This window comes from Myotis daubentonii, chromosome 1 (genome assembly GCF_963259705.1).
Source record: "Myotis daubentonii chromosome 1, mMyoDau2.1, whole genome shotgun sequence".
NCBI classification, from domain to species: domain Eukaryota; kingdom Metazoa; phylum Chordata; class Mammalia; order Chiroptera; family Vespertilionidae; genus Myotis; species Myotis daubentonii.
The window spans coordinates 199,996,573-200,284,930 of record NC_081840.1 but is presented as its reverse complement, the minus strand read 5'-3'; the positions used below and the strand labels follow the sequence as shown (position 1 = coordinate 200,284,930).

The 288,358-nt window shown below is 40.1% G+C and overlaps 6 protein-coding genes across 16 annotated transcripts in view; 2 read left to right on the top strand and 4 right to left on the bottom strand.

The window, feature by feature from the left end:
* Positions 1 to 437: 437 nt before the first annotated feature.
* Positions 438 to 1,134, bottom strand: LOC132218975 (rRNA-processing protein FCF1 homolog). The gene has a single exon (XM_059670943.1). It carries the CDS (start codon positions 1,110 to 1,112, stop codon positions 516 to 518), a length of 597 nt encoding a protein of 198 aa, XP_059526926.1. The 5' UTR covers positions 1,113 to 1,134; the 3' UTR covers positions 438 to 515.
* A 22,962-nt stretch (positions 1,135 to 24,096) lies between these two features.
* Positions 24,097 to 41,647, top strand: SRD5A3 (steroid 5 alpha-reductase 3). 2 transcript variants are annotated; one of them, XR_009449335.1, is made up of 6 exons: positions 24,097 to 24,405; positions 30,864 to 31,006; positions 32,616 to 32,813; positions 36,218 to 36,352; positions 38,610 to 39,253; positions 40,214 to 41,647. XR_009449335.1 is itself a non-coding variant. In XM_059670915.1 (5 exons), exons 1-5 carry the CDS (start codon positions 24,185 to 24,187, stop codon positions 38,867 to 38,869), a joined length of 957 nt encoding a protein of 318 aa, XP_059526898.1. In that variant the 5' UTR covers positions 24,097 to 24,184; the 3' UTR covers positions 38,870 to 39,568. The 2 variants fall into 2 exon arrangements, 1 of the variants encoding a protein (XP_059526898.1); XM_059670915.1 differs by lacking the exon at positions 40,214 to 41,647 and having other exon boundaries at positions 38,610 to 39,568.
* On the bottom strand, positions 37,783 to 38,119 carry LOC132218969 (10 kDa heat shock protein, mitochondrial-like). The gene has a single exon (XM_059670931.1). It carries the CDS (start codon positions 38,117 to 38,119, stop codon positions 37,814 to 37,816), a length of 306 nt encoding a protein of 101 aa, XP_059526914.1. The 3' UTR covers positions 37,783 to 37,813.
* Positions 41,648 to 61,918: 20,271 nt separating the features above from the next.
* TMEM165 (transmembrane protein 165) lies at positions 61,919 to 88,624 on the top strand. 2 transcript variants are annotated; one of them, XM_059670896.1, is made up of 6 exons: positions 61,921 to 62,356; positions 69,967 to 70,192; positions 80,185 to 80,360; positions 80,852 to 81,031; positions 86,229 to 86,334; positions 87,516 to 88,624. In XM_059670896.1, the coding sequence occupies exons 1-6, from the start codon at positions 62,156 to 62,158 to the stop codon at positions 87,590 to 87,592; spliced, it is 966 nt and encodes a 321-aa protein (XP_059526879.1). In that variant the 5' UTR covers positions 61,921 to 62,155; the 3' UTR covers positions 87,593 to 88,624. The 2 variants fall into 2 exon arrangements, with proteins under 2 accessions (XP_059526887.1, XP_059526879.1); XM_059670904.1 differs by lacking the exon at positions 86,229 to 86,334 and having other exon boundaries at positions 61,919 to 62,356.
* A 1,874-nt stretch (positions 88,625 to 90,498) lies between these two features.
* On the bottom strand, positions 90,499 to 259,014 carry CLOCK (clock circadian regulator). 9 transcript variants are annotated; one of them, XM_059670836.1, is made up of 25 exons: positions 258,572 to 258,727; positions 257,363 to 257,450; positions 214,562 to 214,692; positions 209,994 to 210,033; positions 190,139 to 190,231; positions 164,984 to 165,073; positions 162,468 to 162,527; positions 158,239 to 158,387; positions 155,120 to 155,211; positions 148,264 to 148,353; positions 140,039 to 140,159; positions 135,664 to 135,777; positions 135,407 to 135,525; positions 133,610 to 133,692; positions 133,297 to 133,403; positions 126,530 to 126,677; positions 124,352 to 124,427; positions 119,729 to 119,870; positions 117,838 to 117,938; positions 117,390 to 117,479; positions 113,930 to 114,082; positions 102,701 to 102,910; positions 101,800 to 102,002; positions 99,897 to 100,155; positions 90,499 to 97,822 (listed from the first exon to the last, which is right to left on the bottom strand). In XM_059670836.1, the coding sequence occupies exons 6-25, from the start codon at positions 165,028 to 165,030 to the stop codon at positions 97,643 to 97,645; spliced, it is 2,544 nt and encodes an 847-aa protein (XP_059526819.1). In that variant the 5' UTR covers positions 165,031 to 165,073; positions 190,139 to 190,231; positions 209,994 to 210,033; positions 214,562 to 214,692; positions 257,363 to 257,450; positions 258,572 to 258,727; the 3' UTR covers positions 90,499 to 97,642. The 9 variants fall into 9 exon arrangements, with proteins under 9 accessions (XP_059526819.1, XP_059526828.1, XP_059526810.1 ...); XM_059670845.1 differs by having other exon boundaries at positions 214,606 to 214,692; XM_059670827.1 differs by lacking the exons at positions 209,994 to 210,033; positions 258,572 to 258,727 and adding an exon at positions 258,877 to 259,014.
* A 10,398-nt stretch (positions 259,015 to 269,412) lies between these two features.
* The window catches only part of PDCL2 (phosducin like 2), a 20,261-nt gene continuing 1,315 nt past the window's right edge, over positions 269,413 to 288,358 (bottom strand). The window contains exons 3-6 of the mRNA XM_059708374.1: positions 287,732 to 287,822; positions 282,899 to 283,042; positions 273,155 to 273,363; positions 269,413 to 269,570 (exon numbers count right to left, since the gene is read on the bottom strand). Coding sequence (XP_059564357.1) covers positions 269,413 to 269,570; positions 273,155 to 273,363; positions 282,899 to 283,042; positions 287,732 to 287,822 — 602 coding nt within the window. The remainder of the gene's footprint in view (positions 269,571 to 273,154; positions 273,364 to 282,898; positions 283,043 to 287,731; positions 287,823 to 288,358) is intronic.

The window sequence follows — 288,358 nt, the reverse complement described above, 5'->3', positions numbered from 1 at the left end:
AAAACACTATCATGAATGGATTGATTCATGATATCATGTATTAAGCACTCTTGCATGCTAGGTACTGGTATGTGTTTTCTCATTTAATCCCCAAGAACCCTATGATGTAAGTATAATTATATTTCAATTTTATAAATGAGAAGATAGACTTAAGGAAATTAACCAACCTTTCAAAAATTTCACAGAACACAAACTCAGGTATATCTGACACCAAAGGCCATGCTAGTTATGCTATGCCACCAACAAACTTATTCACCAAGTTTTTGAATGATTTTTAAAATATCTTTCTGCTTTTCTTAAGTTTCTAAATTTTCTAAAGGTAATATTATCTTTCTTTTTTTTTTTTTTTTTTTTTCATTTTCAAAACACCACCAGAAAGTGATTGTATTTAACTGTTCTCAGCTCATAACAGCAAATGTGTGAGTGGCACAATAATGCATGTTGTAGCATGTTTAATAAACCTGCAAAGGAGAAATTTGGTTGAAGGAAAGCAGAGAAACTTTGTCTTTTAAGTATTAGAATCGAGGGGCTCCATAATCATCTGGCATCCGCTCAATGTTGTACCTATGGTTAGAAATGTACATGATGGGAACTCCAGGGATCTTCCTGATTCTTCGTTTAAGGTCCCGGTCAACTGTGGCCACAATATAACACTTGTGCTGAGTTACTCTCTGTACTAAGCAGTCATCTGCATAGGTTCCTTTGTGTGTGCATGGTAATCGTTCAAATCTTGGATCCTTGGCGATCCTTAGAGCCACTCGATACTTCTGCCCCAATTTCTCAATTTCAGCCATTACACAGTCAGTTATACAAGGGATACACTTGGCATAGAGACAATCCATCATTGACTGCACTAAGTCCAGTTTGGCCTTAATGGAAAAGTTGATAAAGTTGGTATCAACCAGGATGTGGTAAGGTGGGCCTAGCTGTGTGTTATATTGGAAGAATAAGCAGGAGGGGTGTTGGGGGACTTCTCTTTCTTTGAGTGCACTGGGATCTTTCTTTTCTTTCTTTTTAGGTTTTAATCTATCCTTTTCTTTAAGCCTCTGATCTCTGAGACTAAGCATTCGCTTCATGGTCGCATACTTCCTTGTTTTCTTTTGCTTCCCCATGTTCACGCCGCACTCTTGTTTCTTCCGGCGGTAATATTATCTTTCTAATTAAAAACATACACATAAAATGCTTTAAGTTTTTTAAAAGAAGGAACAAGTATCCAGACACAAACATAATGTTTTGCTTTCTCTCATAATAGAGTGTTAGAGTAACAGCAGAGTCTCAAAGAAGAGCCGGTGGAAGAGAGCTGACAACTGAGTGGGGTTAGAATTCTCAAGTTTCCTCATTCACCTTTCAACAAAGTCCCATCGCCAGAAACTTTGTGAGTCTGGAGTACTTAACCTTTGAAGGTTTGTGACTCCTTCAGAGAATCTGTTGAAAGCCACCATGGACCCTCTTCCCAAGCCAATGCAAGAAGCACGTGCATGTACACACACACACACACACACACACACACACACACACACACACACACACACACACTGCACACAGTTTCAGAAGACTGATAGATGCAACCACACCTATGGCTGTGTCCCAGGTAAATGGCCCTTGATATAAGGTAATAGCATAAGAAGTCAACTTTTGTCTGATTTGTTGAAGCTCAGCTCCACCTCTGGCATTATGGTCTACACAATAAACTATAGATTAAAGTTTTTGCCAAGACGCCTCACAATCAGTAGGAATGTGCTCCAAGGTCTTTGTTGGTGGGAAGACGGATTTCAGGAGATTTTATCAAACATTCTTGACTGATTCCCTGACAAGTGTCTGAGGATGACTCAGAGGAAAACTAACAGGCCTAAATGGATATGAACTTATGAGGAAAGTCATGAAAACAACACAAGGGGAACTCCCAGGAGTGTATTACTTTACAGTTAGAAAATATTTCATACCCTTAATCTCAGTTGATGCTCCCACCCCCACAGCTCTACGCAGAAAGGGTCATAGCCCTACTTTACATATAACTCAGGTCTCTACTCTCAACTGCATCTACAAGAGCTGATTATATTTTGGTCAAACCTCAAGCTTGATGCAAGGTCAACCCCTTTGTCATTCCAGTGAGAAATCCAATTGCTTTAGTTAAGCAGTTCATTTTTTTTAATTATTAAAGATTCATGGAGCCCTGGAAGAGTCATCTCATATAATACATAGCTCTACAACATCCCAATTAGGCCTCTCCTGAGTCTCTCCTCATACTCCACTCCCAGACCCACTCCACACCCCTATAATCCTCCTTCTTCTCTTTGTAACATAGCATGGCTTCCTTCTTTTATATAAATCAAGGGCTTTTTAAACTGTCTTAACAACAAAGCTGATGCTTCAGACATTTGTGGTGACTTTTAAAATTTGTTTTATTTTGTTTATTTTGCCACCCAATATCCACTTCCCTTTCTCTAATAGCCCTGATTTTCTTTGAGGAGCTATTCCTCCCCAATTCCCAGTTCATGTGGTCCCAGAAGAGTTGATACCATGATCATATGACTCATGCCAAGCCAATCAGAGCCTCACAATGATTGGTTTGGGGGCAGATGAGTGACTCCTCAGATGCAAGGAAGCCCATTCGACTTCCAGCTGAGGCCTCTAAGAGAGATGAAGCTGAGAGAACGTACAATCAAGAACTGCTGTCACCATCTTGCAATAAATGAAGCCTGAGACAAAGCTACACATGGAAGATAGCTGAAAGCTGGTATGGAACAAGTCCTGATGGCATAATTTGGGCCAGATGTCAGCAATTCTGAAGCCAACGGTATGAATGGTGGCCACAAAGATATAGCTTACCATCCTATTCCTCAGAGCATGTAAATGTTACCATATATGGCAAAAGAGAATATTATCTTACTTGGGGGCGGGGTGGGGGGGGATGTGATTAAGTTAAGAATCTTGCAAGGCAAAGCTTATCCTGGATTATCCAGCTCTAAATGCAACCACATGCATCCCTACCAGAGAGAGGGAGATTAGATGTAGACAGAAGAGAAAACACAGACATACAGAGGAGAAGCTGATCTGAAGATGCAGGCAGAGATTGGCGTGACATGGCCATAAGCATTCCAATTGTGGTTCCAATGATAGTTCCAAGGAACACCAAGGAATGCCAGGTAGCCACCAGAGCTAGAAGAAGCAGGTGCTCCCACAGCCTCTGGAGGGGTGTGGCCCTGCCAGCACCTTGACTTCAGACTTCAGGCCTCCAGAACTGAGACAAAAAATTCACCAAGGTTGTAGCAATTAGAAAGCTAGCCCACTAACCCTATCCCTGACTTTTCATTTACTGAGCCAATAAACTCCCGTTTTCTTAGGCTATTTTAAGTTGATCTTTTTGTCACTCGCAAAAGAAAGACTTTTAAATGACACAGCTGTCCCATTCTTAAAAGTGAATTCTCATACAGCCATTTAGACGATAAAAATTTTCCCATCTCATTACATACAAATGAGAAAACTTTTCAAAGAGATCAAATTATTTTCTCAAGGTAATATCACAAGTTCATCCAACACAAAATGCACAAGTATAAAATCCAAGATTTTGTAACTTGCCTGAAACCTAGTTCTTCTGACTCCATGTGTCACGTTCTGCAGGGTGTATTCTCTTCATACATAGGGAGCATAGTGATGACTACACATGTAGGTCCATGTGACACAGACAACAGCATTATCACCAGTGTTTTTACCTTAAACTGTTAGTGCGCCAACTCTTATCAAAATACCAGCCAAAAAGTGAAATACAGATCATTTGAAGAGTTCTAGGCCACCGTTCTGCTATGGCCTCTAAACTCCAGGCTTGGAATAAAGCCAAACCCATAGAACATTTCTCATTTGAAACACATTACCTTACACCTTTTCCCAATGACCTTCACTGTACCGTGTTTTCAGGTCATGTCCTTGACATTTATGAATAAATATCTATTACTGCTTTTACCACAAAAAATATTGATAGGGTCATTATGTACTACCCATTTGAGTATTCGCTATGTAAATCTCACTTGACGAATTTATTATATTAAGCACTAGAAAAACCTTTTATTCCTCCCTTGAAGAATTGGTATGCTCCCACCATTCTGATGATGAAGTGTATGTCCCTGATGGTATTTTCTTTTTTGCTTTGGCTTCCAGAAAGCTCACAAAGTTCAAGTCTCCTTCCCCTCTCCCCGCCCACCCCCCCCCCCGCCCCCCAGCACCTGTTAATCCTTATAGTAAGTATGCATATTTATATTCTTTTCCTGAAATATGTTTAGAGTGGAATCGTAAATGGATTATGTGATGGTTAATATTATGTGTCAACTAGACTGGGCTGTGGGGTGCCCAGATATTTGGTTAAATGCTATTTCTGGGTGAGTCTGGGAGGGTGTTTCTGGATGAGATTAGCACTTGAATTGGTAAACTGAGTAAAGCAGATTGCTCTCCCCAGTGTGGGTGGGCCTCATTCAACCCCTTCCAGGCCTGAATAGAAGGAAAGGCTGAGTGAGAAAGAATTCTGTCTGCCTCACTGGCTTCAGAGCTAGGACATCAGTTTTCTCCTGCCTTCAGTCCTCCTGGGTCTAGAGTGCTCACCCTCCATAACCACATGAGCCAATTCCTTAAAACAAATCATATACATATAAATACACACACACACACACACATACAGGGTGGGGCAAAAGTAGCTTTACAGTTGTTCATATGGAAAATAATACAATAATTAATAAATAATAATACAAAAATAAACTCTGTTTTGCATACTCACAACTATAAACCTACTTTAGTCCCACCCTGTGTAGGTATGTATATGTCATATATATATATTTTTTTTATTTTATTTTATATATATATCCTATTTATATACACATCTATTTTATTTATATGTCCTTTTTACATATATACATCTTCTATTATATGTCAGGGTATAAAGGATAAATCAAATAAGGTAAAAATTACCTGAAGAAATACCTTGCATTGCCTTAATGTATAGTATATAAAAGTACATATGCAAAATATAATTTTAAAATATAGTTACTATTTCATTCATATCCTTAAATTTCTGTATATATATTTATATTCACTTCCATATATCATATATATGTATACATACATATATATGTGTGTGTGTATATATATATATATGTACACATATATCTATATACATTTGCATGTGTGTGTATACATCCATACAGTTTTTAATACAGGGCAGTCTGCTGCTAGCAACATCTCTACAGTTTTCATTTTCTGGCAATGAGAATGAGGCTGAGAAAGTTTAAGGAACTCACCCAGCCCCCACTACTAGAAAACATTAGCTCTGGCGTCTGAACCAAAACATTCTGCAGCCAGAAGATCCTTGGACAGGTTGAAGGGAAGTGCTGATCCAAGGAAACAGAACATGATACTTCCCTCTTAAAGGGTTCTCTTGATGTCACCTCAAGTAGAACAACCATCAATGTGCGTTTCACACATACTTGTGTGACACTCTCCGGTTCCACAGAGGAGCTCAGCAATGAAGCCAAGTATAGTCTGGCTTCAAGGGCCTTCACTGCTCATTCCTCCAGGGTTGCACTGGTCTAAATGACACCTTACTGAGAATTAGAAAAGCTCTTGGGGACTTGCGGTGTTCCTGTGTCTTAGTGAGTTGGTGAGTGAAAACAGGGTGACCTCGGGGCCCACTTGCCACAAACCAGAGGCCTTTGCTAGTGCTAGGCAGACATTGACATTAAACTCACCACCCTTACCCATTTCTTTCTCTTCCTCCTCCCTTTCAGATTATCTCCCCCTTTCTCTTCTCTCATTGCTTCTCCTCCTACACCCCCATCAGCTTTAGAGTGGCCCTTCCAAGACCACAGTCAGCCATGACATCTAGTTGGCTGGCTGACCATCATCCTGCCATGCTCACCCCTAGAATTTAGAGCTCCCTTCTGAGGCTTTAATCCAGCAAAGCATCTTAGCCTCATACAGTGAGTCCTCCCAGGAGAACTCTGCAAAATTATAAGCAAAATAAGAATTTTTACCAGCTCTTCTGAAAGCTAGCCCCTGGACTGTGCAACCAACCTCTATTCTTGATGCAATGCTTGGGTCCAGCTGAGCCAAGGAAACATTGCTTTCAGCCAATCAATCCAGAGATATAATGACATTTGTAAACAAAACCAATATTGGGAAATGAGTCTTTATTGTTAAAATAATTTCTGCCAGAAATCACAGGCCCAGCTCATCAAGCAGAGGGTTTAAGAAAGCACTTTCTATATAATAGTGTGAAGCCATCTGTTCCGAAGCAAATCATTTCAATCACCACTTAATGTTCAGAGTCAATTAAATAAACTGTGGATTAAGATAGGAAAAAAGTAGCAGCCAACAAATAATTTTCACAATAGAACTGAGATGAATCAGAGCATTTAATTCGACATTTATCCTAATCAACTGTGAAAAATGATGCAGCCTCATACATTTATCTTAGCCATAATAAAGAATATTCTCTTGTCTTCCTGGAAAAAACAGCCAACTAACTCTCCCTTTGGCTGCACTGGGTAGTCGGAAGCAAGACGGTATCTTTGTCTCCCCAGCTGGCACCAATTAGGAGGTCTATAAAAGAGCTAGGACCCTGGGCAGGCACAGGCTCATATTAAACTTGGAGACCCTGTTCTCCAGCATTCAATCTCCCCACCTGGCTAGACTTCTTCCCAGGTTTCCTGGGCCTCTCCTTAGGCCTGTGCTTTCTGACACCAGTTGTGAAGAGGGTGTGTGCTTCTACCAGTTGAGATTCTTGGGCCTTGTATAAATTAGGGGGTGTTCCTGAGCATGCTGGGAGACAATTATGCAAGTATGTGTAACACTCAATTGTGATACCCTATCACAATCTCCAGGGTAACCTTGTTTATTTTTTTGTTTTTGGGTGTGAGTTTTTAAAAAATGAAAAATGGAACTTCCATTTGACCCAGTGATCCCACTTCTAGGAATATATCCCCCCAAAAACAGAAACACCAATCAGAAAGGATATATGCACCCCTATGTTCATAGCAGCACAATTTACCATAGCTAAGATTTGGAAACAGCCTAAGTGCCCATTAGCAGATGAGTGGATTAGAAAACTGTGGTACATCTACACAATAGAATACTACACTGCTGTAAAAAAAAAAAAAAAAAAAAAAAAAAAAAGAAGGAATTCTTGCCATTTGCAACAGCATGGATGGAACTGGAGAGCATTATGCTAAGTGAAATAAGCCAGTCAGAGAAAGACAAATATCACTCATGTGTGGAATATAATGAACATCATAAAGTGATGAACAAAAATAGATACATAGACAAAGAAGCATAGATCAGACTGTCAAACTTTGGTGGGAAGGCGGGGGAGGGTGGGGGGAAGGGGGAGAGATCAACCGAAGGACTTGTATGCATGCCAATGGACACAGACACTAGTGGGGTGAGGGCATGTGCCGGGGAGTGGGGGAGGCCAGGGGGAGGTCAAAGGGGGGAAAAGGAGACATCTGTACTACTATCTGTAATACTTTAAACAGTAATAAAATAAATAAATAATGATTAAATTCAAATAATTCTAGACGTAGCAATTATATGAAGTATTTTAATACAAATATGAAAGCATTAGGCTATGCTTCCCCTAATGATGAGGTGCGTGTTCCACTCTAGCTGAGTTTAAGAACCTTCCTACCCTGAGGACACACAGCACTCATAGTCTGAAGTCCCACTCAGCCAAGAGAGCCTCATGTGAAAGAAGTGACCATCTCAGGCTAGGTTTAAACAATAGGACAAGTATAAAGATATCTTATATTCGAAATGAGCAACACAAGAACACAGTCATAAACAAAATAATAGAGGAAATAAAGAGAAAATTATCTCTCAGAGTGGCTAACAGACATTTGTAAAATCTGCATAAAAGACAAATATGTTTGTATCTGAAAACTTATTTTCTTTGAAACATATATTTTCACCTTACTAATAATTGCCTCTGACTAGAAGAGAGTTTTCTATATCTTTAAAACTTTTTCAAGTTTTAAATAATGCACCTCTAGTGTTTTCCTAATCAAAAACACATATAGACTATTAAAATTCCACAGTGAAGATCCTTATATTTAAAAACAACTGACATATTAGGGATAAAATACAACATCTGCAACAGGAAAATAAACAAGGGGAAAGCGAATGTGTGATCATTTTCCAGCATCTCTGAAGAGCTTCTAAACAGAGCGTAATATTACAGAGGTGCGACATGGGTTGAGACACTATAAGAATGTCCAATGTAGGATCCATAGCACTGGGAGAGTGAGTCTGCGTGTGGAACTCGGGACCTCACCGCTGTTCCAGGCCTTTCCTCCAGCCTGTGTCTAGGGGTGCTGGGATGGAACAGATCAGGGGAAGGGACTCCCCATTGTTTAACAAGAACATAAGAACTTCCTAAGGAGGCTGCTTCTGACATAAGAAGAAAGTTAGGGTAGAAAGACAAATTAGAACAATGAAATGCCATTTTTCCCCACCCCATCAGATTGGCAAAATGTTTAATGTTTGAAAATAATGAATAAAAAAGAAAATAATGGGTGTTGGTGAGGATGTAAGAAAATAGGTTTTCTTGTATAGTGCTTGCAGGAGTGTAAGTTGGTGTAGCCATTTCAGAGGGTAATTTGGATTACTGTACTTTTAATCCATTAACTATACACATATACGCACACAACTCAACCATGTCAAGTACAGGGTCGATTATTGCAAGAGTCATATAAACAATATTTTTTACTCAATTTTGTGGTATAACAAAATCACAAAGATAAAGATCATGAAAATTATATTCTACACAACTGATAATCTGCCGGAATGAGGGAAGCCCAAGTAATTACCTAAGAGATCTTTAGCTAGCTGCCTTTTGAGAACAGGAGTTGGGTGGAGGAGGGAAGCCAACCAACCAATTTTATTATATTCAAGGTCATAATATTATAGTATCTACTCTAGAGAAACACTCACATCTAAGTACAAGATTGCCCATTGGAGCACCATTTGCAATAGGATGGACACCACGTGAAAGTCCACCAGTAGAAGAGTGTTTAAATTATAATGGCTTCATACCATGAAGCAGTAAAAGAATGAGGCTGATGTATGCATCCAGACATGGGAATACCTCCAAGGTATGTTATTAAATACAAATTTTAAAAACAAGCCATAGAATGATAAATATAACTGATACCACTCATATAAAAATTAAATATATGGCCCTAGCTCCATGGTTGGCAAACTGCGGCTCGCGAGCCACATGCTGCTCTTTGACCCCTTGAGTGTGGCTCTTCCTAAGCCTTAGGAGTACCCCAATTAAGTTAATAACAATGTACCTACCTATATAGTTTAAGTTTAAAAAATGTGGTTCTCAAAAGAAATTTCAATCGTTGTACTGTTGATATTTGGCTCTGTTGACTAATCACTTTGCCGACCACTGGGCTAGCCAGTTGCTCATTGGTTAGAGTATTGGCCCTCGGACCGAAGGGTCTCAGGTTCGATTTCCAGTCAAGGGCATGTACGTCGGTTACAGGTTTGATCTCCAGCCCCTTTTGGGGCTTTTTCCAGAGGTAACCAATCAATGACTATTTCTCTTTCTCCCTCCCTTCCTCCCTCCCTTGCACTCTCTAAAAATCAATGAAAAAAATATCTCAATAAATGTACATAAATTAATTTTTAAAGTTATTTTTAAAAGTGTCAGGTGCCACTTAACAAAGGGGATACAGTCTGAGAAATGCATTACTAAGCAAATTTTTTTATTGTGCAATCATGGAGTGTACTGATACAAACCTAGGTGGTAAAAAGTCCACTATGCACCTAGGCTATATAGTATCGCCTGCTGCTCTTAGACTACAAGCCTGTACAGCACATTACTGTACAAAACAACACGAGATTACATCAAGTGCAAGAGAAAATGATGCAATCAAGAAACACGTTAGACACAAGATGTAGCATACTTATAAGTAGGGAGAGTTCAGTCTAAAATAACTATGAAACGTATAGTCAATACATAAACCAGTCATTTATTATCATTACCAAGTATCCTGTAGTGTGCATAGTTGTATGTGTATATCTTCATATGCCTGGCAACACAGAATGTTATCCCAGCATCACCTCAAACACATGAGTAATGCATGGCTTTTTGACATTACGACTTCACAGCATGACTACAATGTCACTAGGTGATAGGGATTTTTCAGCTCCATTATAATGTTACTGGACCACCCTCATGTGAAAGAAGTGACCATCTCAGGCTAGGTTTAAACAATAGGACAAGTATAAAGATATCTTATATTCGAAATGAGCAACACAAGAACACAGTCATAAACAAAATAATAGAGGAAATAAAGAGAAAATTATCTCTCAGAGTGGCTAAAAAATTGTATAGCAGACATTTGTAAAATCTGCATAAAAGACAAATATGTTTGTATCTGCAGTCTATCATTGACCAACACCTCATTATGCCGTGCATGTCTGTGTACACTACAATAACAGCAGTTACATCTGAGGTAGGGAATGGGATAAAGGGGGTCAAATGAGCCTTTAACTTAATCTGTAATGTTCGGTTTTTAGAATTTACAATGAAAATGTGTTTGTGTATAGCAGGTCCTCGCGGGATGTCATTTCATTCAATGTGGTTTCATTATAACGTTTCTTGAGAAAAAAAGAATCGATTTTGCTCAGTGGATAGAGCATCGGCCTGCGTACTGAAGGATCCTGGGTTCGATTCTGGTCCAGGGCATATGCCTGGGGTGCAGGCTCAATCCCCAGTAAGGATGTGCAGGAGGCAGCCAATCAATGATTCTCATAATTGATGTTTTTATCTTTCTCCCTCTCCCTTCCTCTCTGAAATCAATAAAAATATTTAAAAAGAAATAAAAAATGAAATCAAAAGCTTAAACAAATACAAAAATAAAAAGAATCGATTCCCAGCCAAGCCACTGTGTGTGTGGAACATGCATATTCTCCCATGTCTGCATGGGCTTTCTCCCTGGGGACTCGGGTTTCTAAGCCCTTTCCCAAAGCTGCTCACGTGAGGTGAGCTGGCGTGTCTACACTATCCCAGTCTGTGTGTGGGTGTGGGTGGCCCTGCGATGGAAGGGCACCCTGTCCAGGGTTGGTTTTCACCTTGTGCCCTGAGCTTCAGGGATAGGCTCCAGCCACCTGCCACCCTAAACTGGAATAAATGGGTGGGGAAATAATAATTTTACTTGCTTTTATTAATATTTTTGAAATATATGTATAGATCACATTTATTTCAATGTTTAATATTAGAAGTGTTGGAGATCTTTATTAAGAAGTTTGATGATGTCAAAAAGCTACTAGACTTAATACATGAATTTGGCAATGTAGCAGGATACAAAATTAACCCCAAGAAATCTGAGGCATTTCTATACCCCAATAGTGAACTTTCAGAAAGAGAGATTATAAAAACAATCCCGTTCACCATCGCACCAAAAAAATTAAGCTACCTAGGAATAAACTTAACTAAAGAGGTAAAAGACCTCTACTCAGAAAACTACAGGACGTTGAAAAAAGATATAGAGGAAGACATAAACAGATGGAAGAGCATACCGTGTTCATGGATTGGTAGAATCAACATCATTAAAATGTCCATACTACCCAAAGCAATCTATAAATTCAACGCACTTCCCATTAAAATACCAGCAGCATACTTCAGAGATCTAGAACGAACTCTCCAAAAATTCATCTGGAATAAAAAAAAGACCCCGAATAGCTGCAGCAATCCTGAAAAAGAACAAAGTAGGTGGGATCTCAATACCAGATATCAAGATGTATTACAAAGCCACTGTTCTCAAAACTGCCTGGTATTGGCACAAGAATAGGCATATAGATCAATGGAATAGAATAGAGAGCCCAGAAATTGGCCCGAACCAATATGCTCAATTAATATTTGACAAAGGAGGCAAGAACATACAATGGAGCCAAGATAGTCTCTTCAATAAATGGTGTTGGGAAAATTGGACAGATATATGCAAGAAAATGAAACTAGACCACCAACTTACACCATACACAAAAATAAACTCAAAATGGATAAAGGACTTAAATGTACGACAGGAAACCATAAAAACTCTAGAAGAATCCAAAGGCAACAAAATCTCAGACATATGCCGAAGCAATTTCTTCACTGATACAGCTCCTAGGGCACTTGAAACGAAAGAGAAAATGAACAAATGGGACTACATCAAAATAAAAAGCTTCTGCACAGCAAAAGAAACCATCAACAAAACAATGAGAAAACCCACTGTGTGGGAAAACATATTTGCCAATGACATATCTGATAAGGGCCTAATCTCCAAAATTTATAGGGAACTCATACAACTTAACAAAAGGAAGATAAACAATCCAATCAAAAAATGGGCAAAGGACCTAAATAGACACCTTTCAAAAGAGGACATTCAGAAAGCCAAGAGACATATGAAAACATGCTCAAAGTCACTAATCATCAGAGAGATGCAAATCAAAACAACAATGAGGTACCATCTCACACCTGTCAGACTGGCTATCATCAACAAATCAACAAACGACAAGTGCTGGAGAGGATGTGGAGAAAAAGGAACACTTGTGCACTGCTGGTGGGAATGCAGACTGGTGCAGCCACTATGGAAGACAGTATGGAGTTTCCTCAAAAAACTGAAAATGGAACTCCCATTTGACCCTGTGATCCCACTTCTAGGAATATATCCCAAGAAACCAGAAACACCAATCAGAAAGGATATATGCACCCCTATGTTCATAGCAGCACAATTCACCATAGCTAAGATCTGGAAACAGCCTAAGTGCCCATCAGTAGATGAATGGATTAGAAAACTGTGGTACATCTACACGATGGAATACTATGCTGACCTAAAAAGGAAGGAACTCTTACCATTTGCAACGGCATGGATGGAACTGGAGAGCATTATGCTAAGTGAAATAAGCCAGTCAATGAAGGAAAAATACCACATGATCTCACTCATTCATGGATAATAGAGACCATTATAAACTTTTGAACAATAATAGATACAGAGGCAGAGCTGCCTCAAACAGATTGTCAAATTGCAGCGGGAAGGCCGGGGACGGTGGGTGCAGGAGGTAGGGGGGTAAGAGATCAACCAAAGGACTTGTATGCATGCATATAAGCATAACCAATGGACATAAGACACCGGGGGATAGGGAAGGCTAGGGGACTGTCTAGGGCGGGGGGAAAAAATGGACACATATGTAATACCCTTTGTAATACTTTAAGCAATAAAAAAAAATGAAAAAAAAAAGAGTGATAGAGTGTTCTACCCTATTAAAAAAAAAAAAAGAAGTTTGATGATGTTTTTGTGACCAGAAATCTACCATAAGAACTTTACTCTTATTTATGTCCATTAGTCTGTGGTAAAATTGGTTTTGTTATATGTCATTTCACTTAAAGCTGTACTTTCCAAGAACCTATTGATGATGTTAAGTGAGGACTTACTGTATTTCTTATGCTATTAACATACACAGTATTTTTAAGAGAAAGAAGCTCTTAAGGAGGCAGGTACAAACCCACGTGGGCTGTGCTCACCAAGGCAACTCCACGATGTAATCATGGGTTTACTTCTTTGGTACTTTCCCTCTGAAAGAAGCCACATTTAGCAAAGAGTTCCAACTCTTGCTCACCTGTGTTTAATTTCCTTATAAATTTCTCCTGGTTGTTTAGTAAAGAAGCCTTCATATCTCAAGAAAGAAAAGAAGGGGGGAGAGGAGGAGAGGGAGCAGGAGAGGAGGGGGAAGAGGAGGAGCATGAGGAAAGTAAGATGGGGAAAACTAGAGCGAACCATACTCACCCCTGTACCCTGTGAGAATAAAGGGCTCCTGCCTTGGAATCCTGCCCTGCCGTTGACCAGCTGAGTGAACTTGAGCACATGTTTTCATTTTCCGACTCACGGTTTTCTCTTCTGCAGATGAGAGCATCGGTAAGAAAGCCTAGGTAAGCGGTCTAGCCTGGCGTCTGGTGCATAGTAGGGAGTAAGGAAATAGTGCTTCCGAAGGGCTACTGGGAGCTGAGGCCCTGTGGGCAGGTGCTGGCCCTTCTACGTTGGAATATGATTAATCCATCTGATGGAGGCCGGCCAAGTCCTCCCATCTGTTATTTGACAAACAGAAGGAGGGAAGGAGATTTCATCAGCGAACCTGAACCTGAGATCTGCAGAAATCCAGGCATAAGACTCCTCCGTCCCTTAGGTTATCGTCATCCCTGGACTTTCCATTTGCAGCACTCGATAATTTACGAAGCACTTTCCTTTCCATTCCCTCATGCGATTCTCACAACAACTTGGTTAGGTTATCAGGGCAGAGAGTATCTGCATTTCCAGAGGAGGAGGAAATGAAGATTCGGAGAAGCTAAGTGACTTGCCATGGTCTCTTAGGAGGAGGGCAGGGATTTAAACTCAGTTTTGTGTGCTTATAAAGCGGGTACAGTGGGGCCTTGACTTACGAGTTTAATTCGTTCCGTGACGGAGCTCGTAACTAAAATTACTCGTATGTCAAATCAAAAAGTGAACGAGTGAGACACGTGATGCTGGGCTGATGTTGTGGCGTCCACCATACGTTCGCTGCGTCAACTAGCGTTGGGGTATCTGAAGCTGGCTTGTAACCCGAATTTTAGCTCGCAACTCAAAGCAAAAAATCGACTGAGAGACGGCTCATATCTCGAAAAACTCATTAGTCGGGACATTCGTAAGTCAAGGCCCCACTGTACTATTTTCACTGCACCTCTGTACATCACTATTGACCACTCAATAACATGAGCAATGAGTGCAGAAATGCCGGGAGCCGGTCCATCCTTGCTGTTTCAAGGGACCTGGCATATATGGCATACGGTTCTTAATATGTTTGCTCACCTTCTTGGCGCTGTGTTTTAACCAAAGTCACCTCTCCGAGAAAGGTTGAATCCCCAGGTAGGGATTTTCCCCTGAAGTTAGGGAGGGAATAAAACCCCTCAACTAAGTGCCAGGCGGGTAATTAATCCCTTTAACTACGAACAATCATGCTTAAACTACATAATCTTTTCTCCCTGGAATGGAGATAAGAAACGCCCTAACCTTTGTAATAGAGATTGATAGGATTGAATCAACTGGTATAAATACAGTTGTAACAAGACAGAAACACTCAGAACTCAGAACACAGAACTAAGGACACAGAACTCAGAAGACAGGACCAAGAGAGACAGAGCCTAGGCACAGAACCTACACAGAACGTTCTCTAGGGACAGAAGAACTTCGCTGGCGAGAGCATGCCGGAGGATCCTGGACAGGGACTGGCCTCGGAGCCTGGAGGCAAAGCCTAGTGAGAGAGCATGGCAGGGGATCCTGGACTGAACCTGACTGCGGAGATTGGCAGGAGAGCCTGACTAGAACCTTGTGACTGAACCTGGCTGGAGATCTGAAGCAGAGCCTCTCTGGAGATCGAGACCAGAACTTGGCTGGAGATCCTGGCTAGGCTACTGATCAACTGAACGCTGTCTCCGTGTCATTCCTTCTTCGCCGACTCCGTCTACACCTTTGGGGACCCCTGGACCTGCTGGGGCTGGACCCCGGCACAGAAAGAGTGGGCAAGGGAGAGTGTAGGGGGGTGGGGGGGGGCCCTAAAGGACAATCATTTCTTCATTGTTTCCCACTACCAGTTTACCGCACATCACTATCTACTTTGAGCGACTTCGTAGAAAGGACAGCAGACACCAGCTTTCTTTGTGGGAAAACTCCCTGTCAGTTCAACCTTGCATATAATCCAAAACCATCATGCTTAGATCTCCCATTCATGCCAGGCCATTGTCTGTCTTTCTCCTTGATAAAGTTTTTCCCTCTTTCTGCAAGTCTCCACTCTTTATCCAAACATATGACACAGGAAAGACGTTATACTCCATATTTGTTTGGGCACCTCTGTGTCCTTGGAGGATATTCTGAGATCATGTTCCATCATGAATGGTTTATTTTCCCCCCAGATCCCCTTTTAGTGTCAGAAGCAGACTGTCCCTTAATCTTTGGGGGATTAAAATAGATTTTCCTTCTCCTTATGTGTGAAGTGAACTGTGACCACTTGGCCTAGATGGCTTTGTTCCCAGCCAACAAGAAAAGAGGAATTTGATGAGGTAAAGGCATTTGGGCTGGTTTTCAAGAATCCAGTGAAAAGTTTTAAGATTTGTGTGTTCTCAGATGCAGTCACATACCATCAAAGATAAAAAAAATAAAAAATAATAAAAAAAAAAGAAAGAAAAGGACGACAAGGAAGGTGAGAAAAGAGAAAGAGAAGAAAGGAAGGGGAAGGGAAGGGAAGGGAAGGGAAGGGAAGGGAAGGGAAGGGAAGGGAAGGGAAGGGAAGGGAAGGGAAGGGAAGGGAAGGGAAGGGAAGGGAAGGGAAGGGGAAAAGAACTCCTTTTATATCAGAAAATGTTGACATTTTAAAAACAATGTATTTTGCCCTAGCTGGTTTGGCTCAGTGGATAGAGCATCTGCCTGTGAACTGAAGGGTCCCAGGTCCCAGTATGATTCTGGTCAAGGGCACATGACTGGGTTGCAGGCTTGATCCCTATAGTAGGGGGCATGCAGGAAGCAGTCAATCAATTATTCTCTCTCATCATTGATGTGTCTATCTCTCTCTTCCTCTCCCTTAATCTCTGAAATCAATAAAAATATATTTATAAATAAATTAATTAAATAATTAAATTTAAAAAAAAACAATGTATTTTTTCCGCCGGTGCTGACCATCCAAATCAGGACCTATAAAAGTCAGCCTGGAGTCACGTTTCCGCAATGTCTCTGCTTCAATAATATGCTAAAGTAGTTATAAATCCTTTGTCTGAAACAGGGGAAGGAAAGACAAATTTTTCATCCAGGCGACTTGGATAAGATAGGGAGCCAAATACCATAATGTCTTCATAACCCCTTCAACAAGATTACTTAAGAGACTGGTTTTCACTGCCAAAGCAAAGTAGAGAGCTAAAGCAGTTTGCTGCATAAATTAGATGAAGTTGGCCCAATGTCATTTTAAAAAATTGAGAATTTGGGGAGTTGGGGAAGTAGACTGTCTTTGCCTGGGGAGTAGCCTCAGTCTTCTGCTCCATTTATCACTGGATATCAAGTTCCTTTAAAAACTAAAATAAGCAGGTAGGGATAGCCTCTTGATATTTCTATTTTATTGTTCTACAAAATTAACCTTGAGTATTAACTATGTGCTAGAGACTTTATATATCATCTCATTTAATTCTCATGACACATCCTCAGAGAAAAAAATAACCCTTATTTTTATTTGAGGAAACAATCCAGGAAAGATTTACGAAACTACTCCAGATAATAGTGGTTAGCAAGAGGAAAAAAAAAAAAAGGATTTGAACTCAATTCTATCTCTCTCTCTCATACACACGCACCATTTTGTATTGTATGCATCAAAAAGGAAGCACATAAAAACTGCTGGGGCCTTGGCCGGTTTGGCTCAGTGGATAGAGCGTTGGCCTGCGGACTCAAGGGTCCCAGGTTCGATTCCAGTCAAGGGCATGTACCTTGGTTGCAGGCACATCCCCAGTAGGGGGGGTGTGCAGCAGGCAGCTGATCGATGTTTCTCTCTCATCGATGTTTCTAACTCTCTATCCCTTTCTTTCCTCTCTGTAAAAAATCAATAAAATATATTTTTTTAAAAAACAGCTGGGAAATCCATGTGTGACACAATATAATGAATGTACTTTTACAATGGTTATGGGCAAGGAATCTGTTATGCAAGTTGTCATGAAATCATGTCATTTATTCAGCCTATACTTCCATGAAAAATATTCCCATTTCACTCTGTTTCATAGATGTACAAAATGCAATGTAGGTGACTTGGCTTAGGATGTCACTAGTCAAATGAGAGCTCAGACCAAAAGTACCTACGCTTTCGGCTCTCTGGCCTTGTTTAAAATATGTTATGGCTTATCATTATAAAAGACAACCCTGCCCTAGCAGTTCGGCTCAGTGGATAGAGCGTGGGCCTTTGGACCAAAGGGTCCCAGGATCACTTCCAGTCAAGGGCAGGCTCCTCCACACCCAGGCCCTGGCCGAGCTCCTGCAGGAGGCAACCAATCGGTGTGTTCTCTCACATCGATGCTTCTCTCTGTCTTTCCCTCTCTCTTTCACTCTCTCTAAAAATCAGTGGAAAAATATCCTCGGGTGAGGGTTAACAAAAAAATAAAAATAAAAATATAAGCCAACCCCCCCTCCATCGTGGATATTCTACATAGATATCATAGATCATAGTTTTTGTTGACTATTTTGTTGACTGACCAGCAAATTTTGCTTAAAGCCAAGGAAGGGAGCTTCATCAGTGTATTGTAATAGTTACGGGAGTGAACTTAAGGGTCCAACAGACTGGATGTGAATTCCCACTCTACCTCTTAATGGTCATGCGCCCAGGACAAGTTCTTTAATATCTCAAGCATCCCTTTCCTCACTTGAAAAGTGGGGATAATAAAAGTATCTACCTCGCCCGTTTACTGTGACGATAAGTGAACACATGCAAACGCCTTGTTCGTGATTCCTGACCTATTTTAGTTATCAGTAGAGGCACACTCTGACAAAAGAAATCATATCAAGCTTTTTAAAATTTGGCCAGTGCTCACACCTTAAAGCTACGCAGAGTATTAAAATTATTCCTCCAGAAACCATAATCTCTAAGGAATGGTATGCCTGGGGGAGAGACAAAATTACAGAGTTGAAAGTGAGGTTTATTTTTATATTCATTTCTTTCAGAAAATTCAACACATAAACCACCAATACAAAGTGCTAGTCGTAAAACAATGTCTCACAAAGTTATTATTTGAATCTGATATATACTGGTCAGCAATTTTTCTGTTTCCACTTTTGCTCTGTTGAATAACTAGTCACTATCCTGTGTCTAAAATTATTATATAATCAGAGATCAATATGTATAGCTTCTCCCTCCAAAAGTGGATAACAATGACTGTGTTCCTTCTATAATTTAATAATAATAATTTTGTTGGGCTTTAGTTATTGAACAAACTTACAGAGAATATAATATACTTAACATTATTACATCCTGTAAGCATAAATTATGGGAGGAATGAATTGAGAAGAGGAACTAAATGAATAAAAAATAATGTTAAGTGGCCTTTTGTACTGCTTTCACCCAAGCAAAAAAATAAATAAATAAATTTTCAAGGATGAAACAAAGAACATTAGCGCCACCTGGAGGCAGGAGTCTATTTGAAATGTAAGCTATGAATTGGAGAATGTTATTAGGACTGAAATGAGCTGCAGAGATGGTCTAGCCCTGTATAAGTGGTAGGTAGCACACATGTGGCTACTGAGTATTTGAAATGTGGTTAGTCCAAATGGAAATGTGTGGCAAGTGTAAAACATACCAGATTTCAAAGGCCTAATATGAAAAAAAATAATGTAAAACATCTTATTCATAATTTTTACATTGACGACGTATTCAAATAATATTTTTATTATGAGGTTACATAAAATATATTATCACAATTATTCTTAACTTTTTATCTTGATCTTTTCAATGTGGCTTTTGGAAATTTAAAATTACATATGCAGCTCATATTATCTTCCTATTGGGCAATGCTGATCTCGCCCTTGTCCGTCACAATGAGGGCCATGGACCAGCAGCATGGGTTGCATTCACCACCTGAGAGCCTGTTAGAAATGCAGAATCTCAGGCCCATCTCCAACCTGCTGGATAGGAATCTGCATTTTAACAAAATCCCCAGGTGACTGACATGTATATTGAGTTTGAGATTTGCTGTGTAATCCAACCGCCTCATTTAACAAACGAATTAACTGAGGCGCAGGGTGGTAACCCGGCTTGTTCATGGTCATCTGGTTGGTTGCCCTAAAGCCTGATTCCCCAGTGGTCTTGAGACTTCCACATACCCCGCCCTCTACTGCAGACCCTTCCATCTCGCAGAGTACAAATAAAACAGACTGCTGCTTCACTAGCAAGGAAATAAAACATATTACTGTAAACAGGTAAGAAAGTCGTGTCCTCAGGGGTACTTATCACAGAATTCTAGGGTATTCCTTAGCACTTGTGCCACCAAGTTACTCCACAAGAATGGAGAAAACCCGTGCTTTCTAAACTATTCCTACAAATAACCTCCTTGGGTGGCAGGGTTTGATTCCTGGAATCAATAATGTGTCAGTTGCTGAGTCAGTAAAAACAATTTAGAGACTGATTCCTTTAGGATAAGTAAGAAGGTGACAGAAGGAATTTCAGTTTTGTAACTCAGCTCCTTGTGGGTGGGTCTGAGTCATTCTTTGAATGTCCAGCTCCTCACGATCCGTTTAGCACATGGAAGGCTTTGAATAAGTGTGTTGAATGCACAGATTAGTTTCCATAGATTAGGTCCTGAACCTCAGGAAATGTTCCCTCCTTTACATTGTGTGGTAACAATGTAAAGAAATTCAGGAAAACACTTAAGTATTTAACGCTAGCTAAAATTAGCACTGCTTTTAGGTTAAAATTTCTTTGGAATTCAGCACATTATTAAGAAAAATTTCAAATAGATACTAATTTTGCTCATGAAAATAAAATCCATCACATAGAAAGAGGAGGTTCCAGGTAAATTAATATCGACAAGTAATTCCAAGGAGTAGAGGTTGTTAAAATAGTTTCACTCATTTTTGTAAAGATTTTTACTAAGACAGATTAATCAAGTCTAATCAATTTCCAGTACACTGTACATATGGCCCAAATGTTTTCTCTCATAAAAGATCTCTTTTTTGTGTGCCAACTGAAAAATGTAGATTTAACGTAGGAAATGAATTTCTGTGTTATATGAATTGAATATACTAAGTAGACTAGGAAGCGCATTATTGGAATTATTTTTTCAAATGATGTAAGTCATATAGGAAGGAAAGTTTAACTCCCACTCTCTTCCTTTCAATTGTCCTATTTCCTCATGTTTTATCCATTACTCATTTCAGGTTTTGTTATTAACCTAAATAAAATAATAGGACATCAATCCTGCTTGTCATATGTAATAATGAACAATGACTGTTGCACATAATTATTAGAATGGTAAATAATAAAAATAATAGGCCAGAATATTAACTTATATATCATTAATTTGGCAATGACATTATGGACTGCCTTACAACATTTCTTCTACTGATATCTTAAGTAGATATGGAATGACTCATTCATTCATTCAACATTTGTTGAGCACCTATATGCCAGGCACTGACAAAGCTACTAGAAAAACGATAACCAATAAACCAATTCCTGCCCTCCTGGCGCATTTATTCTCATGGAAGAAGCAAACAATAAACACATAAATGATGAAATATATGGTACATCCGGTTCTTTTTTTAAAAATATATTTTATTGATTTTTTACAGAGAGGAGGGGAGAGGGATAGAGAGTTAGAAACATCGATGAGAGAGAAACATCGATCAGCTGCCTCCAGCACACTCCCCACTGGGGATGTGCCCACAACCAAGGTACATGCCCTTGATCAGAATCGAACCTGGGACCCTTCAGTACGTAGGCCGATGCTCTATCCACTAAGCCAAACCAGTTAGGGCGGTACATCCGGTACTGATGAGGGATGTGGAGAATATTAAGGAAGGAAATGCAAAGGAAGGCAAGACGATTTTATATAGGGTGGTCTCTCTTCATTTTGAGTGGGAACCTGGACAAAAGCAAGGGAGGAGGCCATGCAGATATCTGGGAGAGGGCTGCCTGGTTGAATGGAACCAAAGTACACAGGCCCTAAGGCAGGGGCATGCTTAGCAGCTTGAAGAACAACACAAGAGGCCAGTGTGCATGTGGGAAGAGGAGTGAACACAGGCAAGAGCAGGAGATGAAGTCAGAGAGGTAGAGGGGCCAGACCAGACAGGACCATGTACAACTTCGAATGTGCCTTTCAGTACAAGGAAAAGCCACTAGAGGGTCTAGCAGAGACGTGACATGATCTGACTTCTCCTTTAGAAGGAATCACTCTACAAGGTAGCTGCTGTGTTGGAAACAGACCATAGGGACCAAGGCAGAAGCAGGAGTTAGAAAGTTATTATAATAATCAAGGCAGGAAATGGTGACTTGGACCAGGATGATAGGTTGGAGATAATGAAATGCTATCAAATTTAGATTTATTTTGAAGGTAAAAGTAGCAGGATTTGCAGGTGGATTAGAAGTAGTGTCTGGGAAGACTTCGAGTTTTTTGAGCAATGGAGATATCAGTTCCTGGTGAAACTGAGACATGAGTTGATTTGGTTGAAGGGGGGAGCAAGAGAGGAAAGACCTGAGATTTCTTTTAGAGATGAATTTAAGATGGTTTTAAAATATTCATTCTTGAAAAAGTAGACAGAATAGGACAGAGTTCAAGGGAAAGGTTGAGGTTGGCATCCTTATCTCAGTCCTTGAGACAAGAGACCACATGAGTGGAAATGGAGCCAGAAGGAGTTCAGGACAAGACTTGGAGTACACAACACTGAAAGCAGCTGATTGTGGTTTAACTGTTCAGATGCTTAGCATTGTCATCCCCCAACCAAAAAGTTAGTTCCCTGAGGCCATCCAGCCCAGTCTATGTAGTCCTCATTATACACTTTGCCTATAGTGGGTGTTCAGTAAATATTTGGTAAATTAGTGAGTAGAGACATTACTTAGTGCCAAGCAATGTTTGGAGGGATTACCAAGGTAAAGAAAAAGTATGGAATGGCCATATCTGGCATCTTTTCCAGGCCCCATCACTCCTCCCTGTGAGAGAGAGAATGACTCACGTGCTTGTTGAATTTGGGAAACAAAACTGAGCCTGGGAGGCTCAGCAGATTCTGGGCTCTAGCTTTTTCCAGAGGATAGGTCTGACGTTCTAACTAAGATTGCCATTTGGGCACTAGGAGAGGAAGAGAGGAGTATAAATTATCCCCCTTCAAATCTCAATGTGTTGTTATATGGTCTTTTATGACTGCTTTCTTTTACTTGTACTGTTTTCAAGGTTCATCCATATTGCAGCATGCATTAGTCCTTCATTCCCTCTTATGGCCAAATATTTTCCATTTTGAGGATATACCACATTTTGGTTTTAGACATTTGAATTGTATCCACTTTTAGCTATTATGAATAACTAGAGTCCCGGTGCATGAAATTTGTGCATGGGGGTGGGGGGCGGCGTGAGGGGGTGTCCCTCAGCCCAGTCTGCTCCCTCTCCAATCTGGGACCCTCTCACAATCTGGGACTGCTGGCTCCCAACCACGCCTGCCTGCCAGCCTGATTGCCCCTAACCGCTTTGACCTGCCAGCCTGATCACCCCCTAACCACTTCCCTGCCAGCCTGATTGACACCTAACTGCTCCCCTGCCAGCCCGATCACTCCCAACTGCCCTCCCCTGACTGCCCGCCCATTAACCCCTAACAACCCTCCCCTGCTGGCCTGATCCCCCACAACTACCCTTCCCTGCAAGCCATCTTCTGGCTGTGGGCATGGCCATCTTTGAGGGTGGGGCAGTCAATTAGCATATACCCTCTTTATTAGATAGGATGCTGCTATGAACATCCATGGTCAAGCTTGTCTATAGACATATGTGGTTCTATACCTGAGAGTGAAATTATTAAATGGTACCAGTAGGTTTAGCTTTTTGAGAAAATTCCTGTTCTTCAAGATGGATGCTCCGTTTTATATTCCAACCAGAGATATGTGAAGGTTCTGATTTTCCCACATTTGTCATTGCCTATATCCACCCTACTGGCTGTGAAGTTGTAACTCATTGAAATATAGATTTTCACTTTTCAGATGGATAATGTTTAAGACTTTCTCACGTGCCTATTGACCATTTGTATAGTTTTCTTTATTCCTTCCACACAGACTGGCTTGGCTCCTATTTTAATTGTACTGGATCGTTTCTATTTCTTCCATTGAAAATAAAGCCGCGATGAAGACTTGCAGGCACGTGGTCTAGTTAGTTTCGCTTATTTGAATCATCTTCTGGCGCTGCATTTGGGCATCCCTGAGTCAGATGAGACAAATCCCAGGATCCCGCGCGGCGCAGGGCCCTTTTGCCTGTCAGGCAAGTCCCGGGAGGGTCAAAGCGCGTCCCCGCCTCGCACCGCGTCACCGAAGTCCCGCCCGCCCGCCCGAGACCTGCGCGCGGCGCGCCAGGGGCCGGTCCGCGCCCGCGGGAGGCGGGGGGCCCTGGGAGCGCGGAAGCGGCCAGGCCATGGCTCCCTGGGCTGGGGCGGCGCTCTGGATGCTGAACCCCCTACGCGTTGTGTGGCTCGCACTGGCCGCCGCTTTCCTGCTGACCCTGCTGCTGCAGCTCGTGCCGCCTCGCTGGCTCCCCAGCTGCGCGCTCTTCCAGGACCTGATCCGCTATGGGAAAACCAAATGTGGCGCGCCACCGCGCCCGGCCATCTGCCGGAGCTTTGATGTCCCCAAGAGGTAACGGCGCCCCGGGCCTGAGTGCGGGTGGCCGCGGCGGGATCCCGGGGCGCCCACACAGGCAGGGGGCAGCAGAGGCGGGCGCGGCGCAGCCGGCAGGGGGCAGCAGAGGCGGGCGCGGGGCGGCGCGGCCCAGGCACGGCGGCCCGGGCTGGTTCTCCCAGGCGGCACGGTCGGCGGGTCTCCCAGCTCGCGCGCGTCCGCTTCGGGGCCCAGGGGGCGAAAGGTCCCGAGTGTCCGCCGACACCGGAGAGCCGAGCCGCGTACACTATCAGGGGCGCAGGAACGTGAACCGGTGACGCACCACACGGAGTCCCTCCCTTGGGAGAAGTGGCAACGCTTCTGAATTTAGGCCTGGTCACCAGGAGGCAAATAAAGTCTCCTTTTTCTCCAAAATTCCGCCTTTCCTCTCCCCTGCACTCACTCGCAGCGGTTCTCAACCTGTGGGTCGCGACCCCTTTGGCGGTCGAAAGACCCTTTCACAGGGGTCGCCTAAGACCATCCTGCATATCAGATATTTGCATTACGATTCATAACAGTAGCAACATTATAGTTATGAAGTAGCAACGAAAATAATTTTATGGTTGGGTCATAACATGAGGAACTGTATTTAAAGGGCCAGAAGGTTGAGAACCACTGCTAGGGGCTTGCAGTCCACTTGAGGTGCCCAGAACTCACCAGAAATGAAGGCAGGCCCGCCCTTTGCGCCTCTGTTTCCATTTTTTCCCCTGCCCTCGACCCCAGTAGCCTGGAGGAAGGGCGAGATGCTGGTCCCCACGCTTGGCGCCACCTCCTTCGGCTGCACTGACCCTCCTGACCCGCACCTGGGCAGGTGCCCCTGGAGACAACTGTCTATGATGGTACCTGTTAGGCAAACCTGATCCCGAAGCTCCATTTGAATTTTAATAGATTTCCTAACCAAAATCAATGAAAGATTACAGTGTTGGGACTTAAATAGAATTCTTTCAGAAATTGTAAAAGTTATAGTTTGATTTCTTTGGTTTGGGGTTTGTTTTTCTTTTTACTTTGAATTCAGAACATAGCTGGTAAGAGTCAGCCAAACATTTCTAGGTGGTAGAGATATAGGAGTTTTTTATATTCCATTAGAAATATTGGAGACCTCAAAACATTATTTTCATCACTGCAAGGATACTGTAGTTATTTCCCACCAGATCTTGTTATTTGTTACATTAGTTAAGAAACACAATTATTAATATATCAAAGACTTGTTTTTTAGTAGTGGTGGTACCTATATTTCCGTACATTTGGTTTCCTTTGTAATCCCCACATATTTTATGCTTGTCATAACATTTTGAAAGGGGGCCTATAGCCTTCATCATACTGCCAAAGGAGTCAGTTCGTGGAAGAAAAATGTTGAGAACCCCTGCTCTAGACTCTACACTTTCCATGCGTTTAAATTTGTCTTGTTTGTAACCATATCCCTGATTCAATGCCTGACAAATAATAAGGTCCTTGATCAATATCTTGTGAAAGATTTTTTTTAAAAAGGTTTTAGGTTGAGTCAGATTATTAGTTAACTTGGGTGCTTGCTCTGAGAGAGACTCTAGATGAGAGAGGTATCTTCTCTTTCATTCATTTTTAACTAGTATTTATAGAGAACTACTGTATGCCAGGAGCTATTTTAGGCTCCTTGGAGCTTTTGTTCTTGTAAGACATACAGTAAATATATAAACAAATCTTGTAAAACAAGCAAAATAATTTCAGGAGTTAATAAGTGCTGCAGAGGAACCCAGCAGGGTTACTTGATCCAGAGCTGGACTGGTGGGGTGGCAGCGACAAAGCTGAAAGAATGATCCGAGGGGTGGGGCAGGAGATGAGTTCACTGCTCAACAGAGCCTTACTGGCCTCCGTGGCGATTAGCCTTTATTCCGAGTGTATGTACGGAAAGCCATTTATGGCTTTAGGGTGAGGAAGGGAGCATGGCATTATGTGATTTATGTTTGTTTTTTTCTTAATCCCTTCACCTTGCTCACCCAGTCCCCTAAACACCCTCCCCTCTCACAGCTGTCAGTCTGTTCTATGTCTCTATGAGTCTGTTTCTATTTTGTTAGTTTATTTTGTTCATTAGATTCCACATATGAGTGGAATCATATGGTACTGTGCTTGTCTTTCTCCGACTGGCTTATTTCACTAGCATAATGCTCTCCAAGTCCATCCATGCTGTCGCAAAAGGTTAAAATTTCCTCCTTTTTTACTGCCGGGTAGTAAATATCCCGTCGTGTAAATGTGCCACAGTTGTTTTTTTTTATCCAGTCATCTACTGATGGAAACTTGGGCTGCTTCCATATCTTGTTTATTGTAAATAACACTGCTATGTACATCGGGGTACATTTATTCTTTTGAATTAGTGTTTCCAGTTTCTTCAGACATATTCCCAGAAGTGATTTATGTTTTGAAAGGATGACTAGCTGTTGTGTGGAAAAGACTGCGTAAGAGGTTATTATGGGGTCCAGTCAAGAGGTGATATATGGATTGGAGTGTTAGCATAATAGCACCTGCTTATCCTGTAGGTGGAGATGACATTAAAGCACTTAGCCCAGGGCCAGGGCCTTAGTCAGAGGAACATTCGTTTCCTTTCTTAGTCAATCCCTTAACCCCACTCTGGGCCTGGCATCAGTGCTGGCAGTCAGCAAATATGTATTAAATCAGATCATGTCTTCTTGTCCAAAACCACTCAGTGGCTTCCAGCTCACAGGAAGAGCCCAAGACCCTTGTCCCCACCACCTCACTGACCTTGTTTCTTGTAGTTTATTCTCTCCTCACCCCGCCCCACCCACCCACCATGTGGCTCCAGTCCTGTTTTATGGGCCTCTTTGCTAGTCCTCTCTCTACCTCAGGGCCTTTGCACTGCCTGTTTGCTCTAACTGGGAAGCATTGCCCCCAACTAGCGACATGGTTTATGCTCTCACTTCCTATAATCCTGCTCAAATACCTTTTCAATGAGGTGTGCCCTGCCCATCGTGTTTAAAAGTATATTCTATCATCCTAGCATCCCAGCATCCCTTCTTCTCTTCTCGGCTTTACTCTGTTCAGTAATCATTACCGCCTACTGACATGCTGTAAAACTTACTTTGTGTGGGAGTATAAGCTCCATAGAGGAAGGAATTGTTGTCTCCTGTGTTCATTGTTGTATCCCCAGAGCCTAGAGCAGTCCCTGGCTTATAATAAGCACGAAAATATGTGCTAAATCAAAGGAGTGCTTGCTCAGTGTTAAGCCCTGGGTTACCATAAGGATCATCTTATCCATGTTCCCAAGGGCTAGGAAAACAGTGCTTCAGTTAAGCAAAGTGCCAAGGGAGGAAAAAGAGGCTAGAGCTGGGTCATTTACTAGTAAAAAAAAAAAAAAAAAAAAAAAAGCAAGAGATATAACCTTATCAAAAGTAGAACATGTTTTCTCTAGAGGGAAATCAGGCAAGCAAAACAAGCACTAGAATGTACAAAATGCAGGAGTAGGAAAAACAGGCTGCCTGTGCATCAGGAACACCATGGCATAAGTAGGGCACAGCAAGATGTGGCTTAGCAGCTTATACCAACATGCTCGAGTGATTTGGTTGGCGTTAGACGAGGTATAGGTGGGTATGTGTAATGCAGGGCCAGGAAAGCAGGCTCAGGCTGGTCTGAACTGCACGAATAGGAGTACTGCAGTGTGACTACCTTCAGGCCTCAGGGCTGGGTCTGAGCAAACCCTGCCACTCACTGTGTGACTGTGGGTAAGGACCTTAACCTTCCCGAGCCGGAGTTTTCTCATCGGCCACATCAACTGTATAGGATTGCTGTGAAGATGAAGTGAAATCATCTTAACTGGTCTCCCCCAGACTAGACTATTCTCTGCCTGGTTTCCAGAGGGATGTTCTTTTGTTTTGTTTTCTAAACGTAAAGAACCGTGAAATGAATGAATAGTGCTCTTTCTTATTGTGGTAAAATGTACATGACATAGTATTTACCGTTTTAATCCTTTTTGAGTGTATGCCTTAGTGGCTTTAAGTACATTCACATGTTTGTGCAACCATCACCACTATCAGCTTCCAGAACTTTCCTGTCAGCCAGAGGGATTTTTAAAAACATAAGTTATTACTTCAGGTCACTCTACTTCAGGTCACCCCTCCCCCCACCACACACACTTAATAAAAGTCAAGGTCCTTACAAGACCCTGTAGCATGTGTGCTCTCCCCCGCACCATCTAGCCCTCTCCACACAGCTGTCCTTCACTGCTCCTCCGGGCCTTGGTGGTTGTCATTTCCTCTGCCTGGAAAGTTCTTCCCCCTCAAATGCACAAGGGTTACTCATTCTAGCCAAATGCCACCTTGAGAGAGGCCATCCCTGACCATCTGTCCAGGGTGACCTCCCCTCTGTGCCATCACCCAGCATTACCTGGATGTCCACAGGCTCTTTTGTGGACTGACCACTGCAAGGTAAACTTCATCAAGGCAGGGACCTGGTCTGATCACTCCCTGCTGAGTGCCCAGCTCCAGCAACGGTACCTGGCATGCTTTAAGTGCTCAGTAAATATTTGTGAAAAAATGAAATAGGTAAAGCTGCTCCTCGAGAGCAGACCCCTCCCCTTCTGTGGGAGCCTGCAGAGCAAGTTGCTGCTGCCATCTGCTCTGCTCCTGCCTCAGACCAGACCTGGGCTCACTTCTAGGAAGTGTGTCTTTTGTTTTGTTTTAATTTTTAGAGAGAAAGAGGAAGAGAGATAAAGAGAGGGAAATATGGATGTACTGTTCCACTCATTTATGCATTCATTGGTTGCTTCTTTTATGTGCCCTGATTAGAGATTGAACCTGCAACCTTGATGTATTAGGACGACGACTAGGAAGTGCATCTTAAGGAAAACGCTGGAAGGCAACCAAAGGCCAGTGGCCTGCAGGGTGGAGGGGGTTGTGAAATTAACACTGATGCATGAGCATTTGAAGAAACTAAGCTCGTGAGCCTGGAGAAGATCAGAATGAGGAACTGGACGGCTCAGAGAGGGCAGGTCCAGTGATAGAGCGTCTGTGACAGTAGTTGGGAGAATTAAGAGGGTTACTGTGGAATGATCGGATTAGGTCATTGTTAGGCAGACGGGGTTGTGGGCATGGTCTGGGTGCACTGAGTTCTGGTGCACAGAATCTTCTGGATCATCTGTGGAAGAGGAGTCCCTGGGTTTATATTTAATCCTCCTGACTCCAGGTCATCTTACTTTGTCACAGTCTAATGAGACAAGAGGGAAGGGGGCTTACTATATACATGATCACTGAAGACCAGGGAAGGCCAAATGACCTCCAGGCACCTTGCAAAGTCAGAATGATTCTGAATTGGTTTGGATGGAGAAAAATAGTAAGTGGACCAACAAAGAAACCGTTAGGCCCTTGTGCCGTATTAGGTGATTTCATTTCAGCAAACCAACATCATCTTTCACATCAAATTAACATTGGTAATTGTAATTTTTATTGGTTTTGTGGTTTTATTTGTATTTCATTTGTAACTGTTGATTGCAAAATAAGCATTGTAATTAGATGAGAGCTGTAACCCTCAGGAGTTGATACCGAGTTGTATGAGTTAATATTTGTCATCTAAGTAATTTAGGTCAACACAGTCTAGAAAACTGAATCGGAAGACCTCTAAGGTTTCTTAACAGCCCTGAGCGCGTAATTGTGTAAATCTTGTGTAACAGTCGTATGGCTATTGCAGTAACACTGCTCCAGATTTAGAAATCTCACAGATTTGGCTTGCATTTAGCACAATCCAGGAACTAGTTTGGAACTTGAGCCCAATCCAGTTACCCAGAGGAAAGAGAGCTTACTAACTGAACCTCAGTCTAAGTTTAACAGCGTCAATCATATTCTTGTTAACCTCAGGAGGCCTCTTTTTCTTCTGAGTTCACCGGTCCCATCATTTGAAAGGAAGTTTTGAAATCTGAACACCTGTAGGGTTCAGGTTCTGTTAAAAAGAGTAACTAGACCAGTGATGGAGAACCTATGACACCCGTGTCAGAGGTGACACGCGAACTCATTTTTTTGGTTGATTTTTCTTTGTTAAATGGCATTTAAATATATAAAATAAATATCAAAAATATAAATCTTTGTTTTACTATGGTTGCAAATATCAAAAAATTTCTATATGTGACACGGCACCAGAGTTAAGTTAGGGTTTTTCAAAATGCTGACACACCGAGCTCAAAAGGTTCGCCATCACTGAACTAGACTCTGAGGATGGGGGGAGAGAAGAGAAGGACACTAAAAAATAGCCTTGCCAATGGACAAAGACACTGGGGCGGTGGGGGCTTGCCTGGGGTGGGAATGGCTGCGGGGGGGGGGGGGTCAATTGGGGAAAAAGGAGACATGTAAAACTTTAGACAATAAAATAATAATAATAATAATAATAATAATAATAATAGTCTTTCTGTGTAATAAAGGGGCTCTATCCCGACAATTGCCTAACTTGTTTTCCCTTTGCAGGTACTTTTCTCACTTCTATGTCATCTCAGTGCTGTGGAATGGCTTCCTGCTTTGGTGCCTTACTCAATGCCTGTTCCTGGGAGCGCCTTTTCCAGACTGGCTGTACACTCTACTCAGAATTCTTGGGGCTGTGCAATTCCGTGGTAATCACAACCATTGCATCCTGTTCCTACCTTTCCTGCCTGCAGGAAGCTGTTCTTGGTATTTCGTAGCCACTGTGAGCAAAAAGAGTTCTGCCTCGTCATACCCATCCCCGTGGGGATGCCCCCAAGTCTTTCACTGAGATCTTGGCAGAGCTGAGAGTTAGCTCTTCATCCCCGACTCCACAGCAGTTGCTGGGTGGTGTACGGACTGGCTGCTCTCCCTCTGATACTGTTTGTACTGTTGGTAAATTTACATAGACGTCTTTAGACTTAGGAGAAAAGCTTTTAGGATTCCCTTGTGTTTGCCTTGAAACATTTATACCGTCCAACCAAAACCGTGTCTCAGAACTCCAGAAACGTGCTGGAAAATTACTTTTTGATCACTGGTTACAACTGTTATAGCATAAGGCTTTGGTTTCCTGATAAAATTGACTGTAAAGACATTGACCAAATGATTACAAAACAGACATTACATTTGCCTCAGATAAAGAACAATTTTAAAAGAAAGAGCTGAAGGTGAAAACAAAGTGGACTCAGTGCATGTCAGGCGGGGAGAGGGGCAGAAGTAGAAACATTGTTCTGGTGCTGGCTCTGCTCAGCAGCCAAGCCACTGGCTCCCCAGGAACAATCCCTTTCTGTGTGACCAGAGGAACCTGTTGCAAAAGATGACGGTCAGAAGGAAAAGCACATGCAGTTCCTGTTTGGGAGGGGAGGGCACCTCACTGACTCCCACTTCACACATTCAAACTCATCTCTTTATTTTGTTTTTGTTTTTCTGAAGATATTTTTAAAATATATTTTTATTGATTTTAGAGAGGAAGGGAGAGGGAGAGAGAGATAGAAACATCAATGATGAGAGAGAATCATTGATTGGCTGCCTCCTACAAGCCCCCAACTGGGGATCAAGCCCTCAACCTGGACATGTGCTCTGACCTGGAATCAAACTGTGACCTCTTGGTTCTTAGGTTGACACTCAACCACTGAGCCCCGCCGGCTGGGTTTATGTCATTTTTAAAACCGGCATTTCTTCTGACTTCTTATGGGGTAGAGGAGTGAAAGGCAGGTAGGAAGGTAGATCTCGGGAATTACAGTCTCCTAAAAGTATAATTTCTTTTCTCTTTTTTAACATGGAAAGGAATGCAGAATTCTTCCTGTCTCAGTTCCTGTCCTCCTTTCTGCCTCTGTGGCTGCCTGTCTCTTGTCTCCCCGAACCCCAAGGATCCCCCCAGGTGGGGCTGCTCAGAGGTCTCCCCGGAACTCTTCCTGTCTTCATTATTATTAGTGCCCGGGACCCGAGACCCTGTTGGTGAGCACAGGCCCCTTCACAGTGAGGGCCACGCCATCTCAAAGCTTTCACAGGGTGAAGCTGAGCCAGGAGACCTGAGTTTGTCCAGCTCTGTCACTAGCTCACTGTAACCTTGAGCCAAATATGTTGACTTCACATGGCCCACTCCCCACTGCTAAGAAAAGGAGGGGGCGTTAGACTGGATGATTTCTAGGCCCTTTCCTAGCTCTACTTTTGTTTACTACTATGTGCAACCGTAGGAATGTACAGTACTGGCCTAACTCCGAAGAGAGACATCTGAATGTGTTGCTTTCTGAATCGCAGGGGGTGAGTTGGCGCTGTCTGCATTCTTAGTACTGGTGTTTCTGTGGCTGCACAGCTTGCGGAGACTCTTCGAGTGCCTCTATGTCAGTGTCTTTTCCAACGCTGTGATTCACATCGCGCAGTACTGCTTTGGACTCGTCTACTACGTCCTGGTCGGCCTAACTGTGCTGAGCCAAGTGCCGATGGACGGCAGGAATGGTGAGTGGTCCCTGGGCACTGTTACCTGAGTCACCGGGGACCGTGGAAGTTGGAGAGCAGGAGGCCAGGAGGCCAGGAGGCCTGCCCAATCCTTAACGTCTTCAGTAAAGACGGTAAAGGGCGAAGTATTCAGGAGGGTCAGAAGAAATGGGACGTGAGGCTTCCCTCAGTGGGGGTGAGGCAGTGATCTCACGTGGAGTAAGTCTGGAGACAGAGGAGGAGTGTGGTCCAGAGATGAACAGGGAGCAGGATCACCCACAAACAGGAGAAAGGGTCAGCAAAGACAGTGGCTTCCCAGAGCCGCAGCCTTCCTGTTTGTGTGGGAAGGTGAGGGGTGAGGCGGGGGAAGGGGAAGTTGTGGCAGGATTTGACCATAGAAAACCAGAGGAGGAGCGGGCGGCCCGACTCGGGGTGGATGCTTGTGATGTGAAGAGGGAGCAGGGAGCCATTTCTTTGCCGTTTAGGTCTTGGGACTGTGCCACTGCACACAGCTTTCTGTCAGCGAGGCGGCCGTGGGGCGAGGACAGCGGAGTACTGTGGTAAATCAGAACTGCGTCTTAACAAGTCTGACCTCTCACTAACCAGGAAGAGGGAACCAGAATCATGACTTTTGTTTGTGAGGAGGAAATGAAGTGGGTTTTATTTTGTGGGGAGGAGGTGAATGTCTAGCATATATGACTGTCGTTTTTGTGAAAACAATACGTGCTTACTGTAAGGAATCAAGTTGTTTGTGGTGACTGAAATGAATCTTTAGGACTGAGGTTAACTTCACCTTGCAGCCCAGGCACTGTCGGGTAGATCGCTCACGACTGTTGTCTCTCAGTCCAAGGCTTCATACATTCATCCTGCTAAACTGAGACCAAGTCAGCCGTGGGCAAACTACGGCCCGCGGGCCGGATCCAGCCCGTTTGAAATGAATAAAACTAAAAAAAAAAAGACCGTACCCTTTTATGTAATGATGTTTACTTTGAATTTATATTAGTTCACACAAACACTCCATCCATGCTTTTGTTCCGGCCCTCCGGTCCAGTTTAAGAACCCATTGTGGCCCTCGAGTCAAAAAGTTTGCCCACCCCTGAGACATTTCCAACCCTCAGCGAGGGAGTTTTCTCCTCAGGTTTGATTTCGGTATCAGCGTGCCCCTCTCTCTTGCTGTACAACTCAGGCCTCCATGGCATGAGGAATGGTTTTCAAGTACATGTTATTGATGCTGTTTCTCAATTCATGAATTATTTATCTGCTTCAGCTACTCAGCTAGCATCTCTCCACCTAAGTGTTCTGAACCGAAGTATGTTCTTCCTCCCTGAGCTTTCTGCTGTGATATTCTTGTGCAGTGCAGTCCAGTATCAAGGCTTGCGCTGTCATTCCTGGGTGTACAGTATGGGTTTTCCACCCCAAGGAACTTGCCTAAGGACTTTGGTAACGTGCCAGCTTTCAGTTGCTTCGTTCCCATTGGCAGCACCTGTCTCTTCTGGAGTTTTCTCTGGTGGCCGGGCCCCACCTTCTGCCCTCACTCCTGTGTAACTAATGAAGAGAAGGCAGCCGTGGCACCCACAACAAGCTTTCCTGATACTCCCTTCTGCAGCTGTCTTTTGTTTCATCTATTTGTCCTTCATATGGGACAATATGGGGAGAACTGATTTCAGGAATTCATTGAGAGAGAATACACTGGGGCATTTCTCAGCTGTGGGGTCCAATAGAAATGGGCTTGGGGTTAGATGGACCTGAATCTGAGCCTGGCTTATTTAACTTCTCTTAGCCCCGAACCTTCATCTGAAATCAGGGATATTTACAGATTTCAGAGGATTGGTGTGAAAGTGAAAAGAAAGAATATCTCTCAACTACCCAGATCTCCATACCTCCTTGTCTTCAAGTCTAGAGACTCTCCCCCATCACTGATCACACAGTTCTATTTTCTTTTCTTCAGAGTACTATCTCTACCTGAAATTACCTGGGCTATTGATTTGTTTACTCGATTCTAGTGGCAGCTGCCACTTGACTGTGAATGTATGAGGACTGGGATCTTGCCTGATGTGTTCACTATTTTATGCCTCACATCCACAACAGTTCCAAGCTCAGTCAACACCATTAAGTAACAAATAAATGAATGATTAAATGCTACACAGATAAGATGCACAGTAAATATGAGCCTTCCACCTGCTTCCCCTTTCCTGCATGATAATTCCAGCTTACTCTTACAAATCTTTTTTCCCTCCCAGGTAGTTTCTCAGCATTTAGAGTAGGTGACTGGGTAGTGATGTGAATTCCCAGACATTTGCTTCAACATTTAATTCTATAGTGACTTGTTCTGAAAGCCCTTTTGATTAAAAACTGAATTTTTCATATTTTGCTTACTTTTTACTTATAAAAAATAACTTTTTAGTTATATGGCTAAGCCTAGTGAATATTAAGAGACTCTAAGTAGATTGTTTATATAGAACCAGGTTTAAAAGAAATCAACACAGGTAGACTTTGGTGGACTTTCCTTAGTCATTAGCTGTCATCTTGAAGTCCTACTTCTAGGTACCCACATGGAATAGCATGATCCTTGCTTCTCTTACCTGAATCAGCTTTGTAGCGGGCTCCCTCTTGGCTCCAGAGCCTCAGGCTGGTTGGTCCCTGTTATCAATGGACAACTTTGTTTCTTGAGCCAAGTCCCCGACCACCCCGACTGCTTCCTGCTAATCATAGGGAAGTCCTTAATTTGTTTTTCTGATGCCAGTACTTAAGAGCTCTACATTCTTCTCTTCTTCCACATAGCTGGAGAAGAGAGGAGATAATACTCTGAGTACCTCTTTTCCTAAAACGAAATCTCTCTGACTAGGTTCTGTCTAATCAGAAAGGGATACTGTTTTGTTTTCCATCTTGGAGTTGACTTTTCTCCTCTTTGTGGGAAGCCCCCACCCTTGGCCTTCACTTGCAGTAGTTTTCTTGATTGACGGGAGCCCATCAAGTCAGCATTCTGCCTTCAGGGTCTCCCTAACAATGGCTTAGGATAGTAGCTCAGGGAGAGGTTTCAGAAAGTGTTTTTCTGACAGTAGAATATAAGAAAGAAGGCATAAATCCAGGCTTGGAAATTAGCAAGGTTGTCGCACCACACGAGAATACATCACAAGAGTAGGAGATAGAGCTGAACTCTGTGCTTAAAGCATTTGAAGAAGGAACAAGAGAATGTATCGTTGTGGAATTTTCTGCCAGGTGCCGTTGAAGCTGCCCCTGGCTGAGGAACAAGTCTGCTTTGGTGTTCTTCCTCCTCTACTTGGGAAATTCTATCAGCATAGTTTTATAGCCATGAGGAACAGAATAAGTGGATGAGTGTGTTCTGCTGACTGTGTGATTTTTCAGTTCCCCGAGCCTCTGAAATTTTGCAGCATTGGCTAATAACACAATTCTTATTTCTGCAGTCTATGTGGTAGGGAAAAATCTCTTGATGCAAACTCGGTGGTTCCATATCCTCGGTATGATGATGTTCATCTGGTCGTCGGTCCATCAGTATAAGTGCCACGTCATTCTCGGCAATCTCAGGAAAAATAAAGCAGGTAAGACATCTTTCCGAGCCGCTGCATGTGGATTTTAATACTCAGAAGTTAATTGTCCATGTACTTTCATCCTTTTCCTTCCTGCCCTAATTAGGTGACTAATGGATCAAATATTCATTTTTGGTAAGATGTCTCTCTGGGTCTTGATCTTCCCGTCTGTGAAATGAGAGCATTAGACTGAGAGTTCTCTCTGGCCCCACTAGTCCTGGTATTTATGATTCTACTAGAGGCCTGGTGCATGAAATTCGTGCACAGGGGTGGGGGGGGGGGGTGTCCCTCAGCCCGGCCAGCACCCTCTCGCAATCTGGGACCACTGGCTCCTAACTGCTTGCCTGCCCGCCTCATCGCCCCTAACTGCTCTCCTGCCTGATCACCCTTAACCACTCTGCCTGCCTGCCTGATGCCCCTTACTGCTCACCTGCCTGCCTGATCACTCCTAACTGCTTGCCTGCCTGCCTGATCATCGCTAACTGCTCACCTGCCTGCCTGATTGCCCTTAACCACTCGCCTGCCTGCCTGATCGCCCCTAACCACTTGCCTGCCTCATTTCCCCTAACCACTCACCTGCCTGCCTCATCACCCCTAACTGCTTGCCTGCCTCATCACCCCTAACTGCTTGCCTGCCTCATCACCCTTAACCACTCTGCCTGCCTGCCTCATGCCCCTAACCACTCACCTGCCTGCCTGATCACCCCTAACCGCTTCTGCCTCGGCCCCTGCCGTGGCCCATGGCTTTGTCCAGAAGGACGTCCAGAATGATGTCTGGATGGTTGTTCGGCTGTCCGGTCTAATTAGCATATTATGATTTTATTATTATAGATTCTGTACCCACCATTTAGGGCCTGCACTGCATATATGTGTCTGACCAGTATGTGAGCACTAGTATGACCATGCTGAGTTAGTATCATCCCAGCCAAAACTCTTGACTTTTTTACTAGTTTTAAAACTTGTGTTAACTTATCACAGGTAGAGTTTTTATTAGGCTTTTTGAAATATTAAAAATGGAAGAGTATTATTCAGCGTTTATTGAGTGCTTATTTTGTGCCAGGCCCTACTTGGTTTTACATATAGCTTCACAAATGCTCACTTGAGGTGGGTACAGTCTTATCTCCATTTTACAGATGAGGAAACTGAGGCACAGAGAGGTTAAGCAACTTATCTAAAGTCCCCATGGCCATCACCTTGGGACTCCATAACATAACTTGGTGGCTAGTGGTAACAGCCAGTAGGTGTAAAGCCTGGGTTTGGACTTGTGCAGTCTCACTCTGGAGTCTGAGCCCTTTTTTTTTTTTAATGTTTATGTCATTACAGTGAAACTAAATTTTAAGAGACACCGCATGCCAGTTTTTATATATCATTAGTTTGTTATAAAAGAGACACAGAAGTTATTTACGTGATGAAATATTTCAGAACGTCAGTGAAATGGGCAGCTTCACACGATACCATTTCAAGTGATTTATTTCAGTCTGTGTACCTTCCAAGAATGTCACCACCTCTAAATAAAAAATAATCCTTGTTGTTTAGAACTACCTTGGTGCCTCCCCATTCTGGAAGAACTTTGTCTCCAACTTTGACACAAACTGGTCGAGTCTCTCCATCCTTTCTTTTGGAGCCTGATCCAACAGCCACTACTGCTGTTTGCATTGTTTTTCCTTGAGATTTTTCTGGAAGCATAATGCCTCCTTTGGTTACAGTTTCTGCAGCACTCCTTTCAGCTAATACTGGGTCAGAGCGGGGAAGAAACTTTCTGAATGCCTGTCCTGCCATGACTCCTGCTGCAGCAGTTCATACTCTGTGCAGGGCCCCAAGGAGACACCTACAGTCCGGCCTGCTGGACACTGAACTTGGGTAAAGGCTGCCCAGGGTGCATGCCCTCCTCCCCGTGAGAGAAAGAAGGCGGCCACAGCTTCGGAGGGCTCTGAACAGGCTACTGACGTGACGACAGGCAGGCAGAAGAGAAGAGGACCTTTCTCTAGGCTGTGTGGAGTCTGAGCTCTTCATTTCCAGCTGGGAGGACTGTTGGCGTAACAGGTCCTCCTGGGCTTATTTATAGTTGATCGTGCGACCTGAGCATGTAGCTCTAATACACAGTAGACTGGCAATGGAAGTGTGGCAGGAGGGTGTTTTGCACGTATGTCTGTCATACTCTTTTCTAATAGGAGTTTTTGTAAATGATTTGGGGTGGCGGGAGGGTGATACGGTAGAACCTTCTTTTCACAGCTTCAGACGTTCAGGAAGTTTTCTTTTTTCATTTCAGGAGTGATCATTCACTGTAACCACCGCATCCCCTTTGGAGACTGGTTTGACTATGTTTCCTCCCCTAACTACTTCGCAGAGCTGATGATCTACGTCTCCATGGCCGTCACCTTGGGATTCCATAACATAACTTGGTGGCTGGTGGTAACATACGTCTTCTTCAGCCAGGCTCTGGCAGCTTTCCTCAGCCACAAGTTTTACAAAAGCAAATTTGCCTCCTACCCGAAGCATAGGAAAGCCTTCCTGCCGTTTCTGTTTTGAGATAACCTCAGTCATGAAGAATGCAGGCCAGGTGGCTGGCTCAATTCCTCAGGACAAGGACGTCTAGAGACCAAAGCGCAGTTTCGGCAGAGCTGTTGGAAACTCTGTGTTTATACCCAGAGTCTTCACTGGATGAGCAAAGCAGTATCCATCAAGAAAATGAAACTTCAAAGCACTGCTTCTGGCAGACCCGGGAGTGCTGAGTTGCTTTACGAAACCAGCCAACTGCTAAAAACTGGATGAGACTCCTCGGGGCTGCTTCAAAGCAAACTAACCCAGAGCGTGCACACAGCTCCAAACATGCACCTACAGCCACAGAGGAAGAGGAGATCATCTGTGGCTTTGTTCGGGACAAATTAACTGGACATCATAATAAGTGATACAGTAAGTGCGCAGCGACTGCTTGTCGCATTTTAATAAAAGCAGAATAGCTTTTGAAAATAACAACAATATACCCTTTCGCACCAAAAGATTCAGGGAATAATGAGTCCATCGTAGTTAATTTATACTTTCACATATTACCACAGATTTCCAGTATGGAATCATCACTAGTCATTTCCACTCCTCTCCCCCTCAAATCATAGCCCAACAGAAAGTCTGAAACCTCCTTTATTGAATACTTTTTGACATCCCTTTCAGGGGAGTACCTTAAAATGAAAGCATCTGAAAATAAAGTATTTTTGTATTCATGCATGAGAAGCCTTGAATGAAATTGAGTTACACTTCGGATTAGATAGTACTGTAGCCTCATTCATATGTAGTTATTCAAATTGGATTAATGTCTGCCTGAGTTCATTTTAACTAATAGAATGAATTGAAGCTATTGAGGATTAAAGTTGACACTTAAAATAGCTTATGTTAAAATACCCACGGTTAAATCAAAGGGAAATAAATGCATTATGTGAAAGAAAAACAAACTTGAAAAATAATTTTTGCTGAGTGATGCAGCAAAAATTTCACATTCATGCAACATAAGATTTACTGGTTTATTGACTGGTTTATTAACTTCATTCTTATTATGTAGATGTAGTATTTTGGTCTACTCAGTACTAAAATTTTGCACTAATATATACCTTGCTAAGGAGGAAAGAACCTAATTAGGAATCAGGCACATATCAAACATAGTCTATGTATTTCCTCCCCTTACTCACCCCTCAAGTAGTAGACCAAAGCTGTTAAACTGAGATTCTTTTTACTAAATTTTAATATATGCATGTCAGAGCATATTCTAAAGTTCTTACAATAATTCGGCTGTAGTATTTTTCCTCCCATCATTCAAATACCACTTCAATGAGTTGCTCAGTCTATTCGAATAAATGACATATTTATTTATTTATCATTTAGATTTGCCATCTTCAGGACCAGGACTCAGGAACCAAACTTTCTACATTGGAAATGTAAAGCATATTGTAGTTTGGCCTTAATGTCCACATCAATGGCATGAATAACTTTTAACAGCAAATTACTTGGGAGGAAATGTATTTTGCTTCAGCATGCCATTTTACACTAGGTCAGACTAGAATTTGGCCAATGTTCTGGAATTTCACTGTACTCTTAACTAAGTAATGAGCATCCCTGTGAAGAACCATTCTCGGGGCCTTGACTAAGCGTCCCCAGTCCTTGCTATCCTTGCTGTCCCTTGCACGCTCTTTCATGCTCCTTACTTTACTTTTCCCTTTCTTGCCCAAACATTGCACTTCTGTGTGAAGATAAAAGAGGAAGTCATGATGTCCTCAGAGGGGCTCAGGACAAAGTAGCATGGTCTTTGACAAAAGCTTAGCCACGGAGAATAATTGAGAATGGTGCGGCACTTGCAAGATCACCGTCAGCACTGCATTTCGTGTCAATGAAAATTGTCCCTGTGCCTAAAGGGAGAGCACCAAAGAGAGTCAGCAAATTCATCACACGGGGAATCCAGAAATCACTTAGGGGTGGGGGCTCTTGATTTTCCTGCAAGCTTAGTTGAACAACCTCATTTCATTCTCTACTACTATTAAATTAGGGGGAAATGATACTGAACTACCTCATAACAGCATTCCCTGGGTTACCTACCGCCTAGAAAAAGTGTGCAGAAAATAGCCTTTGTTAAGTCTCCAAGTTGTAGCTCATCCCCTATGCTAACACTTGATTTCAGCAAGCAGGGATGATTTTATATCCACAAGACTGTTCTGTATTATGTGGGGTTTTTAAAAATTTATCTTTAATTATTGAAAGTATTACAGACGTCCCCTTTTTTCCCATTGACCACCCTCCGCCAGGCCTTCACCACACTATTGTCAGAGTTCATGGATTATGCATATATGCTTATAAATTATTTGGTTAATCTCTCACCCCCGTATTATGTTTATAATTCAATGAGTGGTTGTTGCTAGAATTCATACCAAAGATAAAAGAGCCTTTGCAGAGCCTTGGACGGTTTTCTCAATGGTTAAAGCGTCAGCCTGTGGACCGAGGGGTCTCGAGTTCTTCCTGGTCAAGGGCATATTTCCTGGGTGCATGCAGGAGACAACCAATCAATGTGTCTCTGTCACATCCATGTTTCTCTCTCTCTTCCCCTCCATCCTCCCTTCCACTCTCTCTAGAAATCATTGGAGGAATATCCTCAGGTGAGGATTAAAAATAAAAAAAGAGCCTTTGCAGATATTTTATATGAAGCTTAATAGATAGTCTAAGGATACTATAAACATTTGCATAAAGTACCTGAAAACTCAAGAACCACTGATGTGTAATATAGCTCTAAATGAACTAATATATTAAAGAATACCTTCAAATAGTAAAGGAGCAAGTAGACATTTTTTATACCTCTGTAAGCAATTTCTGCCCAGTCTTTCACATTACTGTTTGTACATTTCATGTCTCAGCTCTGGATTTAGTTTTGCGGTTACCATTACATATGTGTAAATGTCTCAGACATACAAATAGTCCTTTCTCTTCTGATTGTCTTTTATCTTCATTCAACTGTACCTGTCCAGTCTTTTACTGCCTCCCCTTTTATGATTTTAACCTAAATTCTCTTTCTATATTGTGCATTCGTAACCAAATGGCAGTTATTTTTTAAAATATTTTTTTTATTTTTTTATTTTTTAAATATTTTTGTTGATTCTTTTTGAGAGAGAGAGAGGAAGGGAGAGTGAGAGAGAGAAACGTTGATATCAGAGCAAAACATCCATTGGCTGCCTCCTACATACCTACTACCTGCATACCTCCTACCTGCATAACTCCTACCTGCATACCTCCTCCCAGGGATCCAGCCCCCAACTGCGTCATGTGCCCTGATAAAGAATTGAACAGATGACACCCAACCAACTGAGCAACACTGACCAGGGCTATAATTATAGTTATTTTTAATGCATTTCCCCACCTTTAACCTTTATAATTATTTAAAACCTATTCTGAAGTAGAGTTGCAATTTCCTGCTTCTGTCTGTCAGTCATGGTACTCAAAGTTTTATATACTTTTGTCTTTTTGTTTCTGGTAGATCAGCTCCTTCCAATATTTCTTATAGTGCAGGTCTTAGAGTGGTAAGTTTTCTCAGCTTTTGTTTGTCTGGGAAAGCCTTTATTTCTCTTCCATATGTAAAGGGTAACTTTGCTGGATATATTACCCATGGCTGATGGCTCCTCTCCTTTAATATTTTGAATATTTTCTTCCACTTTCTCCTGGCTTGTGATGTTTATAGTAAAAAATCTGATGAGAATCTAATAGGGCTTCCTTTGTAGGTTACAATTTTTCCCACCAGCTGCCTTGAGAATTCTTTCTTTGTCATTCATTTTTGACAGTTTGAATAAAATGTGTCTTGGGGAAAGTCTTTTTGTGTTGAAATCAGGTGTTCAGTTAGCTTGCTCTAAAGTCCAGTCTTTCCATGGGTGTGGGAAGTTCTCACAGGTTCCCCGTTCCCTTCCTCTCTCTCTCCTTCTGATATACCCTCATCCTTATGTTGCTGATTTTAATAGATTCAGAGAGCTCTCGGTAGAGGTCTTTTTTCTTAACTCACTTCTTATTTTTTCTTAACTCTTTTTCCTCTAGGTTTCATTCTTGGAACTCGCTAATTCCCTCTCATATCTAGTCTGCTCTATTTCCAGTGCTCTCTAATGCATTTCTCATCTCATTTCATTTAATGAGTTCTTCCACTCTAGAATTTAATTATTTCTTACATTTTCACTCTCTTGGTAAAGTAATCCTTTTGTTCCTTTACTGAATTTCTGAGCTATTTGAGCTGCCCATCTGAGTTCTCTTATGATCTCATTGAGCCTCTTCATAATTGCAATTTTGAATTCTCTGTCATCTAAATCACAATATTCCAGGACTTTGGTTGCTAGAGACTTTTCGTTTTCTTCCTGTGCTTCCAAATGACCTTGGTTGTTCCTGGTATCTGATGGATTGCACATTTGAGGTAATGATTTTTTTTTTTCTTGTTTAGATACTTGTTTTGCTCTCAACAGTGCAGCAACTTGATAGGTAGGGCACTTTCTTTTGTTTTCCAGTAGATGGTGTTATAGTGCAATTTTTTTGTTTTGTTTTGTTTTTTTAAATATATTTTATTGATTTTTTTACAGAGAGGAAGGGAGAAGGATAGAGAGTTAGAAACATCAATGAGAGAGAAACATCGATCAGCTGCCTCCTGCACAATCCCCACTGGGGGTGTGCCCGCAACCAAGGTACATGCCCTTGACCAGAATCGAACCTGGGACCCTTGAGTCCACAGGCCGACGCTCTATCCGCTAAGCCAAACCGGTCAGGGCTTTTGTTCTTTTCTTGCTTGTACTATTTGTGCCTGGAATCACAATGGATCTCTCCGTGGAGTAGCTCATATCATGGTCCTCAAGTTCCATCCTAGCAAGCAAGCAAGGCTGTGCAAGACACATGACACAGTCTCTCCATAATCTAATCTTGGAAGTGACATCTCATCCTTTGGCCATATTCTGTTTGTCATAAGGGAGTCAGTATGTTCAACCCACTAAAGCACACTTCAGAGTTCAGGATTTTCATGCAATTCAGGATTACAGCAATTTGTGTGGGACACAAAATAGGAATGGATACCTTTCTTCTCTCCCATAACTCCAGAGTCTACAATGCTGAAAGTAAAATTTGTTAGAAGATGAGTGCGCTCCATGAAACCAAACTCAAAAACTTAGAGATGGGAGAGATATCTTTTATCTTTTATAAAACTCCCTATTTCATTGTTCAATAGTTTTGTTTTTCCACTCCAGAATTCCAGAATGTATAGAATAAGTCCTATCCATAATGATGGTTTTATATGCTTTACTATTTCCCCTTCTCAGAGCAACTTTCCAGGTTGTCTTTGTTAAATTGTGTTGTTCTTGTTGTTTTATATAAGAAGGACATAGGCTCTTTTTTTAAAATTTCTTAATTGGTTAAGGTATTACAAATGTGTCCTCATCCCCCCATTAACCCCCAACCTCCTCCCCCTTTCCCCCCCCCCCCCCCCCGCACACTCATGCTCCCATCCCCCTGTTGTCTATGTCCATTGGTTTGGCTTATATGCATGCGTACAAGTCCTTTGGTTGATCTCTTCCCCTTACCCCCACCCTCCCCTACGTTCCCTCTGGGGATTGATAGTCTGATCACTGTTTCTCTGTCTTTGGATCTGTCTCTGTTCATCAGGCTATGTAGTTCTCTATATCCCACAAATGAGTGAGATCATGTGGTATTTATCTTTCTCTGACTGGTTAATTTCACTTAGCATAATGCTCTCCAGTTCCATCCATGCTGTTGCAAATGGCAAGAGTTATGAAGGACATAGGCTCTTAACTCAGATGAATTTTATTTGCATTTCCTGGATTGCATTCTCTGGGATTGCATTCTCAGGGTGTGGCAATTTAGTTGCAGAAGAGTGTGATACTATGAGGGTGTGTTGGAATGAATAAGTAAGGTCTGAGAATGCCGTTTTTTGGCATGCCTACTAATAATTTTCACTTATTCATAGGGTGTAGACTTCTCATCAGGATCAAAAGGCATTTTGGATACAGGTAGACCCTAAAACTGACTAGTAGAGTTCACAAAGGGCATGGCTACCTACAGACTGAGCACTCACTTCAACTTGCCTTGCAATATCCAGGCCTACCTTTCATTTTCCTGACTTGACAAGGTCTGTGTCCTTTACCATAAAATTCAAACTTGTATATAGTAAGAATCAAGAAAGACCCCCAAGGAAAGTACTTAATGGCATCATAGCACCCTGATTTGCCTACTAAAGGAAACAGCTTTTAAGAAAGTGTTATAGGCTCTGTTATAAAGACCCTCCCCTCATCATCTCCCACTTGCATACTGTGTATTCTGATTAGATTTCCTAGTCATCAGCCTTTCATAGTTTCGTCTTAGACAATATTTATAAAATTATCTTTGCACACTCTTGGTGAATAATGCCATCTTAATCTTAGATCTAGGAAAGAATTAAGTCCTCTTGGGAAACAAAGTGGGGAGATGGAAATCAATCATGAGATTCTCTGTACGTACAGGCAAAGGCAGAAAGACTCCTACCGAACTCAGGAAGTTTACACACATGCGCTCTTGCGGAGTGTACAGGAAATACAATGGTTATGATATTCCTCCCCCTGGATCAGATGCTCAGATCAGATTCTTTTTCACTGACTGAATCAGTTCAGTGCCTTATATTAAAAGAGCGCCTACCTATTTCCAGCTGTTTACACATTACTCCTCTGAAAACAGAAGAATAACAATTTATCTATTCAGCCAAATTTACTTAACATCTACTATTTGCAAGCTCTGTGGTAAATGCAAGGTAATGGAAGACAAGATTTTTTGTTCTCAAGGAGCACACACTTAAGTATGAAGATAAGATAGATTTCTCAAAAACCTATTGCCTCAATTTAAGATCATGGAAGGAATATATCAGTGCCATCATTTCCCCACCACCTCATGTTATTTATATACAGCTCAAATCCTGATGCTTGATAGATTGTAGGACCACCCACAGGGCCAGTTTCATGAGCATGCAACCTCTGCTGTTGCACAGGGCCCCACTCAGAAGGGCTCCATGCTTGAATTAATCCTATGCTGTTGCTGCCTTGGAAAATCTCAATAATTATTTTTGAATCTGTGTTTGGTAAGTGAAGTCCTGTGGGACCATGGAGCATGCATGTGAGCAGCGGGACACAACGGGAGGCACTGCCTGCATGTGTGCAGAGGGCTCGGGCAGTGCAGGTACCCCAGCATGCCCGCACATGCTCAGAGCAGTTCAGGGCGCTGCTGGGCGGGCGCCTGGGCCACATTGCAGTGGTGATGATGATGGCAGCAGTAGAAGCAGAGGCAGCAGCCATGGCAGTTCTGGCTCCAGAGAAGGGAAGGGGCTCTGCATGGGGACTGCCCAGCCCCTCAGTGGTGGGCCAGCTTGCCAATCCCTGTGTCATCTACACAAATATCAGCTCTCCAATCTGTTGGGGACAGTAACTGCTGCCACTCAGGCAGCAAACTTTACAGGTAAATTAGAACAAAGTAAGAATGTAAATATGAGCATTGCAATAAAACATTTCAAGGAATTACGAGAATTTTCTTAAAAGGTTTAGGATCTCTAGTTTTGAAAACTGCTGCAACCTTGCAACACAAATAACCACAGTTGTAGGAATATAAATCAAATGTAAAGATCATCACACTCTATAGAAAATAACACTATCTTCATATGAAGGTTTGAATTAACCAATTTTTTTGTTGTTGTTGTTAATGAGGAAGGTAATTAAAATTGTTTTCCCACTCTGGCTGCTGTGGCTCAGTTGGTTGAGTATCATCCCGTGCACCAGAAGGTTGCCAGTTCGATTCCCAGTCAGGACACCTACATAGGTTGAGTGTTTAATCCCTGGTTGGGGTGTGTACGGAAGACAATAGATGGAAGTTTCTCCCTCACTCTGATTTCTCTCTCTCTCTCCCTCTCTCTCTCCACCCCCCCCCCTCCGCCCTGTCTCCTTTCTCTCTCTCTAAAAATCAATTAAAAACTTAAAAAAATTGTTTTCCTTTGTAATTGAAGATACAATGACAGAAAGCATAAATAGGACTTTTGAATTACACCCAAATCATGAAGCCACTTTCTGTTGACTGAGGAAACTAAAACACTATTGTATAAATTTATACTTAAAAATAAATTCAGATTTACATAAAACTAATTCATATGAAGAATTAAATCTGTTTAGAAAAATTAAAGTACTAACGTTTGTATTTCAAAATAATGTATTAGAAATGTATCTTGGTGTTGTCACAGACTATAAAGATTCCTAACAATTGCATCAGCAGATTCTTTTCAAAGTGAAAATGATCTAAATTTATTTGTGCTTGTACATTTGCCATGAGCGCCTGGTGTAGCTTTCAGTCGTATCTCTTGAAAAAGAAACTGCATGAAATGAATTTCTGATCTATTGAAAATGAAAACAAAATGAAATAAAATAATAAATCTTGATGAACTCTCAGACCAGTAAGCTAGAAGATTTTCATAATCAATCAAGATATCACATTAATAAACTATTATTGTTTATTGTATCATGTAGAAGTAACAGCAAAGATATCATTTTTGTAACTTTTAAGTTCATTGAGTTACTCATGTATTACTATTATCCTTATTACATTGGTACCTCTCACTGCACTTTTTTTCCTGCTTTATAAACATTTTCATTTTGTACTGGGCCCAGCAAATTATGTAGCCAGCCGGACCCACAGGTAAGAGTATTGACAAATTTCTATCATAAGCTATTATGGAAGACAACAGTTCATGGTTATGAATCCTTAAGAAGTGTAGAAAGAGCCCTAGCTGGTTTGTCTCAGTGGATAGAGCATTGGCCTATAGACTAAAGAGTCCTGTGTTCGATTCCAGGCAAGGGTACATGCCCGGACTGTGGGCTTGATCCCCAGTAGAGAGGGTGCAGAAGGCAGCCGATCAATGATTCTCTCTCATCATTGATGTTTCTACCTCTCTCTCCCTCTCCCTTCCTCTCTGAAATCAATACAAATATATATTTTTAAAAAGTGTAAAAAAAGAGCAAAAAATGCATGTTCTTGGCATGTTTCATACAAAATCTATCAACTTGTAGGCATTTAATCTATGTGAAAACAGTGTAATAATATGGCTAGAGTGTGGAATTTGGCATAAGGAAAAATCTGTATGTGATCCAAAATGGATGTTACCAAAAAAGCACTTTGAGACAATACCTCCACTGGGTTGGCATCTCATTAAAATTATGGTTTTTGCCATCCAAAGAACGAGTTTAACAGGAATCAACAGCAATTCAAATGAGGGTCAAACTCAGGTACATTATAAGCAGTAAGCCTGTCAGACTGCCCTTCTATCAGCATTCTGTGATTTTCAGTTATGGAAAGCTATTTTTCCAAAGAAACCACCAGAATACAGACACTGTTCTATTCTTAGTTCCTTCAGAACTGACAACTCCCAATAAACTTTGTGCAGAAACAAAATCACAATAGAGATGACTGACATTTGAAAATAAAACATCAAGCACTTAAACCCAATTTGCTTCCCATAAGGCTAAAAAAGATTCACCTAATTATAATTGTTTTTATTTTTTTATGATTATAAAAAAATCATGTAAAACAAATGTATTGCAGGGATTGAGACACATAAAGAAGATGCACATTTATGCAAAAATAATTTTAGTTCTATCTTCTTGACTTAATGAAAGTATGGATTTCTAAGTGATATAATTTTGTGTCAGTGCTTTTAATGAGCCCACTTGAGCCACACTTCTAGTACTAATATTATGACAGTAGATGGAGAAAAGCTACAAGCATGTACAGAATTATAGTGAAAGACATCCTAAACAATGTTTTTAAAATTAGGAAAAACAACTGCAATACATGAAAGAATAGAATGAGAAAATAAATGTCCATAATATATAAAGCCCCCTTACAAATTAGTGACATTTTTGGCAACATGCCTCCGTTTTCTAGGCCGCCTGTACAATGTAATTTAACATTGAAAGAGAAAAACAAGTGAAGAGGAACTGAATGAGGAGAGTAGAAAGGCTTTTCTCTGTCTGGGTGGTACTGGGTGAATGAATGGAATGACTGGGGACTACAGGCTGGCAGAGCCATGAGCATTTATTAGCCCCTGCTCCCTCCCTTCCCACCCAGTCCTCCCGCCTGGGCCTCTCTGTATCACTACCTAGCACCAGAAGTTCTGGTTTTAAAGTGAAAATAATTTAAAGAGTTAGAACAGGATCAAAGAGAAAAGTGTCTTGTTTATCAGATAGTATCTCATCAACACAGTGGTTAAATTTAAAAAATAAAAAAATGAGACTATTTATCCAGGTGCAGTATCCCAGGAAGGGTGGGATGTGGCATGTTTGCTGCAAGCCTCCTGTTCCCATCAGGTGTGATTCCAGTTGTATGGAGGGTATATGGTAGGGCATTCTTATATTGTAGATCTGTAAATAACCATGTACGTATGTGAAAGTTGGACAGCAAAGAAGGCTGATAGGAAACAAATTGGTTCATTTGAAGTATGTTGTGGAGGAGAGCTTTATGGGTACCCAGACCACAAGAAAGATGAAGTCAAGCATGGACAATTTAGCTCAGTGGATAGAGCATCAGCCTACAGACTGAAGGGTCTAGGGTTTGATTCTGGTCAAGGGCACATACCCAGGTTGCAGGCTGCATTCCCAGTAGGAGGCGTGCAGGAGGCAGCTGATGAATGATTCCCTCTCATCATTGATGTTCTATCTCTCTCTCCCTCTCCCTTCCTCTCTGAAATCAATCCTATATAATAAAGAGGTAATATGCAAGTTGACCCTCACGCAGTAATGTTGTCACAAAATGGCGGTGCGCACAGTGGGGGTGGGGCAGCAGGGGTGGGACTGGTGGCCACTCGGTGCAGCTTCCACCGGGGTTCCTATGGCCCTGCAGGGGTGTGGGGGTCCCAGTGGCCGCTTTGCGCGACTTCTGCAGCCCTGTGTGTGCTCCATGGGGGCAGGGCCTGGTGGCCACTATGCATGGCCCGGAGGCGGGGCATCGGGGTGGCACTCCAGGACTCTGTCCCAAAGCATGCTGGCCATGTGGGGCGGGACTCCAGGACTCGGAGCAGACCCATGGTGCAGGGGAGGGGGGAGGGCAGGCTAGGGGGGGAAGGGTCCCAGGTCTCACACAATTTCACATGATGGGTCACTAGTAAAAATGTATTTTTAAAAAAGATGAAGTTAAGCCTAAAATATCACTGGAGGCAAAAATGACAAAAGTGAAACTATCCTACTTTGGGCACATGAAGCGAAGGCAGGGTTCTTTGAAAAAGACAATAATGCTGGGAAAATAGAAGGCAGCAGGGAAAGAGGAACACAGAATATGAGAAGGATTGGCCATAGGCATGATTTTGCAGGATCTGGGTAAGATTGTAAGGACAGGACACTGTGGACATCATTCATTCACATGGTTGCTAGGAGTCAGAGCTGACTCAATGGCATGTCACACACACACATACACACACACACACACACACATCTGGAAGGAGTAAGCTTCTTGCTCCAGCACATAGAGAAAGAATAGCAAACTGGCAGATGGCAGGCCAGACCCAACTTGGGTAGATGTTGTTTTATCAGCACAGTTTTATAAAATTTTGAAATGTGATTGTGATGGTTAACTTGATATGTCAATTTTGCTAAGCTATGATGCTTGTTTGTTCAAATATTAATCTAGATGTTGCTGTGAAGATATGTATAGATGTGATTAACATCTGTGATCAGTTTACTTTAAAGGAGATTACCCTCAATAATTTTGGTGGGCTTTACCCAATAAGCTGAAGGCCTTGAGAGCAAAATCTGAGGTCTCCTGAGGAAGAAGGAATTCTATCCCAGGACGTAATATAAAAATATTGCCTGAGTTTCTAGTCTGCTGGCCTGCCTTGAAATAGACTTATCAGCCCCAACAATCACCTGAGCCAATTCCTTAAAATAACTCTATATATGTATACAAACATATATCCTACATAATAAAAGGCTAATATGCAAATCAACCGAACGGCGGAATGACCAGTCACTATGATGCGCAATGACCACCAGGGGGCAGACGCTGAACGCAGGAGCTGTCCCCTAGTGGTCAGTGCGCTACCACAGGGGGAGCACCGCTCAGCCAGAAGCCGGGCTCACAGCTGGCAGTGGTGGGGGCCTCTCCCGCCTCCATGGCAGCACAGGGAGCGGGTCTAAGCCGTCAATCAGACATCCCCCGAGGGCTCCCAGGCTGTGAGAGGGCACAGGTGGGGCTGAGGATCCCATTCCCCTGGCCCCCCAAGTGCATGAACTTCGTGCACCAGGCCTCTGGTATACTTACATATGCACATATGTATATATGCATATATGCATATGTATATATATATATATATCCGGTAAGGGAATTTGGGACATGTCACAGCAGTTAGCTGTGGCCATACAGCTAGGTTCTAGCCAATCTATATATATAAAAGCCCAGCGACTGGAACAGCAGAACGACCATAACAACCAGAACAACCGGTGGCACTGCAGCAGCCAACCAGCCTGAATCGGCCCCCAACACCCCAAATGGGGGTGGGGCTGGCCGGCCAACAGCCCACGGCCCTTCCCCTCCACTAGTCTGGCCCAATGGGCCCTCATTGGGGTGGGCCAGCTGGACCCCACCCATGCACAAATTCGTGCACCAGGCCTCTCGTATGAAATAAACAGATGTGTTTTGTGGACATTTCCTTAAAAGACATGTACCCATTTCCCTGTTCTTTTTTCAGCCAGTCCTGCCTGGAACTGGCTGTTAGAGCTCTCACAGCCTTACTGCATCATGAAGATAAAGGCCACACCCTAAGAATAATAGAACAGAGAGCTGGAAGGAACCTGGATGCTTGGTCACTGTGGAGCTGCAGAATTTGTTCTGAAATGCCTCTCTTGAAAGAAAAACATCTTGCCCTGACCAGTTTGGCTCAGTGGATAGAGGATTGGCCTGCGGACTGAAGGGTCCCAGGTTCGATTCCGGTCAAGGGCATGTACCTTGGTTGCGGGCACATCCCCAGTAGGGACTGTGCAGGAAGCAGTTGAATTGATGTTTCTCTCTCATCGATGTTTCTAACTCTCTATTCCTCTTCTTCTCCCTTCCTCTCTGTAAAAAAATCAATAAAACATATTTTTAAAAAAAGAAAAAGAAAAAAAAAAGAAAAACATCTTATCAAATTTATGCTAGATGCTGTTTTGGATTTTCTGTTACATTTAGTGAAATGCAGTCTTAATTTAAAATTAGAAAATTTCACATAAAACTTTAGATCTCTTGTTTCTTCCTTGACAATTTAGAATGTCTGATAAACTTGGGGAGCGCCCTGCAGCTGGGGCTGGGGTACCAGGGAAGAGCAGAAGGAGCGCAGGTGCTGGGGGTGGGGTGGGAGACCCAGTGACCTGCCTAATTCATGGCAGGGGAAGGGTAATGGGCAGCTTTTCTTCCTTTTCCTGAAACCCCTGGTGGGCCACCCTGAGGAAAGGCCTCCACAGCTCCAGTCTCAAGTTTGGGTCTGTAAAGACTGCCCCCACGGGGCTGCATGGTGGCTTCCCTCTCCTGACCCTCCCCCAGGTGCCTGGATTGAGTTCCCATTCAGAAAAATCCCCTCCCACTGCCTGGAGCCCCTCTCCTGCTACCCCTTCCTTCCTCTCTCCAGCCCCTCCGCCGAAGTTCCCCAGAAGATATTTGAAGGGAGCTCCCCAGGGACCTGCCTGGTGTTGGCCAGGCCGGTGGGGGAGCAGTGGGGAGCACACTGGTCTCCCCCTACCCCCACCAGAACTCACTCTGGGCCCTAGTAACTGGCCTCATGTATCAGCCTCATTTTCTCCTGCCTGCCCAGACTAGCTATGGCCCCCTTCCCACTGACCCCTTCTCCCTTCATAAAGTCACCACCACATCATCATGATGGCCACTCCTTCATAAAGGACCCTTTGTTTGGGAGCAGGCCTAGGGACTTCCACAGCAGTCTTCACCCCACCCCTTGCCAAAATGGGAGCGATTCCTCGGGGTGAGCACCGTGAGCCCGGTCAGCTGGGAGTGATACGTGTACTTCCCAGGGCTCTGCCAGCTGCAGGAGGCCCCTGGGGTAGCCCTGCCAAGAATCGGCCCACTCATACGCCCCGCCTGTCCAGCGCCCAGCCCTCTCTGCCCCTTTTTGGAAGAATGGGGCCCCAGCTGCCCGGTTCCATTCTCCAGCTCCTCAGAGGCTCCTGACTTCTCTGGGATGGCAGCGGCCCCGCCCGGCTCAGGATGGACCACTTTTCTGCGTAACATGGGAAACTCCCCACCCCACCTGCCGTTCAGAGCCCTGCAGAGCTGCACCCCGCTTCCCATCTAACCTCGCCCTGGGCAGAGGCGGTCAGCATGGCCCCAGTGGGGAGCAACCCCTCCTCTGCCCTTTTGCCCTCAAGGACCCTCAAGGGTTGCTTGCTTTAGACTGGGCTAGAGACCCTAACCAGGTTATTTTCTTATTGAAATTCCTAGAGGCATTTGCGCTTCCATCCCTGACATGGATGCTGGGTTGTTACGTCTACAAACAGTGCGATGGGCCCTTGTACGAATTTATTTTGTCCTCCTTAGGCTGTTTCTCCAGCTACCTTTTGGGGGAGTGGGACAGAATGGAGAAATCTCTGCATCATTTTCAGCAAGCGTGTTCCCAAATTGGTGTTGTCCACTAAGAAAGATGTTTCTGGTGCTGGTGGGAGCAGGGCTGTTCCTCTACGCTTTGGGAGGCATGTCAGTCACAGTCCTGCCGGCCTGCCTGTGGGGAGAGGGAGGGCAGATCTCAGTGCCCACAGACTTTTCATGGCGGGGAAGCTCTGCTCCCAAAGCGTGGGGAGAGGAAACAGAGGGCCTCCCACACCAGAGCTGCAACTTTCCTCGTTTTGTTACACGGAGTTTGGGGCGAGCAGACTCTCCTTGTTGTGGGTTCTTGTCCTGCGAAGTTTGAAGAATAAAATTTGAGGACTAAAATATTTTTTTTTTAAATATATTTTTATTGATTTTTTACAGAGAGGAAGGGAGAGAGATAGAGAGTTAGAAACATCGATGGGAGAGAAACATCGATCAGCCGCCTCCTGCACATCTCCTACTGGGGATGTGCCCACAACCCAGGTACATGCCCCTGACCGGAATCGAACCTGGGACCTTTCAGTCCGCAGGCCGATGCTCTATCCACTGAGCCAAACCGGTTTTGGTGAGGACTAAAATATTTTAAATAAAAATGTGGGAGTTTATTACAAGCTTATACAAACTCCCCCTGGGGGCAAGCGGGGGGGGGGCAAATGGGAAAAATCTGCTCTCTCTCTCTCCCTCTCTTTCTCTTTCTCCCTCTAATGGGAAAAAATCAGTTCAGTTCCTGAGTTTCTTTGTCTTTGGGTTTATAGAGGCTGGCTGCTCTTTGTCTCTTCATGACCCTTTCTAATGGGACCCTTTATGTCCCCTGTCCTCTCCTAATTGGTCCCTCTCCCGCAGGATATCCATTTCCAAGTTCGAAGCCCACCCAGTGCCCCCCTCTTCCCCTTACCTTGTAACATTCCTCTATCCTCTGTGAAGGCACGTCTTCATCCCTCATGGGCCCCCTTTCCCTGATATTGCCTTTCCTATCTCTAAACTCTTTTCAATTTTAAAGACCTTCATCTATTTTAATGAATTTGTATTCCTCTAGTCCGCATGATTTTGACCCAATTTCTCACTAATACTCAAGCCTTGCTTTAGTGAAAGAGCATCACTCCCTCCCAATTTCCAACCAGCTCTCTGCCCTGAATCACATCACCAAACTTCTTGCACTGATTTGGTAATGGAGAGAATAGCCTAAGAGGGTTTCCTTTCATCTGGGGGAAGGGCTTAGGGGATGGAGGTTGGGGCCTCAGTGGCTGTCACACCTAAATGAACCTGGCAATCCTTTGAGGAGGAGGGATATTCTGAGTTGAAGGATTCTTGGTGAGTTAAAGACCAATTCTTGTCTTTGGCTACGAATGGACTCACTAGGATGTGAGCAAAAAGTAAAATGAACTCTATCTCTCAGAATTAGTTAAATGACAAAGAAGGTATAGGAAACCCTTCCAGCCCTGGCCGGCATGGCTCAGTGGTTGAGCATTGTTTGTGCGTGAAAGGTCATCCATTCGATTCCCAGTCAAGATACATGCCCAGGTTGTGAGTTCGATCCGATCAATATTTCTCTCTCTCATGGATTTTCTTTTCTCTCTCTCCCTCTTCTTTCCTCTTCCTCTCTAAAATCAATAAAAGCATATTTTAAAAAATAAAAGAAAACCCTTCCAAACTGCTCAGGTCTTTTGGGAGGAAGGTATGTGTGTGGAAAGAGGCTGACCCTAAAGGGGAAGGTATGACAAGATCTGAAACCTGTGTGTTTGAGCCAGATTATCTCTATATCTAGATTCATCTTTGTCTTTTAATTCAATTTATTGGAGTGACATTGGTTAATAAAATATATAGGCTTCAGGTATAAAAGTCTATAATACAGCATCTGTACACTGTATTGCATGTTCACCACCCCAAGTCTAGTTTCCTGCCATCACCATTTATCGCCCCTTTACTCTCTTCTAACCCTCCAATCCCCTCTCACTCTTGTAATCACCATACTGTTGTCTGTGTCTATGAAACTTCTCTAAAGAGGACATACAGATGGCCAAGCCTATATAATAAAAGGGTAATATGCAAATCGACCGAACAGCAGAACGACAGGTCATTATGATGCGCACTGACCACCAAGGGGCAGATGCTGAATGCAGGAGCTGCCCCCGGGTGGTCAGTGTGCTCCCATGGGGGAGCGCCGCTAGCCAGAGGCCCAGAAGCTGGGCTCATGGCTGGTGATCACAGTGGCGGTAGCAGGAGCCTCTCCTGCCTCTGCAGCAGCGCTAAGGATGTCAGAGTGATGGCTTAGGCCCACTCCCTAAGCCTGTGGTCGGCAAACTGCCGCTCACGAGCCACATGCGGCTCTTTGGCCCCTTGAGTGTGGCTCTTCCTACGCCTTAGGAGTACCCTAATTAAGTTAATAACAATGTACCTACCTATATAGTTTAAGTTTAAAAAATTTGACTCTCAAAAGAAATTTCAATAGTTGTACTGTTGATATTTGGCTCTGTTGACTAGTGAGTTTGCCGACCACTGCCCTAAGCCATCAGTTGGACATACCCCAAGGGCTCTTGGACTATGAGATGGCGCAGACTGGGCTGAGAGACACCCCCTCTCCCTAAGTGCATGAATCTCATGCACCGGGCCTCTAGTAGATATATGAAAAAATGCTCAACATCATTAATCACTAGAGAAATGCAAATTAAAACCACAATGAGATATCACCTCAGACCTGTTAGAATGGTTACAATCAATATATCGACCAACAACAAATGTTGGCAAGGACGCAGAGAAAAGAGAACCTTCATGCACTATTGGTGAGAATACAGATTGGTGCAGCACTTTGGAAAGCAGTATGGTACTACCTGAAAAAATTAAAAATGGAACTGCCTTATGAGCCAGCGTTTCTACTTCTGGGAATATATCCAAAAAAACCCAAAACTCTAATTCAAAAGAATATATTCACCCCTATGTTCATTGAAGCATTATTTACAATAGTCCAAGTGTCCATCAATAGATGAGTGGATAAAAAAGCTATGGTAGATTTACACAATGGAATACTACTCCGCTGTAAGAAGCAAGGAAATCTTACATTTTGTGACAGTGTGGATGGACCTGTGGAGTATTATGTTAAGTGAAATAAGCCAGTCAGAGAAAGACAAGTACCGTATGATTTCACTTACATGTGGTATCTAATAAACAAAATAAACTAACAAACAAAACAGAAGCAGACTCATAGATACAGAGAACAGTCTGACAACTGTCAGAGGGTTAGAGGGTTGGGGGCTGGGTGAAAAAGGTGAAGGGATTAAGCAAAGGGATTAAGCAAATTTTATTCTCAAAATTTCATCAAACTAATGATTAGTATTTTCCATGGCCAGATGCTGTTTTAGGCCGTGGGAATACAGTGGGCAGAACAGGTAATGTTTCTGCCCTGAAGGAACTTACATTTCAGTTGCTGGATGCAGATAATAAACATAACAAGTAAACAATTACATAATCAAGGTAATTTCAGATAGTGATAAGTGCTATTTAAAAAAAGCTTTAAAATGTTTTGTTTAAAAAGGTGAGCTAGAGAGTGACAGGGCGAGGGGAGGGGTCTACTTTAGATGGACGGGCAGGAAGATCTCTCTTGAGGAGGTGAGATTTACTCCAATGATCAGAAGACCTGGAAAGGGAGTATTCTAAGAAGAGAAACAGAAAGGACAAAGGTTCTGAGGTAACCAGCTTGCTTGGACCTGGCACGGTGAGGTAGAGAAAACCAAGAGATGAAGTCACACATAAGGTGAAGGTTAGCTCATACAGACCTTTAATTCAGAGATAGGGACTTTGGACTTTATTCTAAGGGCTTTAAGATAAAGTTAAGGAGGGGAATAAAATGATTTACTTTAATATTGAAAGCTCACACTGGCTGTTTGGTAGATTATAGACTGGGACGAGTGGAAGCAGGGAGAACATTTAGGAGTCTATTTTAATAGTCCAGGTGAGAGATGACACCTAGCTTGGATAAGGTGGTAACAGCAGAGATAGAGAAAGGTGAGCAGATTCAGGGTCTATCTTCAAGGTTGAGCCAACAGAACCTGCTGGTGGGTTGGATGTGGGGTAGGCGAAAATAAGAGGGATCTAGTAGGGTTGCTAGTTCCATTCACTGAGATGGGAAGCCTGAGGAAGGAACCAGTGTTTGGAGGGGAATCAGAGACCTATTTTGCCCAGGCTTTGTTTGAAATGCCTGTGAGACATCCTTATGGAAATGGCAAGCAAATAGTTGGACAAATGAGAATTCTTGGAGCACAGATTTAGCATTCCTTTTTGAATTTTCTTCCCACTGTAGAAGCCCAGAAAAGTCTAAGAATGGGCCTGAAAGGTCAGATTCCCCCTTTCACTTGGACCAGCAGAGGTGCCCTCCAAGGGGCCAGGTGCCACCATCTAAGGGTTTCAGTGTGCCTATGGGTAGCAGTATGCTACAGTGCACACAGAAGTGCTTTAGAGTTGAGAAGGTCAAGCAGGTTGTAAGTTGCTATTTGTCATTAACTTACATTTCAATTTGCCAAGTGCCTTCTCTTTCATTATGAATGACCTTCAGTTGACTCTTAGTATATAAAGTTTCTCGTTTCTGCTTTCCCCTCTCCATTCTCATCATCCCTGTCCTGGCTTCTCTAACCAGCCTTTACTCTGTGGGCTGTGTAAAGTAAAAAGCTTTAGTCCGCCTTTTGATGATGGCGGGGAGGGGGGTGGTGTGGGGAGGGGTCTCTAAGAAAGCTCGGGAAATAGCTTGCCTCTTTTCTCCTTCTGAAAAGTTTGGGAAGAAAATAGTGAGAGAGATGGGAAGCCAGGTTGGAAGGAATAACTTCAATTGTATTTTAATAAAAATCAAACAGCAAGCTGCCCTGGGCTGGGAGCAGGCAGCCCTGAGGGAGCGCAGAGGAGACTGTTTTTCCCCGTGGGCTGCCCCTCCCGAGAGGAAAAAGGCGGCACAGCCGAGCCGAGAACGCTCAGTCACTCTACCCAGCTTTCCTTTCATCGTCAGAGGTGAACTGGTTAAGGCTCCGAGAGGGGACAGAAAGTGGTCCTCCTCATGGACCCAGCAGGCGGAGACAGGGCCTTCTCCTCTACTAGAAAATGAAAACGTTCACCATTAATTGGCTGGATTTAAAATAATTGGATTTTCAGTAAGTAGGGCACAGTTAAGTTCAACAAACAGATATCAAGCACAATCCGGCCACTTCCTAGCTCTGTAATTTTGGGAAACTCACCTGACCTGCCTCAAATTTCTCATTTGTAAAGATGAGGATCATAGTACCTACCTTGTGAGGTCATTCAAGCAACGCATCCGGTGCACTGCCTGGATCAGCACAGGCACTCAGTAAAGAGTGCCTGCTGCTGTTACTACCGTAATGATGGCTATCACTATTACCATGTTAGGAAATCTGGGTGCTAGGGCTATAAAGATAAAAGACATAATCTTACCACCTAAAAGCTTAAGATTCAGTCAAGAGGTAGGAATAATAAGCATTAAAATACAACGTAATGCACATGTAGTAGGGTTTCTTACCAGAAGGGTGCCTGCAAGTGGTTACATTTTAGTGAGATTAGATATCCATGTAGGCCCGGACAAAAACCAATCATCTTGGAATTGGAGACCCTTCCATAATCTTATTGGGTGGGGGTCAAGTAAGCAGCTCAAATTGTTCACCAAGAAAGGTATCAGGACATGCCTATGGTTTTGTTTGTTGGGTTTTGGGGTTTTGTTGGTGGTGGGGTTTTGTGTTTTTTGTTAATCCTCACCCAAGGACATTTTTCCATTGATTTTTAGAGAGAGTAGAAGGGAGGGGGAGAGACAGAGAGAGAGACACATCAATTCTGTTGCCTTCCGCATGCAGCCTGCAACCAAGGCCCCTGACAAGAATCGAACCCCGGGCTGAACCTCAGTCCTCGGGACGATGCTCCATCCACTGAGCCAAACCAGCTAGGGCTGTTGTTTAGTTTTTTTTTGTTTTGTTTTTAAATATATTTTATTGATTTTTTACAGAGAGGAAGGGAGAGAGATAGAGAGTCAGAAACATCAATGAGAGAGAAACATCGACCAGCCGCCTCCAGCACATCCCCCACTGGGGATGTGCCCGCAACCCAGGTACATGCCCTTGACCAGAATCGAACCTGGGACCTTTCAGTCCGCAGGCCGACGCTCTATCCACTGAGCCAAACCGGTTTCGGCTGTTGTTTTGTTTTTTAAAAGGAGTTAGTCACCAGGGAGGAATAGAATAATGATGGCTTTAAATCCTCAAAATAGTGAAAGCTAGAACCAGCCCTGGTTTAGCACTACTGAGCACAGAAAGAGCTGATCACTTTGGAATCTGACACCTGGAGCCTAGACTGACAGCACCTGAGGGCCCGTGGATCAGGGTGACATGGGGACAGACTGGCAAGACTCCACTCTGGCCCAGACTCTTGACCTTGCACTGACCGCACTGGGCGGGTTCCCCATGGGCACAATGCTTTATCTCCGTTTACATCTTCTGCCTTGCTGCCTTTTCCCTGAGCCACCTCACCCAGCTGGCCAGTGCATAGGCAGCCTATTATTGTGGAAGTAGCCAGGATGCCTCTTGCACAGTTTGGGGTACAGCTGTTGTGCCTCCCAGTTCATCTGTAGAGTACAAATGTTTGAGCCCTCACAGACCAGTAATAAACCCTAAGGTCCACACTGTCCTCCCTCCAACTCCTTCTCTGTAACCCTAAGTCCTTGCTGCCTCATCTGCTGTTACTAGGAATTTGGCCAGGAGCACTTCCTACTGGAGAGCTCTGGGATGGGGGTGGGCCATCCCCAGAAAAATATGCCAAGCACCTTCCAGGAATCAGGGACACGTGGCCAATGTTGCCGCATTTACCCTTCTGCCTGAGCCATGAGACTGACCTACTAGGTTCTCTTTCAGGTACCTCTTAAGCACAGTGAATCCTGTATGCACAGGGATAGAGTTAGAGGGAGGATAGTCTGAACTTCTGGGTTTCCTATTACGGGTCTGTGAGGGCTCAAACATTTGCACTCTAGAGATGAGCCTGGGGGGCACGACAGTTGTCCCTGAAACTGTGTAAGAGGAATCCTGGTTACTTCCACAGTAACAGACGCATGCATAAGCTACAGTGGCAGGAAGCAAGGAGTGATGAATTCTGCAAGAAGAGGTATTGGGCCCTGACTGGGCCCTGCGGACTAAAGGGTCCCAGGTTCAATTCTGGTCAGGGGCATGTACCTTGGTTGCGGGCACATCCCCAGTGGGGAATGTGCAGGAGGCAGCTGATTGATGTTTCTCTCTTATCAATCAATGTTTCTGACTCTCTATCCCTCTTCCTTCCTCTCTGAAAAAAATCAATAAAATATATTAAAAAAAAAAAAAGAGGTATTGGCCTGAACAGGTTTTGGAAGAATGAGTAGTTTACAGTGATAGAATGGAAGAAGTTCATTACAGATGGAAGAACAGCATGGCCAAAGTTTTACTGACCCGAGACATAAGATGGCTCTTCAGTGAACGCAAAGTACCTTTGTCCACTTTGCCACAGTTTTGGTGGATTCATTTCTTGTTCCAGTATTTACTGATAAGCTTCCTCCGTTCCTGACAAAGTACAAGTTTACTATATGTCAAGTATTTGGAAGAGTGCCTGGCACATGGTTAGCACTATCTCAGTGAAACTCTGGATAACTACATTGCTCAACTTTTTAAAAAGTATAAAATGTAAAAAAAATTCTCTAGCCCAACCAACCACCCTTTCCTGTTTTCTACTCTTGCCCTCCTTAATCTCCATCCTTCAAAAATTCCAAACATTTCCTTTCAAAAGCCAAACATTTTAAGAGGCCAGTCTGAAATAGATGCAACACAAAACATCCCAAAACGGAAAGGCTTGCAGGACAAGGGCAATGTGCGATGTTTTGGGTCTGGGTGTGATGACTGGCAAACAGATAGTATCTAAAACAAGGCTTGACATTTTTCGTCTGTTCCAGCCGAAGTCCTATTCCAGAGGTTTGTTTAAATAATCGCCTCCAGGCCCTCTAAGAACCTTGTCCTCCGTAGATCGCCAAGACGGAGGGGGGCGGCGTCGAGAACCCGTGAGGGAGCGCGGAACCGGGCCAGGTGTGGTGGTTCTCGCCGCCAAGTGCCACGTAACCGGGGCGCGGGGGCTGGTGTGACATCTAGGAAAGGTAAAGAGAAAGACAAGCCGGCCTGGCTGTCAGGGCAGGAGCCTCGGGAGGGGGCAGAAGTAACGAGCCGCGCAGTCCCGGGTGGGTGGGCACAGGGCGAGGAAGAGGGCCCAGGGTGGGGCGCGAGGAGGATGCAGGAGAGGAAAGGAACGTGGCGAAGGTACCTGCCCGGAGCGCCGGGTCCAATGGGAAGAGCGCGCGAGCCGCACCTCAACCTGCCCGACGACGTCACGACGCCGAGGCGGACGCCAGGCCAATGGGAGGCCGGCACGGGCAGGGGCGGGGCCCGGAGGAATCGGGGCCGGGGCGCCCGGAGACAGTCGGCGGAGTCGTGTGGCCACCGCGGGAGACGGGAGCGCGAGCGGGCGGCCGAGGGCGCCACCGCCACCTCCCGCATGGTGCCGAGCCATCCCTAGGCGGCGGCGGCGAGGCCTGCGGGGCGGCGCCGCGGAGGGGGTCGCGGTCGCGGTCGCGGCTTCCCGTCGCCCACACTTCCTCCTGCGGCGGCCGTCTCGGTGGGCGGGATGGCGGCGGCCCGGGGGAGCGGCCGCGCTTCTGCGTCCCGGCTGCTTCTGCTCCTGCTGCTTCCGCTGCTGTGGGCCCCGGCCGGGGTCCGGGCTGTCCCCGACGAAGACGGCCTCCGGAACAAGGAGCCGCCGGCGCCCGCTCAGCAGCTGCAGCCCCAGCCCGTGGCCGCGCAGGGCCCCGAGCCGCCGCGGGCCGAGGTGAGCCGGGCGGGCCGGGGCGGGCGAGGCTGCGGGTACCCGGCTCGCGGCCGCCGGGAGCGCCGCCCTCGGCCCGGGGCTGCGGGCGGGGGAGGGGAGGGGAGCCCGGCCCGGCTCCCGGTGGGTGGGAGACGGCGGGGCGCTTTTCCGGGGTCAGGCCCGGCCGCGCCCGGCTCCGCGCGCGGCGGGGGAGGGACGGAGCCCGCGGAGATCCCGCGGCTCGGGGGCGGGGATGCTGCTGAGGAACGGGGTCTGGTCGGCCAGATGCGCGGGGAACACTCGTCCCGAGCGGGAAGTTGAGTCCCGAGGGCGGCCGGGAGGCTTTTCGTCATTCCCAGGGCAAAAGAACGCCGGGCTTTGCATTGTCGGAGCAGCTTATCCCGAGCTGTTGGCCCCAATTCAGCTTTGCCGGACTTGTGTTTTTTGTCTTGTCTTTTGACAAATGTACGTACCTGGGTTTTGGGAGCGTGACTCTCACTTTTTTTTTTTAATAAAATTTCTGGCTCCAAAGAGGCTCTCACTTTTTAAGAACGTGCTCCTGCCTGCGGGAAGCGGCCCTTAGGCTCGCAGGGGGATGGTCGGTGTTGGGCGGTAGCCCGAGGGCTGCGGCGGCAAGGGGGCCGCCGCTCGACGTGTCCGTGCGCCGGAGCGCCCGGTGGCCTCTCCCCTAAGGAGGGATCCGTGAGTGTCTGAGTGGATGTTACTAGAACCACCTGGTCGCTTGTATTCAAATTCAGCATTTCCTGCCTAGACCAGTCCCGGGCTGTCTCCTCACTTTCCATTTGAATGCCTGAATTCAGGTCTTCTGTCCCGCGTCTGGCACTGCAGCCCCCCCACCCCCACCCCTTCCACCCGAGGCGACACCGGGCCGGTCGCCACCCGGCGAATCTTCCTAAACTTTGAGCTCAGGTTTACTTCTCGGAAATGTTCCCCGAGTGGCCCCTGCCTGCTGATGGCAGGCCGGCCTCTCCAGCAGGATGTTCAGGTTTCTGCAGGATCGGGCTCCAGGCTCTCCAGTCACCGCTCCCGTGCCCACGTGCTCCACTCGAACCGGAGACCGTGCCATGTGCTCGGTGGCAAGGCTCTCCAACAAAGGGTCTCCCGAAAAAGGCTGGCCTGGGCTGGAAGCCCACTGGTCGGAACCTGCCCACCTCCCAAGAACCAGCGGACACCACCCCTCTGGGGGGCTTCCCTACCTCCTTCGAAGGGGTTTCTCTCTGGCTCCTCGCTCTTGGGCGTAGTTGACCCTGTTTGCCATTTCCAGCTCCGAAATGCTGATTCATGACATTTTTTCATAGAGTTTATCATTTAGCCTCCTGTCATTTAACTCATTGGAAGTTTCTCTTTTTTTCTCAAACAGTAATTATTTTGGGCTAAGTAATAACTTTGTGAGTGAGAGAGGTATTTTGAATGTAATTTTCTAGGCCTTTCATTACAGTTTTAGTCATACAACAACTTTTGAGATACAAAAATAATACCCTTTAGGCAACTTGGGTGAAAAATCTAGTCTTATAAAGTCATCAGTATCTAGTGAGCATATTTAAGTGGCCTTAAGGATCCTTGTCTTTGAAATTGGATGTGGAGGCAAGGGGCAGGCACAGTATATGATTTTTGTCTTTAATATTTTGATATATTTTTGATAGGAATATATTCTGATTTCTATTTCATAGTAGAATCCAATTGTTTTAATTATATTTTCATGTAATTTTTTTGATAGGCTCAACTGTTTTCTCTACTTAGAGTACTACAGCATGTTCGAAGACATTTTTTAAAGGTTGGCTATTTAACCTTACCCTTTTCATGCCACTGTGACAGTGGATTTCTGAAAATGAAGGGGGAGAAATCTCTCCTTTACTGGTCATCATTCAAGTGAAAGATGTATTATTAAAATGTAGTTATATCTTACAGGGTGCTTTGAAGCAAGATAACTGAATTTCTAACAGCTTTCTACTTTGGGTATTTTTTTTTCTCTATGATCAGATAAAAGTTGGGGGAGTTCACTTTGAACTTGAGAATTAAACCCCAGTATACAAACTCATGAAAAGAAGTACTGTTGATCATTCGTATTCATTTATGCAGTTAATGCTTCTAGTGACTTACTCAGGTTTTTTTTATTCCTTCCCTAAGCGAAGTGTGTAATATAAGAAGCATTAAGTCCTTTTAGTTGAGGGAGGTTAGATAGATTTAATAAAGGTAATTTGTAATTTGCTGCATATTCTAGAAATCCCAAGAACTGTTCTGGTTAAGTAGCACTGTTGATAAAGCCTATTATCTGACCCAGTACAAATTCTTGATATTTACTGTTTCTTGGCATTTCTTTTATTTATTATCTTTTAACTGTGAGAAGGCCTTCCACACAATATTTGAACTTCTTTTCATTTTCATTAAGTTAACAGTTCTGCTTCCTGCAGTCCAGTCTCCCAGTTCTAGCCTCTTTATAGCTAAGATTGAGGCCAGGAGATGTGGGAACGCTTTTCTTGCTCAGGATTGCTGTGTCAGAATGAAGTGAACATTATGTTGCCAAATTCGTTGCCTGGTGTTCTACCATCAAAGCAATTCATTAAAATCAGTGAAACACTTAATACATTCAAATGTCCAAATTTATTAATCCATTAAAAACAACATTCAGCCGAAACCGGTTTGGCTCAGTGGATAGAGCGTCGGCCTGCGGACTGAAGGGTCCCAGGTTCGATTCCGGTCAAGGGCATGTACCTGGGTTGCGGGCACATCCCCAGTGGGAGATGTGCAGGAGGCGGCTGATCGGTGTTTCTCTCCCATTGATGTTTCTAACTCTCTATCTCTCTCCCTTCCTCTCGGTAAAAAATCAATAAAATATATATATAAAAAAAGCAACATTCATAAAAATAAAGTTGTTAAAACATTCATTAAAATAAAAATGTATTTGTTAAATATGTATTATTCTAGTATGAATTAACAAGTAACAATAAAAAATAAAATATTTAAAAAAACAGACTACACCATTCATGAAAAGAAACGATAGTGAAAATTTATTTTTTTGAAATATATTTTTATTGATTTCAGAGAGGAGGAAGGGAGAGAGAGAGAAAGATAGAAACATCAATATGAGAGAGATTCATTGACTGGCTACCTCCTCCCTGCCCCCTCCTGGGGATTGAGCCTGTAACCCTCATGCGCCCTGACTGGAAATTGAACCTGACCTCCTGGTTCATAGATCTACACTCAACCACTGAGCCATGCCAGCCCGACTGATAGTGAAAATTTATAATAAAATATAATCTTTTATTGTAGTGCAATTTTTAAAAACCAGGTTTATGCGTGGTGTCATAGTTGAAGTTGAATGTATATTTTTGTGCACACTTTCCAACTTCTGAAAAAGGTTTTCTGGCTTCTTATAATAAAGTAATGGCTAGGAGACAGTTTTAAGGCAATTCTAAGTATTTCCTTCTGACTCTTTTATCTTTAAATAATCTAACCTCTTGTGTGGTAACTTTTGTTCAGTACTTTTTGGTTTTTTTTGCAGGCATATCAGTCTTTTTTCCAAGAAAGTATCTTCATCTTCCCTAGTATTTTGTGTAGCTGAAGATTCTGATGTAGGTATCTTGTTATGTTTCAGTAGCCAAACATATGTGTTCATTTGAACTCTAGAACTAGAAGGAATTATTTTTTCATTATTGACTTATTTTTTTTCCTTGAAGATCATGAAAGTAGAAAAGAATACTTTCTAAATGAGCATACTTTTTTCTTTTTACAGTTCTCCAATTTGGAACTAACTTTAACTTTGAGTAAAGCAAGTTAATTTCTAATTATAATTTGTTGACCCTGCTTTCAAGATGTAAATGTTTTGGATTTCAGACCCAAAATAAAATGAAACAGTGGTATTTGTACCAAGGAAAACACTATTTCGTTACTATTTCATTACAGTATAATTGAAGAGTGGAGTATCAGAATTGAAATGATAGTCACCGCATCTGAATCTCTTGTACACATCTAAGTATTTGCTTCTCTGCCCATATCTTCTGCCTTTAGACTGGACAGAACTATCATCCTTCCCATACCTTTTCTCTGACCTCCAGTATTTTTTTTCCTCAATATCTTTATTCTTTCTATTGGTTCCTGTCTGCATACACATGCCCATAGGTTCTTTCCTACTTGGGGAAAGAAAGAAGGCCATTGATTTAACTCATTTTGACTGCATTATAAGCATACCTCGGTTCATTGCGCTTCACTTTGTTGCGCTTCACAGGTGTTGCATTCTTTACAAATTCGAGGCAAGACCCTCCACCAGCAGAAAGATTACGACTTGCTTTATTGCGAGGCTCGCTTTATTGTGGTAGTCTGGAACTGAACCCACAGTACCTCTGAGGTATGCCTGTAGTTTCTATTCAGTTTTATCAACCAAATTTCTATCTAGGAAATTAGTTGCTTTTTTATTTTGCTTTAGTCTTCCATTGTCTGGCTTGAGCCCCTGTCTTTTTATTATTCCTTTTTTTAGTCCTCACCTGAGGATATGTTTTTACTGATTTTAGATGGGGAGGGGGCAGGGACAGAGAGAGAAAAAAATTCATGTGAGAGAGAAACATGGATCGGTTGCCTCCCATACGTGCCCCAACTGGGGATCAAACCTGCAACCTGGGTATGTGCCCTGACCAGGAATCGAACCTGCAACCTTTTGTTGTATGGGACAGTGCTCCACAACTGAGCCACCCAGCTAGGGCTGGGCCCCTGACTTTTTATTGAAATTTCATTTTTGAAGTATAACTTTACCTTACCTAATTGCTAAACGCAGGGTTCTTTTTCAGTTCTCATTTTGACACTTACCTCTACTTTTTGAAGAGTTGGACCCCATCTTTGCTGTATGAACGTGGGAAAAATTATTTAACATTATTGGTCCTCTGTTACTCCTCTTGTGTTAAGTTGGGATGACAGTTCTTAAGGTTTTGAGTATTTGAACAATGTATATGAAAATACCTGGCATCTAATTAGTAAGTAGCTCAGTGAATGGTGTTTGTTTCTATCTTGATCATCTGTGATGTTCCCTTGCCTGGCTTTCTAAATATCTAAGACAGTTTTTGTTTTCTTCCTCTTCTCCCAACCCCTTTTCCCTAAATATAGACATTCCCTAAGGCTTTTCAACTTAATCTCTAGGCCTTTTCCTATGGGAATTTCGTCTACTTGCAAAGCTCTAACTGATAAATTTAGGCTCCCAGTTACATGCTCTGAGGCTAAAATCGGGTCCCATTTGTATGACTTCTTGGAAACCTTCATTTAAAATGCTTTTTTATCACCTCAAATTGAATGTGTCTGAAACCAAATCCCTTATTTTTATTCCTCTTTCCCACATATCTTGTAGGAATACTAGTATTTCTCTTAGTCAACCAGATAGAAAACCTTAACCATCATCTTTGATTCTCCCCTCTTTTTAAAGTTCTGTTGATTTTCTTTCCACAATGTACAGAATTTTTTTCCTTCCCTATTATTAACATTGGTTTTGAGCAGCTGACTTCCTAATTAATTGGTCTGGTGGCTGGTATTCTTTTTTAGCCCTGATGTACAGTAGTATAAGTCACAGTGCTTTAATCATGTTTGTGTCTTCTACTCAAAAACTTCTAAAGGCTTCTTGCTTGCCTCTAAGCTGGGCCATAACCATACAGGATTTTCAGTCTGGGCCCTATTTTATCTTGCTACCCCAATCATTCATCTGATGGTTTGCTTCCTGTTCTCAGAACATGCCAGTATTCTTTCACATTGTCAGTCCAGGGAAGGAGGTAAATGCATGTACCCCACTGCATTTTCAAGTTAGCCTTTGCATGAGTGACTAGTACTGAATTCTGCTGAGACTGTGAAGGAGCCTTATAGAATGAACCTCAGAACCAACTTCCCTCATCGGTCAGAGATTGCCCCACAGTTGTTAACTCTATACTTCTGGGTAGTGAATGCATAATTGCAGAGCGCTTTCTGGTTGTATCTATCTGAAGACTTAGAGCCTACAAGGAATTGGTTTCTTTCTATAGATAGATAGATGGTAGGTAGATAGATAGATAGATAGATAGATAGATAGATAGATAGATAATATATAGATATAGATATAATCTTATTCTCTTCTCCCTTTGTAACCATCAGCTTGTTCTCAATCTATAGGTCTATTTTCTGTTTTGTTTTAGATTCCATAAGTAAGTGAAACCATATAGTATTTGTCTGACATTTCATTTAGCATAATATCCTCAAGGCCCATCCATGTTGTCACAAATGACAAGATTTCACAATACGCCTATGTCTGTGCATGTGCATGCATGAATCATATCTTTGATTAATTTTTTTGCTTGTATCTGTGCAGTTTTCCCCGCACCACCTATTAAAGAGACTGTCTTTATCCCATTGTATATTATTTCCTCCCTTGTTATAGGATGACTATAAGTGAGGATTTATTTCTAGTTGATGCCATTGATTGTGTATGTGTGATTATGCCAGTACTATACTGTTTTGATTGTGGCTTTATTATATAGTTTGATATCAAGGAGCATGATCCCTACTTTGTTCTTTCTCAAGATTCCTTTGGCTATTCGGGGACTTTTGTGGTTCCATATAAGTTTTAGGATTAGTTTTTTTTAAAATGTGGTGCTTCAGAACCGGTCCTAGTATGAATTAACAAATAACATTAATAAAAAATAAAATATTAAAAATGTGGTGCCTCAGAACCAGTGCGCAACTTTGGGTAAAGCAGCGGTTCTCAACCTGTGGGTCGCGGAAAACAAATATAGCATATCAGATATTTACATTATGATTCCTAACAGTAGCAAAATTACAGTTATGAAGTAGCAACGAAAATAATTTTGTGGTTGGGGGTCACCACAACATGAGGAACTGTATTAAAGGGTCGCGGCATTAGGAAGGTTGAGAACCACTGGTAAAGAATGAGCATTGTAGAATGATGGACATGTCACTAACTCTTTAAAGCAGCGGTCGCCAATCTTTCAGACCTCACGGATCACCAGTTGGCGACCGCTGCTTTAAAGTGCTTAAAGTGCTTGTTGCCCTTTTGGAGCTTTGTCACATTTTCAACTTGAATATCAACCAAAGCACTGGTTTGTCTTTTTATCAGGCCATATTATCTCTTAGGATATTTTTAGCTGTTAGTGTAGGACCATCGATATATCCAGCTATATTAGACCTCATTTTAGCCACAGTCAACTTTTGCTCCAGCCTATTGAGAGCTTTCTGAATCTTACCCTGTCCTCTAAAGTGTTAATGAAATTTATCTCAGCTTCTTGTTATTTGGATATTTGATAAGCATACCCTGGTCTTTCACACCAGTTACAAATAAAAAGCTAAGAACTTAATCTCAGCTCACAAATTCTTAGAAAATGAGGTAATTTTTATGTGTGGATATAGTTGGTCTACAATTATTTAAAAATAGTTTTGTAGAATTGTACTTGGATCTGCATTGTAGCAATCATCAATTAGAGGGTTCTGTGATTACTGATGGCTTTCAAAGTGATTACACAGTAAATAAGTCTAATGACCGTGACAGTAAAAAACATCTTAATTCACATACAAAATAAAAGAATTGTAAATAATGACTTCTTTAAAAAAATAGCTGATATATATATATATATATTTTTTTATTTCAGAAAGGACTCACACCAGCTGTCCCAGTTCATACCAATAAAGAAGATACAGATACCCAAACTAATTTGGGGTTTATCCATGCATTTGTCGCTGCCATATCAGTTATCATTGTATCTGAACTGGGTGATAAGACATTTTTTATAGCAGCCATTATGGCAATGCGCTATAACCGTTTGACAGTGTTGGCTGGTGCTATGCTTGCCTTGGGCTTGATGACGTGCTTATCAGGTAAGTGTCCTTTTCCTCCTAATAAGTTTATTGGTTTTAAGCAACAGAATGGTGTTTGATATTGAGTCACTGAATCATTCAATTAATCATGGAATTTGGTTCATGTTCCAGAGTTTTGTAAAAAGAAAATGGTTTTAGTACCTAAATTCCTGAAAACTATACTGCATTTAAAATTAAATGTTCAGCTGTTCAATAAAGATACATACTCCTCATTTATTCACTGGATTAGAATCCTTACTTTTGCTGTGTATTCTTGCTTTTTTTTTTCCTTTTCATTCCAGATAAGCTTATTTATGTCTAATATCTTACAAGTAGAACTCAAGCAGCCACAGAGAATTGCATATTCTTCTGTTGAAGGACATTTGATATCAATAACTGTGGAAAAACTCTTGGGTTATTGTGTTCTATTAAGCTGTTGTTACCCATTATAGTAAAAGAGTGAAACGTTCTTAGATTCTTAGTTTGTGCTGCTAATATACAGGCTTGCTTTTCAAAGAATTAGACCATGAGAAAGTAAACTTACCATTCAGTAATTAAACATAATTTAGTCTCTCATTCAGAAGCAGCCTTGAGCCACGTAGTTGGGTAGAAAATAGTAAGCTTCCTCCTTAGAGTCAGGCTTGGGCCAGACTCTGACGGTGCCCTGTGTTATTGGAATGATAAGTTACTTCACCTCTTTGAGTTTCAGGTTCCCCATTTGTAAAATGGAAATAGTATCTACCTGCCTTATAGGGTCACAGTGCTCAGTCATTCACCCCTGTTCTTCCCTCAGCAGTTTTTATTTCTGGCTGCTTAGATGCTTGTAGTAGTTTACGTCTTTCAAAACATACAAGTATTTTAATGATTAAATTAATTTGACTATTCATATTTTAGAAATTAGCATTAGTGTTATTCATATTTCACAATAAAAACAGTTTTCTCTTCAAAAGTAAATTTTGATAGGAAATGGGAAAAGTGGGGAGAGTTGTAAATGGTAAAGTTACTTTTTTGGAATGAGTTTCAGTAAATTAGAGAATTTTATTTTTGAAACTTTGAGCTTCTAGATAACTAGAAGGCTGTCCTCTCTGCCCATTCCCTCACCAGAAGCTGGCTCCATCAATCCCCTGATGTCTTTGTGTTCATACCCATTTTCTCAGCTGTAAGTGGGGTTACTCTCTCCTGTCCTGACCCTCAGCCCACCTCCCTTTAGCTCAGTGGTTCTCAACCTTCTGGCCCTTTAAATACAATTCCTCATGTTGTGACCCAACCATAAAATTATTTTTGTTGCTATTTCATAATTGTAATGTTGCTACTGTTACGAATCGTAATGTAAATATCTGATATGCAGGACGGTCTTAGAGCCTAAGACTTAGGCGACCCCTGTGAAAGGGTTGTTCAACTGAGAACTGCTGCTCTACCTGCTGGTGGTGTCTGACAGCTCTTCTCACCTGTTGTATAGAAAGGATAGGTTTTATTTGTGGTCTTCAAATCTTTTCCTCATGTATCTAAAATAATTTTGAAAAAGTATGTACCTCCTGTCACATTGAAGTGATCTAAGACTTGTCATATTAAGCTTAAGGAGTTGCAGAGATCTAATTTCTGGTATAGTATACAAAAACTGTATGGCATTCTTTTAAAACGGGTGGGGAACCTCTTTTCTGCCAAGGGCCATTGGATATTTATAACATCATTTGTGGGCCATACAAAATTATCAACTTAAAAATTAGCCTGCTAGGGACATATGTAATACTTTCAAAAATAAATATTTAAACAGAATTAGCCTGCTATATTTGGTCAAACATTTAACTCACCCTAATGCCTTGGAAGGGCCAGACCAAATGATTTTGAGGGCCTTTTATGGCCAGTGGGCTGGATATTCCCCACCCCTGTTTTAAAACATACCCAGTGGACTCTAAATACCATTATCAATCTGATAGCCACTATCACCATCATTTCTTTAAAAAAGCATGAATTAACTCTTTAACATTTAGAAATTTACATTGATCTTTTCTATTATTTTCATTTACTTTTGTCATAGAACTTTAACAATTACTACAAGTTTTTACTTGAAAATCTTTTTTGGATCACACTGTTGTATTTATTTTGGAGCAAATATATATAAAATGTGTTTTAAAAGATGCTGAAAATTTTCTTTAGGTCTCTAAATGTTAACAGTTTATATGACTGGAGTTATAGTTACTATTATTTTTTTCTAATTATCACCTGAGGACACATTTTTATTAATTTTAGAGAGAGAAGGAGGAGGAGGAGAGAGAGAAACATTTATCTGTTGCCTCCTGCATGTTCTGACTGGGGATTGAATCCACAATCCAGGTATGTGCCGTGACTGAGAATTGAGCCTGCAGCAACTTTTTGTTGACGGGACAATGCTCAAACTAACTGAGCCACCTGGCCAGGGCGATAGAACTATTATTTTAAAAATTAGTTTATATATACTGACCTGGCAGGGGAGGTACTATGATTACGAAGGTGGTTTTCCCAGGGTGAGATTTATCCATTGCACTCCAGATGTGCTGACTGACTCCTGTGATCCCCTTCCCACAAAAAAATTAATAATAAAATTAGATTAGATGTCCATGACAACTTATTGCTAGTATGGAGCAAGGTTTAGAATCAATTCTGATATAAGTTAGTGATTCCCAAATCTGTATCTTCACTTCAAATACATTGCCAAGATGTAGAAGGGCCATACATTTGTAGCTCTCTTCTGACTTGATGAAGAGAGTAACCTAACCTCTCATTGTTCCCAGAGAAAAAGTGCTTGAGCATCAGAGGAAAGGTTCCCAAAGAAAGAGAAAATAGAGGGACAGTAACTAGGGAAGAACATCACAGCTAGAATACCAGGTGTTTTTTGCTGTCTGTGGAGATGTCAAGGCATCCCAAAGATAGGATTTTTAAGGGTAAGTAGTAACGCAGGTTGTTGTTGTTTCTTAAATATTACCTGAAGATAAAAGGAAAACTAAGTTTTCAACACATTTAAAAAGGTTTGCTACATTTCATTAAAAAATACTAAAACCTCTTTATGGAAAATCTTTTAAGTTTATCAAGTTACAAAAAATACTTATATGCCTTTTATCCAGATTCACCTGTTAACATTTTACCCCGTTTGTTTTAGCATTTGTGACCTATCTATCCATTTATCTAAATCTAAATAAAATTATGTACACACACAATGTATATATAGATATATGTGTACATGTACATACAACTTATATATCTTACAGATGTATAATGTATATATACATTTAAAAAATTATTTATTGACTTTTAGAGGGGGAAGGAGAAAAAGAGGAAGGGGATAGAAGCATCAATTAATTGTTCCACTTATTTAGCATTCATTGGTTGATTCTTGTATGTGTCCTGACGGAGTCAAACCCTCAACCTTGGGGTACTGGGACAGTGCTCTAACCAACTGAGCTACTCAGCCAGGGCTTTATACACAATTTAATATGTATCGTTATACACAGATTGATACATTACTTTAATCTATCACCCATATTTTGTTAATTGACCTAATATTCTCTATAGCAGGATCTTTTAGTATTTTAATCTGAAATGTTTACATAGCCTTTTCTTGTGTTTTAGACTATTTACATTTTTAAAAGAATAGAGCCCCTCTAGTGGACTGTTACTCATTTTGTGTTTGATATTTCCTCATGATTAGATTGAGATTTATTTTTTTCTTTGAGTTTATCTTTATTGTTGAAAGTATCATGTCCCTCCCCCCCTTTTTTCCCCATTAACCCCCTTCACCCCACCCCAGGCCTTCATCACATTATTGTCTGAGTCCTTGGGCTAAGCATATATGCATATAAGTTCCCCAGTTAATCTCTTCCCACCTACCCCCCCCCCCTTCCCTCTGAGATTTATCGGTCTGTTTCATGCTTCTATGTCTCTGGATCTATTTTATCAGTATATTTTGTTAATTAGATTCCACATATGAGTGAGATCATGTGATACTTGTCTTTGTCTGACTGGCTTATTTCACTTAACACAATACTTTCCAGGCTCTTCCATGCTATCTCAAAGGATAAGAGATTCCTGTTTACAGCTGCATAGTATACCATGGTGTAAATGTACCACATACAGCTTTTATATACTAGTTTATACCGAGTGTGTGTGTGTGTGTGTGTGTGTGTACACACTAGAGGCCCGGTGCACAAAATTTGTACCCTGGGAGGGGGTCCCTCAGCCTGGTCTGTGCCCTCTCGCAGTCTGGGACCCCTCAAGGGATGTCCACCTGTTGGCTTAGGCCTGCTCCCCAGGCGATCAGGCCTAAGCTGGCAGTCAGACATCCCTCTGGTAGCCTGGGAGCCCTCAGGGGATGTCCACTTGCCAGCAGGGAGCAGGCCTAAGCTGCAGTTGGACATCCTTAGTGCTGCTGAGGAGGCGGGAGAGGCTCCAGCCACCACTGCTGTGCTGGCTGCCGTCAGCCTGGTTTGTGGCTGAGCAGAGCTCCTCCCATGTGAGAGCGCACTGACCACCAGAGGGCAGCTCCTGCATCGAGCATCTTCCCCGTGGTGGTCAGTGTATGTCATAGTGACCAGTCATTCCCAGTCGTTCTGCTCTTAGGGTCAATTTGCATATTACCCTTTTATTATATAGGATAAAGGCTTGGTGCACAGGTGGGGGCTGGCTGGTTTGCCCTGAAGGGTGTCCCAGATCAGGGTGGGGTCCTGCTGGGATGCCTGGCCAGCTGGGGTGAGGGGCTGATGGCTGTTTGCAGGCTGGTCAAGCCCCCAAGTGGGAACCCTTACCCCATGGGGGTGTGGCCAGCCTGGGTGAGGGGCTGATGGCCGTTTTAAGGCTGGCCACACCCCCTGGCGACCCAAGCTCCCAGCCTCTCCTTTTTTTTCTGGGATTTATTTATCTTCTATAATTGAAACTTTGTAGCCTTGAGTGGAGCTGAGGGCCAGCCAGGGAAGGCAGGAAGCTTAGCTTCCTCCATCGCCATGGGCTGCCCAAGCCTCCTGCTCACTGCAGCTCTGTGACCGCCACCGTCTTAGTTGGGTTAATTTGCATACTTGCTCCTGACTGGCTGGTGGGCGTGGCTTGAGTGTAGCAGAGGGATGGTTAATTTGCATGTTTCTCTATTATATAGGATACTAGAGGCCCGATGCATAAAAATTTGTGCACTCCGGGGGGGGGAGGGGGGGTCTCTCAGCCCGGCCTGTGCCCTCTCGCAGTCTGGGACCCCTCGGGAGATAACGCCCTGCTGGCTTAGGCCTGCTCCCGGGTGGCAGAGGGCAGGCCCAATCCCTAGGTGCAGCCCCTGGTCGGGCTCAGAGCAGGGCCGATTGGGGAGTTGGGGCGCTGCCCCCTGTCATGCACAGAGCAGGGCGGATTGGGGAGGTTGCCATGCCACCCTCAGTCACGCTCAGGGTAGGGCCGATTGGGGGGTTGGGGCACCACCCCCTGTCACACTCAAGGCAGGGTCGATAGGGAGATTGCGGCGCCACCCCCTGTCACGCACAGAGCAGGGCCGATCAGGGTGGTTGGGGCTCCCTACCCTGTCACGCACAGAGCAGGGTTGATCAGGGGGTTGGGGAGCTCCCCCCGTCACGCACAGAACAGGGCCCATCAGGGGGTTGAGGAGCTCCCCCCTGTCACTCACAGAGTAGGGCCGATAGGGGAGTTGGGACACCCCCCCCCCCCCCCCGTCACACACAGAGCAGGGCGGATCGGGGGTTGGGGCGCCACCCTCTATCACCCACAGAGCAGGGCTGATCATGGGGTTGGGGCGCCGCCACTGTCACACTCAGGGCAGGGCCGATGGGGAGGTTATGGCTCTACCCTGTCACACAGAGCAGGGCCCGTGGGGGTGGGGGGGCGCCGCCCTCTATCACCCACAGAGCAGGGCCGATCAGGGGGTTGGGGCCCCGCAGCCTGTCACACACAGAGCCGCAGGGCAATCAGGGGGTTGGGGACCTCCCCCATATCAGGCACAGAGCAGGGCTGATCAGGGGGTTGGGGCGCCTTCCCCTGTCATGAACAGAGCAAGGCATATAGGGAGGTTGTGGCCCCGCCCCCTGTCACACACAGAGCCACAGGGCGATCAGGGGGTTTGGGCGCTGCCCCCTGTCACGCTGATCCCGGTGCTGGGAGGCATATTACCCATTTACTATATAGGATAGAGGCCTGGTGCATGGGTGAGGGCTGGCTGGTTTGCCCTGAAGGGTGTCCTGGATCAGGGTGGGGGTCCCGCTTGGGTGTCTGGCCAGCCTGAGTAAGGGGATGATGGCTGTTTGCATCTAGTCACACCCCCTTCAGGGTGGGGGTCCCGCTTGGGTGCCTGGCCAGTCTGGGTGAGGGGATGATGGCTGTTTGCAGCTGGTCACACACCCTTTAGGGTAAGCGTACCCACTGGAGTGCCTGGCCAGCCTGGGTGAGGGGATGATGGCTGTTTGCAGGTGGTCACACACCCTTTAGGGTGGGGGTCCCCACTGGGGTGCCTGGCCAGTCTGGGTGAGGGGCTGAGGGCTGTTTTCAGGCTGGCAGGCAACTGAAGCTCCCAACTGCTCCTTTTTTTCTTTTTCTTTTTTTATTCTGGGCCAGCTTTAGCTCTGGCTCCAGCTCTGAGGCCTCTGCTGCTGAAAGCAGGCATCTGGTTTGTTTAGGTTCTATAATCGAAACAATGTATAACTCCAGCTCTGAGATCGCGGCTCGGCTTGCAGAAAGCAGGTTTCTGGGGTTTTGTTTAGCTTCTATATTTGTTACAGTGCTTCAAACTGCAGGCTCAGAGGCCAGCAAGGCAGGCGGGAACGTTGGTTTCCTCTGTCACTGAAGCAGGCAAGCATCATGTTAGTTTCAAGCTGCCTGGCTGCCGGCCGCCATCTTGGCTGGCAGTTAATTTGCATATCACCCTGATTAGCCAATGGGAAGGGTAGCGGTTGTACACTAATTACCATGTTTCTCTTTTATTAGATAGGATGGATGGATGGATGGATAGATAGATAGATAGATAGATAGATAGATAGATAGATAGATAGATAGATAGATTGATTTCAGAAAGGAAGGGAGATGGAGAGAGATAAAAACATCAATGATGAGAGACTGGGGACAGCCCATAACCTCGGTATGTGCCCTGACCATAAATCTAACCAGGACCTCCTGGTTCATAGGTTGACACTCAACCACTGAGCCATGCTGGCCGGCACCACAGCTTTTTTATCCACTCATCTACTCTTGGGCACTTCGGCTCTTTCCAGATCTTGGCTATTATAAATTGTGCTGCTATGAACATAGGGGTGCATATATTCTTTCTGATGGCCAAGAGTCATATGAAAAAAGTGCTCAAAGTCATTAATCATCAGAGAGATGCAAATTAAATTGACAATGAGGTATCACCTCAAACCTGTCAGAATGGCTACCATCAACAAATCAACAAATGACATGTGCTGTTGAGTATGTAAAGAAAAGGGAACCCTAGTACACTGCTGATGGGAATGCAGACTGGTCCAGCCACTATGGAAAACAGTATGGAGTTTCCTCAAAAAATTAAAAATAGAACTGCCATTTGACACAGTGATCCAATTTCTAGGAATATATCCTAAGAAACCCATAACACCAATAAGAGATTATGCATTCTTGACTAGAACTGTACATAGCTGAGGTTTGACCCTGTAAGAGCATCTTATTTGGCCCTCGTTATGATGTTAGTTTTATTCACTCAGTTAAGGTTTCTTTTTTTCTTCCTTTGCAACTAATATGCAATCTTTAGGGAGACATTTTAAGACAGTGCAAATACCCTATTACCCTCAGTTTAGTATCAGTTGATGACTCCTTACGATTTAAATATTCCCTTGATGCTTGCAAAGTGGGCTACTCCAGTACCCCACCGCACTCCCAGTGAGTCCTGCATACTACTTTACAAAGAGCTCTTCCTCCTGTCCCATTGGTTTGTCTTTCTAGTATAAACTCACGAATTTCTTTTTCCAGTGGTTTATAATTACTTCACTATATTGTTGCTTAAGTTGTCCCAGATTTGGCGGCTGGGGCCCTCCAGGTTGGCTCCTGTGTCCTTCTGACATGCTCCCATTGTTTGTTTTTGCTCTTCTTACTTTCTTTATAACGCAATAGTGCAGACTCATCTTGTATCTTCTCTGCCCAGTGTTGGAATTAGCCACTTCTCTGAGGAGCCTTTTAGTGGGGAATGGTATTAGAAACCAAGATCTGGGGGTAGCAGGCCCTGACAGCAGGGCTAGGACCTAGCCCATGTCTGCTGACTCCAGCTCTAGTGAGATCTTAAGGTATCTCCAGCAGTGAGGACAGGCCTGCCCCAAGAGAGAGGAGCTTGTCACTGACATTGTCCAAATTTGCCTGTGTATGATGGTGATAAAAAGCAGGTTGACCTTTGTTTATTTTATCATTGGTTTTGATTCTCAAAAGACAAGGCATCCCCATGGCCCGCATCAAGCAAACCGCTCCTACTGCTCCCCACCAGCCATGGGAAGCCACAGCAGCCAGACGTGTTCTGGCACCCCCAGGTGCTGGCTGCCACAGGTGTTTTGTAAGGTCTGTGACTAGAGTGGGCCTAACTCATTCCCTTTCTCAGACAACTCCAATATGTTTATGACTTTAGTTACTTCCCCAAAGTCAGCGTTTATCAAGGTGGAGATGAAGCAGAGCTACACGGAATGCAAACCCAGGGATGAGATGCCACATAAGAGGAGAGGTTAAAAACCCCCCCACAAGATTTGGGTGAAAAATGGCTGTTACTAAGATGTCTTTGCTTCTTGGCCTTTTATTGGACAGAGCTAGAAAATATATGTCCATTTGTGTGTGTGTACTTACACAAATATAGTACAAATATAGATGTGCATATCAGCGTAGGTTTGGCACACTTCTAAACATGATTTAAAATTTTTTTTCAATTTTGTAATACAATGAAATAGGGACTAGTTCACCTATGTAGTTGTATACTTGATGTTCAGGCAGATTTATAAGTGTTGCACCCATTTTATAAAGGAAGAGTAATTATATTTAGAGAGGAAGAGAAGGGGGGAGGCATCAACTTGCTGTTCCACCCATGTATGCATTCATTGGTTGACTCCTGCATGTGCCACGATTGGGAATCAAACCTGCAATCCTGGCACATTGGAACAACTCTCCAACCAACTGAGCTACCCAGCCAGGGCAGTATTTGGGTTGTTGATATAGGTCTAAGTATAGTTTTTTGTATAACTTACATAATTGTCCTCTTAACAATGGAAAAGAATGTTACTGAATACGTTTGAGTTTATTGTAAATGTTATTTTAATATAATGTATAAGGAATTCATTTTCTTTCATAAGATTTATTTTAAATAGTTACAAAGGAGCAGAGTTTAAATCACACCATATGAGAATCTTGTTATAGTTTTTCACTATAGAAGTTTATAATTTAAAGATTTGAGATGAAGAAATACCACTTCCATAGGAACTTGGTGTAGCTTCCAGATTATAAGATTTCAGGATCCTTAGAAGACAACAAAGTTTACCTTCTACCTAAAGTACTAAAAATGTCTAGAGAGGAGTTCTGTGGAACACGTGCCATCTTCAGTTGGAACACTGATTCTTTTTTTCTTTTTTTTAAAATATATTTTATTGATTTCAGAGAGGAAAGGGGAGGGAGAGATAGAAACATCAATGATGAGAGAATCATTGATCATCCGCCTCCTGTGTGCCGCCTACTGGGGATTGAGCTCACAACCCCCAGGCATGTGCCCTGACTGGGAATTGAACCCTGACCTCCCGATTCATAGGTTGATACTTTAACCACTGAGCCACGCTGGCTGGGCAAGGAACACTGATTTCTTGATAAGCTATCTTAGGTCATTGGCTGGACCTCAGGGTTCAATATTGGTGAAGGGAAAGAATTGGAATTATTTAAGGTTATTACGCATTAGATTAGCTTCTAATGCAAACCACTGTTCTTTTAAAACAGTAAATTACGGTTTCTGAAGGTTGTGATACTTGCTAATTAATGAGATATACCGTGGCATTTTCTTCCAGTTTTGTTTGGCTATGCCACCACAGTCATCCCCAGGGTGTATACCTACTATGTTTCAACCGCATTATTTGCCATTTTTGGCATTCGAATGCTCCGGGAAGGCTTAAAGATGAGTCCAGATGAAGGTCAAGAGGAACTGGAAGAAGTTCAAGCAGAATTAAAGAAAAAAGATGAAGAAGTAAGTCATAGCACTGTTAAATATCTTGACCAAAAAGGCACTCAACTAAGAATAAACACTGTCCAGAGGTTTTCTGGTGGTTATCCATAGCTGTGTGATGTGTACTAGTAGGATACACAAAAATAGCTTATTTTGCTTAGTTTTCATTCTTGCACCTGGGTGGGATGAGACTCTGGGTTAGTGTGAATGTGGTAAAGAGAGGAGGTGGGGCTGAATACTAAACATGTGAAATCAGGTCCCTTAGATTAATGACACACTTCTGGTCAGCAAAGGACCAGAAGTACTGCTCGATTAGTTTTGTTGGGGAGGAATGCACGCATTGAGAACATGGTATTGTCGCTGTGTGAGACAGTTATTCAAAAATTAAGTTTGGGGTCACATAACTTCAGTTTCTTGGAGAATAATCCATAGAATTTAAACACTTTTTAAAGAAAGATTAAGTTATTTTGTTCAGTTCAATGGTTTTTGTGTTTTGTTTTGTTTTAATTTAGTTTCAACGAACCAAACTCTTAAATGGACCAGGAGATGTTGAAACTGGTACAAGCACGATACCTCAGAAGAAGTGGCTGCATTTTATTTCACCCATCTTTGTACAAGCTCTTACATTAACATTCTTAGCAGAGTGGGGCGATCGCTCTCAACTGACGACCATTGTTTTGGCAGCTAGAGAGGTGAGTGAGCATAACTAATGTACTTTGCTCCAGAGGCCCCTGGACGGAGTCAGGTTTTTTCATATGCTAGAGCCGTGTTCGGCAAACCGCGGCTCGCGAGCCACATGCGGCCTCCCGGCCCCCCAAGTGCAGCTCCTCCACAAAACACCCCGTGCGGGTGCACATGTACAGTGCGATTGAAACTTCGTGCCCATGCGCAGAAGAGCCGGTATTTTGTGGAAGGGCCACACCCAGGGGTCCAAAGAGCCCCATGTGGCTCGGGAGCTGCAGCTTGCCGACCACTGTGCTAGAGAGTATTATTGTAGCTAGTAATTCGCCTGCTCTTTAACCCTTTGCGGTCCATTGTTATTTTTGGAATTCAAACAGTCTGGTCCAAATTAATTGACGGGATTGAATGTTGAACTTTTTAATGTTCTTATTGCTCGACGTTGGACCTGCTCCTAGCGCCTGGTCTGTTGAGTCAGCCTCGAGGTTGGACTGTAAAGGGTTAAAACTGATCTTCTCCCAGTTTCTACAGTCAGTGAGATGGTATTCTTGTGTGTAAACTTAATTGCTCTCTTGATTCATCTTGCTGAGTACTCCTCAGTTTTGCCAGAATGATGCTGTGACAATTGTCTTGGCTTGGCTTTCTTCTCTCAGAACTTTCCTTTGTATAGTAGCTGAGAACATAAATTGATATAATTTTTGAAGGTCAGTTTGGCATTAAATACCTAAAATCATAAAGGTGGGTATCTTTGAGTTCTTCCGTTCCTTGTGCTAAATAAGCAGAGTGTTGGAGAGATGACATAGAAAGTTTAAGTTGTAGCCCTACGATGATAAGCCCTCAAAGACCTCGGGTCATGTCCTAGCCTTTGCTCTGTTGGGGCACCACCTCAAGCCCAGCGGTGGGCGAGTTGTCAGAGAGCCGCGCTCCGGGCAGCAGGGGCAGGGACCAGGGCCGGGGCAGGTCTGTCCGCTCGCCTTTTCCGTGTCTTGTTCACACTAGTAGTTATCAAAAGCTACTTACTTAAAAGATACCTGTTCTTTAAAAATGTTTAATCTTTCTTTTGAGGATAATAGTAAAGTTTTACATGAAGTCTATTAATATTCAGATTTATTGATATTAGCTGAGAAGGTTGCGGAACTTTCAGAATGTGCTGCTACTTTTCAGGCTTTTCTTGATCTTCACTAATATTATCCTATCTAATAAAAGAGAAAAATGGTAATTGGCGTACGACGATACCCTTTTCATTGGCTAATCAGGGCTATATGCAAATTAACTGCCAACTAAGATTGGCAGTTAACTGCCAACAAGATGGCGGCTAATTTGCATATGTAGGCACAATGCAGGGAGGCGAAAGGGAAAGCAGGAAGAAGCCCCCTGCCATTGACAGTGATCAGCAACCCAGTGGGGAGCTAAGAGCTGGGGGGCAGGGCCCCCCAGCCATGATCGGAGAATCAGGCGCCTTTGCCGCCCTGGCCAGTGATAGCAGGAAGTAGGGGTGGAGCCAGCGATGGGAGCTGGGCACGGTCGAAGCTGGCAGTCCCGGGAGCTAGGGGTCCCTTGCCTGGGCCTAAAGCAGAGCCCATGATCACAGGGCCGCTGCAGCTGCGGGTCCCCGCTGCCCGAGCCAGACGCCTCGGCCAGAGGCGTTAGGCCTGGGCAGGGGCGGAGCCTGCAACCGTGGGGAGCTGGGGGTCCCCTGCCCAGGCCTGACACCTCTGCCGGAGGCCTCAGGCCTGGTCAAGGGACCGATCCGGTGATTGGTGATCGGAGGGTGATGAGGGTCAACTCCTCTGGCCGAGGCATCAGGCCTGGGCGGGGGGCGGAGCCGGGGATTGGGGGGATATGATGGTCCCCTTGCCCAGGCCTGAAGCCTGGGTCAGAGGCTTCAGGCTTGGGCGGGGGGTGGAGCAAGCGATCAGAGGGAGATGGGGGTCCCCTGCCCAGGCATGATTCCTGGGCCAGAGGCCTCAGGCCTGGGCGGGGGCCAGAGCCAGTGATCAGGGGGAGATGGGGGTCCCCTGTCCAAGCCTGACACCTCTGGCGGAGGCGTCAGGCCTGGGCAAGGGGCCGATCAGGCGATCGGAGGGTGATGGGGGTCTACGCCTCTGGCCTAGGCATCAGGCCTGGGCAAGGGGCCGATCCTGCGATTGGAGGGTGATGGGGGTCAACGCCTGAGGGCTCCCAGTATGTGAGAGGGGGCAGGCTGGGCTGAGGGACACTCCCCCCCCCTCCCCACACACACCCAGTGCACGAATTTCGTGCACCAGGCCCCTAGTTTATCTGATAAATTGCATTGTCTTCTGGGATTTTTGTGTTTTTAAAAAATGTTTTTATTGATTTTAGGGAAAGATGAAGGGAGAGGGAGAGAGAGAGAGAAACATCAATGAGAGAAAAACATGAATCAGCTGCCTCCTGCATGGCTCCCACTGGGGAATCAAGCCCGCAACCCAGGCATGTGCTGTGATGGAATCAAATGGGCGACCTCTTGGTTACATGGGTCGGCGCTCAGACACTAAGTCACGCCGGCAGAGCTAAATTACATTATTTTTATCTGATGGTAGAATTTAGATAACTAGCTTGATTTCAATGTTTTTCACTCCTAGGAAATATTATAAAAGAACAACTTCCTTAACAAAGACTTCAGTTAAGATACAGGAGTTGAAGGCCCAGACTGAGGTAGTTGGAGCAGGGCCCTTTTGTCAGAGGAGCTTCAAAAATGCTGTATTTTGGAAGAAAAAAAATAGAATTTGGCTTTTCATTTAATTCCTATATTTTAAAACAAACTTTCTTTTAAAATGTCATTTTATTGGCTTTGCCCTATCATTTTCTTGATATCCAGCCTCTTTTATTGGCTTTCAGATCACAGAACTGGGACTTGAAAGTAAGTGACCACTTTGCTGTGGAGGTGGCAGTCTTGTGGGTGGGCTATCAGGAGGACAGAGTCATTGCCTTTTTCTTAACACTGCCATCTGAGGGGCACAGTGGCTTGTGAAAGGCTCAGGATTCCGTCTGTATGAGTTACCTTGGTCTAGGCACATGCTGACTGGGTTTGTCTCTTGCTGGGTGATCCCGTTTCCACAGCACCTCCTGCGACCTATTTTGTGGGTTCTGTGAAACAATATAATGCATGTAGGGTCCCCAACACAATGAGTGCTCAGTATTAGCCATCTTCCACACTACCAGCAACATGGGGATAGATGTTTTTGTTCCCTTAACATTTTTTTTTTTTGGTAATTTTTTGTATAAACCATGCATTCTAGTTCAGTCCATTTTAGTCTGAACATCATTTCTGCTTCCAACATAATTTAGTGTTCCCACATTGGATTCCACAGAATCCTAGTGTCCTTTGCCATGTTAATGGGTACTAAGCAAAAAAGAAAAAAAAAAATGAGAAGGTTCCAGGGTCAACTGAATTTGGCAGTAATACATCCTGGTTTTTTGTTTTGAAGATTGAGTATAGAAAGTAACAAATACCGCAAAATCCTTTGTTAAAAGGAACTATTTAATTTAATCCAGTGATTTTTCAAATATAATTTAAAAAATATATATTTATTGATTTCAGAGAGTATGGGAGAGGGAGAGACATCAATGATGAGTATCATTGATCAGCTGCCTCCTGCACGCCCCACACGGGATTGAGCCCACAACCTGAGCATGTGCCCTAACTGGGAATTGAACTGGGACCTTCTGGTTCATAGGTTGACGCTCAACCACTGAGCCACACCAGTTGGGCCAAATATCACTTTCAAATAGAATGAAAGCATCTTCTGGCTTACCAGTTATAGAAGTTGCACTACACACTTTGGGAAATGCAGTCCCACTCTCCTGGTCTCAGTAGGTGTTTCAAACCATCTCCATTTCATTAGTTTCTGCACATACACTGTCTACTCCTCAGCAGCCTCACCTGCCACTTAGAAGCAGAAGTCATTCTACTTCATTCCCACCCATTCCCTGGCAGTCCCTTACCTCCTGGGATTCTAGCCCTCATGTCCCCACTTAAAGTTTAAATCTTTGCATTTCTCCCACCTGAATTTTTGAACATTTTAGCCTACAGATGTTTCTCATCTAAAATTGTTTTCCCCCTTCCTCAGTTCTACTTCTCTTCCAGATACCACCTTCTTCCTCTCTTCCCCTCAGTCTCAAAGCACTTGACTGATGGAAACAGGATTTGGTACTACTTCCTTACTTACAAAACCCAATGAACTCTAGTTTCTGGCCTCACCGGTAATGTTGATATAGTGCTTGGAGTTCATTGTAGCACTCAAAACAGGTCCCACTTTGCTCATCTTGGGAGACTATTTACCTGGCCATCTTTTTCACTCTCCTTTGAGTGCCTCTTCCTCTGTCATCCCTTCGGTCTTGCTTTCCTCGTCACTGTGTTGCCAACATTCTCTCCCAGCGTTTTTATATTCAATCCCATAGCTTATTCACCACTGAACTTAACTGACCCTTGACACTCTCCACTTTATTTATTTTTATTTTTTAAATATATTGTATTGATTTTTCACAGAGAGGAAGGGAGAGGGATAGAGAGTCAGAAACATCGATGAGAGAAACATCGACCAGCTGCCTCCTGCACACCCCCTACTGGGGATGTGCCTGCAACCAAGGTACATGCCCTTGACCTGAATCGAACCTGGGACCCTTGAGTCCGCAGGCCGACGCTCTATCCACTGACCCAAACCAGCTAGGGCAACACTCTCTACTTTAAATCCTGTTGTCATCCATAAACCCCTTCTCCATTGCTTCCCCTTTTTTAATCACATTGGTATTATTTATCCATAGAACTGTCACTGAGACACTTGGGTGCCGTGCCTGAGGACACAGTGGAGAATAGGGTGCAGGGTCTGTGTTCTGAGGAAGCATAGTCAGACTATACTGTAAAGGTTACCAAGTTTCCTCACAAACAGATGTTGCCTTCGGGAAGAGAAGTTGCCCTAACACTGAGCTAACTAATGTCTGTGAATTAAGTTTAACAACAGCTGAAAGATTGAGTTAGGGTTTTGATTTTACACTTTTTCTTTTATCTCTAGTCCTAGTATAACTGAAACATATTCCTTCAAGCAGCTATTATTACGTTTCATAAATCTACATCGTAATTTTTAGAATGGTTTTGTGCTTTTTTGAGTTGTTTTGACCTCCATTTCAGTGCTTACTTTCTCAGATAGCAGTTTCAACCCTGGTTTTAAATTAATGTTGCTTTGTTTCCAGGACCCCTATGGTGTAGCTGTGGGAGGGACAGTGGGACACTGCTTATGCACTGGATTGGCTGTAATTGGAGGAAGAATGATAGCACAAAAAATCTCTGTCAGAACTGGTACGTTTTGTTTTTCTTTTAATTACAAAGACAATGCCATGCCTTAATTCTTGGAATCACTGAGAGAGCTCAGAAAAGAAAGGGGCAGATTATTTTAATTATTTAAATGTTTTTACTTCTGGAGTAGACTTGGTCTTTGTAATAAAAATCTCTCAAGAGGTCCATTGTGTTGCCCCTACTTTTGCAAACATGGACTGTTTTTCACATGTGTAGATGTAAAATACAAATTCATCCATAAGCATTACTGGATTCATGGTAGCTTTTTGTTAAGATTAATTTGCAGTAAAACAGTCATCATGTGGAAATATGAGAACTTTTGGTCCTAAAAATATGTCTTACAAGATTGGGAACCATAGGTAAAGACTGTATTTTCTGATTATGTTGAAATTCTCATACGTACCTGGTAGGCCCGAAAGATGGCTCTTTGCTAGTCAGAAGTTGTTGGATATGCTCTTTTATAACTGGGTTTTAAGATGAATTCTACTTTGCTTGTCAGTACAGTTCTATCATTTCTCAAAGCAGTGCTGGAGGAAACACTCATTCTTACTGTTCAAAGTCAGGCATGTTAAGTGTTTCTTTGCTGTGGAAATGGGGTCTAAGCCAGTGGTTCCCAATGTGGTGCACACAGCCCACAGGGGGGCAATTTGACTTTTAAGGAGGGCAATTCAAGAATGAGCTATTAACTGAATTTTTTGCATTTCTTACGGTCCTAGGGGCCTCATATACAGTATATACAATATAGTGACATATTTATGCTTCTCAGTTCTCTATTTTTTGAAATTTCATTTGCTATTTTTTCCTATCACTTCAATTTTTTTTTTTTTTTTAACAATTTCTTAGCGATTTCTTCCTCAGTACTTCAGATGTCCTTTCATTATTTTATTTTTCTTTCATGGATGCCATATTCTTTGGAAGCTTGTTTAGACTAAGTTAGTGGCCTTTTAGGCTTCCTCCATGTGAATAGGAGTTCACTTTTTGAATAATAAGAATTATATGTCACAGGGGGCATCAGGATTTGAGAGATGCTTAGGTGGGGTATGGCCAAAAATAGGTTGGGAACCACTGGTCTAAGCTTTCTAATTTGTTTTTAAGGTTAATATACTTGACTGGAAAAATAATGGGCACCATCTTGGCTTCCTCAGGAATTTTGCATTATTTAACTTTTTTCTCTTCTCTTGCAGTGACAATCATAGGAGGCATCGTATTTTTGGCATTCGCATTTTCTGCACTATTTATAAGTCCTGATTCTGGTTTTTAAGAAGCTCTTTATTATTCATGTAACTCTTGTGTTTATGTACATAGTGTACATTGAAGCAAAAAGTGATGGAAAATACTGTATTTTGTAGCAATGAGTTATGTCCAAAAGAAATAATCATTGATTCTATTTGCAACATGGATTTTTAAAAGAAACCTGACGTCTAAGTGTGGATTTTTCTCTTCTCCAGGATAATCATGTTAATATGGTCTTTGTTTTAAGGACCTTTTTTGCTTTTGGTAGCGGGGCAGTATATACAGAACCATTGTGCAGTGGGGTCTACCATTTGAGTTTCTTTTTCAGCACTGACTAGTTTATAAGGAATACACACCTTTTTTTTTCCCTGAATCACTGAGGTGCTTTAAGATGTTTATCTTAGAATTTTTCCTCCATGCCAGTAAGCAGCCATTTAATCCTAAGTCTTTCCAAAATTAGGTTGTTTAAAGAAATAATAAAGAGCAAGAAAAGTGTACTAATTAGTCAGCTCTTCCACAAGTTCCATATCCAGTAATTCAACCAACCACTGATCAAAAATACTTGAAAAAAATGTTACATTGTTGCTGATGTATATTGTTGTTAGGCCTACAATGAATGGTTGTGTCTGTACTGAATATGCACAGACTTTTCCTGTCATTATTCCTTAAATATAGTATATCATTTACATAGCCTTTATATTGTATGAGGTATTATAATCTAGAAATGATTATAAGTAAATGTGAGTAGGTTACATGAAAATACTCCACCATTTTGTATAAAAGACTTGAGTGTCCTTGGGCTGAGGGAAGGGGTCCTGGGATCAACTCCCTCAATACCAAAGGACAGCTGTATTGTTATATCAATAATATGACAAGAATTGTTTGCCAGGCCATTCTTACTTTTTAAAAAATTGGGTGGGAAACCCAATATAAAAGAGTCAATATTTGACAATGTGGAATTACCAAATTAAAGGAGAATACAATGAGTGTATTCGTATTTTTTCTATATTGAATAAGCAGTGTAACAGATACAATGTAAATAAAAGTGGTATGACCAGTGCTTGTTTTCCCTTTTGTTATACAAGTTTATAACTTTTTAGTTTATCAAAGTAGTATTAGGAATTATAGATTAGTTTCTAAAGTTGATATAAAATAACAGGCCACGCATGGTTCTAAAGCACTTACTTAGCCCTAACCAGTTTGGCTCACTGGATAGAGCGTCGGCCTGCGGACTCAAGGGTCCCAGGTTCAATTCCGGTCAAGGGCATCCAGTGGGCAGTGTGCAGGAGGCAGCTGATCGATGTTTCTAATTCTCTATCCCTCTCCCTTTCTCTCTGTAAAAAATCAATAAAATATATTAAAAAAAAATAAATAAAGTACTTACTTAACCCTCACATAGTTCTATGAGATGGTAGGTACTAATTTAAGGTTAAAAAAAGGAGTTCACCCAAGGTTACATAATAGACTAGAAAGTCAAATCAGTTTAACTCTAGAGCCCTTAATCATGGCTCCCTCACTGTCATATAAGTATTTTTTAACTTGACTACTAACTCTTCCATCCAAGCAGCATTACTGCTTTCTCCCAGCCTGACGTTATATTACGACTAGAGGCCTGGTGCACAAAATTCGTGCACTGGAGTTGGGGGAGGGGGGGGATCGAGGGTCCCCTCAGCCTGGCCTGCACCCTCTCCAATCTGGGACACCTCAGGGGCTGTCTGTTAGGCCCAATCCTGAGATGGACATCCCTCTCACAATCCGGGACTTCTGGCTCCTAACCGCTTGCCTGCCTGCTGGTCTGATCGCACCTAACCGCCTCTGCCTCGGCCCCCAGCCTAAGCCACAGTCTGTTCTCCTTTTGCAGGAGGCAACCTGGCAGATCGGGGGAAGGCGCCGCCCCCATCACCCACTGCTGCTGCTACTGCCATTGGCAGCCACCATGGCTGCCTGAGCCTAGGGTCTTGCAGCCACACATGCGGGGGCCTGAGCCTCGGGCCGGCCCTGGGCAGTGGCAGCCGCCATCCACGGGTTGCCTGAGTCTCAGGCAGCCGCTGTAGCTTTGTCTGGATGGTGGTCCGAAGACATCCATCCTAATTAGCATATTGCCCTTTCATTAGTATAGATACGCAGTAACATTGCCATTAAACGCCTCTTTAAACCGGAAGGACAGTTCTAAAGAAACTCCCACATGTTCCTTGTGTGACAGCTACTACAAAAGTCCACAGTTGATAGTACATTTGTAACTTGAAGAGATTTAGAGAGAATCTAATCTTACATATAATGTAATCGCCCATTAGTCGCAGTGTCAATGCAGCCACCATTCTGCACTAGTAACTTTGTGGGAAAGAGAGCTAACCCCTACTGGGAAGAGAGCTAAAAGTAGCTGTCAGCCAAAAAGTAGCAGTAGCACACACTGACAAAAAAGTTACGTTTTGAAACTTTGTGGTAACTCTTTACAAAGGTAGAAAATAATGTCTGCTAATTAGACTAAAGTACTATAAAGGAATTTCAGGTTAAGTCCCCAGACTGCACCATCATTCTCTGCAGTAGATACAAACAGAACAAGTGAGGAATTATGATCTCTTCCAAGAACAGGAAGATAATCCCTTGTTAGAAAGCAGCTTGTACCATCATGGCTCAAACTTGGCAATGCAGGCAGCCTAGTTTTAGGATTAGCTTAATGTGTGAATAACAGCATGGCTTTCTGAGGCACCACAATCTTGTAACAGGACATTACTGAATTTGGTAGCTCAGATCTAAGCTGCAAGGTAGAAATCATTAATGTGGGTAGACTCCATTGCTGAATAAAAGAAAAATTTCATTGATAGTGATTTTAAAATATTTAATACTCTTTAAAATCCAAAATAATGTAATTTTTACAAGTTAAGTGCCACATAAAGCAGGTGTTATTTTTTGAGAAATGCAGGTGATACTGAAAACAGTACTGAGGTATTTTTTTATTTTTAAATTTGAATACGGAAACAAAGTCTGGACCTATTTTTTTACATTAAAAAAAAAACCAACAACAATGCTACTGCTTGGCTCTTTTGCTGTAATTTTAGGTTCTGAATACATTACAAGAGTATGAGAAAGAGCATTATAATAGTACATGTAGTTTTAAAAAACTGCACATCATAACCTGGAAAAATGATCATATAGCGAGAGGCCTGAGTGAAGGTAGACTAGTAACACATTTTTACCTCTGAAAGGATAGCTTTGAAAAACAAGTGTAAACAATTGTAACACCAAATTAAAATGGCAATGTTTAAATGGGTGACAGAATGATCCACATTTTATACAATATTGTATTTCCACAGATAGCTCATGAAAATCAGCAGAGAACTAAGAGCACCGTTGAAACCATTCATTGTCCCTTCCTGCTTCTGTGCAATTTAGGATTTGAGCTAAAGACAATACTTGGAAAATGTCAGTCTTGTTTTTTTATAAATCAACTTGGATTTCAGTTCAATGTTTGCTTTAGGAAAAAGAGGTATTCTATGTCAATTATCAGCCATTTATAGCTCCACCATTTCAGAAGTAAGAATGTTAGGCTACATCTAAATTGTATTTAAAACCAAGAACCAAGCAGTAAGGACAGCAATGTAGCACACAGAACATTAGAAATAATTCGGTGTATGTTTTTACAGCTACCAACTGGTGTTAACAATTAAAAATTTACAAAGATAAAACTTTTTCTTTTTTGCACTAACTGGTTTCAATACAGCACTGAATTTAACTCATCTTTGGGCTTCAATCTTTATACAGAGTAAATATGCAAGTGCCGTACAGAGATCCTTCCCCAACTTACGCCACAGTAAGATAGTTCTCAAAATTATTCTAGAACGGTCTAAGTTGCTGCTGTTCATAGCTATTGAGAAAAGGACATTCCCTGGCCAATTTCTTTTTTTGCTTAATGATGATTGTCTAGCTATATAATACATCAACTTGAAGATAATACAGCTTTTCCTACATTTTAACACCAGTTCTGGCACAACCATTGCCAGCAGTGAATTTGTACCAGTACAGGCCAACTCAAAAACATATATTATGAAACATTTGAATGTTGTTCTTAAAGCGATGTCACAGTTTGTTTCCTCAGAAATTTAAAAGCATACATTTGAAAACATCACATCTTCAATTCAACTCTCAGAGTTAAGGAACATATTTTACATCATTAAATCCAACTTGTTTTAATGACCATTCTCTAAGGGATCCCAAAAGCTAGACAGCGTCCCCTGTACCTGACCTGTGGGAACCTAGAGAATTCTGTTCCAATGCATTCCAGCCAGAAGTATCCTCAAATGTCTAAACACTGCTTTACTGAGCAGTGCTGTGCATGGAGGTTTTGTTACTGTTTTTAAAGAACCAAGCAACATTACACTATACTAGTAGACAGCAAACATTTTTTTTGTAGAAGAGTTTGCAGTGTGGATACATTTTCCCATCTCTATTAAAGACTTTAAATGGATTTTCATATAGATATGATAGTAGGGGCCATTTGAAGATGCTGACCGTTTTACTAACATTTCCCAAGTGGGCAAAACAGGCAATGTGTGCCATTGGTTCTGTCATACTGGCCTTTGGCTGTAATCATAGAAAAAGTGTCCCCCAAATGGAAAAGGCAGGACATCAAACTAGAAAAAGGTTGGAGCTATATGAAGCAAGTGTGAAAGGAGTTACCTTTACTTTTCTCTTAAGTTGAGCACAGGAGGGCAGTGCAGAGGCACCTGGATGTGGGCCCTCCCACTGCTGCCCTGCAGTAGAACAGATTTGGATGCCCATGTAGAGTCCTCTGAGGGCTAGAGACTGTGCCCACATTAGAAGAGCCAGTTCTCTAGTAAAAGAGTACAAGGCAAAACAAAACAAACCACAAATTAAATACATGACACTGAAATCACTGATAGAAAACAGAACACAAAGATATTTAAAAATATAAATAAATACATTTAGCCATTTTTATTCAAGAAACCCAGAGAACTGCTTACAAAGCAATTTCTTCTTTAAAACCACTTTCTAAATTCTTCCGAAAATACCCACTATTTTGATTGTCACTTAACACAGCACCTCAGTGTTTGCTGGTGGTGGTGATGGAATTTCACTTAATCTCTTCATAAACTATATTCTATTTCTTAAAGGTCGTTTCCTTAGGAAAACCCAGGCAGCTTACAAAATATGTTAAATACTCAAAACAACCTGCAAAGTATTTTATTTAAGAAAAACAAGGAATGTAGTGTTAAATTATGACATGTGGGGGAAATATGCAAAACAGTCACATGGGAAGAAAGTGTTTTAATCTTTAAATACCCACTTTTGTTTAATTTTTTGTGAGCTGTTCAATACTGTTAAATATCCTGAATTATAACTAAACCAACAAAATTCATCCCCAGTGTTTCCACAGAAGTCATTAAAATAAGACCAAATTACACATTTTTCTTTTCTTCAACCAAAGTAATCCTTTTCTCAGTCCTTTTTGTGCAAAAAATATTACAAGAGCAATTCAAATGGGAACGCTGAAATGACATGCCAACATTTCAGAGCACATTGAAAACACCCAGAATAATTCTTGAAATGACTGTATTCTAAAATATTACTAATAATCACTTTTAGGTTAGTTCTATACATTTATTCACACTGATACAATTTTCCTAGACTTCTGAAAATAAACAGGCTCTTTTGGTGTTCACACAATAGGCAAGATAGGTTTACAATAGTGTCTAAATGGAACTAGCATCAACAATCTCAACTCCACCACATTCAAAACAAAAGTCAAGTTCATTTGGCTACCTTGAAATCACTCCCATAAACCTACTACGGTTCACTGGATCTAAACATTTCTCAGAAATGGGTCATTTTAAAATTTCACCTAAGTGATGATTTGGGGATCCTTTAGAAATGGTAATGCCTAAGATAAACTTTATCAAAATGAATAATTGCAATAAAGTGCTTGTTATATTTAAAAATGATGCTTTTAGACTGTGGTATGTTGTTTTAAGTGTGTGCTATTCCTACATAAAGGATCCCCAGGCATGAGAGTTGGGTCTTCTCACCTGTCTCAGAAAGCAGCAGCACTATCTTTTGGTAGGCTGACAATAGGCACATTACCCATGCGGACGAGGCTATACTAGTGCTATGGCAAAGGGGGAGGACATTAGAAAAGGTGGGAGGCATGTGGAGGGTGGTTCCTACTATATTCATAGTTATATACAAATATATTAAATATGCTATAAAAATAGTCGACTCTTTTCCTTAGCAATTGCTTCAGAAGCTCCTTTCAGAAGAATGCTCACCCAACCCAAACAAACTGAACAGGTTCTCTTTGTCGAATCACTACTACAATGGCAAGAGCCGTTGTGCTGTTTCTTTTCCAATCAGTTTACTCCTGGCTAGACTCACTCAGCAATAGTAATATCCAGTGTTTACACCTTCCAACATTGACTCCCAAGGGGCTATGAACAGGGACACAGATATTGGGAAGGTTAGAGATTTGAATGAGTTTAACACAAATGTTCATCAACAAACTTTCAGTCATCAAAGAAACATAGAAAAAGAAAAAATGAATACTACCAGAGTAAAATGCTACTTGCATTCCACTTTTTAAAAAGTTTGCCGCAATGTAGTGGGAACATTTTAAAATACGTTGAGTAATATCCAGTTAAGAAGTACTTTCACCTATCTGTAGGACCCCTATCTAAGGCTTCTTGAACAAGGATTCATCTCTTCTTTACAGAGCTGCACTGCTTCAGTGTGCTTAACTAATGGCAAGCAGACTGCTGTAAGGCAATGACCAGCAGCTACAGCACTTCTGAAGAAACCAAATTACCATTTCACTATTCCACACAGTATACTATAACCATTCAAAGACACTGGCACTCTCCTATTACTAGTACATTACTAAGCCAGATTTAAGTGACAAAGCAGAGCACATGACTCAAACTACCCCCTAAGTCGAAGTTTGGAGACTGAACTGTAGAACTTACTACCCCCATCTGCTATATCTGCTTTTCTGCACATATTTTCCACTAAAAAAATAGGGTACTTTTGAGTGTATACACGCATGGTTGCTATACACCAGCAGCAATTCTATTAGTCCTTGTAGTCTTCACTTGTAGTTGTTAAAACTAGACTGACTTACGCAGTGCCACAGCAAGCCAAAGCAAGATAACAACTGCAGAACAGCTAACAATTTGCCTGATCTTTAATAGTTTCTTATCTAAAAAGTGCCACCCAGAATAAAATGTGTTTTTAAAAAGAAAAAAATGACAGAGTAAAGCAGAGGAAAGATGATTTTTAAGTAGTTAGAAGGTGTTCCTATTTTCTGTTTTTTCATGACTTAGATTTAGTATTTTAATTAACAACTTTGGCTACAGAAATGAAGCACAGGCAACTGCTTAATCTTCATTAGAATGCTCAAGTCTCCATTCATGGGGGAGGGGCAGGGACAGCTTTGCAATCCAAGTTCAAGAGAAGCAGGAGGAACAGTAAGGAGCTAAGAGGCAGCTGGTGCTTACTAGCTCTTCCAACACAACAAAGCCTACTGGCAGCAGAGGAAAAGCAGCTAGCTGCTTCTTTAAACTTAGTAATCAATTCTAAGCAGAAAAAAGTGAGCTGTCAGAAACAACAGTGATTATAAATGCAAAATTGTGCCTAGGTTTTGCTTTTGTTCATCTAAGTACACAGTACTCATGGTCCACCATCTTTCTTTTAAGTGTGATATTTGGAGGATAAACCTTAATAGTTTTTCATATATTTTATTAGCTAAATCCATATCACTAGATATCACCAATGAATGAAAGAGGCACAACTCACTATGGAATGGCATGATAAGGTTAACATAGGCAATTTGAAAGGGGAGATAATTAATACTGTTGCCATATTTACAACATCAATTTTGGTGTTGTATATATGCTCAAGTACACACATATTCTGACAACTATCCTTGACATTCATGAGTCAGAAATCTCTTCTGGATGATCATTTAGCTAGGAGAGGAGCTCCTTGATATGTTAATTATTGATTGGTATCTAATGACACTTCTTTTATAGAAGGGTAGGTACCAACTTTCTTTGGTTGTTTTAATTTTCAACGTTTTCTAATTTAAGTGTGGCCAGGTATAGTTTTCTACAGCAAAACAATATATCCCTAAGGATAATAGCAAAGCTGAGGACAGAAAAGTCTGAAGAACTAACTTGGAGTTCCTCAACTCCTTTATCTAGCAATTCTGTATTAGGTTATTTTCATTGCTCAAAACCTTTTCTGTTGAACTTCAGTTGTGTTATACATTTTCTTTTCAGGTCAATTTTGAATTATTACAGCTTGCTGTCTTCCCTTTCCACAGTAATAATTTTTGATATTCTAATAAGATATTTTCCTTTGCTCTACAGTTGTAAATTTAATTATCAGTACCATAGAATATATAAAATGTTTTTATGAATATAATTTTTGTTGGAATTTATTACCTTTGGAATATGATATTGCCAAATGAAATCTTAGTTCATGTTTAGAAAGCATGTGAGTTCCAGTATTCTAGTGTTATAGTGAAGGCAAAGCAAATTCCTACACCTCTTTCTTTGTAAGAATCATATTGAGCAAATATTTACTGGTAATTCTTCAATGACTACTTATTTCAGCTTTAAAGAAAGATGCTGATTTAGGAAAAACAATTTGCAATCACACTGATGACTCTGATAGTGTTAATATGTCATCTTTTATTTCTAAATTATTTATATCTCCAGCCAAGAGATTCAAAGCAGTCTTCATAGGAACTTAGGAGAATAATGGCACGGACCCTCACATGCTATTAAAAATGTACTAAGGTTTCAAAACTGCTACTGAAACCAGACAATGAGTTCAAGATGGTGAGTTATCACCTGAATCAAAATCAAGGCACTATGGGTTTTTTCCCCCTCAAATAACCCTGAATCATTTCTGACTAAAAGAAACATTGAAATTGTGAAGGATAATAAAAAGATTCCAACAAATCCTATAAGTTAAAATTCCCACCAGTGAGAATGTTAAAAAGTGCCTAAAATGTTTTGTGTGCAAATTTTTCTCCTGTAACTGAAACATTCATGAAATTTCTTTCAGGCTTGTTACAAACCATTTACTCAACTATTTCCAACTATGAACTATATCAAAATATATGATCAAAACTCCCAACCTTCTAAAATAAAGCAGTGCAAATCCTATTTTCAAACATTATTGAAAATAATGAAATGAAGGATACTTCTGAGTAACTTGAAAATCCTGTTATTTCAATCATTTAACCTGAAAAAAATCCATTCCCAGCAGCACATGATACCTCACTGAACAAACTGTGACATCACAGCCAAGTATGAACAAAAGACTTGTGCCCCGGAAAAGTGAAGAGAACACTATCGTGTTGTAAACAAAAGGGAAAACAAAGGATGTATTAGTTTGCACATGGCATCAGAATCTAAGGAAATGTATTCATACCTTTAAGGAGGAGATAATGCTTTCATGCAGCATACAAAATGTTTTGCTTTCTTTCCTTTTATCCAGACATATACATAATATTTTTACAGCATCTTTACAGAGAGAATTTGAACCCACACAACATTCTGAAATTGCGATTCCATCATTATCTGAGAAGGGAGAGGGGCTTGGGAAGAGGGCCTAGTGGGTCGACTGCACTGTCTTCATGGCATCATTGTAAGCAAACCCCTGATGTGGCAGTGGTGTGTCCTCTGTAACACTTGAAAACAGGCACTGAACCACTAAAAGTTACTAACATTGTTAGTGCCTTTCTGATTCACTGGAGGTCATATTTCTTTAGCTGAGCTTCTACATTTGGCAATATACTCTTTTTCCATCAAAAAATATCTGAGCAATTAAAACACTGTCAGAATTGGCTATGGCCCTATGGTCATTTCCTGCTGGCGGGTATTTAATGTACATCTGCAGCACTAGGCAGCATTTTCCCTGCTAACTAATTCGAGGAATTAGAATACTCAATACTGCATCTCATGAATCTACTAGAACTTTTCCTCCTAATCCTCAGATCATCTGAGCAACTCTTTATGGGCCAACCCTTCCTCCCTTGAGGTCAGAGAGGAGACGTGTGCTACTGCGGTTGAACCTTGGAAGGATCCGTCAAAGTGTCAGTCCTGTGCCGACTCAGTTGCTGTTGCTGCTGAGACTGGTGTTGCTGGTGATGTGATTGAGGGAAAGTGCTCTGTTGTAGTGGAAACGCAGCAGAGAGGATAAGCTGAGTTGAAGGGTTCCCATGAAGCAACCTAGAAGTCTAAAAACAAATGGATTATGCAACATTGCTTTACTCCCACTATTTTGTGTACATTAAGATTTACTTAAGTTTTGGGACAATGAAAAGGCAGTCACCACTACAAATGAAGGACACTTGCAAGCACACGGATAGATCCTGAACCTTAAGAACCATTAAGCTTTGCCAAGGATCTGGGCAATTTGCTTTCTGTCTTTGTCATTAAGAAAAACTTTTCTTTTTAAAGAGAGAAAAGAAATATCAACTGTTGTTTTACTTATTTATGCATTCATTGGCTGATTCTTATATGTGCTCTGACTGGGAATCGAACCCACAACCTTGGCATATTGGGACGATGCTCTAACCCAGCCGTGGGCAAACTACGGCCCACGGGCCGGATCGGGCCCGTTTGAAATGAATAAAACTAAAAAAAAAAAAAAGACCGTACCCTTTTATGTAATGATGTTTACTTTGAATTTATATTAGTTCACACAAACACTCCATCCATGCTTTTGTTCCGGCCCTCCGGTCCAGTTTAAGAACCCATTGTGGCCCTCGAGTCAAAAAGTTTGCCCACCCCTGCTCTAACCAATTGAGCTACCTGGCCAGGGCACATTATCAAAAGCTTTTGTAAGATAAAGAACCCAGGACATGCATGAGCCCTACAGGATTACAATAGAGGTACATTTTAGAACTAGGTAATAGACAAATTGTATAGTCCTTCCTATCTACATATGAGTGTCTCTCTGAAGAGTATCGCTGATCTTACTTTTTTAGGTATCCCATGTGTTTGGAATGCTTTTTCCCAAAGTGTGGGGGGGGGGGGTGTAAGAGAATGTTCATTCTTTTAAGGGACCTCGTTCTGATAGACTTAGAAGACTGAGGTCTTAAGGCAAGTCCTCTCCTTTTTTAAGCTTTTACTTAATTCTCATTGGTTATCTATCCGATAATAATACTTTATAACTTGCTATAAATTCTGATTAATAATTCATTAACAGTAAGTGAGGCAATCATTAATAGCTGCAGTATAGGTATATGACTTGAGAGAGACTTAGGTAACTATCTGTTTAGTTTTCCACATCACAAGGTTAGGAATTATAATTGAACTCCTAGGGTGATAAATTAACACTGTATTTATGCGTGAGTATACAATATAATATTAAATCTTCTAATTATACCATATGTTGTATAACTCTAAAATTGATTTGTGCCTGGCCTACATGGATTGGTCTCTAGCACAATCCTAGACTACCCTCTATTCAAAATGGCTCCCCCTCAGCCAGAAGAGAAAAGGCTGGACTTCCCTGCTGTGCACCCGCCGTGAGAGTGCTAGAAACGTGTCCCGATGTCCTTGCTGAGGACACTGTATCCTTTGGAGAAGTAGTTCCTGTCCAATACACCCCTATGAGATGTGTGTCTGCATTCTGGCCAGTGTGTTTATCACTGGTGGTCATACACAACAGCTAATTAATATGCCTTATGCTATGTTCAGTGATTTACATGCATCATCCATAGCACCTCCATATTCCAGATGAGGAAACTGAAGTTTAGCAAGTTAAGTAACCTGCCAAAGGTCACGCAGTACGTGGTGCAGAAGTGACTGAATTCCAAGGCAGCAGGACTTAAGAGCCCAAGTTCTTAACTATGACATATACTGTTTCCACAATATTTCTAATACTAATGTTAACCAAAAAATCATTATAAAACTTAATCTTAAAAAATAATTTAAGATAATGCCTAATTTTTAAAAAATCTGACTTGATACCTCTGCCCAGTAGAGAGTCGTTTGATGGGCTGCTAAAGATAAGAGATGAAAGAAAGGCGCCTTTCCTTGAATTCCAGAAACTCTAGCCAGAGAGGGCTCTATATAAAGTGTCTTGATATGGGCAGGTAGTAGTTTAAATAATTGGTTATGTCCATGGCAGGGCTAAGTCTTTGAAGGACTGAACAGGGAAATACATATAGCTAACCAGACAAACTTTGTCTTACAGAAATTTAACTTGTACAATTAGCTTCTATGCATTTTTCAGATCACTTACAAGTGTTCACTTAATGCCTAATTTTATTATATAAAAGTAAATAGGTTTGGGAGAATTACCTGTAAAAATTGCTGTGGTGGCTGGTTCAGCTGAGCCTGAGATGGTTGCTGAACTGATGTGAGCTGCTGCTCCTGGGAACTCTGCTGCTGCTGCTGCTGCTGTGTGACTGACAACGTCTGTGACTGCTGCTGTTGTGCAGCAAAAGTAGGGTAGGCAGTCACCACCTGACCCATAAGCATAGTGCTAGGTACCATGACCGCCCCACAAGCTACAGGAGCAGTTACTAATTTGGTCACAAGTTGCTGACCTTGAGAAAATCTGTAAGAGGAAGAAAAGAGGAATCAGAAATACAAAAAATAATAAGCATTACAAAAGGCAGTGGCTGAATACTTCTCTAAGATAATACCCAATGATATTGCCAATTTAGTTTTTTAAAGCTGTATGTTTCAATTTTGTTTCCTGTTTTTAACCCTCTTAGTGCCAGGGAACGTGATTGCGCTCCTCCTGTCTTTCACCAAAAGTGCCGGGAGCACCGTCGGCAATTTTTTTTTTCTACTAGTATTTTATAATACAATCAGCAAACAATATATGTCAAAGATGAAAACAAATGTAGTAAAGGTTTCCTTAAGTTTTTGAATATGTAACTTCATTTACTTGCGATTCATAATTGTTTTCCTAAACTGCTGTAAAAACAGCAAAAATGCCTTGGCAATTTTAGCATAGTTCCCAGGATATTGGTTGGCACTCACGGGGTTAAAGATCCAATTTGAGATACCAGTAAAACAAAATGTGTATATAGCCTGGCTGGTGTGCTTAGTGGCTGAGTTTTGACCTATGAACCAGGAGGTCACAGTCGATTCCCCGGCAGGGCACATGCCAGGGTTTCAGGCTTGACCCCCATTGGGGGCATTCAGGTGACAGCCGACCAATGATTCTCTCTCATCATTGATGTTTCTATCTCTCCCTCACCCTTGCTCTCTCTGAAATCAATAAAAACATCTTTAAAAAAAAGTTTTAAGACTATAGAGATTCTAAAATTAGAAGCTTCCAAATATAAGAAAATGGCATTTCTTCAAAAACTTTGTTTCTAAGTCAGCTATTCCCACTAAAAGATACCATAGATTACTTTCTTGAATTGCCCATAAACGTTTTGTATAGAATGTGTTTAAGCACTTGAGGTTTGAAATCAAACACTGAGGCTTGAATTCAGAAAGCCTTCTTCACCCCCTTAACTAGCTACAGGCTCTTGACCATAGTATTATAAACTCACTTTTTTCTTACCTACAAATTAAAAGACCCTAACACATTTTTAAAAAATAAGAATTAAATGAAATAATGTTTTGAGCGCTTAGTATAGTACTAAACAAACTCAAGAAAGGCAAGCTACTTTTATTTCAAAACAAACTATGGTAGTGTACACCCTAATCATTGTTACTACATGAAAACTCACCAGTATCTGTATTAAAATAATAAAAATTTCAGTGACACAAAGCCTGTAATAAAAGTCACATAAAAGTGTGCTGCAGAATTTGGCTTCTACAATATTTGGAAGCACATTTCTGGACAGGTTGCTACCTTTTTATTACAAAGACCTTAAACAATGAATACATTATGCATTTTTATTTCAAATTCAAGAATATGGGCTGGCCCTGGCCAGTGTGGCTTGTTTGACTGGAGCGCCATCCTGTACACCAAAAGGTGGTGGGTTCAATTTCCAGTCAGGGAACATACTCATGTTGTGGTTCAATGCCCAGTGGGGGCATGTGAGGAAGGCAGCCAATCAATGTTTCTCTTTTTTTTTCTTCTCTCTCCTCCTTCCCCCTTCCTCTCTCTGGAATCAACTTTTTTTTAAAAAAAGAATACTATCTGGAGTAACAAACTAAAATCATGTTTTTAAAAATAAACTTACTTTTAATCAATTAAGATACAACTTACAGATGACTAATGAACTCTGATAACTACCTTATCTGTCTGTCCTGAGTGAATGTAGTTACTGCAGCACTCTGGGTACTGTTTTGTGGCATACTAGACGGGATCTGGACCATGCTTCCGGCTGCCGGCTGAGAAATCACCATCGTGTTATACAGGGGGGCTGTAAGAGTGCTCTGGGTCTGACTAGGAAGAGATGTTTGTTGGCTATGCCCGCTTAAGACATTTTGTTGACTCTGTTGGAAAAGAAGAGATTATAATGACAGATTAACTGAAAAATTTACATCAGGAAGTATGCTTCTAGAGATCATCCTAGTAATGGTTGACATTACAGAAAAAAAGTGGCAAGACATATTACTCTGAGAGAAATCTGACCACAAAGTAATGACTTACAGTAACTGAGAACGGATTAGTCTTCAATATCTTGCTGGAAGGTAAGCTATGATCTTAGAAAAGGAGCATGATCTTAACAGGGATAATATAAAGTAAACATAAAGACTTTCTATTAAATCCCCCAAATGAGTGATCAACATTAGACATTTTTCTATACTTTATTTGTAGCCCTGGGATTTATAGTCACAGATGTACATCAATTACCAAAATTTCCTGGAATACTGATTAAAGCATTACTGCCCAAACAATTTATTCTTCATGTATGGTAACGTGTTTCCTGGTCAGTCTTCTTTGCAAGTCAAACCTTTTAACCTACAAATTTTTAAATGTCAAAATAGTGAAAGTATTTAACAACCAACAGCTTCACAACTAACACTTTTGAACAAAATATTTTAATAATGACTTCTCACTATTATATTTTCTAATTATTATTAAAATTTAAATATAGTATTGTTCAAGATAGAGCTTTTTTTCAGTTGCAGCAATAATACACACTTTAATTGTTGAACACTCCATAGCCTGTATTACTAGATAACATTACCTGACTTGATGAACTTTGTAAAGTCTGCTGTTGTATCATGTGCTGAGTTGTGCCAACATGTCCGGTATTCATTCCACTTTGAATTTGGTTAGTTTGAACAACCTGGCTTTGCATATTTACAGGTGCGAGTTGCTGGATGTTAGATGAATTTCCAGAAGAAAGTTGAACAGAACCAAAATTCAAACCAGGGGTTGACTGTTGTAAAAACATCTTTAAAAATAATGATTACATTAAAATGAGCTTTGTAGATTAAAAACAAAGATGGATAAACACATTTTAAAAAAAGGAAAAACAAGCTACGAATTAAAGTTTCAAAAGCAAGTAAGAACACTAAAACATTCTGAATGAACAATTAGCAATAAATAATTACCAAATAAAACATACCTCATAATCATTCCTCCAGTCATCCTAACCGTATCATGTTTTCAATGGTTAGACTGCAGCTCTGTATCACTTATTTATAATTTATGGCATTAAATGAACTTAAAGTTTCCCTTTACTAAAGTCCTAGTCTCTGACAGAAATAACTTGAGAGTGGCTAACCAAATCAGACTATGAATTATTCCTACTGGTATTTTATTAAAACAATCATTGATGATTATAAACTCTGTACCAAGTACCTAAAAGTCTGTAAAACAATTTTTATATTACAAGTTAAAGCTTATTAAAAATTGAACTGCTAAAGAGGACTCCAATCTGGAGAAACAAGGATGCTGATGGAAATACTCCTAGGAATGAATTTTTAATGACTATAAGTGCAATCACACTGAATAGGTAACCAATGAGTATTTACTGAACTATACTGATGAAATGTATCTCTTGAATTGTCATTTTAAAGATAATCTTCAGTTACAGCTGTCATACTATATTAGTTTCAGCTGTACAACATAGTGATTAGACATTCATATCACTTACAAAGTGATCACCCCAATAAATCTAGTTCTCATCTGACACCATGCATAGTTATCACAATATTCTTATTATTTTTAATCCTCACCCAGGGATATGCTTGTTTGTTTTAATGAATTGATTTGAGAGAGAGGAAGGGAGAGGAAGAGAGAGAGAAACATTGATCGGTTACCTTCTGTACTCACCCGACCAGGTATTAAATCCGCCACATGGGTATGTGTTCTGACCAGAAATCAAACCCGTGACGCTTTGGTACATAGGACAATGCTCCAACCAACCACACTGTCCCAGGCTACAACATTATGACTACTCTATAACAACAAATCTGTACTTCTCAACTCCTCCACTTTTTTCACCCATACTCTCAAACTCCCTTCCATCTGGCAACCATCAAAATGTTCTCTATAAGTTTGTTTCTGTTTTGTTTGTGAATCTATTTAGGTTTATAGTTTCTACACATAAGTGAAATCATATTGATCTTTCTCTGTCTGGCTTATTTCACTGGGCAAAATACTCTCTAGGTATTGCAGATTATAAGATTTTATTCTTTTCTTATGGCTGAGTCATGTTCCATTGTATATATGTCCCACTTCTTTATCTATTCACCTATGGATGGATACTTAGGTTGCATCCATATCTTGGCTATTTTAAACAATGCTGCAGTGCACATATGGATGCAGATCTTTTCGATTTAGTGTTTTGGGTTTCCTTCGATAAATACCCAGAAGCGGAGCTGCTGGGTCCTTCTTTGTCCCTTGTTATAGCCTTTGTATCCAAGTCTGTTTTGTCTGGTATAAGTATTGCTATTCCAACTTTTTTCCATTTCCATTTTCATGAAATATCTTTTCCCATCCCTTTACTTTCTGTCTGTTTGTCTTTTGATCTGAAGTGAGTCTCTTGTAGACAGCATATGTAAGAGACTTGTTTTCTTATCCATCCAGCCACACTATGTCTTTTAATTGGAGCATTTAATCCATTTACAATTAAATTAATTATCTGTATATATAAAACCCCAATATGCAAATAGACTTAACGGTGGTACAACTGAAAAACCAGTCACTATGACGTGTGCTGACCACCAAGGAGCACACGCGCAACATGGCAGGCATTGGCAGTAGGCAGTAGAGCATGGAACATGGCGGGCGTCGGCTGTGGTGGGGTGGTGGAGCAGGTGCACCAGACCAAGGCAGGCACCGGTTGCTGCCACTGGGGTGAGCCTCTGATGGTTACTGAAAATTCTTTGCTCCTGCGCACCACGAGCCCACCTGGTGCTCACACCTGTTGCTGGCACTGGCCTGACTGGTCAGCACCATCAGCTTCTCCACCTCCCTCTGCTCCTGGGGGGCGATTGGGGCAGCAGCACTGCTTGCACCTGCTGCTGGCGCTGGCCCCACTTGTACCTGCTGCTGGCGCTGGCCCCAATTGCTCCATGCTATCAGTGGGTGCAAGTGGGGCAGCGCCGTCAGTGCGTGGGAATGGCAGCAGTGAGAGCAGGGCTGCTGGCAGACAGGGGCCCAGGGGCTGCAGTGGGAGGGGCCATGTGGGGGAACAGAGGATGGGCTGAGACCCACCCCTGTGACCAGCATAGCCTCACGGCCCACAGTTCCTTTCAAAGTGCACGAATTCATGCACTGGGCCCCTAGTTGATAGATATATGTAGTTATTGCCATTTTATTCTTCATACTTTTGGTCTTTTTTCTTCTTTTTAAATAAGTCTCAAACATTTCTTATAATACTGTTTTGTTTTTTTAATTCTTTATCATTGAAAGTATTACTTATGTCACCTTTTCCCCCCATTGTCTTCTCCCAGCCTGCCCCTGACCCCCAGCCCTGGCCTTCACCACCCCCTTACTATTGTCTGTATCTATTGCCTATGCTTATATGCATACAAGTTTTTTTTGATTAATCTTTTATCCCTTCTCCACCCCTTCCCCACCATCCCTCTGAGATGTGATGGTCTATTGGATGATTCTGTGTCTCTGGATCTATTTATGTTGTTCATTATATTCCACAAATGAGTGAGATTATTTGATACTTATCTTTCTCTGACTGACTTATTTTGCTTAGCATAATGCTGTTGCAAATGGTAAGAGTTCTTTATTTTTTACCTCAGCATAGTATTCCATTGTGTAGATGTACCACAGCTTTTTAATCCACTCATCTGCTGATGGGCACTTAAACTGTTTCCAAATCTTAGCTACTGTAAATTGTGCTGCTATGAAGATTCAGGTACATATATCCTTTCTGATTGGTGTTTCTAGTTTCTTGGGATATTCCTAGAAGTGGGATCACTGGGTCAAATGGGAGTTCGATTTTTAGTGTTTTGAGGAAACTCCATACTGTTCTCCCCAGTGGCTGCACTAGTCTGCATTCCCACCAGAGTGCATGAGGGGTCCTTTTTCTCTGCATCCTCTCCAGCACTTGTCATTTGATGATTTGTTGATGACAGCCATTCTGACAGGTGTGAGATGGTACCACATTGTCATTTTGATTTGCATCTCTCGGATGATTAGTGACTTTGAGCATGTTTTCATATGTCTCTTGGCCTCCTGTATATCCTCTTTCAAAAAGTATTTAGGTCAGTTGCCCATTTTTTGATTGGGTTGTTTATCTTCCTTTTGTTGAGTTGTATGAGTTCTCTGTAAATGTTGGAGAGTAAACCCTTATCATAGATAACATTGGCAAATATGTGCTCCCATGCAGTGGGCTTTCTTGTTGTTTTGTTGATGGTTTCTTTTGCTGTGTACAAGCTTTTTATTTTGATGTAGTCCCATTTGTTTATTTTCTCTTTAGTTTCCATTGCCCTAGGTGCTGTATCGTAAGATCTTAAGAGGAATCCACAGGCAGCAAAATCTAATTTTAATTTTGTGATTATATTCTTAGTGCAATCCTATATAATAAAAGCCCAGTGACCAAATGGTGGAATGACCAGAACGACCAGTCGACCAGTCACTATGAGCTGCCCCCTGGTGGTCAGTGCGCTTCCACAGTGGGAGTGCTGCTCTGCTGACTGGGATGAGCGGCACTCCCACAGCAGGCCGATCCCCACAGTCCATGCCCCCCACCAGTGCACGAATTTGTGAACTGGGCCTCTAGTTTTTAATAAAATATGTGGTAATCATTAACTATTTACCTTGCTTCATTGGTATGAAAAATTTCTTAAAATTAATAAAGTTAATTTTAAGCCCTAGCCTGTTGGGCTCAGTCGATAGAGCACCTAACCTGTGGAACAAAGAGTCCTGGGTTTGATTCTAGTCAAGGGCACATACTTTAGTTGCAGGCTCCTCACCTGGCCTGGCCCTGGTCAGGTCACTTACAGGAGGCAACCAATCGATGTGTTTCTCTCACATCAATGTTTCTCTTGGTTTTTCCCTCTCTCTTCCTCTCTCCCTAAAAATCAATGGAAAAATATCCTCGGGCAAGGCTTAACAACAACACCAAAAAAGCTGTGTAATATCTACATTCATGTATCAATAATCTTAATGAAGATAAACTATCTGTTCACTAATAAGCTAAACACAAAAGCTTTGTCTTCAAATTTTTCACAATGGACAGATCTTTATTAATGTCAAGACACAGTAGTATTAAAAAAAATCAAAGATTTAAGAGATTATGACGTTATATACAGCAGAAAACTTAATCATATATAAATTAGTTGTCTCATGATGATCCTCACAGCTTTCAGGATTACATTCCTGAAAAATGTTATATTTACTTATTTTTAATATGTCAAACATTTTTTATTTTAGTATTTACAACTGTCAAGTAAATATGTATTCTAACATTAATGTACTATAAATATGTGTTTGTATTGCTACCTGGGTCTAACTAACCTGGATGTGTTCCTACTGGCTAGTCACTTTGATCAGATTACAGGAAGGCAGTGCAGATACCATTTTCTGCAGAATTTCAGATGTAGGTTATATCTGGGAATGTTAGAGCTGCTAGTGGAAGGGATTCGATCATTCACCTCAACTTCTTCATTTTGTGGATGAGATCCAGAGAAGTTGCAGCTTGTCCAAGGTCAGATAGCTAATTAATGGAAGAACTAGGACTGAGATATTAAAATTCACTTATAACCTGTATGTTAGCCTTTTCTCTCTCCATTCCTCCATTGCCATTCGTCTCTACTCTGTTGCGGAATATTCCTTGCAACCTTGAGGTAGAGAGTAGTCAAGGAAATCAGGGCAATTTAGCCTGACCTCTATGCAAAGTCATCTTTAGGTGAAGTTCTCTCTTAGTGTGTTGTTCTTTCCCCTGGAAGCCGACGGCTCTCTCTGGTAGTCTACAAAGCAAGAGCTAGTGAGTGCCCTGTCAACTTCACTTTAGATACAAATCCGCAAGGAAGTTCTGTCCTTTGCCCTAGAACTTCCATTCCAGTCTTCCCCCGATTAAACACTCACTAACAAAGAAGGTTTACATAGTCCTTTTAATGTAGCTCAATTAGGTAACAAATAGGAAGACAAGGAGTTTTAAATAATGAGCCTTCCCGTTATATCGTACAGTATGGAAGAGAGGTAAGTTTCAGTCTTTACTTTTGGGAGGGGGACGTCTATATCTGAAGAGTTCTGATTTCAGTTCATTTCCCTTTACACAATAGAACTGCACCCCGATTCGTAACAAATATCCTAATAGCAAATACGGATCATCATCAGTAAATATTAATTTGCTTTCAAAGATGATATAATCTAGCTTCATATGAGAAAAGCTAGTTCTTAATAACATCATTTTGACCTTTTCCTTATGAAATAATAATACTGGCATTATACTAAGGAATTTTTGTAAAAATAATTCATGAATCTGCATAAATTATAAGGTTTTTTATTCCTTCTACATTAGCCGAGAATGGGTTTCTTTTAGCTATTTTAGAAGGTAGTCATCTACTCAAAATAAGTTGTTTCTAACATCCAAATCCCCGGCCCAATAGAAGTGGTGGTGGGATGCCTTTTTTCATAGGTGTGCATATGTCCTTTATGATTGGTATTTCTGTCTTCTTGGGATATATTCCTAGAAGTGGGATTACTGGGTCAAATGGGAGTTCCATTTTAAATTTTTTTAGGAAAACTCCATACTGTTTTCCACAGTGGCTGAACCAGTCTGCATTCCCACCAGCAGTGTACAACAGTACTCTTTTCTCCACATCCTCGCCAGGACTTGTCATTTGTTTATTTGTTAATGATAGCCATCCTGACAAGTGTGAGATGGTATCTCATCGTTGTTTTGATTTGCATCTCTCGGCTGATTTGTGACTTTGAACATTTCTTCATATGTCTCTTGGCCTTTGGGATGTCCTCTTTCGAAAAGTGTCTATATAGGCCCTTTACACATTTTTTAATTGGATTATTTGTCTTCCTTTTGTTAAGTTGTATGAGTTCCCTATAAACTTTGGAGATTAAACCCTTATCGGTGATAACATTTGCAAATATGTTCTCCCATGCAGTGGGCTTTCTTGTTGTTTTGTTGATGGGTTCTTTTGCTGTGCAGAAGCTTTTATTTTGATGTAGTTTCATTTGTTTATTTTCTCCTTCGTTTCTATTGTTCTAGGAGATGTCAGTGAACAGCTAAATCTGGTATTTTGCTGTCTACGTAATCTAAGATTTTTGTGGTAGATTTTTATGGTTTCCCATTTTATGTTTAAATCCTTCATCCATTTTAAGTTTGTTTTTGTGTATTGTATAAGTATGTGCTCTAGTTTCATTTTTTTGCATGTATCTGTCCAATTTTCCCAACATTTATTGAAGAGACTGTCTTGACTCCATTGTATGCTCTTGCCTCTTTGTCAACTATATATATATATTTTTTTTAATTAAAAAAATATTTTTATGGATTTCAGAGAGGGAGGGAGAGGGAGAGAGAGCAACATCAATGATAAGAATCATTGATTGGCTGCCTCCTGCACATTCCCTACTGGGGATCAAGCCTGCAACCCAGGCAGGTGCCCTGACCTGGAATCGAACCCAGGACCCTTCAGTCCACAGGCTCACACTCTATCCACTGAGCCAAACCGGCTAGGGCTTGTCAAATATTAATTGAGCATAATGGTTTGGGTCGATTTCTGGATTCTCTGTTCTGCTCTACTGGTCTATATGTCTGTTCTTGTGCCAGTACCATGCAGTTTTGAGAACAGTGGCTTTGTAATATAACTTGATATTGTAATGTGATCACTCCAACTTTGTTCTTTTTTTTCTCAGGATTGCTGTGGCTATTCAGGGTCTTTTTTTTTTAAAATTCCATATCAATTTTTGGAGAGTTTGTTCTAGGTTTGTGAAATATACCGTCGGTATGTTTAGGATATTAGGCTTTTATTATATAGAATGGCCATTTTTTACAACAGTCACAACACAGAAACAGGTTTCATCCTCCTAACTCATATGTTTATCTGTTCATCTCTAAAGATTCTGAGGAGAGGACAAGTTCTCATGAGTCCTGGAATGGCTGAAGAAAATATACCTACATCATTAATATATAAAGAGAGGATGCTAATGGGTGGGCATGTGATATTTAAAACAGTCACAACCAAAATATAGAACCAGAGATGATGTTCAGATGAACATTTATTCATGAAAACAGGTGGAGGAAATAAGATAAAAAAAACAAACTAGGTATCAACCAACAGTTTTGCTTATTTTGTCAGTCTTAAACATTTCAGCAAAAGTGTGAAATATCATCTGCTGGAATGCCATTGGTATTTTAACGGGGATTGCATTGACGCTATAGATTGCTTTGGGTAGTATGGACATTTTAATGATATTGATTCTACCAATCCATGAACACGGTATATTCTTCCACTTGTTTATATCTTCTTCTATCTCTTTTTTCAACGTCCTGTAGTTTTCCGAGTACAAGACTTTTACCTCCTTAGTTAAGTTTACTCTTAGGTATCTTAATTTTTTTGATGCAATGGTAAATGGGATTTTTTTTTTTTTTTTTTTTTTTAGTTTCTATTTTTGTGAATACATTATTGGTGTATAAGAATACCATAGATTTCTGGGTGATAATTTTGTATCCTGCTACATTGCCAAATTCATTTATTAAGTCTAATAATTTTTTGATGGAGTCTTTAGGGTTTTCTATGTACAATATGATGTCATCTGTGAATAATGACAGTTTTACTTCTTTTCCAATTTGGATGCCTTTTATTTCTTCTTTTTGTCTGATCGCTATGGCTAGCACTTCCACTACTATGTCGAACAGGAGTGGTGAAAGTGGAGATCCCTGTCTTGTTCCTGTTCTTAGGTGAAATGGTTTTAGTTTTTGCCCATCGAGTATGATGTTGGCTGTAGGTTTGTCATATAAGGCTTTTATTATGTTGTGGTGTGATCCCTCTGTTCCCACTTTGCTTAGAGTATTTATCAAGAAAGAGTGTTGGATTTTGTCGAATGCTTTTTCTGCATCCATTGATATGATTATGTGGTTTTTGTCTCTCAATTTGTTTATATGATGCATCACTTTTATTGATTTGTGGATACTTTACCAGTTTTGCTTCCCCGGTAAAAATCCCACTTGGTCATGGTGTATGTGTAGTACGGGTTTTATGTTTTAACATAGACTCCTTTAGTTTTCTCTCTTGTCTGAGAAGCTATTTATGCTTTAATTCTAAATGATAAATTTGCTGGGTAGAGTAATTGTAGTTGTAGGTCCTTGTTTTTTTTCATCACTTTGTGTATTTTGTGCCAACCCCTTCTCACTTGCAAAGATTCTGTTAAGAAATCATTTGAGCCCTAGCCGGTTTGGCTCAGTGGACAGAGCATTGGCCTGGGGACTCAAGGGTCCCAGGTTTGATTCCGGTCAAGGGCATGTACCTTGGTTGCGGGCACATCCCCAGTAGGGTGTGTGTAGGAGGCAGCTGATCGATGTTTCTCTCTCATCGATGTTTCTAACTCTCTATCCCTCTCCCTTCCTCTCTGTAAAAACTCAATAAAATATATTAAAAAAAAGAAAAGAGAATAAAAAGCTTTAAAATAAAAAAATCATTTGGTAATCTTATGGGAGCTCCTTTCTAGATAAATGCTTATCTCTTGCTACTTTTAAGATTCTCTCTTCAGCTTTAACCTTTGGCATTTTAATTATATGTCTTGGTGTAGGTATCTTTGAGATCATCTTTTTGAAAACTCTGCACTTCCTGGACTTGTATGTCTATTTCCTTCATCAGGTTAGGGAAATTTTCTTCATTAATTTTCAATTCCTCTCTTTCTTCTCCTTCAGATACACCTATGATGCAAATGTTAGAACACTTGATATTGTCCCAGAAGCCCCTTAAACTATCCTCATATTTTTGGGTTCTTTTTTCTTTTTGTTCTGTTGCATGTCTTCTGCTACCTTATCTTTCAAATCACTGACTCGATCCTTTGATTCATATACTAGTAATTTGTTGATTCTCTCTAATGTATTCTTCATTTCAGTCTTGTTTTTTATCTCCATTTTAAAAAAAAAAACCCTCACTGGAGGATATGTTTATTAATTTGAGAGAGGGAGAAATATTGATGTAAGAGAAAAGCACTGATCGGTTGCCTCCCATACACGCCCCTACTAGGGTCCGAATTCCAACCTAGGTAAGTGCCCTGATCAAGAATCAAACTGGCAACCTTTTGGTATACGGGACAACACTCCAACTAAGCCACCCATCCAGGGCTCTATCTCCATTTTTATATTTCCTGTCTCTATGTCGAAGTTCTCTCTGTGATCTTTGAGCATTTTTATAACCATTGTTTCAAACTCTGCACCTAGTAGACTGCTTGTCTCCATTTTGTTTAGTTCTTTTCCTGGAGCTTTGTTCTGTTCTTTCATTTGAGTCATTTCTTTTGTCTCCTCATTTCTGCTGCCTCCTTGTGTTTGCTTCTAGGTATCAGGTAGAGCTGCTACATATCCTGGTCTGGTAGAGGGGCCTTATGTAGTAGGTGTTTGTGGGGCCCAATGGTGCACTCCCTGATCACCTGAGCTAAGTGCTCCAGATGCGTGGGTTGTGTGTGCCCTTCTGTTATAGTTGAGCCTTGATTGCTGGTGGACAGGACTAACCCTCAAGCTAATAGACTGTGAGGACTGGCCATGACTACAGTGGAGGAACTGTTATGCAGGAGCTGACCCTATGGTGCAGGACCTGCTTTAGGAGGGCTCCAGTACCTGGTGAGTCTGCCCTTTGACTTATTTGTGGAGGTGGTTGGGTGGTGCTCAGGTGTAGACTGAAGTGGCCACCAGTTATGTTGGTTCTGGGGCCTCTTTGTAGGTGTAGGCCAAGGTTAACTGCTGTCTATCTCCTGCCCAGGGCCGCTTGGTATCAGCTACAAAGTGATCTGCAGATGACTACCACTTGTGCTGGGTTTGGAAGTGCTTGGCTTGAGAGGCTACGCTGCTAACTGAGGCCAGCTTCCACTAGTGCTCGGCTTGTGGTTACTTAGCAAGAAGAAGTATGGGGCATGCCGAGACCAGATGCTGCTTGTTTGGGGTTGTGAACCTTTGAGAGATTTTAGGAAAGTCTGCAGCATGAGCCAAGACAGGCCGTCTATATTGAAAAGCCACTGGAAAAAGCTTGGGTGGAAGGGGTCTCAGGGAATCACCAGGGCAGGGGCAACAGTGATAGCCAGGTTGATGGAGGCTCAAGATATGGTTCGTACCTGCACCTGCAGGGGGAGAGCTTAGCAAACAACGGTTTCTGCCAGCCCTTCTATGTGGGAGAAAGCTGCCCCTCCGGTCCTCACCCTAACCTAAAGCCAGACATTTCAGTTTCTCCCTGTATGTCCCTGGCATTTTTTTGAGCTGCTGCCTCAGTGCTGAAGTTCAGAGGGAAAAACACCCTGTGAGCAGACACTGTAAAAGGGAGGACTGGGACTCCAGCAGCTCTCTCTCTTACTCACCCACAACTTGTTCTGGTTTTCACAGTCAGAAGTTATGGGGACTTCTCTCCTAACAGTGAAACCCTGTGTTGGGGGAGCCTGGCATGAGGCTGGGACCCCTTGCTCCTCAGGGGCATCTCTGCAACTGAGATATCCCTGCACATTCTCAATCACCAAACATGGATGTAGGACCAGCCCCTTTCGCATACCTGCCCCTCCTACCAATCTCAACATGGCTTCTTCTGTATAGTCTTAGTTATAGGACTTTGGTTCAGCTAGACTTCAGGTAGTTTTCAATGATGGCTGTTCTGGAATTTAGTTGTAATTTTGATGTGATCATGGGAGGAGATGAATACAGCATTTACCTATTCTGCCATCTTGACCAGAAGCTTCTCTTGCATGTCATTTTTTATTAAAAATAGTCTATTTCCCTAAAAAATTAAAATGTGATTGGCATGCTTTGTTAAAATCAAATATAGTAATATCTTACCTGTAGCCCTTGACCATGGACCATTTGAAGTTGTTCTTGAATTTTTCTTAGTTCTTCTTGTTGCCGATGAATATTCGCCTCTATCATTCGTGTCCGTTGTTCCAATTGGTCTTTCAGATGCTGCATGGCTCCTAATTGTGCTGAAAACTGAAACTGAAGTATCATGAATGAAGAAAGTGTAAAGTATTTTAGAATTACTTATTCCTTATAATTGTGCAATGAGAAAAGCAAGCAGTATATCATGAGCTAAGCATGTCTTGCCAGTTATCAATGGATGCCTATCAGCTAATTTACCCATCTTTGCTTGCCTTTGTCATACTGTAGCTGGACTCTACAAAAAGTTGTCCTTTGCCAGCAGGCACAAACTGAGTGACACCAGTTTATGGTGCTGGAGGATACTACAAAGGGAGCTGCTTATCTTTCTGGTTCTGGTGTTTTTCCTTCTTGCTCTCCTGCCAGTGGATAGCTTCCTACTAGGTCTCATCCACCCTAGCAGGTGGTTCTCCAGTAAAGTCTCACTAAGATCCAAGTGGTTAGCTTCCCAGCAAATTTTATTGGTACCCCAGCAGGTGGCTTCCTTTTCTCTCTCCAGCCCTAGTCTGTGGCACCTCAGTGAACTTCTCTACCATCCATTGGCTACAGCCACACCTCCCCCAGTGGGATCTGAGTCTCAGCCTGGCCTAGAAGAGAAGTTTAGGGGAGGGGTTGAAGAAGTCTTCCAAGTTGTTCTTTCCTTGGGTATTCTCCTTTTCACTATGGTTAGAGTTGCTCTCTATATCTGTTATCTCTGTAGTCTTAAAAATTTAGTAGTTAATCCCTGTTACTAGTTAACAACCTATATATATAAAAGCCTAAGCAACCAAATGACTTGTCACTATGATGCACACTGACTACCAGGGGGCAGATGCTCAATACATGAGCTGCCCCTTGGTGGTCAGTGTGCTCCCACAGTGGGAGCACTGCTCAGCTGACAGATGGGCGCCAGACACAGGACTCATGGCTGGCCACTGCAGCTCAGAGACCACAACAGAGTAGCAGCGAGTCTACCTAGCGGCGGTGGCGGCAGGCACAGTGGGGCAGGGATGAGCAGAAGTGGCAGGCAGGAGCAGCGGGCAGCTTTGGACTGCCAGTTTCTGCCCCATCCCCGCAGGCTATGCCGAATCCATGCACCGGGCCTCTAGTGTTTTATAATAACCCTGTTCATATTTTTGACTCCTGAATGCATCTTGACTGATTAAAAGTACACAGTGATGTTAAAAAACCTGAGATCATATTGTAGATCCATCACTTGTTAGAACAAATTACTTAATTTGATTTCTACCCTTTAAGAATGGTAAAGTAGCCTGCACCTAGAGTTATTCATAACAAATTCTGACATCCCTAGAATATCCTCTTTGTTATTATTATTCCTAATAATAATTCATTAGGAACTTACAAAAATCTGACAGATAACCAACCATAATATTTTCCTCATATTTTCAACTGAAACTGTTCTTGGGTTAAGTACAAAACATAAGCTTTGAAAGACTAAGCAATTATGAATTAATGAATACATACATGAACGAAAAAAAGTTATTCTATTAACAGGGCTTTCAGTCTTACTTATTTCTCTATGGTTTATCTGAGTGATAAGCAGATATTTTATTTTTATTTACCACTGCTTGAAATTGAGCCATATTTGGGGATTCACTACTTAAATCTACATTTAATTATTTTAATTACACTCATTTATTTTTTCCATGAATATTCAGCACAGGATACAGTATAAGAGCAGGAAGAATTTTATTTTATTGGAAATCTGTTTGAGTCTTAAAATAGTCTTCCAAGAGTGAACTGCATCTAAAAGTGAGAAATGCCCCCCAAAAGCTTTTAGTCAACTTTAAAAGTTTGCATTGAGGATACAGAATATTACTTTTCAAAGAATACAACCCTTAACTACTGAAGTTGATAATAGCCAGACCATATCATATGTTAGATTACAAATGGTGTTAGAAAATACTACGAATGTAGTACCTCAACTCTCTCATTCTTTTATTTTTTTAAATATTATTCAAGATGTTATATACAAATATATTTTATCCTAAGTAAATTTATTTATACCTTTGGATAATTACATTGCATCACTTACAGAACTTCTATTAAGTACAAATAAGAAAACAGAAACAAACAAAATAAATAAAATTATAGAGCTAAGAGGCAAAGTATCTTTATGAACAAAACATATGAGATTTGAACACTTATTAACATTTTTGGCACAGCAGATATTCTTTACTTCATGAACATATGCCTTTAAAATGTTAAATGCTTATTTAGTATCTTGAGATTAATGAACTAATGGAAGTATGTCTAAATTTTTACATAAAAATTATTAACTTTCAGAATAAAAAGCATTTGAGGACTCAATGATATTAAAAACTGTGACAACTGCATATAATATTTAATAACACAATGCTAGTATAAACACCTTACATGATCATACACTGCTAAAAGTCAAAATTATGATGTTTAGGAAATTTAATGCATTGTCAATATATGTATATCAGTATTAATTAATAAATAAATAAATGCCATATAAAGCAAAGGTTTTTAAAAAAATACTGTTTTTATCTATCATTATTTGAAATTAATACACTGTTAAGTCAAGGTATATTTAATGGTAAACAAACCAGTAAGAAAATATTGGATTATTTTTACTACTAGTCAGTAATTTTTTTAATGTCTGAGGCACTGAATGAATACGGAATCATAAATTACACACTGGGAATTTATAATAAAAAGCAATTTCTTGTCACTTTTGTAATACTTCTCCTTTGTTTTGTTAACTTCTGTATTTAGGCCTCCTTCAGGACTCAGATTAAGCAAAAATTCTTCCAGAATGTTTTCCTTCACTTTCTCAGGCTGCACTGTATCCATCTAACGTGCACACCTATCGGGCTATATGTCCTGAATATAGACTATGTATTGAACTGCAGTTCTCATCATTGTAAAAAAATATTTTAGTATAGATATTACATATTTTGTATTATCACCACCTGCAATATCTGATACATACAAGAAATTCAATAAATGTTCTATTTGTGAACAAATGAATGAATGCATGAAAATTACTTGATTCTTCCAATATCCATAGGAAGAACAAAATGAACAGCTATATTTCATCTGTAACACATTTCTGTCTGTAGTGTTTCTCAATTGAGGTGTTATAGCATATTAAGCAGGTAATTCTTTGTTGTACAAAACTGTCATGAATCTTGAAAGATAATTAGCATCCCTGGTCCTTGCTTACTAAACTAAGGACCAGTGGTACCCCCAAAACAACGACAATCAAAAATATCCCCAGATATTCTAAATGCCCACAGTTGAGATTACTGCATCTGTAAGAATATTTTTAAAATCTGTACTAACTTAAAAACAATTTATTATTTCAAAACACTCAACTGAAACAAACAAACAAAAATACCTGGGACATGCCTTGTGGAACTGGTAAATTTGTGGCTTGAGACATCACTGGCTGTGTTAATGATTGACCAATAGACTGGGAATTTATCGACTAGAAGCAAAATAGAAAACAACACTGGAGTAATGATCATTCCCATACATGAATATTTCCACCAGAAATACCACCATGGTATCTTTATAACTGAATTACAATTTGCCTCACACTTACATTGAAAATGCCTATTCCCTACTCATGTTTCTATCTTCCAAGGCATCTGCCACATTACCCTGCATGGGCTCTCAATAAGAGCTGACTAGATTTAATTGAAAGTCACTAGTATTTAAACTCAGATGAACTATTTTAATCTTCATAGAATGGGAAAATGAACCAATGAGTTTCTAAAGACTTGGATGATTGTTTTCCCCTTTTAATAAACCTTTATTCAGAAGAATATTAACAAAAGAGTTACCTGAATACTAAATGATGACCTCCTTTGTGCCATCTTTTCATGAGCTGGTAAATGCTGTCTGGGAGGAGTGCTAGTATCCGTTGGGATCTTTGTTGGTGTTGCTGAGATTAGTCAACAAAAACAGAAGAGAATTAGTACTTTATAAAATACAGTTTTCAAAAATGAATCTTAAAACATACTTCAGTGAATAAAAATAAGGTTTTTGAGTTCCTTTTCTAAATTATTCAATAAAAGTGAAATCTATAACAATAAGATGATTCTTTTTAATTACTCCTTTTTAAGGACAAAGAAAGGTTTGAAATAGAAAAACTTCAAATATAATAATGATTATGACTCCTACAACTCAATAGTAAAAAAATGAATTCAACTGAAAAATGGCCCAAGAAATTGAATGGACATTTCTCTAAAGAAGACATACAGAAGACCAACCAGTATATGAAAAAATGCTCAACATCACAATCATGAGAGAAATGCAAATCAAAACCATATTAAGATATTACCTCACATCAGTCAGGACGGCTATTCATTAAAAAAACAAAACACAAAATAGACAAGTGTTTGCAAGAATGTGAAGTAACTAGAATTCTTGCACACTGTTAGTAGGGACACAAAACAGTACAGCAATTAAAAAACAGGGTGGAGGTTTCGCAAAAAAATTAAAAACAGAACTACCATATACGATCCACCAATCCCATTTGTGAGTATTTATAAAAAATAATTGAAATTAGGATCTTGAAAAATATTAGCACTCCTATGTTCACTGCAACATTATTCATAATAGCCAAGAATTTGAAACAAGCTATATGTCTATTTACAGATGAATGGATAAACAAAATGTGGTATATACAGCAGTGGGCAAAAGTAGGTTTACAGTTGTTCATATGGAAAATAATTAATAAATAATACAAAAATAAACCTGTGTTTCACATATTCATAACTGTAAACCTACTTTTGCCCACTGCTGTATTGTAAACAATGGAATACTATTCAATCTTAAAAAAGAAGGAAATTAAATAATATGCAACAACTGGATGAACCTTGAGGACATTAGGCTAAGCGAAATAAGCAATGACAGAAAGATGAGGAGTGCATGACTCCATTATCTGAGATATCTAAAATAGTCAAATTTGTTGAATTAAAGAGAATGGTGGTTGCCAAGGGCTCGGCAGAGGGAAAGTGGGGAGTTACTAATCACTGAGCATAAAATTACAGTTAAGCATGATGAATAAGCTCTAGAGATTTATACTACAGACTGTACCTATAGTCAACAATAACACTGTACACTTAAAAAAATTTAACAGGGTAGGTCTCATTTTAAGTGTTCTTACCACAATAAAATAACATTTTTTTTTTGAAAAGAAACAGCTATAGTAGGGGAAAATTTTTCCTCTAAGATTTCAGAAATCCTGTTTAACCTCTGATGTTCTACCGACAATGTTGAGTAGTTCACCACAACCTCTTTTCTCCTTACTATTATATATATAGTTTTAATACCATGAGATATTAAAAATTACTTTTAAAAAAAGGTTACTAATAACAATTATGCAAGTCTTCATAAAGACTCTTTAAAAACTTTCAAAAAAGCAAATTTGAAGAATACTTACTGGCTTTACAAGTAAAATAAATAAAAGGAATAAACAGTTTTGCTTTCTTTTTGAGGGAATTAAAAACAACAATATCAACATTACTACACATATATTTTATAGGTTACTTCATAAACTTAATTCTTTGTTAAATGTGAGCAATATGCCTCTTACTCACTGGAAAGTTTAATGTATTTTGAAATGTAAAAACTATTTTAAAGTACCATTTGATTGACAATGCTGATACTAGTAACACAATTTAGAAACAATCTCTTTAAAGAAGTCTGTTTTCAAGCTAGAGTACTCACAGGATGGGTCTGAGACTGCAGTGTGAGATGATTTTCTTGAACTACGGGAGGAAGCAGAAGGGGTTGGGCTGTGATCAAACCTTTCCAATGCTTCCTTGAGACTGACTGTGTTTATACGGTTATCAGACCCAGAATCTTGGCTCTAAGGAGAAAGAGTAAAATAAATGTTTTCTTGTGGTTCAGTTCAGAGACCCCAAATTATCAATACTGCTTACTAAGCCTTCTCCCCCCAAATCAGTTTTCACTCATAACAAAGCAATGATATTTGAGTATTAAATAAAAAAATAAAAATTTATTTTTTATAGCCAGATGGTTTTGGCTTCGTTGTCGATTTAAAGAAACAACAGGTGCAAAAGAATGAAGGTGTACTCTTACCATATACCATACGCAAAAACTCAAAATGGATCAAAGACCTACCTAATCATAAGAGCTAAAAACTATGAAACTTCCAGAAGGAGCAAAGCTTTATGACCTTGGATTGGCCAATAACTTCTTATATTTGACATTAAATGCACAAGCAACAAAAGTGCACCAGAGAAAAGTATACCAGAGTGGAAAGGCAACCCATGGAATGAGACAAAACATTTGCAAGTCATTTACCTGATAAGAAATTAATATCCAGAACATATAAAAAACTATATAATTCAACAGCAAAAACCCCCAAATAATCCAGTTAAAAAACTAGTAACGATCTTGCAGACATTTCTCCAAAGAAGATATAGAGATGATCAATAAAGAAAAGATGCTCAACATCAACAATCATTAGGGAAACACAAATCAAAACCACAATAATATATTACTTCATATCCATCAGAATGGCTATTATGGGGGGGGGCACAGAAAATAACCAGTGTTGGTGAGAATATGAAGAAATTGGAATTCTTGTGCACTGCTGATGGAAATGTAAACTAATGCAGCTACTATGAAAAACAGTAAGATGGTTACTTAAAAATTAAACATAGAGCCCAGCGGAGTGGCTCAATTGGTTGGAGCATCATCTGTGCATTGAAGTTTGCCAGTTCGATTCCCAGTCAGAGCACATACCAGGGTTTTGGGCTTGATCCTGGGTGCATACAGAAGGCAACTGATCAATGTTTCTCTCTTGCATCAATGTCTCTGTCTGTCTGTTTCTCTCTCCTCCCCCCTTCCACCCTCTAAGCATATCCTTGGGTGAGAATGAATGAATGAATGAATGAATGAATGAATGAATAAACAAACAAATAAAAAGATAATTTGCCCAGCTGGTATAGCTCAGTGGCTGAGTGTCGACCCATGAACCAGGAGGTCACAGTTGAATTCCCAGTCAGGGCACCTGAGGGGTTGTGAGCTCAATCCCCAGTAGGGGGAGGTGCAGGAGGCAGCCAATATATGATTCTCTCCCATCATTGATGTTTCTCTCTCTCTCTCTCTCTCTCTCTCTCTCTCTCTCTCTCTCTCTCGCTCTCTCTCCCTCCCTCCTCTCTCTGAAATCAATAAAAACATACCTTTAATAAACAAACAAACAAAAAATTACCATATGATCCAACAATTCCATTTATGAGTATATGCTCAAAAAATTGAAAGCAGAGGCTCAAATATTTGTACACCCATGTTCATAGGTGCATATACACACAATTAAATATTATTCAGGAAATTCTGTCACATGTTACAACATGGATAAACCTTGAGGACATTATGCCAAGTCAAATAAGCCAGTCACATGAGGACAATTACTGTATGATCCCACCTATATGTGGTGCCTAAGGGGAGTCAAATTAATAGAAAGTTGATTGGTGGTGGCCAGAGGCTTGAGAAGGAGGGAATGGGGAGTCATGGTTTAATCAATGAGTATGGATATGGAGTTTCAGCTTCGGAAGATGAAAAAGTTTGGTGGCTAGTGGTGATGACTGCACACCAGTGTGAATGTATTTAATGCCACTGAACTGTACACTTAATACTGGATAAAATGGTAAATTTTGTTATGTGTATTTATCACATTAAAGCAATAAAGTGTAAAAAATAAACATCAGAATAAAGATGGCACTTTATAGACAAGGTACTATAAGCATCTTTGTAAATTCAGCATTTGATTGCTCAAAATCTTCCTCTTCACTCCAACACTGACTTTTCTACAGAATTTCAATATCCATGTGGATGATTCATCCAAAAGTCTGTACTGGCCTCTCAGCTTTCTAGGAACTCCTCATCTCCAACGACGTTTTCCTCTACTCCACGTTAGGTGTAATCCCTACACTTCCTAGGACAACTTAGCTTTCTGGTTTTACTCCTACCTCATGGTTATTTCATGCCCAAACATTAATGTTCAGCATTTGGTTATCTCTACATCCATTCCTTTGGTTATCAAATTTAGACTTGTGACTTTAAAACCACCCTGAAGTTTCTCAAAAATATATCTCAAATGGACCTAACTCCCAGTAGAACATGGTGGTAACAATAATCATGGTGAGAAAGCAGACGGAATATGTTTTGGAAGTAGGGCTAGTTGAATTTACTAGGATTGGACACTGGCATGAGGGAAAATGAAGAAGCAAAGGGGAACAATCTATATTACTTTAGTTTCTATAATGGTCCTCATTTCCAGGAACCCTAGATTTAAAGCACTTTTCTCAGAAAATTTATTTTATTAGAACATACTGGATATTCTTCCTCTACATATACAAAGCTTCTTTAAAACATTCTTTCATGTAGGATCCATCAGAGCAGAGAACTTGTCTGTGTTATTCACTGCTGCATTCTTACCATCTAGTCGCAGCGGTTCTCAACCTGTGGGTTGCGACCATCGGCAAACACATATAACATATCAGATATTTACATTACGATTCATAACAGTAGCAAAATTACAGTTATGAAGTAGCAACGAAGATAATTTTATGGTTGGGGGTCACCACAACATGAGGAACTGTATTAAAGGGTCGCGGCATTAGGAAGGTTGAGAACCACTGATTAGAGCCATGTCTGGTACTTCCTGGCACACGGAAGGTACTTAATAAGGTTTACTGAATGACTGAAAAATATCACCCATACTATCCCTGGCACACTGCCTGTTTAACACACTTTTTATTTAGATTCTTGCCTCTTCTCATTCCACTTATTTCTACAAGTCGAAAATACCTGTGGCAGGCAATTTCTGACATGCCTCATGATGATTCCTACCTTGTGGTATTCACTCCCTTATATAATCCCTCCCCTTGAGTGTGGGCTGGACCTGGTGATTTGCTTCTCATGTACAGAACAGCAAGAGAGACGTGATATCACTTCTGTGATTAAGTTACCAAAGATTCTGACTTTCATCTTGCTGATTTTCTCTCCCTGGATCTTCTTGCATACTTGCTCTGATGGAAAGGACCACCTGGAATGGAACTGAGGGTGACCTCTGGCCATCAGTCAGCAAGGAATCAAGAACTCAGTCCAAATGCCCATGAGGAATCAGATCCTTCCAACAATCAAAGCGAGCCTGGGGCAGGTTCTGCCCCAGGTGAACGTTGGATAACTATGGCCTCCACACACCTGATTACACCTTGTAAGAGACCCGGGCTGACACCTTGACTGTAGCCTCCTGACCAATTCTGAACCAGAGGCCCCAACTAAACTGTGCCTGAACTCTTAACCACAGAAACTAGGAGTTAATAACTATTATTTTACATCATTAAGTTTTGTTACACAGCCATAGGTAACTAATACACTATACTTCTACATGATATAATGAAAGAAACCAGAGTTCAAATTCTGACCATAACTTCCCAGCCATCTGTCCTTTTATTTATATTTTTTTAAATATATATTTTTAATTGATTTCAGAGAGGAAGGGAGAGGAGAGATAGAAACATCAATGATGAGAGAGAATCATCTATCAGCTGCCTCCTGCACGCTCCCCATTGGGATAGAGCCCACAATCTGGGCACGTGCCCTGACTGGGAATCGAACCATGACCTCCTGGTTCATTAAGCTGATGCTCAACCACTGAGCCATGCTAGCCGGGTGCCATGTGTGTTTTTAAAAAATATACTTTTTAATTGATTTCAGAAAGGAAGGAAGAGGAAGAGATGGATAGAAACATCAATGATGAGAATCACTGATTGGCTGCCTTCTGCATACCTCCTACTGGGGATCAAGCACACTACCCAAACATGTGCCCTGACTAGGAATCTAACTGTGACCTTCTGGTTCATAGGTCGATGCTCAATCACTGAGCCACACCAGCCAGGAGCCAGCCATGTGTCTTAAGGGGAGGTTTCGCCCACCCTTAAAGCCTTAGTTTCAATATTTTGAAAGTGGGGATATTGCCTACCATGTAAGGATGTTTGAGGAGTAAAAGGTATTTTGTAATTCATATAAAGAACCTACCCAGACCCTAAACATATTATAGATAATTAATAAATGGTAGTTTAAATGTGAGATCTTACATGTCACTCATCCAATTATCACTAAACAGCAGGCCCTTCAAATCTTTTTTAGAAGCAGATGATGTTTTAAAATATTAAAGTAAAAATTTATAACCCTGTCACAAGTGAGAAAATAAAATATTTGAAAAAGAATTTTCCTATAAATTAGTGAATCTTGTCTTTCATTGCAAAGAAATAATTAAAAAAAAACAAAACACAAAAAAACCTGCAAGATACATACTTTGTCAGCAGCCATCTCAGGAAGAGACTCTTCAATGCCAAGTTCTCGTCGTCTTTCAGCCCTAACTTCTGCATAACTACAAATGAAAAAATATATAATTTTAGTGTTTCATCATTCGTTTAAAATAACGCACAGGTGTACTCATTCACTGTTTGCTATGTGTCTTACTTGCTCATTACTAATTCCAAACTATTTTTCACGCACTACACAAACCTACAACATATGTACAATTAAAAGACAATGTACAATATCTTAATTAAAATTGTATTTTTCTAGGTATCTAAATTGAATTTTTCTAGGTATCTAATGTAAATGATTTGTAAATGCAAAGTTCTTAAATTCAAATATATTAAATTTAAAAAGGGTATGCTTGTCTACTCAGTTTTTTTAAAATATATTTTTATTGACTTCAGAGAGGAAGGGAGAAGGGAGAGAGAGATAGAAACATCAATGATGAGAGAGAATTATTGACTGGCTGCCTCCTGTATGCCCCTACTGGGAATCGAGCCCGCAACCCTTGCATGTGCCCTTGACCAGAATTGAACCCGGGACCCTTCAGTCTGCAGACTGACCAACACTCTATCCTCTGAGCCAAACAAGCTAGGGCTCAGTTTTCCTTTTATACAACTGACTCTGGTAAAAAAAAAAAAAAAAAATAGTTACAACTTCTGCTCTAAACCATAAAATTTATGTCAAGAATTATATATATACTAGAGGCCCGGTGCACAAAAATTTGTGCACTCGGAGTAGGGGTCCACTCAGCCTGGCCTATGCCCCCTTGCAGTCTGGGACCCCTCAGAGGATGTCCACCTGCTGGCGTAGGCCCGCTCCCTGGGGGGATCGGGCCCAAGCTGGCAGTCAGACATCCCTCTGGCAGCCCGGCAGCCCTGGGGGATGTCCACTTACCAGCAGGGAGCAGGCCTAAGCTGCAGTCGGACATCCTTAGCGCTGAGGAGGCAGGAGAGGCTCCCGCCACCACTGCTGTGCTGGCAGCCATCAGCCTGGCTTGTGGCTGAGCAGAGCGCCCCCTGTGGGAGCGCACTGACAACCAGGGGACAGCTCCTGCATTGAGCATCTGCCCCCTGGTGGTCAGTGTGTGTCATAGTGACCAGTCATTCCCAGTCGTTCTGCTGTTAGGGTCAATTTGCATATTACCCTTTTCTTATATAGGATAGAGGCCTGGTGCATGGGTGGGGGCCGGCTGGTTTGCCCTGAATGGTGTCCCAGATCAGGGTGGGAGTCCCGCTGGGGTGCCTGGCCAGCCTGGGTGGGGGGCTGATGGGTGTTTGCAGGCTGGTCACACCCCCTTCAGGGTTGGGGTCCCCACTGGGGTGCCTTGCCAGCCTGAGTGAGGGGCTGATGGTTGTTTGCAGGCTGGCCACACCCTCTTTAGGGTGGGGGGTCCCCACTGGGGTGCCTGGCCAGTCTGGGTGAGGGGCTGAGGGCCGTTTTCAGGCTGACCAAGCCCCCCGGCAATGGAAGCTCCCAGCCTCTCCTTTTTTTCTTTTCTTTTTTATTCTGGGATTTATTTACCTTCTATAATTGAAACTTTGTAGCCTTGAGAGGAGCTCAGAGCCGGCCAGGGCGGGTGGGAGGTAAGCTTGGCTTCCTCCATCACCAGGGGCAACCCAAGCCTCCTGCTCGCTCCAGCTCTGTGGCTGCCAGCTGCCATCTTGGTGGGGTTAATTTGCATATAGTCACTCTGATTAGCTGGTGGGCATGGCTTAAGGCATAGCAAAGGTATGGTCAATTTGCATGTTTGTCTTTTATTAGTGTAGATATGTACATATATACATGCATATATATGTGCATGTGTATATATGTGTGTGTGTGTGTGTGTGTGTGTATGTCTGCATTCTCTTTCGATATAATATCTGTAAGTAAATTTAATAATATATTGAAACTGTGTATCAAAAATAAAGAAAATCACTCAGTAGTTCATTAAAAAGTCATGCATTTGCATACAAGCCAAACCAATGGACATGGACAACAGGGGGTTGAGAGCTTGAGTGGGGGGGGGAGGATAGGGGTTAATGGGGGGGGGGGATGAGGACACATTTGTAATACCTTAACTAATAAAGAATTTAAAGATTAAAAAAAAAAGTCATGCATACACACTGCACTGTCAATATCATTATGGATGTTACTATAGTTGAGAAATTTTGTAAAATAATTTACCTTACTACAGTGTGAGTACAAACAATAAACTCTGGCCTTGAATTCCACTGGTGATAAGTGATATAGTAATGAGTTTGAAGCCAAATCCACTGTTGTCCTTTGGTCAGGAACCTGTAATAACATGATTTGCCTTTCCCATATTGCATCACTAAGAAGAGAAAAAATTTTTTGATTCATATAAGTTATGAATCTGTTTTTTAGCAAAAGCTATCATTTATATTTATACCTATACAGTATGTACAATTCTTCTGGCTTTTTATTAACATATATATCAATTATAAAATGCTATTCTAAAGAGACAGCTTAAAGTCAAGCAATTAATCTTCCACAATGTCCAACTTAGAGCCAATTACTGCTGATCTTAAATACTTTTCATACACAATAAACTTCCAAATACTCAAAAATAAAGTATTCACATACTGACTTCCTCCTGACCAGATATACTAAGGATAACAATAAGTAATCACACCTGTACTCTGGCAGGTGCAGCATCTTTGAAACATTTAATTCTAAACCCTAACAGACCAAAATCAGATTAACCTAATTATTTGAACTGGTAAGTACAGTATTCCCCAAAAATAGTCTTCATAGATTGTAAGTTCTGCAGCTTTTTAATAGACATTAAGCCAAAAAGGGGGAGAGGTTGTGGTTAAATTAATTTGGGAAACTATGTTAAATAGGTTTATTTAATTTTTTAAATAATTTACTTTTTATTTTTATTGAATTTATTGGGGTGCTATTGGTTAATAAAATTATATATTTCAGGTGTCCAATTCTATAATACATCATCTGTATATTGTACTGTGTGTTTGCCACCCCAAGTCAAATCTCCTTTCATCGCCATTTATTATCCCTCTGCCTCTTCTACCTTCTCCTATCCCCCTTTACCTCCGGTAATCACGATACTGATGTCTGTGTCTATGAGGGGGTTTTATTTGCGTGTTTTTTTTGTTTTTGTTTTTTTTGCTTAATCCCTTCACCTTTTTCACTCAGTCCCCCAACACCCTCCCTCTTTGACAGCTGTCAGTCTGTTCTCTGTAACATGAGCCTGTCTCTATTTTGTTTGTTTATTTTGTTCATTAGAGTCCACATATAAATGAAATCATACGGTTCTTGTCTCTCTCTGACTGATTTATTTCACTAGTATAATATTCTTCAGGACCATCCATGCTCTAGCAGAAGGTAAGATTTTCTTGTTGTTGTTTTTTCTGCAGCCAAGTAGTATTCCATTGTGTAAATGTACCACAGCTTTTTTTTTTTTTAACTCCTACTATTATGGAATGTTTATGATTTCAGATGTAATGAAAACCTATTACTTTAAATGGGACTTGCAAGGTGTTCCACCCAGTTTGTCAATCAACAGAACTTACACAACATTCACAGAGTAAGTTGTATTCATGAACTGTTATCATATTTTTAAGAAAATATTAGCATTCTAGCTTCCTGCGTTCAATGCTACTTTCTGGTGTTGTTATTTTTAATGTTTTTCTTTTTTATGAATGTATTACGGTAATATGGCTAATAAAGTTATATAGTTCTCAGGTGTATTACCATTTATCCTCCCTATACCCTCTTCTACATCTCCCCTCCCCCCCCCCCGCCCCCCCCCCCCCCCGCCACCTCCCACCCTCCTTTCCCTCTGACAATTACCACTCTGCTATCTGTGTCTATTAGTCTTCTTTTTTAAGAAATTAATCCCTTCAACCTGCCCCTCCAACCTAGCTCCCTCTGACAGCTGTCAGTCTGGTCTCTGTGAGTCTGTTTCTATTTTGTTAATTTATTTTGTTCGTTAGATTCTACATTTGAGTGAAATCATATGGTACTTGTCTTTCTCTGATTGGTTTATTTCATTTAGCATAATGCTCTCAAGTCCATCCATGCTGTTGCAAAGAGTAACCTTTCCTCTTTTTTTACAGCCAGGTAGTATTCCATTGTGTAAATGTACCATGGTGTTTTTATCCACTCTATTGATGGGAACTTGGGCTGCTTCCAAATCTTAGATATTGTAAATAACACTGAAATGAACATAGGGGTGCATATATTCTTTCCAATTAGTGTTTTGTGTTTCTGCGGATATATTCCCAGAAGTGAAATCACTGGGTCACAAGGCAGTTTCATTTTTAATTTTTTGAGGAAACTCGATATTGTTTTCCACAGTGACTATACCAATCTGCATTCCCACCAACAGTGCACAAGGGTTCCCTTTTCTCCACATTCTCGCCAAAACTTGTTTGCTGATTGATTTATTGATGATAGCCATTCTGACAGTGTGAGGTAATATCTCATTGTGGTTTTAATTTACATTTTTCTGATGATCTTTTCATATGTCTATTGGCCATCTTTATGTTCTCTTTTGAGAAGTGTCCATTCCTGTCCTTTGCCCACTTTTCAAACTGGATTGTCTTTTTGGTGTTGAGTTTTGTAAGTTCTTTATAAATTTTGGATATTTACCCCTTATCACATGAGTCATTGGCAAATATGTTCTCAGTGGGTTATCTTTTCATTTAGTAGATGGTTCCCTTTGTGCAAAAACATTTTAGTTTTATGTATTCCCATTTGTTTATTTTTTCTTTGCCCAAGGAGATATATGTCTAAAAAAAATACTGCTATGAGAAATGTCCAAAATTTTACTGCTTATGTTTTTTTCTATGATTTTTATGGTTTTGAGCCTAACATTTATAAGTCTTTAACCCATTTTGAGTTTATGCTTGTGCACAGTGTAAGAAAATGGTCTAGTTTCATCTTTTTGCATGTACCTGTCCAATTTTCCCAACAATTATGGAATAGACTATCTTTAGTTCCTTGTATGTTTTTGCGTCTTTGGTCAAATATTGAGTGTGAAAGTGTGGGTTTATTTCTGGGTCCTCTATTCTGTTCCATTAATTTATGCTAGTACCATGCTGTTTTGATTGCTATGGCCTTATAGTATATTAGTTTGGTACTAGGTACCATGATTCTTTCAACTTTGTTGTTCTTTCTCAAGATTACTGTGGCTATCCTGGGTCTTTTGTTGCTCCACATACATTTTTGGAATATTTGTTCTAATTCTGTGAAATACACCATTAGTATATTGATAGGAATTGCATTGAATCTATAGATTGCTTTCGGTTGTATGGACATTTTAATGATCTTAATTCTTTCTATCTTTGAAAAGGATGACATATGCTTCCACTTATTTGTGTCTTCTTCAATTTCTTTCTTCAATGTCATAATTTTCCTAGTACAGGTCTCTTACTTCCATTAAATTTATTCCTAGGCATTTTATTTTTAAAGCAACTGTGAATGGGATCATTTTCTTAGTTTCTCTTTCTAATAGTTCAGTATTGGTGTATAGAAATGCAATTGATTTCTGGATATTTATTTTATATCATGCTTCTTTACTAAATTCATTTATTGGTTCTAGTTATTTTTTGTGTGTGAAATCATACTTTAGGGTTCTGTATATGACAGTATCATGTCATCTGGTGACAGTTTTATTTCTTCCTTTCCAATTTAGATGCCTTTTTTCTTCTTCTTGTCTGATTGCTGTGGCTAAGATTTCCACTACTATGTTAAATAAGAGTAATGAAAGTAGACATAGCTTATTCCTGCTCTTAAAGGAAATACTTGTAGTTTTTCCCAGTGGGCATGTTGGCAGCTGTGGATTTGTGGATATGTGACTTTTATTATGTTGAGATATGTTTCCTCTACTCCCACTTTGCTGAATTTTTAAATAAAAAATGGGCTCTAGCCTTTTCTGCTCAGTGGATAGAGCGTCAGCCTGTGGACTAAAGGTCCTGGGTTTGATTCCAGTCAAGGGCACATGCCCAGTAAGGGACATGCAGGAGGCAGCCAATCAATGATTCTCTCTCATCATTGATGTTTCTATCTCTGTCTCCCTCTCCCTTCCTCTCTGAAACCAATAAAAAGATATTTTAAATAATTATAAATGGGTGCTGGATTTCATAAAATGACTTTTTTCCATCTATTGATATGATCATGTGGTTTTCATCCTTCGGCTTTTTATGTGGTGTATCACATTTATTGATTTGGAGATACTTGTACCAACCTGCATCCCCAGAATAAATCCCACTTAACGGTGTATGATCTTTTCAGTGTATTGCTGAATCCAGTTTGCTAATGTTTTGTTGAGGATTTTAGCATCTATGTTCATCAGGGAATTGACCTATAATTTTTCTTCTTTGTAGTGTCTTTATCTGGTTTTGAAATTAGGATAATGTTGGCCTCTTAAAATGAGGTTGGGAGTCTTTCCTCATCTAGAATTCTCTGGAATGGTTTGAGAAGGATAGAATTTAGTTCTTTGAATGTTTGGTAAAAATAATCTATAGACCCACGCAGTCCAGGACTTTTGAGAATTTTTTTTATTATTGCTTCAATTTCACTAGTTGTAATCTGTCTATTCAGATTTTCTGATTCTTCCTGATTCCATTTTGGAAGACTATGTTTCTAGGAATTTATCCATTTCATCCAGGTTGTTGAGTTTGTTGGCATACAATTATTCATAATATTTTCTTTCACTCCTTTGCATTTTTTTGGTATTAGTAGTTACTTCTCCTCTTTCATTTCTGATCTTGAGACCGCTCTCTTTTTAACTTCATGAGCCTGGCTGAAGTTTGTCAATCTTGTTTATCTTTTCAAAGAACCAGCTCTTGATTTCATTGATCTTTTATATTGTTTTTTAGACTCTATTTTATTTATTTGTGCTCTAATTATTTTCTTCCTTCTACTCAATTTGGGCTTTGTTAGTTGTTCTTTTTCTAGTTTCTTTTGTTTGAGATTTTTCTTGTTTCTTGAGATAGGCCTGTAATGCTATGGAATTCCCTTTTAGGGCTGCTTTTGCTGTGTCCCATAGATTTTAGGTTGTTGTGTTCTCATTTTTGTTTTTTTCAAGATATCTTTTAATTCTTTTCTTGACCCTGTTGTTAACCCATTCATTGTTTAGTAACATGTTATTTAGCTTCCAAGTCTTTTTTGTGTTTCTCAATTCTTTTCTTGTGACTGATTTCTAATTTCATACCATTACAATCAGAGAAGATGCCTGATATGATTTCTATCTTCTTAAATTTATGGAAACTTGTTTTGTGTCCTAACATGTGGTCTACCCTATGAAATGTTCCATGGGCACTTGAAAAGAATGTATACTCTGTGGCTTTGGGGTTAAATGCTCTGAAGATATCAATTAAAATCTATCTGATCTATGGTGACAGAAAAAAAAAAAGAAATCTACCTACTGTTTGCTTGTTGGTTTTCTGTCTGGAAGATCTATCCATCAATGTCAATGGGGGTCCCCTACTATGACTGTATTGTTGTTGATCTCTCCCTTTATGTCCATCAAGATTAGCTTTACATATTTAGGTGCTCCTATATTGGGTGCATAAATGTTCATAAGGATTCCACCCTCTTGTTGGATTGCTCCCTTTATCATACATAGTGTCCTTCTTAAGTCTCTTACTATAGACTTTGCTTTAAATTCTATTTTGTCAGATGTAAGTATTGCTACTAACTTTATTTCATTTCCATTTGCATGAAATATCTTTTCATCCCTTTATTTGTAGTCTGTGTGTATCTTTTGTTCTGAGAGCATTTCCCTAAATTTTAAATTCTACAGCCTTTTAACAGATATTAAACAAAAAAAGAGGGGGTTTTATGGTTAAATTAATTTGAGAAACTTTGTTAAATAGGTTTAATCTTCTCAAAACCTTAAGTATGTTAATGTATGTTAAGATTTGGGGAAGGGGGAGGATTGATTATGAAGGGTTTCCTAGTCTTCCTTGACCGTAAAATCCATTTTGAAAGGGCTGGCATTCAATAGACCAAACCTTAGGAAGTGCTGGTCAAGCATCAATATCTATTTCTCTCAGTGTACGTTATCATGAGCTTACTGCCCATATCGCTTGAAGTGAATAATGCTTTCTTTTGTGATAAAATGACTTTACTCTAAAAATCTTCCATGTAATTATTATCATAAAACATGCTTAATTTTCATATAGAGAGGCTTATTAGACCAGCCTAAGAATCTTGAAAGAATCTTAAATATCTAATTTAAGTTTTAGAGGATATCCAAGATAATAGGATTTAGGGAGGAGGATAAGGACAGCAAATAAAACCTATCATTGAAACAAACCTCTGAAACAAATTATAAACAGCATGTGGTCCAGGGATAGGTCTAGATTCTAATCCTTTTGCTACCACCAATGAGGTTCCAGATTGTGGGCAAACTACTTGGCCTTGCTGTGCCTGTTTATTCATAGAGATAACAGAAGCTACTTTCTAGAACTGTGGTGATGAATAAATTGTTTGCATAGTGCAGGGCAGTGAGATAATGCTTTTGCTGTTAATAACAATAATGATAAGTAACATTAAGCATTCACTACGAACTTTCTGAAAGAATCTTTAGATGTATACCTACCTCCTGGGTAGATTTATATGTCTGTAAGTCAAAATTTATGATATAGTGTCCTAATATTTTGACATACTATTTCAATTTTCAAAGGAATCTATTTCTTACTCCAGATATAGCACTTATATACTTCAGAACAAGGTTTATTAGACATCATTTTATAAAACTGTACTTACTATTACAGACTGAAATATGTAAATAAGAACAAATTTAATTTAAACTTGACCTATTATTCCTATTGGATTGGTTATATTTCAAAAATACAAAAATGTTTATATGTCTGTATTTTACCACCTTCTATTATTACAATAGCTACTTATATGATTAAAAACACTTATCACCACCAGAAAGATTAAAGTCTACTTACAGTGTTCATGACATTTTGCCAAATTTTCTAGGTCATCCACATGATAGTAATCATAGCCTGATGTTCCCAGAACTTCAAATGGCAAATATCCTATTATGGGTGGTGCCCTAAATTACATATAAAGCAATATTATAACTTTTTCCATAATGAGGAATATTCAAACTAAAAATCAATTTTAAGGGAACCTTTATATATTTGAAAAAGTGGATAACGAACTTGATCATCCAAATTAGAAAAAGTTTGTTTTGGAAATCCATTAATTTAAACAATTATATGACTGTTCCCTTTTTATAAAATTTAAAAATGGAGTTACCTGTGATCTAGAAATAGAAATTTCCATTCTAAACTATGTCTAGATGTAAACTCTTCATTGGGTTCTTCAACAGTGCACATTTCCTACAAATAAATTAATAATTAAAATTCAGAAATACTTTTCTGCCTTTTGAAGAATCCTAAATATTGTTAGCCACAAAAGTCCTTATTAGACAACTTTTCTAGCAATTTTTTAACACATTTTAATTTTCTAATACTAAAGAATATGGCAATAAATAAATGCAGGCTTCTAGCAGAGTACTTCTTACTCTACACGTTTGTCCATTCACTCACATGCCTATAAATCCTAATTCTGAATTCAGATCTCTCTCCTGAACTTCAGTGCCATATTTCTGTGTAGATGTCCCCACACATCACAAACTCAGTATTTCCTAAAACGAACAAACTGCCTTATTCCTCATATCCAGTTAAAACAATTTTCTATATCACCTTTTACCATCTAAATGCTTACTACTAAATCCTTTCAAATTCACCTTCTATCTTAAAAAAAAAAAATCTATTTAACCCCATCCATCTTCAGTGTCTTTGTTTAGACTAGACCCTCATCATCATTGGTTCATATTATTGCCACAGCATCTCCCCAAACAACTCTACGTGTTCTTCAACCCATCTTCTATTCTGGCTGTAATTACCTTACTAATGCTCAAATATAACTATATAACTTCCCTGCTTAATGATTCCTCATTCTGTTAGGATAAAGTTTAAACTCTTCAGCATGGAGAAATAAAAAAAAAAAGAAAGAACGAACGAAACATATTTCAGTTCTGGCCTTTTTCTATTTTTTATCATCTCCCAACATCCCTACCCCCCCCACACACAGTAACTCTACTCATATTCAACAATGTATTCCAACCTGCCTCTGTGTCCTTGAATGACCTTCTATAGCACAATGCAGTGATTAAAGAGTATGGGCTTTGAGAGAAAAAGAATTAGAATCAGTCTCATTTCTACCACTTAATAACTTTGACTTTGGGCAAATAACTTAACTTCCCTAAGCCTGTTTCCTTATACATAAAATGGGGATCACACTAGCATCTACCTTAAAGGATTGTTATAAGAATTAAATTAGATAATGCACATAAAATATACAGTATGTAATAAGCACTAAATATTTGCCACTGCTATAATTTCCTAAGATCAAAACAAGAAGAGCAAAACTGTTTAAGATCTTCTAACTACTAATTCAGTACTTGTCCTACAATATGGTATCTTCCTAATTTTAAAATCTTAGCCTGGTTTACTTCCAGCCACGTTCTTTAAGTGGATGAATTACCTCACCTTCCACTTCCCTACTAATCATCTGCTTGTGAGGTCCAAAAAATGAAAATACATTCTTTAATTAAATTTTAAAACTAAAAAGATAAATTGCATGCAAGTAAAAAGCCACTTGTATATTTCTAAAGAAAATGTCAAAAATAATCTTTAAAATTACACACGTTTGGCCTTTCTCCTTTAATGTAGGTTATGAACTACACAAAAAAAAGCATCTTAAAATTTTGCACAAACGCACGACAACAGTGATATGTAACCACTGGTTAATTGCAAAGGATATATTTTTCAAAATGAATTTTAAATTTAATGAGTACCTTGATAACTCATTATGTGCTTAAAAAATACAGCATTATGATGATGTATATTTCAAGATTAATGGCCATCACTATCTTTAATGTTTGTAGGAAGTTTCAGTTATTCTAGAAACAGCAAAAAAAATTACATAAAGACTATTTGGCAAAATATGAATTTAAATCCCCTTTAGGAAATAAAATTCAAAACATACCTTGATGAACTGAGGTGTAGCTAATCTGACAGTAGCTACAAAACAAACTCTATCTTCATAAGATGGTCTGTGTGTGCGTTGTATAGTTCCTTCAAAACCATTATGTGCTGAAGTGGATACTAAAACAATAAGGAAATATGTATCATCACTTAATCCAGTAAAATCTAGTTATTATTGATGTTCAAATATCTATGTTTTCGAGAGCTTGAAGCAATACCAGATTAAAAATACATTGTAAGAAAAGCATTTTAACTCACCACTGTTTAAAGATTTGAAATTTCCTATAAATTTCACATATTCATAGGTAGATGGCTCTTTTGGGTCTATTGTTCCTCGAAGCATATGACAACAGAATTCTAACTGATTTTTTGCTGAAGTGGGAGAAAAAATATATAATATATTTGTGATTTATCATGAGTGATATATTACATGAAAAGATTATAAAAGTTGTACAAGTTTACAATATTTTCTCTAACAGTCCTCAATTACATTTTTATTTAGTCCATAAAAGTAGATTAACTATAGGAGATGATCTTCTTAATACAGAAAATAGATGATCTATCCTTAATAGAGAAAACTGATCTTCTGATATAAGCAACTCCATATTTCCCCATTTTTATCTGTCCTTCCTTCTCATTCTTCACTCTAATTTCAAAGAACAGTTTTGCTTCCCATTTTAAAGTTAATGCTTCTATGTCTACTGTGAACAGTCTTTCCTATGTTCTTTAGGATCAGGGCTACACCTTTATTCATTCCTTTAGCATCCACACCTTCTCTTCTTTGAGTCATTTGTGTCTATTTGTAAATCTGCTTAGGTCTTCCCATCTCAGATAAACAAAATTTTTTCATACTCCTCTTTTTTTAAAATATATTTTTATTTATTTCAGAGAGGTAGGGAGAGGGAGAGAGAAATAGAAACATCAATGATGAGAGAGAACCATTGATCAGTCAGCTGCCTCCAGCATGCCCCCCATTGGGGAACAAGCCAGCAACTTGGGCATGTGCCCTTGACCAGAATCGAACCTGGGACCCTTCAGTCCACAGGCCAACACTCTATCCACTGAGCCAAACCAGCTAGGGCCATGCTACTCTTTATAGTATCATAGAAACTGCCTTCCTTTTCATTATGTGCTTTAAGTTCCATACACATATTCATTTACTTTAACTTCACGCATGGTGGCTTTCTTCCTTATAACCTGTATAGCAGGGATGAGAAACCTTTTTTCTGCCAAGAACCATCTGAATATTTATAACACCATTCGCAGGCCATACAAAATTGCCAACCTAAAATTAGCCTGCTATATTTGGTCAAACGTTTAAGTAACTCACCCCAAATGCCCTGGCTGGGCCAGACCAAATGATTTTGTGGGCCTTACTTAAATGGCCCACAGGCTGGATGTTCTCCACCCTGCTCTATAGGAATTGCTTGCATAAAGATCACCAATACTTGTACAGTAATCCCCCCTTATTCCAGGGAGATATGTTCCAAAACCCCCAGTGGATGTCTGAAACCACAGATAGTATCAAACCCTATAAGTACTAATATTTTGGCAAACGTACATACCTATGATAAAGTTTAATTTACAAATTAGGCACAGTAAGAGAGTAATAATTACTAATCATGAAAGAACAGTTACAGGTATACCTCATTTTATTGCACTTTGTGTTACTGCACTTCACAGATACTGAATTTTTTACATATTGAAGCAAGACACACCACTAGCAGAAAGATTATGACTTGCTTTATTGTGGTGGTCTGGGAACTTAACTGGTAATATCTTCAAGGTATACCTGTCATCACAATATACTTTTTATTATAGTTGTGTGACGTGGTCTCTCTCAAAATATTTTATTGTACTGTATGTACAGAAAGGATATGCTGGACAGAGAGATAATTCACATCCTATGTGGTACAGAGCAGGATGACATGAGATTTCATCACACTATTCAGAATGACATGCAATTTAAAATTTATGAATTATTTATTTTTGACATTTTCCATTTTTATATTTTCAGATGGAGATTGATTGCAAGTAACTGAAACCATGGAAAGTGAAACACAAATAAGGGAATACTACTGTACTATTAACTTCAATGGGCTTTCCTCATTATTACTACCTCTTCTTAAAACTCGCACTTCATTCAATAGCCTGAAACTTACCTTCCTACCTTATTGAAAATTTCTATATTTCTACTAATCAGTCTTCAAATTGTGAGCATTTATAAACATTGTTTTGATCTTGATCTATCATTGCCCTTTATAAATTTATCAGCATTTAGTCAACTTATTTATTCCTAAATCTCTCTCCCCAACTCTAACATTCTGTATAAGACTAAGTCTCAGGTCACTATGCGCTTTCAGGACATTGCTACTTGATTGTCCCATCAATAACTCAAACTAAAAATATTTCAAAGTGAATTTATCCCTCTCTCTTCCTAAGCCAGCTATTTTTCCCCTCTGACCTATGTGTTCCTATTTCTCAAGATAGAAACCATATTAATTTGGTCTCTTCTCTTCCACAAGCCTCCAGTCTGTCACCAGGACCTGCTTTTTATTTCACCCAAAAAGCTCTCATAACTTATTTTTCCAAATGAGCATCCAATACCACCAATTTAGTATAGATGCAAACCATCCAGGTAACTACAAAAATGTATCCTATATATGCCTCCATACTCCTGCCACTAGAATTTAACTTTCCCTACAATTGTTAACTGATGTTACTTTCAGTTATTATTTCAGCACTCAAGGACTAGTGATGCCTTCTTCGTTCACAGCATCACACTCACATTCTTCTGTCATTATCATGTATGACTTCATTACCTACCACAACAGGTTCAAAATCTAACCACCTTCATCCTAAAACCTCCACAGATGAACCTTAGCCACTTGGTCTCCTGCCTAACACTAAGTCCTATTGAATTTATCTACTCAACACGCACATACAGGCTTTCTTCTCCATCCTTACTTCTATTGCTAGTATTCTGTAGTTTTTTTACTTCCAGGCTAATCCTTTTCAAAATTTTCCACCTGAGATTTTATCCAAACCAAAAAGCCACCTTTTTGCCAGGTCCTCACTACATAATAAAAATCGAACAAGTTTGAATGAAAGATTAGGCCCCATTTCCTTTTCTAGACACAAATAACACCACTGGTACCACCTCATTTTCATTAAGGCTCAAATGACCTATTTGCAGAAACCTAAATTTACCCCCGTTTTAAATCATGTTTAATCTTCTGGCATAAAACACTTTTTTTCTGGGAAAATAACTTTTTGTATATCGGTGTTTAACTAGGGGGTCTTTTAATTAAGGTTTTTCTCTATCAAAACGTATTGTTGCCATCCACCCTCCAATCTTAGAAGCAGAAGCCTAACGTTTGTCTTTCTGCCAGAGGCTTTCATTCAGTTCTCCCACCAACTCTGCCCTATGAAGGCCTCTATAGTGGACCCTTTCTTTGTCATCTTTTAGGTCTCAGTGTTCTACCTTTCTAATTCTTCTCTCCTTGCTCTATATATTCATCTCAAATAATACAATTCAATCCATGACTTCAAATACTATTTATAGGCATATAACTGATCTACATCATTATATCCAGCACAAATCTTTCTCCTAGTTGAAAAACTAGAGTGGTCTATTGGTAATGTCATAAGAACTTAATTTTTTAAACAATTATAAATAGGCTTCAAATGGACTCTCCTGGTCTCTAGTTCATCTCATCTTCTGACAGGCCACTCAGTCACATCAAAGATATACATTCATGCATACTTACACATATATGTGTGTGTGTGTGTGTGTGTGTGTGTGTATTCTTGGACAGTTAGTTTTCTATAGAACTTGAGAGTTCAAAATACCAAGAACTTTTCAAATGATTAATAATATCAGAATTACCAGAAATGTCAAAATTAATATCAGTATGACCAGAAAAGTCAAAATTAAAAAATGAAAAAAGTGATTGAAAAAATATCTAATAACTAATGACCAAATATAAATATAGTCTTGTGATCATCTCAGATTTTACATAGAGAAAAATTTAGTGAAGAAAATGAGGTATTCTGGTCAAATTAATTTGCCAATGAACCTAGAAGAGATGTCTGATTATACCATAGTATTTTTAGTTTTCAAAAACAGGAACTATTTTTCACTGTTCTTGGCACTTCTTTAATATTGCACAATTGCCTGGCATGTAACATATACCCAATAAATGATTTTTTTAATTAGTAAAGCAAACAAATTTCTTTAGTTACTATTTCTTAAAAATACAGAAGTTATTATTGTCCAACTGGTTGATTATAGTGAAAATAATAATGTTTAATTTTCTCATTACATAAGATTTTACTTAAAAATTAATAAAAACATATTATAAAGTTCCACTTTTGTGTAAAATACAGTTTTATGGCATAACTATTATAACAAAAAAGATGGGATTTCAATATATTTTAGAATAGAGTTCAAACTTTAAAATACAGTCTTAATTCCATATTATATATATTTTTTAAAATTTAAAAGTGATCTAATAAGGTATATGAAACGATGCTATGTGTTAATTTAGTCAAACATGTCTGTGTTTGTTACAAAAGCAAAGTATAACATGACCAAATACATTTAGCTTTTTCCTTAACAGCTACTACTTACATTTTAAATATTCCGGGGTTAATGAGTCACTTTCCAGCAGATGGGTAGAGAGTATTTTATAAACCTCTGAATGTTCCCCCTCTGGGATGAAATTAAATATACTTTGATCCACAAGATCAGACTGAAAATAAAAATTAAAGAAAATAAAATAACTTTAGTGATTCAAGAGACATGTATTTTAAAAGGATATAAGCACTCTTAAAACATCAGCTGAACATGATTAACTTGATTATTTGTAAAAACTGACAAACATCAAGTTACAGAGAACAACTTAAAGAATAAGAGAAGCCTGGCTGGTATGGCTTGGTGGTTGAGCATCAACCTATGAACGAGGAGGTCAGGGTTCGATTCCCAGTCAGGGCACATGCCCGGGTTGCAGGTTTGATCCCCCATGTGGGGTGTGCAGGAAGCAGCTGATCAATGATTCTCTCTCATCACTGATATTTCTAGCACTCTCTCCCTCTCCCTTGCTCTCTGAAACCAATAAAAAAAATATTTAAAAACAAAACAAAGTGGAAGATGATTAACATGACCTCCATGTCTCCGTGTCTTCATCAGATCCATGATCCATATGATCTTGAAAAGTCTGATAAATGATTTGCAAAGGTGAGTTTCACCAATTTGAACATCTGCCAGTGGTTCTCAACCTTCCTAATGCTGCGACCCTTTAATACAGTTCCTCATGTTGTGGTGACCCCCAACCATAAAATTATTTTCGTTGCTACTTCATAACTGTAATTTGGCTACTGTTATGAATCGTAATGTAAATATCTGATATGCAGGATGTATTTTCATTGTTTGCGACCCACAGGTTGAGAACCGCTGAATACTAATAATAGCCTAGGTGGTCGCCACGACCTCATGTATCACACCCTCACAAGATGGCCGTCACAAGATGGCTGTGCGCACAACAGAGGCGGGGTACAGCAGAGGAGGTGGGTTGCGGCAGGGGAGGGCAGTTGGGGGAGATCAGGCTGACAGGGGAGGGCAGTTGTGGGCAACCAGGCCAGCAGGGGAGGGCCGTTGGGGGTGATCAGGCCAGCAGGGGAGGGCAGTTGGGGGTGATCAGGCCGGCAGGGGAGGGCAGTTGGGGGTGATCAGGCCGGTAGGGGAGCGGTTAGGGGGTGATCAGGCTGGCAGGCAGGCGAGCAGTTAGGAGCCAGTGGTTCCGAATTGTGAGTCAGACATCCCCTGAGGGGTCCCAGATTGTAGAAGGTGCAGGCTGGGCTGAGGAACAATCCCCCCGCCTCTCACCCCTGCCATGCACAATTTTCATGCACCAGTTCTCCAGTTTAAGATATAACAGAACTAAGGAAGTTGATTAGAAAAATCTCTGGCTACAAGACATAACCCTACGGTATATCCAAGCCTCTGGTAATTTATGGTGGTATTTACTATAACACAGGACTAGCTACAGGCTAAACAAAGAGGAGATTTGACTTTGGTGTCATTTCAATTGTCTAATGTGTCTTTTCCTCTTTACTTCATCTTTTTCATCCATCCATCCTGTATCCCACTGTCAAAAAGCCCTGCTGTCAATTCACCATAGCTAAGATCTGGAAACAGCCTAAGTGCCCATCAGTAGATGAATGGATTAGAAAACTGTGGTACATCTACACGATGGAATACTATGCTGCTATAAAAAAGAAGGAACTCTTACCATTTGCAACAGCATGGATGGAACTGGAGAGCATTATGCTAAGTGAAATAAGCCAGTCAATGAAGGAAAAATACCACATGATGTCACTCATTTCTGGATAATAAAGACCATTATAAACTTATGAACAAAAATAGATACAGAGGCAGAGCTGCCTCGAACAGACTGTCAAACTACAGCAGGAAGGCCGGGGAGGGTGGGAGGGCAGCAGGGGGGTGGGTAAGAGATCAACCAAAGGACTTGTATGCATGCATATAAGCATAACCAATGGACATAAGACACTGGGGGGTATGGGAGGCCAGGGGACTGTCAAGGGCGGGGGGGAAAAAAAAAAGGGAGACATATGTAATACTCTTTGTAATACTTTAAGCAATAAAAAAAAAATTTTTTTAAAAAAACAAAAAACCCTGCTGTTAGCTAACCCTCCTCCCCCAAAATAAGCAGTATGTCAAACATTATAATCCTTGCTCAAATATGGCTTTAATAATGATTCAGTAATCAACTGTAATTTGACAAACAGGTTGCCTACAATGTGCCATGGCTATGGAATCAAATACGAATAAAACAGTTCCTATCCTAATAACCACTGACAACAAATCAGTGATTTCACATTTTCTACCAAATCCAGACTATTCTACTTAGTTTATCCATATTTTCAAACTGCTCTGTGGAATCCTGGAGATACTGAATGGGGGTCTCAAGGACTGTGGAGTGAAAAGGAGCTGTGAAGGCAGGGCTAAGGCTCTTTGCCCCTGTATTCACAAAAGCAGTTCCACTTTTATTTGCGTTTATATTTTAAACATTGTAAAGATTTTGTTCAAAGAAAGAAATTCATGGTTTAAAAACAAAAACCCTCAAACAACAAAAGAGAGCCACTGGGGAGGTGGGAAGTGGGAAGAGTTTTTACCGTACTCTCCATAAAAGCCATACATTCACATTCTTTCTTTTCTCTAGCTCTCAAAGTCCACTCTATAAATTGGAATAGCCTTCCTCTCTTTCTCCACATACTAGTATTTGTATCTTCCATCTTTCAAAGACCAGTTCAAATTATTTCCTTCAAAAAAGTATTTTCTTAACACCATTAATCCACAGTAAGTAAAATTCCTTCACTACTTATTACTTCTATCATTCATTTCCCATAAAACATTTCTGTCAATTGTATTTTAATGTCTATGTCTTACTGCCCAATGCCCATCCTATATATTAAAAGCCTAATATGCTAAGTGTCCGATCGGCCAGTCGGCCGTTCAACCAATCAAAGCATAATATACTAATGATATGCTAAGGCCACTCAACCACTTCCTATGACGTGTACTGACCACCAGGGGGCAGAGAGTCGACCGGTCGACCAGCTGCTATGATGTGCACTGACCACCAGAGGCAGACAATTGACCAGTCACTATGATGTGCACTGACCACCAGGGGCAAAACGCTCCAACCGGTAGGTTAGCTTGCTGCTGGGGTCTGGCCAATTGGGGCTGAGCAAGATGGGCCAGACATGCCCTGGAGCCCTCCTGCAGGCCTTCCCCAGCTGGCCAACTTCCCACATTTCTCCCCGGCCCCGACTGTACAGATCGTGCACCGGTGGGGTCCCTCGACCTGGCCTGCGCCCTCTTGCAATTTCGGACCCCTCAGGGGATGTCGGAGAGCCGGTTTTGGCCCGATCCCACAGGCCAGGATGAGGGACCCCACTGGTGCATGAATTCGTGCACCGGGCGTCTAGTATGTAAATAAAAGCCCCCATCTCTTATATATTTTCCTCCTCCCTTCAAATTAAGACACACTAAAGTTGTGCATTGCATATAACAGTTATTAGTAAAATAAATGATTCCAGATTAAGGAGTTATTTAGTAAAGGCTTACAGATAACCACACTAAAAATATATCTGCATTTTAAGAAGGTTCCCCCCCCCTCCCCGAAAGTCTGAAAAGCCCCTAGAACAGAAGTTATGCACTAAAAATTCAGGCATGAATAACAAAATTACTAGAAAACTGCTTTTTATTGACAAAACAGAGGCATTGATATAAATGTAAAAAATAGTTTAAACAGAAAAATAAAACTATTTGAAGTAATAAAACTTTCATTTTGAAAACGATTATAGTTTTCTACTATTTGTTCTCATTGACAATTTCTTTTACTATTCAGGAAATTATAAACTGACCTATGTTATCCTTGCTTTTCCAGCTATAAACAGATAGGTGTTTCATATTCACAGAGAAAAGAATATAAATGAGTAGTATGATCACAGAGTGGTATGATCACAAGCACTGCTTCCCCTGAAACTTTATACTATGAAGGATCAGAGTTAGCAGGTGACTAACATGTCGAACTTTCCATTAACCACCACATTTAAAATCTCTAAATGAAGCTAATCATACTTAATATCACCATACCATTCACTCAGTTCCCAAACACAATTCAAAGAAAGTTAGAAAAGCAGCTATCCTGATCCTTTTATCTCCTTCAACCATTATCATGAAGAAGAAATGTAAATCCTGCTGAGTTAGTTATGTGACATAGATCAATAGCCTTTCTGTTTTTCTACATTTTGTGGAAATTATAAAATGTAACCAATTATCTTTCCCCTCAGATAGACAACTGACAGTTAAATAACTGCAGTAGAGTACTGCTTAAAAAGGAGTGAAAGCTCCTCAGAAAATACGTTAAATATATGTTGAATATAACGTATTTTTCAACAACTGTGTTCCTTATGTATAGGCATAAGGAAGAAAAGTTCTGGCCCTATCAAATAATCATTATATAACTACTCAAAAAAATTCTAAATTCTATTTCTGTAAACTGCTGATAAAGACTGTACCGGCTTTCTTTATATATACTGATTTCAGAGAGGAAGAGAGAGATAGAAACATCAATGATGAGAGAAAATCATCGATTGGCTGCCTCCGGGAAATTGAGCCAGGAACCTGGGATATGCTGTGACCAGGAATCAAACCGTAGCCTCCTGGTGCATAGGTCGCTGCTCAACCACGGAGCCACCCTGGATGAGCACACCGCGGGGTTTACTGCCTTTCTTAAAACACATTTGTGTTTACATTCCCAAACTCTCAAGTTAAGAGGAGGAAAGGAAAGGCTTGCCCAGTATCCTCACAGAAGCATTTTTAGTCCTGGACTCTGCTAAGCTATAATGTGGTTATCATCTTCTCTGTATTACTTGGTTACAACTTTAATATATTCTCTCTGAGGAATATATTTAAACAAGTGTGAGGAATCAATCTTTAGTTGTAAAATTTAAACATTTTATATTTGAAATATAGTAAGACACCAACTTTGTGTCTTGGAAGCTCCACAAAAATGTTGCACAGTTAAGTCCAATTTCTCTAGTTTCATGTTTCTTGCTGATAATATAAAGGGGGTGGGCTAAGGATGTCTAAAATTTCTTCCGGCACTAAGGTGGTATGAGCCTAATTTGTCACAGAAAGCTAGATTGGGAGACAAAAAAAATCCATAAGTTTTCTTTCCAATCTCAAGAGAATAAAGCATTTATGCCCAATTATTAGCCACAAATAGGTTAAAATGTGCCTAATAAGAATAAAGTGACAAAGTTAAGAAAACATCTTTCTTGCAGGACCTATAGAATCAGTCTTGTAATTTTATAGTCTGATTTAAAATTTAAATTTAAAAATTTTAAGTCATATTGACCACTAATTTAAGATGGCAAGTTTTAATTTCTCAACAGAACTGAACTATAAACACTAAATCCTAATTTAGGTATTTGCTAATGTGTCTTCCCTTCTGGCAATAGCCAAAATTCTATTTTAGATAACAGGTATATACATTAAGACACAATGAAAGAGACATCATTATTTTAAACCTTTTGTTTAGTATCTGTTACAGTTTGAATATTAACAACAACTAAAATAGAAAGTCACATATTTTTTCCTTATGTTTGATCCTGAGTATTATTTTCTCAAAAAATGTGTTTCTCTTTTTGCCTCCCGCCCACCCCGCCCCTCAGAACACTGGTGTTTACATTTTTCAAGGTGATGTGAAGAAAAGTGTCCATAGGAACTGGTGAGCAGCAAAAACATATTAACAAAGGATACTATTAACTTAGTATGGAATGAAATGGGTCTACTAGAGCAGCAGCAGCAATTTCCTCTGCCCAAAAATTCACCTACCAATCTATATGCTTTGGCTAATACAAACAATGAAAAATATCAAGATAATGTTAATAACATAGGAAACTGGGTATGGGGCACATGGGAACTCTATGTACTATTTTCTTGACTTTTCTGTAATCTAAAAACAGTTATAAAATAGAAAGGTTTTTAAAAATCCAGGATGGAATGGAAAGGTAAAGACAGTTTTCACGAGGAGGGAATGTTAATGACAAAATTCTTGGATCCCAACTAGATCTATCACATGTTACCTATTTCAAAAATCAATTAAACGCCACCTCACTAAAGATTCAACACCAGTGTGCCATTAGAAAAGATTTTTTAAAACAGCTACATCAAATAGCCTACTCCTTTTTATACATTCAATAAAATACTACCAAATGCCTCTCTAAGAAACTAGCTAGCCCATTGTGGATATAAAGTCTCTGCATTTAAAAAGCTACACCTACCATGATTACCCAAATAAACAGAAAATTACAATTCACTATAAGTGTCATGATGGCAATACGTACAAGGTAACATAAGCAGAGAGAGGAAGGGCATCTAATTCTGAATGGAGTTCAAGGAAAGTGCCCAAAAAGTAGGCTTTTAAAAAGTGTTACCACATATATTACATAAGATGCTGATTATGAATAAAATTTTTAGAAATTTAATTTAAAAAATTAGTTTCTATAAATACATAATGAAAAGAAAACCTATACAATGGTATATGGTTTAAAAGCATATAATAATACCTTTATTTATATTAATCTTATTTTAATCATTATCTTAATCCTACAATGAGTTTCTTTCCCTAGCTTTTTTCACATAATTAAAAAAAACACAAAACCAGAAAATTCAGTTAATCAATCTGTCCTTTTCTCTGCCTATACTAGTTTACTTATGTGTTCTATAATCTGTTTCCTCTCAAATTTTAGATGGGCTAATTACCTACTTTTTGAGCTTACTGTTAATGAAAGCCCCTAGAAAAGCAGGCAAACAAAGTCATTTTCTGGTGTGAGCCACAAAAATCAGCAAATTACTTAATGCCTGGCTTTCAGTAAGAAAATACCCTTTTAAATCTGGTCTTTTAAGTGTAGTGTCCATTCTCTATATAGAATACTAGAGGGCTGGTGCACGAAATTCGTGCACGGGGGGGGGGGTGTGCGTCCCTTAGCATAGCCTGCACCCTCTCCAATATGGGACCCTCTCACAATCCGGGACTGCTGGCTCCCAACCGATCGCCTGCCTACCTTCCTGATTGCCCCTAACTGCTTCTGCCTGCCTGCCTGATCACTCCCTAACCACTGCCCTGCCAGCCTGATCCATGCCTAACTGCTCCCCTGCCAGCCCAATTGCCCCTAACTACCCTCCTCTGCTGGCCTGGTGGCCCTTAACTGCCCTTCCTCTGCAGGGCTAATCCCTCTCAACTGCCCTCTCCTGCTGGCCTGGTCCCCCCAACGGCCCTCCCTTTCAGGCCTGGTCCTTCCCAACTGCCCTCCCCTGCTGGCCTGATTGCCCAAAGCTGCTCTCCACTGACAGCCATCTGGTGGCAGCCATCTCGTGTGTTGGAATGATGGTCAATTTGCATATTACTCTTTTATTAGATAGGATGAGGTGGCAGAGTAATCAGAGGGAGGAAGATACTGCTTATCAGTATCTCTTAAAAGAGACCTTTATAAAACAGGTACTTTGTATTTATAATAAATTAAGAGTAATTTATAAGTAACTTCAGAATATTTATACCACAAGCCCTATCTTAGATAAAACATTACATATTAAATAAAAATTTCAAATTCATTAGAACTGTCAGCTGCAGCAGAGCATCTAACATCGTGTCTGGAAGAGAGTTGATATTCAATAATTATACTTGGAATAAAACAACAAACACATTAATTTTGGTGTTCACCAACTTTATCAAAATCATACAATGTAATTATTTTCCAATTCTGTACCCTTAAGGTCATATTGATAACACATTGAATATGGCCACTTGGGCATTAGCAAGTCAAGCCATAGAGCACAAAAGTTCTATATCTATTATTTTTAGTGTGTACTTTTAAATTATTCTTTTGAGAAAATTATTTGTGTTCCTCTAGCTGTAACAGGAATATCTCAGTAGAAATATAATTATTCCCAAGATATTCTCAGTGATTCAGCAACGTCTTCACCAGGCTGAATAAAAAGGAAACACTGAAAACTTAGCATTAGAAAAAAATAGGACAGCAAGAACAGAGATTGGATAAAGTGGTCACTGAATAGTTACTACAGATTACAGAGGCATGACTGAACTGAGAAAAAACAGCCATGTTAAAACAAAGATGTATTTTGCGTTCTCCTCCACACTCTACTTATTGCTTAACATTGCTCTGGAGGTACATTTTCAAGTACTTTAGAATGTTGAAAATAGGCATTAAATAAGAAAGAGATCACAGGATTTTTATACTTACTGGTAAATGTTCAAGTAATGAAGTTACACTCTCAGACACATATATTATGCTTCCATCTGTCATGATTGCTAAAAAAAAACCATCAAGAGCCTGAAATTAAACATAATAGTCAGTTAAATGAAAAGAAAAAAGTGTTTTCTAGCACAAAAATAAAAGTCTAACTTACTAAATGACAAAAGACATAAGGTGGAAATTTCCAGAGCATTATCAAAATGCTAGCTTTCCCCCTTCACAATACTGCAGTATAGTATATATCTTTGTGCATTTTTTAAATGCTTTTGGAGAAAAAAAATCACTCTTTGGCTATTGGACAGTTGGTTTCTAAACTATGGATTTAATGTTCTACCTTATCATTCATATATTGTGTACAGATGGCCTTATTTGAAGATGCTAATATCTCTGAAGTACACACATCATTAATAATGTCTTTGGCACACAAAGGGATACATTATCACCTTTTGTATATATCAAACGAGAGGTGTATGAACTGTAGGGAGATACATGAGGAATTGAGTGAAAGGGAAATAAATCTGAAAAGGTAGGCTAAGGATAGATCATGAAAGGCCATGAAATGCCAGGTTAAGACATAAGGACCTATATCTTATGTTCAAGAGTAGTCTGGAAGCAGTGTGTAAACAGATTTAGAGGGGGGAAAAATTAAGATAGGAAAATCCCAATAACTTTAGAATAGACAGTGAAGTTAATGAGAATCTGAATGAAATTAAGTGCAGTAAGAATAGAGAAGAAAGAACTTGGACATAGAGAAATGTGAAGTTAGAGTTCAGGAGAGAAGCCATGCAGAGATACAATACTTATTAATAAAGCGATCCTGTATTTTACAGAAGATAAAGTATTTTCATTTGAGAATCTTAGGTACAGAAGTAACCGCTGAAAGATATGAGATCTGCGGATCTGCATTCCAGACAAATCCTTGGGGAATTATCTACATGTGGGGATGCGAACGACAAGTACCAGAGAAAATCAAAGACAGAATACAACTGTCGATGAGGAAATCAATAGAAGAGAATGTGACAAGGTGAGAAGGAAGATGGATGGTTCAGTGTAAAATAAGATCAAACAGGATACGAAATGAGAAATAAATTTGGTGACTTTCAGAACAGATGCCAATAGGAAGATCGGTCAGACTAATGAATTTAGAGACGAGTGGATGATCAGAGGCACTTATAAAACCACTCTACCAAGAACTTTAGAATGGAAGAAAAGAGAGATGAAAGTTTAAAGGGAAGCAAGTATCAAGGGAAGGCAATTTTAAAAAAAAGTTACAAGTATATCTGCAGGCTGAGGGAAAGGAAAATCCAGTGTAAAAGATATTGAAGATATATAGCAGAAAAAATACGAAGAGGAGTTCCAAAAGTTATCACACTCAATTTTGATTTCTTATTTAATTATAGGATCTCTCAAAGGATAGCAATCTCTGTTAAGAGCCATACATGTCTTCTATAGCACTGTATCTGCAGGACCTAGCATACGTGTAGCATATAGCAGACAAAAAATACTTGTATTTAATTTCCAGAGCGTAGAGTTAGAGCAACCTCCCTCTATTTCTAAGTAACTATTGCAGTATACATTGAATGCATGAAAAAAGGCATGCCACCACCCCTTCTATTGGGGGAGAGATTTGGATATTAAAAAGAACTTATGTTGAGTAGATGACTACTTTCTAAAATGGCTAAAAGAAACCCATTCTCGGCTAATGTAGAAGGAATAAAAACCTTATAATTCATGCAAATTCATGAAATTATTTTTACAAAAATTCCTTAGTATAATGCCAGTATTATTATTTCATAAGGAAAAGGTCAAAATGATGTTATTAAGAACTAGCTTTTCTCATATGAAGCTAGATTATATCATCTTTGAAAGCAAATTAATATTTACTATGATGATCTGTATTTGCTATTAGGATATTTGTTACGAATCGGGGTGCAGTTCTATTGTGTAAAGGGAAATAAATTGAAATCAGTACTCTTCACGACTTTATCCCACTCCTAGGACCATAGGCTGTCCTTTCATTTTCCAAAGCAGGCAAAGGTTAAGCAGAGGAAAGCCTCCACTAGCATCTTGCCAAATTCTTAATACAAGTAAAGACCAGGGCCCAGTCTTTTGAGTGATGGATGTAATTTCCCAAGCAGGTAGGGGGGTACACCAAAAGCTCAAGGGGCCCTGAAGATGAAGATCAGAGAGATATGGACATCCCCCTCCCAAAAGTGAAGACTGTGAAACTTATCCCTCTTCCACACTGTATAAGGGGAAGGCTCATTCGTTAAAACTCCTTGTCTTCCTATTTGATACCTAATTGAGCCACAATAAAAGGACTATGTAAACCTTCTTTGTTAGTGAGTGTTTAATCGGGGGAAGACTGGAATGGAAGTTCTAGGGCAGGGGACAGAACTTCCTTGCGGATCTGTATCTAAAGTTGATAGGGCACTAGCCCTTGCCTTGTAGACTACCAGAGAGAGCTATCGGCTTCCAAGGGAAAAAACAACGCACTAAGAGAGAACTTCACCTAAAGATGACTTTGCATAGAGGTCAGGCTAAATTGCCCTGATTTCCTTGACTACTCTCTACCTCAAGGTTGCAAGGAATATTCCGCAACAGAGTAGAGACGAATGGCAATGGAGGAATGGAGAGAGAAAAGGCTAACATACAGGTTATAAGTGAATTTTAATATCTCAGTCCTAGTTCTTCCATTAATTAGCTATCTGACCTTGGACAAGCTGCAACTTCTCTGGATCTCATCCACAAAATGAAGAAGTTGAGGTGAATGATCGAATCCCTTCCACTAGCAGCTCTAACATTCCCAGATATAACCTACATCTGAAATTCTGCAGAAAATGGTATCTGCACTGCCTTCCTGTAATCTGATCAAAGTGACTAGCCAGTAGGAACACATCTAGGTTAGTTAGACCCAGGTTGCAATACAAACACATATTTATAGTACATTAATGTTAGAATACATATTTACTTGACAGTTGTAAATACTAAAATAAAAAATGTTTGACATATTAAAAATAAGTAAATATAACATTTTTCAGGAATGTAATCCTGAAAGCTGTGAGGATCATCATGAGACAACTAATTTATATATGATTAAGTTTTCTGCTGTATATAACGTCATAATCTCTTAAATCTTTGATTTTTTTAATACTACTGTGTCCTGACATTAATAAATATCTATTGTGAAAAATTTGAAGACAAAGCTTTTGTGTTTAGCTTATTAGTGAACAGATAGTTTATCTTCATTAAGATTATTGATACATGAATGTAGATATTACACAGCTTTTTTGGTGTTGTTGTTAAGCCTCGCCCAAGGACATTTTTCCATTGATTTTTTTTAGGGAGAGAGGAAGAGAGAGGGAAAAACTGAGAGAAACATCAATGTGAGAGAAACACATCGACTGGTTGCCTCCTGTAAGTGACCTGATCAGGGCCCAGGCGGTGAGGAGCCTGCAACTAAGTTATGTGCCCTTGACTAGAATTGAACCCAGGATCCCTTGGTCCACAGGCTAGATCAGCCGTGGGCAAACTATGGCCCGCGGGCCGGATTCGGCCCGTTTGAAATGAATAAAACTAAAAAAAGAAAATACCGTACCCTTTTATGTAATGATGTTTACTTTGAATTTATATTAGTTCACACAAACACTCCATCCATGCTTTTGTTCTAGCCCTCTGGTCCAGTTTAAGAACCCATTGTGGCCCTCGAGTCAAAAAGTTTGCCTACCCCTGTGCTAGATGCTCTATTTGACTGAGCCAAATAGGGCTTAAAATTAACTTTCTTAATTTTAAGAAATTTTTCATACCAATGAAGCAAGGAAAACAGTTAATGATTACCAAATTTTATTAAAAAACTAGAGGCCCGGTGCACAGATTCATGCACTAGTGAGGGGTGTGGCCTGTGGGGATCGGCCCGCTGTGGGAGTGCCGCTCATCCTGGTCAGCAGAGCAGCGCTCCCACTGTGGGAGTGCACTGACCACCAGGGGGCAGATCCTGAGTTAAGCGTCTGCCCCTGGTGGTCAGTGCACGTCATAGCAACTGGTCGACTGGTTGTTCTGGTCATTCTACCGTTTGGTCACTGGGCTTTTATTATATAGGATTGCACAGAGAATATAATCATAAAATTAAAATTAGATTTTGCTGCCTGTGGATTTCTCTTAAGATCTTACAATAAGTTCCTCAGGTAATGGAAACTAAAGAGAAAATAAACAAATGGGACTACATCAAAATAAAAAGCTTGTACACAGCAAAAGAAACCATCAACAAAACAACAAGAAAGCCCACTGCATGGGAGCACATATTTCCCAATGTTATCTATGATAAGGGTTTACTCTCCAACATTTACAGAGAACTCATACAACTCAACAAAAGGAAGATAAACAACCCAATCAAAAAATGGGCAACCGACCTAAATAGATAATTTTGGAAAGAGGATATACAGAAGGCCAAGAGACATACAAAAACATGCTCAAAGTCACTAAACATCCAAGAGATCCAAATCAAAACAACAATAAGGTACCACCTAACACCTCTCAGAATGGCTATCATCAACAAATCATCAAATGACAAGTGCTGGCGAGGATGCAGAGAAAAAGGAACCCTTGTGCACAAATGGTGGGAATGCAGACTGGTGCAGCCACTGTGGAGAACAGTATGGAGTTTCCTCAAAACACTAAAAATGGAACTCCCATTTGACCCAGTGATCCCACTTCTAGGAATATATCCTAAAAAACTAGGAACACCAATCAGAAAAGATATATACACCCCTATGTTCATAGCAGTGCAATTTACAATAGCTAAGATTTGGAAACAGTCTAAGTGCCCATCAGCAGATGAGTGGATTAAAAAACGGTGGTACATCTACACAGTGGAATACTATACTGCTGTAAAAAGGAAGGAACTCCTACCATTTGCAACATGGATGGACCTGGAGAGCATTATGCTAAGCGAAATAATCAGTTGGACAAAGATAAATATCACATGATCACACTCATTTATGGAATATAATGAACAACATAAACTAATGAACAAAAACAGATCCAGAGACAGAAGCATCGATCAGACTGTCAAACCTCAGAGGGAAGGCAGGGGAGGGAGTGGGTAAGAGGGAATGATCAACCAAAGGACTTGTATGCATGCATATAAGCATAACCAATGGACACAGACACCAGGAGGGTGAGGGCATAAGCAGGGGTTGGGGAGGCAATAAGGGGATAAGGACACATATGTAATACCTTAATCAATAAAGAAAATTAAAAAAAAAATTAAAATTAAAATTAGTGTAATTAAATGAGTTATTTATTTCCTTTCTCTGTTGTAGATGTTAGCTGTGTGCACCCTTTCATAAAAATAATATTTATTACCTAAAGAGATAATCTTGGACAATGTCAAACTACTTTTTAAAAAAAATATTTGACAAAATCAGAAAATATTTTCTGGTTTATAACTCAAGTGTCCACTAATTTAACGAGCTAGCTGCTGGTTACTAAGCTGCAAGTTCGGCACCATGGTTAGCTTCCACTGAAAGAAGTTTCACCGGGCTGAGGCCAGGGGAGCAGAGGCTAGTCTACCTGCAAAAAATCCCAGCTGAGCTACTTACTTTTGGGCAAGTTTCATAATCTCTTTGTTCCTCAATTGCCTCATTTGGCAGTAAGAAAGGAATACTAATAGTGTCTACATCATAAGAGTATTGTGAGGATTCACTGAGTTAGTATGTGAAAAGTGATCAGTTTTATTTCAGGTTTTTAAGTACAGGTTTAAATATATACAATATATTTATATTCCAACAAATTTCCATGTTAACATTTCTCTTGAATATACAAAGACTTAATCTAGCAATTAACTGTTCCTCATTAACTTGCAAATACTTTATGTTGCTTAGATTTTAGTCACTATACAAAGACACAATACATAGCCATTACATAAACAGGGTGGGGCAAAAGTAGGTTTACAGTTATTCATATAAAAAATACAATTAATAAATGACAATTCAAGAATAAATTATGTTTCCCATACTCACAACTGTAAACCTACCTTTGCCCCACCCTATACATACCCAACACAGATAAACACTTAAAGTGTAAAAGAATAAATCCAAACCAGCAGGATAAGAGATGTAATTATTTAACAATGCCTATGTCTCCATCTCAATTACTTTCCTCTAATCTTTCTAGGTTACTTTCTGTTATGTATCTACTTTCTTATCCTTAACTGTACTGCCAACCTATACTGCCTCTGTTTCCTATTTATGGTAAGTTTTCATGGAAATTTGATACTGAATTCTGTGTGCTTTGTGCCCATAGATGATATCTACGTTATTCTACACACATAAAAAAGTTTCTACTTGAATTAAGAAGAATTGCCTTTCAATGTACATTTCATTTGTTTTACATTTTCAAAATACTCATTTATTATAACTTTATGTTATTTTGGGGTAGATTTTAATTTGTTAAAAAAAACTGTCAAGTAGGATACATTTCATTATATTTAATATATGATGAATAAAATATATTATTCTTCATTTGAATGTTGCTAGTATCATCTCAGGTAGAGAATTTGGTAGCTATAGTTTTCTGACTTTTATTAATCCACTCAAAAATTCATTTAATACTGAAAATATGAAAATTTTGTCATTCCTTTACCAGATAATACTATTTGCTTACAATACTTGCACTGATTAGTTTTAATTGACAATAACAGTTTATTGATTTACACGGAATTAAGTATTTTCAACATTAAATTAATATTGTTAAAATTATACTAAAATTAGTCACTCCTATGATTTATGTTGTGTTGTTTTTTTTGAGGAAAATAAAACTTTTCAAAAATTAAATCTGGACATACCTCTAACATTAATTGTGTAAACTCTTCATTACTAAGGAATGTAGGTTTCCAGTCCTGTCGAATTTCACTAGCATCTGACTGTGCAGTGATTTCTGTAAACAGATTATTTGACACATTAGTGGCATCCTCTTACTACAGGGTGGGCGACTGGGGCAGTACAAAAGTCCTATGACTGCCTTCTCTTTCCCCACTCTAATTAAAGATGAGAACCATAGACTATAGCATTGGTCTAGATAGGTATCAGGAGGTCAAAGTTTTGGTATGATGAAATATTTGAGCTACTATGGCAAATTATTTTCTTAGGATTTGGTCTTTGGTCTCTTGGAAATACCAGTTTCTTTAGATTTTCTCTGGGGAGCTGTGATAGCCTGTGTTGCTTCCTGCTTGACACAATGACCGAACAAAATTCAGAATAAGCAGATAGATCAACCATTAGGAAGATATTCTTTTTCCTCTTCCTTTCCTTGCCATTCAAGTGGTAGAACCTAGAGCAGATATAAGGACATGAGCCTGTAGGAAAATAGCCCAGGAGGTCAGTAAGCCTGCTTTTAACAAAGAGGACTTTCAGCCTTTCTACTGCCACATAGAAAGATTGCTCCCAATCTGAGGTGCTCTGTTCTTAATTAATCAATGAGACTAAACTAAGATTTGGGGCAAAAATTTTATAGTAGTAACCCCACAGCGATTTTGCTTAGTGTCCCCTTGCATGTTTTCTTAGAGGTAGGGAGCTGGTCAAAAAATTTTGAGATCCTTGGATTGTGACAATATTTTAACAAAATTATTAGTTTATTTTGCAATATACTACTTGCTAATGGATTTAGTTATGAGAAAGCTATTCATAAATGATGAAACATGAACTATTTAGCTAACAATTGTTTTTCCATCTTTAAATGCAGACATAGTTTTAAAAATCAGGAAAAATAAAAGTCTATGTCACAAATTTTACTCTTCAAAATATATTCTACTTTGAATTGAAAAGTATGGACTAAGTTGTTTAGATTTTTCTATAACCAGATATATAGGCTGTTCCAAAAAATGTATACATACATTTTGAATAATTACAAAGGCAGTGCTTCTTAAAATACATTTTGTTTTCAAAATAGAGCTATCAGCTGTTACAAGTCTGTATACATTTTTTTGGGACACCTTGTGTAAATATATTAAATTGTCACCAAAAATCTGCTATATTAAAAATGCCTGCACTAGAATATGAAGAGTAACTAAAAAGTCTAGCTACTAATTCTATGGAATATAGTCATACTTTTTCAAATTCACATCAATTATAAACATTCTGAAAAAAAGAGTTAAATGCATAAGCAAATCCCATAAGTTTAGTTAAGTACAACTTATTTTAGACTAATAATTAAATGAGAACTCTCTTCCAATTTCAGGTAAATTTTATTTTTGTGACAATCTTATACCCAATTTTGAAAAAACAAAACCAAACCTGATCTACTTAATGCCAAAATTAATCCTCTACTATCAGAGGGAAATGTGTGCATGCGTATTATTTCATTTCATTCAACAATCATTTATTGAACTACAATGCCTGAGGGGCTCAGTGTGCTATTTAATAAGGGACACTGAGGTAGCAAGAATACTATTTGTAAAGAAAAATGTAATGACAAAAGTGGTAATAAAAATGAAGACAATTTTGACACATTTACAGAAGAATCAAGAGAATTTGGCAACTGTAATACAGTACTATGAAAGCTGAAAAAATGAAAGTCTTTTCAGGTTTGAATCCTGGGGGAGTAAAAGGATGGTGGTGTAAAAATAGAAAAAGAAAAGTTGAGAGAAAGAGATGATTGGACAAAATGAAAATGAATTGTTTTAGATGTGCTGAGTTTGATAACATGCAAAAGAAAGATCCAGAAGTTATCTGGAAATAAAAAACTAAAAAGTTAGCATCTAAAATACAGACTTAGTAGTTTAATCGAGAATAATAGTTGAAGCTATGGAATGAGATAGCCAAGGGAAAGAGTGTAGAGAAAACAAGAACACAAAAAATAAGACCCTCAAAAATGTCACATTTAAAGAGCAGAAAAAGAAAGAGAACGAAGAAGTTAGGGTTAGGAAGAGGGAGGTGAATGAAGAGGTACAGTATAACACAGGCCAAGGGAAAAGCCAGTGAAGGATGGATTAAAATTTCGAGTGCTTCAGATGTGCAGAAGAGAATGAGATTTAAGAAAAAGCTATTGCTTTATTGGTGGCAGAGGAGGGGTTAATGGCATTAGTGAAATTAACAAAAATGATTTCAGAGCGATAGAGCATGAAGCAGGCTACTAATTCATTACTGAGTGAGCTAGGGAGAAGTAAAAAGAGGCACTAATTACAAATTCTCCTTCTGAGTTTTGCAGTTTACATCTGAAAAAGGAAATGTCCTTTTACAACTTTTTCATGTATTATCTCTGCTACTAAAATAGTTAATATTCTTTAAATTTTCTTTTCATGAGTTATGTAGTCAAAATGATTTTCTTTAATTAAGAAATAACTTTAATTTAAACATAATGTTTTTTCCAAGATATACACTGAAACAATCTTTTAAAATGATATAAAAGGGCTTACAATCTGGCTCTTGCCTTTCTTTCAAATATACCCATAATTTTCAAACTCAAACTATGCTCCAGTTACACTGAACTCGCCCTGCTTCTCTGCTTTTGCACATGCTATTTCCTCTCTGTGAAAAGATGTTTTCTTTACTTAATCTAAAAGGAAGACTCAGTTGAAAAGATCAACTATTTTTAAGCCTTCCCTGACACATTCTTGCCTGTGTTTTGCTAACAAGTTTAAGTTTACAAGCACTCGACCTGTTATAATATATGCACTGAAATTAGCCATTTAGATGTTTGCCTCTCCTGGCTTGCGTTACTTGAGGGCCAGGACTGTTACCCTGCAGGATGAAAATGTAGGATATACTGGGCACTAAATAAATGTTTGTTGAATGAAAGAAAAAACATACCAGGAAATCTTTTAAAAAGCAATTGATTTCTTTCTCTTAAAAAAGGTTAGGAAGCATCCACTCTTAAGCATCACTGCCAAGATTCTATCACATTATGCTTTACGAGAAAGTCTGTTATTAAAAAAACTACACCTATTTTACAAAGTGAAAAATTTACCTTTATGTTTTCGTAAAAAATCAATGCTCTTCTGCAGAACGGTAGATTTGTCCATCTTTCTAGCATTACCAGGAAGCATGGATCCCAATTCTTTAATGAGAACATTAAATTGATCTCTACGTTTCTTTTCAGATTTGTTTCTAGATACTCTGGTGAAACCAAAAAAAAATAAAGAAGTAGTTTTCAAACAGTCCATTTAATTACACAAATAGTTTAATATAATGTTCAATTTGGACACAACCACACCCATGTTCTTCTGTTAATCTAGATGGTAATAAATATTTATCTCTTAATTTACCAACAATATACAGTTATTATGAGCAATAATTTTTCTTCCCTCTTTATCAATAAAGAAACTTTTACACTCGGCTGGTGTGGCTCAGTGGTTGAGCATCCACCTATGAACCAGGATGTCCCGGGTTCGATTTCGTCAGGACACATGCTCGGGTTGTGGACTCGATCCCCAGTAGGGGGCGTGCAGGAGGCAGCCAATCAATGATTCTCTCTCATCATTGATGTTTCCATCTCTCCCTTTCCCTTCCTCTCTGAAATCAATAAAGATATATTTAAAAAAAGAAAGAAAGAAGCTTATACATATTAAGGTTTGGGCATACATGTTTTTATGAAATGCCAATAAGACCAACAGCATTCAAATCTGAGGTTTTATTTACTCTAATATGTACCAAGAATCTATAGTTTCCTTATAACATTAAAATTATTTTTTAAATTTATTAAATAATTTACTGGGGTGACATTGGTTAATAGGGTCATATAGGTTTCAAGTGTACAGTTCTATGATACAAGATCTGTATATTGCTCTCTGTGCCCACCACCCAAACCATCTTCCATCTTATCCATAACCTGTAAGTTCTAAATTACAAACAAATCTCAAGCTGAAATCTCCCTATCCTGAGGCTTACCCACACACACATTCTTCTTCTTTATTCCTATATCCCAGCCTCCAACACAGAGCTGTAATCATTTGTTTGCATATCTGTCTCTCCATTAGGCTGTGCTCCTTGATAAGACAGCCCAATTTTTTCCATCTAAGCACTTAAGAATAACACTTAACAAACAGAAAGCACTCAAAATATATGTGCTAGACAAACGAATAATTACTACTATTCTCTGTAAAGCAGTAACCAGTAAACAAGTACTTAGTTGCACAGAGACCTCTTGAGACAAGTAAATACAGTACAATTATTTGTAGAGCAATTAACCATTCTACAATACCTCTAATTATCTGCTTTGTGAAGTCACAATTTAGAATTCAGTTTTTGTTTAAGTATACTACTTTCCCAAAATGTCAGAGGATACTTTACTTTATTTTTTCCCATAAAGAACAAGCATTTTTTCTATATTAGTACTGGGGGAAAATTCAATTGTTCAAATCTCTTATGAAACATAATAGATATTACCTGATAATGAATGCTGCTATAATGACAGAGACTGTGCTAATAAGGGCTAGGTATACTGGGGAAAGATATCCCTTCCCAGAAATACACCCAATTCCTTTGGAAACTATATATTATAGGATTTTACACTTTAAACCTATATAATTTTATTAACCAATGAAACCCCAATAAATTTAATAACATTTTAAAAATTCACCAAATTCCTATGGAAACTCAGAGGAACCAAGGATGGCACCCAACTGTGCTGAATTGAGTCCTGAAGACTATGTGAAAAAGAGATGGTAGTGGGATATGTGCAGAACATTCCAGGCATAGGAAACTTGTAGAGATGAAAACCTATCACAACTAGTTCAGTGTGGCTAATGTGACCAGTGTATAGGTCCAAGTATGCTAGAGTTAAGGGGTAAGGTGGGAGTATTAAGTACTGAAAAAAAAATCATGACGTTTTATGCTACTTAAATCATTTAAGTTTTATTAAAAGATTTTCATTTAATCCTGAAAGCCATGAGAAGGCATTGAAAGATTTTAAGCAAATAAATGGCACAAATGAAATTGCTTAATAAGACTATTCTGGCATCAGACTGATGAAAGGATCAATGCTTGGTGAAACAAATTCACTAAGCAAATACAACTGAAAACTTACCATACACCAAACAAGACTGAAAGCCAGATTACCATTTAGGAGGCAACTGCAATATCCTAATCTATGAACCATAACAGGGGCACTGTTAACAAAGCAGTATGGTTTTGAGGGTCAAGAGGCAGAACTACCAATTCTTGGTAAATTAGATTCAGTTTGTAGTGGAGAAACAAAAAGGGAAATCTAAGAGGATTGTCAACTTAACTGATAATGCTGTTTATCAATGTGAAATATAACATGTGATACTGGTTTGGTGAACAGATGGCTTTGGGAGAATTTAGATATGGTAAAATGGCCTATTTGACATTTTAAAAGAAACTGACAAGAGGTAGTTGGATATATAAATCTAGTTATATTTCTCTAGAAAGAAGTAAGAAATAAGCATCTGAGAATTAGTATATATGAAATATCTAAACACATGTGTAGGGGGTAAAAATAGCAGCCAATATTTGTTGTATACTTATGTGCCAGGTGCTAGTAAACATCTATGAAATCTCATTTAATTCCTACGAGGTAGATTATTATTTTCTATTTTACAGATGTGACAACTCAGGTACACAGAAAAACATAACCAGGATCATATAGTTACCATGAAGTACAAATTCAAATCAGGCATTTTGACTCCAGGGAAAGAAAATATAGAGAAAGCAAATATTCTTGCCAACTCTACCACTGGATCACACCCATTAAAGCAAACTTTACTTCCATATTACATTCAAGTTGGAAATAATTAGTTCTTGAAACGACCTCACTGATAACAGGATAACTGATAACTGGTGTTCCATTTGGGGGGTAAGTATAAAACTCCCTTTGTTCTTTAACTCATCATCGTTTTCACTTAAGAGTTCAATGTGGTCCTATTTAATTCTGACAGCATCATTACAAGATTCCTTCTGTTTCTCTAAGGTTTCCATAGCAATAATATTTTTGGTTTACAAAAAAAACATGATTAAATCTTCAGAGTCTTTGCAAATAGAATACCCTTAGCTCACTTTATCCATCTATAAACTTGGCCCTTAGTCCAAATCAATTCCTTAAAGTTCTGCCTCTGCATTCAGGTAAGACTGATTATTCCCATCTTAGAGAGTTTATCTCCATCCTGATAAGTCTATAAGGACTTTTCTCCACTAGTTTGAGGTTAAGGGGTAGGGACTGTCCTAGATTCTTTCAGCTTCAAATACAGGTCTTTTTATTTCCTTGAATAAAGTTACAGCTTTCCTTAAAATTTTCTTACAGATATATTTTAATCATTCATTAAAGTATTTAACAATTTATGTGGTTATTATGAATATTTTTCTCATCCCAGTACATTTTATTTTGCTAAATAAAGACATTTGGGGACCTATTACATGTTTATATTTTGTATCTGTGTATAATGCTACAACACCTCTACTCTTGTCTACGCACTCACTGCTCACCCCCAATAACTACCAACTTGGCTGTACTGCTACCTGGACTCTCCCTTCTAATACTATAATTAACTGACAAGACCCCTATTTAAGGTCAAAGCCCTGACTGTAACCACCATGGCTCTAGATCCCATTCCCTCACTACTTGATGATATTTCTCTAACAATTCTTCCCTCCCTCTCTCTATCATCTACTTTCCCTTCTACTACAGACTGGAGGCATGTCAAAGGACACCTTCCAATGGCTGAAGCTGGAATAATTTGAGTAACAAAAGAAAATAGCACGGAAGTAGAACCTAAAGTATAAAATAAATATGAGTCCATACAGATATACATAAATAGGAAAGAAAAAGATTTTTATAGAAGAATTCCAAGTATGTGTGGTGGTGGAACTTAATTTCCCCAATCCCTACTCTGAAGGTGGGTTATACTTGCTTCCTAGAATAATGTAGGTTAAGAGAAAAACAGTAACTATAATGGTGAATCCAGGCAAACCCTATTTTAGCCAAGTGATGAAGGTTGACATCCCCAGTGATGATGTAGAGATACTATCCATCCGTAATATGATTTGATGAGAAGAGCACATTTAGAAGATAAATTTATTTAACTTATAAACTGGATTCTGATATTCTAAGCTCTTCCACCTTATTGAATACTAAATTCTTAAGGCAGATAGGTTTTAAAAATCACTGATTTACTATTTTTACTATTACATTTATTTAGTAGTATTTATTTATTTACTATTTTACATCTTAAGTTGAACTACCTTTTTGCTTTGTCCTTGTCATCTTCTTCCACCAACCCATCAAAAATACTACCATCATCTCTAAAAGAAAAAAAAAAGTGGATAGAAAAAATAAGAGCACAATCATTAAGCAACAGCAACACTAAAATGAACGTGAATCGAATCAGTCATAAGTTAAAGGACTGCCCAAATTTAAACTCCATAATTACTAACAAGTTTTCTAATAAATGTCAGTGAATTAAAATATAGGCATTTTTATTACATTTTTAAAACTTTATTACGGATGTGAATTTTAAAACTACACACTTAGCTATACTGCACACAACATACACCAAAATTTAATTTAACCAGAAGTAAAATATCTTGTAACCAGTGCAAACCTATAGAAAGTCAGTTTATTTGCCATTATAAAAAAGGGTTCACTTGAAACTATTTTTAATTTAATAGCATAGTTACAAAACATATTTTCTGAGATATTCACTTTATAAAATCATAAATAACTCATAAACATCACAATATTTAGATAATAACTTAAACCACTGCTTTAAGATATCTAGCACAATATCCAGCATCATCGCACAATATCTAGCATAAATTTTCACTTATTACTGATTCATTTGACTAATGTTTATTAACATTCATAAGCCAGGCTCTCTTCTGAACGTGGTTACAGAGCAGTTAACCAGATATATAGGTCACTGCTCTCTTACCGCCTATTTTCTAGCAGAAAGAAAAAAAATCAACACAAAAAATGTATGACAAGTTTTTTTGTTTGTTTGTTTGTTTTTAAATGGATAATGTTTGAGTAACTTGGTGGTTACTTTAGCCTGAAGGGTTCAGGAATGACTTGTTGAGATGGGGAACATTTGAGCTGAGATCTAAGTAACAAGAAAAAGTTGGTTATGGGAAGGTCAGGTGAAGAGTACTCTAACATGAAATCAAGAGTATTGGTGCATAACCCCTTAACCTAAGGAGCAATATTAAACAGTTTCAGGTGATTTATGAACTTTTACAACAATTCATTATTCACTCCTTTAACCAGACCTTACTGTGGCCTATGAAGGCCTGTAAAGTGTCTGTCAGATGCATTATTGAAATCATCTGCAAATTTTGCATCATAAAAGTCTATTGTATGGACCTTTGGGGTTCCATGCACGCAGTGAAATTTATGAAAAATTCTATATACATATGCATTTTATTGAAAGGAGAGTCTGCAACTTTCATCATGTCCAGAAAGATAATGAATTAATATTAAGAACCACTGCTTTAAATCTGAACATACAGATGTCATCCCTAGATGTGATATTGTCTAGAACGGAAATTGGCAATCATTCAGAAGTATAATGCCCAAATCATATTTAATCTCTCACAAGCAGTGAAGAAACATCCTTTCTGAGGAGACAACAAACAGATCCCTCCTGAAAGTACGGCATAGCCCAAATCTATGGCAGTGGTGTAAGCACCCCTCTCTAAGGAAACTCCTTGCCTCTTTGGTCTTAAGTTCTGGGAGAGTATACATTTTCCCAGAACTTAAGAGCTACACTTCCAAGAGCTACACTTAATACTGAGTATGTATTTTAGACTAGTTACTACAAATAGGCTGTAATAACACCATCTAATCAGCAATGAACATAAAAAAAGGAAGGGAAAAGGGCTGTCCCAGATGTCAAAAGTCACATATGAAGAATCACACAGTACAGTATAATAAAAGCACAGGAACTTTAGTGTCAGACAGACCAACACAGGTCATAATTCCTGCTCATCACTTACTATGTGACTTTAAACACATTATTTAATCTCTCTAACCTATAGTTTCCTCACCTGAAAAATCTCACAAAATAACTGTTAATTTAAATAATATATAAAAAGTATTCTGCACATTAGCTAGCTGTCAAAGAGAAGTTGCTTTAAAAATGTTAATGTACTTCATCTAATTTAAGCACCATTCACTATTTATCAATATTTTATGTGCCACTAAGAAAAAAAAATGCTACCAATTAAACTATGATAAGCCAATTGTAAGATGAATTCCAATATCAAAAAGATGGTAAAATGTTAAAAATATAATATTAAAATCAAAGAAACAAGGAATTTTATCCTTTTCCCAAGAGTAAGATATAAAGATTATAATTTCAACTAATAAAATCCTAATTATAGTTACCTTTTATCAGTCACAAATGCTAAAATGCTTAAAGGAATGGAGTTAGCACCAATTAATGAGGCAAAAAAGAACAAGAGATAAAGAAATAGATGACTCCAGTAGATACCAAGGAAACATTTGCAACTGTCACAATTTCTTTCAGAGCAGCTAAACAAAATACTCAAATACTCAAAATTATAGCTCAAAGACACAGCCATACACACCTTTGGCTCTTACTTACTATTACACTATGCTGCCTAAATACAGAAATTAAATGTAACAGTAATTAAATTTAAGCAAAAAAACTCCTTTTATCAGGTTTGATATAACCATTACTCTAATTGTGAGTCTTAAAATGGCTTTATATAATTCAAAATAAAAGCTTCTAACAACATACCTGTCAATAATCGAGCTCATTTTACTACAGCTTACGGTAAACAACATAACATACTACGTTTTCGTCTTGTGGTAGACATTTGTACTTCTCCTTGGGAGGGAAAAAAAAACAAAAACAATCAGTTTTCTAAAAATCTTATTCTACAAACATAGTAATATTGAGAAACACTATATGTTATTATAGAAACTTCAAAATATTTTTGTTTGTACTAAAGGCAAGAACATTTTAAAGCAAATAGCTTTAGCTGGGGCACATTTCAGGCTTTTTTCCTTCAAAAAAAGGTCTACAGGAAAAAAATGAGGTTCACAATTCATTTTCTCTCTACTATAAAATAATCAAAATTTAAGAGCTACACTTAATACTCAATATGTATTTTAGACTAGTTACTACAAATAGGCTGTAATAACACCATCTAATCAGCAATAAACATTTGTTGCAAGCTTATTTTTGGTTACACATTATGGTAAGCTTTGGGAAAACAAGGATGAAAGACAGAGTCCCTTTAGGCAAAAATTTGGAATTGAATAGGGAGTTATGTACCGAAATAATAAAAGGAATAATGATGGTAGGAAGGAGAGGAAATACTCTTGAAGACAATACGTTTGCCAAGTAGTCTACATTGTTGTTACTGAAAATATGGTCCAGAGACCATCAGCATCAGCCACACCTGTGAGCTTATTACAAGCGAGAATCTTGGGCCCACCGAGTTCTTCTGAATCAGAATGATATTTTAACAAAGTCCCCATGAGATTTCTATCACCATTTAAGTTTGAGAAATAACAGACTAGAGGACAGTAAGAGGTAATAGCTGAAATGACTTAAAGCCACAGGAATAGCAATTTGCAAAGGGATAGGCCTTTGTGTGATGAGGTAGCATCATATTTGAGACACTTAAGAGGGTTAGCATTTTATTTAGAGAAAAAGCTAGCCTTGTTACAACTTACAGTTTTAATCATTACAGCATAAAGAGAGAATAGGACTGGCAGTGGCGAGAGCAAGTAGAGAACAGCCTTATTATAAAGTCTTACACCCACATTGAAGAAATTAAAATTCACTGCTTTAAAACAGAATCACAAGACTAAAATTGGTCTCTCTACATTCTGTAGTTTTTCTAAAGTGTAAGGAAGGCTTAATCCATACAAGATATTTTGTCCTTTAGTCACGAGTTAAAGAAAAACACCACCTTAATTCTAATAAATATCCTAATAGTTTTGAGGCATAAAAAAATAAATTCTACTTTAACTATATTTTTATTTAAAATTTAGAAAATAGGAAAATACCGGGGAGAGGAAGGTGGCGACCGGTAGGAAGGTAGGGAGGGAGTGTGAGAGAGCGAGGGAGCGATAAAGTATGTGGACGTGTGTGGTGTGTGTGTGTGTATGAGCTAGGGACAGTTAGATTCTGCAGGTCTTCCAAGGGGCTGCCAAACCAGGCAGCCTTAGATGGCAGAGCCCCGCTCCCAGAGCGGACACTCCTGGGTGGCCAGCGCAGGCACAGAGACCACACCATCTTGAGAAACAGAGCTGCTTGAGACTAGCATCCTGGCCTCAGCACAACCTGCTGGAAGCCAGTCCATCCTTGTTGCTTGACACAGTTGCTGCAAGGAAGAAACATCTGCACAGCATATGTTTCAAGGGACCTGGCATACTGTTCTTAATATGTTTGCTCCCCTTCTTAGCGCTATGTGTTCTAACCAGGGCCACCTCCCCGAGAAAGGCTGTTTCCCCAGGTGGGGATATTTCCCTGGAGTTGGGGATTGACAGGACTGGGGAGGGGAATGAATCAGTAAAACCACCTAGTGTTACAGAAATACCAGGTACTACTTATGAAGAACTTGAACTAAGACTATTGGCAATAAGTTTGGGACTTGTTGGGCTCACATCCCCAGGGGTCTGCCCATCAGGGAAAGCACCAAAGCCTATACCCCTGGAGACCCACCCACACAGGGCAGTCCCAGGGAAGGAAAGCAGCGAGGCTGGGAGGACATAACCTTTACTGGGTAGGATAAACTCCTTCAGTCACTTCCTGTAACTTATCAGTAGAGCAGTAGAATAGTGACTTTGGAATAGCCCTTATAATGGAACACAGAGATTAACCTAGACAAGATTAAAATCAACAGAACTAGATAGAGACAGGATTTTTGGCAAAGGCCAGATAAGAAACTATGGGCATGAAACTAGGAAGGCCAAGGGAGGACCCAAAACATACCATTATGTCATGTTATAAATACAGTTGTAACAGGACAATAGAGGAGAGAAAAAGAGAGAACCTGGCAATGTTGATCAACTGAACGCTGTCTCCGTGTCATTCCTTCTTTGCCGACTCCGTCCACACCTTTGGGAACCCCTGCACCTGCTGGGGCTGGACCCCAACAACCATCCAGTCTGGTCGCAGACACAAACTAGGACCCTGCAGCCACTGGGGACAGAGACCTGCGATCACAGCTACAGACCCACAGACACCAGGAATCCAGATATCTTGGCAGCAGATTTCTGTGAGTAACAGAGCCCATCCCCCTCCCCGCAGGCTCACGGCCAGCACCATAGTAACTGATAGACCCGACCCTCGCACTGCACCCACTGCTGCAGGAACCTGAGTCTAGGATTGCTCAGACACTGGGAATTTGTTCCCCGCAAGGCAATCGGGCAACCAAACCCGAAGCCCATGCAGGGCTGTAGTGCCAGCTGACTTTGATTCTGGGCAAGCGCTCACTGAAGTCCCCCAAGCTGACCGGGACCCCGATTGTCCAGGAGGGAGGCAGCACTAAGCATCAGTGATTTGACTCTGTTTCTTGTCACGTGTGCCTGGGATCCCTGATTCCCAGTGCATTCACACTATGAGCCAGTGACTCCAATTCTTAGTGCATGTGCACACAGGACCCTGAATCTCAGCGCGAGGCAGAGATACTGGATTCTTGGGGAACTCTGACTCCTGGGACATGCCAAGGGGCTCTGATTTTCAACACACGCCAGGGGGGTCTCTGTTTCAGTGTGGTGCAGGTGGGGTCCCTGATTCTAGGTGTGCACACCAGGCCACAGTGAGCGCTGGTAACACTGCCTCTGGGCGAGCCTGGTCTCCACCAACCCATGACAGTCACACATCTTAGTATCAGAGCTCTTCAGTGACACTAGGATGGTGCGAAGCTCCCACTGCACACGGCCCAGGACCAAACAAATCAATGTTTGAACCTTCTGGTGATAATCAAAACGGGGAGACGACACAATCCCCATAGGAAAGAAAATGAGGAGTCGCCAAGAAAGGATATTAGTGAAATTGAAGCATGAAACATGGCAGAAAAAGAATTCAGAGTACTGGTTGTACAACTCATTCACCGGATGAATGAGAAAATCAACAACCTATGCAAGAATCAGGAAGAAATGAAAAGTGATATAGCTACAATCAAAAACACCATGGAAGGTTTCAACAGAAGACTAGAAGAAGCAGAGGACTGAATTAGTGAGTTAGAAGATAAGGTAGAGAAACAAGCTCAACCTGAACAGCAACTGGAGAAAAAATTAAAAAGCAGGAGGAGAGCCTAAGGGAGCTTTGGGATAACATGAAACAAAGTAACATACGCATAACAGGGCTGCCAGAAAGACAAGAAGAGCAGCAAGGATGAGAAAATCTATTTGAAGAAATAATGACAGAAAACTTCCCGGATATGGGGAAGAAAAAAGTTACACGAGTACAGAGAGTCCCAAGCAAGATGAATCCCAAAAGACCCACACCAAGACACATCATAATTACAATGGCAAATCTTAACGACAAAGAGAGACTCTTAAAGGCTGCAAGAGAGAGACAGAGCGTTACCTACAAAGGATCCCCCACCAGATTATCAAATGATTTCCCAAAAGAAACACATCAAGCTAGAAGGGAATGGAAGGAGGTATACAAAGTGTTGCAAAGCAAAGGTCTGAATCCAAGAATACTCTATCAAGCAAAACTATCAATCAAAATTGAAGGGGAAATCAGGAGCTTCACAGACAAAAAAAGGCTAAGGGAGTTTATCACTACCAAGCCAGCAATGCAAGAAATGCTAAAGGGAATGCTGTAAAAAGAAGAAATAAAAAGGTAAGCAAGGACACAGGCACAAAAATAGAAATTACTACAAACAAGTACCTTTCAATAATAACTTTAAACGTAAATGGACTAAATGCTCCAATCAAAAGACATCGAGTGGTTGAATGGATAAAAAGATATGACCCATATATATGCTGTCTACAAGAGACCCACCTCAGAAGAAGGGACTCACACAGGCTGAAAGTGAAGGGATGGAAAAGTATCTTTCAGGCAAATGGAAATGAAAAAAAGCTGGGGTAGCAATACTTATATCTGATAAAATATACATCAAAGTGAAGGCCATAACAAGAGATAAAAAAGGCCACTTCATAATACTAAAGGGATCGATACACCAAGAGGATATAACCCTGATAAACATATATGCAAAAATGCAGGAGCACCCAAATACATAAAAAATCTCCTGGAAGATATCAAGGGAGAGATTGACAACAATTCAATCACAGTAGGGGACTTAAACACACCACTGACATCATTGGATAAATCCTCTAAACAAAAAATCGGCAAAGAAACAGCAATCCTAAATGACTCACTAGATCAGATGGACTTAATTAACATCTTCAGAACATTTCACCTCAAAGACACGGAATATATGTTCTTCTCAAGTGCACATGGGACATTTTCAAAAATAGAATACATATTGATTGGGTCACAAGCAAAGTCTCCCCAAATTCAAGAAGACTGAAATCATACCAAGCATCTTCTCAGACCACAATGGCTTAATATTAGAAATAAACTACAATAAAAACAATCCAAAAAACTCGAACACTTGGAAGCTGAATAGCATGCTACTAAATAATGATTGGGTTACCAATGAGATCAAAGAAGAAATTAAAATATGCTGGAAAATAATGACAATAAAAACACAACAATCCAAAATTTATGGGACACAATGAAAGCAGTCCTGAGAGGAAATTTTATAGCTCTACAGGCCTACCTCAAAAAAAAAAAAAGAAAAAATGATCATCTAACTCCGAAACTCAAAGAATTAGAAAGAGAGCAACAAAAAAAGTCCAGAGTGAGCAGAAGGAAGGAGATAATAAAGATCAGAGCAGAAATAAATGACATAGAGACCAAAAAATCAATACAAAAGATCAATGAAACCAAGAGCTGGTTCTTTGAAAGGATAAACAAGATTGATGAACCTCTAGCCAGGCTCACCAATAAGCAAAGAGAGAGGACCCAAATAAACAAAATCAGAAATGAAAGAGGCGAAATAACAACAGACCCCATAGAAATTCAAAGGATTGTTAAAAAATACTATGAACAACTCTACTCCAACAAACTAGACAATCTGGAGGAAATGGATATATTCCTAGAAAAATACAAGCTTCCCAAACTCAATCAGGAAGATTCTAAAAATCTCAATAGGCCAATAACTATGGAAGAAATTGAAGCAGTCATCAAAAAGCTCCCAGCAAACAAAAGCCCGGGGCCAGACGGCTTCACAGGGGAGTTTTACCAAACATTCAAGGAAGAACTAAAACTTATCCTCCTCAGGCTATTCCAAAAAATTCAAGAGGAAGGAACACACCCAAGCTCATTCTATGAAGCCAGCATCACCCTAATACCAAAACCAGTTAAAGACAACACAATGAAAGAGAATTATAGGCCAATATCCCTCATGAACATAGATGCCAAAATACTCAACAAAATTCTAGCAAATTGGATCCAGCAACACGTCAGAAAGATCATACACCATGACCAAGTAGGATTTATTCCCAGGGATGCAAGGATGGTATAATATCTGCAAATCAATAAACGTGATACATCACATAAACAAATTGAGAGACAAAAATCACATTAGTCATATCAATTGACGCAGAAAAAGCATTTGACAAGATCCAACACCCTTTCTTGATAAAAACTCTCAGCAAGGTAGGAATAGAAGGATTATACCTCAACATAATAAAAGCCAAGTATGACAAACCCACAGCCAACATCATGCTCAATGGTCAAAAACTAAAACTATTTCCCCTAAGAACAGGCACAAGACAGGGATGCCCACTCTCACCACTCCTGTTCGACATAGTACTGGAAGTACTAGCCATTGTGATCAGACAAGAAGAAGAAATAAAAGGCATCCAAATTGGAAAAGAAGAAGTAAAACTGTCCTTATTTGCAGATGACATGATACTGTACTTAGAAAACCCTAAAGACTCCATAAAAACATTATTAGATTTAATAAATGAATTCGGCAATGTAGCAGGATACAAAATTAATGCCAAGAAATCTAAGGCATTTCTTTACCCCAATAGGGAACTTACAGAAAGAGAAACTAAAAAAGCAATCTGATTTACCATTGCACTAAAAAAATTACGATATCTAGGAATAAACTTAACTAAGGAGGTAAAAGACCTATATGCAAAAACTATAGGACACTGAAAAAAGAAATAGAGGAAGACATAAACAGATGGAAGGATATACCATGTTCATGGATTGGTAGAATCAACATCATCAAAATGTCCATACTACCCAAAGCAATCTATAGATTCAATGCAATCCCCATTAAAATACCAACGGCATATTTTATGTATCTAGAACGAACATTGCAAAAATTCATCTGGAATAAAAAAAGACCTTGTATAGCTGCAGCAATCCTGAGAAAGAAGAACAAACTAGGTGGGATCTCAAGCTGTATTACAAAGCCACTGTTCTTAAAAGAGCTTGTACTGGCACAATAACAGACATATAGATCAATGGAATAGAATAGAGAACTCAGAAATCAACCCAAACCACAATGCCCAATTAATATTCGACAAAGGAGGCAAGAGCATACAATGGAGTCAGGACAGTCTCTTCAATAAATGGTGTTGGGAAAATTGGACAGATACATGCAAAAAAATGAAACTAGACCACCAACTTACACCATACACAAAAATAAACTCAAAATGGATAAAGGACTTAAACATAAGACGGGAAACTATAAAAATACTAGAGGAATCCACAAGCAGCGAAATCGCAGACATATGCCGAAGGAATTTCTTCACTGATACTGCTCCTAGGGCAGTAATGGTGAACCTATGACACGCGTGTCAGAGGTGACACGCGAACTCATTTCTTTGGTTGATTTTTCCTTGTTAAATGGCATTTAAATATATAAAATAAATATCAAAAATATAAGCCTTTGTTTTACTATGGTTGCAAATATCAAAAAATTTCTATATGTGACATGACACCAGAGTTAAGTTAGGGTTTTCAAAATGCTGACACACCGAGCTCAAAAGGTTCACCATCACTGTCCTAGGGAAATGGAAACTAAAGAGAAAATAAACATATGGAACTACATCAAAATAAAAAGCTTTTGCACAGCTAAGGAAACCATCAACAAAACAACAAGAAAGCCCACTGCATGGGAGAACATATTTGCCAATGGTATCACCGATAAGGGTTTAACCTCCAGTATTTACAGGGAACTCATACAACTTAACAAAAGGAAGATAAACAATCCAATCAAAAAATGGGCAATGGCTGAAACCGGTTTGGCTCAGTGGATAGAGCATCGGCCTGCGGACTGAAAGGCCCCAGGTTCAATTCCGGTCAAGGGCATGTACCTTGGTTGCGGGCACATCCCCAGTAGGGAGTGTGCAGGAGGCAGCTGATCAATGTTTCTCTCTCATCGATGTTTCTAACTCTCTATCCCTCTCCCTTCCTCTCTGTAAAAAAAAAAAAAAATCAATAAAATATATTTTAAAAAAAAATGGGCAATGGACCTAAATAGACACTTTTCGAAAGAGGACATACAGCAGGCCAAGAGACATATGAAAACATGCTCAAAGTCACTAATCATCCGAGAGATGCAAATCAAAACGACAATGTGGTATTACCTCACACCTGTCAGAATGCCTATCATCAACAAATCAACAAACGACAAGTGCTGGAGAGGATGTGGAGAAAAAGGAACCCTCCTGCACTTCTGGTGGGAATGCAGACTGGTGCAGCCCTGTGGAGAACAGTATGGAGTTTCCTCAAAAAAACTGGAACTCCCATTTGACCCAGTAATCCCACTTCTAGGAATATATCCCAAGAAGCTAGAAACACCAATCAGAAAGGATATATGCATCCCTATGTTCATAGCAGCACAAGTAACCATAGCTAAGATTTGGAAACAGCCTAAGTGCCCATCAGCAGATGAGTGGATTAAAAAGCTGTGGTACATCTACACAATGGAATACTATGCTGCGGTAAAAAAGAAGTTCTTAACCATTTGCAACAGAATGGATGGAACTGGAGAGCATTATGGTAAGTGAAATAAGCCAGTCAGAGAAAGTAAATACCACATGATCTCACTCATTTATGGAATATAGTGAACAACATAGGCTGACGAACAGGGATAGATCCAGAGACAGAGAAGCAGCGATAAGACTGACAAACCTCAGAGGGAAAGTAGAGGAGGGTGGGGGTAAGGGGTAGAGATCAACCAAAGGACCTCTATGCATGCATATAAGCCCAACCAATAGACACAGACAACAGGGGGGGTGAGGGCATGGGGGGGGGGTTTATGGGGAGCATGAGGTACCATGTGTAATACCTTAATCAATAAAGAAATTAAAGATTGGGGGGAAAAAAGAAAATACCAAATTAAAATGAAAATATTGGGTATTCTTGCCTGGTTTTTGATTTTAATAAGAATGTTTTCCATATTCTGCTAATTAGAATGATAGTAGCTATTGGTTTTTGATAAAGAGACTTTATGATATCAAACAACTATTATTTTGTTATTTTCCTTAAAGATTAATAGGTGAATTTTATGAAATGGCTTTTCAGGAACTATTAATAGGATGATATGATTTTTCACCTTTAATTTTTCAACAAAAGTATTATGTGAGATTTCTTGATGCTGTGTTTAATAATTCTAGAACAAACTCTTCTTAGCTACAGTTTTATATTTCTAGACTACATCTGTTACTATTTTATTTAGGATTTTTGCATCTATAGCTGTAAGATAGCTCAATAGTTTTCTTTTTTATACTACCTTTATCAGAGTTAAATACTGAAATTATGCTTGCTTTATAAAATAAATGGAAAAACTTTCCTTTTTTTCCAGGGCCTAGAATAAATTAATTAGTATTGATATAATCTATTCTTTGAAGATTAGAAAACTGAGCTGTGGAACCATCTGTCTCATTTCCCTTTTTAATGCTAGATCTTAATCTTTCCCTTCTCTTCCACTATAATTAGTTCTTCAGGACTTTACTTCTTAGATTAATTTTGGTAATTTCCTTTAGATACTCAAACACATTGTTATAGAGTGAGCATATAATAAATTGTTATAATCATAAAATAAAATAAAATTTAGAAAATAGTGTCAATTTAAGATGTAACTCTAACTAAACCAGAGAAGATTAAAGGTATTCTAAGAATATAGATTCTAAAATATTTTGTCATTTTCTTTCTTTTAAAAAAATATATATTTTATTCATTCTTTTCACAGAGAGGAAGGGAGAGGGACAGAGAGCCAGAAACATCGATGAGAGAGAAACATTGACCAGCTGCCTCCTGCACACCCCCCACTGGGGGTGTGCCCGCAACCAAGGCACACGCCCCTGACTGGAATCGAACCTGGGACCCCTCAGTCCGCAGGCCAACACTCTATCCACTGAGCCAAACTGGTTAGGGCTGTCATTTTCAAATGTACACTCATGAGAGGAAGAGAGTAACCCTTGATAAATGATGCTGCACTACCTGTGTGGTTATGGCTACAGAAATCAGACTGTGAAGGGTTAAAACTTCTTTAAAAAAAAAAAAAAAGGAGTGATCCCCCAAGGTAAAACTAAAAAGTACTAGCACCAGAAAAAAATATACTGATTTTAAATGTCTACATGGACATCAACAGATGGAACACAGGAATTACAGAATGTTAGAGTTAGAGACTTTAAAGTTCACTTAAGTACAACCCCCTGGTCCAAAAGACATATTTATCATCATGGTAATAACAGAGAATGGTTCTATCACTAGAAAAAAGAGAACAGTACTAAAGTAAGAGCCAATTTGGGTTAATTAAAAAAGAATAGTTTCAGTTTAAAGTTAAAAGGCCAGATCTGAGCCTTATGTGGCACTGATATATGTTCGTTTAATTATCAAAAGGTAAGATAGGACAAACTAGAAAATAAAAAAAAGGACTCCAAGAATTAGGGCTTAGATTAGGAAGGGCCATGCTGACTATAAGAAGAATGAATACAAAATGGTTTAGAAGATACAAACCAATGCTACATTAGTTTACTATTGTTAACAATATTCTTCCAAACATTATTTGCTGTAAGCTAATTGAACAGCATAAAGACTGTATATCTAACACTGTAGTCGAAGATCTTTTCCATTCAACTGACAGACATGCTGTATTTAAGGGAAAAGTTGGGGCGGGGGGCGGGGGGGAGTGAAATAGGCCTAAGCACTTTGGAGAAATTGTTAGAAGATTCCTCTTGACTTCTTTAAATGGTGTCAAACGAATTTTAAGGAAACAAAGTAGTAATAGGGGAACAGAACAGAAATGGGGAACAGTCAAAGTTCTTGTGTGACAACTACCCTAGGACTCATACTTTCAATACAAAAAAAAAAAAAAAAACTAGCCAGAGTCACACATGCCCATGAAAATTCAGTTTTAGAAGACATGCAATGTCCCTACATACAGCAAGGAATTTCAAGTATATAGACTAATATAGATTAAGTTTTATTAAAAGTCTTTTTTCTTAAATATTAACATTAATAGGCCAGTATCGTGTGCAATATGTCTTTGAAAGGATCAGTTAATGTCATTGGAATCCAAAGTTCACAAATTAAATTATAAGAGATTAAGTTACTGTAGGGAGCGGCTATAGGGTTAAGCCTTGGACTGTCCTGTTAGCAAAGCCACAAACAAGTTCCAGCTTAGAGGGCACAGCCCTCTTAGCATAATTAGGCTTGACCTTATGAGCTCCCTAGATCTTATCTGGGTAGCTAATGGGCTGTGAGAGGTGCTGCAAGTGCTGCCAAAACAAGTGAAACTCACAAGAACATTGTAACTATGGTGACCACTACCTTGTTTACCTCTGGCTGTAAAATAAAGGTTCAGGTTGCCTCTGGATCTCTCTCTGTGGCCTCAGCCAGGCACAGGAAGATCCATCTAGACCCGAGGTCGGCAAACCGTGGCTCGCGAGCCACATGCGGCTCTTTGGCCCCTTGAGTGTGGCTCTTCCACAAAAGACCACATGCGGATGCGCACGTACAGTGCAATTGAAACTTCATGGCCTGTGTGAAGAAAAGAGCCGCATATGTCTCACAAGCTGCAGTTTGCCGACCACTGACCTAGACCCAGCTTATTCTCTCTGACTGTCATTTCTCCATCCTTCACCGCCCTCACTCAGGCTTGTGAACCCTTGGCTAGCTGGCTCAGCACATGTGGCACCCAACATGGGGCCTGAGTTCGGGGGAACTACAGTTGTCAGGTGAAAGGACGCTCCAGTGAAGCAGGTGCAGAAAACAAGGAGGAAGGTAAGGAGGGAAGTTCAGTGATATCACTAGGTGTAAAACATGGGAATGTAGGAAAAGAATTTATACGTATCCAATGCTTAATGCTATGCTCTAAGCACGGGCTGTTCTGTGAGGTATGAACAGCTTTTCGTTTTGTTGGATTTTGTAAGTAAATCCTGCACATGGTTTTCTGAGGAAGGAAAGGTAATATAGAGGCATGGGAGAAGGTAAGAAAACAACTTAGAGATCATTATATAGCTGAAGGTCCAGAGGAAATGCCCGCCTCTGCTTTCAGTCTGTGGTCCCTGATTCAGGACTGCGTAGAGCCCACTCCAGAAAGGGAGTGGATAAATGTGGCAGGGGAATCAAGACAGACAGTGGAAGGTTACCAGAGGCTTCAGTAGGGGCCTTATCCTTAACCCCACTGCAGCCTTTCCAGCCGGCTCAGTAAACCTTTATCATGCCACCCCGGGGAAGCACAGGATTGGCGATTCTCCCTGGGGTGATAGATCAGGACTCAGGCAATAGCGGAAAGCGCCAATCCTACTCTTAAAATGGATATAAGAAAGCATTTGGGGTTTTTCTTTTCAATGCCTGTTTCGGATTGAGTAAATGGATTTTACTTAGTTTTAACACATCAAAGTTCTTGACACAAAAAGAAAAACTAACATTTTGACTCAAAGTTAAGGTTTTATTTTGAAGTGCTAAGGCTCAAAAGTAGAACCAATCCTATCTAATAAAAGAGAAACATGGTAATTGGCGTACAACTGCTACCCTTCCCATTGGCTAATCAGGGCGATATGCAAATTAACTGTCAGCCAAGATGGCAGCCGGCAGCCAGGCAGCTTGAACTAACATGAGGCTTGCTTGCTTCAGTGACGGAGGACTCCAACGTTCCCCGCCTGCCGCTGCAGGCCTCTGAGCTGGCAGTTTGAAACATAGTTACAAAAACCAGCTTTCAGCTAGCCGGGATCTCAGACCTGGAGTTGATAAAGAGTTTCGATTGTAGAACGGAAATAAACCAGATACCTGCTTTCAGGAGCGGAGACCTAAGAGCTGGAGCCTCAGAGCTAAAGCTGGCTCAGAATAAAAAAAAGAAAAAAGAAAAAAAGGAGCAGTTGGGAGCTTCAGTCCCAGCCTGAAAACAGCCCTCAGCCCCTCACCCAGACTGGCCAGGTACCCCAGTGGGGACCCCCACCCTGAAGGGTGTGTGACAAGCTGCAAACAGCCATCATCCCATCATCCAGGCTGGCCAGGCACCCCAGTGGGGACCCCCACCCTGAAGGGTGTGTGACAAGCTGCAAACAGCCATCATCCCATCATCCAGGCTGGCCAGGCACCCCAGTGGGGACCCCCACCCTGATCCGGGACACCCTTCAGGACAAACCAGCCAGCCCCACCCATGCACCAGGCCTCTATTCTATATAGTAAAAGGGTAATATGCCTCCCAGCACCGGGATAAGCAGAGCTGCGAGGTCTCCCGGCACCGGGATCAGCATGACAGGGGGCAGCACCCAAACCCCCTGATCGCCCTGTGGCTCTGTGTGTGACAGGGGGCATGGCCACAACCTCCCTATCTGCCCTGCTCTGTTCTTGACAGGGGAAGGCGCCCCAACCCCCTGATCGGCCCTGCTCTGTGCCTAATAGGGGGAGCTCCCCAACCTCCTGATTGCCCTGCGGCTGTGTGTGTGACACAGGGTGCGGCACCCCCCCCCCCCAACCCCACGAGCCCTGCTCTGTGTGTGACGGGGTAGAGCCATAACCTCCCCATCGGCCCTGCCCTGAGTGTGACAGTGGCAGCGCCCCAACCCACTAATCGGCCCTGCTCTGTGGGTGATAGAGGGCGGTGCCCCAACTCCCCTATTGCCCCTATTCTGTGAGTGACAGGGGGGAGCTCCTCAACCCCCTGATGGGCCCTGCTCTGTGCACGACTGGGGGGAGCTCCCCAACCCCCTGATGGGCCCTGCTCTGTGCGTGACAGGGGGCAGCGCCCCAACCCCCTGATTGGCCCTGCTCTGTGCATGACAGGGTACGGAGCCCCAACCCCCCTGATGGGCCCTGCTCTGTGCATGACAGGGGGCAGCGCCCCAACCCCCTGATTGGCCCTGCTCTGTGCATGACAGGGGGTGGTGCCACAATCTCCCTATCGACCCTGCCTTGAGTGACAGGGGGCGGTGCCCTAACCCCCCAATCGGCCCTACCCTGAGCATGACTGAGGGTGGCATCGCAACCTCCCGATCCGCCCTGCTCTGTGCATGACAGGGGGCGGCGCCCCAACTCCCCAATCAGCCCTGCTCTGAGCCCGACCAGGGGCTGCACCTAGGGATTGGGCCTGCCCTCTGCCACCCGGGAGCAGGCCTAAGCCAGCAGGTCGTTATCCCGAGGGGTCCCAGACTGCGAGAGGGCAAAGGCCGGGCTGAAGAACCCCCCTTTACCCCCAGAGTGCACAAATTTTTGTGCACTGGGCCTCTAGTTCACAATAAAAAAGGAAAACTGCATAATTTGCAACTTTTTAAGTTAAAGTAGGAAGTTGTAGGAGCATGTATGTTTATATGTATCTAGGAAGCCAGAGCTATTGAGCTATTTCTTCAGGTTTCATCATACCATGTTTAGTAGCCTATTCTTCTATGAGTTCTTACCCCATTTAAGTGAGCTAAAATAAGCTGTCTTACTGAGGCTTCATGTGATATCTTCTGATTTAACATTTTGGAGCACCTGACAGCATTACCAGGGATGAGGAAGAATGCAGTAGCAAGCTCTAAAATGTATACCCTTTTATGGTCAGAATTCCATCAACTATAAACATTCTTTATGAATGGTCAGAATTCCATCAACATAAACCTTTTTTATAAAAACAAAACAAGGGGGTAGAAGAATGTTCTATATTTTACAATGCAGAAGGTCGTACAGCAGCCAAAAGGCATCAGGCCTCCTGTACAATAGCCTCTGCCGACTTAGCCCGGTGGCAGGATACACAAACAAGTTTTACCAGATTTAGTAATGATGTCGGGAAGAGGTTGTGTTTTGTATCTTTCCAGAAGGAGCAGCACAGCCAATTTGGGTACCAGAGCATTATGTGCATCACCATACTGGACCCAGAGAAGCTCCTTGTCCCATCATTCAAAAGACTGAGAGTTGCCCCGATGACAGCAAAGTGGAAAAAAAGAGGAAAAAAAAGGCTATGCAAGGGACCAAGGTGCCAACATGGGGTCAGCTGAAGAAGTTAACAACTGAGGCCCAGCAGATGGTAGAAAAACAAGATGTGGAAGCTACACCCTCAATCATGTTTCTGGCTATGCTAGCATTGGTTAGCTGCCAGTCTTCTTCAAAGTCTTGCACAGTCAAGTCCAAAGACTCTGAGTGAATACGCAAAAGAAACTTTCATTTAGCAGAAACTCACTTATTGCTGTTTTGCACTGGCATTGTTTTGTTATTCTTACTAGTTTTAAAAATGCCAACACATTGGCAATGTTTTGTTAATAGCCAGAGCTTTATGTTTAAGTTTTAAAATATTAACATGTCTGAAGTTTGGGTTTTGCATTAACATTGTTTTGTTACTGTTTTAATAGCCAGAGTTTTGTTCTTGATGCTTAAGTTTTACTTTCATTATAGTAGCTTAAAAATAAAAAAGGACGAGATGTAGGGCACAGCTATAGGGTTAAGCCTTGGACTGCCCTGTTAGCAAAGCCACAAACAAGTTCCAGCTTAGAGGGTACAGTCCTCCTAGCATAATTAGGCTTGACCTTATGACGCTCCCTAGATCCTTCCTAGGTAGCTAATGGCCTGTGGGAGGTGCAGCAAGTGCTGCCAAAACAAGTGAAACTCAAAAGAACATTGTAACTATGGTGACCACTACCTTGTTTACCTCTGGCTATAAAATAAAGGTTCAGGTTGCCTCTGGATCTCTCTCTGTGGCCTCAGCCAGGCACAGGAAGATCTACCTAGACCCAGCTTATTCTCTCTGTCTGTCATTTCTCCATCCTTCACCGCCCTCACTCAGGCTAGTGAACCCTTGGCTGAGCTGGCTTGGCACAAGTTATAGCTAGGAATCAAAGGTTCCTTAACGTAAGCAACTTGAGCTCAAAGTCATTCAGTGATATGATTCCCAGCTGAGTAAGCACCACATTACTATTTTATAACACTGAAACCCAAGGGTAGTATATGTCTTTTATAAACATTTTTAAAACAAACTTTTTAAAAATATTTATCAAATAGGGAGATACTAGTAATTAATGAACTTTATAGGCCCAGCCGGTGTGGGTCAGTGGTTGAGCATCAACATATGAACCAGGAGGTCAGGGTTCAATTCCCGGTCAGGCCACATGCCTGGATGTGGCTTGATTACCCTGTAGGGGATGTGCAAGGAGCAATCAATCAATGATTCTCTCTCATCATTGATATTTCTCTTTCTCTCTCTCTCTCTCTCTCTCTCTCTCTGCTTCCCTCCCTCTCTGAAATCAATAAAAATATAAATAAATAAAAATATAAAGTTTCTTTTCTTTAAAGAGAAAAGAAACTTTATAAACAATTCAAATTTTGCCAAATATAAAAGCAGTTATGTTTTTAATTCCAAATAGAACATATTTAACAGGAAATCTCAGTGCCTGACATTCCATCTCTGGAAAACAACCCATATACATAACCTGCAACCTAGGTATGTACCCTGACCAGGAAACAAACCTACAACCTTTTGGTATACAAGATGATGCTCCAACCAACCAAGGCACCCAACCAGGGCTGGAATATTTCTTTGGGGGAATCCTTTTATTTTTTTAATTCTGTTTTATTTATTTACTTTTATTATCTACTAGAGGCCCGGTGCACAAAAATTTGTGCACTCGGGTGGGTCCCTCAGCCCACCCTGTGCCCTCTCGCAATCTGGGGCCCCTTGGGGGCCCCTTCCCCTGGCTGCTGGCACCAGTTTTCCTCCGGTGCCCGGAACCCAGGCCTTCGCTCTTCGCTGGGAGGGGCCCACACGGTGGGCGAGGGGCTTAGCTCTTTTAAAAATACTTCTGAATGTTTGGTAAATAACCCGGTAGGAATCTACTTTCTGAAACATGCTGGTTGTTAAGGGCTGATTTGGGTAATCAACAAAATGTATGTTAAAATCCTAATCCCCAGAACCTCAGAATGTACCTGTATATGGAAATAAGATCTTTAAAGAGGGGATTACATTAAATTGTGGCAGTTCCAGTGGGACCCTTAGCCCATCTCACTGAAGTCCTTAAAAGAAGAGGAATGTTGGGGTCCAGCCCCAGCAGGTCCAGGGGTTCCCAAAGAAGGAATGACACAGAGGCAGCATTCAGGTTATCATCATAGCCAGGTTCTCTTTTTATTGTCCTGTTACATCTATATTTATACTATTTGATCCTATAAACATGCCTCTATAAGCTTTTTTTTTTTTTTTGCATCGGGTCCGTTTATTGGGGGGTCAGTCAAAGGGGGAGCTGGCTAGGGTGGGGTAGGGCAGCAGCTTGTCTGGCCTTCGAGAAACCCAACTTAAGTCCAGAGCCTCGAGGGCTTAGAAGCCAAAGTCTTCCTCCACCTTTATCTGCACGGGGGCCAGCTCCGGAGTCAGCGGGACTCCTGCCCAGTGCCCTTCCTATGGCACTCGCCGCCTCTTCCAACCGCTGGGCCCCTCGCCAGGGGCCGGGCTGCTGGCTTCTGTGGGCGCTGGCGTCCTCCTGGGCGGGGACAGCCCCTCTTTCTCTGGAGGCTCGTTCTCAGCGTTGCCTGGGTTGGGGGCGTCTCTGCCCTGGCTGCCCTCATCCTCCAGTAAGATGGTGAACTGGCTGGCCCGGTAGTTGTCACCGTAGGAGTCCAGCACCTTCATGAGGAACCTCCGCTCCTGCTGGAGTCTCCATGTTATCCTCTATATCTGATGAAGCCTGTTCAGGACCCGCTCCTTCGCCTGCTCAATCTCCCTGCAGCGCCGATCCAGCGCCTGGTACTTCCTGCGATTGAGTTCCTGTTGGCGCCGCCCTTGCTGGCCTCAGGCTGCCTTCTCCTTTTCGTCTCGCTCCTGGAGGCTGGAGCTGCCCAGACCCCCAGACAGGAACTCCACTTCGGTCTCAAGCTCGCTCTCCAGGATGTGACCACCTTCAGTGGAGGCAGCGCCAGCTCCCAGCCGGGAGGTGCTGAGAACTCCTCAAAGCCCACAGCTGCCATGGACCCCTCTCTCTGCTCCAGCTCCATTTCTCCCTGGCTCCCGACGCAGAACTTCCAACCTTGCAAGCCTCTAGTTTAAAGTGGCTTGCGAAACTACAGCCCATCGGATTTCACAGCCAGGCACCCAGGCCCTGGCCGCTAAGCCTCCTGGGAGTTGTAGTTCTCTATTTCCGGCTTGCCTCCCTCGCCCCACCCCCACCCCAGTCCCAACTGGAAGGCCCTGCTGGCTGGTCTAACCCTGTGGCCAGGCCATCTGACCATGGAGACTCTCCTCTTGCGAGGCCCCTGGGTCTCCTTCTGGGTCTCCTCAGCCCAGGTACTGGATCGCGTGCCCCAGCAGCAATACAGCCCTGGTGCCTGGGTCTCCTTCTGGGGCCTGGCTGTATCGCCCCCGGACGGGATGGCGTGCCCCAGCTGCGACGCAGCCCCAGGCCCTGGGTCTCCTCAGCCTGGGCACCAGATTGCGTGCCCCAGCGGCAAAAACAGCCCCGGCGCCTGGGTCTCCTTCTGGGTCTCCTCAGCCCAGGCACTGGATCGCGTGCCCCAGCGGCAATGCAGCCCCAGCGCCTGGGTCACCTTCTGGGTCTCCTTCTGGGGCCTGGCTGCGTCACCCCTGGGGTCCAGATGGTGTCCCCAGGCAGCTATGCAGCCTGGCCTCTGGCCCCGCCTCTGGGTGTTCTCCCATCACTGGTGATCAGTGATCTGAGAGGCCAGGCAGACATCCGCCTCTTCCCTGCCCCACCCAGGTTCTCCCATTACTGGCCCAGGGCCGGCAAAGGCGGCCAGGTTCTCTTATCACAGAAGCCGCAAAGGAGGCCTGGCTTCTCCGAGCAAAGGCAGCTCGGTTCTCTGGCTCTTGGCTGCCGCCTGGGTTTCCGATTGCAGTCAGCGGCAGGCAGCTTCTTCCCTCCTTCCCCTTTCGCCTCCCAGCATCGCGCCTATGTTGGCAGTTAACTGCCAATCTTAGTTGGCAGTTAATTTGCATATAGCCCTGATTAGCCAATGAAAAGGGTATCGTCGTACGCCAATTACCATTTTTCTCTTTTATTAGATAGGACTAGTAGTAGCCCGGTGCACGAAATTCGTGCACTGGGGTAGGGGTGGGGGTAAGGGGCCCCTCAGTCTGGCCTTCACCCTCTCCAATTTGAGACCCCTCAGGGAATGTCCAACTACCTGTTTGTGCCCACACTTTTAACAGATAACAGCTCCATTGTTGTTTCTTTCTTAAGCTTAAAACCATTGGAATTAGTAGATATTCAAAGTGTGTATACATTTTGGGGGGACACCCTGTATATCTCTAGTCAGCGGTGAAAGAAACCAACAGCAGATTTCGAACCCCCAGACAGGGAACCTCGCTCACTCCCCACGTCTCCCCACTTCACTTTCCACCTTCGTGGGCAGTAGGAGAATCAACGTTTTCTCTCATTAATTTGGAAAAGCATGTCCTGTCACCCGCTGCCTGGTAGGAGTGCTCTAGGCCCCAAGCAAGCAAGGCTCAGTCAGGGCAGCCTTCGCTAGTGGGTGCTGGCACCCAAAGGGCACATTCCTCCTCTACAGTCACCCCGACTATCCCACTGTTGCACTGAGAGGACAGAATTCCTCTCCGCCTCTGGGTTCTTGATCTTGAACGCTGACCGAAGGCTCCTCAGCGAGGGCCGCCCACGCCCACCAGGTGTGTCTGTCTGCATCTGCTCCCGCCTCAGCACCTGCATTAACCCCCTAGAGGTGATCTCGTAGGTGCACTGGACTCCGTGGGAACAGAGCATCACCACTCCGCCCTCTCACTGTCATCTCACAGGCGCCCACCCTCAGCACCCAGAACACCCAGACACTCTACAAAGGACGTGAGCGCCTCAGAGGGGATGTGTGCACATCCTGTGGGGGTGTTAGGCATGCCGGGTTGATGGAAGTGCGGTGGAGAGGCGGGGGGAATTTGTGCACGCCTTGGTTTGCAACTGTTGCAGGCGCGGGAGGGTGACAGTGTGCTGGGGGATGTTCGCACGCAAGGGGGGGATGTGCACACCGGAGGCCTCTGGCTTTGCAGATCCACAAACCCCCGTGGTGCAGCCAGGAGGACGTCAGTCTGGCCCACCACGGTGGCTGTCCCTGCGATCCTGTGCCTTCTGGGCCAGGAGGAGGATCTTGCGCAGCCACTCCTGGGAGCTGATGGCCTGCAGGCGCTACTTCAGCTCAGCCTACAGGCTCTGCATGGCATACTCACAACTGTCACCACAGCCATGTGGGGAGTACAGGCTGCCCTCCGCCGGCCTGCCTCCCCTGTCCAGAGGCTCTCTGCGCTGCTCACCTGCCCAGAGTGACTGGGGCTGGGTGGAAGCCAGGCATCCTGCCCTGCCCAACCCTGGCCGATTCGCCCCTGTGTGAACTGCCACCCCGCCGGGAAGGGTCACGGATACGGGTCCCGGGACCGCGGACAGCCTCAAGTACTGCCCCCCGCCCAGCAGGGTCACGAATCTGGGTCCTTGGACCGCAGACAGCCTCAAGCACTGCCCCCGCCCCCCCCGGCAGGGTCACAGATCTGTATCTTTCTTAGTCCTGTGGACAGCCTCAAGCACTGCCCCCCACCTGGCAGGGTCACAGATCCGGTCCCAGACCGCGGACAGCCTCAAGCACTGCCCCCCGCCTGGCAGGGTCACAGATCCGGGTCCCGGACCACGGACAGCCTTGCCCGCTGCCGCCCGCCTTCAGTATGCAAATTAGCCGCCATCTTGTTGATTCAGGGTGGGCGTCCCCACTGGGGTGCCTGGCCAGTCTGGGTGAGGGGCAGAGGGCTGTTTTCAGGCTGGCGGGTGACTGAAGCTCCCAACATCTCCTTTTTTTTTTTTTTTTTATTCTGGGATTTATTTACCTTATATGGCTGTCACTGGAGCTGAGAGCCGGCTTTAGCTTTGAGGCCCGGCTGCAGCTCTGAAACCACGGCTGCTGAAAGCAGGGATCTGGGTTTGTTTAGCTTCTATATTTGCAACATTGTTTCTTAGAGTGCAAGCTCAGAGGCCGGCAGCGGCAGGCGGGGAACCTTGGCTTCCTCCGTCACTGGAGCAAGCAAGCCTCCTGTTCGCTTCAGCTGCCTGGCTGCCGGCCGCCATCTTGGTTGGCAGTTAATTTGCATATCGCCCTGATTAGCCAATGGGAAGCATGTCAGAGCTACGGTTAATTACCATGTTTGTCTATTATTATATAGGATTTTTAAATTAATCTTAACCCAAGGATATTTTTCCATTGATTTTTAGGGAGAGTGGAAGAGAGAGGAAAAGACAGAGAGAAACATCGATATGAGAGAAACACATTGATTGGTTGCCTCCTGCACACGCCCTGACCAGGGCCTGGGCTGCAGAGAAGCCTGCAACTGAGGTACCTGCCCTTGATTGGAATCAAATCTGGGATCCTTTGGTCCGAGGACCAACACTATATCCACTGAGCCAAACCGGCTAGGGCTCTTCGGGGGAATTCTTAATGTCAGTTCCTTCAGATCTTTTGTCTTAGGCTGCTTATAATTCCAGAGAAAAATCTTCTAAACTATTCACTGAAAATTATAAAAATCTGGTAGCCTAGGTTCTTAATCCCCCTATTTTTAATATGGTACCCCTATTCTCACTTATGTTTTATACTTCTCTATTTTATTCTTGCTAGAGAATAAATCTCCAGTCTTCTGCTCTGATCAGGAAGGGGTAGTTACCTGGCTTTCCAGTCAGAAAAAGGCAAATCATCCTGTTTTTGGTCCCACCCTCACTCCTATTTGCAGAAGTAGAGTGCTTTCAATTCCTGAACATTTCAGAGGTTCTATAGCAGTACCATAATGTTCAGCATTCTCACCGCTGGCTTGGGATTCTAGGATCTACAAGGAAGTTACCACATTTTCTTTCACTTTTTAGGTTCTAAAATTGTGTTGCAATTGCTTCCTCTCCCATCCTCTTTGTTCTTGTGAAGTTATATCTTCTGTAAAAATCCTTTTATTTCAGCTTTAATGACTTTTGGGAGAAAATTGAATTTAACTGTATTGTTTGCCATCTTAACTGGAAGATTTTCTTTCTCTCATCATCAATTTTAATCAGGCTTTTATCCTCCTCTCACACTCTGAAACTGTTCACTCATATTAGAGTTATCAGTGATATGCATGTTACCTAATGGCTGCTTTACTGTACTCTCTATTTGACATCTTAGTAGCATGGGATGCAGCTGACCACTTCTGCATTTATTAAATACTTTTCTTGGCTTCTACGACAGAACACTTTCCTGCTTGTCCACCTATCTCCCTGGCTGCTCCTTCTCCTCTAATTAACACTGACACATCCCAGGGCTAAATCCTTCTCAATCTATGTACACTTCCTAGATAATTTCATCCAGACATATGATTTTAAGTAGATAATCCCCAAACCCACATTGCTAGATCAGATTCTCAACTTAGGAGTCATATATTCAACTACCCTTTTTAGATTACTACAGATTGTACAGTTGTCTAAAATATCACATACCAAAACAGAACACAACTTTCTTCTGCAAACCTACCCCTATCCCATTTTCTTCTCCAAGCTAAACTCCGTATGTTCTTTTCCCCACTTGCTATACTACAGCCACATTTGCTCCTTCTGTTCCTCAGGCATTCCGTAGTCATTTTCCCCCTTTCTTTATTGATTAAGGTATTACATATGTGGCCTTATACCCCCATTCATCCCCCCCAGCTCATGCCATCATGCCCCTGGTGTCTGTGCCCACTGGTTATGCTTATATGCATGCATGCAAGTCCTTTGATTGATCTCTCCCCCTTACCCCCAACCCTCCACTACTTTCCCTCTAAGGTTTGAGCATCTGATCAATGTGTCTATCTCTGGATCTGTTTTTGCTCATCAATTTACGTTGTTCATTATATTCCACAAATGAGTGAGATCATGTGATATTTATCTTTCTCTGACTTATTTTGCTTAGCAATAATGTTCTCCAGGTCCATCCATACTGTTGCAAATGGTAGGAGTTCCTTGTTTTTTACAGCAGCGAAGTATTCCATCCTGTAGATGTACCACCGTTTTTTAATCCATTCATCTGCTGATGGGCACTTAGGCTGTTTCCAAATCTTAGCTATTGTAAATTGTGCTGCTATGAATATAGAGGTGCATATATTCTTTCTGATTGGTGTTTCTAGTTTCTTGGGATATATTCCTAGAAGTGGGATCACTTGGTCAAATAGGAGTTTCATTTTTAGGTTTATGAGGAAACTCCATACTGTTCTCCACAGTGGCTGCACCAGTCTGCATTCCTACCAGCAGTACATTAGAGTTCCTTTTTCTCTGCATCCTCGCCAGCACTTGTCATTTGTTGATTTGTCGATGATAGCCATTCTGATAGGTGTGAAATGGTATCTCATTGTCATTTTGATTTGCATCTCTCGGATGATTAGTGACTTTGAACATGTTTTCATATGTCTCTTGGCCTTCCTTATGTCTTCTTTCGAAAAGTATCTATTTAGGTCGGTTGCCCATTTTTTGATTGTGTTGTTTATCTTCCTTTTGTTAAGTTATATGAGTTCCCTGTAAATGTTGGAGAGTAAACCCTTACCATAGATCACATTGGCAAATATGTTCTCCCATGCAGTGGGCTTTCTTGTTGTTTTGCTGATGGTTTCTTTTGCCATGCACTTTTTATTTCGATGTAGTCCCATTTGTTTATTTTCTCTTTAGTTTCCATTGCCCTAGGACAGTGATGGTGAACCTTTTGAGCTCGGCGTGTCAGCATTTTGAAAAACCCTAACTTAACTCTGGTGCCGTGTCACATATACAAATTTTTTGATATTTGCAACCATAGTAAAACAAAGACTTATATTTTTGATATTTATTTTATATATTTAAATGCCATTTAACAAAGAAAAATCAACCAAAAAAATGAGTTCGCTTGTCACCTCTGACACGCGTGTCATAGGTTCGCCATCACTGCCCTAGGAGCTGTATCGGTGAAGATATTGCTTTGGCATATGTCTGAGATTTTGCTGCCTTTGGATTCCTCTAGTATTTTTATGGTTTCCCGTATTACGTTTAAGTCCTTTATCCATTTTGAGTTTATTTTTGTGTATGGTGTAAGTTGGTGGTCTAGTTTCATTTTTTTGCATGCATCTGTCCAATTTTCCCAATATCATTTACTGAAGAGACTGTCTTGACTCCATTGTATGCTCTTGCCTCCTTTGTCAAATATTAATTCAGCATAGTGATTTGGGTCGATTTCTGGGTTCTCTATTCTATTCCATTGGTCTATATGTCTGTTCTCATGCCAGTACCCGGCAGTTTTGAGTGGCTCTGTAATACAGCTTGATATCTGGTATTGAGATCCCTCCTACTTTGTTTTTCTTTCTCAGGATTGCTGCAGCTATTCAGAATCTTTTTTTTATTTCCATGGTCATTTTTGTTTCACTGCCTCCTCCTATAATAACTGCCCTAGGAAGGGGATCGCTCTCAGATCTTCACATGGTTGGCACATTCTTGCCATTCAGATAACAACTGAAACATTTTTCTTCATTGAGGGCTTCTCTAACTACTAATGAAAGCAGTCACCAGTCTCTATATCCACTTGAATTCTCTGCACAGAACTACAAATTCTTTTTTATTTGCTATTTGTCCTCCCTCCCTTTAGAATGCAAGCCTCCTGAGAGCAGGAGTAGTTTCTGCCTTGATCATTGCTGGGGTCCAACCCCAGCAGGTCCAGGGGTCCCCAAAGGTGTGGACGGAGTCGGCGAAGAAGGAATGACACGGAGACAGCGTTCAGTTGATCAGCAGCCTAGCCAGGATCTCCAGCCAAGTTCTGGTCTCGATCTCCAGAGAGGTTCTGCTTCGGATCTCCAGCGAGGTTCTGTAGCCATGTTCTCTGTCTGTAGGTTCTGTGTAGGTTCTGTCTTCTTGGCTCTCTTCTTAAGTTCTGTTTGTTTCTGTCTTGTTACAACTGTATTTATACCAGTTGATTCAATCCTATCAATCTCTATTACAAAGGTTAGGGCGTTTCTTATCTCCATTCCAGGGAGAAAAGATTATGTAGTTTAAGCATGATTGTTCGTAGTTAAAGGGATTAATTACCCGCCTGGCACTTAGTTGAGGGGTTTTATTCCCTCCCTAACTTCAGGGGAAAATCCCTACCTGGGGATTCAACCTTTCTCGGAGAGGTGACCTTGGTTAAAACACAGCGCCAAGAAGGTGAGCAAACATATTAAGAACCGTATGCCATATATGCCAGGTCCCTTGAGACAGCAAGCATGGACCGGCTCCCAGCAGATCATGACAGTATACAAATAGTATCTGAACATAGCTGGCACAATAAATGTTGTAGGATAAATTAATAAAACAGGAACAAATTTTAAGTAAAACTCTCTTCAAATAATTGTGTCAAGATAGCTTATGGATTTTGAAATATACTTTTCTGGAAAAATGTCATTCCAAAGTGCATTCTAAGATACAACCCTATCATTACCTTTTGTATTTTGGGGGATCTTTTGAACTGATTCTTCAGAAAACTATAGGTTCAATGTATTCTTCAATATGGCTGACCATCAGTCTCAAAATTCTGTTTAAATAAGAAAAAAAGTAATTGTTAGATTTATTCAACTTTTAAAATTTTGAAATATCACAAAATTTAGAACTTTGTCACAAAATGTACATAACAACTGCTAAACTCTATAAACTTGTTCTAAAAATTAAGAATGTAAAAATAAATTAAAACAATCACTTTAAATTTTAGTGCAAAAGTCAAATGACAAAAGTATAAAAATAAGTACAAAAATATGTTATGGATACACTATATAATTTGTGACATTGATGACAATGTATGGGAGGTGGAGAAAAGAAAAAGAGTAGAATTATTGAAGTTAAGTTATCAGCTTAAAAGAGATTATTAAAACTATAAGATGTTTTATGTAAGACCCATGGTAAGCACAGAGAAAACGTCTATGGAGAATACACAAAAGGAAATGAGAAAGAAATTAAAGCAAGCCAACACACACACACAGTCAATGACACATAAAGGAAAACAATGAGAGAGAAAAAAATGACGAAAAGCTACAAGACACAAAAATAATGAACAAAATGGCAATAGTGATTCCTTCTCTACCTGTAATTACTTTATATGCAAAGGAACTGAAGTTACCAATCAAAAGACATGGGTGCAACTGCTCTGGCCAGTGTTGTACAGTGCACAGATCATCAACCTGCGTACCAAATGGTCATGGGTTTGATTCCAGGTCAGGGCACATACCCTGGTTACAGGTTCCATCCTTAGTAGGGGCATGAGGCAAGCAACGGATGTTTCTCTCTCTTTCTCTCCCTCTCCCTTCCTCTTTCTCTAGAATCAATGAAAAACATATTCTCAGGTGAGGATTACAAAAAAAAAAGAGAGAGAGAGAGAAAAAAAACACCAAGATCCATTTCTATACTACCTACAAGAGACTCTGCTTTAGATTTCAGGACCCACAGAGGCTGAAAGTTAAAGACTGGAAAAAGATAGTCCAAGTAAATGGTAACTTAAAGAGCAGGAGTGGCCAAACTTATATAAAACAAAATAGACTTTAAGACAAAAACTGGGAGGGAGGGTGGGTGGGAGGTAATCAACCAAAGATCTTGTCTGTATATATGCATAACCCATGGACGCAGACAATATGGTGCTGAGGCCTGGGGCAGGCTGGAGGGGGTTCATGGGGGGGAAGGGGACATATGTAATACTTTCAACAATAAAGAATTATTTTAAAAAATTTTTAAGTAAATTATGTTTTAAAAAATACAAAAACTATCACAAGAAACAAAAATAAAGCATTATATATTAATAAAGGGTCAATCTGTCTGGAATGTATAATTATCAACACTAATAAAAGAGAAAAATGGTAATTGGCGTACGACGATACCCTTTTCATTGGCTAATCAGGGCTATATGCAAATTAACTGCCAACTAAGATTGGCAGTTAACTGTCAACAAGATGGCGGTTAATTTGCATATGTAGACACAATGCAGGGAGGCAAAAGGGAAAGCAGGAAGAAGCCCCCTGCCACTGACAGTGATCGGAAACCCAGGGGGGAGCTAAGAGCTGGGGGGCAGGGCAAAGGCGGCCCTGCCCCCCAGCCATGATCGGAGAATCAGGCGCCTTTGCCGCCCTGGCCAGTGATAGCAGGAAGCAGGGGTGGAGCCAGCGATGGGAGCTGAGCACGGTCGAAGCTGGCAGTCCCGGGAGCTCGGGGCCCCTTGCCTGGGCCTAAAGCGGAGCCCACGATCGCGGGGCCGCTGCAGCTGCGGGTCCCCGCTGCCCGGGCCGAACGCCTCAGCCAGAGGCATCCTGCAGGGGCAGGGGCGGAGCCCGCGCGATCGCGGCGCCCCCCGCTGCCGCTGCAGGTCCCCGCTGCCCGGGCCGGATGCCTAGGCCAGAGGCGTCAGGCCTGGGCAAGGGGCCGATCCTGCGATTGGAGGGTGATGGGGGTCAATGCCTGAGGGCTCCCAGTATGTGAGAGGGGGCAGGCTGGGCTGAGGGACACTCCCCCCACACACACCCAGTGCACGAATTTCGTGCACCGGGCCCCTAGTCTATAATAATAAAAGCATAATATGCTAATTAAGCCGGACGTCCTCCAGGACATCTCTCCGGACGAACTTCCAGATGAAGCCTGGGCTGCGAGGGAAGCCCAGATCCGAGGGAAGCTGGTGCTGGCAGCTATGGGAAGGAAGGCCTTTTCTTGCACGAATTTCATGCATCGAGCCTCTAGTAAATATATATAAACCCCACATCAGAGCACCTAAATACAAACATTGATACAACCACTGACAAACTGAATAAAGAAACAGAGAGTAACACAATAATAGATTTTAATACCCCAGTTTCAATAATGGATAGAACATCCAGACAGAAGATCAATAAGGAAACAGATGGCTTGAACACTATAGACCACATGAACTTAACAGACATACACAGAATATCCCATCACATAGCAGAATATATTCTTCTCCAATACACATAAAACATTCTCCAGGATAGATCACACATTAGGTCACAAAACAAGTCATGACAAATTTAAAAAGCTTGAAATCATATTGAATATCTTTTTCTGACAACAACAGAACAAAACTAGGAATCAGTAACATAAGGAAAACTGGAAAATTCACATATGTGTGGAAATTGAAAAACACCTTTTGAACAACCAATGGGTCAAAGAACAAATCAAAAGGGAAATTGGAAAATATCTTGAGACAGAAACATAATATATCAAGACTTATGGAATGAAGCAAAGGCAATACTAAGAGGGAAGTTTATAGTGATGGTAAATACATTAAAAAAAAAAGACCTCAAATAAAGCCCTAACTTTACACCTCGAAAAACTAAAAATGTAAAACTAAACCCAAAGTCAGCAGAAGAAAATAAAAAATATTAAAGCAGAAACAAACAAAATAAAGACTAGAAAAGCAAGAGAAAAAGTAGTTTTTAGAAAAAACAATAAAAAGAGGAAACATTATAACTGTTATAATTATAATACAAAAATTATAATACAAAAACATTATAATACAAAAATATCATATGAGACTATTATGAACAATTAGATGCCAACAAATTCAATAACCAAGAGGAAATAAATCCTAAAACATACAAGTATCAAGACTGAATCATGAAGAAACAGGAAATCCGAACACACTTTTAACTAATAAGAATATTGAATCAATAATAAAACCTCCTAACAAAGTAAAGCCCAGAACCAAACAGGTTCACTGGTGAATTCTACCAAACATTTTAAAAAGAATTTAATTATCACCAATCCCTCTCAAACTCTTCCAAAAATTGAGGAGGGAATACATCCAAACTCATTTTATAAAGCCAATATTACCTGATACCAAAGCTAGACAGACTCCACCAAGTAAAGAAAACTACAGGCCAATATCTCTGATGAATACAGATGCAAAAATCGTCAAGAAAATATGAAACCAAACTCAACAACATATTACAAGGATCATACACCACGATCGAGTGAGATTTATCCTTGGGATGCAAAGATGGCTCAATATACAAATATTTGTAATATTGTCAACAATAAAGATAAATTTCAAAAATCAATTAATTTAAAAATTAATCAATTTTATCTCAATGCAGAAAAAGCATGTGACAGAACTGAACAACCTTTCATGATAAAAACACTATATAAGCCCTAACTGGTTTGGCTCAAAGGATAGAACTGCAGATTCAAGGGTCCCAGGTTCAATTCCAGTCAAGGGCATGTACCTTGGTTGCGGGCTCATACCCAGTAGGGAGTGTGCAGGAGGCAGCTGATCAATGTTTCTCCCTCATTGATGTTTCTTTTTTTTTTTTTTTAAATATATGTTATTGATTTTTTACAGAGAGGAAGGGAGAGGGATAGTTAGAAACCTCCACAAGAGAGAAACATCGATTAGCTGCCTCCTGCACGCCCCCTACTGGGGATGTGCCCACAACCAAGGTACATGCCCTTGACCAGAATCGAACCCTTGAGTCCACAGGCCGATGCTCTATCCGCTGAGCCAAACCAGTTAGGGCTCTCATTGATGTTTCTAATTCTCTATCCCTTTCCCTTCCTCTCTGTAAAAAATCAGTAAAATTAAAAAAAACCACACTATACAAACTAGGAATAGATAGAAGTTCTCAAGATAACAAAGTCCATATATGAAAAGTCCACAGCTAAGATCATGCTCAAAAATGAAAAATTGAAAGCTTTTTCTTTAAAATGAGGAATAAGGCAAGGATGCCTACTCTCACCACTTGTATTCAACACAGTACTGAAAGTCCTAGCTAGAGCAATTAGGCAAAAAATAAAAGCCATCCAAGTCAGAAAGTCTCAACCAGTTCTCAAATAGTCACAATAGTCTTTGAGAAAGAACTAGAGGCCTCACACTTTTTGATTTGAAAAAAGTACAAAGCCACGGTAATCAAAACAGTATGGTACTGGCATAAAGGTAGACATATAGACCAATAGAACAGAACAGAGAGCCCAGAAATAAATCCATGCATATATCTCTCTATATAAAAAGCCAAGCAACCGGAATGCCAGAACGACCAGTTGCTATGAAGTGCACTATGGCAGCAACCAGCCCAATCAGAGCCCCCCTGGCCCCTCTCCCCAGCTGGCCCCACTCCAGATCAGACCCCCATCCCAATTGGGGGTGAGGCCGGCCAGCCAACCACCCGCATCCCACCACCGCTGCCGGCCCGGACCCAATCAGCCCCCATAGGGGCGGGCTGGCCAGAGCCCACCCATGCACGAATTCATGCACCGGGTCTCTAGTAGTCAAATAATCTTCAACAAGGGTGCCTAGACTACATAAGAGAAAGGATAGTCTCTTCAATAAATGGTGCTGGGAAAACAGAATATTCATGCAAATAAATAAAACTGGATCCTTATCTTACACTACACTCATATACACAAAATCAAATCAAAATAGATTAAAGACTTATATGTAAGACCTAAAACTATAAAACTCTTAGAAAAGAAAACACTGGAGAAAGTTTCAGGTCACTGGATTTGGCAACAATTTCTTGAATATGACCTAAAAAGGAAATACAAGCAAAAACTGACAAATGGGACTATAGCATACTGAAAAACTTCTGCACAGCAAAGGAAATCAACAAAATGAAAAGGCAATTTAATGAATGGCAGAAAATTATCTGCAAATCATTTATCTGATAAGGAATTAATAGCCAAAATATATTAGGAACTCCTACAATCAGCAGAAAAATCAATTAATCCAATTTAAAAAATGGGCAAAGGACTTAAATAGCCATTTCTCCTAAGAAGACATACAAATGGCCCACAGGTATACAAAAAGATGTTCAACATCACTAATCACCAGAAAAATGTAAATCAAAACTACAATGAGATATCACATATATGTTAGGATGGCCACTATAAAAACAAAAAAATCTAAGATTAACAAGTGTTGGCAATGATATGAAGAAATTAGAACCTTGTCCACTGTTGGTGGAACTGTAAAATGATGTGGCCACTACAAAAAAATAACATAAGGTTTCTCAAAAAATTAAAAATAGAAATACCGTATGATCCAGAAATCCCACTTCTGGGTATTTATCCAAAAGAACTGAGAATAGAACCTAAATAGATTGTTGTACTTCCATGTTCAGTGTAGCATATTCACAACAGCCAAGAGATACAAACCATCTAAAAGTCCATCCATGGATTAAATGGTATATACATACAATGGAATACATGCAGCCTTTAAAAAGGAGATCTTGTCATATGTGACAACATGGATGAACCTTGAGAACATTTGCTAAGTGAAATAACTTACAGAAGAACGAATAATACATAATTCCATGTATATGAGGTATCTAAAGTAGTTGAATTCATAGAATCAGAAAGTGGAATGATGGCTGCCAGGGCCTTGCGGGGGGGAGGGGGAGTAGGCTGCCGGGAGCTGGTCCATCCTTGCTGTTTCAAGGGACCTGGCATACGGTTCCTAATATGTTTGCTCACCTTCTTGGCGCTGTGTTTTAACCAAGGTCACCTCTCCGAGAAAGGTTGAATCCCCAGGTAGAGATTTTCCCCTGAAGTTAGGGAGGGAATAAAACCCCTCAACTAAGTGCCAGGTGGGTAATTAATCACTTTAACTATGAACAATCATGCTTAAGCTACATAATCTTTACTCCCTGGAATGGAGATAAGAAACACCCTAACCTTTGTAATAGAGATTGATAGGATTGAATCAACTGGTATAAATACAGATATAACAAGACAGAGAGAGACAGAACTGAGAAGAGAGAACCTACAGACAGAACCTACACAGAACCTACAGACAGAAGAACTTCGCTGGAGAGAACATGGCAAAAGATCCTGGACAGAAACTGGCCTCAGAACCTAGAGACAGAACCTAGCAAGAGAACATGGCAAAAGATCCTGGACTGAACCTGACTACAGAAATTGGTAAGAGAACCTGACTAGAACCTGGTGACTGAACCTGGCTGGAGAACCTAGCGAGGGAACATGGCTACAGAACCTGGCTGGAGAACCTAGCAAGAGAACATGGACACAGAACCTGGCTGGAGATCCAGACCAGAACTTCGCTGGAGATCCAGACCAGAACTTGGCTGGAGAACTTGGCTGGAGAACTTGGCTGGAGATCCTGGCTAGGCTGCTGATCAACTGAACACTGTCTCCGTGTCCTTCCTTCTTCGCCGACTCCGTCCACACCTTTGGGGACCCCTGGACCTGCTGGGGTTGGACCCCAGCAGTAGGCTATTTAATAGATATAAAATAGATATTTTTTCCTCTGATTTCTTCCAGGATTATTTTCATCTTTGATTTTCTATAGTTTGAAAATGACATGCCAAAGTGTCATTTGGGGCATGGAGGAGGGGTATTTATCCACTTGATGAACTCAGCTTTCTGGATCAGTGGTTTAGTGTCTGCATAAATTTGGAGAAATTCTCAATCATTATTGTTTCAAATATTTCTTCTGCTCCTTTCTCTTATCCTTCTGGTAATCCCATTACATGTATGTTACACCTTTTGTAGCTGTCCCATCCTTGGATGTTCTGTATTTTTCAGTCTTTGTTCTCTTTGCTTTTCAGTTTTTGAGGATTCCACTGAGATATCCTCTAGCTCAGAGATTCTTTCCTCAGCTGTGTCCAGTTGACTAGTAAGCCCATCAAAGTAATTCTTCATTTCTGATAAGTTTTTATCTCTAATACCAGAGGCCCGGTGCACGAAATTCGTGCATTGGAGGGTGGGGGGTGTCCCTCAGCCCAGCCTGCACCCTCTCCAATCGGGACCCCTCAGGGGATGTCCGACTGCCTCTCGCAATCTGGGACCACTGGCTCCTAACCCCTCTGCCTGCCTTCCTGATCGCCCCTAACCACCTCTGCCTGCCTGATTGCCCCTAACTTCTCCCCTACCAACCTGATCACTCCTAACTGCTCCCCTGCTGGCCTGATTGCCCCTAACCACCTCTGCTTCGCCCTGCACCCAGGATTCCCTCCTCCGGCCAGTAGCAGGCACCCAGGACCCAGGCTTCCCTCCCTCTGGCTGGCCATAGGCACCCAGGACCCAGGCCAGCTTTGTCCAGGCCGGCCACAGCCACAGGGTACCATGGACTGGCGGCTTCGCCCAGGCCGCAGCCGCAGGCACCCAGGACCGTGGGGCGGGTGGCTTGTCCCTCTTCTGGGCCGCAGCCTGGCTGGTCCCCATTCCTCTCTCACGAACTCATTTGTGCCTGGCTGGTCCCCATTCCTCTCTCCCCAGTGTTGAGTGTCTGAGCCATTACGGTGTGAGGACATGATGACCATTTGCATATTAGCTCTTTATTATACAGGATTCCTTTTGGTTCTTAGGATTTTCACCTCTCTGCTTACATTGGCCATTTGTCTTGCATGCTGTCTATTTTACCCATTAAAGCCCTCAGCATACTAATCATAGTGTTTTAAATTCCTAGTTTGATAATTCCAACATCCTTGCCATGTCTGGTTCCGGTGCTTGCTCTATCTCTTCAAATTGTGTTCTTTGCCTTTTGGTATGGTTTGGATATGATGTATTTGTAGAAGGAATTTCTATAAATAGGTCTTTAGTAATATAGTGGTGAGATGCAGAGGGAGGGGAAGCATTGTACAGTCCTATCATTAGGTCTAATCTTTTAGTGAACCTGTGCCTCTGGACTGTGAACTTCATAAGAGCTTCTCAGTTTTTTCCCTCCCTCCTTAGAAGGGATAGAATAGTCAGACTGGGCTAGAGTTGGGTATTTCCCTTTTCCCACATGCAGACTAACAGGGCTGGGAATTTCCCTTCCTCCAGGTCATTTAGGCTCTAATACCCAAGCAGTTCAGAGTCTGGTTTAGTTCCCTCTGAGTACAGGCCTTGTTAAGAATAGAGTCTTCTAGTCTATTTTAAGTGTCCCTTCTTTCCTCCCTCTGCTGGAAGCAAGAGTGGATTTTTCTCTAATATTTAACGTGGGAATCTGGTCAAGTTCCAAGAAGTAAATCTCACAATAGTTGCAGGCCCCTCACAATATCTGCAGGTCCCCCTGGAGTCTTTAACCGTTAAAGTTGTCCATAGTAAGCTTCCAGCAATTTGTTAATTACAGTTCAGGTTTCTTACCCAGCACAGTTCCTTAAGATGAATTCAACCAGTGAGTCTGTTCTGGGAAGCTGTTGCTCCTTATATTTGTCTGTCTGACTCTCCACTCTTGGTGGCTTTCCCTCTCTCATGGATTTAAGAAGAATTGTTGATTTATAGGCACTTAATAATTTGAAGGAATTAGTTAACAACGAAGAATTTGTAGGGCCTTTCTTATAACAGACCATGATAAAGACTAATGAATGACATGATATAACTGCACAGGGACTGCCATAGTATTTATTATTTATATTTGCTAGGTTTCCTATGAATTAGTCCTCAATAGTTTCAAACATACCATTTCTTATAATGGAGAAAGCACTCAGGAAGTCTGACTGATAAAAATAAAACTTTAATCAAATGATGGCTTTAAGAATTCTAATAAGCATATATGAATTACTTTCATTGACGTGTCTGCATCAGATAATACAGAAAAGGTCATGACCCAATAGAGAATGATGACCCTATTTACAGAATATTTAAGGAACTGACTATTCAGATTATGGCTGCTTCACATTTTGTTTCTTCCCCCATCTCCCTACTTTGTGTGTGTGTTTGTGTGTATGTGTCTACTTTAGTTTTTATTTTCAACTTTGAGAAGGAAAATTAGGGCGAATTTTACTAAATTAAAATTTTTGGTGTGAAAAGAACTTCAGAAGCCTGTCAATTTCAATTAGCAATGTTCTTTCACTAACAAAAGTTTGATGAGATATGTAAAACCTTGAAAGTAGTTATGTCTTCTGACCCAGTAATTTCACTTTGAGAAATAAAGTAAATAATCAGAATGTATCCAAAGTTTTATAGTCATTACATTCTTATTTAAAATAGCAAACCTAGAAAAAAATTTAAGCGTCCAATAGCAGTAACAGTAGCATCAAAATATATCAAACATAAATCCAAATATGCCAAAAGTAACAACTGTGGTTATTCCTAAGTAATTATTTTAGCTTATGAATTTTTTAAAAAATTTTCTTTAGTACTTTGTAAAGTTCCTTCCATAAACATGCATTATTTTTATAGTGAGAAAAACTTAATCGCTGTCTTTTTTCTTCCTTTTCTTTTAATTGTTTAATAAAAGAGCACTGGCACCCTAGCTGGTTTGGCTCAGTGGCTAGAGCTTTGGCCTGCAGACCAAAAGGTCCCAGGTTCGATTCCGATCAAGGGCACATGCTTGGGTTTCAGCCTCGATCCCCAGTAAGGGGCTGGCAGGAGGCAGCCAATCAATGATTCTCTCTCATCATTGTTGTTCCTATCTCTGCTCCCTTCCTCTCTGAAATCAATAAAAATATATTTATAAAAAAAAAAAAAGCACCGGCTATACATAAGAACATAAAGTACATGCCTATCCATTCCAGAGAATGAAATCTGAATAACAAAGTAACATATTACCATTATAAAACATGAGTAAGAGATTTTTTTCTTATACTAATACAGCATTCACATAACTTAAAGAAACTTTAAATTTCATTTAGTAATAATTTTTAAATTATTATTAAAATGGTTAACTCAGGAACCTGGGTTTTTATAAAATGGAAACCACAACTAATCTTTTTCTAACCTAATAACCTGTTGACCCACTGACCTACTTTCTAATTTAGGTTAAACCTGGTATCACAGATATTTCTGGGACTGATAGATCTATTAGCATTAATTGAAAGCAGTGCTAAATTTAATTGACTAATATAATACAAAACCTAGTCAACAATCCTTAACTGTATTTATCACCATTTATAAAAATTCTAATTTGCTTCTGCAGATTATTAACTGTTTGTAGTATAGCTAAAAATAATTATTTCTGAGAACAATTTTAACTTGTGAATACCTAAATACTTTTAAAATTAATTGTTTAATATAGGAGTAAAGATGAAATTAAACAGTAATTCTCGATTCAATACTAAATGGGAACATTAGCCTACCTCTACAATGGATGTAAAATATTAGCATGCTGAAAATCATTCTTGACTCCATAGTAATTTTTAAGACCAACTTAAATTAAAAATTGACAGAACAAGAAACACAACCCATACCAAAGTCTCATGGAACAAAGACTCATGAAGAAAGCTCTGGCTCAAGACAAACACATCAAATGATACCAGAACTGTAGCCTGTCAAATGTCTAGGTGCCAGGTAAAATTTTGAAGCCTCATTTAATAAACAAAAACTGAAAAATTAATACAGTTCTCTTAGTGGCATATAAGACTATTACAATGACTCAACTAATGTATTTCTTCAAATAATGCCTGAGCTCCCTATTCATGTAACAGACTGATCTGGTCCACCAAAACACATGAACATCTCATTCCTTTTTCAGAGATGAGACTGAGGCGTGAGCCTGTCCCCAGCCTCAAATGAGCCCTACAGAAGGTTCAGGGAGAGCTGAAGCCTGAGAGTCAGAGTGAACTTCACAGTGAACCAGGAACCATTACCCTGAATCTACACCACCACAGAACTACATCCTGAACCAGGCCTCTATGCTAATATCAGTAGGAAGAAAGGACGGAATCTGTGATAGGCAGAATAATGGCCTCACTAAAAGGACCAGGCCCAAATCTCTGAAACCTGGGAACATGTTACTTTATATGGCAAAACAGGATTTGCAGATGTGATTAAGGTTAAAGATCTTGAGGAGATTATTCTGGATTGTCTGGGTCAGTGGTCACCAGCCGGTGGTCCGCAGACCACTGGTGGTCCGTGAGGTCCGAAAGGTTGGCGACTGCTGGTCTGGGTGGTCCAATGTAATCACATGAGTCTTTAAAAGTAGAGGGCCTTTCCTGAGAGATATATGAGATAGACGGAGGGTCGGAAAGATGCAATGTTGCTGGTTTTGAAAGTGAAAGACGGTGGTCACAAGCCAAGGAACCTGGAAAGCCGCATATCAGCATAAGTGATGGATGTAGACAACAGGGGGTGAGGGTGAGGGCAGGATTAAGGGGATGAGGGGATATTGGGGGGATAAGGACACATTTGTAATATCTTATTCAATAAAGGAAAAAAAAAACACACAAGGAAACAGACTCTCCCCTGAAGCCTCCAATAAGAAATGCAACCCTTCTGACACCTTGATTTTACCCCCGTGAGACCCATGCATAACTTGAGCTGTAGGACGGTAAGCTAATAAATCTGCACTGTTTGTGATAACTGGTATGGCAGCGACAGAAATTTAATACAGGTCCAAAATCTCTGGCAAATCTTGGTTAAATCTGCCTTTCCCTAATCCTCACTCTCAATATTTACAATAATCTGCCTAGAAAACCATCAAGACCAATCCCATTATGCCTACTTTCCTTTTATATCAGTCACCAGGAGGGCCCCAAGATTCCCAGGTTATTCTGAATCACCTGGACTCTTGTCCTTATATACTCTGTATATCCCTATATACTCTGTATATCCCTAAATTGGCCCATTTCCCCTTCCTTTCTAGATTTCCAAAATCCTTTAACTGTGTCCTCTGGAACTCACAGTATGTCATTAGCAAAATATACTATTTCTTCAATAGTACTGCTGCACACTCTCTTCACCGTTCTTGCACAAATGGAAATCTCACTCTCCTCTAGTTCTGCTCTAGCTCCATCCTTTCAAATGATGGCTTTTTTTCTCTCTGCTATGTCCCATATGACTAGGCCCTGGTGGTGAGATAGACTTCCTTATTCCTCATTATCATTTCTAAGTTATTCTTTCTCCCTTCCCTAAAATTTCCAGCTTTGACTCTTATAAGTCTCCAGACTTATCAGCTATCATCCTCTCCTTATTGTAACTGCTCATAAATCCCAGAACAAGCCCTCTTATTCCCCAAAGGCTGTTACTCTCTCCAAAACCTCGTCTGTCACTGTTTTTGGATTTTAATATCTACATAAATGATCCTCCCAATATCTTGACCAGTCAGTTCCTTGTCCTCCTCTCCTCCAGCAATCCTGTGCTCCATCCTATCTCTTATTCATTCCCCTGGAGTTACTCTAGAACTCACCATTACCAATAATCACAATAATCTCTCCATCAGTTTCAAGCACCTTACCTCATACAAGCTAATATAACATGTAATCAGCTTGATTCAAAACCACAAAAATAAAACAAGACTTTTTTTAAATTGGCAATATAGCTCTAGTTTACTTATGTTTATGTCTTTTTTTTTAAGTGTTTTAAAAATATATATATTTTTGTTGATTTCAGAGAAGGGAAGGGAGAGGGAGAGAGAGAAACATCAACAACGAGAATCATTGATAAGCTGCCTCCTGCAAGCCCCCTACTGGAGATCGAACCAGGAACCCTGGCATGTGCCGATTGAAAATTGACATGTGACCTACTGATTCATAGGTTGATGCTCAACCACTGAGCCACACCAGCTGGGCATGTCTTTTTTTTTTTTTTTTTTTTAACCTATCCTAGCCTTCTAATCTTTGCTGGGCCCTCACAGTTTCTCATCCCATAAAAGGCACAAAGGAGCAAGGTAAGTTGATCTGAGATGATCAGGGAAAAATATGAGATAGTAAGTCTCTGTTGGTCAAGTTGCTCCTCACACTTAGAGATGCTTAATTCTTTTTCATGTTTTTCTAAATGCTACTCTTCCTTTTTGCTATAGAGTGTTTATAATGCAGATAAGCCATTCCATGGCAAAATGCAATGGCTGCTTACAATTCTAATATAGCTGAAGTCGTGCTCACATAAACTTTTTCTAATTTCAACTATAGCATTTACTAATATAGACACAAATAATACAAACATTGAAGAACATAAGGAGGGGAATCAAGGCTTTTGGAGATCACTTGTTTTGCCAGATTACAAGGCACCAATTTTCCTTTCAAGCTTCATCTCTCATTGTACCCTCGTACACATACTACCTATTTTCTAGCCACACTAAATTTGTACTTATCACCCTTCCCATGAAGTAGAAAATAAAGGTCCCTAGTAAACAAAGGTCTGCCCATTAGTGCCCAACATATTATCAACATAAATGACTTCTTAATATAATATACTACAGGACGGAAGCACAAAATTCGTGCACTTGGGGGAGGGGGTCCCTCAGCCCAGCCTGCGCCCTCTCATAGTCCAGGAGCCCTAGGGGCATGTCTGACTGACAGCCTAGGCCCGCTGCCCGCAGTCGGCAGTCAGACATCCTTAGCGCTGGCGTGGAGGCAGGAGAGGCTCCCATGACTGCTGCTGTACTTGCCAGCCATGAGCCCGGCTTCTGGCTGAGTGGCACTCCCCCTGTAGGAGCAGACTGACCGCCACGGGGCAGCTTCTGCATTGAGCATCTGCTTCCTAGTGATCAGTGCACATCATAGTGACCGGTCATTCTGCTGTTTGGTCAATTTGCATATTGGCCTTTTATTATATAGGATTAGAATTGATCTCAGGAAATCACATTGTCATTCACATCAGGATTCAATTAATCAATATGTAAAATTCATATTGTTAGTGGAAAACTAAACAGAGATACTGTGTATTAGTTCCCTATGGCTGGTATAACAAATTACTATCAACTTAATGGAAAGAACACAAATTTATTATTTCCCAGTTCCAAAGGTCAGAGTCCAACACTGGTCTCACTGGGCTAAACTCAAGGTGTTTGTAGAGCTGCATTCCTTTCTGGAAACTTTAGCAAAAAATCTTGTATCCTTGCCTTTTCAAGCTTCTAGAGGTGCCCCTCCTCATCTTCAAAGCCAGCAGCAGGCCACACCCTTCTCTGGCTGTAATCTCTTCTGTCTCCCACTTACCTCATAAAGATCCTGTGATTACATTGGGCCCACCCAGAGAATCAAAATAATTTTCCCATTTTAAGGTCAGCTGATTCACAACCTTAATTCCTCCTTTCCATGCAACATAACAGAGTTACAGGTTCTGAAAATTAGGACATAGACATCTTTGAAGGGCCATTATCTGCCTACCATATACCATGACCCAATTTTCCCTTTGGTGAAGACAAAATAAAGTATCTTGTGGGGAAGATCAAAGAATAATTTGATCTATCAATAGATAAAAGAATATGCCACCATGCCAGTAAGCTTGTAACTTCTGAACTATTTTTTCCTTTCATGTTTCTTTAATGGAATTGAAAAACAACGTGGATAATAATTCCAGAAACATGAGTTCAACTGCAACTGAAGTCTAAATTTATTGCTATATGGCAGCAACAAGCTCTATGGATGTTTTACTGAATGGCAAAACATTTGTTTAATTTAATGTCCAAATGACTATTAGAGCATACTTCCCTTTGGACCACTACTTAATGCGCTAGAGAATATTCAAAAATGGCATAACTTATAAGTGTCAAACAGCTATCCAAACAAGATTAATTAAATCATAGTCTATTTTAAAAAGTCAAGTGTTTGTAAATTTCTGAGATGGATCTCCAGAAAAAAGAAGGGGGAGGTAGAATGAATATGAAATATTCATATTCTCAGAATTTCATTAGTACTATAAATCTCCAGGGACCTGTTAAGAAATTTGATAATTAAGTAGTATTATGAAAATACTAGGCTTAGGATAGCTTATTAGATATCTAGTAATTTATAATATGTATTAATATAATGATAATTTTTGACATTTTATATAACTTTGTCAATCAGACCACCAGATCCATATAAAGTACCATTAAAATATATCAATTTTTAAGTATTCCTCTAAGTTTTGCAGTATAATCCCTTCATAAAATGACAGTTGGTCTGACCTATTTAACTTGGGTAAACTGCCAGGTTGCTTTTGTGCAGCCAAATAGGCCAAACAAGTTCCCGACCAACTGAAAACTAGTTCAATTAAGTTCAGATGCATCTTGAACCACAGATTATTCAGAAAACAACCGTATAGCATTTCCTCTTCACCAAAGTTATCAGTTTATCTACATTTATATTTAAGATAAATTTTATTTCCTTTAAAATTCTGCAATATATGATATATATCTATGCTACCCACTTCTACTTATCTCTCTATCCCTATTTTCAAAGCTTTTTTTTTTTATCCCTTAATTGACTATTATTTTTAACCCACTGACTGTTGTGCTTGATCCTTACCTGAAATGAAAAGGTCTAGAAAAATGACAGGCCAAGACCCTAGAGTAACAAGAGAAATGGGCTCAAATGGCACAGACCCCTCTTCTCTGCAGCATGCAAGTATGCAGTAGTAATTATGGATAAAAGAGGATGTGTAAATGGCACAAACATTCACAGCCAGAAGGCCTATGGCTAGGTTTCACAGGGTACAGCCGAGACTTTTATCAAGTATTATAGAACAGAGGTATAACCTTGATACAGAAGACACAGCATTTGAGATTTCTACTGATTTATCTTCAAGCCTGCTACCGAGCCCATGCAGTAAATATGTATTTCATATACAATTGTATTTTTCAGTTCTGAAATTTCCATTTGATTCTTTTTTCTAATTTTCAGAGATCTTTACATTCATGTCAAAAGTGTTTACTTTTATCTCATTGAACATGGATATAATAGTTGCTTTAACGTATTTTTCTGATGCCTGGCCAGCATGGCTCAGTGGTTAAATGTCAACCTAAGAACCAGGAGGTCATGGTTTGATTCCTGGTCAGAGCACATACCTGGGGTGGGGGCTTGATCCCAGTGTGAGGCATGCAGGAGGCAGTTAATCAATGATTCTCTCTCAGCATTGATGTTTCTCTCTCTCCCTCTCCCTTCCTCTCTAAAAATCAATAAAAACATTTTTTAAAATAACAGTATTTTTCTGATAATTCCATCATCAGGATCATCTCAGAGTTGGCATCTGTTCATTGTCTTTTCCCATAAAAAATGGTCAGATTTCCCTTTTTGTTTTATGTCAAGTAATTTGAGATTATATCCTAGACATTCTGAAAACCAGGTTATAAAATTCTAAATTCTAGTAACACCTTCTGAAGAATTTGATGATTTTTTTTTTTTTTAAGTTTAGACTAGAAGTACTATATTGCCTTCTGTGGGTGGTAGTTCCAATGTCAGTTCAATTTTCAAAGTCTTTAGTATGTTATTTGGGCTTATCCTTTGTAAGCATCACTCAGAGGCAAGTCTGAGATTTGAACAGTAGTTTATGTCACTAGTATAGTTCAATTCTCTTAGTCTTTGCTTTAGGCCGGTTCTGTGCATGTGTAGTTCATGTGTGAGGTGGAACTTCTGTGGATTCATACTCACCATGAGGGAATATCCTCTCATATCAGCTCTCTTTTCTCTGAGGTTCCCTCAGCATGCTCTTGTTTCCAGGGGCCTCTTTCCCAATTCCTCTGGCCAGAGAAATTATTTTCTCTCAGAGTTTTAAATAGTTGTGCTACCATGGCAATGCAACATTGCTTACAGGTGGAGATGGTCTCAGGGTAGACTTGAGAGAGCAAAAGAAAAGATCCCTTTCCTTGTCCTCTGTCTAGAAATAGGGTTTTTTCTTGGAGTTTTTGATAATTGCTATACTAATTTGTGTAGTTCTACAATTTAGCCCATTTGGTCAAAGCTGGGACATAGATAAAAAAGGTACACTCACCATTATACAGACTATTCTTCAAGTTATGACTTCCTTTCTCAATTTGCCCACTATTAACTTTCAGAGTCTTTAGATGGTTTTTGTATTCTACTGACAGTTTATTGCATTGACACTGGTTAATAAAATTATATAGATTTCAAGTGTACAATTCTATAATATATCATCTGTATATTGCATTGTGTATTTGCCACCCAAAGTCAAATTTCCTTCTGTTACCATGTATTTGACCCCCTTTACTACCTACCCCCAACCCCACTTCTCCTCTCGTAACTCCTGACAGTTTTTAGTTCCATTCAGTCACAGAGAAAGGCTTACTCCATTTTGGCTATTCATTGAATTATGTCCATTTCCCAACAGACTTTTACCTAAAGGCTTTAGTAGTCTTTGACTGATCATTATCTAGATTCATAATTTTACTACAGGGTGCGCTGTGGTGAGTTTCTAATCCAATCATTCTCCCAGCATTTCTTATTAGCTGTGATTCTTCTATAATGGTAAACCTATCTTCCTAACTATTTAGTTACCTTGAAATATAATTTGTGCAGAAAAAGAATAAATGGTTGATTCTTTCATTTACCAATAGTTTTCAGAGTAATGAACTGGTTACCTACGAAGGTTTTTTTTTTTTTTTAAGTATTATTATGAACTTTTGGATTATTATATAAATGTATATTTCAATCTACTGAAGTCATTACATTTTTAAAAGCCTATTTTTGCCCTAGCCAGTTTGGCTTAGAAGATAGAGCATTGGCCTATCCTTGGACTGAAGGGTCCCGAGTTCAATTCTAGTCAAGGGCACACACATCAGTTGCAGGCTCAATTCCCAGCCCTGGTCGGGGCAACATGTGGGAGGCAACCAACCAATATGTCTCTCTCACATTGATGTTTTTCTCTGTCTCTCCCCCTCTCTTCCATTCTCTCTAAAAATCAATGGAATCAATGGAAAAATATCCTCGGGTGAGGATTAACAAAAAGAAAAACAAACAAAAAGAAAACCAACCATACCTGTTTTTATTGAAAATTTCAAACATATAAAAAAATAAAGAGTAATAAAATTATTAATCTATATACCCATCACCCATTTTCAACAATTATCAAACCATGGTCAATATTATTTCATTTATTCTGCCCCTTCCCCATTCCTTACTATCTCCCCTTGCATTATTAAAAGCAAATCCCAAAAACTATATCCTTTCATCTGTATGAACTCCAGTATGATCTACAAATTATAAGGACTTCTAAAAAACATAACCAGTTATCACTGTCATGCCTTTAAAAACTAACAGAAGATGTATAAGAAGTCTACACACAAAATAACAAAACATTTCTGAGAGAAAACGTTAAAGGCCTAAATATATCAAGTTATATACCATGATTAATGTATTAAAAGTCTCAATACTGAAAGATGTCAATACACCCAAATTGATCTACAGATTCAATATTAAGCTAGTTAATAATAATAATAAATAACAAATAATAATATTAAACAAGTTTAATATTAAGCAGAGTTTGGTTGTTTATTGGGAAACTGATAGGCTGAGTATAAAATTTTTACTGAAATTTAAAGTACCAAAAAGAACTAATGCAATTATGAAGAACAAAGCAGAAAGATTTAAAGCTACACTAATTAAAAGAGGATTGTACTAACACAAGAACAAACAGACCAATGGAACAGAGAAGAGTCCAAAAAGTGACCCACAAATTATTAGAGTCACCTGATTTACAATAAAGGGACTATTGTATTACATTAGGGAAAGGATAGTCTTTTCGATAAATAATGCTTGACCAAATGGATTTCCATATGGAAAATAAAATGAACCATGAATCCTACCACATACCATGCATAAACCTAAATATAAAAGTTAAAACAATTAAGTTTATAGAAGAAAACATACGAATATTTTCTTGGTTTGGGGATAGGTAAAGATGTCATAAAACACACAAAAAACACCATAAAAGTATACTTTGTTAAAATGGGCTTTTTTAAAATAAGAAATTATATTAATCAAGACATGCTATTCTATTAAGAGTGAAGAAATAGAAGAATTTTAATACTTAATCCAACAAAAAACCTTATCCTATAAACAGATAAAGAACTCCTAAAAAGACAGACACAATAGAAAAACAGGCAAATGACATTAACAGACATTTCTCAAGCAGATATCCAAATGGTCAACAAGTATATAAACATCTACTAAGCCTTTGAATGTATCAGGGAGTTATGAATTAAAACTACAAAATTTTTACTACATATATAGAAGAGCTAATATTAAAAACACTAGTAATTTCAAGTATTGGTGAGGATATAGATCAATTAAGAACTCTTGTATACTGCTGGTGGCAATGTAAATTAACTCAACCCCTTTGGAAAACTGGGAGGATCTACTAAAGCTAAGTAGGTAAATACCCTAATCCAGCAATTTCACTCTTGGATATTTAGCCAACAGAAATGCACATATATGTACACCAAAAGACACACAAGAATATTTACAGCACCATTGTTCATAATAGCCCAAAACTGAAAATTATCTAAATGTCCATCAACAGTAGAATAAAGAAATAAACTGTGGTGTATACATACAAATGATGCTATTACAAAGCAATGAAAAAAGAAAAATTGTTGCTATATGAGTCAACATAGATGACTGCGTAAACAAGATTATCAAATAAAGACAGACTCTAAGTGCAAAAATAGACAATACTAATGAATAGATAATACTAATGAACTCAAAATAAGTTACCTGTCGGAGAGCGTGATGTCAGGAGGCATGAAGAAGGCTCCTGGATTGATAAAAATGTTCTATATCTTGATCTTGGTATTGGTTAAAGAATGACTTTATAAAATTTCATCAAAATGATACTCAGAATTTATGCACTTCATAATATGCATGTTTTCATTCAAAGTTGTTTAAAGTTGGCATTATTATCAGTCCCTTCATTTTTAATTTTTAATTTTTTGGTTATTTTGCTTGTTGGTAAAATGAAGTTTCTAATAGAAATAGGTTCTACTTCAGTCTGCCTTTTAGTTGGGTTACAAAAAGTCACATTTACTTCCTTTTTCAATATAATTACTGAAGAATTGTCTTGATGTGGATCCTTTCGATATTATGAGAGCAATAAAAAGTCTAGCCTGAAGTTAAAACTATCCCATATTCACAAACCAGAAAATTCTAAGATAGTATTTTTTCTTAAAGTAAATACAATTGATGAATTTTTCTGTATTAAGGTCCAGTACACTAGTTTCTATAGTTTGTATTTGGCAAAAAAGGTAAGAAAACTCGAGCTTCTGAGGGTTAGCATCTAAGTTTTAGCTTGAATTGAAAAGAGTAAGTCAAGGCAAGGTGTCATCATAAGGTTGTTGAGGAAATAAAACTGTTAAATGTGAAGTGCTTAGAACATGATGCATAGCACAAAATAAATGCTAAAAAGTAACTGCATTTATTAATACTATTTTGAGAAACACTATAATATATCCTTATTCTTGAATTTCCTTCAAAATATAATAAATTAAATTTAATAAATAAAACCAGATACACTTTTAAGAACAATGTATTTATGGAATTAAGGGAAGATTTAATTGAATTTTAATGAAATGAGCTGAAGTGAAGAAAAGTACAGAATAGATTAAAATTAAATAGACTATACCTAAAATTTTTTGAAGTTCTAAATTACACCAATTGGCATTTAACTATGATCTTATGATTAAAATAACTGATGAGATAATCTGCAAGAATGCTGTTACTATAAAGATATTATCTTTGTATAGCAGCTTTTACATTTGCAAAGTTCTATTTCATTTTATCTTCACCATTACTCTAAAATAACTAAATCTGTTTAATAAGTTATTTATGTTATAAACTTATTAAATCTAGTGAAGTGACATAAAACAGAGCATCTGCGTTGATGGCAAAATGGCTAATCACAAAACATCCAACAAAAAACACTGGTCAATAACAGCACCACCATGTAAACAGAGTATGTGTGAAAATACTTAAAAAATAAACACAAGGAATATAAGTGTACTTTTTTAAAAGCTTTGTGAGCTTGTGGGGGGGTTTTCTTTGGTTGTTTTAATCCTCACCAAGGGATTGTTTTTATTGATTTTAGAGAGAGAAACATGTCTGTGACAGAAACATTGATTGATTGTCTCCATATGCACCCCAACTGGGGATGGAACCTGAAACCTAGGTATGTGCCCTGACTGGGAATTGAACCCCAAACCTTTAGTTGTACAATGCGATGCTCCAATCAACTGAACCACCCAGCCAGGGTGGAATATAAGTGTATTTTTTGATATGTTTTTTTAAATTGTTTTTTGTTTTGTTTTTTTAGAAAGAGAAGGGAGAGAGAGATAGAAACATTGATGAAAGAGGAAACATCATCGATTGCTGCCTCCTGCACAGCCCCTACTGAGGATCTAGCCTGAAACCTGAGCATATGCCCCGACAAGGAACTGAACCATGACCTCTTGGTTCCTGGGTTGATGCTCAACCACTGAGTCACACTGGCCAGCCTAAAGTGTATTTTTAATAGAAGTAAATAATTTAAAAGCAATAGTATCTGGACATAATTTCCAGGGGTTTCTTTGGTAACTGCTAAAGACATCTCTTTAAACTTTTTACTTGGAAATAATTTCAAATTCCAGAAAGGTAATAAAAATAGTTCAAAGAACTCCTATATATACTTTATCCAGATTCATCAATTTTTAACATTTTCATCATTTTCTTTATCATATATAAGCATATCTTTTGATCCACTTGAGAGTAAGTCATATATAGCATGCCCTTTTACATCTAAGTACTTCGATGTGTACCTCTTACAAATAAAGACATTCTCTTAAACAACCATAGCATAGTTACTTCAGGAAACCTAAAAATTGTAAAATATTTTTAAATTGTAAAATATTTTAATTAATGCCTACTCTCTAATTTTTTAATTGATCAAATAAAGTACTTTAGGGTTTTCTTCCTCCTCCAGTAGAGGATCCAGTCCAGAGTCATATACTACACATTTAGCTGTCACATCTCCCTGAACTCCTTTAATTTAGAACAGTTGTCTTCAGCTAAATACCTTTTAAATTATCTTCTCTTCACCAGATACTCTGCAAGGCAAGATTTTAAAAGTTGGGTAATCTTGAGCAAAATATATAGGAAAGCTTCGTTAAAAAAAAAAAAAAAAAAAGAGGTTCAGCCCTGGGTTGGTGGCTCAGTTGGTTGGAGCATCACCCCATAAACCAAAAGGCTGTAGTTAGGGCACAGGGTTCAATCCCTGGTTGGGACACATATGGGAGGCAACCAATTAATGTTTCTCACTCGCATCAATGTTTCTCTCTCTCTTTCCCCCTTTCTCTCTTTCTAAAATCAATAAACATATCCTCGGGTGAGGTTCAGTGGAAGAGTAGAAAAAAGTTTCAGAAGATTTAAATGAGAATATATGTCTTCCTATCCAAGAGTGCTTTTAGTAGGTATATATTTTAAAACTTTACAATGAAGAGACTTCTAGTTTTCTTTGAGATTGGTATTTCTTGGATTAGTGGTTCATCTGGTCTCTTAAGATTTCAAAAAAAAAAAAAAACAATATATAATCAACTTAGACAAATCTGGGCAATGATTTGATGACTGTCTATAAAGAATGAATACAGAGGAAATCACTGTTTTCGACAAAATTCTCTCCTATAGTTAACAAAATCACCCAATCCCAATAAGCAAACCTTTAAAAAACAAACTAGAATCATTGTGATCGCATATAGATAGTTATTGGACTACAACAGATTTTGTTCTTTCACTCAACAAACATTGACTGTGTGTCAACTATGTACCAAGCCTGTGACAGCTACAGGGGGATCTAGTGGTTAAAAAAAATAGGCATAATACCTATCCTTAGGAAACTTATAATTTAGTAAGTCTTAACAATTATTATTTTCTCCTATTTTGAAAATGAAGCAACTAGGATTCAGAGTGGTAAATGTTTCCAAAGTCACAAAACTATTAAGTGCTCTAGAGGGACAAGAAAGATAATACTAAAATCACAGTCTTTTGTCTCCTAATATAAAACTTAACCAGTCTCTGTCATTACAGAAGAGCTCCTTAAGATTATCCTCGAAGGCTATTCATAGACTCAAAAGGGACTATGTACCTCCATCCCCAACAGTGAGTGAGTCAGCAAGTTTCCAAATATATTAGTACTATCACTTAAAAATAACAGGAAATCTCCATATATTAGGAAAAAAGAAGCTGTATAAAAGGTATAAATAATCTTATAAAAACCTAAGATATTATGGTAACATTAAATCCTGGTTAAAAAACTGAGAGTCCTACTATAATTCTCTCTCTCTCATTTTAGAAGAAAAGTAACAGAAGAATAGATTTCTCTTTATTTTCTATTTTAAAACACCAACACAAACCAATGTAATTAGAATATATTACACTTTCCAGGATAAAGGTATAAATAATATAAATAAGTTATTGAAAGTTGGTACTGATTCTCACCTCCCTCTAATATCCTCCCACTCATCTCTTAAAACTTAGCATCCAATCTAAAAAAATACTTCTCCAACCACGTAGAGCAGAAGTCAGCTACTTATTCTGCAAAGGGTCACGTAGTAAATATTTTTGGCTTCCTGGGCCTAAGGTTTCTGATTCAACTACTTAACTCTGCCACTATAGCTTGAAAACAGCCATACACAATATATATATTTAAAAAATAGTAGCTGTTCCAATAAAAGCTTTATTCACAGATGCTGACATCTGACTTTCATATAATTTCCATGTTCAAAGTAGTATTCTTAAGTTTTTTCTTAATATTTAAAAATGTAAACACTATTCTTAGTTCACGGGCCACACAAAAACAGGCAGCAGGCTGGATTGGTCGTGTGTGCACATCCTTGATGGAAAGACTTGCTTGTAAGCTGAAGCTGCAGTAGGTAACTGGTCCTTTTTTACCTTAATCAACTGATTCTTTATATCTAAACCTAAAATCCAACAGGAAATAATTCTTATTCTACTTTTTAGTCATTTGTGAATTACCTTTCTTTATCTCAGAAAAATAAACGAAAAGTTATAAATCTTACCTTTAAGCAGTAAATTTGAAAAATTCCAGGAACTTCTAAAAATACTTTACATGTAGAATGAATAACTTTTTACTCCTAAGAATGAAAATTCTAAGGTAATTAAAAGTTATCAAAGAAAATAACAAATCATGCCCTAAATATTTTTATAATACTTTGTCCTATGCTCCTCGCCAGATTTCAAACCTCATTATACCCAATAATTATGAAAAGAGAGAAAGAAAGAAAAAAAAGATGGCATACCTCTTAGCTCAAAATGAAGGTTGAAGGTATCTAGTGTAACTCACCAAGTCCTAAAGAGTCATCTAAGAGGAATGCAGAATTTTCCAAAGGCATCTTACACTGTGACAGAATCAGCTTCTAAGTTTCGGCAGCTTTACAGGGAAAAAAAAAAAAAAAAAAAGTCTTCTGTTAAAACAAAGGCAGCTGTGGAAATAATGCTAACCAAATTCTAAGTATACTCCAGTATTTTTTCCCCATCCATGTATACAACATGAATTGGGGTCTCATAGGTGCCAGGAACTGGAGATGTCGCTATGAACATGTCAGATCCCATCACACTCAGGGAGCTCAGTCTACAGGGCAATGCTGAATGGGATAAAAGGCTTTAAGAATCATGTTGGTGTGAAGAGAAAGCATGGCAGATATGCAAACCAGTCGGGTGGAAAATGTTAAAGAAGGCCTCCTTATGGAGGAGCATTTAATGCAAGCATGAGTAGGATCTGGCCAAATAAAGTTAGGGGGAGGGGAGAGAAAGAACATATTTCAGCCAAAGGAACAGCATGTTCAAAGGGCCAGAGGAATATGACGTTAGTGTGGAAGAAAAAGAAGTCCAGTATGGCTGCTCAGAGTAAGAAAAGGGATGAGAGAAGGCATCTCTGAGATGATATGGGCAAGGGAGGAAAGTAAGAGGTGAAGCGGTCATACAGGGCTGAAAAGCAGAGCCTATTTTAAACCCTTATGACTTGACAAAATATTTGCCATTTTGAAGCTCATCCCAGCCCCATAGCCTCAAGGCTTTGAGAAGGAAGCTGAGGTAAAGTCCTTGTGGAGGGTCCTTTCAGGGCCTGAAGAAAGACTGTCCTGAGACAACAAAGCCAGCCTCCCTATGCATGGATGTATTGATCAACTGACCATCAGGGGCCCTCCAGCAGAATGATGGGGAAAAATCAGTCTCAGTATCATTTCCAATGACTAATTAATAGTTACCAAGCACTTCATTATGTGTGAAGCCCTGTTCTAAGTGCTTTATACGTATTAACTAATTCAATCTTCATAACATTACTATGAGGTAAGTACTATTACCTGGTATTTCCAGTATGATTCTATGAAACAGTCTAAACATTACCATTAATTTTTATTAATCAAAATAAAAATTATCAGAAATGTTAACACCTCTAACCACAATATAAAAGCATTTTAATTTGCTATTAGAAAAATACTATTATAACTATCAATTAATAAAAATAAAAGACTTTACAACTTAATAGTTTGGTTATTTCTTTTTTAACTAGAGCTTCTATTAAGAAGAGAGATGGAGAAAGTCTGTTCCTTGATCCTTCAATAACTCACTATGATAGTTTCTACACACCCAATGGTGAGGAAACACCAAATTCCTGCCCTAGTGGAGTTTTAGTCGCTGAAATATAATGAAGATTGATACCCTGTGGCAATTATATATTTACAACATATCCTGTTTTTTTAATGAATGAAGAACAAAACAAAAAAAAACCAAACAGATAAAATCTGATGCATAACAACAACAAAAATCAAAACCTGAAGAGGGTGGACTGGGAATAAATTAAAAAATCACCTGTTAAAGGTGAACAAAGAGGAAGAATAAAAAACTGCTCCAGTGAGGAACATACTAAGGAAAAATGGAAAAGAATCCTTGCTCAAAGAACACAGAGAAATTGCAGTAATTAATGCACTATAATGAAGGTCCTTAAAGGAATTAAACAGTTATGAAAATAAAAAGCAGATGAATTTTCCACAGAAGATTCAAGACTATAATGCAATGATGAAAGATTAAACCTTAATCCAGCAGTCTTTACATGGGGCCAGATGGTTTTAAGAGGATCAATTTTCAGATCTTTGATTTCCATAGTTACCAACCAGTTACCAGAATTAATATCAAGGTCAGAGCATCACGCTGGTCTCTCCTTTTCTACACTTTATTTTATAATTATCTTCCCGTTCACAAGATAAAAATATAATGCTCACACATCTAAAAATCTCACTATAATGCACTTCCCTGAGATGCAGAAACAACCAAAAGACCAAAGAAATCATTTGAAATATTGATTTGTGGAAGAAGGGTAACCTTTAATGGAATCGCCAAGGTGGTCCTGTCTTTCCTTGCCCCATACATTTTTGTTAAAGGCAATTCCTGATATTAAAAATGACATATTTTGTTCCCAATACAAATTTTTGATTAAGAAACTGACCTGAGAGAATATCTAATAAAAACAATGATGATAAATATTGAAGACAGCTACAACTTAGTTCACCCAATTAAAAGCTTATGGCCAGACATCTTACATGAGTTATCTAGAGTTATTTAGAATTCAAGATCTGGAAAGCATCTTGTATTAGAACTCAAGATCTGCACTTTACCCATTATCAGAGAAATAAGAAAGAAGTTAGTACATTATACCAATCACTTTCCATGATTTCAAAGAGTTAAAAAGGGGCCTAGCTTCAAGCAAAAGTAATATACACCAAAGTTGTTTCACATTCTCTTGAACATTTATTGAGAAACATTTTTATTAACTTTTGCCAAAGAATACTGGACACAGTAAATCCATGTGTTTTTTTGCCTGGACAATTATTACTCTGCTCAGTTTTTCATTCCTACATGGACGGAACTATCTATCTATCTATCTATCTATCTATCTATCTATCTATCTATCTATATCTATAAAAGCCTAATATGCAAATGGTCCCTGCAGGAGTTCGAACGGGAAACCAATCGCTCACTATGATGTGCGCTGACCACCAAGGGTAGTGCGGCACAAAGGAAGGCCCTGGCTGGCAGCCAGAAGGAAGGCCCTGTCAGTCAGCAGGAAGGTCCCAATCGGCCCTGATTGCTGGCCAGGCCTAGGGACCCTACCTGTGCATGAATTTTGTGCACCAGGACTCTAGTTAGATATAATTTGGAAGGAATATACTGTAATTTCTATTGTAATTGTATACTTAAAAAATTATCAATAAATATTTTGTAAACCTCACACTTACTAATGGCCAAACATCTCTGTTTATTTTTAATTTCCATTGGAACCAGTCTCATTCTAACATATGTAATACTCATTCATGGATACATAAATTCTATGGAAAAGGCAGTCCCTTCTGAAAAGATATATTTATGTTTAGTAACTGTTTATAATAAAACAAACCAATATTTATGATGTACTCATAGTAATTATAATTTAGAAGAAAATGTTTTAACATTTAGACCATTATGTTCACAGTTAATGAAAACTTTAAATTTCTATTTATATTCATATTTTTGATATCCAGAAGCATTTTTTCAAGTGCTGAAAGAAAAGAACTGCCAACCCAGAATCCTATATCCAGATAAAATGTCCTTCAGGACAGGGAAATGAAAATATTCGCAGATGAAGGAAAACTAAGAACTTGCCACCAGTAGACCTACCCTCAAAGAATGATTAATGGGAGTTCTTCAAACATAAAGGAAATGATAAAAGAAGGAATACTGGAAAATCAGAAAGGAAGAATGGAAAGAATAAGAACATGGATAAATACAATAGACCTTCCTTCTCCTCCTAAGTCTTCTATATTATCTTTGAGGTTAAAGCAAAAAGTATAACACTGTGTAATATGGTTCTCATTGTATGAAGAGAAAATATAAAAAGCAATTATACTAGAAATGGGAGGGGGGGCAAAGTGGACTTGACCAGTAGGCTGTGAGAAGCTATCCTATGTAATAAAAGGGTAATATTCAAATTGACCCTAACAGCAGAACAACTGCTCAACCAGTTACTATGAGGCACACTGACCACCTCTCAGTCCCTTTCCATGGCCCGCAGGCTCCCATTGCCCAATGGCAAACGGGGAACCGGGGGTGGGTGGCGGGGGACGTGGGCGGCACCAGGCCAAGGCCCCCACCCTGCCGGTCACCCCACAAACAGAGGGAAACTTGTGGCAGGGGCGGGCTGGCAAGCAGGAGGGAACAGCTGACCTCTCAGTCCCTCCCCCTGGCCAGCAGGCTCCGATCAGCTGATGGCAAGCAGGGAACTGGGGGTGGGGGATGCAGGCAGCGCCAGGCCAAAGCCCCCGCCCCACCAGTCTCCCCACACACAAAGGGAGACCGCGGTGGGGGCAGGGCCGGTGAGCAGGCAGGAACAACCAACCTCTTGGTCCTTCCCCCCAGCCAGCAAGCTCCAATTGCCTGATAGCAACGGGGAACCGGGGTGGGTGGTGGCAGGGGGCGGGGCCGGCTGCAGTCAGCTGAGGAAGATGGCCCTGACCACGGACCTGTCCTAGGGACCGTACCTGCGCACAATTTTCATGTGCCGGGCCTCTAGTGTATACATAATATAATGCCTAGAGTAAACACAAAATAGCTATTCAGCGAAAAAGGAGTCAAAACATCCTATATAATAAAACCCTAATATGCAAATCGACCGAACAGCAGTCGATTTGATCCCTATGATGCGCACTTACCACCAGGAGGCAGATGCTCAACGCAGGAGCTGCCCCCAGTGGTCAGTGCGCTCCCACAGAGAGCGCGCTGCTCACCCAGAAGCCAGGCTCATGGCTGGCGAGCAGAGCAGTGGTGGCAGGCGCCTCTCCTGCCTCCACAGCAGCACTAAGGAGCAGCAAGCAGGCAGGCAGTAAGAAGCGAAGGGTCCCAGAATGCAAGAGGGATCCCCCTGCCCCGCCACTCCAGTGCACAAATTTTGTGCACCAGGCCTCTAGTTGTAAATAAATTGAGATCGAATTCTAAAAAACGTTCAACTAACCCACAGGCTTCTTTTTCCTCTCTTACTACTACTGAAAAGGGATTTAAAGTACAGGCTATTATATTCCTAGGCAGGACAGGTGTTGCTCAAGTTTGAATACTCTGATGAGTCACATACTCTAGGAGTAGAATTTCCAAAACACTTACACTATTAGCTTTGACATTACTCTCATACATTGCTGATGGGAGTAGAAATTGGTACAATTTTATGAAGAACAATATATCAACATCCTAACAAAATTATAAATGTTCTTACCCTTTGGTCCAGCAATATAATGAGTTATAACCAACATTCTAAAAATGAACAGGATAGGAAAAAAACTCATACAGGACACCTAGTAATGATATTTCCTAAAACTACCGTTTCAGCTTTGTGTTGATGAATGTGCATATATATGTACTGGGTGACAACATAAATATATTTTAGACTATAGGTTGTGGTCAATGAAGTTTGGAAGCCATTGTTTCAGCTCATAAAGAAAGTCTGGGACAAAGGACAACTGACACATTGGCAAAGGAGGGTTCAATTTTAAGATGTGAAGAAGTGAAAGGAAAGCAGGCATATAAAGAAACAAAGCAAACACAAGGTAGTATGCTATCAAAGTACACAGAGCCATGAGGAAACATGGCCTATCTGGGGGTGAATGCAAGGGAGAAGAGGACGGAGAGAATTTATGAGAGAAGCATAGAAGTATAAAAAAGGAATAAATCTACAAAAAATGAAATGAATGGAGAAGGAAGTTATGAAGAAGTGAAATGTCAGTACATTATGAAGAACAGAAGGCAGATCTAAGTGTGTTAACAGGCTCAACAGAACTAAGGAAAGCACACCCCAAAATTCACACATAAAGGGATACAGTGGAGATATGATTCAATAGTCCTGAGACTCTAGGCTCAGAGTTAGGAGATAAAGAGGCTGAAAACAGGTAATCTAGAAAAAAACTGCACCTGTCCCTTCTCTGCACCCCTTCTCTGGCTAAGGGCCCACCCTTATCCATAGGCCTCAAGCTGCAACACTTTTCTATAGAAAGCTAACATACTGCTAAGAAAGAAAATGGATCTTCTGGCATGGCTGTTAGTATCCATATAGCGTATGTCAACACGATAATCAGAAAGCTCCTGAGATTAACAACAGGTTCTATGCTCTTATGCTCTAAACCTAAACTTGCCAGAAGACAAGATGCTTCATCTATGCCCAAAGAATTACCAGTCTTTCCAATGAGAGATGGCAATTAGAAAACAAACCCACCTAAACAACAAGAAAGGAAACACAAAGTAGCTATCTAGAATAATCAAGATAATCCTTTAGCAACAAAAATGAATCAGCCCTAGCCCCTTTGGCTCAGTGGTTGGGGCATTGGCCCATGAATTCAAGGGTTGAGGGTTCAATTCCAGTCAGGAGCATGTGCCTCGATTGTGGGCTTGATTCCCAGCCCGTCAGAACTCCTGCGGGAGGCAACCAATTGATGCATCTCTCTCACATCGATGTTTCTCTCTCTCTGTCTCTCCCCCTCCCTTCCACTCTCTTTAAAAATCAATGGAAAAAATATCTTAGGTGAGGATTAACAAAAGAATAGTAATAAAGTAAATATGAACCGAAAACAATGATCCTCAAACATTTAAGGAAAAAAAGTAGCCAGAAAAAGACCATTAAGGAGATCAACCAACCCCAGAAGAATCATATTATTATTCAGGGTACAGAAAAGAAAAAAAAAATATCCTCAGGAACTCCTGAAGAAACTGCATTCGATTATAAAAAGAAAAAAAAGGATGTATATTTATTTAATGAACAATAATATAGATTTCACAGCACTAAGAACTGTTGTAAATGCTTTACAAATGTAAAGTCTGACTATGTAACGTTTATATATGTAGCAAATGATTTTGAAAAACTTAAGAACTCTAAGCAAAGATAAGCAATCTTACCTTGATACCAAATACTTTATTTTTTGAGTTCCATTAGCATAATGACTTTGGACCCATAGAGAAGAAAAAAATAACCGTAACTCAATAATTAACAGCAGTTTATTGTGTTCACCTTTTAAAAGAAACCTACTTATAATTCTGAATGTCTTAACTTTCATTACAGAAAAGAATGTAAATGTTATCAACCTAGTCAAATACAAAAGAAAAGGTAAGAATGGAAGTGAAGAAGTGATAAGATGGAGAAATAAATAAGGGTCCTATCCTTATTTGATATAGCAAGAATTTAAAATACAATCTTGAAGAAGTTTAAATATTTTATTTAGATTTGCACAGGTACTAATAAAATAACTAAATTTAAGTTTTCAACTTTGGGATGAAGAAAGAAGACAGGGAAGCACAATCTCTTCAACAAATGGTATTGGGAAAACAGGGTTTTGACATGTAAAAGAATAAAGTTGGACCTTTATCGTACACAATATACAAAAATTAATTCAAAATGGGTTAAAGACATGAAATTATAAAACTCCTTGGGGAAAAAAAATAGTAAAGTACCAGAACATTGGATTTTGCAATAATGTCTTGGATATGACACCAAAAGCGGAGGCAACAAAAGCAAAAATGGAACTACAAACTAAAAAGCTTCTGCACATGAAAGGAAATAATCAACCGAGTGAAAAGGCAACCAACAAAATGGATAAACTATTTGCTAAGTAGTATCTGATAAAAGGCTAATATTCAGAATATATAAGGAACTTCTACAACTCAACAACTAAAGTCAAAATAACCCAATTTTAAAATGGGCAAAGGAAGTAGACATTTCTCCAAAGAAGATATATATATATATATATGGCCAAAAGGTATATAAACAAGCACACATCTCTAATCATAAATGCAAATCAAAATTACAATGAGATTATCACTTCAAAACCATTAGAATGAACACTGTGAAAAAAGAAGAGAAAATAATAAGAGTTAGTGAGGATATGGAAAATTTGGAACCACTGCTCACTGTTGGTGGGAATGTAAAATGATGCAGCCATTATGGACAACAGGACAGAGATTCTTCATAATATTAAAAATATGGCCCGACCAGCATGACTCAGCTGTTGAGCGTCGACCTATGAACCAGGAGATCACGGTTCAATTCCCAGTTGGGGCATATGCCTGGGTTGCAGGTTCCGTCCCCAGTGTGGGGTGTGCAGGAGGCAGTCAATCAATGATTCTCTCTCATCATTGATGTTTCTATCTCTCTCTCTCTCTCCCTCTCCCTTCCTCTCTGAAATCAATAAAAATATATTTAAAATATATATATTAAAAATAGGGTTACCATATGGTCCAGCAAACACATTTCCGAATATATATTCAAATTAATTTAAAGAAAATCTCAAAGAGATATTTGCACACTCATGTGTATTGCAGCATTATTCAGAAGAGCCAAGATGAAAACTACCAAATGTGCACTGACAGATGAATAGATAAAGAAAATGTAGGCTATATAAATAATCAAATATTATACCACCTTTAAAAAAGGAAATCCTGCCGAAACCGGTTTGGCTCAGTGGATAGAGTGTCAGCCTGCGGACTGAAGGGTCCCAGGTTCGATTCCGGTCAAGGGCATGTACCTGGGTTGTGGGCACATCCCCAGTGGGAGATGTGCAGGAGGCAGCTGATCGATGTTTCTCTCTCATCGATGTTTCTAACTCTCTATCCCTCTACCTTCCTCTCTGTAAAAAAATCAATAAAATATATTTTTTTAAAAAATAAAATAAAAAAGGAAATCCTGTCACATGCTATAAAATGGATGAACCTCAAGGATATTATGCTAAGCAAAATAAGCTTAAGGAAAAATACTGCATGATTCCATTTACATAAGGTATCTAAAGTTATCATTATCATGAAAACAAAATCATAGAAAGCAGAAAGGTAAATGCAAAAGGCTAGGGATAGGGGAGAGAGAGAGAGAGAGAGAGAGAGAGAGAGAGAGAGAGAGAGAGAGAGAGAGAGAGAGAGAGAGAGAGAGAATTTGTGTTTAATGAGTAAAAAGTTTTACTTTTGCAAGATGAAAAAGTTCTAAAGATCTGTTGTACAACAATGTGAATATACTTAACACTACTGAACAGTACACTTAAAAATGATTGAGATGGTATTTAATGTTATGTTTTTCTAACAATTTTAAAAAATAAAAGCAGAAATATGATATTTATAATTAAGTGGTTAAATATAAAAAATGCAAACATGATTAAAAGTGTTTGCTTCCTCCAGGGGATTGTCAAGGGCGGGGGGAAAAAAAAAAGGAGACAAATGTAATACTCTTTGTAATACTTTAAGCAATAAAAATAAAAATAAAAAAGTGTTTGCTTCCTGCTAGTGGCTACTATTGCTCAGATAGTTATGGAGCACTTCCATCATCACAGAAAGTTCTATTAGACAATAATGGTATAGAGAAATCCTAGTGTAATAAAACTAGAAAAATTACAAAAAGAGTAAAACAAAAAACCTACCTACCTTGTAAATTATTGTGTTTGTTCTCTACTTCTGTTTTCTATTTTTCATTCCACTTGGTATTTCTTTGCTAATACACTGTGTTATTGAATGCAAAGCATATTTTTTCTGGTTTCCTTCCATTTCCTAAAATACGCTTTATTCTGAGACATTTGTCTTTTGCATGTTACATTTCTTTCCATTTCCTTTGGCAGAAGTTTTAGTTAGGGCTGTGCAAATTTTTGGTTTTGAATTATGTCAATTTTACATCACTTTTTAAATGGAAATTTACATTAGTTTCCTAGTGGTGCCAAAACAAAGGAACACAAACTGTGGCTTAAAACACAAATACATACTCTCCTACAGTTGAGGTATGAGCTTCTATACCCAATTTATTCAGATGTTATCATGAAAGGATGTTTAACTCTGTCAAATGCTTTGTCTGCATCTATCCAATAATTGATCATGTAATTTTTATCTTTCATTCTATTAATGTAGTGTATTAATTTGACTCATGCATCCCAGGGATAAATCCTACTTGATCACACTCAGTGTATGAGCCTTTTGGTGAGCTGTTGAATTCAGTTTGCTAGTAATTTTGTTGTTAATTCTTGCATCTGTATACATCAGAAATATTAGCCTATAGTTTTCTTATATTAATCTGGCTTTGGTAGCAGGGTAATGCTAGTCTCATGAGTTTGGAAGTGCTCCTTCTTCAATTTTCTGGATGGGTTTAAGAAGGACTGGTGTTAACTACTCTAAAGGTTTGGTAGACTTCATCAGTAAAACCATCTGGCCCTGGGCTTTTCTTTTTTTTCTTTTTTTCTTTTCGTTTTTTGAGAGGCTTTTGAATAGTTTCCATCTCCTGATTATTGGTCTGTTTAAATTTTCTATTTCTTCATAATTGTCTTAGTAGATTGTACAGTTCTAGAAATTTATAGTCCTAGTTTAAGCAATTTCTTGGCATATAAATTGTTCATGGTAGTCTCTTACTATGCCTTGTATTTCTGTTGTATCCATTGTAATCTCTTCTTTCATTTCTGATTTTGAGACTTTTTTTTCTGTCAATTTTATCTGTTCAAAAAACCAGCTGATAGTTTCACTGACATATTATTTTCCTCCTATTTCATTTATTTCTGCTCTGATCTTTCTTTCCTTCCTTCCACTAACTTTGGGCTTAGTATGTTTCTTTTAGTTCCTTGAAGTGCCGTTAGGTTGTCATCTTTTTTTTATCTAGGCATTTACTGCTATAGACTTCCCTCTTAAAACTGCTTTTGCACCCAGGCTGGTGGCTCAATGCTTAGAGCACTGGCCTGAGCATTGAAGGGTTGTAGGTTCAATTCTTGGTCAAGGGCACAGGAGGCAACCAATCGATACAGTGATGTTTCTGCTGTTTCCATTTTTGTTTCAAGGTATTTTTTAATTTCTCTTTTGATTTCTTCTTTAACCAACTGATAGTTTAGTTGAGGAGTGCATTATTTAACTTCGACATGTTTGTGAATTTTCCAGTTTTCCTTCTGTTTTGATTGGTTGTATCATACTGTGGCTCAAAAAGATATTTATAACATTCTTAAATTTGCTAAGGCTTGTTTTATGACCTAACACACGACCTATCCGGGAGAGAGTTGTGGGTGCGCTTGAGAAGAATGTGTACACTCTACTGATGTTGGGTGGAAGGTTTTGTATTTATCTGCTAGGTCAATTTCATCCAAAGTATATTTCATGTCCAGTATTTCCTAAGTTCCTGTCTAGATCAGTGGTTCCCAACCTTTTTTTGGCTATGTCCCACCTAAGCATCTCTAAAATACTGAGGCCCTCCCTGTGATATAAAATTCTTATTATTCAAAAAGCGAAGTCCTATTCACATGAAGAAAGCCTAAAAGGCCATTAACTTGGTCTAAATAAGCTTCCAAAGAACATGGCATCCATGAAAGAGAAAAATAAAAGAACGAAAGGACGAAATTATTAAAAATATGAAGTGATATGAAAAAATAGCAAATAAAGTTTCAAAACATGTAATAGAGAATTGAAATGCATAAATATGTCACAATATATATTTATATGATGTATATGAGATCCTAAAACCGTAAGAAATGCAAAAAATTCACTGTTAATAACTCATTCTCGAACTGCCCCCCTTAAAAATCAAATTACCGCCCCTGTGGGGCATGTGCCCCACAGTGGGAACCACTGATTTAGATGATCTATCCATTGCTGAAAGTGGGGGTATTTTAATTCCCAACTATTCTATAGTTGTTCTATTACTTTTTGCTTAATATATTTAGATGCTCCAAAGTTAGGTGCATATATATTACAATTGTATATCCTCTTATGAATTGATCCCTTTTTATTATATAACTAGAGGCCCAATGCACAAAAATTCATGCAAGAGTAAGCCTTCCTTCCCCCAACTGCTGGCACCGGCTTCCCTCTGGCACCCGGGACCTGGGCTTCCCTCCTCTGGCTGCCGGCAGGCACCCAGGACCTGGCAGGCACCGGAGACCCGGGCTGCTTCTCTCCTCCGGCCACCTGCAGGCACCCAGGACCCAAGCTGGCTTCTTTTGGACTGCTCCCAGGCACCTGGGACCCCGGCCAGCTTCCCTCCAGTCTGGCTTTGTGGGGAAGGATGTCTGGAATGACATCCGGAAGACATCCAGTCTAATTAACATATTACCCTTTTATTACTATAGATGACCTTTATTTGTTGTTAGTTTTTTACTTAACGTCTATTTTACAGCTACCCGATCTCTTTGGTTTGCATTTGTGTAGAATATCTTTTTCCATCCCTTCACTTTCAGCCTACATGTGTCCTAAAAGTGAAGTGAGTCTTGTGGGCTGCATATAGTTGGGTCTTTTTATTTTTAGTCAATTCAGCTGCTCTATTACTTTTTATTGGAAAGCTTAATTCATTTACATTTAAATAATTATTGATAGGTAAAAGCCTACTAATAACATTTGTTTTGTAGTCCCCATGTTCCTTTCTTCCTTTTTGCTGTCTTTGTGAATGATGATTTTCTGCAGTGGTATACTTTGATATCAAATCTTCTTTTATCTTTTATGTATGTACTTCAGGTTTTGCTTTGTGGTTACCATAAGGCTTACATTAAAAATCTTATAGCCATAGCTGGTTTGGCGCAGTGGATAGAGTGTAGGCCTGCAGACTGAAGGGTCCCGGGTTTGATTCCAGTCAAGGGCACATGACTGGGTTGCAGGCTCGATCCCCAGGAGGGGGCAGGCAGGAGGCAGCCGATCAATGATTCTCTATCATTGATGTTTCTATCTCTCTCTCCCTCTCCCTTCCTCTCTGAAATAAAAAATATATTTTTAAAAATCTTATAGATATGTCTATTTTGAGCTAACAACTCAGATCACTACAAAAATTCTACGTTTACTTCCTATATTTTGTGATGTCATACCTCTTTTAATATTGTGTACCCATTAACAAATTATTGTAGCTATAGCTACTTAATACTTTTGTCCTTTAAGCCTTCATACTAGAATTAAGTGATTAACATACCACCATATTATATTAGATTTTGCATTTGATTATACACTTACCTTTAAAAGTATGTTTATATTTTCATGTCTTTGTGTTACTAATTAGCATCCTTTCATTTCAACTTGAGGAACTTCTTTCAGCAGGTCTAGTGGTGATAAAGTCACTTAGCTTTTGTTTGGGAAAATCTCTCTCTCTCTCCATTCAAAACAATTTTGCTGCGTAAAGTACTTGGTCGGCAGTTTTTTCTTTCAGCATCCTTTCTCCTGGCCCAGCAGTCACCAACCGGTGGTCCGCAGACCACTGGTGGTCTGTGAGGTCCGAAAGGTTGGCGACCACTGTCCTGGATTTACAGTTTCTGAGAAATCTGCTAATAACCTTATGGGGGGTTCCTTTACATGTAAGGAATTTTTTTCTCTTGCTGCTTTTTAAATGTGTGTTTGTTTGTTTTTTTTTAGATAGTTTTATTACAATGTGTCTTGAAGAAGATAATTTTCAGCTGAAATTTCGAGGTGACCAGCTTCATGAATTTGGATGTTCAACTCTCTTCCTATATCTGGGAAGTTTTCAACCATCATATCTTTAAATTTGCATTCTGCTCCTTTCTCCTTATCTTCCCCTTCTAGAATTCCAATGAGTAGACTGCTTCATTTAATGATATCCCATAGTTCACACAGGGTTTTTCACTTTCTTGTTCTCTTCATTTTGTACTTCTGATTGGATGATTTCAAATGAACTGTCTTCCCATTCAAAAATTCTTTCTTCTGCTTGGTCAGGTTTACAAATTGAAGTTCTATTGAAATCTTCCTTCATTTCAGTCATTGTATTCTCCAAGTCTAAGACTTGTTTTTGTTTCTCTTAATAGTTTCTATTTCTTTGTTGGAACTTCTCCTTTTGTTTTTTGAGATTCACTGTATTTAAGAAAATTATTATGAATTCTTTGGCAGACAGTTCACAGACCTCTATTACTTTAGTATAAGGTATTAAAGTTTTGTTAGTTTCCTATGGTGGTGTCATGTTTCCTTGATTACTCATGATCCTACAGTCTTGTGTTAGTATTTGCACATTTGAGAGAGCAGGCACCTCTTCCAGTTTTTACAACATGCTTCAACAAGGCAAAGTCCTTCACCAGTCAAGCCTGTCCAGAGATTCCGAGTGGGTCATCAGGTGGTTTCTGAGGGCAAGTTTGCTGCTGGAGCTACTGGGCATGCAGGTGTGATGTCTGGGTGAGCAGGTGGGCAGGCCTGGTACCTGGTTCCAAGAGGAGGTCCTGGAGCCTGTGTTCATTGGCTCAAGCCTAGGGCTTCAATCTGTAGTGATGGGCATGGAACCTGGTTCTGCATGGGTGGACCTGGATCCTCGGTCCACAGAGACCAACCAGGTACTGAGTACCAATGGGATAGGTCAAGCATCTGGGTCCATAGAGGCTGATCCAGCACTGGGATGAACCAGGAGACTGGTTTCATGGGAGTTGGCCTAGTGCTAGCATAAGCCTAGTACCTCTGGCTGTGGGAGTAGGCTAATCTGGGACCTTGAGGGCTGGGTTTGGCACCCAGTAAGGCCATAAGCCTGGGTCCATCAGAGCTGGTCTCAAAGCTGGCACATTGGGGGCTGGCATGGGGCTGAAGTTAGGCCAGGAGCCTAGGTCCATAGGAGCAAATCTGGAGGCCAGCTTGAAGATGGGGGTTGGTCAAGAACCTAGTCCTAGGGCAATAGTAGTCATCCTGACACTGGGTCCAGCCAGGAGCCTGGGTTCACAGAGATTGGGAACTAGGGACAACAGGAGCCACCTAGGGTCAAAAGAACCAGCTGGCACTGGTATGTGCCAGGAACCTGGGTTCACAGAAACCCACCATTAGTCTGATGCCATGAGAACCAGTAGGCAGTGAGGTGAGCCAGGAGCTTAGGTCTGTAGGCGCCTTCTGGGAGCCTGGGTTCACAGAGCCTGGGGCGCAGGAACCAGCTAGCACTAAGAAGGATCAGGGTCTGAGTTCACAGGGCCCCTCTGGGAAGCTGCTTGGAATCCCAGAAGTTGCCTGGGGCCACTGTAGCTGGCAGATACTGGAGTGAGATGGCTCACAGGACCTAACTTGACATTTTGGCAGAGATAAGAGTTAGAAAATCCTATGCTCCCATTTTTGCTCCAATGATGAAATCTGATATATATTCCAATGATAATATTGTGTCAACCTCTAATCTTTAATAATTAAGAATTTTAGAGATTCAAAAACTAAGTTTTGAACACACGGCTTAAATTTTATTGCTTAAATAAAATGGTTTAATCAATTAAAGTTGTTAATAGCTTCAATTTTCTTAAGTGGGTGATAAGTAAGCTAGTATAAGTGAGAATTCTCAATTGGCACAAATTAGAGTATTTATATTTGGGCAACTAGGTTGTAATTTATGATTTAGTATTCCAGTGGTATGAAAGTTAATCTCAAACTCCTAAAGAAGCTAAAAGTCTAAACAGATTATATACAACTTAATGTTCTTTTAGATAGACAGGGAGATAAATCTGCAGCCTATTATTATATGCAGTAATGTTAAAATACTTGCTAAATACATGAATAGAATATAAGATATATGCATCAATAGTTTCTGCATTTAGTTATGTTCAAAAACGAATTACTGACTATATACTATGACCAGGTACTATCTGGAGTATTAGGATTGTATCACTGAACAAAAAGTCCCTACCATTTGAAACTTATCACTATAGTAGAAACATAGTATTTTCATTTTTATCCTTGTAATATCTACAGAAAGTATTCACAAGTAACAAAACCTCGGGGCTTTCAACAAAAGGTAGCAAAGGGTAGAAGGAGTTCTAAGGACAAAGAGACGCCCTCTTCTAATCACATACAGGCATATGGCTTGATTACAGATGAGAGAATAGAATAAGCACTTGTTTCAGGTGTGGTATTGTTCCAATTGTGCTTCATCAGACTCCTGCTGCACATTGTAAACCATAATTATCAAAGTAATTCTTTTAGTGCTGGTAATCATAGGTTAAGTGGCAAACAAATTTAAAGGCCATTTCATCACTATTGAATTTTTTAAAATATGCATTAATGTTAGAGGACACAAACAAAAAAAAATATCCAGGATTTATGGAAAAGCAGTTTTAGAATTATCTTGAGGTCAAAAACAAGTATCCGATCTCCTAACCTTCCTCAAGCATTTTGTAATTGACTTAAGAATAATCATAAAGACCATTAGTCATTAAAATGATTTAAATTACATTTCAAGGCAGAAAAATATACTAATATATTTCTAAAATATTTAACTTTTAAATGTTAAAAAAAGTATTGAGACCAAGACTTTTAGATCTTTATAAGTACAAATTAATTAGGAACACCATATTCCCCGAATCTTAATTGGGGGTTTATTTTTGGCCTTTTTGATAATTGCTGTGTAATGCTATTCCTCTAAGCTAAGTGTTTTGATTTAATCCCTATATGCTTAATTTTCTTATTCGTGTATAAAGCTTACTTGAATCATTAGCCAACAATATACTGAGAATTTCAGAGTGGTAAGCTGTAAAAAGTGGTGTGGCCAGTCTATTTGGAAAACTGGAAAACAAGTATTGTACTAATTTAGTAAATGACATTGTGTACTAGTCTGCCCATATGCTTTCAAGCAATGTTCTCAGATAACAGGGCAAAACCTCTTTCTCTTTTGCCCTAACCCTTATCTAGATTTCCTCTCTCATAGTGACTCTGCAATACAATGCAATATTTCTTAAATTAGATAATAACTATAGCAACAGGTTATGAGTAAATAATGCAATATAAAGTGACATCTTAAATAACCAGTACCTTCATTATATAAGCAGCAAAATTTCATATAATTGTTATATGTCCTTGTTAAAAATCACTCTTTACTTATATTTAAAATATTCCCTGGAAATTACAAGAGGGCGTGAGTATATGTTTTGATGTTTATTTCCTGAACTGCTTTTGTTGTCTGAAAGATGTTTATTTAAATTAAAATCTTAAGGTACTCCCAACATTTTATATGAACCTTTTATTCACTAAATTAAATATTTTCGTCAAAGATTAATATAAGCCCAAAATCACAGAGAATTAACTCCTTGCTGCCCTCATTTGTAAGTAGAAGACTTGGCTACTACTGCCTAAAAAAATTTGTTTTAATACTTTTAGTATAAACTGTAATCAAATAAATCTGAAGTGAACTAGTAAATTTTTTTACTTTATGCAATGGAATGAAAATTACACTTATAAGATTAGAAACTGTTGTGCAAAGTCAATTTCTAGGCTGCTTTTATTTTGCTTATATCTCTTACCAATTTCTTAAAACTTACATATTATCTACATATATAAAAGGCTAATATGCAACGTGTCCCCTCAGGAGTTCCACCCGGAGACCAGGAGTTCGATCACTCGCTATGATGTGCACAGACCACCAGGGGCGGCACGGAACAAAGCAAGGCCCCAGCCGGCAGCCAGAAGGCCATGATCGGCCCTGATTGCCAGCCAGGCCTAGGGACGCTACCCGTGCACGAATTTCATGCATGAGGTCTCTAGTCCTATATAATAAAAGGCTAATATGCAAATCGACTGAACGGCAGAACGACCAGTCGCTATGACACACACTGACCACACACTCAACACAGGAAGTGCCCCCTGGTGGTTAGTGTGCTCTCACAGGGGGAGCGCCGCTCAGCCAGCGGCCAGGCTCACAACTGGTGAGCACAGCGGTGGTGGCAGGAGCCTCTCCCGCCTCCACGTCAGTCAGACATCCCCTGAGGGTTACTGAACTGAGAGAGGGCGCAGGCTGGGCTGAAGGAACTCCCACCCGCCCGAGTACATAAATTTCGTGCACTGGGCCTCTAATTGAAATAATAAATACACAAGGTTTTAAAAGAAATAGTGCTAAAGGCTTATAATGGAAAGGCAGCCTGTCTAACTGTCCCTACCTGCAGTCCTGCTATCAGGAAGCAATTATTATAGCTATTTGTGTATTTTTTTATATTTATCTCCAAAATTAGAGACAACATGTCTCTATCTCACTCCCTCTTGATTAACTTCTAATTATGTCTACTGACTCCTAGGTAGGAAAGAGAAGATTTTAGTTTACTTATGATGTCTTCAATCTGCTCTCTTCTCTTTTCATTCCACAGGCAATCATTCCAATTTAGCACTTGATATGTGGCTATTAAGACTAAGAAACTGAATTTTGAATTTTATTCAACTTTAAAATAAATTGTTAGATGTGGCTAGTAGTTATTATATAGGCAACTCTAAATTACTCCTACCTTTAAAAATGTACTAAAGATTTCTTTATTATCTAGTACTACAATCAATTGTGTATATGTTCTTGGAAAGAAGGTATTGTCTCTATTTTCAAGGTAGGATTCAATCTATCCATCAAACTCTGCTTCTAATTGGGATATTAATCTGTTCCACAGCCTTAATTTTTTTGTTCATTTGTTAAACTATGATCTAAGAGAGGGCCATTAAATTCTTCTATCAATAAGATTTTTCTGAGTAAGTCTCCAGTATCTTTTTTGCCTTTTGAATATTAATGCTCTATTATTTTTACACTAGAGGCCCAGTGCATGAAATCCGTGCACTTCCAGGGAGGGACGGGGGGGGGGGGGCGCGAGTCCCTCAGCCCAGACTATGCCCTCTAGCAGTCTGGGAGCCCTTGGGGTATGTCCGACTGATGGCTTAGGCCTGCTCCCTGGTGGTCAGTGCATGTCATAGTGACTGGCTGACCAGTCGACTGTCTGTCCCCTGGTAGTCAGTGCATGTCATAGCGAGCAGTTTAGCAGCCATAGCATATCATTAGCATATTACGCTCTGATTGGTTGAACGGCCAACTGGACAACCGGACACTTAGTGTATTAGGCTTTCATTATCTAGAACTAGAGGCCCGGTGCACAAAAATTTGTGCACTTGGGGGGGGCGTCCCTCAGCCCGGCCTGTGCCCTCTCGCAGTCTGGGACTCCTCGGGAGATAACGACCTGCTGGCTTAGGCCTGCTCCCGGGTGGCAGAGGGCAGGCCCAATCCCTAGGTGCAGCCTCTGGTCGGGCTCAGAGCAGGGCCGACTGGGGAGTTGGGGCGCCGCCCCCTGTCATGCACAGAGCAGGGCAGATTGGGAGGTTGCGATGCCACCCTCAGTCATGCTCAGGGTAGGGCCGATTGGGGGGTTGGGGCACCGCCCCCTTTCATACTCAAGGCAGGGTCGATGGGGAGGTTGTGGCGCCACCCCCTGTCACGCACAGAGCAGGGCCAATCAGGGGGTTGGGGCGCTGCCACCTGTCACTGACAGAGCAGGGCCCATCAGGGGGGTTGGGGCTCCGTACCCTGTCACGCACAGAGCAGGGCCAATCAGGGGGTTGGGGCGCTGCCCTCTGTCACTGACAGAGCAGGGCCCATCAGGGGGGTTGGGGCTCCGTACCCTGTCACGCACAGAGCAGGGCCAATCAGGGGGTTGGGGCGCTGCCCTCTGTCACTGACAGAGCAGGGCCCATCAGGGGGGTTGGGGCTCCGTACCCTGTCACGCACAGAGCAGGGCCAATCAGGGGGTTGGGGCGCTGCCCCGTCATGCACAGAGCAGGGCCCATCAGGGGGGTTGGGGCTCCGTACCCTGTCATGCACAGAGCAGGGCCAATCAGGGGGTTGGGGCGCTGCCCCCTGTCACGCACAGAGCAGGGCCCATCAGGGGGTTGGGGAGCTCCCCCCCCCGTCACGCACAGAGCAGGGCCGATAGGGGAATTGGGGCATCGCCCCGTCACACACAGAGCAGGGCGGATCAGGGGGTTGGGGCACCGCCCTCTATCACCCACAGAGCAGGGCCAATCAGGGGGTTGGGGCGCCACCACTGTCACACTCAAGGCAGGGCCGATGGGGAGGTTATGGCTCTACCCCATCACACACAGAGCAAGGCCCGTGGAGGGGGGGTTGGGGCGCCGCCCTCTATCACCCACAGAGCAGGGCCGATCAGGGGGTTGGGGCGCCGCCACTCTCACACTCAGGGCAGGGTTGATGGGGAGGTTACGGCTCTACCCCATCACACACAGCGCAGGGCCTGTGGGGGGGGGGGCGCCGCACCCTGTCACACACAGAGCCGCAGGGCGATCAGGGGGTTGGGGAGCTCCCCCCTATCAGGCACAGAGCAGGGCTGATCAGGGGGTTGGGGCGCCTTCCCCTGTCACGAACAGAGCAGGGCGGATAGGGAGGTTGTGGCCCCGCCCCCTGTCACACACAGAGCCGCAGGGCGATCAGGGGGTTTGGGCGCTGCCCCCTGTCACGCTGATCCCGGTGCTGGGAGGCCTTGCGGCTCCGCTGATCCCGGTGCTGGGAGGCCTTGTGGCTCCGCTGATCCCGGTGCTGGGAGGCATATTACCCTTTTACTATATAGGATAGAGGCCTGGTGCATGGGTGGGGGCCGGCTGGTTTGCCCTGAAGGGTGTCCTGGATCAGGGTATGGGTCCCGCTTGGGTGCCTGGCCAGCCTGGATGACGGGCTGCTGGCTGTTTGCAGCTGGTCACACCCCCTTCAGGGTGGGGGTCCCCACTGGGGTGCCTGGCCAGTCTGGGTGAGGGGCTGAGGGCCGTTTTCAGGCTGGCAGGCAACTGAAGCTCCCAACTGCTCCTTTTTTTCTTTTTCTTTTTTTATTCTGGGCCAGCTTTAGCTCTGGCTCTAGCTCTGAGGCCTCTGCTGCTGAAAGCAGGTATCTGGTTTGTTTGGGTTCTATAATCAAAACACTGTATCAACTCCAGCTCTGAGATCCCGGTGGGCTGAAAGCAGGTTTCTGGGGTTTTGTTTAGCTTCTATATTTGTAACAATGTTTCAAACTGCAAGCTCAGAGGCCGACAAGGCAGGCAGGGAACGTTGGAGTCCTCCATCACTGAAGCAAGCAAGCCTCATGTTAGCTTCAAGCTGCCTGGCTGCCGGCCGCCATCTTGGCTGGCAGTTAATTTGCATATCGCCGTGATTAGCCAATGGGAAGGGTAGCGGACATAAGCTAATTACCATGTTTCTCTTTTATTAGATAGGACAAGTATTTGGCATTTCTTCATTATAAATTATAACCTTTACAGTACCCATCTCTGTCTCATTTAATTCCCTCTTCTTTTTATATTTTACATATACTTATTATTTTAATAAGGTTCTTATTTTTGTACTAGTGGATACCTATATAATCATATCCATATATAATGAACTAAGTCTTCATTTCTTCACATATTACCTATTAGTTCTCTACTATAAGCTATGTTGATATGTTTATTTTTCCTTCTTTTCTCATCACTAGATCTCAACCAAAATCATAGTCTTTCTTAATGTTACCTTACAATATTTGTTGATTTTAAGTGTTACTGATTCCTACTTATTAGGGAGGCAACTAGCAAATTTAGCCTACTTATTCAAGCTCCCACCTTCTTTCCCCTTTTCCTTCTGAAATTGTTAGTTGTTTCATTATTAGGGTATATAGCAAACTAAGGTCTGCTCATGTATCAAATTCTCAATGAAGACTTCTCTGCCCAACAATTTAAAATTGTAGCCTCTAACCTCCATACCCCCACACTCATATATTCCAACTCCCTACGACCTGATTTGTTTTTCTCCATAATACAAATGACTAGGACTAACATATCTTGAACTGATTAGTTGCTTATCTGGTTTCCCCCAGTTGTAATGTAAGCTCCCCAAGGACAGAGTTTTTTGTCTACTTTGTTCACTGCTGTAAAACACTAGCACCTAGAACAGTGCCTGGCACACAGTAGATGCTCAATAAGTACTTGCTTCATGAACAGAATAAAGTCCACTACTAAAAGTATATTCAAAAGTTAGAAAAGCACTGCTGAGAGAAATTAAAGACTTAAATGAATGCAGGCATTTATTGTTTGTGGATCAAAACACTAAGTACTAAAAAAAAAACACTGAGTACTAAGATGTCAATTCTCCCTCAAATGATATACAGGTTCAATACAATCAATCACAATCCCAGCAACCATCTATCTATCTAATAGAGGAATATGCAAATTAGCCAGGATGCCATAACGCCGCCACTACCGAAAAGCAGGGACCTGAGGCTGCATGGCACCTGGCGAGGGCGAGGGACCTCAGGCCACGACCCCGCCCAGCAGGGCTTGACAGGGGACCTCAGGCCGCACCTCTCGCTTGGCGGGGCTTGACCAAGGACCTCAGGTCACGCCCCTTGCCCGACAGGGCTTGATGGGGGACTTCAGGCTGTGCCTCCCGCCCCAACACTGGGCTGAGGGACCTCAGGCCATGGCCCCCATCCCAGCGCCGGGCCAGGGGACCACAGGATGTGCCCCGTACCTGGCGCTGGGCAGGGGGACCGCAGGATGCGCCCCCTACCTGGCGGGGCTTAATGGGGGACCTAGGCCATGCCCCCCATCCGGCTGCATCCCCCGCCCGGCAGGGCTTGACTGGGATGGGGCTGGCTGGGTTTGGGTCTCGCCCAATGGGGGTGGGGCTGGCCGGGTCTGGGTCTTCTGCGTTTTGAAGCACATGTGGGTGGTGGGCGGGGACTTGACTCTAAGTCCTGTGGCGCACCCCAGACTCTGACAGGAGGGAGATTTTCATATACATTTTACTAATTTTCTTTCATCTCTGTCACTTCTATTATAGAGAAAAGGCAAATAGCAATATTAAGATATTTCCTCTAATTCCCTTTTAATGTGCACGAATTTCATTCACCGAGCCACTCGTCTATCTATAATAATAAAAGCATAATATGAAGCCAGGCTGAAAGGGAAGCCCGGGTCCTGGGTGCCTGCCAGCGACCGCAAGGAAGCCCAGGTCCTGGGTGCCAGAGAGAAGCCGGTGCCAGCAGCCGGGGGAAGGAAGGCCTACTCTTGCACGGATTTCGTACATTGGGCTTCTAGTTTTTATATAAAGTGACAAGTTAATTTTAAAATTCATATTAAATAAAGGGAACTTAAAAAGCCAAAACAGTTTTAAAAAGGAGCACAAAGTTGGAGAACTTCCACTACCAGATTTAAAGCTACAATGACCAAGACATTAAGGTACTGATGTAAAAATAGACATCCAGTTCATTACATAAAATAGAGTTCAAAAGAAGACCTACACATGAATGGTTGATTTTTTATAAAAATGTAAGGTAATGTAGTGCAGAAAGTATAGTCTTTTTTCAACAAATGGTGCTGAGACAACTGTATATATCTATGTGGGAAAAAAGTGTTTTTTTTAAAGAATCATAGTCCTTTCTTAATATCACATATAAAAATTAACTTGAAATGAATCAGACTTAAAGAAGTTAAACTATAAAAATTCTATAATAAAACTTAAAAAATATTTGTGGTAGGCAAATATTTCCTAGTACACAAAAAATAAGAAGCATAAAAGAACTAATAAACTACATTACATGAAAATTAAAAACTTTTCTCTTCAAAGACACCATTAAAAAATAAAATAGGGACACTATAGTTTGGAAGATAATTTTCACAATTCAAACAGCTGATAAAGGCCTCATACCAGAATATATTAAAGAAAAAAAAACTCGTACCTCAATAATATTTTTTAAAAACACACAATTTCTTTATTGGGCAAAGGATTTGAGCAGACACTTCACAAAAGAAAGTATTTAAATGACCAATTTAACAGAATACAGATTAGTGAAAGAACTTCCAGGGTAATAGAAATTATCGGTATCTTGACTGTGATAGTGTTTACAAGAATGTATATGTTTGTCAAAACTCTGTATATTTACAGTGGGTGACTTTTAACATATATAAATTATCCTTAATAAATCTGATTTTTTAAAAAGTATATTAGGTCAAAAACTAAAATCCCACTATTTAAAACCTAAGAGAAAAATATTCAATACAAAATAGCTCATGAAAATTGAGTATTCTGCGCAGCTTTTTTAAAATGACAGAATTGTCCACATCCAAGTAGGATAGAATAGTTAGCAGAAGGCTAATAATCTTGCTGAGAACTAGGAAAGCTAAATAAATTATAAATGTCATATTTTTAAAGATAGCAGAGAGATGTGGAAGCATGGGAAACAAGAAGGTCTAAACTACAGGGAAGGGGAAATCTTTTAAAGGTGTTTAGATCTGCACTTGCCTTTCCCCAGGGGTTATTTCCACATCACGAGCACAGGCTGGAGGCCGAGAACTGAGACTTGGCTTGTATAGAACACTGCTGTTAGGAACGAAGAAGCCAGGAGATCTTTTGTTCACACAGGACAGGAGAAACAAAATTAGGAGATGGCTGGGCTTCGAGCTCAAGGCTAGCATCTCTCATAGAACATTTGCTTAATTTTAAACCTGTGCAGGATAAGAAGCTAAATAATTAATTGAAAAACTTTGTTAAACCAAGTAAATGTTCCACCTTTGGCACTGCTAGTGAGATAAAGACCATAAAGCTTTGAACAGAAAGTCCTGGAAAACCACACCCTACAAATAAGGCAAAGAAGAGGAAGAGTACCAACAAACCACTAAAATAGCAACCCAGCCTCCACATACATTAAGGTGACTGGCTCCCTATTCTATCTCCTTAGAAGAAAAGGTGAAACCCTCCTGGCAGAACATATTTGGCAATGCTTGCATTCTTTTTTTTTAATCCACAATGTCTGACAATCAATCAAAAACTACAAAGCATAAAAAAACAACTTAAAAACAAACAAACAAAAAACCCAAAGAACTTGACCTAACTGACATTTATAGAACACTCCACCAAAAAACAACAGAATACACATTCTTTTCAAGTAGGTATAGAACATTTACTAAGATAAGCCATATTCTGGGCCATAAAATATCTCAAAAAATCTAAAAGGTTCCAAGTTATATAAAGTATGTTCTTTTATCACAGCTGAATGAACTTAAAAATAACAAAAAGATCTCTGGGAAGTCCTCAGAGATCTAAAAATTTTGAAACTAAATAACACACTTTTAAGTAATTTATAGGCCAAAGAGGACATCAAAAGGGATATAAGAAAGCATTTTGAACTGGATAAAAATAAAAGTATAGATTAAAATTTGCAAGTAGTACTTAGAAGAAAGCTCATAGCACACATATATGGGGTAAGGGACAGGAGAATCACAAATCAATTACCTCAGTTTCTAATTTAATAGAAAAAGAAAACAAACAAACCCTCAAAGTAAGTTGGGAAAAAAAAGGAAATAAAAATCAGAGAAAAAACAGTAAGGAGATTCCTTAAAAAATTAAAAATAGAACTGCCTTTTGACACAGCTATCCCTCTTCCGGGAATATATCCTAAGAATTCCAAAACACCAATCAGAAATAATATATTGCACCCCTATGTTCATAGCAGCATTATATACAATAACCAATATCTGGAAACAGCCCAAGTGCCCATCAGTAGATGAATGGAATATTAAGTAGCTGTAAAAAAGAAGGAAATCTTTCAATTGCAGACAGTATGGATGGACCTGGTGATTATAATGCTAAGCCAAATAAACCAGTCAGAGAAAAGATAAATACCACATGATCTCACTTATATGTGGAATCTACTGAACAAAATAAACTGATAAAATAAACAGAATCAGAGGCATGAATATATGGAACAGACTGACAAATGACAAAGGGGGGGACCCGATAAAAGAAGGTAAAGAGATCAACCAAAGAACATATATCAGTGATGGCGAACCTATGACACGCGTGTCAGAGGTGACACGCGAACTCATTTTGGGTGACACGCATCGACAGAAACAAAAAATTGCATAATTCAAATATCTGTCTCTCGCAACGGCCAGAGTTGGGCATCACTCGAGTAATATTATTACTCACGTTACTCATGATCAATAATGCAATTCTAAAACCGGATGTAAACATGTACATCGGTATTGTGTAGCAAAGATACATAGTGAAAACATCCAAGATACATTGTTCCAATATTGACATCAATATAAAAAGGTTAAGAATTGCACTATAAAGAGATTAATCTTTACTCATGACATTTTATTTTTATTCGAGTGACAAAATGCCCAATTCTGGAAACAGCCTCGTTATTGTCAACATGTGCCTCGGGTAAGCTTCCCGCGCGTTCGGGTGCATTCGGCAAACGGACGCACTTGATCGCCATGTTCGTTAGGAGACAGGAGTGGGAGGGTTAGAAGAAAAAGATATACAACACAACAGTGCTCAACGAGACATTCTGAGTGTCGGATAATTGATTACAGCACCATATATTTGTTGGTTATACATACTATCTTTGAATTGTTTTGCACCAGGAGTCAGTGCAAGAACACTGCAAAAAAGTAATGGGTAAGAAACCTATCAACCTTTTATAAAAAACGCCATGATTTACATTTATTAATTTTTGCAGCCTTGTGATGGAGAATCAAAAAAATAGAAAAGCAAGATTGAATGATAAAGGAAGTGGAAGTAGCAGTAGCCGACCTTTTCAAGGCATACAGAGATGTACGGGATTGTCGACAGAAACAACAGATCATTGTACATACTGTGTAATGAAACGGTAGTAAGCAGAATGTGGACTGTAAAGAGACATTTTGAAACTAATCATTGTCAACTCTTGAAAAAAATATCGATGAAAGAAAGGAATACATTTCTAGGCAGCTACACCTCTATAAAAGTCAATCAAATTCCATCATTAAATTTGTAAGATGCTCTACAAATTTAACATCAGCAAGTTACTGTATTGCTCACTCCATAGCTCAGCATGGAAAAGCCCTCAGTGACGGAGAATTTATTATGGAAACATTTCTAAGATGTGCACCAGCTCTATTTCACGATATGAAAAATAAAGATGATACTATTAAAAGAATTTCTGAGTTACCACTCAGTAGAAATACTATCAAAGACAGAATAGATCTTAACAAAAACGTACAGCATCAATTAAAAAAAGATTTAGTTATAAATATTTTTCGATTTCTCTTGATGAAACTACTGATGTCACATCAAATGCTTGGTTGGCCATTATTGCTAGATATTCTGATGGTCTCACAATGAGAAAAGAGTTGAAAAGTTAGAATTAGTGCCAATAAGTACATTAGGAAACAAAATATGTAAGGTTGTTATAAAAACATTCGGTGACCTAAACATTGATATCTCTAAAATTGTGTCAGTCACGACAAATGGGGAACCAAATATGGTGGGGAAAAATGTGGGATTCCTGAAATTGTTTATGGAAGCTATTAGACATCCACTTGTACCTTTTCATTGCATTATCCTTCAGGAGGTGTTGTGTGCCAAATCGGGATTCTCAGAATTGAATGATTTAATGTCAGTTCTAACAAAAATTGTGAATTTTATAGCTTCTCGACCCCTTCACAAACGAGAATTTTTCTGCACTTTTACAGGAAGTTGATTCAATCTACAGTGGACTACTGATGTTCAATAATGTAAGATGGCTGAGTCGTGGTAAAGTACTTGAGCGATTTGTGGAGTGCTTTGAAGAAATTACGGTATTTATTGAGAATAAGGATCTGGCAAACTCTCCTCAGATCAATGATCATAAGTGGGTCAGCAATTTGATGTTTTTTACAGACCTCTCTGTTCATATGAATGAACTGAACTTAAAATTACAAAGTTTTGGCAAAAGTATTGACATTATGTTTGGATACATCAAATCTTTTGAAAGTAAACTTAAAATTTTCGAGATATTGAAACTAAAACTTATAGTATTTTCCTCGGATAAAAAAGTATTTCGAGAAGACCACTACAACGAGTGTAATGCAGTCCATACTTATGTACCAGAATATAGTAAACTCGTTATTTGAACAGTTTAGTGAAAGATTCGACCAATTTAGAAGCCTAGAACAGACCATTAAAATAATTAAGTATCCGGATGTAGTTGTTTACAGTACTTTGGTATTAAAGGATTTCCAATGGATGCAAATTGACGATTTAGAGATGCAACTTGCAGATTTTCAAGGTAGCATTTGGACTCATGTGTTTGTCGACTTAAGGTCGAAACTTGAAAATCTGGAACAAAATCGTTTGGATAATGAAGAAGAGTGCAACTACGAACAAGAAATTTTGAGTGCTTGGAATGGAGTACCTGACACTTTTAGCGACATAAAAAATCTAGTGATGGCTTTGCTAACAATTTTTTCATCAACATATTTTTGTGAGACTTTGTTCTCAGCATTAAATAATATTAAAACGAACAAAAGAAACCGGCTAACAGATAAAGTTAGTGGCACTTGCTTGGCCTTGAAGTGCACCAAGTATGAACCTGCAATTAAAGAATTAGCAGACAAACTTCAGCACCAAAAAAGTCACTAATTTCTAGTTTTCATACCACTTGATTATCATTGTTTTTATTATTATTTTTTCCTAAATGTACATTGTTTTTCTGTTTTTGTTCATTTTATACATATTTTTTGATTTTTCTTTGTTAAATGGCATTTAAATATATAAAATATCAAAAGTATAAATCTTTTTTTACTATGGTTGCAAATATCAAAAAAAAATTAAGAATATTTCTATATGTGACATGGCACCAGAGTTGTTAGGGTTTTTCAAAATTTTGACACATCGAGCTCAAAAGGTTTGCCATTACTGACATATATGCATAGCCCATGGCACAGATAACAGTATGGTGAAGGCGGGGATAGAGGGCTGGGTTGATGTAGGCAAAGGAGGGAGAAATGGGGGACATCTGTAATAGTGTCATTCATTCATAAATAAATTTAAAAAGATGGAAGAAGGCCCTGACCGGTTTGGCTTAGTGGATAGAGCGTCAGCCTGCGGACTGAGGGGTCCCAGTTTCGGTTCCGGTCAAGGGCATGTACCTCGGTTGCAGGCACATTCCCGGTGAGGGGTGTGCAGGAGGCGGCTGATCGATGTTTCTCTCTCATCGATGTTTCTGACTCTCTATCCCTCTCCTGTCCTCTCTGTTAAAAAAATCAATAAAATATATTAAAAAAAAAAAAAAAGATGGAAGAAGGGGCCTCAAGCCAAGGAAAGCATGTGGCCACTAGGAGTTGGCAAAGACAAGGAGGAAAAATGATCAAGGCAAAAATAAGTAAATTAAAAAAATAAAATAAAAATCAGATTTACTATCTGTTAAACCAATTCTTTAAGAACCTTAATAAAGTTGATAAATCTTTGGTTAAACTGATCAGGGGGAAAGAACACATAAATTACCAATATTAGGGATGATACTGAATTTCTTTAGATTATACAAATAAATAAGCTCATTACAGATTCTAAAGCTATTTAAAGGATAATAAGAGATTATAAACAACATTATCAATAAAGTCAATTACTTAGATAAAATGAGCACATTTATTGAAAAACTTAGCAAACATGTGAAGAGATAAAACCATACAACTACATGACCAATAACCAATAGAAAAACAATGTAAGTAAGCCAATGGATAATGCAGATATTGAAATTAATAGAAAAGCATTTAAATAGCTATAATCAATATGTTCAAGAGAATTGGATTCTATTAAAAATCTCTAAAATAGGATTAAATGGATATTCTAGAACTCAAAGTTACAATGTAAAATTAAGAAAACAATAGATGGGCTTGGACAAAAAAGACAATTTTGGTGTACTGGAAAATAGGTCATTAGGAGATATCCAAACTAAAGTATAGGAGGAAAAAAAATTCTTATGAAACATGTGGAACGTGATCATTGGATGTAACAATTTTTTTTTTTAATTAGAACACGTAAAGAGAAAAAGTAGAAGCAATAATTGAAGAGGTAATGATTGAGAACTTTACAAAACTAAAAAGCATCAGGCTATAGATTAAAAACCTCGATGAACGTAAAGCAAAATATTTACAAAGAAAACGACACCGCAACACATCCTAATCAAACTACCCAAAAAAAACACCAAAAAACAAAAGAGAAAGTCTTAAAAGTTGCCAAATAAACACAAAAGACATTATTCTCAGCAAGACTAGAAGTTAATATATTACTTTCAATAAAACTGGTACCTAACTTCAACAGAAAGCCAGAAGACAATGAAATGTTTTTAAAATGAAGAAAGATAATAACTACCGACTTAGAATTCTATACCCAGTGAAAATATTATTCCAAAAAGGTGAAATTAAGATGTTTTCTGACAGACAAAAAATGGAAATATTTGTCAGTAGGAAGACCAGTATTAATATACATACTAAAGGAAGCTATCCAGAAAGAAGGAAAATTATCCCAGATAGAAACACAGAAATACAGGGAGGAAGAGCTCTAGAAAGGATAAGTATGAACAAAAATTGCCTATTCAAAACCAAACTAATAATGTTTTCTAGAGTTTAAAGTATCTATCCTATCTAATAAAAGAGAAACATGGTAATTGGCGTACAACCGCTACCCTTACCATTGGCTAATCAGCGAGATATGCAAATTAACTGCCAGCCAAGATGGTGGCTGGCAGTCAGGCAGCTTAAACTGAACATGAGGCTTGCTTGCTTCAGTGACGGAGGACTCCAACATTCCCCGCCTGCCTTGCCGGCCTCTGAGCCTGCAGTTTGAACATTGTACCAAATATAGAAGGTAAACAAAACCCCAGAAACCTGCTTTCAGCGAGCCCAAGTTCTCAGAGCTGGAGTTGATACAGAGTTTCGATTATAGAACCAAAACAAACCAGATACCTACTTTCAGCAGCTGAGGCCTCAGAGCTGGAGCCAAGCCTCAGAGCTAAAGCTGGCCCAGAATAAAAAAAAAAAGAAAAAGAAAAAAGGAGCGGTGGGAGCTTCAGTCCCAGCCAGAAAACAGCCCTCAGCCCCTCACCCAGACTGGCCAGGCACCCCAGTGGGGACCCCCACCCTGAAGGGTGTGTGACCAGCTGCAAACAGCCATCATCCCCTCATCCAGGCTGGCCAGGCACCCCAGTGGGGACCCCCACCCTGATCCAGGACACCCTTCAGGGCAAACCAGCCAGCCCCCACCCATGCACCAGGCCTCTATTCTATATAGTAAAAGGGTAATATGCCTCCCAGCACCGGGATCAGCGGAGCCGCGAGGCCTCCCGGCAACGGAATCAGCATGACAGGGGGCAGTGCCCAAACCCCCTCATCGGCCCTGCTCTGTTCCTGACAGGGGAAAGCGCCCCAACCCCCTGATCGGCCCTACTCTGTGCCTGATAGGGGGGAGCTCCCCAACCCCGATCACCCTGCGGCTCCGTGTGTGACAGGGTGCGGCGCCCCAACCCCCCAAGCCCTACTCTGTGTGTGACGGGGTAGAGCCATAACCTCCCCATCGGCCCTGCCCTGAGTGTGAGAGTGGCAGCACCCCAACCCCCTGTTCGGCGCTGCTCTGTGGGTGATAGAGCGCGGCGCCCCAACCCCCACACCCCACGGGCTCTGCTCTCTGTGTGATGGGGTAGAGCCATAACCTCCCCATCGGTCCTGCCCTGAGTGTGACAATGGCGGCGCCCCAACCCCCTGATCGGCCCTGCTCTGTGGGTGATAGAGGCCGGCGCCCCAACCCCCTGATCCGCCCTGCTCTGTGCATGACAGGAGACAGCTCCCCAACCCCCTGATGGGCCTGCTCTGTGAGTGACGGGGGGGGGGGGGAGCTCCCCAACCTCCCCATCGACCCTGCCTTGAGTGTGACAGGGGGCGGTGCCCCAACCCCCCAATCGGCCCTACCCTGAGCGTGACTGAGGGTGGCATCGCAACCTCCCAATCTGCCCTGCTCTGTGCATGACAGGGGAAGGCGCCCCAACTCCCCAATCGGCCCTGCTCTAAGCCCGACCAGGGGCTGCACCTAGGGATTGGGCCTGCCCTCTGCCACCCGGGAGCAGACCTAAGCCAGCAGGGCGTTATCTCCCAAGGGGTCCCAGACTGCGAGAGGGCACAGGCCGGGCTGAGGGACCCCCCCTCCCCGCCGAGTGCACAAATTTTTGTGCACCGGGCCTCTAGTATATATATAAAAGGCTAATATGCAAAGTGTCCCCTCAGGAGTTCAATTGGGAGACCGGAAGTTCGATTGCTCACTATGATGTGCGCTCACCACCAGGGGGGGACACAGAACGAAGGAAGGTGCCAGCCAGCAGCTGGGGAAGGAAGGCCCAGCCAGCAGCCAGAAGGCCCTAATCAGCCCTGATCACCAGCCAGGCCTAGGGACCCAACCTGTGCACCAGGCATCTAGTGTATAAATAAAATGCAGAATGATAATGCAAAAAAACTAGAGTAGGAGTTAAGTGTAAGGAATTGGCATTATTGAGGAATGGTACAAGTAACTTATATTATACTATTAAGTATGCTTTGTAATCTCTGGAATCACCACTAAAGATATAGTGATATAATATACTAGTATAATAAGCTAATAATGGGAAATACAGAATAAAAATAATTTTATTAACACAAATGAAAAAAAATATTAAGTATAAAAGGGAATGCAAAACACATGACTCAAAGAAAAGTCAAAATGGATAGTAGTTATAAACTCAACTATTATCAGCAAAAATGTAGATGAACTAAATACTCAAAGTAAAAGACTAAAACTAGATAAAAACAATGAATAGCTCTATCTATCTATAAATATAAAAGCCTAAGCGAACATTGCAACCGAATGGGCAACGAAACAGGCTGCATGGGGGGACGAGGATGGCAGGGGGTTAGTGAGGGATGACCAAACAACTCAGCAGCAGGCTGCGTGGGGCTTTTTCTTCACCTGAGAATGTCTTTGTTTGACACTCATTCATGAAAGCTAATTTTTGCTTGATACAGAATTCTGGGTTGACTTCTTTTCTTTTAGCAATTCAAAAATGCTGTACCACTGCCCTAGCCAGTTTGGCTCAGTGGACAGAGCATCAGCCCTTGGATTGAAGGGTCCTGGGTTCAATTTTGGTCAAGGGCATATACCTTGGTTGCAAGTGTCCCCACCCTGGTGGGGTTTGTGCAGGAGGCAACCAATCGATGTCTCTCTCTCACACCAATGTTTCTCTTTGCCTCTCCCTCTCCCTTCCACCCTCTCTAAAAGTCAATGAAAAAATACCCCAGGGTGAGAATTAAAAAATATCTATATCTAATCTAATAAAAGAGAAACATGCAAATTGACCGCACCTCTGTTACACCCAAGCCACGCCCGCCAGCCAATCAGAGTGACTACATGCAAATTAACCCAACCAAGATGGTGGCCGGCAGGCACGGAGCTGTAGCAAGCAGCAGGCTTCGTTGCCCCAGCGATGGAGGAAGTCAAGCTTACCGCCTGCCCTGGCTGGCTGTGGCCTCCACTCAAGGCAACAAAGTTTCAATTATAGAAGATAAATAAATCCCAGATACCTGCTTCCAGCCAGCCTTCACTGGGAGCTTGGGTGGCTGGTGGCTGTGGCCAGCCTGCAAACAGCCATCAGCCCCTCACCCAGGCTTTCCAGGCACCCCAGCGGGCCTCCTACCCTGAAAGGGCTGTGGCCAACCTGCAAACAGCCACCAGCCTCTCACCCAGGCTGGGCACACCCTCATGGGGTGAGGTTCCCCGCTGGGGGTCTTGGCCAGCCTGCAAACAGCCATCAGCCACACACCCAGGCTAGCCAGGCACCCCAGCAGGACCCCCCTCCCTGAAGGAGGTGTGGCCAGCCTGAAAACGGCCCTCAGCCCCTCACCGAAGCTGGCCAGGCACCCCAGAGGGACCCCCACCCTGATCCGGGACACCCTCAGGGCAAACCAGCTGGCCCCCACCCATGCACCAGGCCTCTATCCTATATAAGAAAAGGGTAATATGCAAATTGACTCTAACAGCAGAACGAATGGGAATGACTGGTCACTATGACACACACTGACCACCAGGGGGCAGACGCTTAATGCAGGAGCTTCCCCCTGGTGGTCAGTGCACTCCCACAGGGGGAGCTCTGCTCAGCCACAAGCCAGGCTGATGGCTGCCAGTACAGCAGTAGTGGTGGGATCCTCTCCTGCCTCCTCAGCAGCACTAAGGATGTCCGACTGAAGCTTAGGCCTGCTCCCAGCTGGCAAATGGACATCCCCCGAGGGCTCCTGGGCTGCCAGAGGGATGTCTGACTGCCAGCTTAGACCCAATCCCCCAGGGAGCGGGCCTAAGCCAGCAGGTGGTCATCCCCTGAGGGGTCCCAGACTGCGATAGGGCACAGGCCGGGCTGAGGGACCCCCCTTCGCCCCCGAGTGCACAAATTTTTGTGCACAAACTTTTGTGCACCAGGCCTCTAATATATATATAAAAACCTAAGCAACTGTCGCAACCAAAACAACCGAACAGACGACTGAACAGGCTGCGTGGGGCAACCAGGCCAGCAGGGGGGTTAGTGAGGGCCAACCAAACGACTGAGCAGCAGGCTGCATGGGGCGACCCGGCCAGCAGGGGGCTTAGTGAGGGGCGACCAAACGTCCAAGCAGCAGGCTTCATGGGGCGACCAGGCCAGCAGAGGGTGAGGGGCGACCAAACAACCGAACAGCAGGTTGCATGGGGCAACCAGGCCCGCAGGGGGAGCAGTTGGGGGCAACCAGGCTGGCAGCGGGCGGGCAGTAAGGGACAACCAAGCCGGCTGAGAGGGGAAGTGAGGGGTAACCAGGCCAGCAGGGGGGAGGGGGGTTGGGGGCGACCAGGACAACAGTGGGGGCAGTAAAGGGTGACCAGGCCAGTGGGTGGGCAGTAAGAGGCAACCAGACCGGCGGGTGGGGGGCAGTGACTAGGCCGCCTTGGGGGGCAGTTGGAGGTGACCAGGCCAGCGGGGGAAGGGGAGGCAGTTAGGGGTGATCAGGCAGACAGGCAGGTGAGCAGTTAGAAGCTATTGGTCCCAGATTGTGAGAGGGATGTCCAACTGCCGGGGATCGGGCCAAAACTGGCAGTTGGACATTCCCTGAGGAGTCCCGGATTAGAGAGGGTGCAGGCTGGGCTAAAGGGACGCCCCTCCCCATGCACAAATTTCGTGCACCGGGCCTCTAGTTTAGTCATAAGCAAAAACATCCAGAAAACATGAGAGAAAACTAGTTTACAAAACTGCATATTCCACTTGCTATAAAGCTGTAACATGTACATATACATACACATACACACAAATGCCTTAAAATATGCTGAAGAATATATTAACAGAATTTATTCCTAAGATTTTATGTTTTTCATAGATTATTTTTGTAGGTTTTGGTACTGTAATTCTTTTCCAAGGAGCAAGACTAATTTTTATAAAAACCACAAAACTTTTTCAAAAGAAAAAAAATCAGATTGAAAATTTTAATAAAGATCAGCTTGCACAAAGTAACAGACGTACAGAGAAATAGAATATGATCAAGTTTAAAAAGAAGACAAACGGTATAAACATATTTCACACAATAAACTCTACTGGTGAAACTAACACCTTTATAATTACAACTATATTATATTGTCACCATTTCTGATGGAGGCAAAAATATGAGTTGGAAATAGCTTTTTCCATTAACTACTGTTCCTCTCATATCGCTTCTTGCTTCTAATAAATATTTGTGGAATTCCTGTTAAACAATATAAGTTAAAGCTGTAAAATAAAACTTAAGTCCTAACAGTTTCCATTTTAATTTGGGGGGTTTTCCTAAATAACTTCTAATATCATTTCATTTAAAACTGCAGTTACAACAGTCATCAGTTTTGTGAACCAAAACTGTACTTGGCAAAGGGTTTTCTAAAAACTATACAATACCATGCATAATGGAAACATGTTCTAGAACTTTATTATTATAAGTCACATTAAAAGGTCAAGTACTCCCAAACTCTCTCTATAAATACAAAACTCTAAGCAACTTATTTAAATACATTTAAATTGTGACAATCCCTCCACAAAAAAAGGATAAGAGCCCTGTTTGATACACGGTATAAAAGTAATGAAACAAGGAATAATGACTAACATTTACTGAACACTTAACTATGTAATAAATGCTCATTGTTCTAAGAAATTTGCATGTGTTTTTTCATTAATCCTCACAGAATATATAGAACTAAAATTATCTTCATTTTATAAATGAGAAATTAAGGTACTATTTGTCCAAGCTCATATAAGCGGAAGAGCCAGCATTTGTATTCTAAGCAGGCTACCTTTAGCCCTATACTCTTAATCACTACACCATGCTATAGATATAAGTAATTAAGATCCTGTTAAAATACTTTGTTATCTCTATTACTATAAATAATAATACATTTAGAATGAAACCAGATATTTTAACAATCTAGTCAGGTCTTTGAGAATACAAGGAATAATAAATATTTTAAAATTCCCTAATTTCATGACAAAAGATAAAGCAAAAGGCAGTCACTATCAAAAGTAATCATAAAAACCTGAGAAAATGTATAACTTCCAAAAATAGACAAGACATTAAAACTATTGCACTAAACTTTAAGACTGTATCTATCTTGAAAATAGTTAACATAGTTTTTCTCCCCCATTTAAACTGAAGGATACAGATACCTAGAAATTGAATAAAATACCATGGAAATCCTGTTACAAAGCTGATGTCAATTCTTTGGAAGACACAGGATTCTTTCTTGGTATTTAGATTTTCCTTTTAAGGAAGTGTTTTAGAGCAATCAAAAACCTCTCTACTGGACTTAAACTACTGTAAAAAATGGGATAGCTCAAATTTTTAATGCAGACTGTTTTATAGACTCCTACATTACTTAGTCTTGTTCAAGAGCACTGCTATCCAAATGATTTATGCTCCTGAAATGCAAGGTTAATTTAATATAATTCAAAGTAAAACATACTTTAGAAAAAAAATACACCATTATAAAAAAAAATCTGAGATTCATTATTATGAATCATTATTTAATAATTTATTATATAATTGTGGCATTTTTTTAAAAAAAGCACAAAATTTGTTTAATCTGTGAGCTATATAGTATCATTCTACTTGAATTCTAATTCTTCTGAATATTATCCTATTGAAATTTTTATCAAGTATCAACACTACATGACCAATGCTGTCACTTCTAAAAGTGACATCATTATTTTAAAAATTAGAAAATTAAGTGTTCAACAGAAAAAGACCAGTAAATTACAGAGAATACTACATAGCTATTAAAATTAATCATGTTGTAGAAAAATACTAACATAAAAATGTTCAAGATTCACTGTTAAGTGAAGAGTACTTTGCACTACAACAGATGCATTATGAGCTCATTTTGTAACATTATGTGTCTACTAGAGACCCAGTCCAGTTTCGTGCACTGGTGGGGTTCCTCGGCCTGGCCTGCACCCTCTCACAATCCGGGAACCCTCAGGGGATGTCGGATAGCCAGTTTCGGTCCGATCCCAGCAGGCCCAATCCAGACAGGAGGGAGCCTGATCCTGTGCATTGAGTGTTTGTCACCTGGTGGTCAGTGCACATCGTAGCAACCGGTGGACCAGTCATTCAGTTGTTTGGTTGCTTAGGCTTTTATATATATAGACTAGTGGCCCAGTGCACGAAATTCATGCATGGGGGCGTGTCCCTCAGCCTGGCCTGCATCCCTCTCGCAATCCGGGACCGCTGGCTCCTAACCGCTTACCTGCCTGCCTACCTGATTGCCCCTAACCACTCTGCTGCTGGCCTGATTGCCCCAACTGCCACCCCCTTCCAGCCTGATCATCCCCAACTGCCCCCCTTGCCAGCCTTCTCGCCCCCAACTGCCTCCCCCAACCGGCCAACTCACCCACAACTGCCCCCCCCCGCCAGCCTGATCACCCACAACTCCCCCCCCCCCCCCCGCTGGCCTACTCACCCCCCAAACTGCTCCCCGCCACCAGCCTGATCTCCCCCAACTGCCCACCCGCTTGCCGGCCTGCTCGCCCGCAATTGCCTCCCTTAACACATAAAGTAGCATATCATTCACACTGTCCTACACATTATTTCCCGCCCCCCCCCCCCCATCCCGACTTTTATAACATACTTTGGAAATCTTTCCATGTCAGTACACAGAAAGCTTCCCTATTCTTTTTTTCACAGCTAATCTGATCGCCCCTAACCACCTCTGCCTCGGCCCCACCACCATGGCTTTGTCCGGAAGGAAGTCCAGAAGGTCTCCCAGAAGGTCTCCCGGTTTAATTAGCATATTACTCTTTTATTAGTATAGATATGTGTACATATACTTATATAATGGCTAAATAAAATGCAGGAAGAAAATATTCTAGAAGGTTAACAATAGCATCTCTTTGTGGTGGGATTTTCACTGTTATCTTAAAATTTTAATTCATGCTTTTTGTGTGTGTTTCCCAGGTTTCTACATTAGGGTTGCACTATTTTTATAAGGGGGAGGGAGTTAAGAAAGAAAGGCAAGTATTCACATTAAAGCCATGTTTTTTTTAAAGATATTTCTATTGATTTGAGAGAGAGAAGTGAGAGGGAGCGGGAGAAAAAAGGAGAGGGGCAAAGAGAAACATCGATCTGAGAGCATAACACCCATTCATTGCCTCCTGCACACCCCCTATTGGGGATCAAGCCTGCAACCCAGGCATGTGCTCCAATGGGGAATGGAACTGGCAACCTTTCCACGAATAGAATGATGCCCAACCAACTGAGCCACACAGGGGCAGGGCAAAGCCATATTTTAATACAAATGATAAATTCTTAGCCTAGGCATATGGTTTAACCCTCATTAATACAATACACATTTCTGGTTGTTTGAGTGTTTTTTAATCGTTAATCAACCTATATTTTCATCTTCTACTATTTGGGGTAAGAATTAAAATTTTAAGTACCTGATTAAATGCCTCTTTGAAAAAGATGGGAATTTTTGTCATACTATTTGACTTTATTGATGTAAAAATAAAAATAAAATATTTCTTAAAAGTAAAAGGTAAATGACATTCTAAACAGTATCCTGTAAGTCAAAAGCAATTCATAAAATTTTATTTTTTACAGCCTTGGCTGGTAGCTCAGTTGGTTGGAGCATCTTCCTGTACCAAAAAGTTGCGGGTTTGATTCCGGTCAGGGCACATACCTAGGTTACAGGTTTGATTTCCAGTCAGGGCACATATGGGAGGCAACTGACTGATGTTTCTCTCTAACAAATTTTTCTCTCTCTGTCCTTTCTCTCCCTCTAAAATAAAAAACATATCCTCGGGTGAGGATTAAAAAAATTTTTATTTTTACAAGTAGTTTCTGTAGATTTCTAAGGCTTAAAATAAGCAGAACAACATCTTTGTGAAATACACACCTAAAACTAATAATAACTCAGAATTGAAATTATACTTATGAGGATGCATTTACATTAATTTAACATTTGAATAATCGAAATCATAGAGCAAAACAGGAATATCTTATCCACCTGATTTACAGAAGTTTCACCTAACAGAGCTATAAAAACAACTAACAAATGGTTGTAAAGGAACTATAAATACTAATGCCATTATAATAATTATAGTTAATTAGTAAGATTTAATTGCTCTGACACTTAAAAGTATTCTATAAATAATTCATACAACTCCATCTAGAATTTTATACTCAGAAAAGGAGAAAAAGCAATGTTCACTGGTGCAATGGCTACAAAAAACTACACTTAAAATTTTTTTACTTTAGGCATCTGAGAACTGGAAGTAAACAGACACAAACAATAATGGGTAGTTTTGCTATAATGTGGAACGATGATTGACTTTTTACCATGTTGTTTGCCCTCATAGTTTAAAATATTTAAAATAAATATTTTATTTGACACAGCACTGGAAGTTAAAATGTGAAGGAGAAGGTATATTAAATATGTGCTCTGACAAAAGGAAATGTGATAGGAAGAAACAATTTACTTTTAACACTAACACTGCCTGTAATATTAGATGACATACAATAATTGACTGACAGAATTAACTTCCTAATTTAATATTTCTAAAAATCCTGAAATCTGAGAGGCTGTATAATTATCAAATAAAGCATCAAATGGCTTTTTCCAGTGGGACAGAATAAAAACAAAACAACCAAAATAAAATCAGTCACATAAATGCCTGCTAGAAGGATGCAACTTAATGCCTTACTTCCTTACTCCTTAAGAGCTAAGATTTGAGCTTTTAAAATTTGTCCTATCCTTCTGTAACTATTTAAAAGGTTGAGAGATATACTCCAAACCACATGTCCCCCCAAATAAAAGATGGAAACAGTCTCACCCTTACAAACCTTTTATATGTTTTTCTTTTGGAATCCATCATATCCTAAATTGTGTTATAATCAGTATGTACATACTCACTTAACCCTACTAGATTTCAAACCCATTGAGGACAGAGTCAATTATACCTGTCTTTCTATGTATCTCACATAACTTAAAGAGTCTTGATTAATACTCTGAACTTTCTGCAGACTTTGTCACCTAAAAAGAATTAAAGCTTAGCAATTCATTGTAGCTTGGTTTAAAAACAAAAACCTCTGGAACTATAAAAGCAAAAAACAAAACCAGTAGTGTTCTCTCTGCAGGGAAAACAGTGGGTGGGTGGGGGTTTGCATACTACTTGTCTGCTGCTATGCACCAACTTCCCAAAAGACCTCTTCTTCCCTTTCCCCTTCAAAGGCCGGATTCCTTCCATCCAAGTCAACAATGTCTCTTAGTGAAGGACAGACAGAGTCTGCCCCAGATCACTTCAGAGGACCTGGAGAGGCTGAGGTAATCTCGGGACTTTCTAGTGGTCTTCAAGTACAGGAGAATAAAATCAAAGTTTAACCTGCGAGCTATTGGCCAGGTGAAAACCCTAGAAGGTGGACTCTAGAATCCTATAAAAGCTATGGAATCCAAGTCCTTTTCCTGAATTCAATCTACACCAGTGGTTCTCAACCTTGGCTGCACATTAGAATCACCTGGGAATCTTTTTAAAATCCTGATTTCTGGGCCTCATCCTCCGGAAATTCTGTTTTTTTGTTATGGGGTGGGCCACAACGTTGGTAACAAAGAAACAATTTCCAGAGGATGAGGCCCAGAAATCAGGATTTTAAAAAGATTCCCAGGTGATTCTAATGTGCAGCCAAGGTTGAGAACCACTGCTCTACACCAAAGCTCATCAGTGACCGCACTGCAAACTCTGCCAATGCACCCCAAATCAACTCCTCGCAAGTAAAAAGATGTGTATGTCCTAAGGTGTAAATCATATGTGAAACTTTCTGACACACTCCAAATCATCTCCCTGTCCTGTGGGTAGTAACAGCCCACAGAAGAGACATAAATGGGCAGAACAGAATATTAATCAAGACAATTCAAATTTGAAACGTCTATATTTGAAAATGCGCAGTAAAAAAATATATATAAGGGCTCTGGCCAGTGTGGCTCATTTGGTTGTAGCGTTCCATACACCAAAAGGTTTTGGGTTCAAATCCCAGTCAGGGCACATACCTAGGTGTGAGTTTCGGATGAGAGGCAACCAATCCATGTTTCTCTCTCACATGGGATGTTTCTTTCTCTTTTCCTCCCTCCCTCCTTCTAAAATCAATGAACATATCCCTCGGTGAGGATTAAATATATACATATATATGGTTATGTAACAGTGTTAACAGCAGTTATCTCTGGGAAGGAATGTGAGAAGTAGAACTGTGCAAAGGAGGTTTTCACTTACTACACAGGGGTGGGCAAAAGTACATTTACAGTTGTTCCTATGGAAAATACAAAAATAAATGAATAATACAAGAGTAAACTGCGTTTCTCTTACTCACAACCATAAACCTACTTTTGCCCATCCATGTATTACACTATTGTTTTAATTTTTCAAGAGTATCAACTTCTATAATATTAAAATTCTGAAATGTTAATTTTATTTTTTCAAAAAGATTAAATAGATCTACATGGAATTCAAAAGAAAAAATGCCATTTTGGACTACTAGAGACCTACAGATCAAACAGAAATAACAATTATCCTATCCTATTAGATAAAAAGGAATATTGGTAAAGAAACAGAAATGCTCATAGTAACTATCACCCACTATTCAATATTCATTACTTTGATTATACAATATTAGCCACCAGAGTGAGCTGAGTACCCCCCCCCCTCAAAATTATGTCCATTCTCTCTAACTACCAATCCTCTCTTCAAATATAAGCTAAACTGAAAGGTTAGGCTGGCAGAGATTTAAAAAATCTTAATACAATGTTTACAACAGTCTGTAAGTAATAAAAATTTTTGTTTTTTGCACTACCAGAACACTGTCTCAGTTTTATTTTAATTTTTTATTAAGAATTACACATACACACACACAAATTTACAATTTACTGGGGCTCATGTCTTATTTCCTTAAGATAAAAATATTTCCTAATCTGAAAAGCAAACTACACTGGACAATCAATTCTATTATTTTAACTGAGTATTCATCTTTTCCAACTGTTTTGTCATGCAACTATTGAGTTAAAAAAAAAAAAAGTAAAATTTTATACAACTGTGACTCCTGATAAAAGAGGAGGGGGGACAAAAAACTAATCTGAAAACAGCATAACCCAGCTATAATGCCAAATGTAAATAATGTCATTATATATTTTAGCAAGGCAAAATATGATTAAACATCTTCAAAAGTTAAATTTGTGATGTCAACATCTTAAAAACTAACGTATAAAACAGCCAACTTATTCTAAACTTTCTTTCAATTTGGCTCATTTTCCTAAAAAATATTAAAAGCAGTCATATTGAAAATGGCCAAAATCATCAGAAATTAGGGAAGAGAGACAAAAACCATTGAGGAAATTATTCTGGAGGACAGGATTTTTGTTTCATCTAGTTTATGAACCCATAATATAGTCACAAATATTTTTAAAACGGTGTACATCTCATTTCTCATCGTCCCCTCCTCAGGCTGCTACTTCTGCCTCCCCCACCGTTACTAGTTTCAAGTATCTTCCCAGAGTTCCTTTATCCTTAGAAAAGCAAACACAAGCGCATGTTCGTATTCCACCCCTCCCTGAACACCTAAAGCAGCGTATCACCCACACTGCCCTACACCTTGGCGGTGGTTCCCCCCCACTTTTATAACATACTTTGGAAGTCTTTCCATGTCAGTACACAGAAAGCTTCCTTACTCTTATTTCGGAGCTAATCCTGCCGAGCTCTGCCACAGCTTTCACCATCTTCCTCCGGGCTAACCTTTAACGGTGTGCTATTCAACAACTGGACACCTGAGTTCATTTTTCCCCCAAGGTTTTCAAACGAACCAGATTTGAGGTGTCCCAAAGGATAACTTTCAAAGAAAGCAACTCATTATCTAAATCATATCCTTTTTAGAATGTTTGTTTTTCAATCAGAGGGAAAACATTCCACAATGTTCTCCTCTTGACACTTAAAACTACAAATTAGAATGCAATCCTCAAGGGAAATTACCTTTTCTGGGGGGGGACTTGGGGTGTCGGCGGAAGAGTCAACAATGACAGTCAGTAAAAGTTCCTTTATTTCTTGTGCTTTTCTTTTACTGTAAAAGAAGAATTTGGTTGTTTAAAAAGCCTTCAAGTCGCAAAGTGTGGCACACTAATCACAAGAAAGCACCACCTGACCCGATCGCTCACCTGCCGGGTCAGAGGCCTAGCCTGCCCTTTAGGTGCAGTGGTTCTCAACCTGCTGGCCCTTTAAATACAGTTCCTCATGTTGTGACCAACCATAAAATTATTTTCGCTGCTACTTCATAACTGTAATGTTGCTACTGTGATGAATCGTCATGTAAATATCTGCTACGCAGGATGGTCTTAGGCGACCCCTGTGAAAGGGTCCTTCGACCGCCAAAGGGGTCGCGACCCACTGGTTGAGAACCGCTGTCGGGGTTCTGCTCTACATCGACAGGAGGACTCCCAACCCGCAAAACACTCGGGACTGAAAGCGCCGCGGCGCTGCGCGTAGGAAATGTCACACCGGGGCCAGGGCGCGGACCGGCCGCCCAGACTCCGACATCGCGGGCGGCGGGAGGAGAGGTGCGCGGTCCGGGAAGGAAGACCCCGCGCCGCCTCGGAGCCCTCGAACCCACGCAGTCGCTCCAGCCGGGCGCCCGGCGACCCGCTCCCCAGGGACCGAGCCCGGAACCACAACTACTAACGGAACCGGCCCAAGGGCGGCGACACCGGCCGCTCGGGGCCGCGGCGCGCGGGTCGGGCGCCTCGGGATGGGGGGCGGGGGGCGGGGGTTCCTCCCGAGGAGCTGGCCGCCCCGGCGCCCCATTGGGCGCCGCTCCAAACGTGCCCAAGTTGTGACAGGAATAAAGTGGGTCACAAGGCCTAGCGGGTCCCGAGCAACAGCCCCGCCGGCACTGGGGCTCCGGCTTCCCCGGCTGCTCTGCCGCGGGGACCGGTCCCCGCCCCGCTAGGCGCACCAGCCACCCGGCCCCGCCGCGCACCCCAATCCCGCCCCTGCCCCGCAGGTAACCCCAGCTGCCCCGGAGGGCCCCGCAGACAGGGCGGGCCTCCGCCCCAACTCCAGGAAAAAAAACACTCCACCGCGACCGCCCAAACTTGGGCTTCAGCTCCCGCCTCCCTCTCCCTCGGCCGCCGCCCCCCGACCCCACACCCCCCGCGCCCCGCTCCCTCCCCTGCCCCGCGCCCTCACCGTGTGGCTGGCCGCGGCTCCGGCTTCTTCCCTCCCCCACCTGGGAGTCCGGCAGCGCGGCGCGGACTCGGAACCTCCAGTCCCGCAGCCTTCGGCGGACTCGGCGGCTCCCGGCGCGAGCCGCACCTGGGGCTGTGAGCGGCGTCCCCAGCCCACCCCCAATACAGTCACCGCTACGGCCGCCCGCTCCTCCTCCCCCTCCCTTCCTTCCCCTCCTCCACCGGCCCCGGGAGCGCGCATGCGCCGCCCAGGCCAGCAGCCCGCGGACGTCAGGCCCCGGGCCCACCCGCTGGGGCGCCACTCACCGGGAGCGCGCACGCGGCGGCGGCCAGATTTCCTCCGCGCCCGCGCGCTCGGGGGTTTCCTCCTCCGCGCTGGCGGCCGCCAGCGGAGTCTGTGATTGCGCTCCCTCCCGGCGCATGCGCCGTCGGTGACCCCGCGGGCAGCGAGGGCCAGCGCGGGGCGCCCGCCCCGCCCCTCACTCTCGCTTTCCCCGGCGCGACGCGGTGCGCATGCGACTGGCCCCGCGGAGCATCGCGGAGACGCGGAGGGGATCCCGGGCTGCGGAGGCGACTCCCGCTCCCTAGGGCTGCGTGTGCGTGTGCGTGTGCGCGCGGCCCGCGACCGCCGCCGGGGACGGAGGAGAGCCGGGATCTTCCTGGCGCCCTCCTTCTTCCCCGCGCACCAGTTACTGGAAAGCCGCGGAGAGGCGGGGCCTGGCCGGCGGAGGGTGCGGCCGGTTCGGGGAGCGTCACGTTAGGTCGCGGCCACGCCGGCTTCCACCCTGGATGCCAGGAGAGCTATGGAGGGGAAAAGAGCTTCCTGCCTGATGAAGGGTCCAGAGGCCAAAAGGCGGACCCCCTCTCCCTCCCTTCAAAAGGAAACTACTTTGCAAATGCCGGGGAGGACGTATTTACCCCCTCCAGCGGCCTCACTCGCCTTTTCCCCTCCTGGAGCTGGGAGAGGGGGTTTGAGAAGATTGAATGGGCTCCTGAAGACACAGCCGTTACCCCTGTCCCCTGTCCTGGCACCTGGGCGGGCACGGCTTGGGTCGCAGCTTGTTGGTGGGTAGGCCTGGGAAGATGGCACCGCAGCCCTTGGCTGGAGGGAGGCAAGAGGAGGTCAGCATGCGTTCATTCCGAGTTTTTCACCTGGCCTTGAACCCTCACCTTTCTTTTGCTACTGTAACTTGCTTCCTAATCCCAGGTGGGCCAGCTGGCTCCCTTCTACCTCTGTAACTTTCTAAATAAACTGTTGCTTGTATTTGAGTCTTGGCTCTGAATTCTCTCTTAGCCATAGCTCAGGTATGGAGATCTGTCACTGGTGATCATGAATCCTAACCGATACTGGTAGCAAAAAAAGGAAACAAGGTTGCATCCTACCGTATCACGGGGGTTTAAATGCATTTCCTAGCATGTGGAGTCTGGATTTTATCCTAGAGAAAGTGATCCCTCCGCATATTCTGCATCATCTAGAGCACATATCTTCAAAAAATACCTTTGCCCTTTTTAATGGCTTCATTGTCCTCTTAGTCACCAGGATCAAATCATGTTCATCTTTTGTTCCTTCCTCTCTCACTTTCTGTATTTAATCATTTACCAAGACCTGTTGATAATCCTCTTTTTTTTCTACCAGTCCTCTGCTACTACTTGAACATTTCCCATGATTCAGTTCACAACCATATCCTTTCTCCCCATATTCTCTCCAAGAATAAAACTGTCATATTTGTAATAACTTTTCCAACTTCCAGATCCCACTTTTCCCTAAAAATAAAAATCCTGCCTCATAGTTCCATAGATCCTAAATTTGTCCCCCTGCATAAATCCTTAAACACAATTTATGTAATTAAAATATTCGGTTCATTCCTTATTGTATGCCTTGTTATTATTTAAGCATTTCAAACTCCCTACCCAACTGATTCCCCCAGTTGATGTCTTGATAGAGGCAATAGAACATATTCTGTGATGAGAGGCAAGTGGGACAGCTGATCGGGATTTATAGGATGCAAAATGGTGACAGATTAGGTGGAAGGAAACTACATAATGATAAAGGGAGCAATCCAACAAGAGGATATATACCCTTGTAAACATTTATGCATTCAGCATAGGAGCACCTAAATCTTGACATAAAGGGAAAGATTGACAGTAATACAGTTATAGTAGGGGATTTTAACACTCCATTGACATCAATGGTTAGATATTTTAGACAGAAAATCAACAAGGAGATAGTGGCCTTGATTTAATTGATATGTTCAGAGCATTTTACCCAAAGCAGCAGAATATACATTCTTTTCAAGTGCCATGGAATGTTTTCTAGGATAGATTACATGTTAGGACATAAAACAAGTCTCAATACATGTAAGATTGATATATCAAGCATCTTCTCTAACCAAAACGCGATGAAACTTTAAACCAATCACAAGAAGAAAACGGAAAAACACACAAAGACATGGAGGCTAAGTAACATGATACTAAGCAATGATGGATTAACAATGACATCAAGGAGATAGCCAAAATGAGGAGACAAAGAAACAACCCCCAAATGAAAGAACTAAAGAATTCTCCAGAAGAAGAGATAAATGAAACAGATAAGAAATTTATATGAAACGGGGTTCAGAGTAACGATGGTAAAGATGCTCAACAGCATGAAAAAAGATATAGTAACTATGAAAAAAAAAACAGTCTGAGATAAAGAATGACATAACACAAATAAAGAACACATTGGGAAACCATCAACCAAACAACAAGAAAGCCCACTGCATGGAAGAACATATTTGCCAATGTTATCTCTGGTAAGCGTTTAATCTCCAAAATTTACAAGGAACTCATACAACTTCAAAAAAAAGGAAGATAATCCAATCAAAAAAGGGGCAAAGGACCTAAATGGACACTTTTGAAAGCAGACATACAGAAGGCCAAGAGACATATGCTCAAAGTCGCTAATCATCTGAGAGATGATTAGTCAATCAAAACGACAATGAGGTACCATCTCACATCTGTCAGAATGGCTATCATCGGCAAATCAACAAACAACAGTGCTGGCGAGGATGTGGAGAAAAAGGAACCCTCATGCACTGCTGGTGGGAATGCAGACTGGTAAAGCCACTGTGGAAAACATGGAGTTTCCTTAAAAAATTAAAAATGGAACTTCCATTTGGCCTAGTAATCCCACTTGTAGGAATATATCCCAAGAAATCAGAAACACCAACCAGAAAGGATATATGTACCCCTATGTTCACAGCAGCACAATTTGTAATAGCTGAGATTTGAAAACAGCCTAAGTGCCCATCAGCAGATGAATGGATTAAAAAACAGTGGTACATCTACACAATGGAATACTAAGCTGCTGTAAAAAAGAAGGAACTTTTACCATTTGCAACAGCATGAACGGACCTGGAGGGCATTATGCTAAGAGAAATAAGCCAGTCAGAAAAAGATAAATATCACATGATCTCACTCATTTGTGGAACATAATGAGCAACATAAACTGATGAACAAAAATAGAGTCAGAGAAAAAAATATTTTAGAATAGAAGTAATCCTATTATTTGCAGATTTTTAATATTTCCTACAACTTTTGTGATATTATACTATGTTAGTACAGTTTTGATATTATATTTAAAATCTTTTTTCTTGAAATATTAATGTATATTGCATGTAAATGGCTAATTATTTTGTATCTACAATCTGGTAATAGATTTATTTTGTATTGGAAAAAAATGACATCAAGGAAGACATCAAAAATACCCTGAACCCAATGAAAATGAGAACACAACAAACCCAAATCTGTGGGACAAGGGAAAGCAATCCTAAGAGTGAAATTCATAGCATTACAAGCTTATCTCAAGAAACAAGAAAAAGCTCAAATAAACAATCCAACTTTAGACTTAAAGGAACTAGAAAAAGAATAGCTAACAAAGACCAGAGTGAGTAGAATGAAGGAAATCATAAAGATCAGAGCAGAAATAAACAAAGTAGAGCCTAAAAAACAATACAAAAGATCAATGACACCAAGAGCTGGTTCTCTGAAAAGGTAAGACTGACAAACCTTTAAACAGACTCATCAAGAAAAATGTAAAAGAACCCAAATAAATAAAATCAGAAATGAAAGAGAGAAGTAACAACTGACACCAAAGAAATACAAAATATTGTAAGAAAATGTTATTAACAACTATATGCTAACAAGTTGGACAATGTGGACAAAATGGATAAATTCCTAGAAACATACAATCTTCCAAAACTACATCAGGCAGAATCAGTGAATCTGAACAGACAGATTACAACTAGTGAAATTGAGGCAGTAATAAAAACACTCCCAACAAATAAAAGCCCTGGACCAGATGGCTTTACAGGTTATTTTTACCAAACATTTTCAAACTGTTCCAAAAATTTCAAGAGGAGGGAAGACTCCCAAGCTCATTTTATTAGGCCAACATTATCCTAATTCCAAAACCAGATACAGACACAACAAAGAAAGAAAATTATAGGCCAGTATCCCTAATAAATATAGATGCTAAAATCCTCAACAAAATATTAGCAAAGCAGCCATACATTAAAAAGATAATACACCACGATCAAGTGGGATTTATTCCGGGGATGCAAGGTTGGTACAATATCCACAAAACAATAAACATGATACATCACATAAACAAAATGAAGGATAAAAAACACATGATCATATCAATATATGCAGAAAAAGCATTTGATAAAATCCAACACCCATTTATGATAAAAACTCTAAGCCAAGCATGTCAAACTCGAAGGCTAACATGGGCCAAATGAACAAGGTTTAAGTTTATGTGGGCCGCAAAAAAACAAAAGCTTCAATTTTCATAAAAATATGTTTATTTTGATAGAGACATGCTGAATACAAATGGCTGAAATAAATGAGTAATCGTTAACATAAAATAACAGAACATTTTAATAAAAATTAATATATTTTTTTAATTAAATCTTTATTGTTCAGATTATTACAGTTGTTCCTCTTTCCCCCCCCCCATAACTCCCCTCCTCCCAGTTCCCGCCCCACCCTCCGCCCTCACTCCCCACCCACTGTCCTTATCCATAGGTGCACGATTTTTGTCCAGTCTCTTCCCGCATCCCCACACCCCTTTCCCCCCCAAGAATAGTCAGTCCATTCCCTTTCTATGTCCCTGATTCTATTATAATCAACAGTTCATTCTGTTCATCAGATTATTTATTCACTTGATTCTTAGATTCACTTGTTGATAGATGCATATTTATTGTTCATAATTTGTATCTTTACCTTTTTCTTCCTCTTCCTCTTCTTAAAGGATACCTTTCAGCATTTCATATAATCCTAATTTGGTGGTGATGAACTCCTTTAGCTTTTCCTTATCTGTGAAGCTCTTTATCTGACCTTCAATTCTGAATGATAGCTTTGCTGGATAAAGTAATCTTGGTTGTAGGTTCTTGGTATTCATCACTTTGAATATTTCTTGCCATTCCCTTCTGGCCTGCAAAGTTTCTGTTGAGAAATCAGCTGACAGTCGTATGGGTATTCCCTTGTAGGTAACTGGGTTTCTTTCTCTTGCTGCTTTTAAGATTCTCTCTTTATCTTTTGCTCTTGGCATTTTAATTATGATGTGTCTTGGTGTGGTCCTCTTTGGATTCCTTTTGTTTGGGGTTCTCCGTGCTTCTTGGACCTGTAAGTCTATTTCTTTCACCAGGTGGGGGAAGTTTTCTGTCATTACTTCTTCAAATAGGTTTTCAATATCTTGCTCTCTCTCATCTTCTGGCACCCCTATAATTCTGATGTTGGTACGCTTGAAGCTGTCCCAGAGGCTCCTTACACTATCCTCGCATTTTTGGATTCTTTTTTCATTTTGCTTTTCCCGTTGGGTGTTTTTTGCTTCCTCGAATTTCAAATCATTGACTTAATTCTTGCGCTCCTCTAGTCTGCTGTCGGGAGTCTGTATAATATTCGTTATTTCAGTCCGTGTATGCTTAATTTCTAGTTGGTTCCCCAATATAACATCGAGGGTCTCATTAGTTTTCTTGTAGAGCTCATTAAGTTTATTGGCGGCTTCTAAACAGTTCTTGAGAGACCTTAAAAGTGTGGTTCTGAACTCTATATCTTCCATTGACAATTTTGTCCTGTTTCTTTGTCTCCGCATTTTGTTATGCTTCCTTGGTGCACCCCCTAGTGGTCTTTGTTCGCAGTCTTATAGTTAAACCTTGATTGTTGTAGCTAATCCCAGGGAGGGTTTGACCTCCAGGTCAAGTGGCTATAAAATTAATATTTTTTCTTGAACTTTAACTTACCAGACACTGAATAACTACACAAACTAATAAGCATAACACAAATAAACCTATTTTTCTTGTTCTCTGAAAGTAAAATATTTCCTGTTGCGCACACCAAACAAGTCAGTCCAAGACTAATGGCGTGGCAATCGGCTGCTAAAATATTCGCTGCTAGAATTAGTGGAGAGAAATAGTGCGCCTACATGTAAGGCACGTAAGGGAAATGAACTCAACATCATTATAGTAATCAGTCATTAGCTAACATTGTAATTTGTTATTAATAATTACGTATAACAAGATATTGTAAAAATTAAGTTATGAAATGTTTATTAAAATGTTTCTTACATACCATTATATTGGCTGGGGCACAAAAATATCATGCGGCCCACAGGCCACAAGTTTGACATGCTTGCTCTAAGCAAAGTGGGACTAGAGGGAACATACCTCAACATAATAAAGGCCATTTATGGCAAACCCACGGCCAACATCATACTCAGTGGGCAAAAACTACAAGCATTCCACTTAAGATCGGGAACAAGACAGGGATGTCTGCTTTCGTCACTCTTATTCAACATAGCACTGGAAGTCCTAGCCACAGCAATCAGACAAGAAGAAGAAACAAAAAGCATCCAAGTTAAAAAGGAAGAAGTAAAATTGTCATTATTTGCAAATGACATGATACTGTGTATGAGAACCCTAAAGATTCTACCGAAAACACTGCTAGAACTGATCAATGAATTCAGTAAAGTAGCTGGATACAAAATAAATATTCAGAAATTAGTTGCATTTTTATACAATAATAATGAACTATCAGAAAAGTAAACTAAAACAACAACAACCAATTCCATTAACAATTGCTTTAAAAAAGAAAAAATAACTAAGAAAAAATTTAACCAAAGATGTACAAGACCTGTAATTGCAAAATTATATGACACTGAAGAAAGAAATTGAAGAAGATACAAAAAGTGGAAGCATATACTGTACTCATGGATAGGAAGAGTTAACATCATTAAAACGTCCGTACTACCCAAAGCAATTTACAGATTCAATGCAATTTCTATCAAGAAACCAATGGCATATGTCACAGAACTAGAACAAATATTCCAAAAATTCAAAAGATCTCAAATAGCAACAGCGATCTTGAAAAAGAACAAAGTTGGAGGAATCACACTACCTGATATCAAACTATATTGCAAGGCCATAATAATCAAAACAGCATGGTACTGGCATAAAAACAGACATATAGATCAATGGAACAGAATAGAGGGCCCAGAAATAAACCCACACCTTTAGGTATAGGTTGAGTAAAGCAATGTACACTCCTGTAATTTGGCATGGCAAGAATGTGTATGTTTCTCCTGGGTCCACTGATGCTGTTTAGAAAGCGACATCCAGGTTTGACACCCAAGGGGAAAGAAATTCTAGCAGCAAGAGGCTGGATATACTTCTGAAAGGGGGAACTAAGAGAGACTGAAAGAGAGAGAGCTGCAGGCTAGGCTGATCTACCACGTCAAAGAACTGTGCAGGGCACAGCCTGCCTCAGTTTCTAGAACTCTTGTGCCCATTAATGCGTGACCATTTAGATGCAACATGGATAGTACTTATCCAGCAAAGAAAAATGTATCCCTTTCTTCCCAATTTCCCTTCCAGTCCACCCCACACCACACCAGAGAGAAAGGGCCTTGAAAAGAGAGGGAAATAATTGATTAAAAACAAACCCCACCTTCTGTCTTCAGAGTTCCTGAGTCACAGTTCAGTCAGAGAACACTTGCCTTGGAACTGAGATTGGATTTTAAACCAAACATACTTTTATTTTTTGTTAATCCTCACCCGAGGATATTTTTCCATTGATTTTTAGAGAGAGTGGAAGGGACAGAGGGAGACAGAGAGAGAGAGAGAGAAACATGGATGTGCGAGAGACACATCGATTGATTGCCTCCCACATGCATCCTGGCCAGGGACAGGAATCAAGCCTGCAACCCAGGTATGTGCCCTTTACTGGAATCGAACCAGGGACCCTTCAGTCTGCAGGCCAACACTCTAACCACTGAGCCACATCAACTAAGGCAAATGAGACACACTTTTAATAACCAAGAGTGTGGAGGAAAAGATTAAAGAATATATTCAAGATGTCTTTAAGGAATTTGCTACTCAGTGCTGCTTAATCACCTAAGGATCTCATTAAAACAACATTTCCAACTCAGCGAATGTGGGATGAGGCCAGAGATTCTGCATTTCTAACAAGCTCTCAGGGGATGCTTCTGATTCCAGGACCACACTTTGACAGACAAGGCACTATAAAGTAAGGAAGGGAGCTTCAAAAGAGCACAGTTGGCAGCAAGGAATAGAGAAAAAAAATACTGGGTTGGAACGTATGAAATATCCATTTTTGTAGGTCAAAAACAGTTGAATATTGGCAACTAAAAAAAATCTTGTCCCACTGGGGTGGGTCAGTGGTTGAGCATCAACATATGAACCAGGAGGTCACCATTCGATTACTGGTCAGGGCACATTTCCTGGGTTTCAGGCTCAATCCCCAGTAGGGGGTGTGCAAGGGGCAGAGATCAATGATTCTCTCTCATCATTGATATTTCTACCTCTCCCTCTCCCTCTCCCTTCCTCTCTGAAATCAATACAAATATATTCTTTAAAAATCTTTTGTTTGTATCCCATCAAATAAAAAATTCATAAAATGGGAAACACAATTTTGGAATTAAATAATGCCTCTGCATTCTAACAACTACTTATGCCCTACTTGAATCAGAATATATAAATGAAGAATCATAAGGAAGTAGTACTGACCTGTGTACACAGGCAGGAGTACTTGCAAGAGTGTGTGTGTGTGTGTGTGTGTGTGTGTGTGTGTGCGCGCGCGCGCGCGCGCGCGCCTTTAAAAATGGCTGGGGCTGGAATTACAGCCAGCCACCTTTAAAAGGCTATAGTTTTAGGATTTTTACAAATGTTAAAGTCTTCATGAACTGTGATTGTGGATAAAAACTTACTGCCACCTGCTGGATTTGAGTTTTAAGAGTTAAAAGGTAAATATGCATCTTTTTATTCAGATATCTTAAATACTATTTATTAGTACGTCCTCTGTTCATTTTAATTTTAAAAAGAAAATAGATAAATATATACTTACTAGAAAAGGATTTCATTTAGGGGGACTTTCTCCATTTGATTTCAATTGAAGGGGAAAATAATATTCATATTTATATGCATTAGATGGCATTAAAGTTACATTTTAAGTTTATGATTATATGGCTTCTCCTTTCATTTCCACGATGCTTTTATTTTGAATAGAAATGTATCCATTTATTTGTCAAAGCGAACTTCAGGAGTTGGATCAGTATAGGTAATTATTTCTCTTGTATGTGTGCAGAATGTTGAAATAAAGACCATCACGTGCAACTCACAACTTTCCTTCACAATTTTCCTTCCCTTCATCCCAAGCTGTATATTTTCAAGAGTCCTTCTTTGCTATCTTAGAAGAAAGGTGTTTTCTTAATTCTTTCCAAAGTTAGACCATTTGATGTTACCCTACCTGCTGAAATGCATTATAATTACCTTACTCAAATCTGTGTTTCTTTGCGGTTAGAGCATCTACACACTGAAGGGTCACAGGTTCAATTCCCAGTTAAGGGCAAGTACTTGGGTTGCAGTTCAGTCCCTGTCCCTGTTCGAGGCCTGTGCAGAAGGCAATCAATTGATGTGTCTCTCTCACATCAATGTTTCTCTCTTTCTCCTCTCTCTCTCTCTCTCTCTCCTCCCTCCCTTCCACTATCTCTAAAAAATCAATGGGAAAAAATATCCTCAGGTGAGGATTAACAAAAATAAAAAGTAAAAATAAATATAAATGGTGTTCATTACTAAACCAAATTAAAACATCCTGCAGGCCTTCTGCAGTATCCTAATATTATATGTTTTCTGTTGGTGATTTATTCTGGTATTACTATTAAAACATAGGTAAACTTCACAATATGTTTTTCTCCCTTCTCCTGATTTAGAAATTTACATGTCATATAGTTCTAATGATTCTATAGTCTATTAATGACAGTATTTATTCATTTTATAACTTAATAATAGAAATATTAAAACAATAATAAGTGGATGTGTTTCTTATGTACTTTTTAGAATGTTTAAATTGCATTTTTATATTGAGTGGTTAATTTTTTTAATAAGTGAGAAATTTCAAAGAAAAAGCGTATGGTCACAAATTTAAGTATTTACATGCAAGGCCCCTAAATAATAGACTTTAAACTTTATTACTATAAATTAAATAAAATTTCATGGTTCTCTTTGATCATTCTCATTCATAGGACTTGTAGTATCATTTTTGTCCAAAGTGGTTCAGAAAAAGGATAAGCCAGAGAAAAATAATTTAAGGATTCAGTATACATTCTGGTTTTGTTAGAGGCAATTTCTGAAATACCTGAAAGTTTTTGAAGTGATGTCTAAGCTATAATTCTAACATGAAACTGACAATAAATCTATAAATCTTCTGATCTCTGATTATAAAGGCAGTGACAAATAAAGCATTCAGTACATAAACACTTTAAAGCTATTTATTAACTATTTCCCTCTACTTGGTATCGTCATCATCACTGTTTGAACTATCAGTGTCATCATAAATAGAACTGTTTCTTATTGAAGATACCATCACATCTATAATGCCTTTTTTGGGGTTTTCTTCCAAATCAGTCTGTATTGCTCCAACTTCTGCTAACTTCCATTCAAGTTCTGCAATAATAACCCATCATTAAATTAGATTAAAATCTTAGAAAAATGAAAAGAAGAGTTTCTCATTTATATGAAAAGAGTTGATTCTAATAAAATTATGATCTAATAAAATTAATGTGAAAAGGGTATATTTTTACTGCAAAATACATATTTTAATTCAAAATGAATTGACAGTAATACACCATAAATTCTTATTTTGACACTCACCAAAATAGTCACCTGGAAAACCCATTTTTTTGTGACAAAGTACAGAAGGCTTGGTCACATTTAAATCACCTAGAACTAGAGAGAAATACTATTGGAAAGGGTATATTTAGAACCGGATGACAATGAAAGCACTAAAATATCAAAATATGCATTGGATAGAGCAAAATTATACTTAAAGGGAGAAATTTTGGTTAAAATTTTTATTTTAAAATGATTGAAAATAAGTTGTTTGAAAGTTCAAATCAAGAAGCTAAAAAAAGAACAATAAAGTAAACCCAAGAAAATCAGAAAGAGGGATATACAGAAAGAAAACACTCAACAAAGTAGGAAAACAAAGTAAGTAGAGGTGACCAACAAAATAAAAAGCTGGTGGCTTGAAAAGACTAATAGACACACCTCACACAAAAATGGTGATAAGAAAAGGGGGGAAAAAAACCAATAATACCAAGAATTGACATGGGACATAACCAAAGTAAAGATTTTAAAGCTCTGAGACTACTTATGAAACCACTAATGCCAATATATTTGAAAACTTTAATGAGAAAATTTCAACAAAAAATATGAAATGCCAAAATATATCCAAGAGAAAAACTGAAAAGAATTGACTTGATAACCCCAAATTCCCCCATTCCTACAAATTCACCATTTTGTAAATTTTATTCCTAAGCACTGAGTAGATGAACAGAATATGAGGAAAATTACAAAATATATTACATTACAATATATAATATATACATATTATGTTTATGAGGAAAATTATAAAAGACCTAAATAAGTGACAAGAGATATCTCATTCGTGGATAGAAATATCCACTGTAATTAGGATATGAAGTCTCTAACAATTACTCTAATAAATAATCAACAGGATTTTTCACAGAACTTGACTGATTCTAACATTTATATGAAATTTTGAAAAAGACTTGGCCTACTAGAGACAACTAGATTGTTATAAAGCTATAGTTATAAAGCTAAGACCATGCTATATTGATTCAGAGATAAGCAAATAGTAGAGATGTCATAAACAAACTAAAGTATTTTTGAACCATAAAAAATAATATAGGAAACATTTAAAATCAGTAGGGAAAATACCTCACACACATTAAGACGGCCACAATAAAAACAAACAAACAAAAAAACAGAAAATAGCAAGTGTTGGTAAGAATGTGGGACACTGGAATTCTTATACATTGTTGGTGGGAGTATAAAATGGTGCAGTTAGTATGGAAAACAGTATGCTGTTGGTCAAAAAATTGTAACAGAATTACCATATGACTCAGAAATTCTACTTCCAAGTATATACCCAAAAGAATTGAAAACAGGGACTAGAACTGATTATTTGTACGTGTTCATAGCAGCATCATTCTCAATAACCAAAAGATAAAGACAACTCAAGTGTCCATCAACAGATAAATAGGTAAGCAAAATATGGCATAAAAATACAACGGAGTATTATGCAGCCTTAAGTAGGAAGGAAATTCTGATACATGCTACAACATGGATGAACATTGAGGACATTATGCTATGTGAAATAAGTTAATCACAAAGGAACAAATACTGTATGATGTACTTATACAATGTACTGAGAGTAGTCAAATTCAGAGTCAGGAAGTAGAATGATAGTGGCCAGGGGCTACAGGGAGAGGGGAGTGGGGAGCTATTGTTTAATTGGTATAGAGTGTCAGTTATGCAAGATCAAAGTATTCTAGAGATGGATAATGGTGGTGGTAGCACAATAATGTGAATGCACACAATGCCACTGAACTCTATACTTGAAAATGGTTAAATAACTTATTTATTTACAAAATAAAGTCCTGGATACATAATGTATATCATGGTAACTGTAGTTAATAGTACTGCATTATGTATTTAAAGATGTTTAAGATGGTAAATTTCATATTATGTATATTTTATGACAATTTAAAAATATTTTTAAATATTTTTATTGATTTCAGAGAGGAAGGGAGAGGGAGAAAGAGATAGAAACATCAATGATGAAAGAGAATCATTGATTGGCTGCCTCCTGCATGTCCCCTACTGGGGATCAAGCCTGCAACCCAGGCATGTGCCCTTGACTGGAATCGAACCAGGGATCCTTCAGTCAGCAGGCTGACGCTCTATCCACTGAGTCAAACCAGCTAGGGCTAAAAATATTTTTAATATACTAGTAAAAAAGCCTGGACCAGATAACATATTATTCATGATAGTGATTGTCTCTAGGGAGGAAAAGAGGGAATGGTACTAGGAATGGAAATATAGGTAATTTCAACTATATCTGTAAAGTTTATTTCAGCAATTTAACAAAATAGCTGAAGCAAATATGAACAAACGTTCACATTTGTTATTTTTGGTAATTACATGAATGAGTGCTATATTATTGTTTTTCCTATTATTTTTTAAAAAAAATATTAAATAAAGGAATAAGGTCCAAGCTGAAAAAAACAGGGTGATAAAACAAAGAGGGCCCTAGAGACTAGGAGAAGGAAAGGGGGTAATTCAGGAACAATTAAGGTATTGGAGCCTCAGTAAGGCCAAAAACAGTTTTAAGGGAACTAAAGAGCGGATAAACTAGCTGTTAAAAACAACTATTCACAATGGCTTTAACACAATGGTAAGAGAAAAAGATTTATATAATATGAAATTAATGCAGTTCCAAGTAATGACTTGATGAAGGATGTGGCCTCAGAACTAAGTCAGGAAGTAAAAATCATTAAGGAAGGTAGAAATATCAAGTCCTGTGTTATGTTCTATGAAAAAGAAAATAATAGGATATATGGTCCTTGTACTTATTAGGGAGACAAACTTCAAAGGGAATTAATTAACCAACAAAATCAGATAGTATGTGGATAAGTGAAAAGTTAGTTGTATAGAGAATATATGCTATAGAAATTCAATAGAGAACAGGAAGATAGATTATGAATTGGTCCAAAATCATATCATGGGATAAATGGAAAACTAGGAGGACACAAGAGGGAATAGGATTTGGAAGCAAGAATAAAGAGTAGGTTATTTAGGGCACAGGGGAAAAGTATGAAATGAAGTCTAAAGGAACAAATGAGTGTGTCTGGGGTAGTGGTTGAAGTCCAGCCTGGCTGCAGAGAAACTGGAAAGCATTGAGAAATACAGTTAGATAAGTGGGCTGAAATTCTCAGGCAGAAGATTCCGAATTTTTAACTTATTTGAGACAAGGAACCAATAAGGACTTAAGGAATTGGGGGTTATGATAAGAATATTATTATAGGAAATTAATCTAGAGGAATACAAGCAGAGACTGGAAGAAAAGGAAAGCAATCTTATGGAAATAAACTTTCATGATATTTGTTAATTTAGTGAAGTTTCACCTCTTTTTTTTAAACAAATTTTAAAAATAATATAATTACCTTCTAGCTTGAGATTTATTCCTCCACATTCTATAATTCCAATGAATTTGCCTTCTATCTGACCGTTTTTATAAACAAAAATTGTTGGTAAACAATTATCATGGTAGTGTTGAATACAGCTATTCACGATGGCTTTAGTAAATTTAGTTTCTGGAAACTTTCTTGCTAGAAGACTAAGATGCTGATTAACCAACAAACACATTGGTATGCTAAAAAGAGAAACAGTACATACATGATCTTTAGAAAACAAACTACTCATCTCAGTCTAATAAAATAAGTGAAACATCTCCATAACAAAAATATATCTTTAGATATTCTTTTAATAAGCCCATATCAGTATTGTCCTCTATTGTTACCTTCAGTCCTCTGATTTTCATTATAAACACCAAACAGCCTGGGAATAAAGCTAGCTACCATGGGAATTTGATGCCTAACTAAGGCTAACCACATCTGATTTAGCATCAGTTTAATCAAGCCAGTTCCTAATTTATATGACACTAGAGGCCCAGGGCACAGATTCATGCATCGGTGGGGTCCCTCAGCCTGGCCTGTGCCCTCTCACAATCTGGGACCCTTCAGGGGATGACGGACTGCCGGTTTCAGCTTAATCCCTGCAGGGATATAGTAGTGCATGAAGTGGCAGGTGGCTGGGGAGGAGTCCGAGCTCGGGTCAGGCGCCATGCAGCTGGCCCCACTGCGCCTGCCACAGCCGCTTGGTAGTGCTGTCATGGAGGTGGGAAAGGCTTGCGTCACTGCAGCTGTGCTCGCCAGCTGTAAGTCTGGCATCTGGCCCCCGTCAGTCAGCTGAGCAGCGCTCCCGCTGTGGGAGCACACTGACCACCAGAGGGCAGCTCCTGCGTTGAGTGTCTACCCCCTGGCGGCCAGTGCACGTCATAGCAACCGGTCAACCTGTGGTTTGGTCGTTTGGTTGCTTAGGCTTTTATATACAGAGATAAGAGAGAGAGAAAAATGACACTTCTAGGGAACCCATGGCAGTTCAGAATTGAAACAAAGGAATTCCAACTCTTATCACCATCCAAGGTTTATTTTCACATGAGATTATCAAATCCAAAACTCCTTATCTCCAACTTCCTTGTTTTTCTTGACTCTAACAAACATCACCCACACTTTTCCTTGACATCCCACTCCATACCACATTCTGTTCTTCTTAATCCAGAACTATTCATTAGAAATCTAAAATTGATTGGAAGTGTAACCAAATCCTGTGATTTTTCCTGCTTTATCACTTATCTCCCATTACCTCCATTTATCCCTTTTCTCCCAGTCTATCATTCACTCACAGCTTTATTAAAATGTTTCAAAGCTAGTCCTCTATTCATTCCATACTTCTTGCATTTCCTATGGGACTTTTCTCTGTTATTCTGCTTCCCTCCTTTCCTGTTTTCTCAATCTTTCCTTCTCCACTTTACATAAGCACATTCAAGTCAGTAAATTTTTTAAAATTCCCTTACAACTCTCTGTCCCCTTCTAGTAACTACTCTCTCTCCTTCTGTTCACAGCCCAGATGAAAAGGAAAATAAAAATCTATATGTTCTGTTCACTTCCATTCTTGAAAGGCCCTCTTATTTTGGCTCCTGGGAAAATACTTTCTATTGATTTCCTTTTTACTTCTTTGACTACCTTCTCCTATCTATGCCTCAAACATACATGTTCCTTGGGATTGTGTTCCGAACCCTCTTATCAGTTCAGACACACTCTCTGGGCAATCTTATCCATTTTGATATATACAGTTAATGAACTTCATTTCCCCTCCTCTCTTAACAACTAAAACAAAAATTGCCGGGGTCCAACCCCAGCGGGTCCAGGGGTCCCCAAAGGTGTAGACGGAGTCGGCGAAGAAGGAATGACACGGAGACAGCGTTCAGTTGATCAGCAACCTAGCCAGGATCTCTAGCCCGGATCTCCAGAGAGGTTCTGCTTCGGATCTCCAGCGAGGTTCTGTAGCCATGTTCCCTCGCTAGGTTCTCCAGCCAGGTTCTGTCCAGGCTCTCCAGTCAGGTTCAGTGTCCAGGTTTCAGTCAGGTTCTCCTGCCAATCTCTGTAGTCAGGTTCAGTCCAGGATCCCTTGCCATGTTCTCCCGCTAGGCTCTGTCTCTAGGCTCCGAGGCCAGTCCCTCTCCAGGATCCTCCGGCATGCTCTCGCCAGCGAAGTTCTTCTGTCTCTAGAGAACGTTCTGTGTAGGTTCTGTGCCTAGGCTCTGTCTCTCTTGGTCCTGTCTTCCAAGCCCTGTGTTCTCAGTTCTGTGTTCTGAGTTCTGTCTCTTTCTGTCTTGTTACAACTGTATTTATACCAGTTGATTCAATCCTATCAATCTCTATTACAAAGGTTAGGGCGTTTCTTATCTCCATTCCAGGGAGAAAAGATTATGTAGTTTAAGCATGATTGTTTGTAGTTAAAGGGATTAATTACCCGCCTGGCACTTAGTTGAGGGGTTTTATTCCCTCCCTAACTTCAGGGGAAAATCCGTACCTGGGGATTCAACCTTTCTTGGAGAGGTGACCTTGGTTAAAACACAGCGCCAAGAAGGTGAACAAACATATTAAGAACCGTATGCCATATATGCCAGGTCCCTTGAAACAGCAAGGATGGACCGGCTCCCGGCAAAAAATCTGATCTTTCTCTTCTTTTTTCTTTTAATAAACCTAAATTTGCTAGAAGTGTAGCTTTCCTTTTTGTCTTTGTACTCATTTCCCCATCATTCATATGGATTATATTTGAAATAGTGTATGAGAAGAAAAAGATTAGTGTAAACTGTGTTGATCAGGGAAAGCTCCTTTGAACAGACAAAATTAGTTTTTTCTCTTGGACTTCCTTTGTATGTCTTTTCAAAAAATATTTTTAAGAATAATATTCAATGTTTAATTAGCCTCTTTCATGATATCATAGAAGCATCCTATTTCCCTTTAGTATTTTCAACTCCTAAAACCTGTCACACCCATAGTCTAAGCTCACTTACTGAGTGACTCATGCCAGGGCATGCTGCATGCTCCAGGCAGATGAAGACCCTTCTAGACTTTTGTGTGTTCTTCCTGCTTGTGGGACAAGAAAAATCATTGTAGTTCTTGTGAAAATCAAATGCATGCTTTAAGAAAACTTGATAAAAGTTACTAAGAAAAAAATGATGGTTAGATGTGGGCCAGACAAATGTAAATGATCAGAGAAAAATACAGATTTCTGCACTCAAATTGCTTTGCATGTATTTGAGTTCTTGTTCCATTTAAACAAATCCTGATAATGGAAATCAATGAAAATGCTCTAAGTTCTAAGTGAAATAAGCCAGTCAGAGAACGATAAATATCACATGATCTCACTCGTTTATGGAATATAATGAACAACATAAACTGATGAACAAAAACAGATCCAGAAACAGAGAAGCATTGATAAGACTGTCAAACCTCAGAGGGAAGGTAGGGGAGGGTGGGGGTAAGGGGGAGAGATCAACCAAAGGACTTGTATGCATGCATATAAGCATAACCAATGGACACAGACAACAGGGGGGTGAGGGCATGAGTCGGGGGTTGAGGGGATAAGGGGGGATAAGGACACATATGTAATACCTTAATAAAGAAATTAAAAAATAATAATAAATAAATAAAAATTATTTTTAAGTGTAAAAAAATGCACTAAGTTCTAATCAACATCTGGGAGAGGAATTTCATATATTATTCTCAATATATTTTTACTAAACTTGTTTCACAAATTTCAACAAAGTGGGTGCAGAAAAAAATGTATGTCACCATTATAAAGCCAATATATGACAAGCCCACAGCTAACATCCTACTCAATGGTGAAAAGCCTCTCCTGTAAGATCAGGAATAAGACAAGGATGCCCACTCTCACCACTTTTAATCAGCAGAAGTCCCAACCAGAGCAACTAGGCAAGAAACAGAAATGGAAGGCAACCAAAATGGAAAGAAAGAAATGGAAGTGTCACTACTTGCAGGTGATATGATATGTAGAAAACCCAAAAGACTCCATCAAAAAAAACTATTAGAACTAAAAAAGAAATTCAGTAAAGTTGAAGGATACAAAATCAATATATAAAAATCTGTTGCATTTCTGTACACTAACAAACTCTCAGAAAGATAAAGAAAACAATCCCTTATACAACTGCATTAAAAAAATAACTAGAAGTAAGTTTAACCAATGAGAAGAAAGACCTATGTATTGAAAACTACATTAATGAAGGAAATTGAAGAAAAGAGCAAATAAATGGAAAGATATTCCATACTAATGGATTGGGAAAATCATTTTTGTTAACATGTCCATACTACCCAAAGCAATATACAGATTCAGTGCAATCCCTATCAAATTCCAATGACATTTTTCAAAAAAATAGGACAAATAATCCTAAAATTTGTATAGAACCACAAAAAATACCTGAATAGCCAAAGCAATCTTGAGAAAGAACAAAGAGAGCGGCATCACACTCCCTGATTTAAAACTATACCACAGAGCTATAGTAATTAAAATAATATGGTATTGGCATAAAAACAGATACAGTGGAACAGAATAGAGAGCCCAGAATTAAACCCATACATATATGGTCTATTATTTTATGACAAAACAGCCAGCCAAGAATATACAATGGGGAAAGGACAATCTGTTCAATAAATAGTGCTGGGAAAACTGGACAGCCACATGCAAAAGAATAACATTTGACCACTATCTTACACCTTAGATAAAAATTAACTCAAAATGGATTAAAGACTTGAACATAGGACCTGAAACCATAGAACTCCTCGAGGCAAACATAGGCAGTAAGCTCTTTGACATAGGTCCTGGCAATTATTTTTTTAACCTGAAACCAGAAGCAAAAGCAACAAAAACACAAATAAATATATGGGACTACATTCTACTAAAAAGCAAAGCAAAAGAACCATCAACAAAATGAAAAGTCAATCGACTGAACAGGAGAAAATATTTGCAATTCATATATCTGTTAAGGGGCTAATATCCAAAATATATAAAGAACTCATACAATTCAATAACAAAAAACAACAACAATCAAAAAATGGGTCAAAGCTCTAAATAGATATTTTCCCAAAGAAGACATACAGATGGCCAACAAGCACATGAAAAGATGTTCCACATCATTAGTTATCAGGGAAATGCAAATCAAAACCACAATGAGTAATCACTTCACCTGTTAGAATGATTGTTATAAAAAAGATAAGAAATAACAAGTGTTAGCAAGGATGTGGAGAAAAGGAAACCATGCTGGTGGGAATGTAATTTGATGCAGTCACTATGGAATACAGTATGGAGGTTCTTCATAAATTAGAAATAGAACTACCATATGATCCAGCAATTCCACTTCTGGGTTTTTAACTTGAGAAAATGAAAACACAAGATTAAAAAAAAATGTACCCCTATGTTCATTGCAGCATTATTTACAATAGCCAAGATATGGAAACAACCTAAGTGTCCATCAGTTCATGAATGAATAAAGAAACTGTGATATATATATATATGCAATGTAACACTATTCAGCCATAAAAAAAGAATGAAACATTTCCATTTGCCACAATATGGACAAACCTTGAGGGCTTTATGTTATATGAAAGAAAGACAAGTACCTTAAGATCTCTCTTAAATGTGGAAACTAAAAACAAAACAAAACAAAACAACAAAAAGCAGTTCACAGATACAAAAATCAGATTGGTGGTTGCCAGAGGTGGAGGATGGAGGTTGGGAGAAATGGGTGGAGGTCAAAAGGTTAAAAAATACGTCAAAGCAGAGAATTACACACACACAAAATCTTCATCTTCATCTGACATATACAAACATACATTCATTTACTAATCTTTATACTGGCCCATGGGTTGGTCATCGGAGTCCCCCTTAGCTTTTCTCATCTAAACTATACCATAATGCAGTGGTCGGCAAACTCACTAGTCAACAGAGCCAAATATCAACAGTACAACGATTGAAATTTCTTTTGAAAGCCAAATTTTTTAAACTTAAACTATATAGGTAGGTACATTGTTATTAACTTAATTAGGGTACTCCTAAGGCTTAGGAAGAGCCACACTCAAGGGGCCAAAGAGCCGCATGTGGCTCGCGAGCCGCAGTTTGCCGACCACGGCCATAATGTATTGTCTTCTTTATTTCCTTAGTCTTACACCCACCCAGGCCAAAAATCTCCCTTTCGTCTACAACATCTAATGTTGATTAGATTGATTCTACCTCCTTAGCTCATACCTAGCCTCTCCTCTCTTTCTCCACTGCCTTACTCCTTTTCTTTCTTATCTGAGCTATGTCAGATTACCCTAAATGGTCTGTTTCCAGGCTTAGTTCTTCAAATTCATCCTTGACCCTGCTGACAAAGGGAGCTCAGTATGAAAATCTTATCGTGTAACAACTGCCCTTCCCTCAAGCTTAAAATCCTTCAACAGCTCTCACTGCCTTCATGATAAAGTCTGGGCTCCTCAGTGTAGCTTTCAAGGTTCTCCATGTTCTGGCTTCTGCCTATCTCTATAGCATTACTCTCTGCCCGCTATCATATTACTTAAAGCACTCCAAAGCAAGATGATGTCTCTTATTTATGTACCTTTGTTCAAGCTGTACACTCCACCTAAAATATCCAATTCAGCCTGTCTACTTCCTCCACCTCTGTAAACTTGGGGGATTTTTTCTTATTTTTTGAGGACAGCACCAGGGTAGAACTTAACTACTCCCTATTTAGTGCCCTCACTCTATAGAACTCAACCAAAGCACACAAAAGACTTTATTACTACATTTAATTGTCTCTTCTCTAGAGTACTGAAATTTCTTTAATGGCAGAGATAGATGCCTTATATATACCTTTGCATCTCTAATACCTACAAAATCTTCAGAAATACTCTTAAGGTAATTGATGTTATATATCAATTTATGGAGCAAGAAGCTAACAAGTTAAATGACTATATGTTTCATTTACACTTCAGAATTCTTTTGATAATTCTAACCTGCTATAAATGTAGACACTGCTTTATTTTAGTGAGTGGCCTACTAAAAGTAACATTAGAAATGCATGTACTGCCTAACTTAAATATTAATTTTCCAAACAAAACTGCCATAAATTGACTTTATAAGTTTCACTCTTCCTCAAATAGGTGAACTTAATTCACTAATATCAAGTTTAGGTTACTTTTATCATTACTATCTGAATGAGAGCTGAGTCAGTGGTATAACAAACACTTAGGAAGTGAGTGGTGTGAATGGCAGAAGGCAGGCGGGCACTGGTGGTGGCAGTGACGAGTATGGAATTAAGAGAGAATGGCATAACAGACTGTGGTGCAAGGAGACAGTAGCTCCTTGAAGACAGTTATGACAGCAAGTGGTAGGGGAACAAATGTGGATTTGGGGCTTAGGGGCCAGAATTAAACTCCGTGAGAATTATAAAATATCAAGGAGACCTCTAACATCAGAAAACAAGTTAAGAGCATAGTTAATGATAATTGCGAAGAGTGGGGAAAGTCCATTCTTCGCAATTATCATTATACCAGGCTGATGAGACAGGGGGACATATGGATTATACTTAGTACAATTAGGTACTCTAAAACTAACTAGGTATGCGAGATTCAACATATGCAGTTAGGTATAAGAATAATACAGAAGTTCCTCCTCCTACCCCGCCAAAGTCAGAATTTGGACACAGATGTAAGATTTCATAAAATCAGAAGCAAAGCTAATTTTAAGCTGAGCCACTAGGGTCAGTGGCCCAGGGTTAGTTAGATCCCTCTAAGGTACTCTATGTAGGCGGAGTCTTCACTTGGATAAGGAATGGGCCCAGTTCTAGAAATTTAGTGGCAAAAAAGTATTAAAATTATAAAACTTAGGAACCTAGTTAAAAAACAAACTCTTACCCTCCTAGAGTTACAAAAGGCAGCTAGAAATACAAACTTAATAGTTATGCTTCATTTTATAATATTAAATTATAACTATTATAAATAATATTATGCCCTAGCTGGTTTGGCTCAGTGGCTAGAGCATCGGCCTGTGGACTGAAAGGTCCCAGGTTCGATTCCAGTGAAGGGCATGTATCTTGGTTGCAGGCACATCCCCAGTAGGAGATGTGCAGGAGGCAGCTGATCAATGTTTCTCTCTCATTGATGTTTCTAACTCTCTATCCCTCTCCCTTCTTCTCTGTAAAAAAAACAATGAAATATATTTAAAAAAAGAAAACTAATATTTTATGTAACTTTATTATATTGCCCCAAAGAACTTCTGAGCTCACAGATACTTAAAGTATTATAAAAATGGATCCTTAGACTTTTAAGTCCATCGAAGCACATGGCAGTTGGAAACCTGACACTAAAACTCATTCAACCTCTTCTATAAGTTTTTGAAAATTATTGGTCAAAACCAGTAATTTATCTAGAAATAACCATTAAAATAATTTTATACCAGGGTATGGTCATTCAGAACCAATATCTATTCTGCTTATCATAATGGGTTTCAGGAGAAACATTCAGTGTACCACTTCAGTATATAACATTTATGACACACAAATCTTAGTATTGTAAATGTTGCTGTTTCATATACTTATTTGTAAAGGACCCACATCAGCAAATCTCCAAATTGGGTTATCCAGATAGTGGAATAGGATAAATGGGGAATGATTATTTTTAAACTATTAAAAAATTATTTACCAAGCATTTTAGTTACAGTAAAATTAATGTCTTCTTTTATGGGGTGTGATTCCTATCAAAATTTGTCGGAGGAACTGGTGAGCTGGTAAACAGCAGGGCTCTAACTTGCTCGGTATAGAATTTCTCTGAGGACCTGAAGAAAGAAGATATTTTTTATTCAGAGAATGAAATAAGGACAAGGGCTACTGCCACAGCCTCCGTTCCTGAATCGGGTTAGAGCCCAAGCAGAGAGAGGGCTTGGGACCTAACACTAGAGGTGCTGTTTCTATGAGAGATTTGTGAAACTGGGAGGTTGCAGCTCCTCTTTGGCACAGACTTGGGGAAAGTCCACTCTTCGCAATTATCATTATACCAGGCTGATGAGACAGGGGGACATATGGATTATACTTAGTACAACTAGGTACTCTAAAACTAACTAGGGGAATAGGGACATGCAAAGAAATTGTTCTGTTAAAAGAGACAAGAGATATGATATATTCAAATGCACTGCCTGAGCATTGATTGGATTCAATGAAAAAATATATGTATTTATAAAAGACATTTTGAAGTCAGTTGGGAGAATCTGAGTAAGAGCTGTATATTAGACACTATTAAAAATGATTGTTAATTTTGTTAGGTGAGAAAATGGTATTATGGTGATATAGAAAAATGCCCTTATGTTTTGAAAATGCATTCTAAAGTACTTAAAAGTGTCATGGTGTGTGTAATTTACTTTTAAATCATTCTGTAAATACACGCAAATGATACAAATATGGCAAAATGTTAACTGTTGAATCTACCTGGCCAATATTTAGGGGGCTCATTTTATCCTTATATCTATTTTTCTATACGTTTGAAATTTTCCATATGTTTTATTTAAAGTAACTGCTAAAGAATGCTTATTTTTCTAAAAAGTATGTCAAGTTTTTAAAATTAAACAAGAAAATATATTAAAATACCTAATTTAATCCCTAAAGCCAATGACTCTATACATATATTCTTATTTTCTTTTGTGAGTAGTCTTTGTTATATGGTTTATAAACCCTAAAAACCAGTGATATGTTCTTAAAACATTAGTATATTAATATTTTACAAAAAGGTAATTACCTTGACCTGTATAGATGAATTATAACCCATACATCTTTGTCTGCATTTGTGACTTCATTCACATATTGATTTCCAGAAATTTCTATTAACTCCCCAAATTTTTGTTTTTTCTTAAGAGCTTTCCATTCCTGTAACCGCTTTTCTCTAATTAAAAAAATAAAATTACATAATAAAATTGTTATATTCTTAAGGTCATTCCCATCTACAGTAACAATTTAGGGTAATGAATGTAATGCTAGTACATATCAAACACTTAAAAAATTACAGAATAACTATTAATGGTGTTATAATGCCAATTTATCTGTTTATATGGAAATCTGTGTTGCCATTAGTGTTGCAAGTAAGAAGTTAGCGACTGACTTCTAAATTTATTTTTATTTAAGACTAGGTCTTAATCATAGCTATAGAGAGTTTATTTAGATACTGAACCAACAAATTCTCCTATACAGGTTAAATACTTGTATATAATAATCATAACAATGGCTAACATTTATGGAGTGCTTATTATGTTGCCAGGCACTATTTTAAGTGCATTACATTAGCTTATCCTTGCAAAAAACTGTGTAAAGTTAATATTATTTTTATCCCTATTTATGTGCTCTCAACTATCATGCTAAACTGACCTTCAGTCTAAAGCCTTTGTGAATATGTATAATTACTTGTTATAAAATTTATTACAGGTAGAGAAGTGATAAAGAAGAATGATGAGTTTGAACTCTACGGTGAGACTAGACTAGGTTTAAATACTAGTTCCTAGTTACTAGCAGCATGAATTTGGGCAAGTTATTTGATTTCTCTAAGCTTTTGCAAGGAGAATAATACCAATACCTACTTGCATGGGGTTGTTGGGAATTGAATGAGATAATACAGGTAAATTTCTTAGGATGGTGCCTAGCACACAGTGAGCATTCCATGTTACCTAGTTATTCATCCACAGAAGAGCCTTAAAGCTTTCTTAATCAATTCTCAAAATTTACATACTCTGACTCAGTTGTTGAATGCTCGGATTCATGAAGCAGCTCTAAATGTTTTCTGATGTGCAAATGTCTTAAAAGTTACCGATGCTATATCCCTAAGTTATCTTGGGAATACTTTCTTCCCTTCTTTCTGTGTACTAACTGTATTTTCTTATTTTCTGTATTCTTGCCTTTGCTGATCCTGGACAGACTATCCCTCCCAGGTCTAGCTAATTCTGAAAGATAGCAACCTCCTGCAGGAGAGCAAATTCCTCAGATGCAAACCGACCAGTCCAGAGCCCAGCCCCTCAATCACCTCTTTTATTAAACTGCGCCACTAACCCTCTGCCCTAATTATCCCTGGGCCAGATACCAGACAACTAGAGACAGTCACTGTAGCCCACAGCCTGCCAAAATGATTCAAATTAGCCAATCCTAAATCTGCTTACCCTGCTTAGCTTGTCTTGCCCACGGAAACCACAATGAAGGCGGGTGCCCATGTCATCCCTTCACTCCTGCCTCTCAACCAACTCCAGTGCTTCCCTGTGTGGCCTGGGATTGTGGTGCATGCCCCCTGTTCTTGAGAACTCTGAGTAAAAAACTCTTTTCAATGTCAATTATCTCCTGATCTGTTGGCTTCGCTCTACATGAATAGATACCAAATCCTGGGTATATTTTAAAACACTCTGTCCTTATTTTACTAATTAGAAACATGTTAGGTGAAACCACTCTACGTAACAAGTACTCCAAGCAAAACGAAGCCTAGAGGAGAATGCCAAGAATAATGACCCACATCTAGGGAGGGCCCCTCTCACAATTTTCAAACTGAAGTCCTTCCATTTTCCCTCTACTGACCCAGATATTCAGAATTTAGTTCCTCCAAAGATCTTCTGGGAGCTGATTTTTTGGCACTGAGTATTTAATATCAAATTCCTCAATTTGATCTCACTGGCTTAATATCTTTCAAAATTTTCAAAAAGTTTGTGTTCCCTACTTAACGGTGCAACTACCAACTATATCTCTTTCTCCTCCCCTCTTCCACCTCTCTTCCTCATTGTTCTTTGCTATGTCAATGGAATTAGGCAGGGAGAGACGGGAAGACCTGGGTTAGTTTTGCCATCAGGAAGTGATTTAATGCTCAGTAGCCTGCATTTTACACCCAACAATCATATCAGGTGGGACTCAGTTGAAGAAAGTCCTAGCTATTTTAAACAGCAAGAAGCTTAACCTGTGAAATTAAGTGATTTACAAACCCAATGGAAAGGAGGGGGTTCTAGACTGGGCTATCGAAATGACTCCCTGAGCAACATTGCAAAATTGGTCTGCCAAGGGAACAGGTTTCTCTGCTACAATCCAGAAACTTGGGAAATTGAAACTACTGTTCCAATTGTGCCCGAGAACCTAATTCCTCTGGGGATCAGAAAACGGCTGTAACAACTGCTCTCTCTAGGAACCTATCTCCTTAGCAGTTACTGGGAGAAAATGACAAAAGTCACATCTGACAAAGGACTGTTGTCCTTAATATATGAAAACTCTAAAAATGCAACAATAAGAAAACAATCTGACTTAAAAATAGGCCAAAGGCCTGATAGACACTTCACTTCAAGAAGATTCAGAGATGACAAATAAGCCTATGAGAGGGTGCTCCACATCTATGTCTTCAGGAAAATGCAAATAAATCAAGAAGCCACTACACACCAAAGAGGGTGGCCTAAATCTGGAACACGGACACCACCGAATGCCAGAGAGGATGTGAAGCAGCAGGAACTCTCATTCACTGGTGGTAGGAACGCAAAATGGTACAGCTTTTGGAAGACAGCTTGAATGGGCCGCACTTTCCCATTTCTTTGTGACGCTCTTGTTGAAACTGAACATTTGATTCCTATAATGTGATAACTCTGGAAATCAGATTCTCCTCCTTCCCCATGGTTGGTTTTATTATTATTGTAAGGTGTCTCTAGCCAGGGATCAGCCTGAGATGAAACCATAACATCTTCTGTGAGCCTTCATCTTTTCCAAGGCATTTAAATTCCCCCATATATATGGTTGTTTTTTAATGTCCATAAAAAATAGAGGTGGCTCCCTTAAATGCTCTGGAATCCCCCTGAGCCAATGGGGTTGACACAGTGATACCCAAACTCTGTGCCGGTACCTCTGCATTCAGAAGCAGCACTCCACAATCAGAACACAAAGTCCTTATTGCTCACCCTGCTCCAGCAAGCTTTACCAGAAATAAAGGTTGCTGTCCAAACAGGAGCCTGCCATGGAACTAGAGGGTGAGAGATGGATAGCTATCACCAACTAAGGACTGAAGTCAGCCACTACTAACTGCAATTTACCAGCCAAGTTTTATCCCGGAAGCTGCAAGTGTCCACATAGACTCCAGAGTTCCAAAGCTGTCACTTCAGACATTTTCAGCCAATGCAATTGTTGTCTAGGTAAACAGATGGCTTTCTGGAGTTTTCTATTCTGCCATCTTTCCTGACATCAACTTGGTCAGTTTTTTGAAAGTTCCTCAAATTTTGGTTTCTGGTGTATTCTTATTAGATTGAGATGATTAATTATTAAAAAGGACACCACAGAGGTGGTGTGTCATCTTCAGCACATCGTATCAAGTTACTTAATGTCAACATGTATTATTGATAATTTTAATCTTGATCATTTCCCTAAGATGGAATCTGCCAAAACTCTACATTGTAAACTTACTATTTCCTTATAGTTACTAAATATTTGGAGGGGGAGATACTTTGAGATTATGCAAATATCATGCTTCTACTTAAAATTTCATCCACTCGTTTTAGTATCTATCAGCAGATCTTGCTCATCAAGAATTATTGCTATGGTGCTATAATGATGATTTTTCTATTTTCCTCATTCCATATACCCTTATTAATTGGAATTCTTTAGTGAGGGAGAAGTGTTATTTCTTTCGAATTTGTTCATGTATTCAGTTAATTACTTATATCATTATGGACTCATGGATATTTATTTTATTATTTATTTTATAATCTAATATTTTATCTTTTTGTTGTTCAAGTTGTTGCAACTCTGGTCATTGAGAGATCTTTTAGTTTGGCTTCTATGCCTTAAACTTTTTTTTTTTTTTTTTTAGCACTTCTTTACTTGCTGGAACCATATGATGCTCAAGACGTGTACTGTACTTTCACAACTCACAATGTGGAATAAAGCAGTTTTCCAAGGAACACTAGTTCAATTTTTATGAGTGCCAGGTATATTCATTGTGACTTGACATTGCTGCTTCTAACACAATTTACTGGGGTGTTTTTTTTTGTTTTTGCTTTTGTTTTTGTTTTTTAATGTTAAGACAACCTTGCATTCCTAGGACTACTTCTCCAAAGTTTATTTTTTTAAAAAAAAAAATTGCTAGACTTAATTTGCAAATATTTTGTTTAAATTTTTGTGCCTGCACTCATAAGTGATATCTTCCTCTGGCATAACATTTTTATAATCTCTTTGTCCGTTTTTAGAATCAAGATAAGTTGGGTAATGTATGCACCTATTCTAATTTCTGAGAGAATTCATGACTGGCAATTAATTATTAAATTATAGAAACCATTGACAGACATCATGAAAGAAGGAACATCATAGCCCTCTATTGGCTGCTTCTTGATATTTTCCACTTTACTCGTATATCACTTGATGAAGTCCTGTGGTACATTATTGGATAGTTTTTAATTCAAGCAAAGGCAAAAAAATTTCAGGAAAAATTCTACTTTATATGTTAGTTTAAAAATCTTAAAAATTAGTTTCGTATTTTTCTAAATCTATTCTGTAGACAAAATAGGGCTTTATCTTAGTTTCATTTTTACAATTCTTCATTCCAAAACTCATAAATTACCCCAATGAATCACTGTACCTATATGTTTCAATAGCTCTCATATCTTCATCATCAAATTCATCTTCAGCCTCCTTCAACTGTGCAAGAGTCATCTTTTCATATGGTTTAACTAAAACAATATAAATTGTAAGCAGTTGAATTGTTTAAATATTAATTTTACCTTATAGTCACATGTCTAGAAAAAAAGATATATTAGATAAGTGAAGATCAAGACTATCTTTAATGTTGCAGTGTTTGCAATATATAAAGCTATTTTGTGGTTGACTGCTTTAGTTTTGTTTAAATATTATTACTCCCTCAGAGTTCACAGAACTACCAGGCTACATTTAAAAATAGATGTAAAGCCCTAACTGGTTTGGCTCAGTAGATAGAGCGTCGGCCTGCGGACTCAAGGGTCCCAGGTTCGATTCCGGTCAAGGGCATGTATCTTGGTTGTGGGCACATCCCCAGTAGGGTGTGTGCAGGAGGCAGCTGATTGATATTTCTCTCTCATCGATCCTTCTAACTCTCTGTCCCTCTCCCTTCTTCTCTGTTAAAAAAAATCAATAAAATATATTTAAAAATTTAAAGTAGATGTAAAAATAAATTAGACCTCAGAAATTTAGATTTTCCCATGTTCCAGGAAATCTTGACAAATAATATATA

Coding starts and splice junctions, on each gene's coding strand:
- LOC132218969 (XM_059670931.1), bottom strand. CDS start 38,119: ATGGCAGGACAGGCATTCAGAAAGTTTCTTCCCCGCTCTGACCCAGTA.
- TMEM165 (XM_059670896.1), top strand. CDS start 62,156: ATGGCGGCGGCCCGGGGGAGCGGCCGCGCTTCTGCGTCCCGGCTGCTT. Junction 80,361..80,851: donor TAAAGAAAAAAGATGAAGAA/GTAAGTCATAGC, acceptor GTTTTAATTTAG/TTTCAACGAACCAAACTCTT. Junction 86,335..87,515: donor AAAAATCTCTGTCAGAACTG/GTACGTTTTGTT, acceptor CTTCTCTTGCAG/TGACAATCATAGGAGGCATC.
- CLOCK (XM_059670827.1), bottom strand. CDS start 165,030: ATGTTGTTTACCGTAAGCTGTAGTAAAATGAGCTCGATTATTGACAG. Junction 158,388..162,467: donor GACAAGGACAAAGCAAAAAG/GTAGTTCAACTT, acceptor TGGTTTCACCAG/AGTATCTAGAAACAAATCTG. Junction 135,778..140,038: donor AACCCCGGAATATTTAAAAT/GTAAGTAGTAGC, acceptor CTCCCACTTCAG/CAAAAAATCAGTTAGAATTC.
- SRD5A3 (XM_059670915.1), top strand. CDS start 24,185: ATGGCTCCCTGGGCTGGGGCGGCGCTCTGGATGCTGAACCCCCTACGC. Junction 31,007..32,615: donor TGGGGCTGTGCAATTCCGTG/GTAATCACAACC, acceptor TCTGAATCGCAG/GGGGTGAGTTGGCGCTGTCT. Junction 32,814..36,217: donor GCCGATGGACGGCAGGAATG/GTGAGTGGTCCC, acceptor TTATTTCTGCAG/TCTATGTGGTAGGGAAAAAT.
- LOC132218975 (XM_059670943.1), bottom strand. CDS start 1,112: ATGGGGAAGCAAAAGAAAACAAGGAAGTATGCGACCATGAAGCGAATG.